At 45.0% G+C, this 288358-nt stretch overlaps 2 protein-coding genes, 2 non-coding genes and 2 pseudogenes across 4 annotated transcripts in view; 2 read left to right on the top strand and 4 right to left on the bottom strand.

Moving 5' to 3' along the window:
• Positions 1 to 50978, bottom strand: part of LOC120236454 (CREB binding protein) — a 130303-nt gene extending 79325 nt beyond the window's left edge. The window contains exons 1-2 of the mRNA XM_039239260.1: positions 50688 to 50978; positions 27979 to 28691 (exon numbers count right to left, since the gene is read on the bottom strand). Coding sequence (XP_039095191.1) covers positions 27979 to 28691; positions 50688 to 50772 — 798 coding nt within the window. The 5' untranslated portion in view covers positions 50773 to 50978. The remainder of the gene's footprint in view (positions 1 to 27978; positions 28692 to 50687) is intronic.
• Positions 50979 to 91405: 40427 nt separating this feature from the next.
• On the top strand, positions 91406 to 91608 carry LOC120236515 (annotated as a pseudogene).
• A 10251-nt stretch (positions 91609 to 101859) lies between these two features.
• LOC120236474 lies at positions 101860 to 105028 on the top strand (annotated as a pseudogene).
• Positions 105029 to 115302: 10274 nt separating this feature from the next.
• Positions 115303 to 115410, bottom strand: LOC120236517. The gene has a single exon (XR_005529692.1). It is a non-coding gene; the product is annotated as a U6 spliceosomal RNA (small nuclear RNA).
• Positions 115411 to 138714: 23304 nt separating this feature from the next.
• Positions 138715 to 259218, bottom strand: ADCY9 (adenylate cyclase 9). The gene is made up of 11 exons (XM_039239300.1): positions 258882 to 259218; positions 256889 to 258626; positions 172743 to 172933; positions 162009 to 162113; positions 160918 to 161135; positions 156869 to 156971; positions 155769 to 155977; positions 153197 to 153356; positions 152167 to 152315; positions 148154 to 148195; positions 138715 to 143128 (listed from the first exon to the last, which is right to left on the bottom strand). The coding sequence occupies exons 2-11, from the start codon at positions 258579 to 258581 to the stop codon at positions 141940 to 141942; spliced, it is 4059 nt and encodes a 1352-aa protein (XP_039095231.1). The 5' UTR covers positions 258582 to 258626; positions 258882 to 259218; the 3' UTR covers positions 138715 to 141939.
• LOC120236514 lies at positions 254548 to 254715 on the bottom strand. Its single transcript, XR_005529690.1, has one exon. It is a non-coding gene; the product is annotated as a U1 spliceosomal RNA (small nuclear RNA).
• Positions 259219 to 288358: the final 29140 nt, after the last annotated feature.

The raw sequence follows: 288358 nt of genomic DNA, 5'->3' as shown, positions 1-288358 counted from the left end.
CCAAAGACGTCAACCACTCAAGTAAACAACCACCCTCATAAATGAGTTCTCCCCAATTTTCATCTCCAAACATCCTCTTTTAACATACACTCTCGGGAAGGATCAGATCCTAACTGTTTATGAGCTAAAAGCCTGATGTGGATGATGCTGTGTGACCAGCTAAGAATATCTGCAATAGGCCAGAAGGCAGAGGAGGAACAGCAACGGAGGAAAGATGCTTCCACCACATGATCTTACTTCACGTCAGCCAGGCCTTTAGAAATGCACGAAGTGGCAACAGATGCTGAGTTTGATGTGGTTTCAATGAGACCACTGAACACGTGTTTTTTTTTTTTCTTCAAAAGGTGAATTCTATATCCTTGTACCTTGATATACACTTAAAACCACACCACACAGCATAGCTGGCAGAGGAAGTCCTGCTCTGGTGGGGGGCACTACTGATGCCGGCCAGAAAACACTCAGGAAACAGAACATGAGTGTCAGAATAAGCTTGGTAGGGACCTCTGGACAGGCTGGCATTTTCGGGTGGAAGAGCCTCAGAGAACATCTGGTTAAAACTACCCCTCTGTGGATGAGGACAGGGTGGTCGGCTGTAGGTCTGAGCGTGATGCTCTCCCCGGCCCTGCTGAGCAGAACCCTGTCTCCTCCAGGCACACCCGGGCCACATAAGCACGCACTTGATGCTATTCGACAAGGAGGCTCAGGCCACAAAGACCAGGCGTCATGGGCCAAAGCCAGCCCAGTGCCTGTTTCTGAAAAAACAAAACAAACTACAGTTTTATTGGAACACAGCCAAGTAAGATTTCATTCAAACAGGCAGCAAGCTGGATGTACGTGTATAGACTCTGGGGTTTTTACCTGGGCTCAGGGTAGCTCTGCTAAATGTTAGCTGTGTGATCCTGGGCAACTTACTTAAACCTCTCTGTGCCTTGGTTCTGTCTTTTTTCTAAAATAAGGAAAATAGCACCTCCTCTTAGAGCTGAGTGTAGATAAACTCACAGACGTTAAGACATCAGGGCAAGTAACTGACATACAGTAAGTGCTACAGGTGCTGGCTAGGACACTGCTAACACGTGGTTTGGGGAGGAATCCTTTTACATTAGATACGATTTCTTTCAAAAGTATGCTGAGGATAATAAAATAAATGAACCTTTTTCAAAGAATATGTGATGGTGGAAAGTTATTCAAACAGGTAGGATCAGAGGCAGAGGCCACCTGGAGTTACTGGCAATGGATTATGAGACATTTTCAGAGAAACATGAGATCACCCTGTGCCAAACCCATCCTGTGCACTTACTAGTTGTAGCAATACTTGTGATGGGAAACTGGGTTCAAGCTGCCCTCCCAGTTCTCACTTTTGACTGTTTCCTCCCATAAAAACAAAACTCAGAATGTTTGCTTCAATCTTCCAATGTATCACAAGTAATAACAATACAATATCAGTATACCCTAGGCCTAACCTTCCTGGGCTGGACTTTAAACCAAAACATGGAAGACGTGGACAAGGAAGAATATTCCCACCAAGGAGAGAGAATGATGGAGCTTCCACTTGTAAGCTGGCCGTGACATAGCAACAAGTGCTCCATCCTGACGTGGCTTCGACCCAGATCAGAAGGGTTACTAGCCTCTTCCTTCACACGCTGGCATACGCGTGAAGCCACAGATTCAGAGAGGGTGTGCAAAGACAATACAATCTCCAACACCGTAAGCATACATGTGCCAAATAACTTAAGAGCCAGAAGTACTCATTCTTTTCAAAAATGAACCAGAACTAACCCAGAGTATGGCCATATCATTTGTAAAGCCAAAAGCATTTTCTCTTGGCAACCTACCATCGTTGGGACAAAGCCAAGAAAAGCAGTTTTCATGGAAAGACATGGCTGCATTCAGTCTTCTGCTATCACCCGCCTGCTCCTGGAACCCTTCCAGTACCTCAACTTGGCAAGTAAAGAGCAAGTAGAAATACGCAACAGATCGCAATGCCCAAGACGTCGCCTGGCTTGTGCAGTCACCTGGAGAAAGAGAGCTGGGCCGGGGGCTTCGGGCACACGAGCGGCCTAGCCCACCTCACTGGACTCGTCTCTTACAATGCTGCCAACTTGGAAATTATTCAGGGAGATACACAGCTCCTGAGTCTGGACACTTTCCTTAGGCCAATAAATCACAACTGCGAGATCGGTAAGAGTATTTAGCGACTCTCATGGTATTTCACTTGGGTGATATATGACCAGAACGTGACTCAGAAACTATAGAAACTGCTAAAAGGAAGGTGATGGGGCAGCAAATCACTGCCAGGGCCTCAGGCCTGGGGCTCCATCTGTATTCACCCAAGTGCTCTAGAAGCTTCCAGCAACAAAACCAGTACCTTCACACAGTTGGTCTACTTAGGCATGGCACAACAGTCAGACACACAGCTCCCAACAATTCACTGGCAAAAGCAATGGGCCAAGGGCAGAGGGAGACTGTGATCCTGGTTCTGTGCTAATCAGCTGCAGGACTAGAGCAAACCTCTCGGTTCTCTAAGTCTTAGTTCTCCTTGGCTATAAAAGATAAGACATTCAGATGACCACCAGGTGACTTTTAAAGTTCGTTTTGAGCCTAAAACCGGTAACTTTGGTTTTAAACAATGAGCACTTGATTCGCATAAAGTCCACAGTCTTGGAAGGCCCAGCTACTCGCAGTGGGTGACAGTTGGGGACTCATGAGCTGGCAGAGCCCAGTGCTAGGCCCTGGGGCAGGAGGACCTCCTGGGACAATGCCCCCATGGGGATCCTGCGGGGTGGCCAGAAGCCTGTCCAGAGCACTGGGGGTCCTCCCACCACCCACACTGCTCAGGGCCCAGGCTTTCTGCACCATCCATACCATCTCAGGGTGTGTCACATGCAAAGTAATCCCAGGTAAGGGCCCCAATGCTTCCAGGTTCAGCTTCTCTTCTTAAGGACAAAAGCAGCAGCCTCTTTAGGATTGAGTACTCCTTGCAAGCAAAGGAAAGGCCCAGTGCGTCCCACAGTGGCCATGGAGACAGAAGAGATGGGAGGAAGAGGTGGTAAAAGGAGATAAACAGCAAAACAAGAAAAGCATTTTACTTTACAAAGAGCAAATTTTTCCCCCTTATGTTATGTACTTATTTTGTGAGAGAGAGCACATGTCAGCACAGAGGCCAATGCGGGGCTCGATCTTACAGACCTGAGCCGAAATCAAGAGTCAGACACTTAACCGTTCGTTTGAGCCACCCAAGCACCCTACATCAAGCCAATCTTGATAAAGATTAATTTTATGAGAAAGAATGAAATCTAGCCATGTGTAGCAACATGGATGGAACTTGAGGGTATTATGCTGAGCAAAATAAGTCACGCAGAGAAGGACAGATACCATATGTCTGCACGTATAAGTCGATTAGGAGGAAGCTAACAGAGGACCACGGGGGAAGAAAAGGGGGAAAATAGTGGGGGAGAGGGAGGGAGGTAAACCATGAGAGACTCTTGAATGATGAGAACAAAGTGAGGGCTGATGGGTGGGGAGGGGGGAGGGGGGAGATGGGCATGGAGGAGGGCACTTGTGGGGATGAGCACTGGGTGTTATATGGAAACCAACTTAACAATGAACTATTTAAGAAAACAAAACAAAACAAAAGACGAATTTTAATTTACACTGCAGCAAACTGAATATGGGTCCAGGCTTCCAGCAATTCACTTGGTGACCTGAGCCTTTCCCCCAAGCCCTCTGCAGAGTGCTCCCATTAGACTGAGGAGGCCTCTTCTGCAGGCGTTTACAATCCTCTCGACAAGTAAGGCGACAGAGTGCAGAGGGAGCAGCAGGAAAGGCAGGCACGCAGGGGTGGAGAGGTAAGATGGGACTCAACACGCAAAGAAGGCTTCGGGGAGGTTGGCCTAGGATTATTTCTGGTCAAATTTAAGAGAGAAAGAAAGCTGACATTTCAGAAGATTATGTTCCTCTTCACCTTAGGGCAGGAAAACTGAACTAGCTAGCTCTTGAAACAGCCAGGGTGGAGGACCAGCCCCACACGGCAGTGAGGACACAAACCTGAGGCTTCCTGTGGCCGCTTCCCATCCAGCCCCATGGGCCTCGGCCACAGCAAGACACGAGGGAATGAACTAAGGGCTGGCCCAGCTTATGGAAACGCCATCCATCTCAAACCATGAAACACACTAGAAGATACAGCACTGCTTCACACACACGGCTCTGCTTCTAACCAAACGCTGAGTTGTGAGAAGTCCTAATAAATATACTCTGCACAGTAAAATGTTTCCAGTCGTCCCCATGTATTGTGGAGAAGGGGGAGCAAGGAACACCCCTGAGGACGCCCAGAGTTACCCCCACACTCTACACCATGTTCATAAAGAAGGTATGTGAAAGAACTTGGGACAGTGTAAGGTTGACATAAGACAGTGGTGGCAGTAAAACTCTTATTATAAAAACTCACTCATTACTGACAAGGGGAACATGTTCCTTGCACACTTTTAACAAAAGGATATAAAACATATAATCCCTATAATTAACACATGTGTGTGCATGCGTGCCTCCATACACATACACACACAGCAAGGAAAACACGAAAAATCATTTTTACGTAATCTTTACACCCAATGTGGGTCTCAAACTCACGACCCGGATATCAAGAGTCGTATGCTCTACAGACTAAGCCAGCTCTGAAACACCAAACTATCTAACAGTGGTAACTCTAGAGGGTCTATAGGCGATTTTATACTTTTTCAGTACTTTCTCTATTATTCAAATTCTCTACACAAAGCATTATTTTCATGAGGAAAAGGTTTTTAATTTTTTTAAAAATTTATTTTTGAGACAGAGAAAGGTAGAAAACAAGTGGGGGAGGGGCAGAGAGAGAGGGAGACACAGAATGTGAAACAGGCTCCAGGCTCTGAGCTGTCAGCACAGAACCCAATGCGCGGCTCGAACCCATAAACCGTGAGATCATGACCTGAGCCGAAGTTGGACGCTTAACCAACTGAGGCACCCAGGTGCCCTGAAAAGCTGTTTTTTAAAGCTATTTTGTACTCTAACATTCTAACTACTCATGATGATAAGATGACCCACTGTTTGGCTGTACACCTGGAATTAAAATATTAATTTAAGCTGTCATTAGACGTGGGATAAAACTAGGTAAATCAACTGATTACGACTGCCAAAGATTACTCCTGGTAATTAAATCAAATTCAGCCTGGTTATAACACGGCTCTAGGTTGTCACACTCCGCTCTAATGGATTATACACGTGGCAAGAAAAAGCCGGCATAAGGCTTAGCCACTCAGACATGTACCAACAGTATCTGCAAAAAAAGGCTGGAAGAAGGGAAAAGAGAAGCAAATACAGTCAACAGCCAATTAGGATATAAAAAGCTGCGCACTGCTCAAATGGCTTATGTTTATCAACTTGGAAACTGCAGAGTTGACTCTTGGTACAACAAAGGCACAATTATCCTGCTGTCTGTACTCTGGTTCATAATTCCAGCAGTCAGGGACACCGTTCCATTCGGGCTTTAGAGAGCAACAGGCAGGAGGCTGGCTCGTGAGGGATTTACCAGAATGTGTATGGCTCCCAGGTTTAGACAGCGAGGTGCATCTGGAAGGAGAAAGTACCCACCTAAGGAGGAGACAATCATGTCTGACCACCTCTCACTAAATCCCACCTGCCTCCTGGCTCTGAGCTCTTAGCAGTGACGCTCTGATCTTTGTGGACAGTGGATGCTGCGAAGGCCGCAGAAATCCACATACTTGTCAACCCCGAGGGGGATGTCGACCGAGCACCCTCCGGGGGAAGGCACCGTGGGGCAATGAGGCACGCAGCACGTGGGGCCATGCCTTCTCGAACCTAAGGAGACACACGAGTTAGAAGGAAACCAGGTGTGTGCGAGAAGCAGCAGGCACGGACATGGAATGTAAATGCAGTCTGAAGAGGGAAAAGGGATCTTGGCCCGTGAGACAGACGAACGGCTCAAGAGATCAGAGCCAAGTCTTGAGAAGCAGGCTAAGTAGTAAGTAATATTCAACTGTGGCAGAGACTGTTCTAGATCACCAGCATCAGTGAGAATACAGACCTGTCAGGAAGGGGTATGAGTACCCACCACGACTAGAGAAGTTACTGGTACAGTTTTCATAGTCTCTCTACTCAAATATCCACAACAATAGGACTAGATGACCAGCCACCTGGCTGGGAGTTAACCAACAAATCTAAGGTATTAATTAAAATGAGCACCGAGACTGGAAAGCAAGAGTAAGCTGCTTATTTTTTTTTTAAATTTTTTAATGTTTTTTTTAAATTTATTTCTAGGAGAGAGAGAGAGAGAGACAGCGTGAGCAGGGGAGGGTCAGAGAGAGAGGGAGTCACAGACTGAAACAGGCTCCAAGCTCTGAGCTGGCAGTCAGCACAGAGCCCGACGCGGGGCTTGAACCCACGAACCGCAAGATCATGACCTAAGCAAAAGTCGGACACTTAACCGACTAAGCCACCCAGGCGCCCCAAGAGTAAGCTGGTTATTAATCTTTATGATTACTCATCAAAGGTAAGCACTGTCTCAGAAGAGCATCATTCGCAAGATCGAAAGACAGGGAAGAAAGCCACTGTGATCTCTCCAATCAGACCCTGACAAACTCACAGGAGAGTCACAGCCGCGCCTCTTCAGGATGCTCCCACCTGCACACACTTTTCCTTCAACGAACGCACATAGAGCAGCACACCTGGACGCAGCCACACCCTGACAACCTCTGGTACAAATGCCAAGCAGGCCAGCACCTCCTGTTCCACAGAAAATCTCCAAACAAAACGTGCCAGGTTTTCAGGGGAGAAAGCATGTCCTGTAACCTCCCTCAGTGTGCCCCTTATCTCTATGCCCCAACAGTAGGCTGCTCCCCGTTGAGACCACACACCCCTGCGAACCAAGCACACACTCGGACTTCCTGTTTCTAACTTACATGGGATGGCAAAGAGGAGGATGGTCTGGAAACCGCACAGCACTGTGCAATCTGGAGGTAGCTTTACAATCTCTTCCCACACTACAGCACAGAAAATCTCTAGCAGCAGCAGGATTCTCTACAGGGAACACATTTTCTACCATACTGAAATCAGAGAGGCATGTACCCTATCTGTAACAATTTACAAAGTCAATAAACCCAAGACCATGTCTGAAATGGGCTTTTCTTGGCATTATCTATCTCTTGTCATGTTCTCGAATTTAAGACGGCTGGTTTTCCAGGTCATTCTTCAAAGACTTGGCAGAAAGACGTGAAATAAACAATATGGCTCTTTACTGAGGGCATGAAGTTTCCACTCAGTGCTATGAGGTTACTTCAGAGTATGTGACATTTTTCAAAAGCCACAAGCCAAAGTGCCACAATGTTATCCTAAAATATATAGTATACACAGATACGTATATATAGAACTATGGCCTTGGAATTACAATCCATTGGTAATTATTTGCATCTCCTGAACAGAAAATGTCATCAACATTGAATTCAGAGCTCTGGAGGTGCTGCTTACAGTCCTCTGGACACTCAACTCATTAGAACATTCAGGAAAGGTGCTTACTCCTCAGCAGATCCCACCCCTACAAAAGCGAATTTCTGAACACACAGAATGCATTTTTGTGTTTTTTTTTGTTTGTTTGTTTGTTTTTTTTGAGAGAGACAGCGTGAGCAGGGGAGGTTCAGAGAGAGAGGGAGCTACAGAATCTGAAGCAGGCTCCAGGCTCTGAGCTAGCTGTCAGCACAGAGTCTGATGTGGGGCTCGAATCCACAAACCGTGAGATCATGACTTGAGCCGAAGTCGGACGCTTAACCAACTGAGCCACCCAGGCGCCCCCACAGAATGCATTTTATCAAGCAAATCAAAGAGAATCAAAGATACCTGGGGGAAAACTCCATTTATAATTGAGTACATCCTTTCCCCTCCTCCACCCACCAATTTTGTAATCTGCCTTTAGTTATTTTTTATTACTGGAATTACAAACAACATACATTAGTTTCAAGTACACAACATACTGATTTAACAATTCTGTATTACTCTATGCTCACTGTGGTTACATGCAGTTGACACCATCTGTGTCTACACATTTTCACAGTATGATCCACCATATTCCCTGTGCTGCACTTTTCATCTGTGACTTGAATTCATCTCTTGTAATTCTTAATTGTATTAATTCTTAATTAATCTCTTGTAATCTCTTAACCCCCCTTATTTCATTCACTTCCCTACTCACCACTCTGGCAACCACCAGTTTATTCTCTGTATTTAAAAGTCTGTTTCGGTCAGTCTGTTTTTTAGATTCCACAAATAAGTGAAATCATATGGTATCCGTCTTACTATGACTTATTTCACTTAGCATTAATACTCTCTAGGTCCAACCACACTGTTGCAATGGCAAGATCTCATTCCTTTTTATGACTGAGTAATATTCCTGAGTGTGTGCGCCATATTGTTTTACCCATTCATCTACTGATGTACAGCTGGGTTACTTGAGTGTATCTTTATTTTAAAAATTACTAAGACAAAACCTCTTGCTTCTTAGATCCAGCCACACCCACTATTTGAACCTCTCATAAGGAGTTTTCTGATTGTATGTACCTTCAGAAGTTTGCATAAACAATACAGAAAAATTGCAATAGAAAAAATACAAGGTGGAATGTACAGTCCTATGACTAGAAGTTAATAATAAATGAATCAAATCTATATTTTTTTTTGAAAGAGAGAGAAAGAAAGCGGAGTGGGAGAGGGGCAAAAGGAGGGAGAGAGAGAGAAAATCTTTCAGTCAGCATGGAGCCTGACTCAAGGCTTGATCCCATGACCGTGACACTGTGATCTAAGCTGAAATCAAGGGTCAGACCATCAACCAATTGAGCCACCCAGGCGCCCCTATGTATATTCATTTTTAATAATACCAAGTATTTTTAAAATTTTTTTTAAATTTTAAAAATGTTTATTTATTTTGAGAAAAGAGAGAGAGAGAACACAAGAGAGAGAGGAGCAGAGAGGGAAACACAGAATCCCAAGCAGGCTCCAGGCTCTAAGCCGTCAGCACATCTCAAGTCGCTAACTGTGAGATGAAGACATGAGCCAAAGTCAGACCCTTAACCAAATGAACCACCCAGGGGGCCCTAAAATTTTAAGTAATCACTACAGGCAACATGGGGCTTGAACTCACAACCCGAAGATTAAGAGTTGCATGCTCGCTCCATCGACTGAGCCAGCCAGATGCCCCTAGACATTTAGATTGCTTGCTAATCAAGCAATTTGATTTCATTTATTTAAAAAACTATGAAGAGGAGGCAAACCGCCCATAAGGAAGCATTACAAAAACATTATGTAGACACTCCAGCACAAGGGAAGCAAAGAACAACCCCCAACCCTTACTGACTTCCTTCAAAAGAGGGCAGGATGGATGAGGGAAGGGAGCACGCTACAGCAGGGACACCTGCCAGGACCTCAGCCTGGTGACCAAGGGCAAGGTCAGCCATAGTGGTAAGCCATGCTGGCAGTACGTGCCCTTGAGGAGATGTGATAAAAGTGGTACTTTATCTCTGTGTCTCTCTGATCTTCTTTACATAACCCCATAAGCCTAGAACCTCAGTCTTATCATGGGAAAATACCAGAAAAATCCCAACAAAGGAGCACCCTAAGTATACCCGACCAGCCCTCAAAACTGTGAAGGTCATTAAAAACAGGGAAAGACTGAGAAAAATGTCACAGCCAAGAGGAACAAGCCTAAGAAGACATAACAACATAACAAATGTAATGTGGTATCATGGATGGGATCCTAAGCCAGTAAGAGGGCATTAGGGGAAAATGGAGGAAATCTGTATAGATTTCAGATAATAATAATAATAATAATAATAATAATAATAATAATGTATCAATACTGGTTCACTAACTGTGACAAACACCATATTCAGAGATGTCAGTAATGGGGAAACTATGTAATCGGCAGGCAAGGAAGATGTGAAGATTTTCCCTACTATCTTATGACTTTTCTGTAAATATAAAACTGTTCTAAACAATAAAAGTATACTTTAAATTGGGTAAAAAAAAGGGGCGCCTGGGTGGCTTAGTCGGTTAAGCGTCCGACTTTCGCTTTGGTCATGATTTCTTGGTTTGTGGGTTCGAGCCCCTCTTCTTGCTCTGTGCTTACTGCCAGCTTTGAGCCTGGAGCCTGTTTCAGAGTCTGTCACTCCCTCTCTCTCTGACCCTCCCCTGCTCACGCTGTCTTTCTCTCTCCTAGAAATAAATTTAAAAAATTTTAAAATATAAATAAATAAATAAAATGGGTAAAAGAAAAAAAAGCTATGAAGATAATCTATCTGATAAACAAACAAGTATTAATTCTGACTAATGGAAAAATAGGTACTGATTATATTCTTTGTTCTTTTGTGTGTTTTGAAAAGTAAAAAAAACCTTGAAAGTTACAATTCAAACCTTTGCTACAGTAGTATTTTAACAGCAGCAGCAACAACAACAGAACTTAAGAGGCAAAATCAGTTTTAAAAATCACATTTAGGGGCACCTGGGTGGCTCATTTGGTTAAACGTCCGGCTTCGGCTCAGGTCATGGCCTCACAGTTTGTGGGTTCGAGCCCCACGTTGGGCTCTGTGCTGAGAGCCAGCTTCAAATTCTGTGACTCCCCCTCTCTCGGACCCTCCCCTGCTCACGCTGTCTCTCTCTCTCTCTCTCTCTCTCTCTTAGAAATAAATAAATACATTAAAAAAATTTTTTTTAAAAATCACATTTATGGGCACCTGGTGCCTCACTCAGTTAAGCACCCTACTCTAGACTCTGGCTCAGGTCATGATCTCACAGTTCGTGGGTTCAAGCCCCGCACTGGGCTCTGCATTGAAAATCTGTGTTTGGGATTCTCTCTCTCTCTCTCTCTCCCTCCTTATAAATAAAAAGTTAAAAACATAAAATAAAAATCACGTCTAAAAACATAATTGTGCTGGCCTCCCGTTCATGCAGTAAACACACATTTTCACCAGCCAGAAAAGTTGACTTCTTCATGGGTCTTGCAAAACCTGCTCGGCTGAGTTAATAAATCAGACTGAGAGCTGCAGCGCAATCAGAACACAGGCAAATACACATGAGTGTGTTTTCTAGAAAGGTGTAAGGAGAACATCCTTTCACAGGATGAAATATGCTCCCAGGAGATGAAGGAGCGCTGAGTTACCCGTGCTATACATTTACAGACGCGGGTAACCTGACCCACGCACAGCGCATTAGGTACTATGCACTGCGCCACCCTATGTTTGAATCCTACCGCCTCACATACAAAGTGGTAGGACAGGATAGGCCAGACACGGACAGGATGTAAATCAAAGTCAGCTGCTTTCCAACATGTGTCAGTTTTTGTTTTTGTTTTTTATTTGAGAGAGTGTACACTTACCCATACAAATGGGGTAGGGACAGAGAGAGGGGAACGAGAGAATCTCAAGCAGGATCCACACTCAGCACATAACCCAACATGGAGCTCAACCCTGGGATCATCACCTTAGCTGAAATCAAGAGCTGGAAGCTGACTGAGCCACCCAGGCGCTCCTAACACATATCATCTTGAATAATCTCCTAGGAGGGAAAAGAGTGGCCCAGGATATTTTATTCCACGCGTAAAACAGATATGGCACCTGCCTCACAGGATTATTAAACATGAGCTGAAGTGAGATGACACTGCAAACTACCCAGCATGGTGCCTGGTGTACTGGAAACGTCCCTCCTTACCTGCTCTCTTACTGTAACTCAGGACGTGTAAATACAGTCATTGTCATCTTCGTTCATAATAGGATCATACTGAAATGTTATGTTATAGTCATTATATAATTCTGAAAAATGCCAGAAGTATTACACAGTAATCAACATAAAAACCCTAAATGTTTTAACTTGGTGACAGATGGACAGCAAATTACTGTCTACAGTAGATGTGATTCTTTCCAAAATATTGCAGAAACATTTTGGAGAAGTGGATCCTTGAAGTCATGCTGTGGACCCATTTACATAAAGAATGTTACGTTCAGCACATCCCAACTTTCTACAGAACAAGGAAGGAAATGACAGCGATCCCCTTTGAAGTGGGATGTGTCCTGTAACCAATGATGGGCAATCATTCCATATTCCAATGTATGTTCCCATCATCAAGGTGGAGAGGTTTCCCGTTACCACAGCTGGTGACAGATCATAGCACTACACCTCCTAGACCTCTGAATTAGAATCTGCATCTTAACAAGTTCCCCAGGTCATCCCTAAATGCTTAAAAGTTTAGGAAGCACTGCCCAAATCGATGCTAAAGTCTGACAGGTGCATGGCCAGGTTTGAGAATGGTTCCTATAATGATTGCACCAATGGAAATGCATCTAAGAGGAATACAAAGAACAGAGGCTTCACGCAGACTCCAGGTTTGAGTACTGCACCCCCTCTCCCAACAGGGACCCTAAGTATAACATGTAATTTTGAGTTCCAAATTTTTCATCTACTGAGTAGTTACAGGGTGACATTAAAGATTACGTACAATCATGTTTCTGAACTTCCCAGTAACCCGCTGCTGTCTCCTGCCATGCCAGGGAAAGACTGTCCCCACCGGAGGCTGCGGTGTTGTCCTAGCAGAGGGTGGTCTGAGGGTCAGCCTCACTGCTTCAGACCCTTCACCTACTGGAATTCCATGTGTTCATTCAAGTCAGGCAAGTTTCCCAACCAAGAAACGTCAGGCAACAAACAACAAAATGCAGAGACCCATAGGCAACAGAGAGCAGACCCAGGGAAGAGCTTGAGCAGAGTCTTAAAGAACCTGCAGTCAGTCAGAGGGGCTCAGCAGGGCTGAAGGTAGGGGCCGTGCAAGGACCTTGGATGCCTTAGTGAACGAGTGTGGGTTCTGAATGCAAATGCCCAAGTGTGCAGGACTACTCAGACACTGCACACCGAACAGACAGCCGGGGCGGCACAGTGCTGGAGACATGCACATTCAGAATGGCCAGAAGTTCAAGACTTTGTACAACATTCAAAGCTGAGACCACCCCAAAAGTCTGTGGATAAGGAGCAGGACTCCAAAAACCTGCCTTAAGAAAGTTTAAAAACAAATCCTGAAAGGATCAAACTGATCTGTGAGTCAAACATCTTCTAGAACAAACCCAACACTCTAAAGGAAGACAACAAAACTCATCCAACAACACAGTCACAATGTCCACTACATAGTTAAAATTACTGAACATACAAAGAGGTAGGAAAACATGACCCATAAGTAGAAATTATATATGCAGGGGCACCTGGCTGGCTCAGTTGGTTAAATGCCCGACTTCAGCTCAGGTCATGATCTCACAGTTGGTGGGTTTGAGCCCCACACTGGGCTCTGTGCTGTCAACACAGAGCCTGCTCTGAATCCTTTTCTCCCTCTCCTTGCCCCTCTCCTGCTCATGTGTATGCTTTCTTTCCCAAATAAACAAACATTTAAAACAATTTTTTAAAAAAGAAATTATATATATACACAAACAAAAGACCACAGATGAAAATTCAACCTTCAAAAGAAGGGTAGGAAAGGAACATAGAGAAAAAACGAACAAAACAAAGAAGGGGCAAAGAGCAAACAAACAGTAAGATGGGAACCTAAATCCAACGATATCAACATTCAGTGTAAATAAACTAAACACTCCAAGACTAAGGCTGTCAGAATAAATTAGAAATAGGTCCCAACTATATGATCTTTACAAGAGATAGACTTTATTATTTTTTTTATTTTAAAGATTTTATTTTTAAGTAATCTGTACACCCAAAATGGGACTCTAATTCACAACTCCGAGATCAAGAGTCCCATGCTCCACCTACCTCGTCAGCCAGGTGAGCGTAGATATAAAGACACGTAAGGCAGTAAAAAAAGACATACTTTGCAAGCATTAATCATAAAAAAGTAGGAGTGGCTATGGTAATGAGACAAGTAGATTTCAAGATAAAGAATATTAACAGAGATAAAGAAAAACGTTTAGAATGATAAAAGATTCAATTCATCAGCTAGACAGAATAATCCAAAATGTATATTCGTCTAATGAAAGGGCCTCAAAACACAGGAAATAAGCAGTCAGATTTCATTCTGACTAAAGGAAAAAAAAAATCTAAATTTCAGTTGGATATTTTAATACTCTTTCAGTAACTGATAGAAAAGACCAAAAAAAGTCTGTAAGAATACAGCTGATTTGAGCACAAGCCACCAACTTGCTCTGACATTTACAAGACCTTCAGAGCACACGTAAAACATTCACCTGACGTATGTTCGACCATTAAACTGGTCTCAGGAAATTTCAAAGGACAAAAATCATATAGAGTATGTTTTCTGGCCACAAGCAAATTAGAAATCAATAAAAAAATAGTATCTGCAAAATTCCCAAATATTTGAAAATTAAGCAACATACTTCTACATAAAAACACAAATTAAAGAAGAAATTACAAGTAAAATATAAAAATATCTTGAACTAAATAATAAAAACAAGGGGCGCCTGGGTGGCTCAGTCGGTTAAGCATCCGACTTCGGCTCAGGTCATGATCTCGTGGTCTATGAGTTCGAGCCCCGCGTCGGGCTCTGTGCTGACAGCTCTGAGCCTGGAGCCTGCTTTAGATCCTGTGTCTCACTCTCTCTCTGCCCCTCCCCCACTCATGCTCCATTACTGGCTCTCAAAAATAAATAAACGTTAAAAAAAATTAAACAAAACAAAACAAAAATGAAACATCACACTTCATGGGACGCAGTATAGAGCAATATTTTGGATGAAACTTACTGCTCAAATGTTAATATTGGAAAAGTCTAAAATCAGTGATCTAAGTGCCTACCCCAAGAAGCTAAAAAGAGCAAAATAAACCCAAATTATGTGGAAAGAAAGTAACAACAACAGAATTAATGATAAAAGAAATGAGAAAGGCGATAACTCAAAAACTGATTAGTTGAAAAAATAAAGTTGACAAACCCCTACCCAGCTTGATCAGGGAAAAACAAGAGGGAGAAACAGAAATTGTAAATATCAAATTCAAAGGGGGTGTGTGTGTAAATGAGCATTATCACAGATTCTACAAGCATCAGAAGGAAATTAGGGGAATATTATGAGATTTATGCCAAATAAATTTAAGAATTTAGATTAATGAACCCCCTGAAAAACAAATTACCAATACAAAAGGAGCACAGGAAGAAGTGAAAAATATGCATAACCTATACCTATGAAATTCAATAATAATTAAAAAACCTTCCCATCAGAAAAATCCAGGCCCAGATGGTTTCACTGGTGAATTTTAAACATTTAAGGAGTAAGCAATACTAACCTTAGACAATGTTTTTCAGAAAAGGGAAGCTGTAACAATTCCAAAGCAATTTTATAAAGTCAGTAGAGTCCTCATAGTAAAACAAGTAAGGGCAGGGCAAGAATATTCCCTCATGAATACAGATGCATAAACCCTGGCCAATGTTTCAATAAATCAGATCCAGGAATATAAAGAAAAGAAGTTAGCCCAGCAATAGAAGGTTGGTTCAACACTCAAAAAAAGATGCACTTCCCCACATTAATAAAGAAAATTTCTACGGTCATCTCAACAGAAGCAGAAAAAGTATCTGATGAAATTCAGCAATCAGCAAAGTAGGGACAGTAGGGACTTTTCTCAATCAAGGAGATCCTAACAAGCCTACAACTAATACCACCTTTAACAACAGCAACAGGAAGCTTTCCTCCATGGTCAAGAACACCAAAAGGGGTGTCTATGCACTCACCACTTTCATGAAACACTGTACTGGAGATCTCAGGCAGAATGGTAAAGCTAGAAAAAAAAACCTCGAAGCAGCAAACTGCCTTTATTCAAAGACAACATGACTAAGAAAATTTTAAGGCGTCTATCAAATAACAGAACCAATAATGGAGTTCAGCAACGTTCCAAGATATAAGGTTAATTCAGAAACGTCAAGTTGTATGGAAATACAACATATTAGCAACAAACAAGTCAAACAAGGATTTAAAAAAAAAAACCTAGAAATTAAACAGAAACGAAAACCAGAAACAAAACAACCTGAATTTAACACTCACCATAAAGCTAAAGAAAGGGACAGACAGTTCAATGGAACAGACCAGAACAGGGGTGGCAGACTTCTTCGGAAAAGGAACAGTTACTAAAGATTTTAGTCTTAACAGGCAAACTATGGTTTCCACCCCTCATTCCTTTATTTGTTTTTTACATTATTTTGTAACCACCCTTTTAAAAATATAAAAGCCATTCTTAGATTGTGGGCCATATAAAAATAGTCTGCAGGCCGTATGTGGCCCATGGACTGTAGCTTGCTGACTTCTGGATTAGAGTCTAGAAACAGACCCTTCCTTATCTAGTCACTTCCATTCCTAGTTATTTATCCAAGAGAAATGAAAACTTCTATGTCCACACAAAGGCTAACACAAAAATATTCACAGAAGCTTTACTCTTAACAGCTCCAAATGGGAAAGCACCACAACCCCCGCGGACAGGAGACCGGAGAGCAAGTCTTGGTGTGTTCGTACAATGGAGTGCTATTTGCTGATTTAAAAAGCGACTGAACTTGGGCAACAACATGGATGAATCTCACAAACACGCTGCAAGCAAAGGAAGCCTTGCAAAAAAGGTCCATGCCATATGACTCTGTTCACACGACGTCTACCTGAAATTTTACCCGAGAACAGGTAAAACTCATTCATGGTGAAAGAAATCAGTAGTGATTGTAGGGTCAGGATGGGAGAACAGGAAAAGGGAGGAATACAAAGGAACTTTCTGGGGTAATGAAAACGCCCTATACCTTGACAAGTGGGTGGGCTATCCTGCATGAATTTTGACAAATGTATCAAATGAACACTTAAGATGTGTGCATTACATTCTGGGCAAATTATATTTCCAAAGATAATAAAATATTTAACAAGTTAAGTGCATGTAAAAAATAATATGCTAACTCTAGATCCTAATAGTTGACCTTTAGTTGAAAAGTAACAAGGTTGACTGGGTTTCCTTACAAGTCTTACAAGGAATAGTTCTTTATCTAATCCAAGTATTCAATGTTGCTGTTTGCAGAAACATTTATTCAGTTTGTCTTACAGACAATAACCAGTTACAAAGTTAACTGTAAAAAACAAACAGGACTGTAACTTTGACTTTAAAAACATGGGGCACCTGGATGGCTGCCTGGGCGGCTCAGTTGGTTAAGCATCTGACTTTGGCTGAGATCATGATCTCATGTTTCCTAAGTTCAAGCCCCACATCAAGCTCTGTGCTGAACAGCTCAGAGCCTGGAGTCGGCTTCAGGTTCTGTCTCCCTCCCTCTCTGCCCCTCTCCTGCTTATGCTCTATCTCTATTTCTCTCTCTTAAAAATAAACATTAAAAAATTTTTTTATTAAAGAAATTTTAAAAAGAGATACGTAATTATAGATAAAGGGCTGGTAAGAGAGACATCAAAAAGTTAACACTAATTATCAACTAGCTGATAGCATATGGATAATGTTCTGTCCTCTAGACTTTCAAAATTTTGTACAATAATTATATTTATTATAAGAAAACATTAAAAAAGCAGTCTCATTATCACTTCCAATGCTTTGTGGTTATCTCAAACCTTTTCTGTAAGACAGCAGGAGCCACCTCATCAATCTCCGAAAGCTTTTCAGCACCCAGGCACTGTGCTAAGAACTATACATAAGCCACCTCATTCCATGAGTATTAATTCTCTGAGACATATATTATTATTATCACCCCCCCCCTTCATCTACAATTCTCAAAGGCAGGTACTATTATTATCCTCATTTAAAGACAAAAACCTAAGACCCAGAGTCATTACCTAACTTTGCCACAGCTAGTAACTACTGGAGCCTGGATGTGAACTGAAACAACGTACTCCAGAGCCCAGGCTCTGCTCTTAAGCACACAGCTGGACTGTACCTGTGGGTGGCAGCTGGGTGGTGGCGGCAGCAGCAGCAGCTGCTACTACTACTACTACTAGTACTACTACTACAGAGGAAGAAAAAGAAAAGGAGGAGAAAGAAGAAAAACAGGAAGAAGAGGAAGAAGATCAAGTACTATCTGTAGTCAAATCATTTAATATAAATATGCAATCTCATTTAATTAAAAAAAATTAGTATTTGTTTATTTAGAGAGGGAGAGAGCTCATGCATGAGTAGCTGAGTGGCAGAGAGAGAAAGAGAGAAAGAGAGAAAGAGAGAGAGAGAGAGAGAGAGAGAGAGAGAATCCCAAGCAGGCGTGAATGGGGCTCAATCTCACGAACCATGAAATGACCTGAGCCTAAATCAAGAGTCAGATGCTAAACGAACTGAGCCACCCATGTGCCCCTAAGAAGTTTAAAAAATAAATTCATGGGTAATTACCATGGGAAGTTAGGCACAGCTATGATCACCTTCTATTAAGATCATGGATATGACTACTGAGCTGGCTTAGCATTTCTCCCCTGAAACTTATGGCTACAGGAGCAGGGTACCTCCCACAGCACAATGCATCGAATCAAAGCTTTCCGTCTCCTCAATCCATACACTGACCGCTGATTTTCATGGTAATCTTTTTTAAAAAAGGTCAAGTTAGGATTTACTTAAAATTCCCTTATTTTCTTTGCATTACTTCAAGGATCAGATGACATTACATGAAAATAAGCATCAGACAAATGTACAGTATTATTTCTCCTACTAATTAAATACAAGAAATTTCCTATGATCATTTAAAAATACAGAAGGTGGATGAGTCATTCATTCCTTTAATAGCCAGGTTGGCTCTACTAATTTTTTACTCACTATATCCTGCAAAATTTACTCCTTCAGCACACAGGTGCTCGGAGTGCAGTCCCTGACCAGCACAATCAAAGTTACACCGGACCTGGCAAAAGATGCAAATTTTAGGCCCTGCTCCAAACCTACTGAATCAGGAACTCTGGGGAGGGGCCTAGGATTCTGGGTTAACGAGCCTCCGAGGATTCTGCTGGAGGCTCAAGTCTGAGAATAACTGCTTCACCCTATTTGACCAAAATGCTGGTTGACTGAGTCCACAGGGGTCTTCATACAATCAAAGCCTTTACTCCTTTGGGAGAGCTCCAGGCAAGAGTAAGTTCTCTATTTTCTGACCACTTTCCAAAAGAGAAAACTATTCCAAAATCTTATTTAAAAAATAAGCCCTCAGGGCGCCTGGGTGGCTCAGAGGTTGAGCATTCGGCTTTAGCTCAGGTCGTGGTCTCGCAGTTTGTGGGTTCGAGCCCCGCATCGGGCTCTGTGCTGGCAGCTCAGAGTCTGGAGCCTGCTCTGGATTCTGTGTCGCCCTCTCTCTAGCCTCTCCCCTGCTCGCGCTCTCTCTCAAAATAAACATTAAATTAAACAAAAAACAAAACAAGAAGCCCTCCTCTAACTCCCTGCGAAGACGGCCTTCCATGCAAACTCTTTTGGTCCCTTTCAGATCTGCTACTTACAAGAAAGGACTAATAGATTTCTAGGGTCACAAAAGCACATTTATCGACCTCAGAATTAGTTTCTGGACCCTTCGCCAGACACATCACGACACCGTCCTCTTTCTATCAGCTTCTGGCCTCCCTGTCAGCTCTGTGCAGAGCATCAACTCCCAACACATGTAGCCAAGGAGAAAAATTTAAGAGCACAGCTTCCCATTTCTACTTGAATTTATCTTTTTTGCTTTCCTTCTAAAAGACAAGCATTTGGGTTATTTTCAGTGGAAAACTACAACATGCTACCAAAAAGATAACATATCAGGTTTTGCCACTGTTGGAGTTGAGAAACTGTTTCATTTTCTAAAGTCCTGTCAATAACATTATTGCCATGTTGTTGAAATAGCTTATATTTTCTATTTAAAATTTTTTTTTCTGATGTTTACTTCTTTTTTTAGAGAAAGAAAGAGCGTGACCAGAGTGAGGGCAGAGAGAGAAGGAGACACAGAATCAGAAGCAGGCTCCAGGTTCTGAGCTGTCAGCACAGAGCCCGACGCAGGGCTTGAACTTAAGGACCGTGAGATCACAACCTGAGCCGAAGTCAGATGCTTAACCGATGGAGCCAGTGAGACACACCTATGTTTTCTTTTTTAAATATTTTCTTGAAGACTCACAAAATTAGGAATAAGAAAGTGGGAATAATCGCAAACATTGAGAAAGTCTAAAATTATAAAAATGTTTGCTCAACTCCAAGTTAATGAATCTTAAGGCCTGAACTGAAAAGAGTTTCTATTAAGATACAGACTATAAAACTGACCCAGGAATGGCCTGCGCAGGCCAGTGAAGCAGAGACCTGCAGCCAGACTGTGAGGGACCGCATCCGGGCTCTGCCACTCACTGACTACACGGTATGTTTATTCAACTTCTCCTTCAACCTCTCCACTCCATAAGAAATTATTATTATTATTTTAGAGAGAGAGAGAGAGAGAGAGAGAGCGAGCAGGGGAGAGGAGCGGAGAAAGAGATATAAAGGGAATCCCAAGCAGGCTCCACAGACTGAGCCACCAGACATCCCAAAGATTTTTTTTTAAGTAGGCTCCAAGCCCAGTGCAGAGCCCAGTGCAGGGCTTGAACTCACAACCCTGAGATCAAGACCTGAGCTGATATCAAAAGTCAGACAATTAAGCAACTGAGCCACCCAGGTGTTCCTATGCTCCTCTATTTCTTAATCTGTGACATGGAAATACTACATACTACCTGCCTGATGTATTTTTACGAGGAATAAAAGTAAATATTTTGAGTTCTTTTCAAAATTAAATTTAGACTTTTCTTAAAGAAAATATATTGATCAAGGAGACCAACAGTCTAAAAAGTCCAGAATCTACAGAAAATAGCAAGAGTGTTGTCAAAGATCACCAACCCCCCTGGAAAAAAAAAAAAGCTGTAGGCCCATAGTTGTATAAGTGAAGTCTCTCAACTCCTTAAGAAATAGATCATTCAAATGCTAAACCATTTGAGAGAAGAAATGTGAAAGGCTTCCAAATTCATTTAGACCAAGTTAAAAGGACACTGATATCAAAACCTGACAAAGCACAAAAAAGAACTTCAGATCAATCTCACTACTGATTGGGAAGAAGTAAAAATTCTAAATGAAACACTAGCAAATAAAATTCAGCAATATACTAGCTTTTAATTTCACAATTATAAAGATGGTTCAATTTGATATTAGGAAGCCTACTGAGATAATTTGTCACATAAATTAAACAGAAGAGAAAAATCACAGGACAATCATCATAGATGTTAAAAAGGAATTTGATAAAATACAACAACTGATAAATGATTAGATTGTTTCAATTTAAAATGACTGCAAACCAAACCTCACATTATGCTTAATAATAAAATACTAGACACACTTCTAAGTCAAATACAAGACAGAGATGTTCAAGAACATAAACACTGGTAGAAATACTGGCAAGAAGACGATGAAAGCATCAATAATGCAAAAGGTGACTGTCTACCGGGATAACCCAAGAGAATCACCTGAAAAAGCATTAGAATAAATACAAGAATTCCATAAAGTGGACAGATTACCAAAGTGACATGTATCTATCAATATCTTTCCTGTACTAAAACAATAGTCAGGTAACGAAAGAGAGTAACTCATCCAAAGCAACAATAAATCCATTAATACATGCAGAAATAAACTTTATAAGAAAGGCATATTAGCTACATAAAGAAAACTATACCATGCTTCTGAGCAACAGAAGACTGCATGAAATGATACAATTATCCAAACAAGTTAGCATATGTATAGGGTAAGAGGACTCAGGAAGCCACACAACTGAAAACTTAAAATGTCAAATTCCTTCTTAAATGATTTACAAAGTTCAATACAATCCCAATCAAATTCCAAGGTTTTTGGTTGGTTGTTTTTAAGAATTTGAAAAAACAGCCCTGAAGTTGATCTGAAACAGTACTTCTCAACCCTGACTGCTCTGTGAAGAACTGAAAACCGTATCAATGCTCATGCCACACCACAGAGATTCTAACTTAACTGGTCTGCAGTGGGGTTCAGGCATCATATTGTTAAAAATATCCCCCAGGTAATTTTGCTGTGTAGACAGGGCTGAGAACAACACATCTAGAAGAGTATAAAAATGGTAAAGCAAATATTGGGTTCTTAAAAAAGAATGAAGAGCAAATACTTTGTTATGTATTAAAGTTCAGTATACAAGTAAGATAGTAAGTTTCTGGCACAAAAGAGCCAAACATCAATGAAACAAACAAACAGTCCAGGATTGGACCCAAGCCCTGTATACTTGAAAATGAGTAAAATGTAATAAAAATGTATGTCATATCACTGGCGGACAAGATGGACCAGGGATATCTAAGTAAATGGCACTGGGGTGACAACTGGAATTTTGAGAAAAATATACAGCTAGATCTCTACAAGCCAAAAGCAATCCTGAGTTAAAGATCAAAGATTTAAGGGGAAAAAATACAGGAGAATACTTCATAATTTTGGAACAGAGATAACATTCCTAAACATGACATAAAACCCAAACACCATATAGGAAAAAAATGTTTAAATCTGTTTCTATAAACTGAAAACATCCATTTGGTAAAAAACATGTTACTATCAAATTTTAAAACCTAAGTACCCATACATCTGGTAAAACAGACTTCAACAAATAAAAAAGAGGGGGAATATTTACCTTTACTAAAAGGTTTTAATTTTTAATACAAAGAATATTAAGAATATAAACCAACGAGAAAAAAGGAAACACAACAGAAAAACTAACAGAGAATATAAACCACACCATATAAATTCCCAGCAACTCGTGAAAATAACATTTCTGCCTAAGAGACAATTTGCCTAAGAGAAGGGCAAATCTGGAAAAGGATGGTTACTGTCAGTATCGGTGAGAATCCAAGGGACAGGGACTCATCTGTTTTCGGTGAGGGTGTAATGTGCACAATGTTTATGGAGAGTATCTGACAATAGCTATGCTTATTAAAAATGTCAGTATCCTGGGGCATCTGGGTGGCTCAGTCAGTTAAGCATCCGATTCTTGATTTCTGCTCAGGTCATGATCTCATGGTTCGTGAGATCAACCCGTGTTGAGTTCAACACTGGTGGCTTGGAGCCTGTCCTGAATTCTCTCTCCCTCTCTCTGCCCCTCCCCCCACTCCCTCCCTCCCTCTCTGCTCTCAAAATAAACAAACTTAAAAAGAAAAAGTATCCTTTAATCCAGAAGTTTCACTACCAAGGATTTATCTACCAGATACACTCAGCTGTACAAAGATGTATATATAAACCAAAACTGTCATTATCAGCAAAACACTGGAAGCAACCTAAATGTATAGCCATTAGGGCATTAGTCGAATAAATTAAGATATGCCTAAATCAGGGATTTTTAAAATTTTTATTATTTTTTAAATGTTTATTTATTTTTGAGAGAGAGGGAGAGAGAACAAGTGGGGGAGGGGCAGAAAGCAAAAGGGAGACACAGAATCTGATGGAAGCTCCAGACTCTAAGCTGTCAATGCAGAGCCCAATGCCGGGCTTGAACCCACCAAATGTGAGATCATGACCTGAGCCAAAGTCAGACACCTAACCAACTGAGCCACCCAGGCACCCCTACAAATCAGGGATTAATACTGTACCCAGTGAGAAGGACTGAGCTCAATCTAACATGAAACTTCCAACTTATATTATTAAGTGGCAGGGAATAAGTGTTTGTATTTATACACACACACACACACACACACAGGGAGGGAGAGAGAGATGTGATACTATACCACTTTTTTTTTTAATGTTATTTGAGAGAGAGAGAGAGAGAGAGAGAGAGAGAGAGAGAGGGTTGAGCAGGGGAGAGGCAGAGAGAAAGGAGAGAGAGAATCCCAAGCAGAGTCTGTGCTATCAGCACAGGGGCTCGATCCCATGACCCGGGAGATCATGACCTGAGCCCCAGTCAAGAGTCAGATGCTCAACCAACTGAGCCACCCAGGCACTCCGATACTATACTACTCTTTATGTTTAGGAGAGATATCTACACACACACACACACACACACACACACACACACACACACCTCTCTATGCACAAATCATCCCAAACAGGATAAATAAGAAATGGTTGTCTTTGGTGAGAAAATGTGGGAGAATCAAAGGTCAAAATTTAAGGGAGATCAACTTTTCAGTTCTTATGCTAGCATTAGCCCTTTTTTTTTTTTTTTGGTGGTTCATTGTTAACTGTGTACATGATTACTTTCTAGAAACGAAATTTTTAACAAAGCCTTTGACCCAGTAAACCTCACTTTCCAGAATCTATCCCATGATGCATGTGGACATACCTACACAAAAAGATACATTCACTGCAGCTGTGTTTGTACTAATGAAAAACCATAAACAATCCAAATGTTCATCATCAGAAGAGTAGATCAATAAATCATGGTGCCTCATAGATGGAATACTTTGTTATCAATAGGAAAACAGAAACCTGTGTGCTCTGACAAGGAAAGGTAAGCAGGGTATGTACTGTTTGTAGTTTGGTTCCATTTCTTACGAACAAAAAGTATGTGTTAAACATATCTGTACAGAAGTCATTATCTGTTAAGAAATGAGGCTGCTCTATTAATTGAATTATTTTATAGGAAAAAAACTTTTAAGTGTTTTATTTATTTTTGGGAGAGAGAGAGAGAGGGGCAGAGAGAGAGGAAGACAGGATCCCAAATGGGCTCCATGCTGACAGCACGGAGCCCGATGCAGGCTTGAACTCGTGAACTTCGAGATCATGACCCAAGCCCAAGTCAGACACTTAACCAACTGAGACAAGCAGGGAATTTGTGTTTCCTTTGTTAATGATCATTTTTAAAACAAAACTATCTTGTAAAAATTTCTTTTCCCTCATATACATTTAAAAATCTTATGTGGGGGATGCCTGGATGGCTCAGTCAGTTAACTGTCTGATTGTGGCTCAGGTCATGAACTCATGGTTCATGGGTTCGGGCCCGCATCAGGCATCAGGCTCTGTGCTGACAGCTCAGAGCCTGGAGCCTGCTTTGGATTCTGTGTCTCCCAATCTCTCCCTTGCCCCTCCCCTGCACGCTTGGTCTCTTTTTCAAAAATAATAGATAAAAGCATTAAAAATTTTTACAAATCTTATTTGGCTTAAAATGTACTTGTCGCTTGCTCTTCCTATTTGTCCATCACTATTCTTTGTTCTACCCAAAGGCATGACAGCCTTCCAGAAAACACCAGTCCCAGTCCTTCCTTCACCATCATCCTCTTGGGGAGGCTGATCCTACAGGGCACAGAGAGGGCTCTCTCCAAAACACCGACATGGCTTCCTTTCCACACAACGAACACTCGCTAAGTGCTGTCTGAAAGAACACTCTGCACAAGGGAATGAAAACTCTGGGCAGCCAGAGGAGCACGGAATAACATAGACTGACCAACAAAGCCCAGACTACAGGAAACGTACCAGAACTAATAAACAACCAGATTCTTCAACAAATGAATTGTAAGGATCCTAGAGATTATCAGATTCTTAAGAGCTACATCAACTGAATTTAAGTTGTTCAGACTTTAAGGGAAAAAAACCCTATAAAAACAAATTATGACACATGAGACCAGTGGAAATCTGACTTATCTATATCTAGTAGACCTCGACGATGTGAAGAAACCATTCATGTATTTACATGTGAGACTGTCACTGTGTTCAGGTATACCAAGTCCAACTTTCAGGAAAAAGCATGATCAATGGCTCACTAAGTGTGATTGAGGAGCCCAGATGCCTTCTGTGGGGGAGGGGGTCTTGATGTCAAAACTACTTTCATAAAATATGAAGACATTATTGCCTTTTTTCTCTCATTCTCTCACAAAAACATACAGGCATGTTCCAGAAGCTCTGTGACATGTGATACCACTGTGCTTAAAGGCTAATGGAATGTGTGCTTGTATCCAAAATTCTGTTTCAGTATTTCACGTGGCAAATATTGACAGATATAATGCACATTTTAAAGAAACCTTAAGGCTCTCAACAGTGGCTAAGGTTATCCAGGGCCAAAAAGTTTGAGAACCCTTGCATTAAACTATTTTGCAGAGGACTTAAATTCTCCAAAATAAAAAAATTTTTGTAACTTCACGGGGTGGCATGGAGTGATGGGTGAACTGGGACAGAGCAAATATCAAAGCGCCCATGAGCCATAAGCCCACAGAAATTTCTTCTCAACCAGTCTCTAGAATGCAGGTGTCTTCTGCAAATGCCAGGGAAAACTAAAATTGAACTTCACATTCCCCTTCAACAACATTTCAAACTACAGAAATGCAATTTTAATGTTTGGAATTACAAGTGACTGTTGAGCAGTGCAAGGGTCTGAAGCCCTGACCCCCACCCAGTTGTAAATCAGCATAAAAATTTGGACCTCCTAAAAACTTAACTACTAACAGCCTACTACTGACCGGAAGCCTTGCCAATAACATAAACAGTTGTTTAACACATACTTTGTATGTTATATATATGTATTATGTACTGTTTTCTTACAATAAAGCTGAGGAAAGAAAATAGTATTAACAAAATCATAAGGAAAACACATTTACAGTATTGTATTTATGAAAAAAAAAAACACCCACATATAGACTCACATAGTTCAAACCTGTGTTATTCAAGGGTTCAACTGTACTTCGTTTTTATTTCCCAGTTAAAAAAAACCAAAACTCTTCTTACCTAAGACAGTCCTCAGGCTTCCTATGCATCTCCTAACACCCCCATGAGCCTTGTGGGGAGACTGTGTACTACTCTTACTTCTCCTTTTCCTTTATTTGGACTAATCAAATCCAAGCAACAGCCCGAGGATTCTACTGTTCTAGAATTTGCAGTTTCAAATACTGCCTGAAACAGGTGCTCCAGTGGACGCCGCTGAGGAGCCTTCGTCCCGGGGTCTCTGCAGGGTCGGCTCCCTCACTGAGAATCAGCCAGCTCCCCTCTTTGCCAGGCCCCTCCTGTCTCCCTGACTTCTCCCTTCCCTGCTCTCGGAGTTCACCCCCCCCCCCGGCCCCCGCACGCGGCTGGTGGCTGCAAGCCAGGGCACAGCTCTCAGCCCGCACAGGCCTCCCGGAGGCCCCGCAGAGCGCTAGGCGCCGGCTCGGGAGTTCTGCGCGCCGAACAAGCCCCACGGACACACTGCCGCTGGCAGCCCACGGACCCCACTCTGAGAACCATAGCTCCCGAGTCTCTCCTGTGACCCGAAGGCCCGCGCTCCACCGCCTCTTCCCTGTTACCCATGGCAGGCAGCCGGCCAGCCCGGAACACAGCTTCTTTGCTGGTAAAATGGGGACTGTGACAAGAGACACTTTGCCTGGCGACTGTCAAAAAGAAAGGATATGCCGAGCGAGAACTCTGTCAGCTGGGTGAAGGCGGGATAGAGCAGCCTCCACGAGTCAGGGATGTGACAAAAAGCTGATTCCCAGCAGAAGGTGCCTCTTTCAACCATGTGGTCCTATTTGCACACATTTTCCTCAGAGGTTGAAAAGTGGCAATTAGTCCACATGCATTCTGGATGTTTTCAACTGCCTCATGTGCAGGCTATGTATGCTACTGCTGGCTTCTTTAACCATCCCACCTTACTATATTTTATTTTAGTTTATTTTTTTAGAATTTTACTTTAGAAAGAGAGCATGCATGAGTGGGGGAGGGGACAGAGGCAAAGAGAGAGAGACAGAATCCCAAGTAGGCCCCACACTAAACACAGAGCTTGATGAGGGGCTTGATCCCACAACCCTGGGATCATGCCCTAAGCTAAAAGCAAGATTTGGACATTCAGCTGACTGAGCCACCACGCGTCCCAAGAGTTCCCACTTTAAGGTCAGGGGCAGAGACCTTTCTCTGGGCTCCAGACACCAGCTCTCCCTCCTCCACTGAGGGCCAGAGGGAAAGACTGAAGGAGGTAGGAACATGCCATGCTGCCCTGCGTCACCGCGCGTTACCTGCTGGGAAGGAGAAGCTCCCCGCCCCCAGGAGTAGGAAGCATTCAGAGCACTCCAGCTCACTTACCTTGGTCATGCCTCCCGCCTGCGCCGTGTTCAGTCCTGCGTGACTGGCCATTTGCGGTGAGACCTGCGTCAAGGTCTCGGCCAGCACACTGCTCGAGGCCCCCTGCATGGCGGGCGCGGGGTACGGCATCCCGGCTCCCCTTCCTCTGCCGGCCGCCCCAAGAGAGCCATTCATGACTTGCGCCTGTCCTTGCTGGGCCTGGTTCATTAAACTATGGCCAGAGTTACTATTGAGGAGGGCAGGGTGGGTCTGGTTAAAGTTAGCATTCATGCAGATCCCAGGTCCCGTCTGCGACGTGGCAGGGCTGCTGGTCACCAGCCCCACTTGCTTTTGTGCTTGCGGATTCAGTGCTTGGGAAGCAGGGGGAGTGGGCCCAGAGGTGCTGGCTGCCTGTTTGGGCAGGCTGGGGGCTGAAGAATCTCCCTGGTTCAGAGGGCTCTTGCCCATGGCACCCAGGCTGGCCATGTTCGCACTGTTCGGCTGCCCTTGAGCCTGGCCACCGAGGCCTTGCTGCACGGGGCTGCTGGCGCTAACATTTCCTATTCCTGGGTTGATACTAGAGCCGCTGCCTCCACGCAGAAGCTCCGACAGTTGTTTATGTTTGGAAGCAGCATCTGGAACAAGGTTCCCACTGTTTATAAGGCCTAATTCTCCTCCATTGGGGATCAGCTCATCAGGAAGATCATTTTCCAAGTCAAACAATGATCCAAAATCTAGAAATTAAACAGAAATGGAAATGAGAAACTAAGCAACCATAAGAGCTTTCCAAATGTCATTATGTCACTATGACCTTAACACGAAGGAGCACTGCACCAGAACACTAGCATGTCTTAAGAGTAATGTCAAAATGATCTGAAACTTCACTTGGGAAAATAAAACAAGGAAGACTACTCTTCAAATTCTAAAGGAGGAGAAGTTAAACAGAGATGAGAGGAGAGGGAGCCCTACTAGATTTTATCATATATTCTAATCAAATCGTGTGGCATGAGGAGAAACGTAGATACATAAATGAAAGGAAATCAATGGGGAGTTAAACCTTCATCAAATTATGTTAAAATGCTCTGAAGAATGTACGTGTGTAAAAAAGTAAATGGGCATCAGGTTAGATGAATCTGGGGAAATTAAACTCTAACCTTAAGTGATCACATAGTTAAAAAGTAAATTATTGAAGAAAAACAAAAACAAAACTCTAGCCTAAAGAGAAAATGAGAGTTCTCTCAGTTGAAGCTACAGAAAATAAAGACATACAAAGGAACTAGGAACTGTCACAAGGAAAAGAAAACAACTTGACAACTACTTGTCTGACGTGAGGGGGTTCTGGGCAGCACACGGACCCCCGGGTGTGCACACACAGATTTCCTGGCCCCTCTCAAAGTATCATTTCTCTACCGTGTGGCCTCTGCGTCATCTCCAGTCCCTCACCAACCATGCCTCCTTCACCCTGCAGCCACCTGGCCACGTGCACACTCACAGAGGACAAGATGCGTAGGATACAACATAAGTGCAGACACCATGGGGAGGTGGCCCAGCTCATGGGTAGACCCGAGGCCCTGACTGCCTGCTTGTGAGCCCAGCTCTGCTTCTAGTTCTTCACATACCAGCTGAGTTCCCTCGACTTTCCATGCCTCAGTTTCCTCCATCTGTAAATGGGGGGGGGGAGTTATAATGGCCCCCAACTTCACAGGGTTTCATGGAGACTACATGAATTAATAAACATAAAGTACTCCAACCAACTGTGCCTGTGGGGATACGAGTTCCATCAGTATTAGCCGTTATTATTATTGTTCCACAATAACAGAAGGTCTAATAAATTATCATAGAATATTATAAAACACTACGTACCTATTAAAATGGTTACAAAGACAGTAAAAATGCAGGAAAATGTGCACATTATGTAAAAACGTGCAAATGACTTTGTATGCAAAAGGTCACATCAGGGAAGATAGAACTGATGTACATGCACGTGGGCAGTGGCTGGAAAGCAACAGGCCAAAAACGAAGAGTCGTACTGGTAAAAGCGGTGGGGTGATGAGTGCACCCCGCTGTTGTTTAAACAAAGCCACGCCTGCTCCCACCCCCAACTCAGAGAAGACTGTTCAGTCTTCTCCGCGGCAGCAGGACCACTGGACTTCTGACCCAGCAAGCCTGTCGCACGACTGCTCCAAGGTGCCTCTAAGGAAGGGCAACACCGTGCCGGCTGCAGGAGCAAGAGTGACTCGTGAGCCACCCACCACAAGCACCTTCTGGCAGGGACAAGATCCCAGCACAGGGAATTGAAGGCAAGTTGGCCAAGACTGTTGTGGACGAGGAGGATCTCCTTCCCTATAGTGAGGGATGCCTCCGGAAGAAATCTCCCTTCCCCTCCCCAGATTTCACCATGGCAGGACAGGAGACACCACTCACACGCTGAGTAAGAAAAGGAGGGACTGCAGCAAAACTGCACACACGGTTCAGGAAGCCCCCTCTAAGTGGAATTATCCAGCTCTGGGCCCTCCCTGCCTTCAGATTTCTCGTTGCGTGAGAAAATGCATTTCCTATCATTTAAGCCATTCTAGCTGAAGTTTAACGTAATGTGCAGCTGAAGGCATCGCGGTATCTCCGTCATGTCTACGGTTGAAGCTCACACTCCCTCATAAGGCATAGAAGGCTGTCAGGAGTGGCCCCTGACCACCCTCTGGCACCTCCTGATGTACCCTACCTTCCAGCCACAACATAGCGAGCTGTCACATGCAGCAGAAATCCTTCTTCTGGCTGCAATCTCTCTCTTGGTCACGACACCCCTCCCTCTCACTCAGGTTAGACACAGTGACTCTGAAGACTTTCTTCAGGCTACCCCTGCAGAGTGGACCAGTCCCTCTTTTCGACCTCCAAAGTTCTCTGTACATTCGTGTTATGTACAGACCACCTCTAACACATACAAATTCATCCTACCCTACTAGAAGGAATCAGAAATTACTTCCAACTGTGCGTGCGCGTTTCTTCCCAAGTACTGGACCGTGCAACTCCTAAGAACACCCTTCTACAAAAACACAGCGCATTAATGAAATTCAGGAAATTTAACACTGATCCAATACTTAATATTGATTGCCCTTATTCAAATGTGGCCAGTTGTCTCAATAACATCCTTCATCACATCCATTCTTCTGGTCTAAAGTCCAATTCCAGGCCTCAGTGCACCTCACTGTCATGTCTTTGTCTTTCCGTCTTTCATAACCCTGACATTTTTGAAGAGGACAGGCCAGCTGTTTTGTAGAATGTCCCTCAATCTGGGGTTGCTTCCTCGAGATTACAGGACATGTAATTCTGAGGAGACACAGGAGCTGATTCCTGGATACAAGAGACAGCTGAGACACTGCCACTGATGGAGACTTTTTTGCTGCCAATTACCAGCTTTCTGCATCTCAGCATGGTTTGGTGGGTTCCATGCCATAGCGCTTATGGCACTGTGTTGTCCTGAATTCGGAGATTCACTAAAGTCTCCGTATACAAAGAACACATTAAAAAAAAAACCAAACACACATGAAATTCAGTAAAAAGAAAACAAAATAACTCTCCAACATAACTAGTGTTTTTGTTGCCTTCCAGACTTTGGCCCCACACAAACACAAACACACACACACACACACACACATTTTTATTCAATATTCTTTATTTTTTTAAGATTTTATTTTTAAGTAATTTCTACATAGACCAAATGTGGGGCTCAAATCACAACCCCAAGATCAAGAGTCTCAGGCCTTATTGACTGAGCGAGCCAGGCACTCGTACTCAGTATTCTTAAAAAACAAACGAAAAAACCCCAACAAACCAGTGTGTGTGTGTTTTAATGCAATGCTCCTTAACGTATGAGCATGAAAATGAACTACATGTAAACCAGCAAGTAGGAACCATGATGACAGAGATCAAGTTTCCTTTCTATTTCTCAGGGAGGGGATTAAGAGTCGCTGTCAAGCACTGTAAATCATTAGAAGGAAATGAACTCCAAATATTTAATATTTAAAGTTTTGAACAACCTGCGCAAGTTCCCTGACTGGCTCTTCCAAGTGTCCGGAAGCACCTTTCCCGGGAGAAGGCGGCCAGGCCAGGACAACGGCAGGTAAGCCAGAAGGCACAGGTAAACACGGCAGTGTCAGAGTGAGGGTCCCCACTGAGGTGTGGGAGTGAGCGGCGAGGAAGGAAAAGGGACACCAGAAGTGGAACGCCTGTGTCCACCTCATGGCTCAACGGGCCAGCCCTGGGTCCCTGAGCTAGCTGCTCCATGTCCGTGTCTCACTTCCCTCAACTGTGAAACAGGGACAATGTCCCAGGGTTACGAGATGAAAGCTGGCACAGGGCACTTGGCACCACACAGGCTGGTTTTCTTATTCTACCTTGCACAAAAACTTTAAAATACTTTACCTTTAAAGATTCACCTACCATCCTGCCACTCTCAAATTTACCAGTTTTGGGAGTTTTTTAAATGGCTTACTGTAGCCCTACTCCAAATGCACACACAACCCTGAAGGTGTCACAGGAAAGCGTGTCTCGGGCTCCCTTTCAGTTTGTACTGGTCTGGCACGTTTTGCCCACCTTGACCACTTTTCTCATCTTATTTCAGTCCAAACGCATTTCCCAGCTGTTCGGCTGTAGAAGGAGTCAACTAATTCTACCTATGTCCTGACACCAGTCCAAACACGTATGAGCATGCATATACCCAAATATACAAGGAGTCTCTTTTTAAGAAGACAGCTTGCATAGGGCCCTCCATACTCACAATGCCACCCTTCTTCTCACCGTTACTGTCACCATGTTCCCTATTCTCCAGTATGAAAAACTGATAACGGAGAGTGAAGAAGGAAAGCCAGGATATTGCAACATACGCAGTTATGCTTTCTACACACCAAAGTGTCCCAACACACAGGTTGGGCAATACCAATCTGAATCACCGGAAGTTCCTAAGATTCAAGATTGAGCACTGTTAACTTCCAATCGCAGGTTAGGTTCTTTTCTCTCCACCAAGTTACTGGGGAACCCAGGAGAGAGCAGAGCTGAGGCTGAATGAGATTTATGGGACCCTACTTTCTAGGGGCTCACTTCTGGCAGGAGACTTCTCTGTCACACGGCTAACACAGTCTTGTCATCTTCCACAGCCAACAGGAATTTTCTCTTTGGGGCTCTTCAGATGCCAACCCAGAGTCCGTCCCTTTCATTAAGGTGGTGTGAGAGAAAGGTAGCTATAGGCTTCCCAGTCTCTGTCACACTCCTACAAGGCTGGGGCACCCACAGCATGGAAGGTCATCCGGCATGGTTCCAAGGGACATTTCACTTCTAGACTGCTCAGAGAAAGCCTGCTCTAAATCCCCTCCAAACACTGAAAGCCAAGGCATCCTACACATGTTCTAAGATCCATTCTTATCCATCATTATCAGAGGTCAGTACTTCACCTTAAGCAAGTAAAGAACTACCATAAGGTACCCTGAAAAAAGCTCTTCATTTTACAAATCGAATACCAGGTAAGTGGCTGAATCCATCTGTCCAGCCTGTAACATTTGAAAACAGTTTTGTCTGAAAAGAGTCTGTTCAAATGCAGCTGAGCAAATCATCCACAAAACACATCCTTCCTTGGGTTTTCTAAAGTCTCCTCTTTCTGTCATAACACCTTATTTTCTTCCTTTGGCAACTGGGGACCCAAATTCTCTGACATAAGTGATTTTTCTTTTCGAATGTACACAATCTAGTTGATCAAATCTTGTACTGGCCAGAAGTAGGAACTCTTCTATATTCTGCAGGCATGAGTGAGTCTTAAAAGCATACTATCAACTCCCAGTTAAAACCCACAAGGCTTTAATGACCAAGACAGAGGGACTGTGTCTACTCAGTGCCTCACATAAGATGCTTCCGAGTATCAGGCTCACTCAGCTACAAACACCTTCATGCTGAAGGCATAACTGAATCACAAAGAGTGTCCAAGTTACAGGATACACAGTATCAATTTTAACACCTGCCTTGTGTAGCCAAAGATACAAAGTGTTAATCTTAACATTTATTACTACTTTCATAAAACAGAAACAAAGAGAACAAAACTCAATACTGTATTCTCTTTACATGCTTCCCCTTTCTGCAGCCTCTTTATCCTGCAGGGGACCAATCGGGTCACTTCTCTCTCCGGCTCCACCTCCGCATCCATGGCCCTCCATCCTATGGCTGATTTAAAGATTAAATGGTGTTAACACAGAATAGGAGATGTTAGCTTGAGAAAAAAACGAAGAGTGAGAGTTGAGATGCTGTTTCACGCTCATGTCTCTCTACTCTCAAGCATGCAACTCCCCGCCCACAGACACCTTGTCTTCCCCACCCACACCCGTGTCTCTCTGCAGCCCTTACTCTGTGAAAAAGGTCTGCTTTTGTTTTTCTTTCCATAATCTCTTTACATGCTCTTCAGCATTACTCGTACTAGAACTGACTATTCAAATGCTTCTTTTAAATCTTAAGCACGCTAAGCGCTTTTATGCATCAACCCTGGAAATTTTTACAAAAAGAATGTTTAATTCCTGAGTCAAAACCGGATACAAAAATTAATCCAAAAGGGCGATGCATTCTGAAAAAGCTCACATCTAAAGAAGAGGAATCGACACTTTCTAAAGAAGATGTATAAACACTTTTACAGGCTTCTAATTCTTAGATGATCTGGAGGCCATCCGAGACCTCCGTGGTGCGTGTAGTACTACATTACAGTTAGACGCTCCCAACAGGAGCCACGACCCGGAGCAGGGAGAAAAGCGCCCAGCCAGGTCTTGACTCAGGCCTGTCCTGCCACTGACTCCTACTGCACTTCCTTCCGTGTGCTTCCTTGGCCCTAGAATGGAAATGAAGACAGTACCTGCCTCTAGGGTCATCGATGAAAGGATGAAATTGTACAATGTGGATACAGCACTCAGCCTGGCGTGCAATAAGCGTCCAATCAATATTAGTCACTATCTGTCAGGGCACCATCTTCCGAGGTCGCCATGAGGATCGAACGACACGTGCACATCAAGGGCCTGGCACCGGGTTTCTGCTCACCAACAGTCACCTCTCTATGGTAAAGCCCCGACAATGTGTGACACTTCTAGTAGAACTAAAGCCTACTCTGCTTTGAAAATTCATGGGATTGTGCAAATAATGGGACAACTCTTCAACAACAGAGAATGAAAGTATTTTTAAAAGAAAAAAAAGAACACCTCTTTATTAGCATTTAGGCCATTACAAATAATTTTATCTAGGCATTTAAAGACATTCCCGAAAGACATTTTTTTTTCACAATGACTATTAGGAAATAATTAAAGTAAATTCCTTCTAAAATTTTCTGTGATTCAAGCTTTTTATGCAGACACACCACCCACTAATTAGCACAGAATAATGAGGTTTTACTTCATTCTCAACAGTGATCTTATACTGAACAAAGAGTCCTGCCCCTCCTCAGAATCACCACCCGCTCACAAGCCAATGCGGACTTGGCTGGGGAATCGGCCTCCCAGCCTTCCCATTGGGACCACGTCCTCAGTCTCGGGACTTCACTCCACGCGGGGCTAACTGGGCTTGAGATTTGAATAAAAGTCTGCCCTCCCAGAGGATTATAATCTAACTGACGGAGACAGGCCATGGACACCACGTCACAAACTGAAACTGTTAACACACAAATGTCGGATTTTAAGGAGCAAGTGGGGTAAGGGAATGAACGAAGCAAGAAAGGCTTCAAATGGGAGGCAAACTCTGAGCAGATCTTTAGAAGGAAAAACCGTTGAGAAAGGGACACTGCAAATGGGCAGGGGTGGAAGAAGGGAGCTGAGGAGACAGAACAAGGTGGCCACTTTGCTTGGGGGGGGGTTCAATTCCAGCATGACAGGGGTCCCTCTGCAGGTGTGTGCATGTGACGCAGGAGGGATGGACCCACTAGAACGCTTTAATGAAGACTGTCCTTCTGGGGAAGACCCACTGGTAATGTCCATTTAAATAATTGCTCATCAGGGGCGCCTGGGTGGCTCAGTCGATTAAGCATCTGACTTCAGCGCAGGTCATGATTTCACCGTTTGTGAGTTCAAGCCCCGTGGCGGGCTCTGTGCTGACAGCTCAGAGCCTGGAGAGTGCTTTGGATTCTGTGTCTCCCTCTCTCTGCTCCTCCCCTGCTCACGCTCTTTCTCTTTTAAAAATAAACAGTTAAAAGGAAGGAAGGAAGGAAGGAAGGAAGGAAGGAAGGAAGGAAGGAAGGAAGGAAGGAAGGAAGGAATCTTGTTTCACTGAATGTTTGCTGTTTACCCTCCACTTAAAGAACCCAAGACAGTCGTGACTGAGAGTCCTGTCACGCTGGACCTTAAGCACCAGAGTCCTGGAATGGCAGCCAGCCTCCTGTCCTCGCTAGATGAACTTACAAGCTCCATGGAAGTGCCATGCCCAGATGGCTAGGGCAATTTTAAGCTTCCTAAAAGTGGTGTATGTGCCGTCCCCCTGAAGGGTAGAGACTTTCAAGCCTTCCTAAGACAGAGGCGGGACAGAAGATGCTGTCACAGCAGCAAGCCACCACCAGACCAACCATAATTCAGTCAGCAGACTCTCAACGGTAACCAGATGGTTTGGAGCAGAGGCAGGAGAAAGGGGCTCACTGTTCTCCACCACCATGGCTGAGAGGAGCACCCAGAGCCAGGGGGGCGCTGTCGCCAGCTGCGTACCCACTCTGCAACTCAATTAAAAGTCTGGGGGGTGGGGGCACGCCTGGGTGGCTCATTTGAATGTCTAACTCAATTTCGGCTCAGGTCATGATCACAGGGTCATGGGATCAAGCCCTGTGTCAGGCTCCACACTGAGCATGGAGCCTGCTTAAGATTCTTCCTCTCTCTCTTTCTCTCTCTCTCTCTCCCTCCCTCCCTCTGCCCCTCTCCCCCACTCACGTTCTCTTTCTAAAAAAGAGAAAAAAAAGAAAAGTCCTGGAGGAGGGGGAATGTGGGGGGCTGTGCTAGGATCCAACCTCTGCATAAGCAAGCCTAGACTGCAGGTGCCAGGCTTCCTCATACGACCTGGCTACAGCATGAGTAACAAGCAAGGGACTTCCAGAGACCAGTGCCCTGGCCCAAATGCTGGGAGCTATAGCTGGCAGGCAGCAACACCAAGTCAGGAGAAAGGGGGAAAGACCGTTGTCTGGACTTGGAGGGGTCAGTGTAGGACATAAAAGTGTGTGGGCTACAAGAGTGCCCATAACAGGAAATGAATACGTGAAGTCCAACAAGTATACCAGCATCCAGGCAACAGATAACATTCAGCACTCAAATGAGCCATCAGGCCATGACAAGACATGGAGAACCTTCAATGCATATTACTAAGTAGGAGCCAATCTGAAAAGGCAACATACTACATGGTTCCAACCGTAGGACATTCTGGAAAAGGCAAAAACTATGGAGACCTATTAAAAGATGAGTAGTTGGGGGCGGGGGGAGAGACAAACAGGTGGAACCCAGGGGGGTTTCAGGGTAGTGAAAATACTCTGTATGATACTATAATGAGGAAAACATGTCAAGGTACGTTTGTCCAAACACAAAGAATGTAAAATACTGGGGCATCTGGGTGGCTCAGTCAATTAAGCATCTGACCTTGGCTCAGGTCATGATCTCTAGATTCATGGGTTCCAGGCCTGCGTCAGGCTCTGTGCTGACAGCTCAGATTCTGTGTCTCCCCTTTTCTCTGCCCCTCTTCTACTTGCACTCTGTCTCTCTCTCTCTCAAAACTAAATGAACATTAAAAAAATTTTCAATACAAAGTTTTAAAAAATAAAAAACAGAATGTACAACACCAAGCGTGAACCCCTGAGTAAAGGGATTGTGATGTGTCATGTAGGTTCATCAACTGTAACAAATACACTCTAGCGGGGGTGCTGGTAATGGGGAGGCTGTGCGTGTGTGGGCAGGGCATTATATGGGAAATGTCTGCACCCTCCCCTCAATTCTGCTGTTAACCTGAAACTGTTCTTTTAAAAAAGTTGCAAAGGGAAAAAAAACACACCATAAAATTACAGATGAATTACAAGTGACTGAGAAGTACGAATGATGAAGAATCAAAAGCTGAAGAAATGACCTGAGTGTTCATCAACTAGACTATATTAATAAATAACATACATAAAGTATCCAGTGATGTCTATGCTGCATCTAAGTGTGCTGCTTTTCAGGCTTTAAGAATCCACCAACATACAAGCTCTTGAAGGACAATTTGATGATACAATGAAAATTACAAATGCACATCCCTTTTAACCATTGATTCCTTTTTAGGAATCTGTTTTATAGATAATACATAACTGCAGGACTGTTCATTAAAGCACTGTTTGAGGGGGAACAAGATTGGAAATAAACTAAGTGTCCATGGAGGGGGTAGGAGGCAGATTAAATCAACTATGGCCCATCTCATACAAAGGATACTAGCAGCTATTGAGAGGGAAAAGGAAGCTCTCCACAGGCTGCTACCTGCAGCTCTGCAGCGATGTGTGCAGTCCGCTACCTGTACTGGAAGGTAAGTGAAGAAGGAAAGGCAGAAAGGGGGCGAGGAAACTGAGAACAGTGTCTGCTTGAAGAGAGAAACCCTGGAGGAGAGCACAACCTACTCACAGCAGTTACCTGGGAACTAGGTAGAGGGAGGGAGGCTTTCACCCTACAGCTGTGTGTCCTCTCATGTGAATGAACCATTCGTTTAAGTAATTAAGGAAATTGATGTTTGGTTGTAAGGCAGCCCCTGGGGTGTCCAGGCCCCGGTGATCAGCTGGTAACACCTGGACCACTTCCAGCTGGAGCGTCTGCAGTTTGAAGATGAAATCTGAAATGGTCCAGTATTAGTTTAAAATATTTTAGTGTTCACATGAGCTTAAGAGGCAGAAGAAAAAGCACCTTAAAGAAGGACTTTGCAAAAACTATTTTTTTTCCCTAAAGGAATGTGACAATCTCCATATAACATTTTGTTACCCAATGTAATGGTAAGACAAATGTTGCTCACGTTGGGAAAGCTGACATTATTTTAAAATAGTCAAAGAAACATCAGGTGGTTGTCAGGTCCTGCAGCTTCCAGCACATCCGTGAAGAAACCTCTAATTGAAAGATTCTGTTAAAATCGGAGCTTGTGACAAAGGAAGTGATGACTGGACATCACTCTGAAACCACCACGTCTTCTTACCCTTGGACGGCACCTCTAAGTTAATTTGCACTTGTTCAGGTCACTCATGCTAGAGGTCCAAGGTTCTGCAACCGAATTAACCAAAACTCCACTTCTCACCATTTAATAGATCCTTCTAACAACAAACCCTAAAGATGTTTTGCTTTGGATGTGATTTACTCTTTCGCCAGTTATGTGATGAAAGTACTATGTTTATGAATTTTTTTTTTTTTAGCATAAAGAAGACTATAGAGTGCAAAGCAGGGAACTCCCTCCCCAAATCATCTTCAGTTCCCCATCCCCAAGAAAAACAATTTCTAGAGATTTCATTCTGGAAGTCTATGTACACACACTTTTTACTCCTAAAAAGGATCTAGTTATTATGTATGTTTTCCATCCTTTCTTGTTTAATAACTCTCAGACTTCTTTTTGAAGGGAAATCACTTTCCTTCCCCAAACCCTCCACGGCAGGGGACTCAGCCACTCCTCCTGAAAGACCTTTCAGTTACGTTAGTGTTTTGCGATCTCTAGGTTAATTAACTCAATGAAGAGGTCTAGAGTGAATGTGAATATTCTTAGGAGTCCTACCAAACAAGAGACTGATTTTTACTGTATCCGCCTGGTGTACAAGTAGGTTGTTAAGCTCAAGATATATGTATATCGTCAACTAATTAGGCGGGTAATAAAAACCACAGGTTTTGGGAATCCTTTCCAGAAAACAGGGTAACTATAAACCAGGTGTGAACTGGCGGCATGATGGGACGTGCAACACCGCAACAGTAACAAGATCTCTGATAGTCTTCAGGTGATATGAAATTCATTTTTACTAAACTTCAGTTAAAAGTTTTTACTTTAATTGAAGTTTAAGCTTCAATTCTCTTTTATAGTATGGTGAAAACTCTAAATCGTTTTGTGTTAAGTACAGCACCAAAATATTTTACCATAAAAAAAAGGATTTTTAGAATGAAGCCTGCTCTTCACGTATCAGTACTCCCAGCAGCTGAGGTGCTCATCAGTCCAGGCCGCTTATGTGGAGCAGCGTGAGCTGTACCACGAACAGGGGCGAGCAAGAGGCAGCGTGTGCTCCCACCTGCACAGTGTGCTCCCAAATGGCCCAGAAGGTTTGGGGGTTCCAGAAGCAGGAGAGGGAGGTCCCCCTAAATCCTCTTTTGTGCCATTTCCAACTTTGAGCCTTATGAATATGCTACCCAGACTCTCAAAACAATTTTTTAAAAAACCTTTTTAAAGGATATTATGCTTATGCAAAAATTTCCTAACATCTTAAATAAGTACATGAATTCTGATTCATGGGGCTTTTCCTCTCACAAACAGGGCTTGTGGGGAGCGAAGGTAGTTCAGCTCTCCCTGCAGACAGGAACGTGAATGGAAAAATACACCCTGGGAAAAGCTGATCTAGATTTCTAGATAACAAATCACAGTCGCTTCCTCCAATTACCCTGGACGCAATGGATTACTAAAATTTTGTACTGTTTTTCATACCCTAAAAGGATGATCCGGACTCCCTGGTCTGACACCAGAGGCTCTCTACAACCTTACCTTGGCTTCAGGTACCCAGACCAACACCCCACCCCCCACCGCCACAGTGGTCCTTCCAGAAGTTTCTCTGCCAGTCCGGCCCCAAAGCCTCCCGTCCTCGCAAAGCTGATCAGAGTGTGCGATGAGACAGGCACCGGCAGGCCCGCTGGACCGCCTGCGCGCACCACCAGTGCTCTGGACCAGAGGATGGGACCACCGCTCTGTGGCAGCACCCCAGCCTCGCAGCACCCCACATACAATAAGCACGTATCACTGATCTCAATTACCTAAGCAGGTAAATCTTTGAGTGAAGCGAGGTGGTACAGCTGAGCCTGGCCCAGGCCCACCTGACAGGCAGCGCAGGGCCACCCCAGAAGTCTCCACCTCTCAGAAGCAAGCCCACATGCCCTCTAAATGGTAAGTATAAACCAAAAATAAAACTGGCTTTTGCAAAAGCTGATGTTACACACTCAGGAGTTTGGAACATGCTTCCAGACCTTCACAATGGCTAACTTATGCTGTTCCCTACATCTGGAATGGTACTCTCCACCCCCACCTCTTACTCATCTTCAGGTCTCTGTGCTAATGTCACCACCCCAGAAGGCCTTCCAAGACCTCTCAGAACAGACAGTCCTGCGCCTCCCTCTTGCATGGGACCACCATGCGGGACCCCATCCCCACCCCAGCACTCCGTTACACCTGACTAAAGCAGCCTCCCATGAAGGCAGACACTGGGCTGGTGTCACATTGTATCTCCAGGGCTGACACCATGGTGTAGTATTTTCTAAATGAGTAAAACACCCTAAATCTAAAGCAACAAACACGTGTTTTGTAATTTTTTTAAAGTTTTATTTGTTTCCTAGAGAGAGAGAGAGAGACAGCATGAGCAGGGAGAGTCAGAGAAAGAGGAAGACACAGAATCTGAAGCAGGCTCCAGGCTCTGAGCTAGCTGCAAGCACAGAGCCCACCGCGGGGCTTGAACCCACGAACCGTGAGATCATGACCTGAGCCGAAGTCAGACGCTTAACCAACTGAGCCACCCAGGCGCCCCAACAAATATTTCTGAAAGTATCTTTAAAAGATGGTCCATTTGAAGGAACTTAAGTACCTTCCAGAAATCCAGGAACAAATGCAAGAAGTACGAGTCCTCAGGGCTGTGTGGTACAAGACAGCAGCCACATGAGGCTGTGCACATTTACATTAATTAAAATTAAATTTGAAATTTAGTTCCCGAATCACATTAGTTAACAATTTACTCAATAGCCACAAGCTGCCAGTGACTCCAGCAGTGGGCAGCTCGGCTACAGAACGTGTGACCATCATCACAGAAAGTTCTAGTGGACGCTGCTCACTTAAGAGGCGGTCATGAATGAGAACACAGACATTTCAAACAGTGGGAATGGCCAAATCTACTCTCTTACTGTTGGGGAGAAATCAGTTTTTCCTTATACTTTCAGAGACTGAGAAAATCACCAGTGCAAGCTAAAATAGCCAATTATCTCCCAATAATTCAAATGACTCTTTCACAGATGTTTAAAGAGAAGTTGAACCCTGGGCAGACTGTACTCTTCAAACAAAACCCAATCCCATTATGACTAAGAGGCACAACAAAAACAGCATAGAAAATCTACCAATACTTCAGGACTTTCTGTCATTTTCAATGAAAGTTATTTACTAAATAAAATCTAAGATTTAATCTGAAGACACAAACTTGAAAAAAAAGCTCTTTGTCCACCATGGAACAATTTTTATTAGCAAAACCCACAAATCACCACACCCCAAATATCTAGGAGAATGAAAAATAGTAAACTGGATCCAGTTCTGGGTCAGACTGCTTACCTGGATCACCCCAATCCCCACTGGCTCCAGATGAAGGACGCGTCTAACGCTTTCCCATACAATTCAACACCAGTAACAGCTGCGGCAACCTGCTCGAGACACCAGGAAGCAGAGCTGCCCAACATACAAAACTGATCAAAGTGAAAACAGAAAACTCCGGGGGGAGAAAATCCCTTTTCCAGTGGGGATCTCCACCCCCCACTCCAAGCTCAAATGTAAAGTCACTAGCCCACAGAGCTGATAAGCTGGGATCTGAGATTCTGTCCACGCTGAGCGGAGGCCCCGGGCTCATTCGTTACTACCCTGCTGCCCGCCTCCCAGTATAAAAAGGTCTGACATTTCCTTCAACTCTGAGTCATGGTTAGAAGGTTCTACTTTTAATCAGGTGACAAATACTCAAAATATTTTAATCCAAAGGAATTGGGTCAAGCTTTTATAGCCCATAATTGTCAAAGCAAACCCTAATTATTTGACAGATTTCTATAGTTTTGAGTGTCATCATTCAGTTTGTAATCAGATATCAAATTCTCCTTTATTTAAATACTGCACAAGTCTCCCATAACAAATAGTTTATTTTTCTGGTTACTTCATGGGTTACTTGAACTACAAAGTAGCATGTAGAAGTGGTACAGTTGTGATTTTTAAAAGTCCAAAATATTTGGGGGAGAGTGCAAACAGAAGCCTTTCAATTATAAAAAGAATGAGCTTTACAACAGAATCATACAAGCCCACTAAACAGCTTACAACGATTAAGAAACTACTACTGTGTATGATAAGGCACAGGTGTATGAGAAAGACTGGCAAGTTAAGAGATATTCAAACAGCAGCAGATGGGACACCTAAAAACAGGAAAGTCAGATAAAATCAAGTGAAATTGTTTTCACCACTGGATTTTACTATTCTTAGCCATAGTTCCACTAAACATTCCTTTGATTAATGGAAATAAAACTCAGGAGAAACTGTCACATGGGATGAAATTCCTATCTGTCCAAGGGGAAGGTTTAAAAAGAAAGAATTCAGAGCTCAGAAACAGCCTTGCTTCCCCAATTTAGAACCAGAACCACCCTGAAGGCAGTTCTTCAGAGGAATTAACAGTCACCCCTTATACTGTCTAAAATCCTGAGGGAGAGGTGCCTAGGTGGCTCAGTCGGTTAAGCGTCTGACTTCGGCTCAGGTCATGATCTCGCAGTTTGTGGTTTCAAGCCCCGCATCAGGCTCTGGGCTAACAGCTAGCTCAGAGCCTGGAGCCTGTCTTCGGATTCTGTGTCTCCCTCTCTCTCTCTCTCAAAAATAAATAAAACATAAAAATAAAATTTTAATAAATAAATAAAGTGAAATCCTGAGGGAGAAAAGGAGCCGCTTCTGCTTGGGTGAGTCCCTTCTGTGCACCCACTGCCTACGTCTGAAGGGCTCTCCTGCAAATCGGAGGGACTCGCAGCTGGTCAAGTCCAGGCTGGAGCTGGGCAACCTCTGCTCCGCTCCCACGGGCCCGCACTCCCGCTTGGTCCCAGCGTTCCCAACAGCGGATTTCAGCCACCACATAAAGTAGATGTGCAAAAGCCCCCAACAGGCACTGACTGTCCCAAGGGCTTAGATTTCATCATCAATGATGTGCCACGATGTGAGAATGTTCCCCAAAGCCAAGTTTAAGACTGAACTGGGCAAATGGGCACTGTGGTGTCCCCTCCCCAGTCAATGCAGGCCGTGGACGACCATGCCAGCCCTGAGGAGCCCACTCAGCAAGCGTGGGATGGCACTTCTAAGGGGGGATGCACCACCAGGCAAAGGCCTCAGCACGTGCTGCAGAACAGCAGGCACACATGCTGAAAACCAGAGCACATGGCTGGGAATTTGAGAGCTTAAGAGAGACTGTCTGGTACAACCAGAGGACTTTAATGCGAGCCATGGGCTGCAGACCATGCAGACCATGCAGGCCATGCACGATGACACTCACGGAGATGAAGCTGCTGTGAGTGGCCAGAGTGCTTTCCCAACACTGCAGAAGGCACGCACGCCGTCAGGCTTCCCTCGCCCTGGCTCTGCGGGGGAGGCCTAGGGGGCACCCGGCTATAGGAGCGGAGGGCCCACCAGCTACTCCCGGTGTGTGCTTCCCTTGGCCAAGCTCCTTGTCCATTCCCAGGATCTGTCTCAGGTGCCACCCACACCTTCTGCAAACAGAGGCCTTCAGTGAACCACAGGCAAATACTTGAAGCGCTATTCAGATTGCCCAGACTCACGCAGTTTGGCAGTTGATAGCATTTTATATTCTTTTCTGAAGTTTTGCCTCCAAGTCTTATTTTGTCAACACAGTTCTAAGCTATTGAGAGCCACTGATCAGAATTGTTTGTATACTGCTACTGCCTAACGGTACGTCAGACTGAACTGCTGTTACATACATAGTAAAGAAACACCATCACATATTCATCTGCTGCTTAAACGGTCCATTAAATAGGCTTCAAATGAGTTAAGAATTTTCAGAACACACCACACCACCTAGTCTTTGAAATTTTAAAATTTTGTGGTCCTCCTGTTTCTATTAAATACACATATATATAATTGGGGGCGCCTGAGTGGCTCAGTCAGTTGAGCATCCAACTTTGGCTCAGGTCATGATCTCACGGTTTGTGAGTTCGAGCCCTATATCGGATTTGCTATCAGCCTGTCAGCACAGCGCCTGCTTTGGATCCTCTGTCTCTCACTCCTTGCCTCTCCCTCTCCCTCTCTCAGAAACTAAATAAAACAGTATATATATATACACACACACACATACACACACACATATACACACACCCATATATATATACACACACACATTATATACACACATACATACATACATATACAGGGGTGTCTAGGTGGTTCAGTCAGTTGAGTGTCCGACTTCTGCTCAGGTCATGATCTTGTGATCGGTGGGTTTGAGCCCCATGTCAGGCTCTGTGCTGACAGCTCAGAGCTTGGAGCCTGCTTCAGATTCTGTGTCTCCCTCTCTCTCTCTGCCCCTCCCCACCCGACTTGTGCACTCTTTCTGAAAAAAAAATTTTTTTAATTAAAAAAATAAGTATATAGACATACATATAATTGAAAATGGAGACAAAAACCATTACTCTTGACTACAGAATTCTCACCTATATCCTCACTGAGTGTGTTACATGACAGATCTGCCTGCTCGTGAGCCTGCAAGGATGCATGCACGTGGCTACTGTCACTTCCAGATCCATCGGCAAACAGGTTGCTGGTCTAGTGAGAGGAGCACTTTCGGTAAGCCAGACTACAGGGCACATCCACTTTTCAGAAGAGAAAATCGAGGATACTCAGAGCATTAATCCCACATTCCATCAGGGTCCCACACTGTGATCCAAGGGCCAAATCCCTGGCTCTAACAAATGTTACTACTTTTACTGACACACAGCCACACCCATGAGTGTACGTTCTATCGGGGGCGGTCTTCACGCTGAAATGGCAGTGCTGAGTGGCTATCGCAGAGACCATATGTCACGCAAAGCCGAAAGTACAATCTCTGGCCCTTCGCAGAAAGTCTGTGGATCCCTGTATTCCATAAGAAAGCTTGGGAATGGTGCAAACTACAGCCCCGCTCTCCAAGGCTCAGAGCCTGGCAGCAGCTAAGGCTCTGGGAAGGTCTGGAGTAAAGCTCCTCAGCTATTCCCAGTCTCTTAGGAGCACAAAACACTTCTTTGCATGCCTTCTGATTTCTGGAAATATACTCGAAACGTTGGCTTTGACAGAAGATGGACGAGGTGGTGTCCCAACTACCATCACCCAAGAATTAAAGTGGATTAAAATCAGTTCTGCTCATCTTCAACCGCTCACAATAAGGTACATTTCATCCTTACCAGAAAAGGCATACTTCGGCAAAATCGCTTTTAACTCTTTAGTTCTCAAATACGCTAAGTAAAAATACGAAGTCAGCACTTATGCAGCCCCCAGTGATCACACGGCCACAGTGACACAAGTTACAAGTCATAAAAACACAGCCTCCAATGGAGCCGCTGTCCCTTTACAAGTTGTTTCCACAAGGTTTAAGAGTTAGAAGCTCACACTCGAATGTCAAGCAGGAGTGGCTGTCCGCTGTCTGAGTCGGCTGCACTGGGAGGCAGCCGGGGCAGGGTTCCTACTTACCCGTCACCCCTGAGCAACTTTGACGGAGCACCGTTCTGGCCCCTCAGTTATCCAAAAGTCCTCACTTTCCTAACACGTGTACAAATAAGCAAAGTTGAAACCTCCACAGAAGCTTGCACTTTCTATTTAGACAGAACTCAAGCAGAGGGGAGAGGGAGCCCCTGCCCTGTGCCCCCAGGGGGAAGAAGACACCCTGCTTCCCCCCAGAGCTGGTGGCACCCCTCCCCCACAGATCCGCACCTGCTGGAGGTACCTACTCCACCTTGCCACGTACTACGAGCTCCTGAATCCATGATTCGAGCGAATTTCATGTTTATGGACATAGGTTTACAAAATGAATAGACCCAACTATGTAGTTGAACCACCCAGGTTTGGTTCTGGCTTCGCCCTTCGTGTTGTTACTGTGGGCAGATCACCTCCCTCAGTCTGGTTCCTTACCTAGAAGCGGCAGTGCTGGCTCACAGGATGCTGCGAAGACCAGGCTGAGGGGAGGGGGGTTAAAGCACTGGAAGTAAAGCGCTACATATACATAAAAGATCAGCATTTTGTTGTAAAAGGCACTTTGGTGGGTGACTGTATTTACCCCATACTTTCTTTAAATACAGTTTCCTTTGCATTTAAAGGGATTCACATCATAAAGTGTAACACAACTACTTACGAACACTTCAACAGCACAGAATGAAATAGATCGGTGTTCAATTTTCGGAAGACAGTCTTAAAAAACTTTCAACTAACTAAACAGTCTATTTGTTGTATGTAAATCTGGCTTCAATAAAACTGACAAAAAAAAAGTCTACTACTTGCCTGGATATTTATTTCTCCTTCACTGTTAAATCACGAATCCCTGCTGTTGAAACACACTAATAACGCTGTTCTAATCAGGACATATTAAATAAAGAAGTTTCCAAAACACACAGCTAACTACACACTGGAAACACACAACCCTACCTCTTATGATGGGCGCCAAGTAAAGGAAGACTACATTTGTGAGAAAGCGTTGGAGGCTTCAGCTACAACATCTGAGAACGTTAAGCCCAGGGCCGCTCCAGCGCTGAGGTCTGGGGGAGGTCAGCAGCGCGATTTTTCCTTCTTCCTCTTGCTACCTTCCTTTGGGGCACCGGCTCGAGTTCCGCATCCTCTGCGTACACTCCGCAGGAGCCTTCCCGGACCTCCTCAGCCTTCTGAGACCCCCTGCCTGTCATCAGTGGCAACGACACCGAACAGAGATGTCGCCTTACCTCACTGGCATGCTTCCCGCACACCCTCGGTCCCCTGCTAGACTGCGCCCTGCGGGGAGCACCCCGGCGGGTAAGCTCCCCAGTGCCAGCCCCTCAGACTCACGCAATGGGCACTGACGGTTCCCCAGGCCAGTCCCCACAGACAGGTGACGCTTCAAGGCAGTGCCAATCACTCTCGTTTCTCAGGCCACCCAGGCCTCCTCCTACTGCTCCCAAGCCCTCAGCTCTTCCCAAGCAAAGAGCTCCCCTCACTCACATTTTATCACAGACACAGGAAACACCTTGCTGCGCCTGGCCCAACTTGCATCCCCTCACTGAGACCAGGTTGAGTCTCTTACTTTCCCATCTAACCCAATGCCTTTACTCCTTTGACTGTACATAATGGAATTGCTTTGGTCCATTATTTGCTTAATATATATTCTTAAGACGTCTGTCTCAGATTAGGAGTTATAGGAGACAAGGCTGTACCTCGTTTAATGTGCTCGGTGATGATCCCTTCCTTGGCCCCCACGCTAACAGACTCTTGCATGATAACGTGAGGTGATGAATGTATAACCAAGGGAACTCGACATTAAGTACGATCATGAACTTTAGTCTTTAAGTGATTTAAATCAGAGCTTTCAAAAACTTTTTTTGTTCCACATTCGGAAAAGAGCGAGCCCTTATGCCTTAGAAGGATCAACGGGGGGGGGGGGGGGGGGGGGGGGGGGAGGGATCTTGGCCAACTGGCCAAGAGGGAAAAATCATTTCTGATAAACTTTGTTGTGATCTAGCAGCACATCAAGCAAATATATGATCATCCAATAACAGAACTACCCCAAAAGGCCGTTCTTTGGGCTCCATCTTGGAAATCGCTGAATGTATGTAGTTGGACAAGCCTTTCTGTGAAGTCTTGTGTTAGTAATTTATGCCTTGATAGAAAACAAAATTGGCAATAACCTCATTCAACAAGAGAAAAGCTGCAAAGCCATTCAAAAAGTTCCCAGTTTCAAAACGCAAGCTTCAAAGTTGAACTTGCCTGGCATAATCTATCTTTCATACTGTTAAAGACTTTTTACTAAAACATAGCAAGATTAATGAAGCAAAATCTGTTCTGCAGTAAAACGCTGTTCCCACATTTCTGACTTCAGAGTTGATCTGACAAAATAACTCTTATCAACTCTTTATCAATTAACAGAAAAGTATTATTAGTGACTTTCAAGTCCGAAGACACTTATCTACTCCCTGCCCCCAACCTCGTTTAACAAATTTATTTAAACCAGACAAAAATCGGGGAGCCTGGGTGGCTCAGGCGGTTAAGTGTCCTACCTCGGCTCAGGTCATGATCTCATGGTTCGTGGGTTCGAGCCCCACATCAGGTTCTGTGCTGACAGCTAGCTCAGAGCCTGGAGCCTGCTTCGGATTCTGTAACTCCCTCTCTCTCTGACCCTCCCCTGCTCACGCTGTCTCTCTCTTTCTCTCTCAGAAATAAATAAAACATTAAAAAAATTTTTTTGAAAAAATTAAAAAAGAAAACTAGACAAGAATCTCCTTACAGTGGATTTTTTTTATAATTGATTCTTCCACTCCTACAGTAATTTTCTAGGAACTGTATTAAAACTGAAGCCACAAAATTCAAGTTTTGTTTCAACAGTAGAACAAGACTTTTTAAACCATTAGTAGAAATACGCCGGTGGCCACAGAAACGTTTGCACAAGCAGAGCAGCTGTGTCTACGGCAAATCCGAAGGCATTGCTGCAGCAGTATAATTCAATTTGGACCCATTCATTATAAACTGATTTTCAGATGCTGCTACTCCGAGACCCTACTGGAGAAATGCGGGTGCTGCTAGAGACAGAATTGTTCACAGCGGCGCAGAAGTTTTTATTGCAAAGGAAAGGCTCTGAAAGAGGAAATACAACTCGATCATAACGCTACCACGAACCATCCCAGAAGAGCCCAGAATTATTAAATGAATAAAAACTAAAATATTTTCTTAGGCAACTGATTGATGGGATGACCTCACAAAGTTTTCAGGGACTATTTCAAAAAATGCTTTATTGAACATTCTGGCAAAAAAAAAAAAAGTTTTTTTTCTGGAAAAACTGCGATTCCGACATTCCTAACATAATTTTCTATACGTCTACACTGTAAAAGCCACACCGGCTCAAATGGAGATTCTCGCACAAGAGGATCTGCTATTTAACTTTATTTTCAGGTTATACCTCTGAAATTAAACACACCACAGCAACTCTGAGGACGTCCCGCTACCGAAGTTTGGGGTGGGGGAAACGTTACGACTTAAGCGATCTAACAACGAGAGTTTTCAAGAGAACTACTAAACGTTTTCCCAAGGAGCACATTCCAAGAAACTTCTAAGTCCTAACTCCCCGGCTGGCTGCCGCCGCTACGACAGCGCTGCGCACCGCGCTGCTAGTTCAGAAAACACTCTGGGTGCCCCCCTGCGTTGCACTTTTTCCTTCCTACCCATGCATCGTACCCTCCCGCTGTCACCGCTCCAGGCAGCCCCGCGTGTGCCGACGCGCGGGGAGGGGCGTGGAATGCCCACGAAGACCACCCGCACGCTCCGCTTTACTTCTCCTCCGCCCAAGTACCGCTCGCCTTCGGCGCGTGGAGGGCGTCCCCAACTCCGTGCCGGCCGGGAGCGCCGGGGCAGGGCCGGCCGGCTCAGGCCCCGGAGCGGCCCAGCGACAAACTTCCCCTCGGCCGGGCAGGCGGGGTCCCGGGAGGCGGCTGCGCCGGCTTGCGCCTCCGGGAGGGTCTCCCGGGCGCTCACCTGCGGGTGGGGTCCCCGTCCCCCCTCCAGCCTCCCCTCACCTGTGCTGTCATTCGCCGAGAAGCCGGGCGAGCTGAGTTTGGCTCGTTTGGGGTTGGGCGGTCCGTCCAGCAAGTTCTCGGCCATTTTCACCTGCTCGCGGAAACAGCCCCGAGCGCGGGCGGCCGGGCCGGCAAGGGCTCCGGGGCGGGGGGGTGGGCGCCGGCCCCGGCCGGCTGCGAGGGGAGAGGAGCGAGCGCGAGCCGCGAGCCGCGAGCGAGCGCCGAGGGAGAGGGAGGGCGCAGGCCGGGTGGGGGAGGCGGCGGCCAAATCTCAGCCACAGCAACAGCGCCCCGCAGCGCTCACCGCCCGCCCCCGGCCGCCACCGCCGCCGCCGCCGCCGCCGGCCGCGGCCCCCTCATCCCCTGCCCGCCTCCCGAGCGCGACACTCCGCGGCGGGGGCGCCCCGGCGGCCCGGCCGCCCTCCCGGGCCCGGCTGGCAGCGACGGCGCCCGGCCGGGCGGCTCAGGCAGTCCCCGGGAACATGGTGCCGCCGCCGCCGCCGCCGCCGCCGCGCCGCCGCCTCGCTCCCCCCCCGCGCCCCACTTAATTAATTCGCTCGCGGCCCGACGACCGGGGGGCTCCGGGCTCCGCTGCCCGCCCGCGGCCCGCGGCCGCCGCCGCCGCCGTGAGGAAAAACAATGCGCGAAGCGGGGCCGCCGCCGCCGCCGCCGCCGCGGCCCCCCCACCCCCCGTTCCGCCGCCGCCGCCGCCGCTGCCGCCGCCGCCGCCGCCGCCGCCGCCGCCGCGGCTCCGGGAGGCCGAGCCGAGAGGCGAGCGGGGCCGCCGGAGCGGGCGCCGAGGGCCGGGCGGAGCGGGCCGGCCGGGCGGAGCGGGGTGCGCGGGCGGTTGTGGGGCCCGGGACCGGCGGGGCCGAGTAGATCGCGCTCGAAGCCCCGGTCGGGTCCGCGACAAGATGGCGGCTGTTGATTCCTCAATTAAAAAAAAAAGAAAGTTTTTTTTCTTCTCTTTCCAGAGCCTGAACGGGGAGGGGGAGGGGGCGGGGCACGCCGGTGCGTCACCCCCCCGCGGCGTCACCACGCACGGCCCCCGCCCCGCCCCCTCCACCTGCGCCGTCCGCGGCGGAAAGAGCCGAGCGCGCTCGGGCGGAAGGGGCCGAAGGCGCGGCCAGCGTGCGTGGGGCGGCGAGGCTTCCCGGGCGGCGGAGCTGCAGCGCCTGTGGGACGCCCGGCGCCCGGCGCGGCCGCCACTTTTGTTCTGTTTGCCGCCGGGCGGCGAGGGTCTGGGTTGTGGCCTGGCTGCGAGCCGGGCCCCCGGGCGCGGAGTCGGCGCCGGGCCGGGCCCGCCTGTCTCGCCCGGGGACGCTGCCCTATCCTGGCTACACGCGTCCCTGCCCACGGCTCTCCCCCAGTGACCAGGCCAGGCCACTTCCCCTCGCCTGATGCCAGCGATGCGTCGGGGTCCCAGCACGCGAGTATGTGCAGATGGAGAAACTGAGGCAGGAAGTGGCAGGGTCGGGACTCGAACTCTCTCCCGCCAAGTGAAGTGAGGGGGACCCGAGACTCTCCGATGCGACGGGGCTCCCAGGTGCGACACCCTCGTCTGCACGGGAGGCAGTGAGCGCTTCGTCCCGGGCTGGGGTGCGCTCAGCCTGCTTCCAGGCCTGAAAGGCCTCTTACATCAGGGCTTCGGGAGCGCCCCCGCCCAGACAACCACCTGGCACCCCGCAGGGGTTCGGGACAGGCGTGCGACCCCGGGGAGTCCCGTGGAGACCGGCCCCAGGGGCCACTCCCAGCATGACGGTTCCGCAGAACGGTAAGGTGTTCCCATCGGTGCCTTATCTGCTCCTCAAAAATTGCCCGCGCTTCATCCCCAAGTCCTTATCTGAAAAGTATCACCAGCAGCCGGTTTCCTAAGCCAGAAACCTGTGAGTCAGCGCAGACTCCTCCCTCCCTCTCCATGCAACCAGTCTCCCCGCGTCCTTTACCTGCACCTCCCCACCCCGCTGCCCCAGAGTCGTCCTGCGTCCCACGTTAAGTGTCCCTTGGGCTCCACATTTCAACCCACGCAGCACCAGAGTTAACTTCCTGAAAAAAGAGGGAAAGAACTCTGTTTAAAGCAAATAACTCCCACACACAGAGGGGGAAAGAAAGACTGTGCGTATATGGTCTGTAAAGCAGACCAAAGCATGTAGTTGTTTGAAATACAGTATATATACATGTGTATATACCGAAAGGATTGTCCTCCAGTGTCAAGGCTGCGTGATCGTTCTACTTTTCTCTGCTTGTATTGTTCAAAATCTTGAGCTGCCCTCACCTTCCCTCTGACATCTGTCCGGGCCACTTTCCATCCGTCTCTCTCATCACTCAGTCCCTTGTATCCACTCGTCCACTAGGAAGTTCCCATCGCTCAGGCCCTTTCATACTGTTGCAAATGCCATACACTGTGCTGATAATACAAATGCTTTGCAAACTCTAACTCATCCTCTAAGACCCTCTTCAAATGTCACCTCTCTTAGTAAGCCCTCCTAGCCCACTTCAGGACTCCTGTGGCATTTCTGGGCATACAGTCATTTTTTTTTCATCCATTCATGTTTTTATTTCCATCAAATATCCCTTGGGAGTCTCCTCAGGGCATTGCCACTGTGCTAATCTCCTAGGTAAAGAATAAAGAAGTCCCTATATATTCAAGGACACCAAATAGCAAGTATTCAAGAAGTCAAAGTGCACAGTAAGGCAGGAAGTGTATCAAGTCATAGGGTAACACAGGGCTGGCAGCATCCTGTATCTGAATGTGCCAGGAGCATCCCTGTTCCCACAAATCTGTAGGTCCCTTGAGGGCAAGGGCCATGTCTTAGTCATAGTACAGTGGCCTGCAAGAAAGAGGTGTGTAAAATTTGATGAACAAATCAACAAATGAATGAATGAATGAACACTGTCACGTTCCTCTTAGTCCTAGAGGCCTCCAGGCCACTGGAAAGGATGGGCTTCACCTGAGGCAGTCCAGGCCACTCCTCCACAGAAGGCATTCTGTGTCAGGTCACCACGAGGCCTCAGCCAGGGCCTGCCTTGGGTTAGTAGGGACACCACCCAGCCCTCTGAATCCCTCAGTAAATGGTTTACATGGTAGTGGGCACGTGAGCTTGCACCCTCCCCCCACCAGTGGACAGCTATGGCATGGGTCATGCCCTATTTTACAGAGAGGGAAATTGAGGGGACCCAGTTCTGATGACCCAGAGGTAAATGACCAGGACATGTCAGACCAGGCCTGAAACATTAGTCTTCAAACTGTATACCCCATGCTCTTCTTGCCTTGCCCTGCTCAACTCTAAAACATACCTATTCTGCTGCCCCTTTTCCTAGTTCTCTTGGATCATTTTGATCAGTTCCTCTGTTATTTCCTGCTATCTATTTTTTCTTTCCTTTCTATTTCTTCTCCCCTTGGTCTGACTCTTGTCCAAGAACACTGTGCTCAGACATCGATGGGGGAATAGCAAGGAAGGAAGTATGGTTCCTGCCTGCACACTCTTAGCTGGGATCAAGGTCAACGCAGACGAAAGGGACACAACACTGTTAGGTGCCTTCTGTATGCCAGGCCACTCTGCCCCACACTGCACTCAGTCAGCACTTCCCACAATCCTGGAGAGGTCTTTACCATTGTCCTCATTTTACAGGCGAAGAAAGAAGGCCCAGCGGAGGGCCAGTCACCCAGCCACAAAGGCGCATAACTGGCTTGCAAACCGAAAGCTGCCTGCTCTTTGCACAAACTTCACCCTCTCCAGTTTCAGAGGCCGGACAACCATGGAATCCCTGTTTACAGAATGCTTAAGGGCTGAGAGAACAAGGTGGGGGAGGGGCCAGAATTGGAGCAAGGGAATATTTCCGGAGAAAAGTTCATTTGAACCCGTCAACTAATGAGTGGATCAACATAACGTGTGGCATATTTTCCGCCATAGCAGGAATGAGGTACAGATACATACCACGGCATGGATGTCCCTTGAAAACGGTATGCTCAGAGAGAGAAGACAGTCTCCAAAGACCATGTATTGTCTGATTCCATTTGTATAAAATGTCCAGAATAAGGCATATGCAGGAAAAGAAAGATCAGTGGTTGCTGGGAAGAGGGAGATGGTGAACGGCAGCCAAAGGTCACGGGGTTTCTGTTTGGTGTGATGAAAATGTTTTAAAATTGATGGTGATGATGGGTGCACAACTCTGAACATACTAAAAACCATGGAAATCTGTACTCTGAATGGGCGAATTGTATGGTCTGGGAATCGTATGTCAATAAGGCTGGATTTTACCGTGTTGCCTTGGAAGGAAGGAAGACAGGCAAGGAATGATGGAGGGAGGGAGGGACCCCCAGAGGAAGGAAAGAAGTTGGGGGTCCAGTTGGGAGAGCGCAAAGGGGTCTGCTTTGGGGTGCCAAGAGGAAGGGTCAGGGATGGAAGCGGGGGTGTGATGTGACTGGCATTTCCTATCTGGGGGCTGAGGGATGAACCAGCTGGCGAAAAACAGGGACCAAGATCCACAAATGGAACAGAAAAGAGGAAATTGAGGAGGGAGAGCGCTCTCCACTGGCTCAAGCTGCCTCCTGCCTCAGACCCCAGTGGACACTTCACATTCAGTGGGCACAGCCTTCTCCCCACACCGGCTGGTCCTCACAGGCTCCCAATCCTGGAACGGCCTGCCCGTTTTCTGTGGGATTTGGCACAGCTTCCTTCCTCCCCTGTCCTGAACCTTTCATCGCCGGCCCCCGTCCCCTCCCCTCCCCACTACAGGGACTCCTCTTCAATAAACATGGTCTCCACAATTAACCCAGACAACTTATAGAAAATAATAGACACTTACGTCTACATGATTGAGGTTGGCAATGCCAATATTTTGCCACATTGGCTTTAGATCTTTATTTGATTGATTGATTGAATGATTTCAGAAATAACACATCAGAGAGAGAGAGGGCTAATGCCACCATCTCCTGACCCTTCTCCCAAAGTCACCCCTCTCCTCGGGTTACCATGCAAGATGTGTATTTTTATTAGGTTTGAACTATATGAAATTGCCACACTTGACTGTTTTCCCCCCTCCTGTGACAGATTTATATGGTTCATCTAATATGACCTATGCACACAACCATCAATAAAATTCATTTTGAATATTGAGATATTTTACATAAATGGCATATTGTAGGGTTCCTATGGAAATCTCTTCTTTGCACCCAACATTTTCGTTTTTTAATAATTGTTGTAAAATACATATAACATGAATTGAACATCTTTTTTTTTTTTGGTTTATTTATTTATTTTGAGAGAGAGACTGGGGGAGAGTCAGTAAAAGAGGGGAATAGAATCCAAAGAGGGCTCTGTGCTGACAGCAGAGACCCTAATGCAGGGCTCAAACCCACGAACTGTGAGATCCTGACCTGAATCAAAGTCAGACGCTCAACCGACCGAACCACCCAGGAGCCCCTAAAATTGACCATCTTCACCATTTTTAAGTATATAGTTCTATGGCATCAGGAACATTCATGTGGTACAACCAGAATCACCATCTAGCTCCAGAACTTTCTCATCCTCCCCAAATTGAAACTGTACCCATTCCCTGGACAGAGAGAAGGTGAGAGAGAATCCCAAGCAGGCTCCAATACAGGGCTCGATCCCACAACCATGCAATCATGACCTGAGCCAAAATTAAGAGTCGATGCCAACTGAGCCACCCAGGCACCCCTAGAGTTTCCTTCCCTTTTAAGGCTGAATGATATTCCATTGTATGTCCATACCGCATATGGTTTATCCATTCACCCACCGATGGACACTTGGGTTGCTTCACCTTTTGCTGTTGTGAATAGTGCTGCTGTGAGCACGGGTGTACGAATACCTCATAGAAGCCCTACTCTGTATCAGTTCGTTCAGGCTGCTCTAACCCAATACCAGACTAGGTGACTTATGAACAACAGAAACGTATTTCTCACAGTTCAGAAGGCTGAAGTCTAAGATCGAGGTGCCAGAAAACCTACTGTTTTGTGAGGATCTCCTCCTTGGTTCCTAGATGGTGTCTTCTCAGTGCATACCTGGTGGAAGGGGTCAGGGAGCTCTCTGGGTCTTTTTTTTTTTTTAATATTTTTTAAAATTTATTTATTTATTTTGAGACAGAGAGTGCAAGCAGGGAAGGGCAGAGAGAGAGGGAGAGAGAGAATCCCAAGCAGGCTCCATGCTGTCAGCACAGAGCCCAACATTGGGCTCAGTCTCCCAAGCTGTGAGATCATGACCTGAACCAAAATCAAGAGTCTGATGTTTAAGTGACTGAGCCACCAGGTGTCCCAATTCTCTGGGTCTTTTATAACAGCACTGATCCCACTCATGAGGGCTCCACCCCCACAACCTAATCACTTCTTAGGCCCCACCTACTAATACCTTCACCCTGGGGACTAGGTTTCCACGTAAAAATTTTGAGGGGACACAAACATTCAATCCATAGCAACGGGTGTACGAATACCTCTTTAGGATTCTGCTGTCAATTCTTCTGGATATATATTCAGAGGTGAAATTGCTGGACCACGTGATAATTCTATTTTTAGCTTTTTAAAGAACTGGAGCATCTGGGTGGCTCAGTTGGTTAAGCATCCGACTTCAGCTCAGGTCATGATCTCACCATTCACGAGTTCGAGCCCCGCATCAGGCTCTGTGCTGACAGCTCAGAGCCTGGAGCCTGCTTCAGATTCTGTGTCTCCCTCTCTCTCTGCCCATCACTTGCTCATACTCTGTCTCTCAAAAATGAATTAACGTTAAAAAAAAAAAAAGAAGAACTGTTAAACTATTTTCCCCATGGTGGCTGCACCATGTTACATTCCCAGCAACAGTGCACAGTAGGTTCGTTTTCCCACACCCTTGTCAACACTTGCCATTTTCTACTGGTTTTTATTTTTGTTTTCTTGATAGCAGCCATCCTAACGGACATGAACTGGGATCTTCTGGTTCATTCCTTTCAACTTCTACATTGCATTCCATTCCAGGAACAAACCACATCATGTTTATCTCTTCTCTTCCTAAAGCAGTTAGATCGCTTCTACTCTTTCTCTTACCAAACAGGGCTGCAATTCATATTCTTGTACATCCTCCCAACCTGAGACTCCACCTAAGAGCGTCTCCAGGGAGAATGCTGAGGAGCAGATTTCCTGGGTTTAAGGGTACTTCAGGCGGAATTCTGGTAGGAGATGGCACCTGAAGAAGAGACTATCCCTTGGAGGGTTTCATACAGGAACTACTTACAATGTCAGGACAGGTCGCAAGGAAATCATAAGGGACAGGGCACCAACTCGGGGGCTAGTAGCAGAGGAGCTGGTACCACTACGGGGACAAAGGAATGCATGTGGAAAGGAATGCCTGCTAGAATTAGGAAAGAAAGAAACTGTGTGGAGATGGCCGTCTTCAGAGAATTCAGCTGGCTGGAGGTGTCCCTGACCACTCTCCTTCTTTCTCCCTCTCTCTTTTTTTACGATTTTGTTTTTAAGTAATCTCTACACCCAATGTAGGGGCTCAGACTCACAACCCCAAGATCAAGAGTTCCATGCTCCTCTGGCTAAGCCAGCCAGGCTCCCCTCTCTCCTTCTTTCTCCTTCTCTCTCTTCATGCCAGGCTGCCCGCTGGTGAATCCAAGCCCAAGGTCATTGCAGCCTGTTAAGCTGAGCCCCCGGAGGCACAGGGCTGGGTAGAGAGGGCTGAAGGGTGTCAGCTGGAGGGGGATACGAGAGATGTATGGCACATAAGGAATAACTGTCTTCAACTCTAGTAGGAATTTGCATTGTGCTTTCCAGAAATGATTTTTATCAATTTACATGCCCACCGGCGTGGTACTGGGATCCATACTCCCACATCATTGTCCATATTGGCTATTTATCAGACTTAATCATTTTCCCCCTAGTCTTTAGGGATGAAATGGTGCTCACTATAATTTTCACATGCGGTTCCCTAATTACTGATGATGCTGAGCATTTTTATATACTTATTAGTTGTTTGGAGTTCAATATGCTGTGAACGGCCTTTTGCTTGTCTACTATTTGGTTGTTCATCTTTCTCTTATTCATTAACAGGAGTTTCTTCTTTTTTTTAATTTTGGATGCTAATCTTCCAAGAAAACAAAGTAAGTTGAAGATGTTTTCTCTTGTCTGTGGCTTATCTTTGCACATTTAGTGTCTTTTATAGTCTCCTATGTCTTTCTCCTAATAATTTTATAGCTTTGCATTTTCCCATCTACATTTGTATATGGTTTGAGGTAAGGATCAACTTCTTTTTCCTTGCAGAAAGATGGTTTTATCTATTGAATGCTCCATCCCTTTCTCTTTGATTGTAACGACAACTATTGTCTTATTCGAACTTCCTCTTTATTCTATTCAATTGGTCTATTTGGATTTCCCTGAACCACTATTACAATATTTCAAACATTTCAAATTTAGAGTAACTCCTGATACCTGGTAAGGAGAGTGCCCCCACCCCTCTTCCTTTTCCAAGTTGTCTTGACTCTCCCTGGCCATTTACTCTTCACTATAAATTTTAGGGTCAGTTTTTCTACAACCATAAAAAAAATCAGAATTTTTATTGAAATTTCATCAAATTTGTAGATTAATTTAAGTAGAATCACCATTTTAAAAATAGTGAGCCTTGGGGGCATCTAGGTGGCTTAGGCAGTTGAGTGTCCAACTCTTGATTTTGGCTTAGGTTATGATTCTAGGATCAGGGGATTGAACTCCCTGTTGGGCTCCATGCTGAGCATGGAGTCTGCTTAAGATTCTCTCTCTCTCTCTCTCTCTCTCTCTCTCTCTCTCTGCCCTTCCTGTGTTAGAGTGCATGCATGCTCTCTCTCTCACTCACTCTCTGTCTCAAATAAATAAATTAAAAAAAACAGTGAGTCTTTCTGCCGATTAGCAAACAAAATGAACACATCACACAACACTATGGCATGTAATTTGCAAAATCCAAATTCTAGTAAGAGCTGGAGGAAACACAACTTAGTTTTCCTTAACAAATAAATTTCAAAGGAAAAAAAGAATAAAGTAGATGAAAAGAGATCCTACAGATTAAGAAATTTAAGTAATATAACAGCAATTGCCTGTTGTATGGACCCTGATTCCAGCAAATCAAAATGATGAAACAGTTGGAAATTAAAATGCCGACTTGCAGTCAGAGAAGGACAGATATCACATATTTTCACTCATATGTGGAAATTGAGAAACTTAACAGAAGACCATTGGGGAACGGAGGGAGAAAATAGTTACAAACAGAGAGGGAGGGAGGCAAACCACAGAGACTCTTAAATGCAGAGAGCAAACTGAGGGTGGATGAGAGGTGGAGGAGGAGAGGGGAAAAGAGGTGATGGGCATTGAGGAGGGCACTTGTTGGGATGAGCAGTGGGTGTTGTATGTAAGCCAATTTAACAATAAATTATATTAAAAAATAAAAATAAAATAAAATAAAGAGAATATTCTTCACTTGAAAAAAAAAATACTGACTGGTATGGAATAATATTAAGAAATTGATGCTGGTGTACCAGGCCTTCTTATTTGGAAAAGCATGTGACTCTTGATCTTGGGGGTCATGAGTTTGAACCCCATGTTGGATGTAGAGTTTACTTACTTATAAATAAATAAATTTATTGTATTTTTAAAGTTTATTTACTTATTTTGAAAGAGAGGGAGAAAAAGAATCCCAAGCAGACTCTGTGCTGTCAATATAGAGCCCAGCATGAGGCCTGAGCTCACAAACCATGAGACGATGACCTGAGCTGAAACCAAGAGTTGATGCTTAACAGACTGAGCCATTCAGGTGCCTCCAAATAAGCAAATCTTTAAAAAAAGAAGTTGATGGTAATTTTCATGTGTGATAATGATGTTGTGATTATATATTTTTAAAACAGTCCTTATATATTAGAGGCATAGGCTGAAATGTTTGTAGATGGGATAATATGGTGTCTGGGAGGAGTCGATGGGAAACGTATGGAACTAATCTCCCCAGAAATGGACAGTTACATATACTGAGTGATGGGCACACAAAGATTCATCATATGATTCCATTTATTTTTGTGTATTTTGGAATTTCCATAGTAAAAAGTTGCTAAAATATTTTTTATTTTTTTAAATGTTTAGTTTTGAGAGGCAGAGAGAGAGAGAGAGAGAGAGAGCAAGCAAGCAGGGGAAGAGCAGAAAGAGAGAGGGAGACACAGAATCCGAAGGACGCTCCAGGCTCTGAGCTGTCAGCACAGAGCCCTATGTGGGGCTCGAATTCATGAACCATGAGATCATGACCTGAGCTGAAGTTTGAAGCTTAACTGACTGAGTCACCCAGGCGCCCCCCTCCTCGAAAAGTTTCGAAAATTTTGAAAACTTGAATCTTTCTATCTGCAAACACGTTATACAGTTCATTTATTTAAATTTTCTTCTGTCTTGGATTAGAGTTTTATAATTTTTTCTATAAGGTCCTGCAAATCTTTGGCTGATCCAACAAAATTGCCAAAGTCTCTCATTAGTTCTAACAGTGCTGATAATTTTTTCTCTAGAATCTCTTGGATTTTCTGTGTAAGCCATTAACTCACATATTAAAAAAGAAAAGAAAACAATGGAATTTTGTTTCTTTTATCCAGTACTCTTAACTTTCATTTCTTTGTCTTGTTATATACATGGCTGGCTAGGACCTCCAGAATGGTGCTGGATACAAATAATAGATGCTTCTATGTCTTGTTACTGACTTGAGTAAGAATTGTGTTTTCAGGGGGCAACTGGGGTCCCCTTAATGGTGTTTTCTCTGGATATATTCTTTCCATAAATTTGGTGAGCCAGGCACACTGTATTTGGGATGCAAGGGCAGATAAAACAAAGGTCCCTACCCTCACAGACCTTACATTCCAATAGGCAGAGAGAGAAGATGAACATTATTAATGAAAAATTAATAAAAAATATTAATTTTCTCAGCATTTGTGAGAAGGTGATAAATACTATGCAGAATAGAAATGGAGTATGTTAGGGGCACCTGGGTGGCTTAGTCGGTTGAGCGTCTTACTTTCGCTTAGGTCATGATCTCGTGGTTGTGGGTTCGAGCCCCGCGTCAGGCTCTGTGCTGACTGCCAGCTCAGAGCCTGGAGCCTGTTTCAGTCTGTGACTCCCTCTTTCTCTGACCTTCCCCTGCTCACACTGTCTCTCTCTCTCTCTCTCTCTCTCTCAGAAATAAATAAAACATTAAAAAAAAAAAAGGAAATGGAGTATGTTAAAGAATATCCATGGGGAGCCTCGGTGGCTCAGTCGGTTGAGTGTCTGAGACTTCAGCTCAGGTCATGATCTCATAGTTCGTGGGTTCAAGCCCATGTTGGGCTCTGTCTGACAGCTCAGAGCCGGGAGCCTGCTTCAGATTCTGTGTCTCCCTCTCTCTCTGACCATCCCCTGCTTTGGGCTCTATTTCTCAAAAATAAATATTTAAAAAATTAAAAAAAAAAAAGAATATCCAGCATGTCCATACAGGTGGTGGAGTTGGGGGGAGGTTCAAATTTTTTTTAGTAAACAAAAATACCCAGTTTACTTTTTTATATTAACCCTTCCAATTTATTAGGATGTATGTGGGAAAATGTCATGCTCTTTCATAAAATTCCCATTATTTCTCTTCCACTGGCAGTGCCTGCCCTGTCACAGCCTCTGAATTTCCACAGTCCTTTGTGTATTCTCTCTCTCTCTCTCTTTTAAATTTAAATCCAAGTTAGCTAATGTATAGTGTAATAATAATTTCAGGAACAGAATTTAGTGATTCATCACTTATATATAACACCCAGTACTCATCCCAACAAGTGCCCTCCTTAATGCCCATCCCCTATCTAGCCCATCCCCCCACCCAACACCCTGCCAGCAAGCCTCAGTTTGTTCTCTATATTTAAGAGTCTCTTATGGTTTGTCTCCCTCTCTGTTTTTATATTATTGCATTACTAGGCATTTATCCAAAGGATACAGGAGTGCTGATTCAAAGGGGCACATGCACCCCAGTGTTTATAGCAGCACTATTGACAATAGTTAAAGTATGAAAAGAGCCCAAATGTCCATTGACAGATGAATGGATAAAGAAGATGTGGTACACACACACACACACACACACACACACACACACACACAATGGAATATTACTCAGCAAGCAAAAAGAACGAAACCTTGCCATTTGCAACACAGATGGAACTAGAATGTATTACGCTAAGCGAAATAAGTCAGTTAGATAAAGACAAATATCATATGATTTCACTCGTATGTGGAATTTAAGATACAAAACAGATGAACGTAAGGGAAAGGAAGCAAAAATAATTTTATTTTATTTTTTTTTTAAATTTTTTAAATGTTTTATTCATTTCTAGGAGAGAGAGAGAGAGAGAGAGAGACAGCGTGAGCAGGGGAGGGTCAGAGAGAGAGGGAGTCACAGACTGAAACAGACTCCAGGCTCCGAGCTGGCAGTCAGCACCGAGCCCGACGCGGGGCTCGAACCCACGAACTGCGAGATCACGACCTAAGCGAAAGTCGGACGCTCAACCGATTAAGCCACCCAGGTGCCCCGCAAAAATAATTTTAAAAAGTGAGGGAGACAAACCGTAAGAGACTATTAAATACAGAGAGCAATTTTAAATAAGAGGATGGAGTCTGGCTTGCCGAGAAAATGGTACTGGAGCAGAGACCTGCAGGAGGAAAGAAGTGAGTGTGTGAACTTCCGGGACCTGGGGGCACCATGAGCTTGTAGCCGTGTGGCATAGATGCCCTTGACCATTTGCAGAGGAGAGAGGGGGCTAATGAGGCTGGAGTGGCTGGGACAGGCTAAGGTAGAAAGAAGCGAGATGGCAGAGGAAATGGATGGGTGCGAGCCCACGGTGGAGGTGCTGGCTGCATTCCTGGACCCCCTCCTTTTTGTTTAAGCTCATCCTCTATGCATAGCATCCTGACTTTAACAATACTTAGATCCTCCGGGGACCTTCGTGAATGCTATCTCTCCTCATTGCTCCTCACCCCTGCAGGCTCTTCCTTCCCCTCTTACCCACCTTAAGTTGACATGGTCACTGTTGCGGACACCATGCTGCACACAGGTTCCCTTTTTCTCGTTGGCATTGTTGACACCCTCTCTGGGCAAGGCCACCACGGGTTTACTCAACCCCCTGCCTGCTCTTCATTTGCACGCAGAACCACAGAGGCTGGGAAGAAAGCAGGTGGTGACACGGACTGCTGTCCCCTTAGTGACCCCAGACCTTGAAAGGGTGCTCACTGCCGCTGGGCAATCATGCTGTTCCACAGTGGAGGGCACGGCCCCCAGACCCCAGTACCGCCTGCCCTGACCCCACCCTCCCTCCCAGGTGAAGGTGTCGTTCTGCTCTGCTGAGCAATCGAACCCACCGGATCTGCCATAAGAGAACCTCCACACGCCCCAGGGGCCCAGCCCAAAGCACATCCTCCCAAGAATTTACCTTCTTGCTGGGACAACCCCTCCGTCCGACCCCCCCCACCAAACCTGCCTTCTTTATACCTGCTAAGCACTCACCACCCCGGAAATCTCTCCAGGCCATCACCTTCCCCCTCTCCAGGGAATCCTTCCCTTTAGCATCTAAATGTGCCCTCACTTCTCCACTCTTAAAAAAAGAAAAACAGGGGTGCCTGGTGCCTCAGTCAGTCAAGCGTCCAGCTGACTCTTGATTTTGGCTCAGGTCATGATCTCACAGTTCATGAGACCAAGAATCACATCAGACTCTGAGCTGACGGCACGGAGCCTGCTTGGGATTCTCTCTCTCCCTCTCTCTCTGTCCCTCCCCTGCTTGCATTCTCCTGTTCATAAAATAAATAAACTTTTTAAAAAAAGAAATAACAACAAAAACTCTGCCCTTCTCTTGTTACCTCCTCCTGTCCCAGCTCCATTTCGCACAAAACATCTCTTAAGAGTTGTCCATACGTATGGTGTCCTATTTCTTTCCTCCAACTTAAAAAAAATTCCATTACCCATTGCCCTTCCCATATGATTGCTGTATCTTTTACTTCAAAAGGCAGTAATAGCCCTCCTCTAACATTATTATTACTTTAAATAGTCAATAGTGTTTAAGTGAGTGGTAAGAAGAAAACAAAATCTTATTTACTGTTTCCAGCGCTCATTATTTCTTCCTGTAGATCTGAGTTCCCATCAAGGGTCATTTTCCGTCAGCCCGAAAGATGTCCTTGAGCCTCTCTTTGCATTGCAGGATGGCTGACAACAAATTCTCCTCGCTTTTGTTTTCCTGAAAATGAAACGTATTCCAGCCTTATTTTGAAGGATAGTTCTATGGATATAAAATTGGGGCTGATGGGTTTTTTTCTTCCAACACCTTAAAGATGTCTTTGCACAGCTTTGCATAGCACTCTGGCCTCCGTTACAGCTAACGAACCATTGAGCCTGCATTTGGAGCTCTATTTCCAAATATGTCACGTGTCTTTGTTCTTTAGACACTTTCACGATGTTTTTTGTCTTGAAACACGTCTCTGGTGTTCACAGCACAGGCGTGATGAGCCAGGTGTGTTTCTCTTTCCACCTACCCCTGCTTGGGGGTAAATCTAAGTTTATCCCTGTAAGTTGGTATTTTCCATCAAACCTGGGAAGTTTTCAGTCATAATTTTCTTAAATTTTTTCTGCTTCAATATGACCTTTCTGGGATTCCAATGATATGGATGTCCAATTGCTTGATATTGTCCCTGAAGCTTTGTTCATTTTTCTTTCATCTTTTTCTCCCTTCTTCGGAGAGAATAATTTCTATTGGTGTGTCTTCACGTTTACTGACCCTCCTGCCATCTCCAACCTATTGTTAAGACTGTCCAGTGGTTTCTCTTTTCTCTCTCTTTTTTTTTTTTTTTTGGCCTTGGTTCCTAGGACTACCATTTAGTTTCCTTTCAGATTTTTAGTATCTTTGCTGAAATTCTCTATTGATAAAATCTTTATGACCACATTTTGTTTTAATTCTTTGAGCATATTTCTCTTTAAAATATATTTGTCTTTATATTTCTATATATATTTATTTATATTAATTTATATATAAATTAAATGTTTAATTTATATTTATATTAAAAATAAATATAAATATTTAAACTTTAAAATATTTATCTGCTAAGCCCAACATCTAGGCTATCTGTTGTTCAGTTTCTATTGACTGTTTTCTTTCTTTCTTTCTTTCTTTCTTTCTTTCTTTCTTTCTTTCTTTCTTTCTTTCTTTCTTTCTTCTTTTCTTGACTTTGGATCATGGTTTTCTGTTTGTTTAGTGATTAAAAATCATTTTTTAATGTTTATTCATTTTTGAGAGAGAGAGAGTGCATGTGTGAGAGCAGGGAAAGGGCAGAAAGAGAGCAGGACACAGAATATGAAGCAGACTCCAGGCTCTGAGCTGTCATCACAGAGCTCAATGTGGGGCTCAAACCCCACATCAATGATATCATGACTTGAGCGGAAATCAGGCACCCAACTGACGGAGCCACCCAGGTGCTTCATTGTTTGTTTAGTAATTTAAAAAAAATTTTTAACGTTTATTAATTTTTGAGAAACAGAGTATGAGCAGGGGAGGGGAGGAGAGAGAGAGAGACAGAGAGAGAGAGAGAGAATCCAAAGCAGGCTCCAGATTCTGAGCTGTCAGCACAGATCCCAATGTGGGGCTCGAACTCACAAGCTATGAGTTCATGACTTGAGCCAAAGTTGGACGCTTAACCAGCTTAGCCACCAGGCATCCCTGTTTAGTGATATTTGATTGAATAACAGATATTGTGGTTAACACATTGTAGAGACGATAGATTCTGTTATCTTCCTCTGAAAAGATTCATTTTTATTCTAGCAAACAGTTCTAGCCCTGGCTGATGACCTTGAACTTCTATAGACTTTTTTCTTACTTATTAGTGTACATCTGTACAAACCCAGGGTTGTCTCTAGCCCCTCTGACTTGGCAGAATTCAGCCTTTAAACTCTGCTTCAGCTATGGATCTTTTCATGGTTTAGTGTTAGACTTTGTTAGAATGAGTCTAGAATACACTTTATTCTAGAGCAGGGTTTGGAACACTACAATCCCTGAGCCACACCTTCCCATCATCTGTTTTTTGTTTTATTAGAACACAACTACACTTGTGCACCGTGCATGTCTGTGGCTGCTCTCACACTATAACAGCAGAGATGAAGAGTTGCAGCAGAGATCAGAGAGACCACAAAGCTTAAAATGTGTAATATCCGTCCGACCTTTTCCAGAAAAAGTGTGCTGGCCCCTGCTCCAGGGCATGGTCCTTCCCCCTTACGGCCGGGGTCTCAGCTGGCCATGAGGAGTCCTGATGCGACGTCAGTGCGGTCGCTGTACTTGAGCAGGGCCAGAACTCCAAGGCAGCCCATGCTCCTCTTCCTTCGGCTCTACTTGGCCCTCTAGTTTGGAGTGGCTGCCCTCTGGCAAGCCTGTGGCAGTGTCACCCTGCACATGTACAGCCTGACCCCCCATGGGCTGACTCATAAGGGGCCTTCCCCCAAAGACTTACAGGGCCCCTTTGCTTCAGAGCTTCCCTCTCTCCAATACCTCACCCCAGGGATTTCCACTACTTTGGGTTTGCTGAACCCAAATTTCTGCCTCCTCATCTTAGTGTGGCCACTATGCCCTTTCAGAGCCCAGCTCTTAGACTGGCTGACTTGAGAAACGGTCCTGAGGCAGAGAGCTGGGCAAGTGGAGGGCTCACTCATGGATTTCCCTTCCCTTGGGCATCACCATCTTGCTGCACCTGATGCCCAATGCCTGAAAACAGCCGCCTTGTATATTTCTTTAGTTTTATTATCAGTTATGTGTGCAGGGCCAGTCCAGTAATCACTGACTTCTTCATGGTGGGAGCTCAAAACTCTCCATTTGTTCTTAAACCCATTCCAGGTGGGCTTTCACCTCCGCCATTCCACTGGAAACTACACTTGTCCAGGACATCAGTGACCACAAAGTGGCTGAATGCAACAGTCAGTCCTCAGTTCTCACCTTTCCTGACATTTCAGTAGCATCAGACACAGCTAAAGACTCCCTCTTTCATGATCTACTTTCTTTACTCAGCTTCCAGGACTGCATTGTCCCAGCATTCTGCATAGCTTAACTAGTTCTCTTAATTAGAGCTAGTTCTCTCCCTTGCTGGTTCCTCCTCTTCTGAGTTCTTGATGCTGGAATTCCATAGAGCTCAGCCCTTTTCCTTCGTCTTCTCTGTCTTCATTCATTCTGTTGGTGGTTTGATTTTGTCTCATGGCCTTAAATATCCCCCAAATGGCCATGACTTCCCAACTGATACCTCTATTCCAGACCTCTCTCCTGAATTCCAGATACAGGTCCAACACATATCTCAAAATTAACATGTTCCAAAACTGACTTCCTGATATTCCTTCCACAATACCTGTTCCACCCAGTGTCTTCTCCTTCCTGGTTGGCCGCAACTCAGTTTTTCTAGTTACGTCAAAAAACTTGTAGTCATTCTTATTGTTCTATTTCTCTTGCTGCATACCCAACTTATTAAACAAAAAACGCTCTAGGCTCCACTTCAGAAATATATCCAGAATCCAACCCATTTTCATCACTTCACTGCTACCTCACCACTATCTCTCCACTTCACCCCACTACATATTATAAACAACTTAATATTCACAACGATTTTTTGAAAATTTAAATCAAACCATGATGGGGCGCCTGGGTGGCTCAGCAGGATAAGAGTCTGACTTTGGCTCAGATCATGATCTCACTGTTAATGAGTTCGAGCCCCATGTCGGGGTCTGTGCTGACAGCTTGGAGCCTGGAGCCTGCTTCAGATTCTGTCTCCATCTCTCTCTGCCCCTCCCTCACTCATGCTCTGTCTCCCTCTCTCAAAAATAAATAGACATAAAAATTAAGTCAAACCATAACACTCCACTGCTCAAAACTATCCATGGCCTTCCCCCTCCCACTTTCATTCACTCATTCATTCATTCATTCATTCATTCATTCATGTATTTAAAAAATATTTATTGTGGGGGTGCCTGGGGGTCTGAATCAGTTAAGTATCTGGCTCTTTTTTTAAAAAAACGTTTTTTTAAGTTTATTTATTTTGAAGGAGGCAGAGGCAGCACGAGTGGGACAGGGGCAGAGAGAGAGAGGGAGACAGAGAATCCCAGGCAGGCTCTGCACTACCAGCACAGAGCCCAACGTGGGTTTCGAACCCATAAAACCATGAGATCATGACCTGAGCTGAAACCAAGAGTCAGACACTTAACTGACTGAGCCACCCAGGCAGCCCCAGCTGTCTCAGGTCTCGACCATGTTAGGCTCCGTGCTGGGGGTGAAGGCTATTTAAAACACACACACACACACACACACACACACACACACACACACAGAGTGAGCTTTCTATGGGCCAAGTACTGTTCTAGAATTTGTAATACACCAATGAACAAATCAGTAAAGAGTCTACCCTTACAGGGGGAGTCTAGGGAGATTCTAATAAATAATGAACCTAACAAATAAATTCTACAGTGAATTAGAAGAGGATAAATATCCATTGAGAAAAGATATAGAACAGTGAAAAATAATATTGGTAATGTGGAGGCCAGGGTAAATATTTTTTAAACATACATTTATTTATTTATTTATTTTAAAATAGGGTCTAGGCCAAATATGGGGCTTGAACTCACAACCCCAAGATCGAGAGTCTCACGCTCCATGATTGAGCCAGCCAGGTGTCCCACACAGGGTAAATTTTAAGCAAGATTGTCAAGGTAGACCTGATGGAGAAAGTGGTATTTGAGCAGAGCTGAAGAGGAGGTCAGCTGTGAGGACTCCTGGAAGAATGGACCCCCAGACAGTGGGAATACACAGAACAAAGGTCAAAGGCAGCAGCAGGTAAGACACATTTTAGGAAGAGCAAGGATGCAAGTGTCTGGCAAGGAGTGAGAGAACGGTGGAGGAGGAGGCCGCAGACATAATGGTGGACCTTGAGAAGGGTGTGCAGGGAAGTCTAAGGACTCCGGCTTTTACTCTGAGTGAAATGGGAACCACTGGAAGGTTCCAAAGCAAGGAATGAGGTGATCTGAATTGTTTTAAAAGGATCTTTTAGTTGCAAACCATATATCAGATAAGTGACTTGTGACTGGAATATATAAAAACTATTATAGCTCTATACTGAAGGATAAATATGGGCAAAGGATCTGAACGGTGCTTCACAAAGCAAATGCAAATGGCCAAAAAACACATGAGAAGTACTCAGCATCATTAGTCATCTGGGACGTACAAATCAAACCACGATGAGATATCTCCCTGTGACCACTAGAATAGCTATAATCAAAAAGACAGAACAAACAAGTGTTGGTAAGGATGTGGAGAAACTTGAACTCCCAGATATCACTGGTGGAGATGTAAAATCATGCAACTACCTTAAAGTGGTTTGGTAGTCTGTCAAAACGTTAAACATACAGTTACCATTTGAGCCATCGATTTCACTCCTAGCTATATCCCCGAGAGAAATGAAAACCTAGGTCTACACAAACACTTGTACATGAATGCTCACAAAAGCATTATTCATAATAGCCCCAAAGTGGAAACAACCCAAATGTCCACCAACTGATGAACGGATAAACGAAACATGGTGTATTCATACCAGGTGGTATGATTCAGCAATAAAAGGAATGAAGCACTGATACAAATTACAACATAGAAACAATGCTCAGTGAAAGAAGCCAGTCACACGGAACCACATATTATATGATTCTGTTTACATGAAACATCCAGGTAAATCTATAGAGACAGAAAATAGATTAGTTACCTAGGGTTGTAGGGGGTGGGGGAATTGGTGGTCACTGTGTGCAGGTTTCTTCCTAATTAAAATGTTTTAAAATTGATTGTGGCAAGGCACGTGGGTGGCTCAGTCAGTTGAGTGTCTAAGTCTTGGTTTTGGCTCAGGTCATGATTTCACGGTTTGTGGGTTCGAGCTCCATGTTGGGCTCCATGCAGAGCCTGCTTGGTATTCTCCCTCTCCTTCTCTCGCTGCCCATTTCTCCCTACCTTTCTCTCTCTCTCTCTCTCTCTCTCTCTCTAAATTAATAAATAAACTTTAAAAAAAGTTTTAAATTAAAAAAGAATTTTTTAACGTTTATTCATTTTTGAGAGACAGAGCATGAGCATGAGCATGAGTGCGGTAGGAGCAGAGAGAGAGAGGGAGACACAGAATCGGAAGCAGGTTCCAGGCTCTGAGCTGTCAGCACAGAGCCTGATGTGGGGCTCGAACCCACAAACCGCAAGATCATGACCTGAGCTAAAGTCAGGCGCCCAACCTACTGAGCCACCCAGGCGCCCCAAAAAAGTTTAAAATTGGTTGTGGCAACAGAAGCACAGTTCTGTGAATACCCTAGAGGCCGTTGAATTGTATACTTTAAATGGGTGACTTGTATTGCAAGTTATCTTTTTAAAAATTTTTTTAATAATGAGTTATATCTCAATAAAATTGTTCTTTATTTTTCAAAAATTTTTCATGTTTATTTATTTTTTAGAGAGAGGGAGAGCTCACGAGTAAGTGAGTGGGGGAGGGGCAGAGAGAGAGAATCTTAAACAGGCTCCATGCCCAGTGCAGAGACAAATCTGGAACTCGATCTCATGACCATGAGATCATGACCTGAGCCGATATCAAAAGTCATATGCTTAACCGACTGAGCCACCCAGGAGCCCCAACAAAGCTGTTTGTTTTTTAAAGGATGTCTTTGGGGCACCTGGATGGCTCAGTCAGTTAAGCATCCAACTTCAGCTCAGGTCATGATCTCATGGTTCGTGGGTTCGAGCCCCGCATAGGGCTCTGAGCTGACAGCTAGCTCAGAGCCTGGAGCCTGCTTCGGATTCTGTAACTCCCTCTTTCTCTGACCCTCCTCTGCTCACACTGTCTCTCTCTCTCTCTCTCTCAGAAATTTTTTTAAAAAGTTAAAAAAGGATGTCTTCGATAAAACAAAAAAAACAGAGGAAAATCAGAGAAAGACAAACCAAGAAACAGACTGAACTATAGAGAAGAAACTGATGGTTACCAAAGGGGATGGGTGAAATAGGTGATGGGGATTAAGAGTACACTTATCGTGGGGCTCCCGGGGGGCTCAGTCAGAAGAGTGTGTTACTCTTGATCCCAGGGTTGTGAGTTGGAGCCCCACGTTGGGTGTAGAGATTACATGAAAACAAAAAAATCCTAAAAGAAATAAGAGTACACTTATCATGATGAGCCCTGAGCAATGTATAGAATTCCTGAGTCATCACTATATTGTACACCCGAAGCTAATATAACACTGTATGTTAACTATCCTAGAATTACAACTAAAAGCCTCATATAAGAATAAAAATAAAAATAAAACAGGATGTCTTTGCTGCAGGGAGAATAGATAGGGGGTGGGGTCCGAAGTTGGAAACAAGAATTCCAGGAACGAGACTAACATGTTGGGTTAGGTGGGAGAGGCTTGTCCTATCCTCACAGTGGAGATGGTGAAAAGGGATGATTCCAGATGTATTTGGCGGGTAGGACCACCCAGATTTCCTGATGAAGCGGGAAGGGGTGAGGGGAAGAGAGGGGGTCAAGCGTGACTCCGAGTGTCAGTCTGAGCATCTGGACGACCCGAGTTGCTGCTGTCTAGGCTCCGGTAAAGACACATTTTCAGATTAGGGAGGCCACCTGTGTCACCTTTGTGTACTGAGTTATCAAAAAGAATGTTGAATTTCATCAGTTTTCCTGAATTTGAGGTGAATCTATATATTTTTCCTTTAATCTGTGAATGCTGTGAAATACACTAGTGGACTTTCTCATGTTAAACCATTCTATTCTGGAGACAAACATTACATGATCATAATGTGATTGAATTTATTTGTTTTCCCAACTGTTATCATTTTTAATATACTGCTAGACTTCATTTGCTAGCGTTTATCTAGGACTTTTGCGTTTATCTAGGACGAGTTTTATAAATCAGATTGGCTTGTCATTTTCTCTATTCAAATTATCCTTGTCTCACAGAATTAGGTGTGTGGCTTTCCCTCTTTTCCTTTCTGAAATAATTTGTATGAGATACAATATAATCATTCCTTGAATGGTCAGTAGAACTCAACTGTGAGGCAAAATATGTATGTGTGTTGTTGTTGTTGTATTTGTTGTGTTTTTCTTATGAATAGAATATTAACTACTGAATCCATAATTTATTTTTATTTTTTATTTTTTATTTTTTTTTTAGTGTTTATTTATTTTCGAGAGACAGAGTGTGAGTGGGGGAGGGTCAGAGAGAGAGGGAGACACAGAATCCAAAGCAGGCTCCAGGCTCCAAGCTATCAGCACAGAGCCTGACGTGGGGCTCGAACCCACAAGCTGTGAAATCATGACCTGAGCTGAAGTCAGATGCTTAACTGACTGGTGCCCCAAATCCGTAATTTTTATGGTTAGAGGTCGCCTGGGTGGTTCAGTCAGTTGAGCGTCCGACTCTTGATTTTGGCTTAGGTCATGATCTCTCACAAAGCCTGCTCAGAATTCTCTCTCCTTCTCTCTCTGCCCCTCCCCACCCCCCCCCAAGGGTGAGCATGCACTCTCTCAAAAAAAAAAAAATAACCAAACTTAAAAAAAATAATTTTTATGATTATAAGTTTATGCATGTATTAAGTCATTTTTTCAAAATTCTCTATTTTATTTCTCTTTAAAAGTGTGGGTATAAAGTTGTCCACAAAACTCTGATTTTTAAAGAAACTGCTGACCCTGTAGCAATGCTGTTTATTTGCATTTCTCTAATTTTTTACTGTCCATAAGTCTCACTAGAGTTTTATCTATTTTCTTTTTTTTTTTTCTGGTTCATTTATTTATTTTGAGAGGGGGGAGAAGCAGAGAGGGAAGAGAGAAAATACCAAGCAGGCTGTGCACGGTCAGTTTAGAGCCTGATGCTGGGCTCGAACTCACGAACTGTAAGAAAATGACCTGAGCTGAAACCAAGAGTCGGATGCTTAACTGACTGAGCTACCCAGGTGCCCCTTTATTTTTCTTTTTATAAAACCAACTTTTGCTTTTCTTGATCTACTTTATTGGTTTTTTTGTTTTCTATTTCATTAATCTCTGCTGCATATTAATATCAATGTAAATGTCCTGAACTCTCCAATTACAAGGAGGAAATTGTCATATTGGGTAAAAAAGCAAATTACAACTTTACACTATCTATAAGAAAATTAAAATTGCTAATTTCTAATTACACTTAAGTTATAACAACAAAGATAGCTACAAACTAAAGGATGGGGAAAGATCATGCAAACATTAATCAAAAGGAGGCTAGTGTGGCTATCTTCATATCAGACAAAGGAGGTCTTTGCATCAGGATTATTACCAGGGAAAAAGAGGAACATTTTATACTGATGAAGACACCAATTAATTAGAAGTATATAATAAAACTAAAAATATATGCTACTGATAGCACAGCTTCCAACATATGAAGCAAAAACTAGTAGAACTGGAAGAATAAGTAGAAAAATCAGGGTGGCTTTGTCAGTTAAGCTTCTGACTCTTGATTTCGGCTCAGGTCGTGATCACACAGTTCATGTGAGTGCAGAGCCTGCTTAAGATTCTCTCTCTCCTTCTCTCTCTGCCCCACCCCTCTCTCTTTCACTCTCTCTCTCTCTAAAAAGAAAGAAAGAAAGAAAGAAAGAAAGAAAGAAAGAAAGAAAGAAAGAAAGAAAGAAAGAAAGAAAAGAAAGAAAGAAAGTCCATAGGTAGACTTGGAGATTTCAACGTTCCTTGATCAGTACAGTAATTGAGAGAGCAGGCAGAAAGAGACACAACATGGATACAGACATTGAATATAACACGGTCAGCCAACTTGGCTAAATTAGCATTTATAGAACACAGCACCTAACAATTGTAGAACACACATTGTTTTAAAACACCCATGATGGGGCGCCTGGGTGGCTCAGTCGGCTGAGCATCCTACTTCAGCTCAGGTCATGATGTTCACAGTTCATGAGACTGAGCCCCAAGTTGGGCTTTGCACTGACAGCAGGGAGCCTGCTGGGATTCTCTCTTTCTCCCTCTTTCTCTGCTCCTCTCCTGCTAGTGCTCTCTCTCTCTCTTTCTCTCTAAAAGTATATAAATAAATATAAATAAAAGAAAAAAGTCTCAAATCCATGATTTAAATTTACATGCTTAGAAACTAGAAACAAATGAGCAAGTTAGTACCAAAATAAGCAGAAAGAAGGAAATAAAGAGTGGAAATCAATGAAAGAAAACAAACAAAAACCCTCCAAATCAATGATTCCAAAAGCTGGATCTTTGAAAATATTAATAAAATTGATAAACTTCTAGGAAAAAAGATCAAAAATTTCTAATGTTAGAGATTAGAGAGGAGAAACTATATATACCTGACGGGGGGATAATAAAAGAATCCTATGAATGGGGGGCTGGGAGGTCCAATTAACCACCCATCTGACTCTTGATTTTGGCTCAGGTCATGATCTCACAGTTCAGGAGATGGGGCCTCACGTCCAGCTCTGTGCTAGCAGCACTGAGCCTGCTTGAGATTCTCTCTATTCCTCTCTCTGCCCCTCACTGCTCTTACTCTCTCCCTCTCAAAAGAAATACACAAATATTTTTTTAAAAAGAATACTATGAACAACTTTATGCCAACAATTCCAAAACCTTGGATGAAATGGACAAGCTCCCTGTCACAGTCTACCAAAGCTCACTCCAGAGGAAATAGATTTCATGCCTATGTCTGTTGAAGACATTACGTTTGTTGTTAACCTTCCAACAAATATTCCAGGCTCAGGCTGCCTTATTCATGAATTTGAGCAAGGATTTAATGGAAAAGAATAAAACTACTTCCACACAAGGTTTTCCAGAAAACAGAAGAGGATGGACCTCTTATCATTTCATTTCATGAGGCCTGTATTCCTCTCCACCAATATCAGACAAAGATTACCAAAAAACCCTGCAGATTAATATTCCTAGTGAACGTGGACATAGAACGTGAATTTAATACATCATGACCAAGTGGGGTTTATTCCAGGAATGTCAGATTTGTTTAACGGCGGAAACCAATGATTACAATGAACCATATGAGCTGAGCGTGGTAAGCCTCCAAATAGCTCCCCAAAGGAGATCCATGTCAAACCCCTGGGACCTGTAAAGATAACTTGATTTGGAGTAAGAGTATTTGAAGATGTGATTAAATTAAGGAACTTGAGGTGAGGAGATGGTCCAGGGTCACCCTGCATCCAATGATGACAAGTGTCCTTCTACAAGAAAGGCATAGGGATATTTGAGACAGACACAAGGGAAGGCGACATAAAGACTGTGAAGACAGAAGCAGAGATTTCATTGATGTAGCTACAGGCCAAGGAACACCTGGAGTTACTAGGAGCTGGAAGAAGCAAGGAATGGATCCTCCCCTGGAGTCTTGAGGGGGAGCATAGCTCCGCCCACACCTTGATTTCAGATTCCGGCCTCCAGAACTATAGGAGGTTAACCCTCTGTTGTTTGAAAATGACTACTTTAGTGGGCATTTGTTATGGAAGCCTCAGGAAACTAATACAACTGACTCAAAAAGAAAAATCTTATGATCATCTCTTCTGACTAAAAATAGTTGACAGGGGCCCCTGGGTGGCTCAGTTGGTTAAGCATCTGACTTTGGCTCACGTCATAACCTAATGGTTTGTAAGTTCGAGTCCCGTGTCGGGCTCTGTGTGGAGACCTCAGAGCCTGGAGCCTGCTTCGGATTCTGTGTTCCCCTCTCTCTCTGCCCCACCCCTGCTTGCACTCTGTCTCTTTCTGTCTTTCAAAAATGAATAAACATTAAAAAAAATTTTTAAGTAAAAAAAGTAGACAAAATCCAATACAAATTCATGATTAAAAAAAAAAAAACAGGGTATGACCAAGTTCTGCAGGAAAACTGGTGGCTACTGGTCAGAGCTCACTGAGGTAAAGAAGGAACAGAAAGCAACTACCACAGGAAGAAAAGCTGCGCATTTATGGCTGTTGTAGAGGAGGCGGGGTGCCTGGCACACCCGGGATGGTCCCTGTGAAATAGCAGGGGTTTTGACCACTCTTGGTCAGCTTGTTTCTCTCTTCTTTCTTTCTTCCTTCCTTCCTTTCTTTTTCCTTTTCCTTTCGCTTTCCCTTTCCCTTTCTCTCTTTTTCTCTCTCTTTCACTCTCTCTTTCTTTCTGCCTACAAAAATTAGGGGCACCTGGGTGGCTCAGTTGGTTAAATGTCTGACTTTGGCTCAGGTTATTATCTTGGGGTTCGAAGGTTAGAGCCCCATGTCAGGCTCTGTGCTGACAGCACAGAGCCCGGAGCCTGCTTCGGATTCTGTGTCTCCCTCTCTCTCTGCTCCTCCCCTGCTCGCACTCTGTCTCTCTCTGTCTCTCTAAAATGAATAAACATTAAAAAAAAAACTTTTTTTAAAAAATTAGGGACACCTGGGTGGCTCAGCCGGTCAAACCTCTGACTCTTGATCTCAGGATTTTAAGTTCAAACCCTGCACCGGGCTCCACACTGGGTGTGAAACCTACTCTAAAAAATTAAATTTAACAGTTTTGCATTACAAGCTTGTGATTCATGCTTACTGTAAAGTGGAGGTTAAGGTTGTTTTAGAACTTCAAGCTCAGTAATTTTGAACACTGGAACATTCATCTGGAATGTAATAGCAACATTCAGTATTGACCATCGCTGTTAAAACAATTTTTAGTTTTCCTTGTTAGTTATGCTGTAGGAGTGCGTCTAAGGAGCAAGCGTGTGGAGCTAAGAACAGCTGCACTTACGTTACATACTGCTCTTAGAACATAATGCTCTGAATGCTTTGCATACATGTTGAGAAATACACTTCTCGGTAAAACTCAAATGTAGGGGCTATGTCTGTGACTGAGACAGAAAACACTTGGCATATTTGTTCATTCTAGCTGTTTGGTTTAATACCCTATAAGGCATGTAAGTGTACACTTGATTTTCTTTCTTTTTTTTTTTTTAGATCTGAGACAAGTTTGAGATGTAATACCAATGTTTTAGGAGTTTGGTCATATTGTTTGTATGAGATTCTGAGGCTTTGATTTAAATCTTTCCTTGTATTGTGATTTCCATTAGATGTATTGTATCAAGTGAAATTTATTAAATAAATCTTCCTTTTAAAAACTGGGGGAAAAAAACACAAAAGGAAAGAAGAACGCTCAGCAAACTAGAACAGAGTTAGAGGAACTACTTCAACCTGCTAAGAGGTATGTACAGAAAACCTAGCTAACATCCCATTTAGTAGAGAAAGGTTGAATTATTTCCCCCTAAGATGAGACACAAGGCATCTTACCTAATATCATAAAGGCTGAATTATCCAGTGCAACAAAGCACAGACAGGAAATAAAAGGCATGGAGAAATAGCAAAGGAAGAAGTAAAACTCTTTTTTCACAGATGACATAATTGCCTTGGTATAAAATCCTAAGGAATCTAGAAAAAAGTAGAACTGAGTTTATCAAGGTTTATCAAGGTTACAGGATATCAGGTCAGTGTATAAGAGTGTATCAAAGCCAGGGGCATTTCGGGCCACCTGGGCAGCTCATTCAGTTAAGCATCAGGCTTGATTTCGGCCCAGGTCATGATCTCGTGGTTCATGGCCTCGAGCCCCATGTTAGGCTCTGCTGACAGTGCAGAGCCTGCTTGGGATTCTCTCTCTCCCTCTGTCTGCCCCTCCCCTGATTGCATGTGCATGCATGCATGCACACTCTGTCAAAGCAAACAAACAAACAAACTTTGAAAAGTCAGTAGCATTTCTATAACCACAGTACCATCTCTAGTAACAAAATGCTACATCAGCATTTCTAATAAGAGAAGATTGGAAATTGATACTAACTAACAATAATGTCTAAAATAGGATAAAAATGTGAAATAATTAGGAATAAATTTAGCAAAAGGTGTGCAAGACCCATATTCTATAAACCACAAAACACTTCTGAAAAATTAAAGACCCAAGTAAATAAACAAGGAGAGATACTGCTGTGATCCGATGTGCCCTCCCCCAAATCGTATGTTGAAACCTAATGCTCAACGTGATATTAGAGGTGGGACCTCTGCAAGGTGATTAGGTCCTGAAGGTGTAGTCCTCATAAATAGCATAAGTGCCCTTGTAAAAGAGACCCCCAGAGACCTCCTTAGCCCTTTCTTTTGAGAACACAATGAGAAGTCTGTGATTGGAAAAGGGCCTTGCTCTACCTTGTTGGCATCCTGATCTCAGACTTCGAGCCTCCAGAGCTGTGAGAAACAAACTTCTGCTGCTTATAAGCCACCCAGTCTGTGATATTTTGTGATAGCAGCCCAAATGGACTGAGGCAGATATTATGTTCAAGAGCTAGAAGACTCAGGGTGCCTGGGTGGCTCAGTCAGTTAAGGATCCGACTTCAGCTCACGTTCTCATGGTTTGTGATTTTAAGCCCCGTGTCGGGCTCTGTGCTGACAGCTCAGGGCCTGGAGCCTGCTTGGGATTCTCTGTCTCCCTCACTCACTGCCCCTCCCCCACTTGTGCTCTCTGGCTCTCTGGCTCTCTCAAAAAATAAATAAACATTACAATTTTTAAAAATGTTTTATTTCTGAGAGAGAGACAGCATGAGAAGGGGAGGGTCAGAGAGAGAGGGAGACACAGAATCTGAAACAGGCTCTGAGCTAGCTGTCAGCACAGAGCCTGACATGGGGCCCGAACCCACAAACCGTGAGATCATGACCTGAGTCAAAGTCGGACGCTTAACCGACTGAGCCACTCAGGCGCCCCTACAATTTTTTTTTTAAAAAGCACTAGAAGACTCAATATTGCTAGCATGTCCATTTTCCCTGAGATTAACTTATAGATTTCATGCCACCCCAATAAAAATCACAGTAGGACTTTTTTTTTTAATTAAAAAAAGTTTTTATTTATTTTGAGATAGAGAGAGAAAGAATGCAAGCAGGGGAGGGACGGGGCTGGGGAGAGACAGAGAGAGAGAGAGAGAGAGAGAGAGAGAATCCCAACTAGGCTCCACACTGTCAGCACAAAGCCCAACATGGAACTTGAACTCACAAACTGTGAGATCATGACCTGAGCTGAAGTCAGACACTTAGCCAACGGAGCCACCCAGGTGACCAACCCCCAAGCAGGGCTTTTTAAAGAAACCCACAAGCTGCTTGGAGAATGTATACAATGAGTCAGGGACCTAGAAGCACCAGGAAGTACATAGAAAGGATTGGAGAGACAAACCCAGAAGTAGGAAGGCCAATTAGGAGACTATTGATTGATAATCCAGGCTAGAGACGGCGGTAATAGTGGCAGTGAGGATGGAAGAAAAAATAGGTAGTTTGAGAGAGATTAAGTAAATAAAGATGGAGACGTTTTGGAGTTTAACCACTGGGGTCTGGAATCAGGAATGGCTCCCATATGGCTTCTGGTTTGAGAAACTGGATGGATTGTGGGGGTATTCACTGTGATAGGGGACACAATAAAACTAGTTTGGAGAGGAGACAAGACGGCACCAGTTTAGGAAGTGATAAGTAAAGGGATCCTTTGACGTAAAACGACACGTCCAGCAGGCAGTACACCTAAAGGAGGTACTCGGGACTGGACACGGACATTCAGGAGCTGCCACCAAAGAAACGGCAACTGAAGACAGAAGTGGGTGAAGTATCCTGGTAGCACATAGAGTAAGAGCCGGGGTCCGTGGACAACCCGCTGAAGTGTTGTAAGCATGTGGAGGGAGCATGAGTTGGATCGGGGGTAAGAGTATTGGGAGAAACTGGTTTGGAAGTTCCTGCTGCAGTCTTGTTGCTGCCGTGGTGGTTTAGACTGAGGCAGAGGAAGTAGAGGTAAAACACTCAGACTGATCCCAGCGATATGTCGGACTTCCACTCAGGAATTGGCCAGAAGCTCCTATGAGATCAACACTTCTGCAGATTGCAACTACACAATTTGGACCAAATTAAAAAACAAAAAAACCAACAACCTTAAAGACCCAGAGAGAAACCAAAAGGAATACTGGAGGGGGATCAACACTTGGAAGAATGGAACTGCATTAGGTATTTTGCATTTTCAATGGCCTCTAGCCCAAGGGAAGGCTGCAGTAACTGCCACTCCAGGTGGCTGAAATGCCAAGGGAGAACTCATAGCTTTGTTGGTTTGAAGAACCAGAGGACAATCTGACAAGCAGAACTAGTGGGAAGGATGGAGGGAAAACCATGAAAGAACAGAAACGGAAGCGGAGTGATGCAGGTTCTGTGCATAAACTGCCCAAATCTCTGGCTAACTCATGAACAACGTATGCATATGGTGTCAAGCCAGGGCTAAAAGAGCTGAGCTGAGTTTTCAGTTGCTGCCCACTATTGGGAAGACGGACCAGCCAAGTTGAATGCCATGGAAAAAACAAAACAAACAAACAACAACAACAAAAACAAACCCCAACACTCTTTGGAGGAAGATAACAGAATTCAGAGTCTCTGCAATATATCATTCACCACTCAATCTTACTAGATGCACAAAGACCAGGGAAACATGATGTGTTCTCAAGTGAAGAGACAACCAGAAGACACTGACCTCAAGATAAACAAGACATTGGAATTAGCAGACCGGGATGTTATAGCAATGATTATAATTTGTATTTGTCTCTTTTAGGGCTACCTAGACTGGATGGCTTCAACCACAGAAGCATTTCACAAAGTTCTGGAGGCTGGAAGTCCAAGATCAAGGGGACAGCAGCCTTGGGTTCTCCTGAAGTCTGTCTTGGATTTTCAGGTGGCCATCTTCTTACTGGGTTCTCACATGGCCTTTCCTCTGTGCACACACACCCCTGGTGTCTCTCTTTGGGATTAAGACTCTAGCCTTATGATCTCATTTAACCTTAATTACTTCTTTAAAGGTGTTGTCTCTAAACACAGTCACATGGGAGTTAGGGCTTTAACATATGAATGGGTGGCATAGTTGAGTCCATAACATAATCCTTTTCAAGGGCATTACATACATAAAGATATAGACATTGATGTCAGTATTGGTATAGATAGATCAATAACTATAGATGGAAATGTGATATAGATCTAGATAGAGACATATGATACATAGACTTAGAGAGATATAGCTATAGATAGATACATAAGGGGCACCTGGGTGGCTCAGTTGGTTGGGTGTCTGACTTCAGCTCAGGTCATGATTTCACAACTTATGGGTTCGAGCCCTGTGTCGGGCTCTGTGCTGACAGCTCAGAGCCTGGAGCCTCCTTCTGATTCTGTGCCTCTCTCTCTCTCTCTCTGGCCTTCTCCCACTCATGATCTCTGTCTCTCAAAAATAAATAAAACATAAAAAAATTAAAAAAAAAAACACATGTGCACACACATATGTATTTAGGATACAGGATGTCTCAGGACAGAGGACAGAAACAAAAACCAATTAAAAGAACTTATAGAAATTAAAAGAAATTCTAGAAAAATAAAATACCTTTAATAAGAAATTTATTGAAGGGGCTTAATAGCAGATTGGACACTGCAGAAGGAAAGATCAGTTACCTAGAAGAAAGGCTAATAAAACTATCCAAACTTAAGCCTGGAGAGAAGAAAAGCATGAAAGAGAGAAAAAGATGAACCAACTTTGCTGGTTGTCTTTTCACTTGAGAGCAGGTCACGTTTCCCTGTGTCCTTGTACATCCAGTAATATTGAGTGGTGAATGATATATTGCAAAGACTCTGAATTCTGTTTTCTTCCTCCAAAAAGTGTTGGTTATTATTATTATTATTATTTTTCTTTTAGCAGGCATTCAACTTGGCTGTACTGTCTTCCAAATTCTGCCTTCCCAGTAGTGGGCAGCAGCTGAAATTCAAGTCAGTTCTTTTACCTTTGGCTCAGTGCCAAATGCTTATACCTTGTTCATGAGTCAGCCAGAGATTTGGGCAGTTTATATGCAGAACTGGAAGCACTCCATCTCTGTTTCTGCTTTTCTAGGTTTTCCCTCAGTGACATGAGGGACAATATTATGTGGTCTAGGATATAAGGAATTAGAGTCCTAGAAGGAAAGGAGAAAGAGAATGGCCAGAAAAAATACATTTGAAGAAATAATGGATAGAATTTCCCCATATTTGGTGACATAGACTTAACAGATTCAAGAGACTTAGAAAAGTCCAAGGCGGATTAAACACAACTGCTGAAAACTGAAGATAAAGAGATAATCTTGAAAGCAAAGGAAGTGACATGATAGATACAGACAACAAGGACCTGGATATTACAGACTTATCTGAAATAATGGCAGCTGGAGAACAAAGGGAAGACATCTCCAAAGTTCTGAGAGGAAAAAAAAAAGTCTGCCAACCCCAAATTTTGTATCCAGTGAAAATCTCCTTCAATATTTAAGGTAAAATATGGGGCGCCTGGGTGGCTTAGTTGGTTAAGCATCCGACTTTCACTTAGGTCATGATCTCACGGTTCGTGGGTTCGAGCCCCGTGTCGGGCTCTGTGCTGACTGCTAGCTCAGAGCCTGGAGCCTGTTTCGGAGTCTGTGTCTCCCTCTCTCTCTGACCCTCCCCTGCTCACGCTGTCTCTCTCTCTCTCCTAGAAATAAATAAAACATTAAAAAAAAATTTAAAGTAAAATAGAGATTTTCAAATAAAAATAAGAGCATCTATTGCCAGTAAACTTTTGCCATAGAAATGTTAAGTGAAGTCCTGTAGCACTTGAAAATTGAATTTTCAGGAAGAAATTAACAGTATTGACTATGGTAAATATAAAGAATATTTTTCTTGTTAATTTTGTTGGAATATGCATGTTTTTTATTTTATTTTATTTTTAAAAAATTTTTTTTAAATTAATTTCTAGAGAGAGAGAGAGCGTGAGCAGGGGAGTGTCAGAGAGAGAGGGAGTCACAGACTGAAACAGGCTCCAGGCTCTGAGCTGGCAGTCAGCACAGAGCCCGACGCGGGGCTCGAACCCACGAACCGTGAGATCATGACCTAAGCGAAAGTCGGACTCTTAACCGACTAAGCCACCCAGGCGCCCCTGGAATATGTATGTTTAAAGCAAAAGTCAAAGGACTGGATGGTAAGGCTTACCATGGACATGGTTATAATATATATGACATCTGGAGCAGAAAGGATGGGGAGAGGCATACAGGGACCTGTACCAGGTTTCTATATTCCAAGCACAGCCTGGTAACATTATCTCTAAGTAGACTAGAAAAAAATTAAGGGTGTCCATTGCTATCCTTAGAACAATTACTAAAGAAATGTTACATAGAGATATTGCTAAAAATATTCAATTAATGCAAAAGGAGGCAGGGAAGGGCAAACACTGAAACAAAAGTAGACAAACAAATCAAATGGTAAATGGTAAATCTAAATTCAACCAGAGAAATAATTACTTTATATGTTAGTGAACTAAACACTCCAATTAAAAGGCAAAATGGTCAACATGGATTTTTTTCACAAAACCAAAATCCAATGACATGCTGTTTATGAAAGACTGACTTTATATAAAAAGATGTAGGTTGAAAATAGATGGAAAGATATATCATATAAGCAGTAGACATAAGGCTGTAGTGGTTATATTAATACAGATAAAATTAACTTCAAGACACAAACTATTACCAGAACCAAAAAAAAAAAAAAAAAAAGGAGGGACATTTCATGATTAAAGAGTCAACTCATCAGGAAGACATAACAATCATAAATATGTGTATATTCGTTCAAGACTTCCATGTGAAGATGCATTTAGCTCCACTTCCTCAAAACACACTACTAAAACAATACAAAAACATATACTTATTGGGGCACTTGGGTGGCTCAGTTAGTTTAGCATCTAACTCTTGATTTTGGATGAGGTCATGATCTCAGGGTCATGGGTTCAAGCCCTGTGTCAGGCTCTGCACTGGGCATAAAGCCTACTTAAAGTCAAAAACAAAAAATAAACATTTAAAAAAAACTTTTAAGAAGGGGGACCTGGGTATCTCAATTGGTTAGGAATCTGACTTTGGCTCGGGTCCGACTTCATGATCTCATGGTTCTTGGATTTGAGCCCTGCATCAGGCTCTGCGCTGACAGCTCAGAGCCTAGAGCCTACTTTGGATCTTGTGTCCCTCTGTCTCTCTGCCCCTCCCCCAATCACTTTTTGTCTCTCTCTCTCTCTGACTCTCAAAACTAAACATTAAAAAAATTAAAGGGGCACCTGGGTGGCTTAGTCGGTTAAGTGTCTGACTTCAGCTCAGGTCATGATCTTGTGGTTCGTGGGTTTGAGCCCCATGTCAGGCTCTGTGCAGACAGCTCAGAGCTTGGAGCCTGCTTCAGACTCTGTGTCTCCTTCTCTCTCTGCCCTCCCCTGCTTGTGCTCTGTCTCTCTTGTTCTTGAAAATAAAATTAAAATTAAAAACAAAAAACAAACAAAAACAAGAAAAAGAAAGGAAAAAAAGAAAAAGAAATCAAATGGAAAAGCAAATCCACACTGGGAGAAAATATTTCCAAAATACATATTTGTTAAAAGACTTGTATCCAGAATACACAAAGAATTCTTACAACAAAATAGGGAGAGAAACAATGTAATTAAAAAATGGAAAAAGATTTGATTAGACATCTCACTAAAGAAAATACGAAAGTAGCAAATGAGCACATGAAAAGATACTCAAAATCATTAATCATGGAAATGCAAATTAAAGCCACAAAAAGATTATAACTCATACTCACTAGAATGGCTACAGTAAAAAACAAAGAACAACAACAAAAGCCAGATAATAACAATTGTTGGCAAGAAGTGTGGAGAAACAGGATGCACGCTTTGCTGGTGGGAATATACAATGAGGCAGCCACTTTGGAAAAACAGCTTGGCCATTTCATAAAAAGTTAAACATACTCTTAGACATGACACCAGAAGTACAATCAACAAGGGGAACCTGGCTGGCTCAGTCAGTAGAGCATGGGACTTTTGATCCCAGGGTCATAAGTTCAAGCCCCACATTGGGCATGGAGCCTACTTAAAATAAATAAATAATTAATTAATAATTAAAAAAAAGAAGTACAATCAACAAAAAGAAAAAAAAAGATAAATTGGAGTTCGCCAAAACTGATAACTGTTACGCATATTATCAATATGAAAGCCAGGTATATGTATGTGAAAGGCAACCTACAGATTGGGACAAAATATTTGAAAATCATTTATCTCATAAGTGATTAACATCCAGAACATAGAAAGAAATCCTGAAACTCAACAACAAGAAAACAACTCAGTTAAGACATGGGCAAAGGACCTGAATAGACATTTCTCCAAATAAGATGCAGAGACAATAAACACATGAAACTATGGTCAGTATCACTAGGAATTATCAAATGCAAATCAAAACGACAATGAGATACCATTTCACACCCCTTAGGATGGCGCGCGTGTGCGCGCGCACACACACACACACACATTCTTTCTCTCTCTCTCTCTCTAATAAATGCTGGTGAGAATGGGACAAGTTGGAAATTTTGTTCAATCTTGCTGGTAAGAATGTAAAATTGAGCAGCCACTGTGAAAAACAGTATTGTGTTTCTTCCAAAAATGCAACATAGAACTACCATATGATTGAGCATTCCACTTCTGTGTATACACACAAAAAGAAGCCAAAGCAAAACTCAAACAGATATTTGTACACCCATGTTCATAGCAGCATTATTTACAAGAGCTAAAATGTGGAAGCAACCCAAGGGTCAACTGACAGATGAATAGACAAGAAAAAAGTGGCATATACACACAATGGGATATTATTAAGTCTTTAAAAGGAAGTAAATTCTGACCCACGCTACAGCATGGGTGGACCTTGAACATTAAGCTAAGTGCGATAAGCCAGACACAAAAGGACAGACATAGTACTCTACTTAAATGAGGTATCTAAAAGATCAAATTCATGGATAGAGAAAGTAGAATAGTGGTTACCAGGCTATGGGGAGGGGGAGGGGGATTATTGTCTAATGGATACAGAATTTCAGCTTGGGATGATGAAAAAGTTCTGGATATGAATACTAGTGAAATGAAAACATGTATCTACACACAGACTTGCACTGAGCAACATTATTCATAAGAATCCCCAACTGCAAACTACTTAAAGGTCCATCATCTGGACAAAACGGGTTGTATCCATACAATGGAATACTGTTCGGCAATAAAAGAGAATGAGGGGCGCCTGGGTGGCTTAGTCGGTTAAGTGTCCGACTTTCGCTTAGGTCATGATCTCACGGTTCGTGGGTTCGAGTCCCGCGTCGGGCTCTGTGCTGACTGCCAGCTCAGGACCTAGAGCCTGTTTCGGAGTCTGTGTCTCCCTCTCTCTCTGACCCTCCCCTGCTCACGCTGTCTCTCTCTCTCTCCTAGAAATAAATAAAACATTAAAAAAATTAAAAAAATAAAACTTTAAAATAAATAAATGAATAAAAGAGAATGAACCTATTGATACACACTATGACATGAATAAAACTCAAAGATCATCATAAGTTAAAGAAGCCAGATGCTGGATAGGGTCAAAAAGAGGGTCTCTCGATGAGAGAATGCCAAACCCAGGAAGGTCAAAACTCTGATGCTGAAAACAGAGAGACTGAGTGAAAGGTTACAAACTAATGAAAGGTTACAAACCCAGCCTTCTCCCCCAACTCAAATCCCCTGGTGGTGGCAGTTGGGCTTAGAAAGGTGTTCTCTGGGCAATCTGACCAGCCCAAAACAACAGACCTAAAGATGTTCACAGCTGGGTTCTGCTTGCCATAGTTCCAGCCAGTTCAGTAACAATGATGTGAAAAGTCCTCTCACATGCATGGAGCTTCCAGTGTGCCTTTTAGCAGCTCATTCCCAAATCACAGTGGGTGATTAAGGGTAATCAGACATTTGAGACAATCATCTTTTAATCCGCACCACTGCCACAAGACAACCAAGCAAGCAAAGCAGACAAACAAAGAAAATAACTTGGAGGTAATACGGAGGACCATGCAGAGAGAAGGAAAAAATAGCATGCTAACTAAAAAGAGGAGGTTGCATTTTATTTTATTTAAAAAAATTTTTTAAGGTTTTTTTATTTATTTCTAGGAGAGAGAGAGAGAGAGACAGTGTGAGCAGGGGAGGGTCAGAGAGAGAGGGAGTCACAGACTGAAACAGGCTCCAGGCTCTGAGCTGGCAGTCAGCACAGAGCCCGACGCGGGGCTCGAACCCACGAACCGCGAGATCATGACCTAAGCGAAAGTCGGACGCTTAACCGACTAAGCCACCCAGGCGCCCCAAGAGATTGCATTTGAAAAAGGAACATTCAAAGAACACAAATGAACAATTTTAAATGGAAAGGTTGAAGAAGGAAAAAAGGGAGGGAGGGAGGGAGGAAGAGAAAAAAAGAAAGGAAGGAAGTAAAGAGGAAGAAAGGAAATAAGGAAAGAAAGGAAGGAAAAGACGAGAGAAAATCTAAGAAAATTAGAGAACTTACAGAGAAGGTCTAACATACATCTAATCAGAGCTCCAGAAGGAAAGAACACAGAAAGTGGCAGAGAGAAAATCATCCAAGAAGTAACTCAAGAAAATTTCCCAGAATGGACAGACATGAATTATCAGATGGGAGGATGCCCACCACTGCTTAGTGCCAAGCCCACTCCTAACACTTACAGGGTCTGGGGCAGGAGTATATATGGAGGCCAATATGCCATATGTCTAAATTTTTAAAGTTGTAAGTGAAGCTAACAAACCAATAAGTAAAATATGTTCTGTTCTCCTACCTTAACAAATATACGTGCAGAACTACCCAGAAGTTCAGGCTCTGACACAGAATACTCAGGTTCTTAGGCATTCTGCTCCAGAAGGTGGAGGTGTGGAGAGAGCTGACATCCCTCACCCATTTCCTTTCTCTTCTAACCCCTGGATCTGTCCCACAGCAGGAGGAGCCTCAAGTGCATGCACATGGACATTCCAAGCTCCCGCCCTGTCTTCCACAGAGAGCTGTCTCTTGGCTCCTCCATAAGAGTTGGGACACAAACGACAGTGGTGTGGTCTGTCCTCAGGGCCAATGTAGGAGAGATGCCTGCATGGGTCCTGGAGGTGGGCTTTAGGCTATTTGGGCAAGGAATTCCAGATATATACCTTGGTCATTGTCAGGGCACGGGTACTTAGTTGCCTGATTGGTGAAAAGATACCCACCCGAGGCACATCACTGTGAAATTTCAGACCACTGGGAGAATGAGAAGATTCTAAAAACTTGGAGAGAGAGAAGGAATAGGTTTCATACAAAGAGCCAGCATTATAAGAATGACAGCAGTCTTCTCAACAGTAATATTAGAAACTAGAAGACAAGAAAACGATACTTTCAAAATTCTGGGGGAAGTGGCTTCTCACCTAGAAGTCTATAACCAGCCAAGTTTTCAACTAAGTGTGAGTATTGAATAAAGGCAATTCCAAGCACATGAAACTTGCTCCCTGTGCACCTCTCTTTGGAAGCTACTGGTGGACGTGCCACACTTAAATCAGAGCGTATACCACGAGGGAGACAGAGGACCCAGTAAAATGAGAGGCCCATTTCAGAGAGAAGTGAAGGCCCCCCAGATGGGGTCGTTCTCTGTTGCTGTGTACCAGGTTATCACAAATGGAAACAATGTCCACAGGTCAGAAGCTGGTGGGGCACTTGGCTGGGTTCTCTGCCTGGGGTCTTTCAAGGTTGAAATCAAGGTGTTGACTGAGGCGCAGTCTTACCTGCAGGGTCTGGGGAAGGGTGCACTTCCAAGATCACACAGGTTATCTGTGGAATCTGGCTCCTTGTGATCACACAACTGAAATCCCCACTGTCTTGCTGGCTGTGGTCAGCTCCTAGAGATCGCTCTCGGGTCCTGGTCCCGTGATGCCCTCCATCTCAGCAACAGATAACAGCCCCAAAGGGAGACTCTCTACTTGTGATACTTCTGACACCAAGTGTGTTTTCCAAGTCAAGCAATTCTCCAGTTCTCTGTGGACACCAACAGGCATCCTCCAATTTAACTCAAGTCTGACACTATTCACGGGGCAAGGACTCAGTCCTACAAGGCTACCCCTACTTCTGATGCCAATCACAGATACTGGGTCCCCTGGTTACTCACACTTCCATTTGACTAGGCTACAAATTGGGGTTCCCACAACCCCCTCCTTGGGTTAGACAATTTGCCATAATGGGTCACTGAACTCAGAGAAACACTGCTTACTACTGCTAGATTGTCATAAAGGACACAAATGGACAGCCAGATGAAGAGGTACACAGAGTGAGGTCTGGAAGGGCCCTAAGCACTGGAGCTTCTGTCCCCATGGAGTCTGAGGTGCGCCACCTTCCCAGCACAGGGATGCTTTCACCGGCTTGGAAAGTTGTTGAGGTTCTTATGGAGGCCACTGGAGACTTATTCCATCCCCATCCGTGAGCCTCGCCCCCTCCCTGGAGGTCATGGAATGGGGGCCCGAGGTTCCAACCCTCAAATCACCTGGTTGATTTCCCTGGTGACCAACCCCACCCTGAATTACCTTGGGGCTCACCTAGAGTCAGTGAATTAGCAGAAAGTCAGGTGTGGTTGAAAGGCCTCGTGAAGAGTAACAACAGATTCTCCTATCACCTGTCACCTAGGAAACGATGAGGTTTTAGGAGCTCTGGGCCAGGACCTGGGGAGGAAGACCAAACACATATTTCTTAGTATATTATGATCTCACAGTCCAGCACACTGAGGCCTTTCACTCAGAGTCCATCCAATTTCCTCTCCACCACCAGCTAAAGCAAAACACTCTGCATGGATGAGGTCAGTGTGATTAGATGCGGGGCCTGCAAAATCTCCCTATTTTAAGGTCACCTGATTAGAAGCCTTATTCACATCTGCCAACGTCCCTCTGATGTGTGACAACATAGTCACCGGAGTGACATCTCATTACAGCCACGGCTTCTACCCGCTCTGGAGGGGACTGTACAAGGGCCAGGCTCACCGTGGTCACTCTCAGCATCCACTCTCATCCACAGGAGAGCGGCAGCAGGCCCCTCAGGGGGCAGCCTGGCCACCGGCACAGATGGGGGACAGGGAGATGGCTTCAGCATGAAATTCACTTTAAAAACGTGTTTGGGGGAGCCTTGGTGGCTCAGTCAGTGAGGCATTTGACTCCTGGTTTCAGCCCAGGTCATGATCTCACGCTTTGTGGGATCGAGACCCATATTGGGCTCTGTGCTGGTGGCATGGAGCCTGCTTGGGATTCTCTCTCTTCCTCTCTCTCTGCCTCTCCCCCATCAGTACTCTTTCTCTCTCTCAAAATAAATAAATAAACTTAAAAAAAATGGTTTGAACATATTGAGAGATATCTTTCCTACCTGGGAGAGAGTTTGCATTGGATTCTGGATACCATCAAAGAAAACTGAGCCAAAACACTAGACAATTTACATCTTCCCAGAAGACAAAATGACTGGGGAAAGAAAAGGGAACCGAGGTGTCCGTGTGGCTTAGAGGTCAGAATAGCACAACATAGTCATATAATGTGAAACCAGAGCAGCGATCTAACTAAAACCCACCTGTTTTTGGAGGCTCAGGACAGAGCAAGCATGTTGGAGGGAGAGTGGGATGCTCATCTTCTCTAAAAGCTAAGAATGAGGAGTGTGCACATGTTCTTTACAGACAGGGATGCAATTAATGGGGGACAATTGGCTAAAACGGTTAAAAGGGACGTGTCTGGGCAAGGGAGGATTTTTTTTTTTTTTTGTAATGAGTCTTGTAAAATTCCTTGGCTCTTCATGCATATCTTTGATAAAAATAAAAATTTTAAGGGGGAACTCTTTAAATTGCTTCTCAGCCTTTTGGGTAAGGTCAAGTGTTGTACTGAGAAGAATATCAGTTGTATTATCAGTTTAATACTTGATACACCCTCTGTCCCAGGAGAATATGTTAAATGGATTTTTGGAGCAGAGAGATGGAATAGGAGCTTGCTCCGTCCGTCTCCTCCACGCATCAACCTGGGATTGCAGTAGCAATGGTGCATCCCCGCTTTATATGAAATAAAAATATAAATACATACATATATATAGGGAGTGCTTTAGACAACAGACACACCCAGACCTCTGAACGCGCTTGCCTCTCCTTTATCCTCAGGCACTCTCTCCACTGGTGGCTTCATGCTGGCTTATACGCAGGGGACCCCTGGACGCTCACCTTTCTCTGAGGCCTGCGCCTGCACAGCCACTCGCTTGCACCTGGCTGGCCCACAGCACCTCCAGCTCAACCTGTCCTGCCTGGCCACATTCCCTGCCCCCAAGCCTGCCTCTGTATTGCTCCGCTCAGTGCATCTGCCCAAGTGTTCAAGCCAGTGGCAGGGCAGTGGCCCTGGCTTCTCTCCTTGAGCCCCACATCAGGCTCTATGCTGACAGCTCAGAGCCTGGAGACTGCTCAGATTCTGTGTTTGTGTCTCTCTCTCTCTGCCCCTCTCCCGCACAAGCTCTGGCTCTCTCTCTCCCTCTCTCTTTCTCTCTCTCTCAAAATAAATAAATATCTAAAAAGACTCAAAGATGTTATTAAGAATGGCAAGACAGTGAAAGCAGACCATTACCCCAAGCCCGGGGCCCTTCTGAGAGCAGGTCACAGGCCTCTGAAGCCATATTTTCTAGCCTATGTGAGCCCTTCACTTCCCTTTGGTTAAGACAGCTTGGATGAGCTTCCTTTTGTTTGCATCTAAAAGAATCCTAATGGAAAAGGTTTTCCCATACCCAACATCTCCTTAATTCATTTTCCCAGCCAGCATTTTCTGCCAGTCTTCACAATGAGACACTTTCTCTGATGCTGAGACAGGAGAGCGTGGGTGAGGGGGTTGCAGAGCACCCTGCACTGACCAGGCTCACCCCCAGCCCTCAGCTCCAACGCACACACTCACAGCGGTCTCTGCACTTGTCTGCCCCCTCATCTGATCCACTCCAGCTCACCCCATGCACCACTTCCAGAAAGATCCTACAAACTAAAAATAACTAAATAGAAATTGGGGTTTACAAAGCTTTCTGGCAAAAAAAAAAAAAAATTTCCTGGTTCTTCAAATTGCCTTCAGGACAAGATCTAAAACCTTAAGCACAGAACACAAGGCCCTGTCCACTCATCTCCTGACATTCTCGAGCATCATCCCCTGGGTGTAAGCTCAGTGTCAATCCTGACCCAGCTGCCCACAGCCCCCCATCTGACGCGTCCCCCAAACCGTGCGTTTCCCCTTCTAGTTGCGTCTGCTGCAATGCCTGCCCTCCTCCTCATGTGCCCAACATGTTCTTGCTCTTTCTTGAAAGTTCAGGGTGGCATCTGCACCTCTCTGAGGCAAACCTTATGGGGAGAGCCAGGGGGCCCCTCCGGTGCTCGGCAGGCCCCTTTCCCTTTTGGGAAAACCTTTTCCATTAGGATTCTTTTAGTTGCAAACAAAAGAAAGCTCATCCAAGCTGTCTTAACCAAAGGGAAGTGAAGGGCTCACATAGGCTAGAAAATATGGCTTCCGAGGCCTGTGACCTGCTCTCAGAAGGGCCCCGGGCTTGGGGTAATGGTCTGCTTTCACTGTCTTGCCATTCTTAATAACGTCCTTGAATTTTTTTTTTTAATGTTTACTTATTTTTGAGAGAGAGAGACAGAAACAGAGACAGGGCCTGTGCAGGGAAGGGGCAGAGAGAGAGGGAGACACAGAATCCGAAGCAGGCTCCAGGCTCTGAGCTGTCAGCACAGAGCCCAATGCGGGGCTCGAACTTAGGAACCACGAGATCATGACCTGAGGTGAAGTCAGATGCTTAACCAACTGAGCCACAAAGGCACCCCAGTGTCTTTGAACTTGTGTTTTGTAAGTGAAGTCCAGTGGGGCAACAGAGCATGCATGAGGGCAGAGGAGGCGTGTCAATGCATCTGCCGTTCCTCGACACTCGTGCACATAAAGGGTGGAGATGCCCCGTGAGCACAGAATTCTGGGGACCCACAATGTCCAGGACTTCAGCAAGACTCAAAGTCAGCAGAAGGTAAGCATTTTACATCTATGACTAAGTAACTGGTGGGTTCTAATGCCCCCAAGAGAACCAGAAGTTGCTTCGAACACAGAAGGCGGCAATAGTGCTCAAAGAAACAGAACAACCAAGGAACCCTGTCCCTACTTTTCTCACCTGCATGCACACCGCTGCCTCTGTCAGCCAATGACACTGGCAACCCGACGTGGAAAGAAACAGACAGTGCCACGTGGTGCTCTTGCTTCCAGTCCTTTCTCACAAGGCTGTAAGCTGAAGGTGGAGTGTCAGTAGAGTGTGCTCCGATCAAGAAGTGAAATCGAGACAGTGGAATTAACTCTGTGCACATTTCTGCTGTTCTGGTAAGAACAGAACATACACGCGCGTGCCGTGCTGCGCAATACAAATTGTGGAACTCGATAATTCCGTGTATATAAGCTAAATGCTCCCATATTTCAATTTAAAACTGTCACTGCACATGTAAAGGTGGGCAGCAAAATTCAGACGAATAATTTACAATTTTAATTTCTCTTGACTTAGAATGTCATTAAGTAGCAAGTGGACAGAGGCCACAGAAGAGAGAAAAAAGCTTTCTATTTTAGTACCTTCAACGGCACTTTGCTCCTGTGTTTGGAACTCGGGGCCCCACAGGTGATGGAGCCAGGTCTGAACCCACGAGAAGATTTGGCTTCAGACACCTCAGGCTTCAAGATTTCAAATCACACAGTCAAAACGTGGTGGCTTCTCTCTGCTTCTCGGCCTGGTTCTCCTGTGCCCCCTGTGGTCTCAGGTCTCATGTGGCGGCAGGACAGTGGCGGCGGCTCCAACACGAGGGTCTGGAGGTTCTCTCCCAGAAGCCCCAGCAAGAGGGCTTCCTGTCCTTCCTGAACCTGCCTCTCCTGTCAGGAGACTTGGTGCTCAGATGGGCTTCATCCAGATTCGTTTTCTCAGCCTCATCTACACTGAGAGTGGGGGAGGGGAAATCAGGAATCAGGGATCAGAGGAGCGAGAAGGCTTAAATTGGTAGCACGGTTCTCGTGTAGCCCTTCCTGGATGCCCGACAGCCACAGCCACCCTCTCTTCTTATGCTAGCTCTTTCCTAAAAAGATACATTTGCCTATATACGTAAAATGTGTTCACTCTTTCCCCTAGGGGAGGTGACTCAAAGTTTTACCTGGTAAGAGGCTGTAATCTCTAGAAGATGTGCTGTCCTTTCGGTTAGATCTGGGTGCAGGTTCTGATGCTGAATGATGAATTTGACCAGCTCCAGCACACAAAGGAATAGGTTATTCTAGGAAGAGATCCGTAAATAACTCTGTAAATAACCCCAAATAATTCTTACCTGGAGAAGGGAGATTGGGAACGAGTGGTCTCCAGTCCAAGGCATGTACATTCTGACACCCAGAACAGCAAAGAAGCTCTTGCCCTGACCGTAGTGCAAGCCCCTGGCCAACCAGTCTGGCCCCACCATCCCCATTCTGCTCTGCGTGAGGATTGAACACAGCCTTTGTTCTCTCAGACCCCTGGTTGTGATGTCTGTTATGGAAATATCTGAGTTAGGTATTGCGGAGAATTTCCCTTCTGGAGGCTGCATGCCTTCTACAGCCCACTTCTTATTGGCATGAGAGAGAGCATACGATATGAGTAATCACCCACTTTCCTTTGCCAGATCTGGGGTTTTACTGGCGACAGAGACCCTAAAGGCGAGGCTCGGCATTCTGTCTCCTTGCTTCTGCCTTTTCCATGGGCTAGAGAATCCCAGAAGAATCTTCTCCAAGAAGCCAGAGAATTGATCACATCAGAGCCTCTGGATAGGGCAGGTGGCCTGGGAATTTCTGATTCCCGGCACCAGGCCCCTAGGTTTGGCCTCTGTCCCAGGAGCTCACTGTCATGGCAGCACGCTGGGCCAGTGTTGCCATCTTGGCTGCTGCCCACATGTGGGTTTCTGCTGTGGGGAAAGTGGAAACCATATCTTCTGAGGTGGACAGTACTGCTCTCTGCCCACAGGCTGCACACCAGCTATGTCTTTACACAATTAAAGAGAGACTTCACACAGAGCAGTGCTGAGAAGGAACCATGAGCCAAGGAGTATGAGTCACTTAATCTTCTGTGCCTGGGTCAAAAAATAGAGGGGGAAAGACTAGTAACAAACATATTCATGTTGCATAATTTTAGAAAATGAAGGTTTTTAAGAATCATGAGAAAAACTCAATGACCAAATAAACCATCCTCAGCCAAGGGTTAAAATGTATCGAAGAATGTCAGCAGCATTAAGGAGGGGCCACAGGAGTCTCCAGACACCTACTGAGACTCACGTATGGGGAGGCCTCCAGTGGGGCGATTAAAGATGCCAGGATGGGGCTGAGCTCTGTTCAGCCACCCCTGGAGCTCCAGAGGGCCCGTGGAGCCATCGGCAGAAGCCCAGAGGACAGCGCTGTTCCTCATCTGACGTTGAGAGCAGATGACTGTACCACACACGACAGAAACTGAGCCTCAGGGAAGTAGAGCTTGGTCTTTTGCAACAAGATTCTCTTGATGCATCCTTCATGCCATGCATAATCCTTGCTGAGATACATGCTGTGTATCGGGCAAACGCATGTAGTCAGCAATATCGTTGCCATGTCGACCAAGCATTTCCATGGTCAACCATGAGGAAGGATTGGCTGTAGAGACCAGGAATTTGTGCGGTGGGCCCTGGTAAGTCCCTGTGACTATAACCTAGTGAGAACCATGCAGGTGACCCCCTGAGCCTCATGCTGACTGTCAAGTCTGTCTCACACACTGAGACAGGGTCAAGGTGAATGCTGGGGTCTAGGTTACGCTTGGATCAGGGTGAGGCAACCCTCTTCCCCTGAAGTGAGGGAGCCCCCTGCCCATTGTCGGCCTAAAGTAATCAGGGCTATAAGAATGCTTTGATGAGTCTCCCCACCCTCATCCCCTTCAGGACTGAAGGATGTGTACCCCAGCTGCTGGGAATGCTCTGGGGATTGCCCCTCACTGAGAAGATTAGCCTCATCGAAGGTCATGGCCTCTTCCTGGAAGCCTGACTCCAAGATGATAGCTTCGAGGGTAGGAGGCTCAGCCACCCACCCAACTCCACCCCGAGAGGCCACCCTGACATTGCAGCCTGACTTCTTCCCTTACTGTCCATACAAGGGCCTCCCAACCAGTCTCCCACATGCTCACCTCCATCTCAGAGGCTGCTTCCCGGCAGCCCAGACTTCGACATAGCACTTGTGTGAGTTTCCTGGAGCAGCCCCGCCAAATGACCACAAACCAGGCGGCTTAAAACAACAAATTTACTCTCACAGTCTGGAGGCCAGAGCCTGAAACAGGGGATGTGGGGCCCTGCAGCCTCCAGAGGCTTCCCCACCTCCTCCAGCTCCTGGAGGATCCAGATGTTCCTTGGCCTGCATCCAGGTCACCCTAATCCTGGCCTCAGCCATGTCTTCACCTGGCCTCTCCTTGTGTGTCTCAGCTATCCCTCTCCTCTCTTGCAAGAACACACGTCGTTAGATTTAGGACTCGCCCAGATAATCCAGGAGGACCGCATCCTGAGATCCTTAATTTAAAGATGTCTGCAGAGAACCTCACTTGAGATACGGTCACATTCTTAGATTCCAAGTGGACGTATATTTTGGGGGCCACAACTGAATGTACTCCAACAGTGCAGGCTTCCATTTCTATGGCAACAATAAGAGCAACGTGTGAGCTCCTGGGAGGGCAGGAGTCTCTGTCACATGTGTTTCGGCCTCCAGGGGCCCCTCAGAAGGGGAGACATGGTGAACACCGCATTGGCCCCTGCCCACAGAGGGGGTGCTGTGAGCAACACAGAGTGCAGGAGAGACACAGCCCATCCCCCTGCCAGCACCCCCAGAGCTGCAGCCGGCGGGAAAACATTTCCCACCTGTCATACCACTCTAGCACAGGTGAGCAGGGGGTGCCACCAGTGGTCAGAGGAGAGGGAGCCGGTGTGACTGCTTGGACATCTTTTGAAACTTCCACTGAAAATAAAGGAAGAATAACCATTTTTCTAGAGGAGCTGCCAGGATCAAAGCTGAAGAGGCTTTGGTGGGGTCCAGGCCGGCCTCAGGGTCCGGAGGGACACACCAGGTTCTACTTTCCATAGAGTGGGGGATGTGCTGCTTAAAGAAATTATAAGGCACATCCAGTGATGTTCTTTTTTGTCCATCTGCACCTTGATTTCCCAACTGGGACCTACTTTGGGCAAGTCCTCATTTGGATTCTGGCCCTTCTGCTCTGGCCCAGGGAGCCCTAAGATGCTCAGAGGGCAATATGGAGCTGAGATGGGAGATGATTCCAGACGCCTCCTGACCCCGTTCCTTCCAGGAAGCCAAAGGATGTGGCCCAGGGTCAATAGCCACGGGAGGCGAAATATGGGAGCTCAAGAGGCAGCATCAGAGGGGGACAAGCCCCTTCAGAGAGAACACAAGACGATTTCAGAGAGTGAGGTGTGATCTGGTGTGGGGACTGGAGGGCTCGCCAGAAAACCCTTGTTTCTGGAGGTGTGAGCATGTGAGGAGCTCCTGGTGACATCGCGGGTTTCGGGGGCCTGGAGGGACTATGGGGGGGGCGTTGAATTCAGTCTGGGACTTCTGGGACTTGCAGCTCCTGGTGTGTTGGCTGAAGCCATGCTCGCCATCCCTCTTTGGGTTGTCATGGTGTCTTGGGGCCCAGATGAGGGGACAGTGTCAGGGTTGGGGGCGCAGCAGCAGGAAGCTGAGCTCTGGGTTCAGGCCGGGCTGGGCAGCCCCTCCGAAGCTGGGTGGTGTTAGGCATGGGGAGCCTCAGAGGAGCGTCAATGAATGGAGGTCCTGGGAGCAATCAGCATGGTGCCCAGCCCGCAGTGACAGCTCCACCTAAGAATGCTTTCCCTCATGTGGGGGACACTGGCCATTCAGTGGCCCAGGAGGACTCCATGGGAGTCTCCATGTCATGGGATAGGCGGCCCTAGGATGCAGGGCGCCCAGGTGAGGCCAAGAACCCATGAGGGATGCCGTGATCATCACCTCACTGTGTGTTTACAGTTTAACTCACTCTGAGTTACATACGGAAGTGTGATGACACGCCTGAGGCTCGGCCCCAGCTCAAGCCGAGGAGTCCTGTCTACCGCGGGTTCTAAATAAGGGGTGCAGTCACGCTTGGGGCACATGACTCAGGACACACAGAAGCCCTTAAAACGCCGCACACGTGGTTTTGCGCGTTCATGCATCCAGGCCCAGGGGCACGGCCCGCCTGACGGGCCCATGTCAGCGCTCAGCAGGAGCAGAGGAGCAGGCGGGTGTGAGGCTTGTTGCAGGGATCGGGGAGCAGAGCTGAGCGGCTCCTTCTTGCTCAGGGGATCGGATGCTGGGGGGGCGGGGGGGAGTTGATTCTGTGCAGGAGGCGGGGCCGGGACAAGGATGCAGGAGTCCTGTGCCCCCGGGCACGCTCTTCTCCCTGGCGGCTCTTCTTCCCTTAGGTCCTTCCGTTCCTCCTGCCACCTCTCTCCACCCCGGCCACGTGTTCCAGCACATGTGGCCACAAACCTGGGGTGCATTTGTCCTGCCTCTACTATTCTTAACACTTGAACCTAGCCCACGGGCAAACCATGACCTACGTACGCTTCCATGGGCAACAGTGGGACTTCATGCGCCGAGATGGTGAGATGCTCCATGGCACGCATGCGCCATCCCAGGGCAAACACATGTGGCCAGCCATTGAGACGTAGACAGAGCAGGCCTCATCTGCACTCTCTGGGCATGGGTGGGCCCACTGTCTCCTGACTCACGGAGGCTCCTGTCCTGCCGCCTCCGATCTAAGCCTGCTCAGGAGTGTAACTCGCAGTGTGCAAACTGGGAGCCAGTACTGAGGAGGCCACAGCATCCCTTGATTGGCCACAGCAGATGGAGAGAAGGTCAGCCTGTAAAAACGTACCTATGGCCAACACGGGGACACCAAGTGCTCGAAATGGGGCCACACTCTGAATGGTCACGATGAACGCAGCTGAGGCCCATGGAGCACTGACCATGTGCCAGGCACTTACTTATGAGGCGGGTGCCTTCTGCACACTCTCTTGTCCAATCCTCTCAACAGTTGTGGGAAGTGAATGCTATTATTATTACCTCCATTTTACAAACAGATCGCCCAGAGCCCAGAAGCTTATTCAAGGGCAAGACTGGCTGACCTAGAAGTCGGAGTGTTTGGTCCCGTACTGCAGAGAGAGCGTGAATCTGCCCTTAATTGCATAGCTGGGAGTGATCAGACAAGTTCTATCACATACCACCACCGCAGTCCCCTCCGGCTCTTGGGAGACTCCATAAACACCTCCTGGTGAAGGACGGAGGGCAGGGAGAGGAGGGGCGAGGAGGCCAGGAGCACCCTGAGACGCCGCCGCCGGTGGGCTGGCCCCTCCAGGTTTGCATGAGCCCTGCACAGCGCGGCGCACAGCCCCCCTGGCCCTGCGGTAGTACCTCAGTTGTCCAGCAGGGAAACCCTAGATTTGGGCTTAGGCTGGGCCCATGGCTGGACTCACACATTTCTGGAAATATAAGTTTGAGCTGAGGAGTCCTGCCCCAGCTAGCTGCAGAGGCCAAGGAACTTCTAGAAGATAACCCACCTGAGGAAGGGAAGAGCCAGGCCTGGTGTGTGGACCCTGTGACAGGCAGCTGTGTGGATGGCCTGGCAGCTGAGAGAATCACGTGCAGTTTGCAGAGAGCTGGGGGAGACGGAGGGATATGTTTGCTGTAAATACAAACAAATGGAGCTGTTTGACCCTATAAAACATGACATAGGCACGTCCCTGGTGGCTAGAGCAGCCGCCATGCCCAGAGAGCAGACTAGGCCTGGAGAAGCCATTGTGGCCCATCTGTCTGAGCGTCCTCACCAACACAGATGTCTTCTCAGGAACTATGATTAGGCCTGTGGTCTCCACTGGTGTGGCAGGTGGCTGGACTTTGAGTACCTCCCTCAGCAGCCTGGCACCAAAGGAAGCACTCAGGCTCTGGAGACCCTGGTTCTAGTCTCACTCCTGCCATTCCCTTGTAGCATGCCTTAGGGTGATTAATTAAAGCTCTCAACCTAGGATGGATGATTCTAAAATATGTCCACAAATTCTCTGATACTCCTCCCTTCAGGAGGTGGGGCCCGGTTCCCCTCCCCTTGAGCATGGTCCAGACCTAGTGACTTGCTCGCAACTAACAGAACCAAACAGAAGTGACAAGTGTGCAGCCTCAGAGACCTGGTCTTAAGGGGCTCTGTGGCTTCCTGCCTGTCCCCTCTCTTGCCTGTGGACCACTTGCTCTGAAGAAGCCAGCTGCCATGTCATGAAGAGAGGCCCGCCTGTGAAGAACCGAGGCCTCCAGCCAACAGCTGTGCGAGGGCGCCATCTTGGAATGGATCCTCGATCCTCGAGCCCCACACAACCCCAACCTTATGAGAAACTTTGGAGGATAACCTCCTGGTTATGCTGCTCCTGAGTTCCTGACCCATGGAAACTGTGAGGATAAGAAATGCTTGCTGTTTTAAGCCAGTATATTGGAGGGGATCATGTGTTACATGGCACTAGATAACAGATACATACCCCCATCTGAAGGTACTTGTCAGGATTTGCTGACCCAGAAAGGGCTGGATGCCCCACACACTCAGTCTGATGTGTTCTTCCTTCTCTGGGGCTTCTGTGCTCCCATGCCAGGGGCTAAGGCTTGGATTGTGGGTTCTGCCACTGGCTTCTCCAACTCAGAAGCCAGTCCTTCAGTCGGGTCCTGGCTTCCTTCCCATTTCCCCCAGTGTGCCTCCTGGCCTTGCTCAGGGACACTGTCACACAGGGGTGAGGCATGGAGTGGCCCACTCTCTTCTTTTATACAAAGGATGAAAGAAATCCTTTGGCAACCAGTTTAATCCAAATCCTGGGTATCAAGCTCTCTTCCCAGGTTCACCTTCTACACAGCACAGTCAAGATGTCCAAACTGTAAATCAGTTCACACCACTTCTTGCTTAAAAAACCCTGCATGGGGCGCCTGGGTGGCTTAGTCAGTTAAGCGTCCGACTTTCGCTTAGGTCATGATCTCGTGGTTCGTGGGTTCGAGCCCCACGTCGGGCTCTGTGCTGACTGCCAGCTCAGAGCCTGGAGCCTGTTTCAGAGTCTGTGACTCCCTCTTTCTCTGACCCTCCCCTGCTCACACTGTCTCTCTCTCTCTCCTAGAAATAAATAAAAATTTAAAACAAAACAAAACAAAACAAAAAACTCTGCAGGGGGCATCTTTGAGTTTACAGCATAGATACCATGAGGAAAGCTCACCCTCTGGAATTGAAAAAAATTATGGATAAGAAATTATCATTGAAATTAAATGGTGAAGACATGTCCAAGGACTATTGTGGGGGTTCAATCCCTTCATGAATCTTGTGACAGATAAATGTGTGGAGACAGCAACTAGTGGGCAACAGAACAATATTAGAATGGTGGTAATTTGAGGAAGTAGTAGCATCAGGTTAGAAGCCTTGGAACAAGTATCAACAATAGATGTGTATAGATGCTGGCGAGGATGTGGAGAAACGGGCACCCTCCTACACTGTTGGTGGGAATGTAAACTGGTACAGCCACTCTGGAAAACAGTGTGGAGGTTCCTCAAAAAATTAATAGTAGAACTCCCCTATGACCGAGCAATAGCACTACTAGGAATTTACCCAAGGGATACAGGGGTGCTGATGCACAGGGGCACATGTACTCCAATGTTCATAGCAGCACTCTCAACAATAGCCAAGTCATGGAAAGAGCCTAAGTGTCCATCCACTGATGAATGGATCAAGAAGATGTGGTTTATCTATAAAATGGAATACTACATGGCAATGAGAAAGAATGAAATCTGGCCATTTGTAGCAACATGGATGGAACTCGGAAGTGTTATGCTAAATGAAATAAGTCAGGCAGAGAAGGACAGATGCCATATGTTTTCACTCATGTGTGGAACAGAAGAAACTTAACAGAGGACCATGGGGGAGGGGAAGGGGAAAATAGTTGGGGAGAGGGAGGGAGGCCAAACTGAGGACTGGTGGGGTGGGGGAGAGGGGAAGGTGGGTGATGGGCATGGAGGAGGGCACTTGTTGGGATGAGCACTGGGTGTTATATGGAAACCAACTTGACAAACTGTAAAAGAAAAAAGTAAGAGAAAAACAAAACAAAAAACAATGGGTGTATTCACTGGAAGAAACAAACTGCTTCCATATGTCGCCTCGCCATAGCACCTGCTTTACTACAATATAAAAATCAGTTGTGCATTTTCATCCTGAACTATTTTTAAATAAACTTTTGTAATAGTAAAAACAACAACAACAAACCACACAAAAAAAGTCCCAACTCATACTGTGGCCACAAGACTCAGGACATGTCCCACCCCCACTTTATGCTCTTTATTACTCAGTAAGCTCCCTCTTCCTTATGGCCCTCAACTATGCAAAGCGTCTCCACATGCACCTTCCATGTGGAGCATTCTCCTCCAAGACCTTCCCAAGGCTGCCTCCTCCATGTCCATGTCACTTTCTTGGAGCTCCAGCCCTACCCATGTCCTCACCACCACATTGTCTTATTTAATTTTTTTTATCACCAGCTAAAATGACCCTTTGGCTTATTATTTGCCTGAAGCCCACTCTGAAGCACAGAGCTTTGCTGTGTTCTCCCAAGAGGCTAGAATGGTACCTGGAACCCAAGAGACACTTGAATGTCTATGGGTCAAGTGGCTTTTTGAACATCAAATTCCCTTTTGAAAGCTTTGGAGGCAGCTCTCTTCATGGAGAACACTCTGGAAAATCCTTCCGTAAAAGGAACAAAGTACCTTCAGACTTTCTAATAGCAGGTCATACCTGTGTCATAACCATTTTAATCCAGGAAGGGTCTTGTTGGGGATTTTGAAGCAAATACTGGTGTTCTGAGGGTAGACAAATCATGGGGTCTATCGGGGCAGCTGTCCCTTTCTGGAGAGCAGGCTTCTTTGTTTTTTAAAATTTTTTTAATGTTTTATTTATTTCTAGGAGAGAGAGAGACAGCTTGAGCAGGGGAGGGTCAGAGAGAGAGGGAGTCACAGAGTGAAACAGGCTCCAGGCTCTAAGCTGGCAGTCAGCACAGAGCCCGACGCGGGGCTCGAACCCACGAACCGCGAGATCATGACCTAAGCGAAAGTCGGACGCTTAACCGACTGAGCCACCCAGGCGCCCCTGGAGAGCAGGCTTCTGAGATCCACATGGCTTTATGATGTAAACCTCTTCCCACCCACCAGGAGGGCTGGGATGAGCAAGTGGAACATGAAGAAGCCAGAACTTTCTGAGGTCCAGGAGGTTAGAAAAGGGAAGAGAGAAAGGAGGAAGCAGGACACGGCAGGGGGCTGAGTGGGGAGGGGGTGCTCAGCCAGAAGGAATGACTTCTTGGCTGTTGTCCAGCACCCAGGGCCAGTGGGGGAGGTGGCTGTGGCTTCCAGGGCCAACCACCCAGGACTCTGCTTTGCTCGTTCCTGCTTCCAGGACCTGGGGAGCTGTGCAGGTTCATGGGGAACTTCAGTGCTAACTGGCCTCCTTGCTTCTCTTGGCACTTGAACACCAATGGAGTCATCCTCTATAGATAAGGTACCATCAGTGCTTTGTTTGAGGTACTTTCCCTATTCTCAAGACAGGCCCATTTCCACACGGAATCTCCACTAAGATCTCCCCACTCACCTCCTCCAAAACCCCTGTTCACCACACTCACTCTGTTCCCAACCTTGGCCTTCTCTGTTCCCTGAGCTGCAAGACTCTTCCACCATGCCATCTCCTGAGAGAGAAAACCAGACCAGTCCAGTCCCATCCGTTCACTGTCCCACGGGATACAGCAATGCCACGCTTTCAGCTCTGCTGAGTGTGCTTGCTTAATGCCCGTCTTCCTTGCTGCAACAGTCCCCTGAGAGTAGGGACTTGCCTGTCCTACTCACCACTGTACCCTGAGGGGACAGCCTGGGGATTTCCTGGCACTCAGCAAATGTTCAGAACATACTCACTGAGTAAAAGAAAGACTAGGAAACTCTACAGTCAAGGAGGCATTGCTGGAAATGCAATGAAAATGAAGGGTGGGTCTGGAGAGCTGGGTGATGATGCAGGGACAGCCTGGCTGTGTCTCCTAGTGGGCAGGCATGTGTGCAGAGATGTGTGCAGAGATGCTGATGGGGCAGATTGTGTCCAGCATGTCCTTCTGGCTGGCAGGAAGGGATCGGCCAACTAGGGAAGTCTAGGACATGGTGTCAGGCTGAGACCTGGCTCTGCCTCCTGTCCTTTGTCCAGAGAGTGTGAGGTCTGGGAAGGATGTGATTGATGGGGAAGGAGATCTTATGCCAGGAGAGGTAGAAGAGCTGGGAATACCCAAAGATGGAGACACCGAAGGTCAGGAGAAAGTGCTGCGACCCCACAGGTACCCAGGGAAAGTGGCCAAGTGAAGCTGCATGGATCTGTGCAGCTGAACACAGAGCATCCCATGTGTCCCACTTCTGGGTGAGGAGCCTGGGTGAGAGCAGCAGCTTAAGCTAAGAGACATGAGGTCACTAACACTGCAGGGGAGATTTGAGGCCAGCCCAAGGAGTGCAGGACACTTGGGATTAGCCATACTTGTACCCACGGGAGCAGGAGGGACCAGAGCAGGTAAGATGGGGGCAGGACCAGCCAGAAGGGACCTGAGTGTTCCAGAGGCTCCCCCTCGGCCAGGCACATCCCTTTATTTGCTGGATTCAAGGAGGCCCAGGGTCCCCTAGGAGAGGGCCAGACTTGGGTGGCAAGGAGGCCATAGAACTATTCAGACCTTAATGCCTAGAGCAGCTGTGCCAATAAGTGCCAGCTGAAGTCAGCCTCAGGAAGTCTGGCCTTGTCTCCTCGCTGGCCATATGCCTCTTCCATGTCGAGCCACCCAGATTTCCACCGTCCCCTGGAGACACTGTGCTCCCTGGTGCTTTGGCGTCCTGTCTCTGCTCTCCCTAGAATTTCCATGAGCCCCCAAACTCCACCTCATCCTTCTAAGTTCAGTTCAGCCTTCCCATCCTCACGGAGGTTTTCCTGAGCCCAAGACTGGTCTAGGTCCTATGGTCCCCATCAAACACTCAGCCTTCCCATGGCCTGACTACTGGCATGTATTTCAGGCCGTAATCCCAAAGGGATGAGAGTTTCCCACTAAACTCAGCCCAGAGGCTCAGGGCTAGAACAGATGTCTATCAACATCTCATTAAATATTTGCTGAATGGATGAGCAATTGAATGAATGGGTTGAAATTGACCACCCTCTTGTGGATCCCATCTTCCCCTGCTTGGCTATGTCAGTAGGTAGGAGGAACCATTGCTGTGGACAGGAAAATGTGGCTTCTGTAAGGATACAAGGACTGTTGTAGCAAAGAGACTCCATATGGGCTGGCTGCAAGGGACCCTGGATCCCGCCAGAGAATATGAGGGCAAAGTTGCAACTCCCAGGACCAGACCTTTGAAGTCTGAACAGAGTTCAGTGGAAGGTTGCCCAGGATGCTCACTGCTGTGCTGATGGGACCTTTTCAGCACAGGCATATCCTTCCTTGGCACCCATGTCAAACACATAGGTGAGATCCTTGTGCTTGAAACATTGTTGGCATTGCCATGGACCAAACAAACAACCTGCTACTTGATTTCTCTCTCCATTCTGTTGACTATTCTGTTGGGACATTTTTTCCCCACTTCTCGAAATATGTAATCTTTCTTGACTGGATGGAAAGGTGGTAAAACAAACAGAAAGTGGCAAAAAGGAGTTAAATTAAAGGGCATGGGCTAAATAAAAAAGCCATCATATGGGCACCTGGGTGCCTCAGTGGGTTGAGCGTCTGATTCTTGATATGGGCTCAGGTCATGATCTCGTGGCTCACGAATTGTAGCTCCACTTCAGGCTCTGCGCTGACACCATAGAGCCTGGTTGGGACTCTTTCTCCCTCTCCCCACCTCTCTCTCTCTCTTTCAAAAAAAAAAAAAAGCTGTCATATTTCATACTTTCCTTGGCACCATACTAAAGGTAATGGTGAGCAGGAGATGGTTGGTCTTCTGCCATTCGATTCTTCCAATTCTTCTTCAGTTGTCCAAACTGAGGAGGGATCTGCCAGATGTCTCCCAGAATGGATCCAGTGGGAGCCGGGAGCACAGTTTTGTTGGGGGAGGGATGCACATGCTCTCATTCCCTCCCCTGAACAGACAGCAGTGGGGGGTGACCCTCACCTGCCCATGTGTGTGGTGGTGGTGGGGTCCCCTGGCCACACAGCCCTGGGCAGAGCCAGTGAGTCCACATGCTGCCAGTCAGCTCATGGGAAGTTTGCTGGCTGACCAGACCCCCTGCATTCATGCCTGGGTCCCAGCACCTGGAGTGGCTGGAAGAGAGCTGGGAGGAACTGGAAAAGCCTGCTCAGGTGTGGGGAGTGCTGTGCGGAGGAAGCCCTGCTCAGGGAGGCTTCCGTGGAGGACTTCCATGGTCTCTGCTAGTCCTGAATGGGTCCATATCTCTCTGGCAGGAAGATACATTGGGTAAGATGCACTTGTTTAATGGGGACAGAAAGAGAAGAGATGAAATGAGAGACTCTAAGTGTTAAAGAAGAGCCTGCAATACCCGCCAAGGAGGGAAAATTCTAACAAATATGGAATTAGGCATTTGAGGATCTCACCTCCATCTGGGTGGATCAAAGTGATGCAGAGGAGCTCAGAGCAGAAACAGAGGCATGACTCTCTTCCAGGCAGGTGGGGACGGATGGCAAGTGATTGAAGTGAATAGCAAGGGTTGACAAGGATGTGGTGACGTTGGCGCCCTCACTGCTGGTGGGAATATAAAATCCAGCCACTTTAGAAAATAGTCTGGCAGCTCCTCAGAGGGTGAAACATAGAGTTACCCTACGACCCAGCAATTCCACTCCTAGGCATCTCCCTGAGAGAAATGAAAACTTTTCATGCACGTAAAATCTTACACACAAATGTAGACCCACTATTCATAGACCCACTATACATAATAGCTCAAAGTGGAAAAAATGGAAATGTCCATAGGCTGCTGTGTGGATAAACATAGTGTGGTCCATCCATAAAGGGAACATTATTCAGCCATAAGACAAGAAGGAAGTACGAACACCTGCTACAATGTGGATGAACCTTGAAGATGTGATGCTCAGTGAGAGAAGCCAGATACACAGGACCACAAACTTTGTGATTCCATTTCTATCAAATATCCGGAACAGGAAGCTCAATGAAGACAGAAAGCAGAAAAGTGGTTGCTGGAGGGTTGCTGGGGATGGTGTCCTAACACTGATGATGGTGATGATCACAACTCTGTGAGTACACGAAAGCCACTGAACTGGATGCTATGAATATGAATGAATTATATAGTATGAATGCTATCTCAGTAAAGCCATTTAAGGGAAAAGGATCCTGATGGGCCAGGGAGTCTCTTCTCAGCCAGTCAGGGGAATCTCCCATAATCCCTCAAGTCACCACTGGGTTTGTGAAATGACGGACCGGAGCCAGGCAGGGCCAGCAATAGAGAATGCTCTTATGTTAATAAGTACATAAGGTAAGGGGTACAGATTCCATCCCGAGGCAACCACAAAATGTGAGGGTTAGAAAAGAAAATGGCACCATGAAGATTAAGAACTAACATGGACCAACACATAACTGTGGCAATCTTCAGCAATATAAGAAACCAGGGGCTTGTTTTGCAAGGCTATGTCAAATGCACCATGTGTTTGAGAAGCCCTTCTAGGCTCCTGTGTTCCCCAAGTGCTCATCACAGCATCGCCACATGTCCCAGTCTCTGGCTTGTGGATAAAGTGAACATGAGCTATCTTCCCTTGGAGGTTCTAAGCTCTGTTAGGACAGAAAATCTCTTGTTCATTTTTCTTCGGATACTTGATGTCCCTAAAATAGTAGCTTGTACACTGTAGGCACACAATAAATATTTGCTTTAAAAAATGTACAGTGGGTACTTCTACTTGCAATAATGGAAATCTAAGTAACTGGCACCAACCTGCCCAGTGAAAACAACTAAAAAGGCTGGGAAAATATAGAAAACAGTGAAGAGTGAGCACAATCATAAGAATCACTAAGGCCAACACCCAGATGGAGCAGAGATCTCAAGAGGGGAGTGTAGTATCGGGGCTGTTCTCATCCAGGGGTTACTTATGGATCTGAAGAGACAGCTGAGAAGCTGAGCTGTGTGTGCTCCAGCTTTGTGGGGTGATGGGGAAAAATTAGTACTGGTGGAAGCCCTGGGAAACCACCCCCTAGTTTGGGCTCTGATTTCAAAGAGTAGCACATTAGGAGAAAGGGTGACCCAGGTGTAATGCAGCTGCTGTATGACCATAGCCCAGCTGCATATTACCAGGTATGCCAGACAATACCCAGCCCTGAAATAGGACTAAGGATGTCCCACATTGCTAATGTCTCTAAACACCTGGCAAAAGAGAAAGAAGTCGTTTCTGGAGCAAGATAATATAATCCCAGGCCTCAGATTATCCCCAATATAAATCCAGCACAGAGATAATCAGGCTCATGAGGCAGGTTGATAGTAAATAATAGGAACCACAGAAATAGCTCCATGGGGGCTCCCAGACACTAGGATAAAACAGTCTATAAAAATAATTCTGCTTGCTATATTCAAGAAGATAAAAACCAACCTTGAAACTTTTGGCAGGGAAGTGGAAATTACATTTTGAAGAGCTGTGAGAGTTTTGAAAAAGAATCCAATAGGCATTTTAAAACTAAAATAATATAGGATGATTAGAATTAAAAACTCAATGGAAGGATGTAATAGAAAATTAGACATAGCTAAAGAGAGAATTAATAAAATGAAAGTTCTGAGTGCTGTGTATGATAAGTATAAGAATTTTGTGAAGTCTGTTTCATTTTCCTTCAAAAGTGAATTTATGGGGCGCCTGGGTGGCTTAGTCGGTTAAGCGTCTACTTAAGTCCACTAAGACTTCCACTTAGGTCATGATCTCGCAGTTCATGGGTTCGAGCCCCATGTCGGGCTCTGTGCTGACTGCCAGCTCAGAGCCTGGAGCCTATTTCAGAGTCTGTATCTCCCTCTCTCTCTGACCCTCCCCTGCTCACGCTGTCTCTCTCTCTCTCTCCTAGAAATAAATAAAAATATTTTTTAAAAAGTGAATTTATTTTGAGGCACCTGGGTGGCTCAGTTGACTGAGCATCCAACTCTTGTTTTCAGCTCAGGTCATGATCTCACTGTTTGTCGAACTGAGTCCCACATTAGGCTCCATGCTGGGAATGGGGCCTGTTTAAAATTCTCTTTCCCTCTCCTTGTCCCTTCCCTGCTTGCATACACGTGCACTCTCTCTTTCTCTCTCTCCTCTCAAAGAAAAAAATAAATAAACATTAAAAAATTTAAATATTTATTTATTTTTGAGAGAGAGAGAAGGAGAGAGTGCAAGCAAGGGAAGGGCAGAGAGAGAGGCAGACACAGAATATGAAGCAGGCTCCAGGCTCTGAGCTGTCAGCACAGAGCCCAATGCAGGGCTCAAACTTATAAACCATGAGATCATGACCTGAGCCGAAGTTGGACCTTAACCAACTGAGTCATCCAGGCACCCACCCAAAAAATGAAATTTAAAAATTTTTACAAAGTGAACTTCTTTTGATAGTGTTTTCATCTCACTTTGTTATACTATAAACACCTTGTTCTTTAAAAAATGTCATAAATACTTTATGTGAAACTTGTTTTGAACATGGTCCTCTTGGGAAAACTTTTTAGTAAAGGAAAATATGTTTATACATGAAAAAAGTTAATGTAAAAAAGCAGTTTGCCTCTGAAAGAAAGCCTGAAGAGGCAACAAAAACAAAAAATAAAACAACAAACCTACGCCAATACTCCTGGTTAATATAATCTCTAACTTCTTAATAGAAATGTTAGCATAAAATTGTGGCCCACTCTAATGCCACTGGGCACTAAGCCACTAAGCAGCAATCTCCCTGCACCTCTCTGGAGACGTCTGAACTGGTTTTTTTAGTTTTTTTGTTTGCTTGTTTTTGCAGGTTACAGAACATAGACCAAGAGGAGACTCGAACTTATGGTTTGAAGAAGGAAGCGTTACTAGCAGAGGTCACGGATGTCTCCCTTGAGAGTCAGCAGTGGCTGAAAGAGAAGACTGAACAATGCCGATAAGGTCATGTGTGCATGCCTGTTACCGTGTCTGCCTCCCACTGACTTTCTCCCTGCTTGGGTGAAGGGTGTGTGTGTGTGTGTGTGTGTGTGTGTGTGTGATCAGTAACTTCTCTCTGTACATACTAAATTTCTATTTTTATGGCTAATCCTGAGTTAACACTCAGAAGAAAACAATGTAGCATGAACTATGAAGAGACAAAAGAAGAGAAAATATAATAAAATAAGATATAAATTATAAGGAAGGAATATTTAACATGTTTAATCGGAATTTTAGGAAGGAAGGAGAAAAAGAATGAGGGAGAAGCAAATTTGAATGAATAAGCTAAGGATTTTCCATAATTGATGAAACACAGCAATCTACAAATTCAAAGAGCAAAATAAATTTCAAGCAGAATAAATAAAGATAAATTCATACCTAGTACAGAAACTCCAAAAACAAAAAATTTTAAGAGTAGCCAAAGAAAAACATGATTTTCAGAAGTGCAAGTTTTGCTGACTTTTTAGCAGCAAAACTAGAAGCCAGAGTAGTAGAATTATAACTTCAATATGTTGGAAGGAAAACCAAACAAAACAAAACTTGCCAACCTAGACTTCTACCCAGTAAAAAAATGAAAAAAAAAAAAATCTTCACCAAAGGGAATTCTAGGCTGTACTTCAAAACAGGAAAAAAAAAAATGTCCCAGAAGGGAGGGGTTGGGATAGACATAAAAACTGAAATGTCAAATGGGAGGGTAAATCCAAATGGACACTGACTTTATAACGTCTTATTGGGCTTATGGTATAGAGAGAATGAAAGTTCAAGACAATAAAAGAATCTAAAGTGACAGAAATGTAAATATTCTAAATTCCTTGATTTCTCTAGGAGAGGATCCTATTTGATGGTGATAGGCCAAGGCTGCATATTGTAAGTTCTAGAACATCAGTAAAAACAATGGTAAAAGCCTGAATAACTACCAAACTAACAGGAACAAAAGGAGATAACATAACCAAATGAAACCAAGATAAGGGAACAAAGAGCAGGTGAGATGAACAGAAAGTCTTATCTGAAGTGAGATGATGATGAAAAGGTCAATAATTACATTAATGATAAGAGGGTCAACTGCTCCAGCTAGAAGATGGTCACAGTAGATAGAAACAGAATCCTCTAGAGGCTAAGTAGAAGAGACACATTTGAAACATCGGGATACAGAAAAACTGAAAAGAAATTGATGAAAAGTTACATACCGTTGAAATACTAGTAGGACAGTCAATGTAGAGATTTTAATACCAAACAAACATACTTTAAAAAGCAAAATTAGAATTAAAGTTTACTCCATAATAATAAAAGATCATTCTAAATTTGTATGAACTTAATAACATGATATAGAGAGCAAATGTGGACAGAATTATATGGAGAGTAGACAAGTCCATAGTAACAGTGGGAATATTATGATGTACTTTTTCCATTAGTTAACAGAACAAGCAGAAAAGAAACAACTCTGGAAGATCTGAAACAATGTAGTGAGTAAACTTGACTTCAGAGACACAAAGAACAGTGTACCCAATGACTGCGGAATCCATTAGTTTCACAAGATACAATTCATTAAAAAATTTGACTCTGTACTGGGCTAAAATGCAAGTTTTAATACATTTCAAAGAATGGATACAAAACAAATAATGTTCCCTAATCACAATGTAAATAGGTTAAGAATCAATAACAAGAATATAATTGGGAAAAACTCTGTATCATTGAAAACTACGCTTTTGAATAATATGTTCCAAAATACTCTTCTAAACAAAGAAAAATGGAAATTAGAAATTATTTTGAACCACATTACATGTAGTGGGGAAAAAATGACACAATAAAATTCTTAGAATAAAGCTAATGCAGTGCTTGGAGGGAAATTCATAGCCTTGATTGCATATTTTAGGGAAGAAAAAAGTCTGAGATATGAGTTGAGTATCTTTAATACTTCAAGAGGTTAGAAAAAGAACGGAAAAAATTAACCCAAAAGAAGTAGATGGAAGGAAATCATTTAAAAGTATAAACAAATGTAAAAGAAAATACAGCAGAGAGAATGAGCAAAGCCAAAACTGAAAAGACTAATGAAACTGCTAAGCCCCTGGTGAGAATGATCAATCAGAAGAAAGAAGGCACAAACAGCAAGTATAAGAAATGAAAAAGAGACTTCACCACTCAAATAAGAGATTATTGTTATTAACTTTATGCCAATAAGTTAGGAAATTTAGATGAGATGGACAAATTCACATAAACATGCAATCTAACTGAAACACAAAAAGTACAAATCTTAGTTCCATATAACTATTAAATAAATTAAATCTATAATAGAAAAATATCTGATGATGAAATTTCAACACCCAAATGACTTCACTGGGGAATCCTACTGAACAGTGAAGAAAGAAAACTGCTTACTCGTCTATCTCTGCTGGAAAGTAGAAAAAGATACACAAGCTAATTTTGGAAGGCTAGTAACTTTCTACTAACACTCAGCAAGAACAGTTCTAGAGAGAAGGCACAGGCCAATTGCATTCATGAATATAGGTGCAAAAACCCTAAACAAAATAGAATCAGCAGGATCAGGGATTCTATCAAAGGATAATACTTCACGATCAAATTGGACTTATCCTAGATTTAATGCTGGGAAATCAATTAATGGTATTTACCACATTCACAGATTAAAAGGGAACATCCATGTTCATCTCAGGTCTTGCAGGAGAAATGTTTGCTATAACTTGGAATTCACATCCAATAAAAACTCATGGGAAAGAGTAAAACTTCCTGAATCTGATAAAGGACATCAATTAAAAAACCCACAGCAATTGAGGTGCCTGGGTGGCTCAGTCGGTTAAGCAACTGACTTCGGCTCAGGTCACGATCTCACGGTTCGTGGGTTCGAGCCCTGTGTCAGGCTCTGTGCTGACAGCTAGCTCAAGGCCTGGAGCCTGCTTCCTATTCTGTGTCTCCCTCTCTCTCTGACCCTCCCCTGCTCATGCTGCCTCCCTCTCTCTCTCAGAAATAAATTTAAAAAAGTAAGACAAATAAAAAACCCACAGCAAAAATCATGCTTGGCAAAAAGTTGAACACTTTCTGTTTGAGATAAAAAAGCTCACTACCATCATTTCTATTCAGCATTGTACTGGCTTTAGCCAGTGGGGTAAGCAAGAAAAAATAAGTTTTAAGGCCTGGAAAGGGAAAAAAATCTAAGACAGCTATTAATCTCTGATAAAGATTCTGTATAAAGCAAATGCAAAAGACTCTGCTGATACATATTGGAAGCAATAAAGGATTTTAACACAGTTACTGGGTGTAGAGTCAATATGCAAAAATCAAGAGTGTTCCAGCGGTAAACAGAAAAATAAATTTAAAAGATAGTATCGGGGCACCTGGGTGGCTCAGTCAGTTAAGCATCTGACTTCGGCTCAGGTCATGATCTCATGGTTTGTGGGTTCAAGGCCCGTGTCGGGCTCTGTGCTGACAGCCAGCTTGGAGCCTGGTGCCTGCTTCAGATTCTGTGTGTGTCTCTCTCTCTGACCCTCCCCTGCTCACACTGTCTGTCTGTCTGTCTCTCTCTCAGAAATAAATAAAATATTTTAAAAAATTAAAAATAAATAAAAGGTAGTATCTACCATGGCTTAAAACAACAATAAACGCCTAAAGAAAAAAAAAAAACTAGAGAAAGATATGCAAAGATCTCTGAATGGAAAACCTAAAACACTAAAAAAAAACAAAAATTACTGCAAGAAACTTAAAAAGACTTGCTCAATAAATGGAGAGACATAATACATTCACAGGTAAGAAGATCCAATAATGTTAAGTACATCAGTTCTGAAACTGATCTGAAACTTGATCCTACTCAAAATCTCAAAGGTTTTTTAAAAATAGAACTTTTCAAACTGATTCCAAAAACACAATTCTGAAGTCTGCCAACAGTGGAAAGGATAAATAAATTGTGTATATTCAGAGGGCAGAATGACAATGAATCAACGATGTACAACGGCATGCATGACTGTCAAGAAGCCAGACGAACACACACACACACACACACACACACACACACACTCAGCCGTAGGATTTAGGAATACATGTTTTGATGGGAAATTATAGGTAAGCACAAGGAAGTGATCAAATAAAAATGAGAAAGGGAGTCGAGAAGATTTGTGACAGGAGGGGGCTTATGGTGGGTTCTGAGGTATGGCCAGTGTCCTGACTTTGACTTGGGTAGTGGTTGCACAAGTATTTGCTTTATGCTTAATCCCCAGGTACTTCATTTTGTGTTTTGTTTAGCACCCTTTTCTGTATGGGTCAAACACGACCATGTTTGAAAGCCACAGGATATTTGTTCCCCACGCTTCAGAATCAGGGCGTCCGAAGTCTCCATCAGGGAGACAAAATGAAAGCACATGTAAAACCAGCGGTTGATGAATGGACGATAACATGACAAAGGCCACAAGAGAAGACAGTGGCCTGGACTGAGTCTTGGAAAAAAATACTGCCCAAGGCGAAGCATTTGCTGTTTTTCTTTTTTGCTTTTTCTTTTTTTTCCTTTCAGTTTTTAAAAATATGGGACGCTTCACGAATTTGTGTGAGCGTCCCTGCTCAGGGGCCGTGCTAATCTTCTCTGTATCGTTCCAATTTTAGTACATGTGCTGCCAAAGTGAGTACAGCATTTGCTGTTTTTCATTCCGTACCAGCAACGGGAGAGGGACGCTCTGGCACCAGGTCACCGGCCAGGGACAGGGAGGACCCTGTGTCCCACCTCAGCCTGGGCAGAATAAACACCACTGCGCCCTGGGCTCCATGCTAAGAAGTCTCCACTTGACTAATTTCTTTTCTTCAGTACCTAGAAACCAAGACAGGCAGAGCGTTCCTTGAATAAAAGGTATGAATTTTCAGATTTCAGGAAAAGTCTCCTTTGATTACAAATTAATAAGATGACATTCTGATCCAATTGTTTCGCCTCTCTGGGTTCCTATAGGAGATGCAGTTCCCTAGGAAATTGTCACCCTTGGGTGATCTGACAAAATTGACTTCTTGAACCTGGATACTAGACACTCAGACCTTGGTCCCAGCTTTTCCTGTCAAACGTACACGCTAAGAGACCCAGGTGTGACTCAGCCTGCTCATCTCATCTTGTCTCAGCCACGGCGGCTGGTTAGTATTCCAGGCACACCTGGGAATAGGGGCCTATCTGGGGAGGATCTCGGCTTGGAAATAATCTCCATGGGAAGACTTCCCCAGCCCTCATATTTTATTTAAGGACGAAGTAGGGCTCTGTATTAAAGACGTGTGTGTGTGTGTGTGTGTAACTAGAGGCTAATATACCTCATGAACACAGGCATAAAATTCTTCAGCAGAATGATAGCAAATAAAATCTGGCAATATATTGAAAGGATCATGACCTCATGGGGTTATTCCAAGAATGTAAAGTTAGTTTAACATTTGAAAATCAACCAGTGCAATCCCCTACAATAGAATAAATGGGAAAATCACATGATCATTTCAATACATGCAGAGAAAAGCACTTGACAAAATTCATCATGCACTCATGAGAAAAACTCTCTGCAAACCTAAGAACAGAATAGAACTTTCTCAAAATGATAAGGGGCATCTATAAAAACCTACAATGGACATCAAACTTAGCAGTGAAACACTGAATCCTTTCCTACTAAAATTGGGTGCAGGACAAGGATGTTCAGTTTCATTATATCCAGTCAACACCATACTGAGGGTCCAAGACACCATAATAAGGCACGAAAAAGAAGTAGAATGAATACAGACTAGAAAGGAAGAAAACCACAAAGCTAATTAACAGAGAGGTTCCATATGTCTTTAACCCAGTTTCTGCCAAAGGTGACATTGTATATATAACATAAAAACCAATGTGGCTCCTGGGTGGCTCAGTCAGTTAAGTGTTAAGTGTTTGACACTTGATTTTGGCTCAGGTCATGATCTCATGGTTCATGGGTTCAAGCCCCATGTCGAACTCTTTGGGATTCTCTGTCTCCCTCTTCCCTGCTCCCACATGTGTTCTCTCTCTCTCTCTCTCTCAAAATAAATAAGCATAAAAAAGAGTTGTTTTTTAAAAAAATAGTAACATCAAAACCATTGGCATTAGTGCAATGTCAGTAAGTTGATTATTTTTTTTTATAAGAGTGTGCCAGGGCAATTCGACGGGGAGTCTTTTCAATAAATGGTGCTGAATCAACTGGATATCAGTACAGAAAGAATAAACTTCAAACAAAAGTTAATTCAGAATGGGGGCACCTGGGTATGTCAGTTGGTTAGACAACCAACTGAACCAACTCTTGATTTCAGCTCAAGTCGTGATCTCAAGATTCGTGAGACAGAGCTCCATATCAGTCTCTGTGCTGACAGCATAGAGCCTGATTGGGATTCTCTCTCTCTCTCCCTGCTCCTCCCCTGCTCAGGTGTGCACACACTCTCTCTCTCCAAATAAATAAGTAAACTTAAGAGAAAAAGTTAATTCAAATGGATCATTTTAGCTAAACATAAAAGCCAAGCTATAAAACTGCCAGGAGAAAGATCTTGGTGTTAACAAAAATTTCTTAGGACATAAAGATTTCTTAGGAGTTTCTGTAAAAGAAAAAAAAAAAGTTAAATAGACTTAATCAAAAAAATTCATCTTCTGCACTTCAAAGACACCATTAAGAAAATGAAAATGATTGGGGAGTCTGGGGGGCTCAATTAGTTAAGCATCCAACTTCGGCTCAGGTCATGATCTTGTGGTTCGTGAGTTTGAGCCCCATGTTGGGCTCTGTGCTGACAGTTCAGAGTCTAGAGCCTGCTTTGAATTCTGTGTCTCCCTCTCTCTCTGCCCCTCCCCTGCTAACATGTTCTCATGCTCTTTCTCTCTCAAAACTAAATAAACATTTAAAAATATAAACATTAAACATTAAAAAAATAGGTATGAGGTTTGGCTTTTTTTTTTTTTTTTTTTTTGTGTGACAGAAATGTTTTGGAATTAGTGGTAATGATTGCACAACACAGTGAATACAGGAAAAGCCACTGAAGGGTACACTTTAAAATGGTGAATTTTGTTATGTGAAGTATATCTCAACTTTTAAAAAATGCTCTAGGGGCGCCTGGGTGGCTTAGTTGGTTAAGCGTCTGACTTTCGCTTAGGTCATGATCTCGCGGTTCGTGGGTTTGAGCCCCGCGTCGGGCTCTGTGCTGACTGCCAGCTCAGAGCCTGGAGTCTGTTTCAGAGTCTGTATCTCCCTCTCTCTCTGACCCTCCTCTGCTCATCCTGTCTCTCTCTCTCCACTAGAAATAAATAAAAATAAAATAAAATAAAAAAATCTTAAAAAAAATGCTCTAAAAATGGGCAAAAGACTTGAACAGATGCCTCAGAAAAGAAGAGCTGTGAGTAGATAGCATGCATTTCATATTTCATCTTTTTATAAGATGCTTAAAAGCACTAATCATTAATGCTAGGGACATGCCAATTAAAACCACAATGAGTACCTTGCCACACCCACTGGAATGACTCAGATGGTTTTTTGAATTCCAATATCAAGTGTTGAGGAAGTTGTGAGGTCCCTGGGACCCTCTAACACTGCCAGCAAGAGTATAAAGTGGTGCAAGCACTTTGGAAAAGGTCTGATCATTTCTTTCATTTTTTAATGTTTATTTATTTTTGAGAGACACAGAGTGTGAGTGGGGGAGGGGCAGAGAGAGAGGGAGACACAGAGTCCAAAGCAGGCTCCAGGCTCTGAGCTGTCAGCACAGAGCCTGATGTGGGGCTTGAACCCAGGAACTATGAGATCATGACCTGAGTCGAAGCCAGATGCTCAACTGACTGAGCCACCCAGGCTCCCCTGACTGTTTCTTATAATATTAAACATTCACTGGATCAAGAAGATGTGGTTTATCTATACCATGGAATACTACATGGCAATGAGAAACAATGAAATCTGGCCATGTGTAGCAACATGGATGGACCTTGAGGGTGTTATGCTGAGTGAAATAAGTCAGGCAGAGAAGGACAAATATCATATGTTTGCACGTATAGGAGGATTAGGAGGAACTTGACGGAGGAACAAGGGGGAGAAGAAGGGGAGAAATGGTGGGGGAAAGGGAGAGAGGCAAACCATGAGAGACTCTTGAATGCTGACAAAAACTGAGGACTGATGGATGTGGGGGGGAGGGGGGGATGGGCATGAAGGAGGGCACTTTGGGGATGAGCACTGAGTGTTATGTAGAAACTAATTTGACAATAAACTATTTGTAAAAAAAAAAAAAATATTAAACATTCACTTATCTGTGACCAGCAAATTCCACTGCTAGGTATGTACACAAGCGATATGAAAATATATTCCACGAAAAGATTTGTACGCAAGTGTTCACAGCAGCATTATTCATAATTGCTAAGAAATAGAAACAGCCTCAATGTTCATCTACTGAGGAATGCATCCACATATTGTGATATATCTGCTCAACAGAATTCTACACAGCAATAAAAAGGAAGGGACAGCTGACAGAATAGACAAGAAACAGGGTTGGATCTCAGACATTAGGTTGATCAAAAGAAAACAGTGCACTTGGCAAGGTTGTAGTTACACAGGGTTCTGGAATAAGCAACAGAAATCAGATCAGTAATTGCCTGAAGTGGGGGCTGGGGTTTGGAAACTGGCTATAAAGAATAAGGGAACTTTCTGGAAGGAAAATGTATATTCCGATTGTGAGGGTAGATGTATACATCTGAATACAAAATTCATCAGAATGTAGACTTAAAACATATGCATTTTAATTATAGTTTTATTATATATATTACTAATTAAAATATAATTATATATATGTATATTACACCTCAGTGAACTTGACTAAGTAAATTAAGAAGAGCATGGGGGTGTGCGTGGGTGGCTCAGGTGGTTAACCATCTGACCCCTGAATTCAGCTCAGGTCATGATCTCACAGTTTGTGAGTTCAAGCCCTGAGTTGGGCTCTACTAAATGTGCAGAGCCTGCTTGGGATTCTCTCTCTTCTCTCTCTCTGGCCCTCCCCTCACTTGTGTTCTCTCTCTCTTTCTCTCAAAATAAATAAATAAACTTAAAAAGAAAGAAAGAAAGAGTATGAGATCCAGAAACAAACAACCTGGGTTTGACTATTTTGTCCTGGCTCTCCAGTTAAAGAGACGTGGGACCCTGGAAAAACTGCATATCCTTTCTAAGACTCAGTTTCCTCATCTGGAAAATGGGCATGCCATCCTGATATGAAGAAGGGAACACTTCTGGCTGTGGCCAGGTGTTATGTGTGTGTAAGAATGGCTCTGTGCTTCCCATGTGTCAGGTGCTCTGTGGAACAGTCTGTACAGAAGGGCAGCTGAGTGGATGGGAAGAAAGGTGCATGCTGGGTCTGGCTCCTTTTCACCCTCGAACTCTGGGGGTGGGGTGGGGTGGGAGAGGTATTAGTTGGCTGGGGACGCCATGACAACTTACCGCGGATTGGGTTCCTTAAACAACAGAAACTTATTTCTCAGAGTTCAAGGTCACGGTGCTGGTAGGTTTGATTTCTCCCGGGGCCTCTCCCCTTGGCGTCAGAGGCACCTTCTCACTATTTCCTCACATCCTCTTTCCTCCTTGCATGTGCATCCCTGTGTCTCTCGCTCTTCTTATCTTGTAAGGACCCCAGCCGAGTTGGATTGGGACCCACCTAACAGCTTAATTTTGAATTAAAGTCTCTTTTTCTCCCTCTCTCTTTTTAAAAGTAGGCTCCAGGGGCGCCTGGGTGGCTTAGTCGGTTAAGCGTCCGACTTTTGCTTAGGTCATGATCTCACGGTTCGTGGGTTCGAGCCCCTCGTCAGGCTGTGTGCTGACTGCCAGCTCAGAGCCTGGAGCCTGTTTCAGAGTCTGTGACTCCCTCTCTCTCTGACCCTCCCCTGCTCATGCTGTGTCTCTCTCTCTCTCCTAGAAATAAATAAAACATTAAAAAAAAAAATAGGCTCCATGCCCAATATGGGACTTGAACTCATGACTCTGAGATCAAGAGTCACGTGCTCTATGACTGAGTCAGCCAGATGCCCCTGAATTAATGGGTAAGATCCTCTCTCTAAATGAAGTCGCGTTGTGAGGTATTGAGGTTTAGGGGTTCAGGATATGAATGGGGGTGGGGGGACAACACAGGTAAGCCCGTAACAGGGGATGAATCCAATTTTAGTATATTTGCTGCTGAAGCGAGCACATGGATGAATCCAGATTTGACCCATCTTGGACAGGAATGTCTAAGAACAGGGCCTTTATCCTTGACTAGTTGAGAGGCAGCTCAGAACAATCAACCAGAAAGATCAGTTAGCTATGTTGCCATTTTCTAGCTGCATAACTGATGCACTTAAAAGTCTCTGAACTTGGCCGCCCTGCCCCCACGCCTGAAAGGGGAGACCGTCTAATTTCACAGGGCTGGTGGGAGCAGCATGGCATCTATGTCGATGGACACCGTTGACAAAGGATGAACTAGACCAGGCCGTGTCTGGGCCATGGACCAGCACACAGCTCTTAAAATGATAGGGTGATTATCTCAAAATAGAGAGTTTAAAAAAATGATAGAGAGGACCTGCAGATATCTGCATTATCCACATGTAAAGAAGAAGCCCCGTGATCTATAACAGAACGACTGAAGCAAGCCCCTGCGGCATCTGCGGGCCTCGGCTCTCCGGCATCAGAGTCGCTGTGGATTCTCCCTGGACTGTTTGGGGGTGAGACCCAGGCGCTGGTGTTTAAAAACAAATTAACTAAAAGCAAACAAAGGTTTTTCTCATATGCAGCCCAGGACTGAGAGGCATTGATAATAAGAAGAGCTGTTCTTTTGTCCAGACTCTGTAGTAGACGCTACTTGAAGCACTTCGAGTAAATGAACTCACTGAGTCAGCACAGCTGCTCCATTTTACAGATGAGAAAAGTGAACTTTGATCCTGATCATGCAGTTGGCCAATGGTGGAGGGATTGTCCGAACCCACGCAGAGTGGTTCCAAAGATGAAACAGAATTCCAAGAGGTGAAGGGAGGCAGGATAACAGAATTGAGGAATTTTCAGTTTTAGTCCGTAGGGGAAGAGGCCCAAGAGTATCATTATCAGCCAGGTTTGGAAACCCAGAGGTTCCCAGCTCCCTGATAAAAACTGCCCTGAGGGAACTCTTTAAATAAATACAGAGATTCCTGGGGCACCTGGGTGGCTCAGTCGGTTAAGCACCCGCTCAGGTCATGATCTCATGGTTTGTGGGTTCGAGCCCTGCATTGGACTTTGTGCTAACATCTCAGAGCTTGGATCCTGCTTGGAATTCTGTGTCTCCCTTGCTCTCTGCCCCTTCCCCACTTGCATTCTGTCTCTCTCTCTCTCTCAAAAATAAATAAACATTAAAAAAATTTTAAGTATAGAGATTCCTGAATGTCTTTGCTGAAGGTTCTGATTCCCCAGGTCTGGAGCAGGACCCAGGTTCAGCCAGGGTCTCAGTCAGGATGGGCTCAGGGGCCTGTGGTCTGTGCCGGTGCACAGGGCTGTGTGCTCAAGAGAGCCTAGGCTTGGTTCAAAGCTCTGCTGTCAACAGCTTCAAGTTCCTAATAGTTTTATCTTTGACCTCATGTTGTGCAGGCGAGAGCACACGATCTCGGGTCCTGGGGGCTCAGAGCCTCTGCTTCCTCGTCACTCACCTCCCACCACTTCTCTGCCTCCCTGGGATGGGTCCTCTGCTGCCAGGGGTGCCCGCAGCTCAGCCAGGTTCCCCCTCCCTGCTCCTGCCTGGTGACCCTTGTCTAGTCTGTCCTTCACCCCCTAGTCCGGATTCTGCCCTGGTTCTGCCTGCAGGTTACTGCTTCTCTGCCCTCACTCCTGTCACAGCAGCGTCCAGGAGACAGGACAGCGTAGGATGGGATGCCAGCACTGTTGCATGCCAGTGTATGCTGTCCAGCGTAGGTGAACTCAAGGAGGTGGTATCTGGGCAAAAGGCAGTACATGAGGGTGGGCTCAAGAAGTAAATGAGGGGGATGCGGGGGTGCAAGCAGGCTCACTGCAGGTGTGAGGCTGTGTTCTCAACCCTTAGTCTAGAACCATCTAGCAAAAGTGGAAAACACTGACACCCAGACCTCCTCTCCCCTAGTTCAGTTGGTCTGGGGTGGGGTCCATGTACTTGTCCTTTAAGGCAGTCTCCTGTGATTCCAGTGACCCACGAAAGATCAGGGACCACAGGAGCCTCCAACGGTTTCCACGGATGGATTCGGGGGTATGGGGCCTGTGCTCTCGGACTGTGTTTCAGAGGTGGAAGCGCCCCGGGTGTGCTCAGAGCACCGCCTGGTGCTACACGGAATGAACGAATGCCGGGACAATCGAGACGGGACAGGGCCCTGTCGCCGCTCCCAGTCTGCCGCCCTGGCCATTCCCAGGCACCCCGACACCAGAAGCCCCAAACGGAGCTCTCCTCAATCCCTTGCGGGACGCCGCGCGGCCCCCGCTCGCCACAAAATCCAGGGGTCCCTCCTGCTTTGCTTTGTGCGGGGACGGGACTCAGGTGCTCAGACTGTGGACGAAAGGCGGCTCTGCGCGTGGCCAACGCTAGGTGGCGCCCGAGAACCAGGCCTGCCCTCCCCTGGGGAGTCCCGGGGTCCGGGGGTCCGGCCGTCCTGCGGTCCCCCGGTCCGCGCTGGGCAGCAGAGCCTCGAGCCTCGCGTGGCCCTGTTTCCTCACCTCTTTCTTAGGACTGTGGGGGCGGATTACGGGCAGTAACCTCTCAAGACGTAGCCCTTGCCTGGCCCCTGGAGACCTAAGAGTCCGCGTTACCTCCCTCCCTCTTGCCTTGTCTCACTAGGTAGGTCTGTGTTCTCAGGTGAGTTGCTCATCTCTGGTAGTACATCTGGAAGATTCTTCACAGGTTTCCAGCTCAGTGCATGTCTTAGAGGACTGTCCATTGGCAAGAAAATCACCTTTGTTAAAAACAGGAAAGTTATCAGAACAAAGAACTCATTTTCTACACTAATGGGATGGGAGAGAAGAGTCACATTGAGCACCCGGAGACTCTCTAAAAAGTCCCCACTCCAAAAGGATCTGGTTTTGTTCCGCGTTATTTTCATGTAAAGTGCTTTAAGTATTTTATAACAATTTTAGAACCAAAGACCCATCACTAAGGCGGCTACTAATGGTAACTCCCCAACACAGAATGTCTACAAAACCCCCAACAGACAAAAAACATTTTGAAGCCAGGTGTCATCTTGCAGTTCTGAGTACTTAAAATATTTCCTTTTTTAAATAAAAATGTTTTATTTCTTTCTGAGAGAGAGAGAGAGACACAGCATGAGCTGGGGAGGGTCAGAGAGAGAGGGAGACACAGAATCTGAAACAGGCTCCAGGCTCTGAGCTGTCAGCACAGAGCCAGATGCAGGACTCGAACCCAGAACCGTGAGATCATGACCTGAGCCGAAGTCGGATGCTTAACTGACTGAGCCACCCAGGAGCCCCTAAAATATTTCCTTTTGAGAAGCTTGAGTTAGCATTTGCAAAATGGTGCTTCCTGTGTTACTGGTTATTTCTTTTCCTCCCTCCCCATTTTACTTAAAACAATTTCTTCAACTAACATTCATTTGCCAGTCTCTGGATTAAAAAAAGTTCCAGGGGCACCTGGGTGGCTCATTTGGTTGAACGTCCGACTTTGACTACGGTTCAGGTCATGATCTTACTGTTCCCGAATTAGAGCCCTGCGTTCGGGCTCTGCTGACAGCTCAGAGCCTGGAGGCTGCTTCAGATTCTGTGTCTCCTGCTCTCTGCCCTTTCCTCTCTCAAAAAAAAAAAAAACAAAAAAAAACTAAAAAAACATTAAAAAAATTCTTAGGTCCCCCCATAATTCCCCCTCAAAAAAAAAAACCCTCCAATAAATAATAGGAAACCATCCCTACCCCTAGGAACTGCTGCATCTAACAGGGAGAAGGGAAGGTATTTAATAATGCTGACACTGGGGGATTTTATGGAAATGTGTGTTTAGGGGAAGCACAAAGGAGCAATTCATTACTTGTTAAACTTTATATGGCAAAAATTTTCCAATATAAACAAAAGTAAAAGGAATAGTCAAGTGAATCCTGTCTACCTGTCATCCAGCTTACAAAACTATGGGCATATCATCAATCTTGCTTCATCTATTCACCCACTGTAAATGTACAACTAAATGATTTTTTAGTAAGTTTATATAAATAAATATATGTATGGTTGTGTGACCGTCATCCCAAAGCAGTTTTAGGTTTCTAACTATCACCAAAATTTTAAAAACATTTTTAAATGTTTATTTACTTGAGAGAGAGAGAGAGAGAGAGAGAATGGGGAAGGGGTAGAGAGAGAAGGAGACACAGAATCCAAAGCAGGCTCCATGCTCCAGGCTCTGAGCTGTCAGTACAGAATCCTATGCGGGGCTCAAACCCATGAACTGCGAGATCATGACCTGAGCAGAAGTCGGATGCTTAACTGACTGAGCCATCGAGGCACCCCTGTCACCAAAATTTGGATTGTGACAATTTGCAGTCCACCCTTGCTCTCGTCCCTAGATGTAGGCAACCATTAATCTATCTCTATTGGACTGCCTTTTCTGGACATTGCATAGAGTGGACATATACAATATGTAGTCTTTCACATCTGGCTTCTTTCACTGAGCATCACATTTTCAAGATTCATCCATCTGGAGACATTAATCAGAGCTTCAGTCCTTTTCACTGCTGAATGATATCCCACTGTGTGAGGAGACCAAGTTTATTTGTGCATTATTACTTTGTGGCACATTTGGGTTATTTCCACTTTTTGGCCATTATCAATACCATGCTGTTGAGTGTTCACATTCCAGTCATTGTGTTTTCCTGTCTCTCTGGTAGAGATCTAATACTGGAATTACTGGATATTATGGTAAGTGGAACATTTGAAGATTCTTGTGCCAAACCTTTGTTTTTCTGACGTGGCTGTACCACTTTAAATTCCTGTCGCGATGTAGAAGGATTCCAGTTTCTCTGCATCCATGCCAACACTTGTTATTTCTTTTTGATTTTAGCCCTTCTGGTGGGTTTAAAGTGGAATCTAATTATAGTTTTAACTTACATCTTTCCATGTGCTTATTGGCCATTTGTATCTCTCTCTTTGTGGAAATGTCCATTCAAACCTTTTGTCCAATTTTTCTTTTTATTGTATTTAAGTTTACTTATTTTGAGAGAGAGCGAGCAGAGGAAGGGGCAGGCAGAGAGAGAGAGGAAGAAAGAGAGAGAGAGGGAGAGAGGGGGGGAGAGAGGGAGGGAGAGAGAGAGAGAGAGAGAGAGAGAGAATCCCAAGCAGGCTCTGTACTGTCAGCAATGTGGGGATCGAACTCACGAACCATGAGATCATAACCTGAGCCAAAATGAAGAGTTGGACACTTAAGTGACTGAGCTACCCAGGTGCCCTTGTCTCATTTTCAAAACAAACTTATTTGGGGCATCTGGGTGGCTCAGTCATTTGAGCGTCCGACTTCGGCTCAGGTCATGATCTCACGGTTCGTGGGTTTGGGCCTCGTGTCGGGCTCTGTGCTGACAGCTAGCTCGGAGCCTGGAGCCTGCTTCGGATTCTGTGTCTCCCTCTCTCTCTGACCCTCCCCTGCTCACGCTGTCTTCTCTCAGAAATAAATAAAACATTAAAAACATTTTTTTAAATAAAACAAACTTTTTTACTTAAACATTTTTTATTGTTTTATTCATTTCTGAGAGAGAGAGAGAGAGAGAGAGAGAGAGAGAGGCAGCGTGAGCAAGGGAGGGTCAGAGAGAGAGGGAGACACAGAATCTGAAGCAGCTCCAGGCTCCGAGCTAGCTGTCAGCATAGAGCCCGACGCGGGGCCCGAACCCACGAACCGTGAGATCATGACCTGAGCCGAAGTCAGATGCTCAAATGACTGAGCCACCCAGGCGTCCCAAACTTTTTTACTTTAATAAAGATTTACGGAAAGATTGTGGAGGAGGTAGAGACCCTTCACATCCCTCACACCTAGTCCCTCCTGTTGTTACGATCTGACATGAGTGGAGTACCTTTGTCACAATTAACTTAAGTCCATACTTGGTTCAGATTTCCTTTTCAGCTTTTACCTAATGCATTTTTCCTGTTCCAGGGTCTCACCCAGGACAACATTACATTAAGTTGTCATGTCCCCTCAAGCTCTCCTTGACTGTGACAGTTCCTCAGACTTTTTTTTTTTTACCTTAACCTTTGACAATCTTACTAGTTTTGAGGAAGACTAGCCAGGTATTTTGTAGAATGTCCCTTAACTGGGCCTTGTCTGATGTTTTTCTCATGATTCCAAAGGAGTTGTGGGTTTTTGAGAGGAAGCCTTCAGATGTAAAGAGCTTGTATTAGGTTGGCTCGGGCTGCCACACAAATACCACAGACCAGGCAGCTTAACCAACAGAAATTTCTTCTCACTCAGTTCTGGAGGCTAGGAGTCCAAGGTCAAGGTGCCAGGAGAGCTGGTTTCTTCTGAGGCCAATCTCTCCGTGTTTACAGATGACCATCTTCTCCCTGTGTCTTCACATGGTCCTTGCTCCATGTCCTAATCTACTCTTCTTATGAGGACACTAGCTCCATGGAGTCAGGGCTCACCGCAGTGATCTTATTTAACATTAATTACCTCTTTAAAGATCCTAAAAAAAAAAAAAAAAAGATCCTATCCCCAAATATAGTCACATTCTGAGGTGCTGGGAGTTAGGACTTGAACATATAAACTTGTGTGTGTGGGGAATCATAATTTGGCCCATAAAAGTGTCATCCTATCCAGGGTCCATGCTACTAACATGACTTATCACTATTGATGTTGACCTTGGTCACCTGGCTGAGGCATGTTTGTGGGGCTTCCCCAATGTTAAGTTACTCTTTGCTTTCCTGCTCCCGTACTGTGCTCTTTGGGGAGAAGTCACGATGTGCAGCCCACATCATAGGTTTTATTCCACTGCAGGGATTATGTTCCATATATTTATAAAACTCTTAGGAGAAAGATAGGGGTAAATCTCTGTGACCTTGGTTTTGGCAATGGAATCTTAGATATGACACTAAAGGCACAGGCAACAAAAGAAAAAATAGATAAATTGGATCTCATCAAAATTAAAAACATTGTGTATCAAGGGACATCATCAAGAAAGTAAAAAGATAACCTACAGCACAGGAGAAAATATTTGTAAATTATACATCTGATAATAGTCTAGTATCCAGAATATATAAAGAACACTTGCAACTTAACAACAAAAAGACAAAACTCTAGTGTTTGTAAATAAAAGCTGTACTGAAGAACCTTGTACATAAGATACTTGGAATGTTTGAACGGATCTATAGAATAAATTCCCAGAAGGGTGCGTGCTTTTCTAGTTTTGACAGATATTGCCAAATTGCCCTCCACTGAGGGTGTATCAGTTTAGATTCCTCTAGAATTTATTTCCGAACCTACCCTGAAACATGCCAACACTAACAATGTTCATTACGGGATTTGTCATAATACCTCCAAACTGGAGAGAGCCCAGCGCCCTTCTACACGAGAGTGGACGGGCCCAGCATGGCCTCGTACTAGCACACAACACTGCAAAGCAATGAAAAAGAGCAAAGTGCTGTCACCCACCATGCAGAGGGGTCTCATAGGTATGTCAAGTAGTAACAGAAGCCAGGCACAAAACAGTACTTACTGTAGGACACCTGTGAGGAAGAAGAAATCTATGAGATCCAAACAGCAGTTAGCGTTGGATGGAAGGGTACTGACCACTCAGGCTTGAGAGAGTCCTCACCACCAGCACCCCCCCCACTTCCAGGTGCTCAAAGCGTCCTACACCTTGATCTGGGTGATTGTTACATAGGTGAATAATACATAAAAACTCACTGAGCTACCTGTGCTTCATTGATGTAAGTTATATCTCAATAGAAAGTAAAAAGGTAAAAAAAAAAAAAAAAAAAAAAAAAGCCATCACCGCTGTGCTAACCACGTGGCCACGGTAGCAGGCAATCTCTTTAGCTATGAAGAGTCAGATGGCAGACCCTGTGTCCCTTTTGTTCAGTCTTGAGCCAGCTATGGGTTCCAGGTGTAAGGAGGGAGAGTGTAGCAGGGGAGGGGTCCTTTAGGATTCCTCCCACGCACCCAATGGTGCTCCAGGGCAGGCGGCTCTCTTACTGCACCCTTGCCCAAGCCATCCTCTGCTCGACCATTCTTTGCACCGGCAGCTGCCTGGTTATTTATAGTCCTGGGGCTCTGCATGGAAAGAGCCCCATGCAAAGGCTTCTTTCTCCTGCCACTGACCCTACTGAGCCTCTCTCCCAACCCACCCTAGGCTTTAAGATTTCTGGAATGTTCCAGGTCCTGCTGCTAGGCTACATGTTGCTATGGTGAGGGGTCTCTTTCCTGCAGAGCCAATTCCTTAACTTTAGAAAGGGCATTAGGACAATGTGGGGAGAACATATTTCTCATCAGCCGCTGAGGCCAGACCCCAGGATCCTGGGCGCCCAGCTGCCCCGCCATCTCTCTCTAGAGGAAGTGACACCCACTTGGAGCTTCAGGAGGAGGACAGAGACCCTTCCTGGGAAGCTTGACGGTGGTTGTGATTGCTCCTCTTCAGAATCTCGTGGGCCTTCTGGCTAAAGAGGCTGACAGCCCCCCTCCATCGTGCCCCTCCTGTGGCTGGTGCAGGCCTTCTGCACAGCCGGGTGTCTCCTTGCCTGCCCATCCTGCGGGGGTTCCCAGTTCGGAGGCCAACCCCCTCCAGGACAGCTTGGCAAGGGGCTAAACTCTAGCCCCTCACCCCCACCTCCTCTTCTGGTGAGGCCCAATGGCAGCGTCCCTCCAGAGCCTTGCATCTCGTCTCTAAGCCCTGTTTGTTCCTTGATGCATCTTGTTCCTCATTTTGGAAAACCAGGATGCTTCCATCCCCCCATCCCAAACCAGAAGGGTGGTTAGCTGCCCACCTTGCCAGCGGTGGAGGAAATGAACTGAACCCCAGTGTTTTCCATTATTCAGCTTAAAACTCCACAGGGAAGCCTCCTCCCCTTCGACCTTACTGCAGGAGAGGTGTTCTGAAGAGGTGATCTAGAAATGGATTTGAAAAATCAAATCCATTTTAAAAGCAGTAAAGGCATTTGCCTGCTCCTCTCTCTCTCTCTCTCTCTCTCCCCTTCCCTCTCCTCTCTCTTTTCCCCATCCCTCCGGTCAAGTGGAATATCTCTCTGATTGAAGATGAAGACCAGACTTAAATGAACTTCACTGGGTTGGCGTGAGGCATTAGGCCCATGTTCTCTGCGCAGCAGCTGGCCTGAGTGAGCTGACCACTCCCTGGGCCGTGGGATCGCCCCACCTCTGCGTGTTAGGAGGGGGAACGAGGGGCAAACAGTTCATCCAGGAGCAGGGGGAGTTCGCTTTGCTATCACACGTCACCTTCTCCGCTGAGGGCTCTCGGTGGTCTGCGTGCGGCTGACCCATCAGAATCCCCCCTCGGGCCCTGCGTGCGCAGAGTGTGTGGGGACCGAGGAGTTACTGAGAGAAAAGCAAAAGCAGAATTCGCTTTCGCCCTTTGAGTCTGTGGCTGCCTGCCAACGTCTCCTTCAAATATGAACATTCCTGATTTCATTCTGGCACTTTTTGTCAGGTTATTGCAAACGGAAGGGTGAGCAGACAGAAACAAAATGACATTTGCTGAGCTGGTGGAATTGTTTCTAAATCTATTCTCAAGAGCACACCAATGCATGTATGCTCTTTGTGGGGGGGGCCCTCTCCTCTGTGGGGGCTTTGAATCCAAGTCAGAGCCGGCCTCATTTTACAACCAGTCTCCTCCGGTCTCAACGCACTGCATGTGTGCAGAATAAGGAGGCGTATGACCAGTATTTGGCGAGGACCATTGTCAGCCGCCCCTGGAAACACATATGTGAGACACATGGGCACTAGACGCACAAGATACTGGAGGATTCTAATAAATTTCATCGGCATCAAATGTTTATGTTCCTGTAAACTTATGAAAACCTTGAAATTAAAATTACTGCCTCACAACAGTACCAGAGCAACTAATTTAACTGAAAAAGAAAACAAAACCCTTCCAGAAAAACTGATAAATTAAAACTAAAACGAGGGGCGCCTGGGTGGCTCAGTCGGTTAAGGGTCTGACTTCGGCTCAGGTCATGATCTTGCAGTTCATGGGTTCGAGCCCCGTGTCGGGCTCTGTGCTGATAGCTCAGAGCCTGGAGCATGTTTCAGATTCTGTGTCTCCCTCTCTCTGATCTTCCCCTCATGCTCTGTCTCTCTCTGTCTCAAAAATAAACTACGTATAAAAAATGTTTTAAAAAAACCCTAATCCTGCTTCAAAACTGAGAGTGATATCCTCGTGTTAGCCTTTATTCCCAGGTCCCTTTGGCTGGAAGAATTCGTCATACAAGGTACTTTCTTGTTTTTCAAAGAATGCCACAGCCTTGGTACGCCTGGTCTCCAACCTCATGGGGAAGGTCTGAGGAGCCACCTGGGAGAAGGGTTTCAATTTCAGTAGAGCCTCTGGGCTGAAAAGGGGTCCCTTCTGGGGCCTGATTCTATTTCAACAGATGCTTTCTTATTTTCACATGAGCTTGATAACTGGAAAAAAAAGAAGGTGGACAACAGTTCCTTCACAGACCATAAATAAATAAATAAATAAATAAATAAATAAATAAATAAATAAATGCCACGGGGCATTTGTTAACACGCACATCTAGAGACTTTTCTCCTCACCTCCTTTGCACGACACTAAGTGTCTAGGAGAGCAAGCCTTTCTTCTTTCTGGATAGTTGGGCTGAATTTTAAAACAAAAATGAAAGCAAGCCCTGTCTCCTCCCAGGGAAGATACCAAGCTCCTCTCGGCATTGCGTTTGCGCACCAGCTTCACACGCCTGTTTGCCCAATGGCAGCTGAAAATGTACTGGGAAGTACACACCTAACAGTACCCGGGAAGCTGACCCAACCACATGCGGGAAGAGCTTTCTATGATACCCGGGCACCCAAGCCTGTCGGTTCGTTTTCAGCATATTCTTACAACTCAGCGAATCGGCAGCCACACTTCCAAGTGAAAAGACTGGGAAACTGGACCAGTGAATAAATGCTTACTTTGGATCTGTATTATTAATTTAAAAAAAAAAATCACTGGAAAAAATGAGCCCCTTTCTTCCATTTTTGCTCAAAGCAGTCCAAAGGAAACAAGTTTGGGTTCACTCCTGTTTGTGAGCTCAGCTCAGTGTTGAACAAACTCCAGAGAATTCAGAGAAAGCTCAAGCCAGACCTGCAGGAGTGCACCCTACCCACAATTCATAGAGGCTTCACCTGCCCTCCTTCAGAGGTGGGGACAGAGACTCCCAGGGAGGGAGCACTTCTTTGCTCTCTTTCTGCCCGTCTGCACATGTTCCTGCTTGAAGAGAGGGGCTCATGAAGCTTCCAATCCGGAGACTGGCACCTGAGGCCCGGAAACTTGGAGCCACACTGTGTGTTCAGGACACCTCTACTCAAGCTAGGGAGACTGATGGCAGCACCCTCACCCCCTTCTCCCGGAAGTGCCTGCATTTGGTATTAAAATGCCCTCACTTCTTTCGACCCCACCCCCACCCCTGTGGACTGCACGGTGCATACCTACAGGGTAAGCCGTATGAATTGGTGCTGTGTCAGAGAGAGGTTTCAGGATCCTTGCAGATAAATTCAGCTTCTGATTCACAATTTACATTCAGCACATTTTCTATTTGAAATTGTGCCAAGCTCAGAATAAATAAACAACAAAATTTGAGTTCATGATACTGTATTTTGAATTCTTTCTCCAGCTTTCCTCGATAGATAGTGTGACGTTTTCTCTAATACAGTGAAACATTTGAGTACACGACAGATTACAAGGTCTGTAGTAATGGCTTACAGATAATGTGCTTTTATCTATATACAGGTATCGCTTAGTATTTCATAGATGCAATTCTTCCTGATTTTGGTTGCTGACAAAACGTAAGCAGTTTCTTTATCTTTTTATTTTTATTTACAGTTAGGCTCCTTCCCTTGAACTGAAAACAAAAACTTTGAGTCCCCATCTCAGCTTCTGTCAGAAGAGAGAAGAGGGGAATGTATTCAGAGGGGATGAAAGAAAGAATCACAAGCAGTTTCTAGAAAATAGGATTTAAAGAAAGATATCCATGCCTTTGGAAGGGGAAGGGTATTTATAATCTGTGATTTTTTTCTCTGCTTCATGACAAGCAAGAAGCAATGTCCACGTGGAGGTGGCCTCCGTCACACGTGTAGAGGAAAGCTGGTTTCAGGGTGGGGCACACAACCGTCCACAAGTCAGAGGCGGCTTGAATGGACCCCTGCTGCCCCTCCACGGTGATTTGCCACCACAAATGAGGACACGGGCCCTGGCAACCGTCAGGGCAAAGCTGGACGGGGCCACGTTACATTAGGATTCGTGCACCTCACAGAATTGGTTTTGGTAGAAGGATAAATGTGTGTGGATTCAGACAGTGGAGGCTGACTGTAGTTTCTGGATTGTTTTGGGGATGGCTAATCTGAAAATGCCATCTGTGATGGATTGTGACATCGACACAGGATTTTGAAGATGTTAAGGCTTTGGGTTTTTCACATGATGCTCATCAGTGTGTGGTTCCTGGTGCTCCGGTTTAATGTTGTAGCATGAAGAAGGTGACCTGGGGGCCCTGCCTGGCACACCTTGTCTGATGGCTAGTGGCACACCTGCATCGTGGCACCTGAGGGTCACCGGGGTGGCAAAGGACTGCTAGGGATCCAAGATCCATCACTGAACACTGGTGAACTGCTCTCTGTTGACATCCACTTCTCTGGGCATTTCCAGACGGTCCTCTGCTCTGCCCCTGACCTCCCCCAAGTCCAAGGACAGCTTTGAAGAATCCCAGGATACTGGGGATTGGTGGGGGTCTCTGAGAGTCTGGCTCGCTGCTGCCTGGGATGGCCCAGAAGTAGAGAGATGAAGATCCTTTTTGTGAGCCCAGCTCAGGCTCCAACTCCCAGCTTCCCGCTCTGGCAGCTTCTTGGGGCTAAAACCAGAAGGGTCTTGCAGATTATTTCCTGAAGGGCAGTGGATGCCACAGGCTTGCCTGGGACCTGGTGGCAGTTTCTGGCGAGGGGCTGGGAGTGTCTGAAGCTGGGGCAGTGTGTGAGGTGTGGACGGTGAGACGTGTGGCAAGTGGAACGTGGGAACTTGAGAGACACCAGAGTTCTCCAAGAAGACAGAGAGGCTGCAGGAGGGTTGGTGCCATTGTAGTGCTTGGAGTCCGCCTTCCTGCGCTTCAGCGGGACTAGAGCCCGACTGTCACGGGGCATATGGGATGCTCATGCTGTGGCGCTGGCCACGCTCCTGCCAGCAGTCATCGAAGGGGTTGATGTTATGGGCACTGACGACAGAGGTCTTGTGTTTCCGGCGGGGACAGGAGGCACTGGTTAGGAATGCAGGCAGACTCTTGGGAGTTCTGGGAACCATCGAACAGCTAGTTCACTAGAACATGCTGGGTGTTCTCTCAAAGTACACAGGTCTGAGCCAACTGTAAATCTTCCAACAAAACAGGCGGTTGAAGGAGATGAGGAAATTTGGAAATGAGATACTGAGAAGATCAAAATGGCCCATTGTACTGGCTCCATAAGAAGCGCAAATGGAAGAATTTGGATCATGATGTAATTTGTGCAATACATCACTGTCTCATTAGAAATACTTTAGGAAAAAAGATGCTTTTATCCTGAATTATCTGGATGACTGCTTCAATTTTTTTTCCTCCTAATAGTTTTACTTTATCTTTTTAGGTTTTAATTGAACTAATTTGCTGACAGTTCATGTAAATTGTGTTTTTTCAACATTAAAAACAAAGAAACAAATCTAAATGCTCTCCGGGTATCATGGGGGTTAGGATCTTTAGAAGTCCATGGAAGTCCCTGACTGAAAGTTTTGGAAAGGACAACTCGTCATGCAATTAATATTAGTAATAGGAGATTGGGGACGCTGTTCATCCATCTCTTCTGTGCTACATGAACCTTCCAAACACATCTGTGATAACAAAAATCCTTACTCTTGAGGAAGAAGAGATATCATTCTGACAAACCCAAACTACCAAAGTTCCACCAACCTACCCTGTTACACGACTGGCCAGTAAAAAGTAAACTACTGGCTTCCTCAGTCCTTTGTGGATAGTGAACAAAATCCATTTCTTTACCCCAAAATCCCACATTGGTGGACACTGCAAATGACATTCTATGATATTTCGAGTTACATAGCCAAGTTGTACTTATTTCTCTTCCCCTCTAATACTTCCCTGAAACACTAGAGGTATGCAGATATCTGATAGAGGTGTTTCAAAAATGGCCCAACAATATATATAATAAAGAATTTATCGTGTAATCAACAGAGGGGGGAAAAAAACCCTGATTTTGTGGTAAAGGTACGCAATCTATTTCTGTTCTACTAGCAGGAAATACAGGACGGCAATAGAAGCTGTGCTTTACACTGATCTTTCTGAAGGCACTGACATGTTGCAAACTTTGCCTCACTTCTCTGACGAGAGTCATGGTCAGTCCATAGACAAGTCTATATGGACATTGGAATGATTTTAAAACTTCTCCATTTTAAGCATATGCTAGGTAATAACTCAAATATCCTACATTTAATTCATGTGGCCAGTCTTACAAAAAGAAAGGGAGAGGGAGAGGAGGGAAGGTGTATTTTATCTTGTCGGTAAAATACATGGTGACCTGCTGTGTAATTTCACCACTTAAATGCACGATGACCCACTCCTCCACCACCTGGATTCTTTGTTCTTTCCCTGCAATGGGAGGGGGAGGCCCAGACATCTAGCTATTTGGATTTGGTAGCATGCTTTGTGTTCTGGCTGTGTCACTGGGAACGAGGGGCAGCAAGCAGCTGAACCAGAGGTCAAGCCACTCGGCTACGCTCAGCTCTCAATCTGTTGTAGAGGAAAAAAAAAAAAAAACAACCCACCTCTGCCTACCTCCTTCGGCGAGGTGTCGTGGAGACAAAGGGGTTCCCTGTATCTTAAGTTCCTTGGAGGAATGTTATAATGGGAAACGGCTTTATGTGGAGGGGCATGTTTGCATGTGCGAGAGCTGAATTTAGCAGCGAAAGGGCTATTTTGTTTAAGTCAATAAACTGGCTGCTCACCGTGTCATTGTAGACCTGTCCATATTCCCGAAGTCAGACAGTGAGGATGGCATGAACTTACTTGGGAGGTAAACGCTAGCGGTGGAAGGAGGCGGGGCGGAGGTGGAGCAGAGGCACGTGTGTCCTTGGAGAGAAATGGCTATCCCTGAGCTGGGGGTGGCTGGTCCTCAGTGGGAGGACTCCCCAGCAGCCAGTTCTGGAGACCCGAGAGGCTGGAAGCCAGGGAGAATGTGAGTAGAGGTGTTCCCAAGGACGGGTGCCGTGAGCTATGAGGTCGGCCCTGGGCACGGGGATGTCACAAAGAACTCCTGCAAGTGTGCAGGTGTACAGGACTTTCCTTTCCTGCGATAACAGGGACGAGTCCAAACAATTCTTCCTTTCTGACACCGTTCACTGCCCTCTCAATCTACGAGGAAAGAATTTTGCTTGCTGAGAAGATCAAGAAAGTCAGAGGAAGACATTGAAAAGAGCAACTCGTTTAGAAGATTGCCAGCTGCCTCACCCCACCTTGCGACAGGGCGCAGGACAGAGATGGGATGGGCAGAGACATCTGGTTCCCCTTCTGGAGAGGCGGGGAGACGCTTTACTGGGTGGCGGCATTCCTGAAAGGCTCTCACCAGCCCCATCAGCCCAAGCCGGTGCCTGGTTCTGACACCCTTGTAAGGCAGCCCCAACTGCCGTCTGGAGAGGATGCTTTTAAAAATAAAACGTATGATTTTATGAGTTGAATGTGGAGTGGCCTCTCCCCCTGTGAGGGACCAAGACGACACGGGTGCAGCTGTTTCTCTGAATGCTTCTCGTCTGCTGCTCCTTCTTGGGATACTGAATACTCCTTAAGACCATGAACACAAAGATCATCTCATGGGCTATAGAGGACACTGAGAAGCCACTGTTTAAAAACGTCAATAAGGAGAAGATGTCGCTACGCAAACCCAGATCCCTCCAACTGCGCTGGAGTTTACTGAAAAATTCATAGCGGGAAAACAATGGGAAAAGAAGAGTCTAACCACAGCGGCTGCTCAAACATTCTCAAGCCTCCTGGCAACTTTAACAATGCAGATAAAGGGAGATTTGCGATTACTCGGCATGTAGTTACTGGCTGAATGTTACTTATTTGTCGGAAGAATCTGACTTTGTAAAACTGTAAGGTTCTTTGAGTGGCTCTTTAAATATAATCCAATAACTCAAACATCAAACTCTAAAATATCATTTGCTTGGGAATATGCACGTACAAACAAGCAGCATTCACATGGCAAACCAAATTTCCAATGCAGTCCAGAAATGCTTGGAAACCTCACCTGCAGAGAGTTCTAATAAAAAAATCATTTCTCTAGTTACTGCAGATCGCAGGTACTTTATTTGGATCTAGGGACTCCTGAAATTGTATGCAACATTAAGAAGGTTTATTTGTGTGTATGTGTGTGTTTGTCTTTTTGTTTTTTTCCTGGAGAAAAGAGCCACAACTGTCATCAAACCATCAGGCTTTGTGAGCCAAGAAAGGTTAAGGTCACCGTTTTCGATGACTGAGACTTGAGGCGCTCAGCTTGCTCGACACACGACTGCTTAATTCACTTCTCTTTCCGGCGTCCGGGCACAGCAGGAACAGAATCCCCCAAGCTTATGTTACTCTAATACACAGTGACAACGTTTTGGAGGCTTGTAATTAAAAAAACAATTTTTATAAAGGAACTGTATAAAAATAGACATTTGGGGGGCATTTTAATCTACATGTAGATGATGTGCAAGTGTGTACTCTTCTTAATCACTTCCTCTTACTTATCTCTTCCCCAGTTAGCTTCCTTTTCCTGGCACTTGGGATCTATTCCAGGTGGCCACAAGGAGATTCCCCACAGTGGAGATGAGCAACCACATGCAAGAGAGACACCACAAAGGCTAAGTCTACTGCGGAAATTAGGGGCCATCTTTCTTGACTGAGAAGTCCTCGAAGCCCCCAGGTGTCCTTTCTAGTTGAGAAATCCATGTTCCCACGAGACCTTCAGTGTAACACAGACTACTACTCCCTAACCTACAGAAAGGTCCCTATGGCTCAGGAGGAAAAGATGCCCACATCAACGAATAGCGCCCTCCTTGGCACCAGGTTCTAGCAGAGAACCACCTAGAAGCTTGATCCCTGTGAGGTGATGAGCAGGGACTGGGGAGCCGCATCTTCAGCTCCCTCTGCAGAGTCTAGAGAGGATCTTGTGCTATCAAGTTGTTCATCAATACTGCACTTGCCAGAAAAAACTTTTTAGGGGAAAAGGCTCTATACCCCAACAGATCCATAGCTCGGCTCCAGATCTGGAGGTGTTGTGAACCCCCAAGATATGTACAAATGGCATGTACGTGTTCCTGAGGAGAGGCTCTGTGACTTTAAACCAATTCTGAAATGGGTTTGTGACTTCCCTTGATACGGACACCCCTGGAACTCTGCAAGGAAAGGCTATATGGGCACATCTTTTCAGAAAACCTACTTCATTTTCTCAGCAAATTCCTTCTCTTCAGATTTTGCAGGACTAACTGTTGAGAAGGCCTAAGAAAGTAGGGATAGGTGCTAGTAAAGCTTGCACTGCAACCTGCTTTTTATCCTTTTTGAAGTTCCACGTAAAAATAAATATTTTTCAACCTAGGTTAGCTGTAGCAAATATGTCCATTAAAAAAAAAAAACCACATACATAAATAGGTTTTAGTTGCCTTGTTTTCAGAGTATGATGTGAAAGAAAAGCAAATCTTATTTCAGCCACAAATTGCAGAAACAAGGAGTGCCCTAATTTCTGAAGTGCTACACATCTTTTCAACGAGGAAATACCAGGCATCGAATATTTAGATTTTAGAATATTTTAATATCCATTTCTTGAGTGGATGCATTTTCAAATAATTAGAATTAACAACTTAAAAAGAGCAGAGTGAAGGAAAGATGGAAAAATGCAAACAATTGGTTCTTGCTAATTTAACTTTAGGTTCTAGGCATGATGTGATTTTCTGGAACAATCAACCAAAAATGCTTATCTCAAAAATCTAGAAATGCAAACGCAGACAGATCTTTGGAAACTACAAATTATTACAGTCCACGTAGCGGGAAGCACGTGGCCCTCTGGCTCTCAGTGTCAAGTGCAAATGTGCAGGTGTTGCATAATCTGTGTGACTCTTCAAGCTACTTAAGGGCTTCATAAATGATGCTCTACGTTTGTTTGCACTGGATAAAATTGTGTGTGTGCTTGTTTATATATACATACAGACATATATATATATATATGTATGTATAATTCAATCTGACTTGGGGCCAAGAAGAAAACAGCAGTTGCAACACAAAGCAACTATTTACACACATTCAGTTCTGAAGTATTGCTTCCTGACCTAAGTTCGTAAGAGGTATTGCCACTGTGAAGAATACATCCATCGTGTTGGTAGCGCTTGAACCGCTGCTTTGGGACCTGTCTTCAGCGACTATTTGTTCAACGCCAACAGAGCTGGGCGCATGGCATTTCTGCTGCAGAGATTCTGGGGTCCTGCGTTGAGGTATGCGTTAGGGCAGGGAACCGGGAAGGACCCACGTCGCCTAGTGGCCCAGAGAGCACAACTGTACTAGTTATTTATTAGGAAGGCTCAGGGTGTTTTTTGAAAGACAATTTTAAAACTCTGGGTGAGCCATCCATTGAAGGCTCCAATCAGCACAGTGCTGGACCAGACCACCAGATGTTAAGACCTTCTCCCTGCGGTCTACAGCTTCCCAGGGTCAGGAATCACAAACATTCTTGCAGCAGGGAAGGAAGAAGAGAATGTGCTGGGGAGGAGGCATGTGCAGAGATGAACCTGGTAGAGTGTGTTCTGAGTGGAACAGCAGAGACACGGCTGACTCGTCAGCAATTGCCCAGCCCCGTGGCTGCTGCCAGAGCTATGGAGCCTGGGGACGGAAGGCAAAGGGAGAGGACCACACTCAAATACACGCCTTAACACTGATGGAAGAAGCCCCTAACGCCCACCGTCTCTATGGGCAAGGACAGCATCAGGTAGTGTTTGAAAAAAATAAAAATTCTGCAGTATAAGAATACATTCTTTAGAAGCAAGAGGTATTGTCACACGGTCCTTTCTCCAGCATCAGAAGACCAACAAACTGACAGTAAAACCTGAAGGAAGATCTTGGTTACTGAGAATGCTCCTGACTCGCCTGGGAGACCCTGGCTGTGGCCGTGCTGCTGGGACCCATGCATGTCCCCCTGGAGAGCTGGCCAATCATAATCAGTATTTCCTGATACCGGAAATAGCAGATTGTGTATGAATTTGGGGGGCAGGGTTAATTATGGGACTTGATATAGATGTGACAGTTATACAGAGATTTAGCAGCGGGAAGAAAATGCACAGGGCATGCCGGTAAAGAGCTTCAACAGAGAAGGAGCCAGTCCTCAAATTATCCTGGGAACTGTACACCAGTGTCACCTGGAAAATAACTATGACCGTGATAGGGCAACTCCAGCCTGAGTTCAACACTACGTACACTCCAAACTCAACGTGGCAAAACATGATCACAGGCAGGATTAGCAACAAAGGACCCAGAAGGGATTCTCCTTAGGTTTTCTACACTCGCCCTAGTTCAACACCTCATCTGTGTGTAGACGGCTCTGTCTCCACGCACAGTGTAAGAACTCCACCTAAAGGGGGCTCAGATTCACACACCAGATCCTGTCCTGCCACAAGCCAAGAAAAGAAAAGGATGAGAAACCTCTGGGCTGTGTGGGTGCCAAGCCCCCGCCGGCACCGCCTGCCCACACTGGTGCTCTGCCCAGGCCTCCTGCTTCACACAGAGCAGGACTCTGACTCGACCCCTGCAGCGGGCAGGCCCTGGGGGCACACTCTGCGGCGCGCAGGACAGACGCAGCCGCGTCGTTAGGTCTGAAAACCGTGGCTGGGAGTCTCTCCGTCTCAGAGCGCGCCGGCCGTGCCCATCCAGGTCTTGCTCAGCTCCTTTCTGGGGACGTGGCCCAAAGCGGCCAAAGCACTAATGGGCATCTTCTCACCCTGCTGTGTGCTCTGCAGACCCCTCTCCCCCCACCCGACCTGTCTCCCTTCACCAGAATGACCTGGCAGCCCCTCCCCCAAACACACACTTCCTGATAAATAAATAAATAAATAAATGCAACCCTCAGACGTTTATTTCGAGTTTCCCTCTCAGAGGATTCAGCTTCAAAGACAAACCCCTTTGCTCCCAGCTGGAAGACCCCTTGGTTTCCAGGGCAGAATGAAACACGGCTCTTAAATACCTGAGGCCTGGGTTCACAAGCTGATTACTGGTTAGCTTCTAGAATTTTGGCCTGCATGTGGAGGAAGCCCTAATGCCGCGTGGCTGGGGAGCGGGGCACCCTCAGCCCTGAGGGTCCAGGAGCTCTGGAAGGTGCAGGTGGGGAGGGCGCGGGCCAGCCCGGCGGGCAGCTGCTTGCAGCCCATGCCCCCTCACCTCCCCTCACAGTGAGTTACTGGCACTTGATCTCAGATTCATAAATGAAAGTGTGTGTGCGTGTACATGTTTACATAGAAAGATCAGGGCATTGGAAAACACTAGTATGTATACAGGAAAAAAAAAAAACCTCAAAAACATTGCATTAGCAAAAAAAAAAAAAAAAAACCCCACAAAAAACAAAAAAAACAAACAACAATAAAACAAAACCCCAAAGTGTCTTGTGAGAAAATGCAATAAAAATGATTATCTTAACCACAGCTTCTGTTTAAAAAGTCCAGCAATACCCAATGCCATGATCTCCACCAGTGGCCTCTGTCCCTAGACTGGACGCCATGGCCAGCCCCTGAAGGCACTTGTTCTCCGTGCTGCTGGACGGTCACACCCAGGGGACAGGGCTCCGGGGGAGGAAAAGGAACAAGACGGATGGAGACAAACCCTGAAGAGCTGTGGTCCGCACAGACGTCAGGGCTGCAACGACCACATGACACCACGTCCAGGGACGGAGGCTGTGGTGCTCGGGACGCACGACAGGCAAGTACAAACGTGACTGGGTTTCGAGGAGCAGAGCACCGCGGCAGCGATGGGCGTTGCGTCACACGCCCTCAGAAATGTTGAGCCTGGTGAGCTCGCTGGCTTCTTCAGCGCCCGCGTCTTCACAGTCGCTTTTCTCTATGGCTTTGCCAAATTGACATCTTTCCTCAGCTTTGACTGGCTCTTTCCAGGGCCTCTTAGAGGAGAGGTGAGCATCCTTGGCCTGCACGTTGTTTTCGGAACCCGGAGGCGTCTTGTCCGCGCTCTGGACAGAAGGCACCGGGTTGGCGATCTCGTCCGTGGGAGAGCGGCCGATGCTGCCGTCCACCTGGACTCGGATGTCGGGGGAGATGGACAGCTGGTGCTGTGGCACGGCCCCGCTGTCCGTGCACTTTGGGTACAGGTAGGTCTTCATCTGGCCCTTGCCCTTTACATTTACCGTCCCTCGGTAGTCGAAGTCGTAGCCCATCTTGCTTAGGACGCGGTAGCTCTCCTCACTCACCTGGATCCGGCACTCCACCCCCGTGCTGTCCATCCTGCTGGCAATGTTGACGGTGTCACCCCAGATGTCATAGAGCAGCTTGGTTGTGCCGATGACCCCTGCCGTGAGCGGCCCATGGTTGAAGCCCACCCTGAGCTTGAAGTTGAACCACAGCATGTTGCTGTTGAAGTCGTCCACCACGCGCATCATCTCCTTGGCGAACTCGAACAGGACCTGCAGGTGCTCCTGCGGGTGGCTGCCCTCCCGGCACTGCGCGCCGTTCAGCCCTGACGCAGCCATGTACGTGGCCCCGATGGTCTTGATCTTCTCAATGCTGCCATAGCCCGGCCTGCTCAGGAGCTCGTCGAAGTCTCCGATGAGCTCGTTGAGGACGCGGTAGCACTCCTTGCCCCCCTCATAGTTTTCCTCGTAGAACTCGCTGAAGTTGACGATGCTGGCGAAGATGACGCCCCCACTGTCGTGGTTCTTGGAGTAGGTCTGGGAGACCTTCAGCTGCTCGGCCACGTGGTAGGGGATGATGTTTCTCAGCAGCCAGTCGGCCTGGTCCCGCATGCTCTGGATCTTGGTGCGGTGAAGGTCTGCCTCCACGTCCCCGTGGTAGTGCAAGCGGTAGCTGACCTCGAACTCTCGATTCAGGAACCAGACCAACAAGAGCAGGAGAAAGAAGACAAGAATCACCTCCTGGCCAATCGGGCTGGCTGCCCTGCCGCCACGCGGCGAGGAACTATTGCACAGGTTCCCCTCGGAACTGCAGAGCAAAGAGAAGAGAACTGATGGGCCTTCTTAAATGCATCCTTTAAGGGAGAGGTCGCTGCTCGGGATCTGCGGTTCTGAATCAGCCCAGCTAACTAGCACTCTGCACCAAATCCTGGGGCACTGACAACGTGCAGCCGCCAAGCGCCCCGCTTCTGTTTACTTGGCTGGCTGAAGCGGTACAGAAATAAACCCTGACTTTTGTAACTGATTTCTGAGGAAGCACTTGGCGACTGGTGTTTTTCAGGAGCCTTGAGCTCCTGGATTTTTAACATCTTTTCTTTACCTCCAACTTTCTACAGTGAAAATTCTCAACCTTATAGGAAAGTTAAGAGACCAGTAAAACATTCATACACTCTTCTCCTGGATTCGACAATTGCTGATATTTCACTGCTTTGCTCTCTCCCTCTGTCAATGCACACTCGTGCACACACGCCTTTCCCGCTGAACATTCTGAACATAAGCTGCAGATACCATGACACTTCAATCCTGAATGTTCGATCCCTATCTTTGAAGAATAAGGACATCCCCCAACATAACCACACCTACCATCATCATACCCAAGAAATTTAACATTCTCTGATGTACTCGCTTTTTCGATTTCTAATCCAATGTTGGTTCTGAAAGACGTGTACTTTTACAAAGAATTTTTGTTAAGTTCTCAATTATCTACCTGTGTAAAAGTCTGCCAATGGATCATTAACCCCACCCCCCTTTCTGGATTGGTTCTGTTTTGCCAAAGTCATTTAAGACAATGTTAACATTAAAAAAAAATAATATGCATACTTTCAAGAGTAGCACATTGTGAGAAACTCAGACGGCACAAACAGTGGGAAAAAATAAATGTCTTTCCTCCAACAAAGTATCGATTTTCTAATGGTTACAAAAAATTCTAACACATGGATATATTGTAACAACTAGACCCCAACCCTGGGCATCTGGGGCTGCGTCCCCGCCTCCTAGTAGGGAACACAGCAGGGACACTGCTGTGCACAGGTGGGAGTCTGTGTGGGACAAACTACTACTGGAGCTGGAGCCAGAGAGTCACTCCAACTACTGCACATTTACAATTCCATCAGAAAATTTCCAATTGCCCTTCTCATTTCTGTTCCCTCCAATGAGAGCGTGCTCTCAGGGAGGGGCTCTCGGGGGGCGGGGGGGCTGTTCTGCAGTTGGACGTGCTGACCAGCAACAGCTATGGCTGAACATTAGCGCCAGAAGCATGGGCTCTTTGAAAGTTGCTTTTTTAGATACAGTTTTCCTTTTAAAAGCACTACATACTCATCAGAAGAAATTTAGGGGGAAACTTAGAAAGAAAAGATTTGGCCGTCATCGACCATGCAGAGGCAATCACTGTTAACGAGCACTGTATTTCCTTCTTTGTCTTCTGTTTACAGAGCTGTGAGTGCTCTGTCCATGTCAATTCTGGGCTCTGATACACTTCTAGAGCACACAGACTGGGCTTCTAGATCTTATGTAGCAATGGGCTGAGTCCCTATAAATAAAATTCTATATAAAATGGATGGGTCCTCAGTGTAGATAGCTCCATGGCATAGAAAACTCAATCCTGTCATCAGAATGTTGAGCAAGTTTACTGTTACCTGTGACTTAAGGATATTATAAAAAATAAAGAAATTGACCAATCTGGCCATAATGGTCCTCACTGAAACACAGTCACAGGAGCCTTGACCTTGGAATAAGAATCCCTGGACTCTGTCCCAGCCGGCCCACTGCGGAGTTCTAGAATCCTGGGCAAGATCTCTAGGTCTCCATTTCCTCACACGCAAAGTGAAGATGGGCTGGAGAATCACTAAGTCCCTATTAGCCTCAGGTTCTATGCAAAAAGGAGTTAACAGAGCAGCCCTAGGCTGCCAGCCACAGAAAGGGCTACTGGCAGCAGTGCCCTAGGCTGGCATCAGGATCTCGGACTTGGGGAGGTTCCCGCCTTCCTTGACAAAAGGGGCTCACCGTGTCCACACTGCTTGTGGAAGCAATGTGGTTTATGCTGAGCACCTGCCTTCTTCCTGGGAGTCTGGCGTTTTGACTGATGCCAGGCAGAGATGCCTATGTGACCGGCCTCAAACAGAAACCCTGGGTACGGAGTCTCTGATGGGCTCTCTGGTGGACAACATCTCACCTGCTCTGCCACAGCTCACTGCTGGAGGAATTAAGAGCATCCCAGACTAGGTGGTGGTCTTGACAGCACTCTTGACAGCTGGTGCCTGGTTTCCCCCGGACTCTATCTCACGTACCTTTTCTCTTCACTGATTTTGCTTTGTGTCCTTTCACTGTAATAACTCACAGTACGACTATGTGCGGAGTCCTAAGGCCTCCTGGTGAATTACTGGTTCTGGGGGTGGTCCTGGGAACCCTGGCCATAAGTTCCCTGTGAGCCAGGAACCGAAAAAGGCCTCTATGGTAAGACACAACACACTTATTCTTCAATGGTCATCTAATCAAATGGCAAGACAGTTATGATTCTCAAGTACTAAACAAGTAAATTAGATGACTGAAACAGATTTGTGTCTCTAATGGGCTTGAGAACAGGGACAGAATCTGCCACAGGAGGCAGTAGATCTTCTCTTGTGTGGGCCCATCTCGTTGGCTGAGGAGGGGGCCCTTCTTTCTGTATCTCCAAAGTGGTGACATTGAGGAACAGTTCACTTTATAGTAGATGTCACCGAGGGATGCCACCATCTTCACAGTCAGTGGGGCTTTGTAGCCCTGGGGCAGACATGGGGGGGTGTCTGTATCTCCCCAAGCAGGCTACTACTCTTGCTGCTTTTCTTGCTGTGCTGTGGCCAAAGCCAGCAGTATGGCCTGGCTCTAGAGAGAGTGGAACAGACACCAGGGTCAGAGTGAAGGGCACCAGACTGCGATGTGTGCTTTCATCTTTGTTTGAAAGGAGAATCCTAATCCACAGATTTACATTTGGTGTCCAAGGGGCTGCTGTGCAGCAGAAGAGATGTGTAACGAGTAGGTGAAAGAATTACTTCCCAATCATAACCAGTATTTCTCATTCTGCCACAGAAGGAACAAAGATGGTGGTCTTATTCTTATATTCGAACAGCAAAGGTCAGTTCCAAAAAGAGGAATTCTATGTGATTCAATGCAAGAGTCAATTTATGACTTAATGATTAGACATTAAGTCATTATTGGAAGTTAGAGCAAAATACACTACAATTCATTAGCACAGAGAAGAGGGATTAAGATGTCGAGAAAAACAGAAAAAAAAAAGATCATTCGTGGTCCTTACCAGCTTAACGTGGGATTTGTTAACATTCTGGTATATTTCAGTGCCATTTAAAATATATGCCTAGAGATGGGAGGTTGGGGGTGTCACTGAGCGGTGGCATGGAGGTACTTCTGGGTACTGGGAATGTTCCATTTGTCTGAGTGGCATTTAGTAGGTGTGCTCACTTGTGAAAATTCACTGAGCTGTATTCTTATGATCTGGGTACTTTTCAGTGCACATGTTATATATTCGTCAATAAAAAGTTTACTTAAAAAAAGCTGCTAAGTGTTTTGTTTCTAAATAACTACTACATTTGTGATGGTAATAGAAACACGTGTGCCCTCTGCCTTTGTTCCATACTTTAAATCTCCTGCCCAGTGTCCATAGGTCCACAGAGATTTAATTTTTTAATTGTAGAAACAGAAAAAAGTCACTTGTAACTCATTACCAGATCTTAACTATTGCATGTCTTATATTTTTTCATACATATAATGAAATACCAACAGGATATTTGCAATTTCAAAGAAATGTTTTTCTTACCGTTGCATTTTAACAGTGGCAATATTTGAGTACATGTATTATTTAATTCATTTCTTTTTATTGGCAACTGAAGCTCTGAGGAATTTTCAGTGTGACCAACCACTGTGATCGACATTTTTGGGCAGACGGCCTTTATCATCTGCGGGATTGTCTCCTCAGCAGATAAGCAAAAACAGAATTATTAGGCCAAAGGCAATGAACACTTCTGTAGACAGATTGTCAAATTTCTTTTGAAAACCACGTACCATTCTGAGGAGTGATGACGCACGGCAGAAAGAGTGTGGCCCACTAGTGCGGGACGCCAGGGTTCACACACTACCAATGACTAGCTGTGTGACCACAGACAGGTTCCTTAACTTCTCTGAACTTCAGCGCCCTCATTGGGAAAATGCAGACAAAGCCACCTGTGTCCAGGCTACTGTGAGAATTAAATAAGCTATGTATTTTAAGTGCCTGGTAACTGAACAAAATGAACAGTGGCAGTGTAGGAACGCGCCACACCTCCCCTGCAATGGGGATGCACTGTAACTTTGCGAACGTCCAATTTAAACGACCTAAAGGAGTTGTGTAGTCATTTAAATCTCCAATGACTTAGAGAGTAACCTACGTTTACTCTCTACTTTACCTACATTTCCCCTTGTGAATTTTTGGTTTTTTTCCTTTATTTATGCAGGTCCTTGCCAGCTATTTAGGTGACCTCCCACAACTGTCTGTGTGCCCACACCCACGGGTATGCCAGTCAGCCTTTTATTTTTGCGGGTATGTGGCTTTATTTGCTATCTGTAAGACTGGAAAGTTATCTCTGCTTTAGAGGCCTGCAAACTAATGTTATTTTTTCTAGATTTTTACACAGTGTTATATAATTTAATGTTTATTTCTGACTCTTCAGTTTATTTAGATCTTACTTTGATGTCTATAGTAAAGCAAGCATCCAACATTTACTATTTCAAATTTCTAGTTAGTAATTTCAAAATATTTTAGAGAATTAAAATAAGTACTGTTTTAGACTTGACAGATTTCCTTTATAACATGCTGAAATCTTATGTAAAACTGAGCCAAAGCTAGTATGTTCTTAACACACTTTATTTTCCCAGTAAGGTATTTTAACTATGATCTGTTATTTCAACAAGTATTATTTTTCACAATAACTTTTAATAATTATATATGTTTTTTATCTAAGATACGACTCCTTTTTAGCAAGTTGCTCTCATTTGTGCAGATATAAGCACGACGTTAACAGCTTACCTGAAATTCTGTCCCACATCCAGGTGTGAAATTACTACGGAACTGAAATTAAAATGCAGAAAAATATTACTATAAAAAGCAAAAAAGGCATTATATAAAGTGACCTGAGAAGAGTTTACATAAACAATTTTCCTTTTTCTAATATGGAAATCAAGTTAGATAACTAAGAATAGTTAATTCTTTATTATAATTTGATGTTGTGTGTTAATTAAAAATCACAACAGGCATGGGGCACCTGGCTGGCTCAGTCGGTTAAGCATCTGACTTCTGTGCTGACAGCTCAGAGCCTGGAGCCTGCTTCAGATTCTGAGTCTCCCTCTTTCTCTGCCCCTCTCCCATTTGTGCTCATGCTTCCTCTCTCTCTAGCTCCCTCTCTCTCTCTCTCTCAAAAGTAAATACATGTTTTAAAAAAATTTTTTTCTAATCACAACAGGCAGGGGCACCTGGGTGGCTCAGTTGGTTAAGCTCCAACTTCTGGTCAGGTCATGATCTCATGGTTCGTGGGTTTGAGCCCCGCGTTGGGCTCTGTGCTGACAGCTCAGAGCCTGGAGCCTGTTTCAGATTCTGTGTCTCCCTCTCTCTCTGACCCTCCCCTGTTCATGCTGTTTCTCTCTCTCTTTTTCAGAAGTAAATAATTTAAAAAGAATTTAAAAATCACAACAGGCATGGGGCACCTGGCTGGCTCAGTCGGTTAAGCATCTGACTTCTGTGCTGACAGCTCAGAGCCTGGAGCCTGTTTCAGATTCTGTGTCTCCCTCTCTCTCTGACCCTCCCCTGTTCATGCTGTTTCTCTCTCTCTTTTTCAGAAGTAAATAATTTAAAAAGAATTTAAAAATCACAACAGGCAAAGTCAGTGACAGAGCTAATAGTACTTCACGTCAGGTGTGGAATGGACGCACTGTCATCAAAGAGCAACATCTAACAAGGAGTGTCTCTCCAAGGCGTTCATGTGACGGTTAGGATTCATCTATGGGGTCCTACAGGCTCGACACCAGTCACCATGAACAGTGATACCCTCTGACAAAGGAACGATCTAGAATGGAACTCAGGAGGGGCACCTGGGTGGCTCAGTCAGTTAAGCATCTGACTTCTGATCTCAGCTCAGGTCATGATCTCACAGTTCAGGAGTTCGAGCCCTGGATCTGGCTCTGTGCTGGTGGTGTGAAGCCTGCTTGGGATTGCATCTCTCATTCTCTCTGCCCCTCCCCTCATGCTCTATCTCTCTCTCAAGATAAATAAACTTAAAAAAAAGAAAATGTATTTGTTAGAGAGGAACTCAGGAGATGCTGGCTACCTGAAAAGCTGGTGGTTCCAAAGCAATTAAGTCCCAGCCTGGAGCACAGAAGCCACACACAATAAAGAGCTCCCTCTTGGTGTCAGGGCAGGACCATGACATGTGGTATCCTCTCAACATCCCTCACAGCCTCTTCTGGGTCCCGGTGCACCCAGTTCCTCCCTCACCCAGGGCAAAGAATCATCCTTGTGCCCCCACACTTCCTGGTCCCCTAGAGCTACCTGTCCCACTCACCGCAAAGGGGGACCTTACACAGCCTCTGCCAGCTGCTCCCCTGGGCAGCAGAGGCCAGGGGACAGCTCAGAGTGGCTGTCACCATCGCGGAAGGTATTAGATGATGTCACAGGGAAGGAGAGAAAGAGCGACAGCAGAGAGACTGCTCTCAGGCTGAATGTCCTCTCCCTGCCCAGACATGACGGTGACACTGGCTCTCCACGTGTGCGTAGCCCTTCTTTCACATCAGCGTCCCCCAAGGCTGGAGCGGTTCCTAGAAGTGCCCTCCCCTTCACCACCTGCTCACCAATGTGGGGGCTTGTTCACCACTTCCCACGCCTCCTGCCCTGTGACCCTACGAGGTTCAGTGGTGATGACAGGGTGGATGGGCTCAAAGGATTTTGCGAGTAGGAAGGAATGCCGGGTACAGGGGAGGATCAGGCTGCCAGCCGCACCCCAGGGCCTGCTCTTTGAATTCTGGACAAAGGTGATGGAATTAGTCCTTCATCACTCAGGTCCCTCCGGGGCCAAGGGGAAATGCCCGGCACCAGCGACTAAGTAACACTGTGAACGGCTGATGGGGTGTCAGTGGTGGTTCTCTTAAAAGGTTAAAAGGCAGACTGATGAATCCCATGCTCTTGGGAAAGAGCTTTATAATGATCCTAATTCCAGATGGCTATACCTTCAGAAAGGAAAATGTACACTCTGTTCTGCCTAAAGTAATTTAACTATTCATTAAAGTTTCCTTTCAAATGCTGAAGGAAAGCTTTACTTAAAAGTCCCTTTTGATCTTAATTTGCAGAGAACTTGAGTGTTTTTCATGTCGTCATTATTTTATTAACTAAACTGAGGAGAAGGGGGCTCACTCTGTCCATTACCGACCACAGCTTTGCTCACGTCCACAGACACATTACGGCGGTTTCATCTGCTATTGCAACAAACTAGCTCATTTTCTACTTCCGAACTTATTACAGCAATGATTCTCAGCAACAATAATGCCATTCCTAGGGGGCATTTTGAAACTGTTGGGGCTCCCTCTGGTTGTCCTAGTAATCTGAGGAGCCAGGAATGTTAGCTATCCTGCAAAGCAGAGTGAAGGAATGCCCTGTGGAACTTTGAAATATCCCGCTAGCCTAAACCCACTGTAATTATTAAAAAGTGGTTCTTTAATACATGCTAAGAGTAAAATGTTTTTTTAAGCAGTTGCCAAAGAAAGTCCAATATTTAGAAGAAGTTTAATGCTTAATGGCTTTAACATATTATTCTAGGGGCGCCTGGGTGGCTCAGTCAGTAGCAACCAACTTCAGCTCAGGTCATGATCTCATGGTTCATGAGTTTGAGCCCCACGTCAGGCTCTGTGCTGACAGCTCAGAGCCTGGAGCTGCTTCCAGTTCTGTGACTTCTCTGTCCCACCCCTCCTGGCATGCTCTCTCTCTTAAGAAAGAAACACTTAAAATTTTTTTTAAAAAAGACCTTATCCTGAAATTTCTGAATTAGTCACTGTGAGCATTCTGCTACCCAAGGCAACACTATTTTTCTAACTACACACCTAGTTGAAATAGACTAATAGCCACAAAACCAGCTGCAAATGTACAACAATCAATAGGAGACTTGTTCTTAACACATGAAGAATCAAACATTATGCAGTTAGTAGGATACACAAAAGACAGGGATCTTACTGGATTTCATTAACCTAGAGTGTTTTAAATACAGCACAAGTCAGTGCCATCCTATAAATTTCTATTTGTTAATTTTTTGTAGCATGACGGCAAGAACCGATCAGGGGACTGAATTGTCCCCGGGGTCTTCCACATAGCTCCTCTTTCTTTTCCCACACTGTCTGATCTATTCCTTGGAACCTACCACTGATAGGGTTTTGAAGCCCATTTGAATACCAGGGAATGAAAGTATTCTTCAAATGTGGAAGGATTTCAAGACTAAAGATATATTTCCAGTGACTGGTCAGTACTCCATTTCATGTCATGACACATGTGTCACAACAGTGAGTCAATATACATAAATAAGGCCCAGGTCACCTGCAAGAGCACCATACCCCCTCACTTCCTCTCCTTCAGCAGCCTGCAGACTGAGTACATTACCCCTACTCAAATGAGGTTGGAACCAGCCTCCTCTTTGCATTCTTGTGTCTACCTATTCCTCTATTCCTTCATTTTCTTGACGGGCTCATATCCAATGGCCTCTGGTCCTACTTCTCCAGTGTAAGTAAGTTCAAGCACGAGCCTACTGCGTTATGTCCTTCTAGGGTGGGGGTAGTCACCCAAGGATGTCGATATGCAAATACATACCACATTGCCAAAAATTAACTTTTCTTTCTTGTGCATATCAGTCTTGGGGCATGCTGTGCATGGTGAAAGCTGTTGTGCTGTGACAGTATGTGTTAGAGTGGAGGGAAGGGGCATCAGGGCGCATGTGAAAGACACAGGTAAGGTTGGGAAAGTAGTCCCACCCAGAGGGTGCTGGACTCAGACCGTGGTGGTGGACATACCTGTCTGGGCACAGGGAGATGTAGAGCAGGAGCAGCGGCCCAGCCCCGACGACGGTGGCTAAGGAGGATCTCATCCAGGAGCTGAGCTGGCAGAAGTTACAGTAGTGCACGACGGCGGTCAGGACGGCAGAGCCCGTGAACACGGTGAACTGCAACAAGGGGCCGGCGCGGTTAGGGACCTGCCCTGCCCTCGCCTCAATCCCGTACTGACGCCAAAGGATTCACTCACTTATCTTTCAATATAAAAATGCCACAGTATCGCTAAGTTTCAAGGACAGATCACACACCATTGCGCTGATTGCCCAGAGCTTTAGGCTCTGCTGGCACCAGAGTTCTCGACCAGATGTGTGAAATTGGCCTGTGTCATGCTGGAGGAAAAGGAAGGCAGGCCACCAGTCTGAAAACCACCGCCATGTAAGTGGCTATCCAATGAAGCCTTCCTTTGGGCATCACACTACGTGCCAACAGAATTTGGCAGCTCGGGTTACACTGGCTTTCACCAAAAACATACCCTTCCACAAGGGCATTAATTCACTCCTTGTGGGGTCTAACCAGGAAGCTCCTCCCTAACCAACAGCAGCCAATCCAGGGGCTAGTCACGCAGCTGTGCCGGTGCCACAGACGAGCACGTTATCCTGTACTGACTGGAAACGCAGGGCCGATGCTACTTCGGAAACAGCTCATCTGGAGCTCGGCAAACAGCAGGTGAGGCTGGAGAGGGCACGTGTCGACTGGGCAGGGCGGCTGAGTACCCGCCCCTCTTGACTGTGGTCAGTGACAGGGTACACGCTCACCTCCCTGCCTGCTTCAGGCAAGTATTTTAAAGAGGAAAAACTCAAGGTGGTGACAAAGAGTTTGTCCCTCCCTAGAGGCCTATATTTAAATTGCTGTCCCAATACTGGTTTCTCTTCAGATCGCATAAATCTTTCACCTTTTAAATTGCTGTCCCAAGTCATCAGGGTTATTAAAAAAAAAAAAAAGACGAGGGAGTCCAAAAGAGCCCAGAAATAGTCACTAGGGCTTTACTTACGTGTATGTCGGTGTCAAATTCGGAGGTGACGTGTGAATACACGGCGAGGGCAGGGAGTGACACCAGGATGGCCCCGATGAAATGGCGTGGGAGCCAGCCGGCTATGCGCTCCAGCAGGCGCTTGGTACAAGCCATCACATCCTCCAGGAAAAACACCATCCTGGCATGAGGAGGAAAGGGGTGTCTGCGGGTGGGTCAGCCTGCAGGGGAGGATGAGGGCGGGGGACCCACAGGCAGCCAAGCGGCTGAGTCTCACCTGTGCTGCTGCTCTCAGCCTACAGCCTAGTTACATCTCGTTTAAACAGAAAGTGCTTTCTGGGTGGTACTAATGCACAGTGATTTTTCAAGAATGAACTAAAATGTGATGTGCCCTTTGCGTTTTTGGGGGCCCTCAGTGTGGCTCAGTCAGCAGTTCAGAAATCAGCTGCAAGCCAGCTCACAGCACCGCGCCACCACACCCGCACACCGGTGGCGGTCCATTCAGGGCCATCGTGCACCTGAGGACACGGCTGATGCCTCCGTGACGGCCTCCTGCAGTGCTGCCACGGCGAGTAGGAGGTGAAGCACCGTGTGTTTTATGTATTTTATCTTGAATGGCTTTCCCGCTCTTTCTCCTTTGTCTCGGAGTGACTGCATTTCACTGACCCTTCTGGAGCTATGCGTGTGGGTAGGTAGGCTGTACTCCAGGATGGGGTGTGGACATCACAAAAGAACCTTCATAAAGAGGGGGAAGCAAGTGTGTGGGGCTCAGAACCGCTGTTCTGGAGGAAGAGTGGTTTGGGTGAGTGAGGGGCCAGTACCTGAATGCCAGCAGGGGGGAGATGGAGAAAGGGGCACAGGGGTTCAGCTTGGGAGGGCGACGTGGGCACACAGACCCTCTCTCTGAAGCCTGGCCTAGCAATGGGGAGAAGGGACAGACCCAGTGTCCTCACCTCTGGCGGGGGCCGAGGGGTGAGTGGCCAGGCACTGCTGTTGAGCTCGGACACCACAAGTTCCTCTCCAGGGCCTTTGTCACACAGCCAGGTGCCTGTACCTTGTGTCATGGACACCTCAGTGCAGCAGCCACTGGCACCACGCTTGACCTCCACCAGGAAACCACAAATCTCAGCCATTTTCCACAAGGAGCAGGCAGGCCCTGTCTGACCCTTTTAGGGCCTGGATGGTTCTGGCCTCCTGACACGCAAACGGATAATGGAGTCCTGGGAATGTTTCCAAGACTAACCACAAATATGCTCAAAGGCAGAATACATAAGCCCCATGAGGAGGCAGAGGGAACCAAGTTCCAACAGGGAGAAGGCAGGGCCGACAGGCCCTTCACGAAGGTCCCCAGGACGGCAGAGCTCTGAGGGTGAGACCCACTGTGCTCACGCCTGTCTGCGCTCAGCACAAAACGAGGGGACTGCAGGGACAGGCTGTGACCACACTGCAGGACGGCCCCCAGAGCAGCTGCAGGACCCGTCTCCCTGGGGCACCTGCATATTTCACAGCACGGGCCCCTGTTGACCTGGAACCCTAAAAATGCCCTCTGCGTGGCAAAAGGAACTCCATCAAGTCCCCAACCCCTCCCAGGTTTGATGATATGGGTGAAGTGAACTTTTAAAGTCACACCAGCAGTTGTTCAGGAGCAGCGGCCATCTCATTGGAAGGGGCTTGCAGAGCGTGTGGGTGTGACAGGCCCAGCACTCACCGGGGTGCAGCCAAGCCTGACATCTTTGTGGCCTGCAGCTCGTGGCAGTCTCCAGGTTAACCCAGACCCCACAGAACTGTCTCCAGTGCAACAGGGAACAATGGTGCAAGGGGCTTTTTACAAAGCATGGAGACAATGGTAGCCTCTGAGCGAGCAGGAGCCTTCTCTACCTGCCGGGACCTGTGTCACACAGAAACCTGGGCCCAGGGCAGGGAGCGTGAGGGGACTCACTGCAGATGGACACCAGGTTTTCTTGGGGGTGATAGAAATGTTCTAAAATTATACGGTGATATTTGCACAACTTGTAGGTTTATTAGGAATCACTAAATTGTACACTTGCATGAGTGAATTTCTTGTATGTGATTAAAAAAAAGGAAAAGACAAACCAGGGGCCTGAAGATGCCTTGGTCTGGGATCCCAGAAGCAGAGCTGAATTGGGAGTGGGTCCCAGGCAGCTCAGCAAGGAGTGCAGAGCCCACCTCCAGGGTCCGTATGGAGGAATCCCTTGCTCCGCACAACGCAGCTCAGTGTGGGTGGGGAATCTAGGTGGAGAGTGTGGATGCACCCGCAGTTATCTCAATCTGGAGGAGACATGAGGGTCAAGTGCTAGGCCTCCGGCGGCCAGAGAAGGCCCTCAGCAAAAAGCTATGGGGTTGGGAGTGGGGTGCTCGCTGAGGGCCTGGTTCTGCAAGAGAGAATGCTGTGCAGTGGGACTGGAGGAGGGGAGGGGAGAGGACCAGCTGCCCAGAACGAGAGCTTGTAGGGGCCTCTGACGACGAGGCAGGTCAGCCGAGCCGCAAGCTGACGGTGCAGCCATGAACTATGGGGCCAGCAGAGGGAGCTAAAGGCTAAAGGCTGGAGAAGAGCCCACAGGTGGGCCTTTACCTGACGGAGACCACGAGGGACAGCACCTCCAGCAGCAGCGCGGCACCGAACACTGCCAGGGCGGCAGGCGGGGGAGGCGCAGTGGCAGCCCCATACTTCAGGAAGCAGGTGATGGACAAAATCAGAAACACTGTTGTCGACAGAAACACGTCCAGGAGGGAGCTGAAGGTGGCACTGGCAAAAGTCTTCACAGGAGAATTCTTTATGACCTGTGTGCGGGAAGGCAGGGAGGCTGGAGGCGTGACCCAGAGCTGCGGCAGATGGCCACGGAGTAGGATTTAAATGGAAAATACAGCCAACATTTGTTGAGCACTTGCCCACCCTGGAGCACGTACAGGTGGTTAAGTTCTTTTAAGCGACCATCTCTACTGTCCTTTTTAACAACGAGGCCACTAAGGCACAGAGCATTTAAGAAACTTACCCAAGGTCACACAGCAAGCAATTACAAACCAGTAAGTTCTCACAAGCACATTACATACTGAGCCTGAAAGGTGGGTAATGGATGGCAAAGGCAATGACTCTGTCTATAAAGCCTGTTACTCAGAAACTTCCAATGAATGGCTGGGTCGCAAGTTCAGGGTGTGTGACAGCTGGCTTCATGTCAGAAGTAAGAGGCAGGGATTGAACCCACAGGAGATGAAAGCATGGGCATGTCAACAGATAGTAAGATACTCAGGCCTTCAGTTAAGAGCCTGCTCGGGGCCTGGTTCTGTGCAGGGTGCTGGGAGCTAATGGTGGGGATGGACAGGGTCTGAAACATCAGGGTGTTGTGGTAAACATAAAGTGACATCCATAGTGTTAGGGAGTCCAGGGAAGGAGGGAGAAAACGAGGGCAATGCCAGCCAGTAGAGAGCAGGGGGCCCTGGAAAAGACATGCCTGCAATGCTAAATGAAGGAGCACGGAAAGATCAGGGGTGTCCTCCTTGAATGGATAAATCACATGCAGATGCACCTTGGGGCTTATAGACTGAGAGAAATCAGCAGTAGCCTTCAGTTTCCTGTCACTCAAGGGGGAGAAAAAAGCTGCCAAAGCACAAAGCTGATAGTGAACTGTCCAGCACAAACAAATTTCTATCGCAGAAGTATGAGGGGAAACGCACCTCTTCTTGATAGCTAGTCCTGTAGGATCGCTCTAGCTCCTGATCCAGGAAGTTCAAGCTGAACAGATTGATGGGTGGTTTGAAAAAATAATCCTTCATCAGGCTAGAAGAAATGAAAAATGTGTTGATCAACGCTGGGCACATCGTACTGACTTTATCAGAATACCGCAATCCACTGCCTCAATTCCGTTCCTCAAACATGTCACAAAAACAGTGTCTGAGAGTCACTATGTGAGAGACCCTGCCGGACCACTCCCTTAGGACACATGTCTGGAAAGTGCTTTGTGTTTCTAAAACACATGTTGTGTTTCCTCTCCAAAAAAAAAAAACAATGGCTGCTCACTGTCATTATAGCACACATCACAAGAACCCGGCTTCTGGAAACATCTCCCAGTGTCTGGGGAAGAAGGCGGCTCTGTCGTGCTAGGAAACAACCGCTTCTGGAGAGGCAGACATCCCCGTGCTGAAAGGACTTAGGCTGATTCCAAGGCTTCCGACGCAAACATCACTCAGAGCCGCTGTCCTGCCGTTCAGCGCTCTGACAGTCATTACGGCTGTCACAGCTGACAGGCTGTTACCACAAAATGGTTTACATTTAGTGTAGCTGGGGTGTTATTGTCCCATATGCAGATTGCGTGTGAAACCTGAAAAATAACGCTCAAGGATTTTAACAGCAGAGAAATCAAACCTGCTTTACGTGACTCTCATTCTTTTGTGGGTTGCTAGCAAATAGTAAAATCCTTTTTATTCTGCAGAAAATTATTATAAATTTAAGAGAATGTTGACATGATTTCAGAAGGCAAATACAACCATGGAGTGTAGCCTCTCCCCCACACGACAACTTCTGTAATTAAATCAGATAAAACAGAATCCCACCCGCGTGCCTGACACACAGTGGGGTTCACACAGGCACGCTCCCTCCTGTCCCGGCAGCACAGCTGATGCTCCCCTTCCGTGACAGGTGCACTGGACCTCACTATGCTCGCAGACTCCGAAGAGAGAAAATTCCAACCCCGAATGCTGACCCTCGTTCTCCCTCCCACTCAGGAAGTGTGGACAGAGAGAAACCAACACAGCGGCTATAAGGATGATGTGCATCGGCCACATTTAGCAGTCAAGGGACAGGATCCACACAGTCTGAAGCTGTGCTGTTCCTCTGAAATTAATACTGGGAAATTCCACTCCTGGGAACAGAGACTCCTTTTGGACCAACCCCCTCTCAGATAACAACAATGAACTCGGGACAAGATTATAAAAATGACTCCTAGAAGGCAGTGGAGATTGACCAAAGCAGTAGAAGATGGAGGAGAGTCACACTTGGAAGAAGGGAACAGCAGTAGCTTAATTTCCCATTTTTAACCTTTTTTTTTTTTTTTTTTTTTTTTTGCCTGAAGACAGCATTAGTCAGCACCACATGCCGGATGGCTAAAACTCAGAAAAGCCACAATCTTGTTGGCTTGGAAAATCATGAAATAATGTCTGGGTGATCACAGCTGAGAAAATGAAGTTGAAAATCCCAGGAAAAGAAAAAAAAATAGAGAAGGGGTACCCCCAACTTCACCATATAAGCTCTGCTCAAATCTCTGGCTGACCCCTGAAATATCCAAATGCACAGCAGACTCTGAGCAGCCTCATTTAGGCTTAAAAAAAAAAAAAAAAAGAGCACCTCCCTACCCCAGGGGAGACAAAGTTTGGTGTCTGAGTTTAGGTAAGTTAACTGCCTGTGGAAGGAAAGAAGTAAGGAAGGGAGGGAGGGGAGGTGAAGGGAAGCGGAGGGGAAGGGAAGGGGAGCAGGGGAGGGGAGGGAGAAAGAAAGAAAAATTGATACTCTTCAGAATAATACAAGAGAATCCAGAGTTTCTAAGCACGACACAATCCAAAGGATACAACATGCAAAGAAACAGGAAAACTCAACAGAAGAGCAATCAATGGAGACCAGTGTGAAATTAGCAAGAGGATGGCATTAGAGGTTGGGGTTATAATGCATGTAAATGTAACACATGTAAAAGCTACAGCATAAGGGGTTGGAAGAAGAGAATGAATCTATACAGCTATAAGATGTCTACATGTTAAGTGAAACATGTAGACATGGCTGGCTGGCTCAGTTGGAAGAGCATGTCAATCTCAACCTTGGGGTCATGAGTTTGGGCTTCATGTTGGGTATAGAGATTAGTTATGTAAATAAATAAGTAAACTTAAAAAAAAGAAAGTGAAATGATACAACATTAACCATAAGAAGGCTATAAAAATTAAAGGATGCCTATCTGTAAGTCCTAAAGCAACCACCAAAAAGTAAAATAAAATAATGCAAAGAGGTATGGCTAAAAAGTCAGTAAATATATTAAAATGGAATTAAGGGGCAGAGATTTTTAGAATGATTTTTAAAAAGCAGCACCCACAAGAGACATACTTCAACTATAAAGACACAGGTTGAAATTTTTTTATGGAAACTGATATACCAGGTCAATAGTAAGGACAAGAAGGCTACAGTTAACTACACTTTAGTATCAGATAAAGTGGATTTTAAGACAGAGTATTACTAGGGATAAAGAGGGACACTTCAAAATGACAAAAAGGACCAATTCACCAGGAATTTATAACACTCACAAATGAGTACGTACCTAAAACAAAAGAGCTTGAAAATACTTGAAACATACACTGTCAGGACTAAAAAGAGACACCAACAATTCCACAATCAGAGTGAGAGATTTAAAAATCCCTCTCTTCACACTGACAGAATAACAGACAAAAAGTAAAGACACAGATGATCTAATACTGCCAACCACTGAGACCTACTTTTGTTTATGAATCATAACATCCTAAAAATGCAGAATTTATCCAAGTGCACGTGGTATATTCACCAACACAGACCCATTTGAGACCATAAAACAAGTATCAATAAGTGTAAAAGGACTGAAATAACATGGAGTATGTCTTTGGCTACAAGGACATTAAATGAGACATTAACAACTAACATATCTAAATACCATTATTCACTGAATGGAGCCAAGGCTCTTTGGAGAAATGGCTGATTCCTGCACAGGGTCAGGGAAGATATAAGATGAGCCTGGAATATTCTGTTGTGCTAGAACAGGGCGCCAGAAACTCTGAAAAGCAGAGGATGGGGCCGTGTCAAAAGGGCACAGTGCCCTGCTGAAGGGGGGCTCTCGCTGGCAGATTCAGGGCACCTAGAGCATCACACGCAGTAAGGGCAGTGCTGGATTACATCCTATTAAATCACAGAGGACTCCCGGAGTCCAGGTTGGCAGGGGATGGATGGATAAGGTAGTAAGTGAGGAGGGGCTCTTCACCGCGGCACGCCACGCGCCTAACGATGGACGTGCAGTTGGTGCTGAAGTAGCGAAGCTGACATTTTGCACCACTGGAGGAAAGACCATTTCAGGCAAGAACCATCGATGGAGATGAAACCTAGGGTGGTCTGATGAGGAGTGGAATGTGGGTGTGATCTGCAAGTCCTGCATATTAGTCTCAAGGAGAAGATAACTACAGATTGGAGAAGTCAACAACACCTGCCTGGTTCCCAAAATCCCTGTCACTGACGGAAGACCAAGGGCACGTTTGCCTCTGGATGGGACCCGGGAGGACACATCATTTCTGTGGCCAAAATTTCTGCCAAACTGGAATAAAAACTGTAAACTAGATAAAATACTGTATCTATGTTAAATTTCCTCAATTTAGGAACTGTGATTATGTAAAACAACATCTTTGTACTTAGGAAATAGAGAATTTAGGGGCAAAGGGCATGATGTATCCAACTTACTACCAAATGGTTCAGAAAAAAATAAAACAAATTTCATAGAGAGAGAATAAAACAAACATCATAAAATGTTAAAAGTTGGTAAGTCAGCCAAAGAGTAGAATGAGAATTCTTTGTATTATTCATGCAACTTTTCTGTAAGTTTCAAATTACTTTAAAATAAAGTAATATACTGACAATGGAGGGCAAACACATGGGGAAAAGGGGATTCAGAAAAAGGAGAGACCTCTACCTGCAAACCTTTACTTTCAAACGAATGGTTGACTCTTACCTGTCTTCTTTGATGACATCCACAAAATGGGCATCTGTTTTCTCCCGGATGTTCTTGAATCTCAGCGGAAGGAGAGCTGACTGGTCCAAGCTCACCCCTGCCCACCTTCCCTTTTCCTGTAAGATCTCACACAGGGAGGTCTGACTGTTGGTGAGCTTCTCTTCTTGGGGAGGGCTCAGAAGTCCGTTTTGAGTTTTGGAATTAGGAGCTGCGGGAGCCTAAAGGGGAGCGAGAGGCAGACACAGAGGCTGAAGTGCAGGCATGCAGCAGCACTATTCCATCCTGGCCTCAACCACGAGGGCCCCGCTGCACGCCTGACCACCACCCTCACATCTCTGTTCTGACCTGACGCTCGGCCTCTCCACCCACCCGCTTCTCCCCACCTCCCATCGTGTGAAATCACACCTCCCGGAGTCGTCGAGGCAGCCAGGAAAGTGACATGGTGGGAAGAACCAGTGAGGGAGCGGAGAGAAGGCCAAGGAAGAGCTGAGGCTCTCGGAGCTTGCTAACCACAGAACCGGCATTGCAGAGGTCTGTGGGAGAAGCGGGGGGCTGGGGTGGTGGATACGGTACGGGGCTCAATCCAGGGGAGGGTGGAGAACAACCGACGTAGGCCTCCCGAGAGAGTCAGCCTTTATAAGCTGTCTTCAAAGGGCTCCCGGCTTGCTGTTTGTTCTCCCTTCCACTGCGGTCCTGACTCTGTCTCCAGGTGAGACCTCTCTGGCAGTGTCCTCACCACAGGCCCCCATCCCAAGGCTCTCTTCACAGTGCATCTCTGCTCCTCCCGAGCCCCCTCCTGCACATGTGCAGTGTGCCCCACAGACCTTCCCTCGCCATCGCAGTCCATGTGTCTTGAAGCTCTGACTGCCCACGAAGGGAGGCATGTGATTACTCCAGTTCACGAGGGTGAGTCCTGACTCTCCATCCCGATCTGACTAGTCTATTCAAAACCCAAAGCATGAGAAGGTACAGAATAGTGTCACCCACGGGGAATTATTCTCAGAACTGAGAAGCTGACAGGACAGGCATGTCACTTCGGGTGGATGCACCAGGAGAGGAACAGACAGGCACAACAGCCACGAGCTGGTTACCTTGGTGTTGTTTTTATGCTCCTCTTGACAGCCGTTTTGGATGGCTCCTCCTTCTGCACCAGCTTCTGATTTGGGGGCAAACATGATTCCGCATGAAGGGCAGGTCTACAAGAAAAACACACACCGTAGGAACACCCCGAGAAAGCACGGCCAAAACCCAAAATTCAGCCAAGTCTATGGATGCAATCAGCTGTCAGGCCGAATGGCTGTTACTTGGCTGTAACCAAGTAGAAGGCTTACTGAGCTGCTTGAGCATGAATTAAAACAAACTAGCCAAGTGAAAAATAGAAACATGTCCACGCAGATTGGTATGTGAGCACTCAGGGCAGCACTATCCGTAACAGCCAAAAAGTAGAAACTCAAATGTCCATCAGTGGATGAAAGGATCAGCAAAACATGGCGTATCCGCAGACTGGAAGAGCACTGGGCCATCAAAGGAATGAAACCCTGACACCTGCTACAACATGGATGAACCCTGGAAACACTGACAGGTGACAGAAGCCAGACACAAAGGACCACATATTATACGACTCCATGTACACGCAATGTCCAGAAAAGGTAAATCTGTAGTGATGGTAAGTAGATCGGTGGATGAGGGGAGGAAGTGATGGGGAGTGATCTAATGGATGTGAAGTTTCTTTTGCGAGGTGATGAAAATGTTCTAAAATTGACTGTGGTGATGGTTGCTCAATCTTGCAAGTACACTAAAAACCACCAAACTGTATACTTTAAAAGGGTACATTTTATGTTAATGTGAATTGTATCTCGATAAGTGTGTTATTAAGCCAACAACCCAGCCACTAGCCTATACAAGTTTCTCAAGCTCTGTGTGATGGTGAGCTGTTTGTAGAAAACAGGCTGAAAAGTCCGAGGGACACGTTTATAGACCCAGGAAATCTCTGAAGCTTGAGCAATTAGCTGATGTAGAAGAGAGAAGTGGAGGCTTAGCATGGCCAGGCAGAGTGGAAAGGGCACGACTTTGCTTCTCACAAACCAGGGTGTGGAGATCCCTATTCAGACTGCGGACCTCAATTCTCTCACCTATAAAGCAGGAGTGGTGACAGTGTGTGGGAAGAACTAAGTGAGGAAGCACGCAGGGCGCCTGGTCTTGCTCCTGGCATTCAGTGCTTCATCTTACTCTTACCATGGACGTGACCCAGTGAGCTGGCAGCCACCACCAACACAGTGACTAACAGCTGCCAGTGGAGAAGGCAAATGGCAGCAGGACACATTTAGTGGGACTCCAAAACAATTTCTAATTGCACTAATTTCTAATCAGCACTGTTAAATGCTGGAATACATTATAGAAGCCTAGATGTTATTTTAGAAATTTAAAGTAAGTATCATTTAGGGGCACCTGGGTGGCTCAGTAGGTTAAGCATCTGACTCATACACATCATGATCTCATGGTTCACGTGTTGACAGTACAGAGCCTGCTTGGGATTCTCTCTGTCTACACACGCACACACTCTCAAGACATACATACATAAGTAAATAAGTAAGTAAATAAATAAATATCATTTAGTGTCTAAGGGCAAGGATATGACTTGTATCACATCTGATGTTAGATTTCAGGCCTCTACTATATTAAATAAAAGAAATAAAGATTCTAAAGAGTTGTGTCATCTGGGAATCTGATGCGATGTACAAGTATGAACGCTTGTATTCATTTGCAAAGTGACAATATACACACCAAAACAGCAGGCCACTGAGGTGTCCAGCAGGATTCCCCAGGGTGCTCCCTGGGGGCCCGGGGGTGGGTGGGAGTGAGTGGCTCTGGAAGCAGCAGTGGTGGCTGCTTCTTTAGGGTAACACTGGCTTTGCAAGGGCCCACTGGCAGCCCAGAGGGAGAAGGGGATACAATCTGGTGCAGGGGACAGTCAGGGAGACTCTAACCTGAGTCATACCCTGAGAGTCCAGGGCTTTCCCCAACCATGTAAAGACACGATGAAATAGTAACAGCTACCTCTCTGCCCATTTTTTAACTTCATGGCTAGAGAAGTAGCATGACAACACTAATCGTAGCTAGTGAAGTTACTATAGTGATTACTGTGTGTAACACAGTGATCGGAGGCTCCGTCATGGACCAAATCCTAGTTCTAACACGTAATATGCACAGGAATCCCTGAGCCTGTTTCCTCCTTTCTAAAATGGGACCGTATCTCCCTCTACTGACCTCCCAGAACAGAGGTGAGAAGGACGAGGGGCCCCATCCTGGCCCGCTAGGAGGACTCTGCATGAGCGAATGGAAGCGCGCTTGCACTCACCACACTGGGCTCTGCCTACGGCGTCAGTGAGCACTCAGCAAATGCTGGTCCTTAACAGTAAAACTTCCGGTTCTGAAGATAGCACATCTGGTCATTTAATGTCCTTGTCACAGGGCAGCCAACCTCATTGTCTCTTGGCATCAGTTTGTTCCTAAGTACTTTTCTCGCCTCAAGCACAGAACCTGTACTTTGAAAACAGGGCCTGTGCTTCTCAGGCATTGCCCATGGCACCCTGGCTTCACACATAAAAGATGCTTTATGCACTCAGAGCCACAAACAGGCAACGGTGACCACCAAACCTACTGGACACCAGAGGGCACACACCCTCTTGTGAAGGAGTCCCTAGACACGCAGTGCAGGCACACAACTTCAGAACGGTGCCCACTCTCTGAAGGGTGACCGCGAAAGGGCTGGAAGAAGCTGTGGAGGCCAGGAGTGTCCATGGAGACTGGCTGATCTCAGGAGCCTGGGACATCTGGACAACCCAAGTCTACCTCTCTTTGACATAGAGGCTATGTGGCCCAGTCCCTCCTGTAATAAAATGTTCTACTACAGAGGTTCAGTCTGGTAGCCTGCCCACAAAAGAACCTCTGGGAGCAAAGGCACAGACATAATGTTTGTCAACGGTCTAGGACTGTGCTCTGGGAGGGTCGGGGGTTTGTCAGTCGCATGTCAAGCAGCAGACGGCAGGCCCTGCGGTCAGGACTCGCAGTGGCCTGAACAGTGCTTGCTACTTCCTCTGCACCCCCACAGCAGCTTCGTGCAGGAGTGTGGACCCCAGGAGCGGGCGGGAGAACCAGCACCCCAGGAACTTACAGCATATGGATCCACAGGACCCTCTCACTGCGCTTTGAAAATGTGGCTTTTTTCCTTCTATTTCTTCCTCATCTACTTTGCTTTTGGGGGGGCAATTTTATTGATTAAATCTTTAAAACAAATGAAGCAAAAAACCGTGGAGAAGTCTGTACGCTGATAGAGACAGCCTCACATCTCAACACTCCCTTCCGCTGTGCGGTGAGAACCCCCTCTGCACCGGGGAGGCCCCGCAGCAGAGGCCACAGAAGCTGGGTTTGTCTCCCTCTCCACTGCCCACAGAATCTTTAACGACTTTTCAGCTTCGTTTTAATCTGGGTGAGAACATTTCATCAACTGGTTTTTGCCGAGCGCACAGATACCTCTGTGAAATGTTTCCCCATCCATTAAACTCCCCATCTTCTCCCGTGGAGAAGCCTCACTGGGAAGAGCATTTCGGACTTCAGGGAACTATCGGGGGCACCTTACCACCCTGGGAGGCAAGGTGTCCGACAGCCTGATACAACGATGCGGGACTGAGAATCCCTATGTGCTGAGGGCACGGCAATGCACAATACTTATCCGCGCAGTGTCTGGGGTCTTGTGTGCCTGACAATCACTCCTCATAATACATCACGAGGCTGCTCTGAGGACACCATGGTTCATCAACAGGGGGAGTCGGACCGCAGGTTCCTGGTCCCTGATCCCCATGTGGCCGTCCTCTGGCCTCCTTTCCTAACACAGGGAGGATGCAGGAATAATCCTGGCACTTTGCTGTCCTGTGCCTCACTCCCCTGAAGTAACCTAAGCAGATAGGACCACCTCCCAGTTCTTTTAAGGGGCACTACTGGCAACTGGCACCCAGGGAAGCTTGAGTAAGACCAGCTCCAGTCCCCCCAACAGAGGGCTCTAGGGGCCAAAGAGTGTGCTGGCTGTTGCCTGGGACCCTGAGATCCCTTGGAGAACACCCAAGAACACACATTTCCCCAGATGCAGTCTGCTCCTGCCCCAGCATGGCCATCGGCTTTGGAGGGGAGACTTTAACTACTTCTCCAACACATTAGAGCACACTTGCATTTGTTTTACGCACATTTCAATACAAACATGCTCCATTCTGTTCAGAATATATGGCACAGAGGTAAAAAACCGGTTTTTCTTCAAGGCTCTCTCTCTTCACAAGATACATCACTTCTAAGCCAACAGCTGTACTTTTTCATAACTGTCAAGGAAGGGAGGAGGGAAACCTCTTTTCTGAGAAACGAAGAGGAAACAACATCAGAAAAGCCCTAGCTTCACCTGCTTGGTCGGCTGAGTGTGACTGTTTAGTAAGCTGTCCTGTGACCCAGAGAAGCAGCACTTGCTCCCAAACTCGAAACCCAAGCTGAACGTGGCCGACAGGAACGTGTGACAGTAATGACAGAGGACTTCCTGAGGCCCACGTAGGGTCTGCACTCTCTGCCTGTAGTCCTCAGAAGCACCCGGGAAGCAGACGCTGTGATTAGCTCCATTCTACACATGAGGAGACTGAGGCAGAGAAGAGAAAGGACTTGCCCAGTGTTACCCAGTTAGAAAATGACAGAGGAGAGCTTAGCCCAGGTGGCGACACCCTGGACTCTATCTGTGGATGTGGCCTTCCGAGTGAGGAGAAAGTCACCCTGCTTGCTACTGTCCTTGGTGGGCCAGTGCAGCATCGTTTAAGCTAGTAGGTTAGCAGACGCATGAACCCTTCCGCGTAGATGATTTCTGCAAACAAAATACTAGAGAAAAATAGGAGCAGAAATTGTTACAGAAGAAGAAAGGCATCTCAGAAGCTTTAAGAACAGAAAACGTACAGTCTGAGAGTACAGGAGGCAAAACAACAAAATAAAACAGAAACCTGTAAAAATCAGACGCAGGATCTCAGAGCCATGGAGCGTGGAGTCACAGAACCCTGCTCAGATTCCTGAGCCCTAAACCACCACTGGGTTCAGTAACGGAGGCTGATAAGGCAAGCAGATGGTTACTGTGTTGTGGAAATATTCCATCAGGAAGTCAAAAGAAGAAAATATTTGGTTATTTGGGGAAATCTCATTTACCTGCAGTATTTCACTACCTGATGATACCAGTTAAATGGCGCTGGATACATCTTCCAGTTCAATTCATCTGTGACATCTCACAGAAATACAATCAACATTATATACGTATATTACATAGTATGATTACAATAACACAGCTATGGTAAAAAGTTAGTACACATACATTAGACGTTTACATCATGAAACAACAGACTTATGCACAGTGGGAAAGACAGTTTAGAGAGCTGCCTGCCACATGTCCATCCCCGTCTGTCCCCCCCACACACACATGTGTCCATCCCCCGCTTCCGTGGATGTCCACACCTCACAGCAACCACAGAGCGCTCATCAAGACTAAGGAACTAATGGTGCAACAGAACTCAGATTTCCCAGCTTTCCCCTGAGTGTCCAGTTTCTGTTCTGGGATCCCACACTGCATTTGGCATCTTCTTATCTCCTCCAGCCAGTGACAGGTTCTTGGTCTTTCCTCATCTTTGGTGGCTTGTCCCTCCTGTAGTGTCCCGGTCAGGTGTCAGGTGTTCTGCAGACTGGCCTTGAATCTGCACTTGTCTGGTGCAGTCTCACATGTTGGCCAAGCTTTAAGATTTGGGAGAAGAACCCCGCAGAGGTGATGTGCCCTTGTCAGTACATCACATGGCGGGAGGAGGGGGCGGGGTGCGGGGCAGGGGGCATGCACATGACACTGAGAGCCTTATTAATAGGGATGCCAGGCTTCCTCAATCAGTGAGGCAGGGCCCACCAGGTTTTCCACCATGGAGTTACGATTCTTCTCTTTGTAATCAATAAATATTGGGGGTGGAGGTGCTTGGAGGCTGTGCAAATATCCTGTTTCTCCTTAAACACCCACCCACTAATTTTAGAGCTCACTGAGGGACCCTGCCTGCAGCAAATACTAGGGCGGTGTCCCAGTGATGGCTCTCTCTCTCTCCCTCAGCTGGACCTCTTCTGTGAGGAAGAGCTGCCAACCTCCATGGGACAGGTTTCCCCCTGATGGAAGGAAACACGCATGACTGGAAATGTAGACACAACCTGACATCTTTTTTTGAAAAAAACTTACTTCATATTCACATTTTGGGGTCAGACTACTATTTATTTTTATGAGTTTTATGGAGACAGGGTTTACATACCATCTAAAGTGTACATATTTCAGTGGATTTTAGTATATTCACAAAATTGTGCAACCATCACCACTACCAATTAAACCACCATTTATAATAAATACGTAGTGTCCAAACTATAGATAGACAGATACTACCTGTTCCATCTCTAGAATGATCTAACAGGCTAGCTGTTACCTCACACTGAGCCCATGGAGCCTATTCATAATGATTACAAACAATAAGGACATAAAAGAGTGATCATTTATTTAGAGTCATTAAAAAAGTCTCACTGACTGCCACAGAAGGATGGGCCCTGGAGCTAGTGACCTCAAAGGGAAAGTATTACCCTTTTGAAAACAGGGCAGATCCTCCCTGAAGTGCCCCCACGTAGGCAAATTCACATCGTCAGCCTCATTACTGACTGTGAACACGCAGAAATGCCCATGAGCATGCAGCCCCAGCCCCAGGGTTCTAAATAACAGATTAAGGTTAAATTCACAGAGACCAGCCGAGCACATGTCTTTCCAGCGAGGGCCTTCAGAGATACACTAAGATGCTCTCACAGCTCATGCAGTTCACTAGTTAAGACTGATGTGATAAAAAACCATCCACATTTTGATTTTCGTTTTTTTGTTCTTTGCGAAGACGTCAGAGCAGCTATTTTTATTGTCATGTGTAGTCTCAATCCATCCATCATCCACGGCATTCATGGAGAAGGAGTAGGAGACATCCAGTGCAGAGCTCAGGTCACACTGAACAGGCCAAGGTGCTCCTGCTCCGATGTCACATTTGTGACATGCTTACATCCCCTACGGTGAAATGTGAAGATCCTCCCTCAAGTAGGAACATACAGAGAAGGGAAGACCTTCCTCAGAGAGTCAGTGACTCCTTGGGGCAATTCCAAGCAGTGATCTGTCCCCTCTTGTCCTTCGTCTATTCAGTCCTGCCCGGGCTTCCCAGTGCGGTCCTACTTGGCCCCGCTCCGCAGAGCTACAGCTCTCTGTGTCTCATTCAAGAATTAAAAACTTGGGGCACCTGGGTGGCTGTCATTTAAGCAACTGACTCTTGATTTCAGCTCAGGTCATGATCTCACAATTCTTGAGTTCAAGCCCCACATGGGGCTTTGTGCTGACAGCGAAGGGTCTGCTTGGGATCCTCTGTCTCCCTCTCTCTCTGCCCCTCCCCTCGTCGTGTGCTCTCTCTCAAATAAATAAACTTTAAAAAAGAATTAAAAACTTAAGCCAAAAGAAAATTATAATTATCTACCACATGCCTGACTGCACACCTGGGAAAAGCACAAGTTACTTGACACTCGGGGCCCTCCTGCATTCAGAGAACTCACAGGAAGCTGCCCAAGAGACAAGTAAACAGGAAGGTTACAGCTGGAAGGGCCATGGATTTGGAGATGGGGAGAAAGCACTGTTAGCCAGGGGGGCTACAGGAAGCTGTGGTTCTGTCACCCGGGGCGAGGAAGAGAAGCCCAGAGGGAAGGGACATGAGGAGCACCGCGGGTGACAGGTGCGTGCTTTCACTTGAGGAAGGCTCAACACCCTTCCCCAATTTCTTGGTTCCTTCATGAAACTCCTCTCACTAGATAGTCATTCCTCCCAAAAGTGTGGCCTGAAAAAAGTCTGTGGTCACGAAGGCCTGAGAGCACAGCCTCCGCATCACTCTCTGGAGGCCCTAACGTGGCTGTGAGCACTGGAGGCTCCAAGCAGCCCTGGGGAACAGAGACCCTTTCTGTCACGTGCAGGTTTACGTGACCACAGAACGCCGTTGCATACCTGACGCCTATTTCTGGCCTGAGAAACCACTGCTTGAGGGAAGGTACTTTCAAAGGACATACTGCCTGGGCACAGGCCCCTCCAGCGAGCCGGGGCTTCCCACGCCGGGCAGGGAGATGCAGGGACGGTGACAGAAACCTACACGGGGGCTGCCGCTCACTGGAGGAGGCGGCAGCGGCCACGTAGGGAAGAAGTGCACTCGCAGGGAGAGTCGACACCCCGGCAAAGGAGGAGGAAGAACCAGCGAGTGCTTCCAGCTAAACAGAAAACCCGACCGTAGTGCAGACCACGTAAGTCAACAAACCAACGACGCGTGTGAGGTACCGACTGGTGTGCGGGGCAAACCCGCCCCAAGAACCTATGAGCGAGCAGCTGGTATTTTTTCTGTTGTGCAAAAACTTATTCTAGGGAAGGCCTTATATGTTCTATTAGAATGTATATAATCCTTCAAGCCGACCTCAGTGTTCTGTCCTTTGGCTCGGGGACGATCATTCTAAGGACTCCCTCAGGCACCCAGCGCTCACTGTTTGCAAGGCACTCACAGAGGCCTGCTCTCCCATGATCCCACACAACCCGAAGCAGCGGGGCGACACTGTGCCCCGCGGGCCCAGAGCGGCAAGGCCTGGAGGGGAGACTGCGCTGTCCCCCTCTCCACACGGAGCGTGGACCGCCCTCGACTCAGACGCCGTCACCCTGTCTGCACCATCAACATGTCCTGAAGTTACACTTCAAGATCCAGCTGGTCCGCCCTTCCTTCCTGGAAGGGGCACAGAGATCTCCCCCTGCCCCCACCCAAATTCCCTTTGTCAGACAAGGTTAATAGATCACAAGATTTTCAGAAGACTTTCAATGATTATTTGGAAAATTTATACACAGCAACAGAATACGCTAAGTAGTTTTTGTCTATCCAGATTTAAAAAATAAAGATACTTAAATCCCTAACTGTAACTATATACATATAACTAGAACAAGAAACGTTCTTTTGGGATAAGAGAAAACCTTTTTAGGGTAATTTAGCAGTGAATCGCTGTTGCTAAAACTGGAAGTTATGTGCTATGGATAGAAACACACGTACACATAATCTAACACATCAGGCAAACACAACAAATAATGCATTTTTGGAACTGAGTTCTATTGGTCTATTTAAGTGCGGTTCAGTTTGAAGCCTGGAGGAAATAATTTCTCTCCAAATAATGAAACTGTACTTGGAAAACCGTGTTCTCAAATTCTCCCCCCTTCTTGCATGCAGGGACGGCCCATGAGCTGAAGCTCTCCTTTCTGACTGCTGCAAATCATCGCCCCACACAAAGAGGCTATCTTCAAAGTGTGCAGGCATTAAGGAAATATTGGATACATTAGCTGTCACACACGTGCCAGAGCATCCGGGGAAGGGTCGGGTCTCACACCCTACCCCACGGGTCCTCATCCAGAGGGGATTTCACCCTCCCTCACCCCTCAGGGGTCACTGGGCACTGTCTGACATTCTGGTCACCATAATGGGAGGAGAGGGCGCTCCTGGCATGTGGTGGGTGAAGGCCAGGGATGCTGCTCAACATCCCATGGGCACAAGATGGCCCGAAATGTTCCCACTGCTGTGGATGGAAAACCCCGCGTTAACTTAACAAAGCACACAAGAAAAATGATACCAGAGTACTGTTAATAACACTGAGCACAACAATCACACAACATAACTGGATGGCAGGGACTAGGGATTCTGGCAGAGGGAAAGGACCTGGACGCCCACATTGTAGTCCCCTCGGAATTAGCTCTCAAAGCACTAAGTGAACGTGGACGAGCAGGGACACACTGGATTAAAGCCATAGCACCAGGCCATCATCCTGACCTGTTTGAGGGTACAACTACACAGTGAGGTGCAACTGTTATCAGTGCCTCTCTCTCTCTCCCTCCCTCCCTCCCCCTCTCCCTCTCTCTTCTTCCCTCCCTCCCTCTCTCTCTCTCCCTCCCTCTCGTTCTCTCCCTCCCTCTCTCTCTCCTTCTTTTTTTTAAATGGAAACCGAAAATATTTCAGCTGTAAATGAACCAGAGATACCAGTAGGGAAAATGAAATGAAATGTGGAAGCTGAGGAGCAGTTTATAAGCTGGAATGGTTTCAAATGCCCACGGTCCATCCGCCACGTTAATCCCGGGGTAGTTTATTATGACAGAAACGGGCACTTCTGGACAGCTGCCAAGAGGGCTCTATTCCAACAGTGAAATATTATAACGTTCCTGGCAAGCCTGCACTCTGAAGGTGAGATACGCCACAAGATTCACCCATAGCAACAAAAGTTAAAATAATCCTCAGACACTGGATTTCGAGAGACAGAGGAGCACTTGAGAAAACAGTGTCTGCAGTGGGATACAAACTAGCTCTACAAGGAAGATGTGAGAAGAATCCCCTTTACTGTTGTTTATCATTAGCTTTCAGATATTCCAGAAGACAGCATAGGTCTCAGAAAAAGAAAATAACAACTCGAGTAAGAAGCAAATTGATGCAGCGTAGAAAGAAAATGGAGGTGCGTAATATGTCAAAAAAGCAAAGATATTAAAAAATGCAAAATGCTGGTGACTTCAGACTAAATTTAAAAATCACAAAAACCAAATTGCAGGGCATTCCATGTCGTCTGCCACAGACCCAAAGGCTGCTTATCATTTCACATGTTCTACTGCAGAATTAATACAAAGTTTAAGAAGTAGGAAAAAAAAAAAAACTAACCTTAAGGTTATCAAAGGTTTTGACAGTCTGCGCCAAGTCACTGACACTCCCTGGCGATGCTGTCCCCTGTCCCCTAGGGCCTGAGGACACCCGCGAGCCGTCAATGACCTCAAAGCCAGAAAGCAAGGCCTCTGAACAGCTGCAATGAGACTCCTTCGCTCTCTGACCCGCTATCAGGTATGTCTTCAAACCTATGGATAAAAATTACAATCAGCACAGATGGAAACCACCGTTGGTTGAAACGCAGCTCGATCTTGCTCTCTATGCAGGACATGCTCCTGAAAAGTGGAGAGTAAAGTGAAAATATGAATGTCATATTTTACTACTGATTTTCGTGATCTTTTCAGAGACGCACTGACTCCAGGGAGAACGTTTGCCTCCAAGACACACCACTTACTTATATCACGTTGTCTTTGAACTTTGGCTGGGCATTTCCCCTTGGGGGCTGAAACGAGCATTAAAAAGTTCCTTCATGGGGCGCCTGGGTGGCTTAGTCGGTTAAGCATCCGACTTTCGCTTGGGTCATGATCTCGCGGTTCGTGGGTTCGAGCCCCGCGTCGGGCTCTGTGCTGACTGCCAGCTCAGAGCCTGGAGCCTGTTTCATTCTGTGACTCCCTCTCTCTCTAATCCTCCCCTGCTCACGCTGTCTCTCTCTCTCTTAGAAATAAATAAAAAACATTTAAAAAAAAAAAAAGTTCCTTCATGAAAGGGTCACATGACCGCTTTATGACGGCAGCCGAGCGGACTGACAGTCCACCCTACACACTTGTTTGATTGGTTTCTATGTAAGGGTTATCTAGAATATGGACCGTTTTATCATGTCAGGATTGCAAACCTGCCATGAAAAGTGAGACCATAATGTGCACCAACGAGGGTAACTAAAACCACCCTTGATTCAGATTATCAAGTATCAGTCTTCTGTTGGATCTAGAACATGCAGCTCTGTCAGGCTGTACTCCATGAGAATGTAATTCTCTCACAAAATCATCATTAAAAAAAAAGTCAGTTAAATGGACAATTAACTGACATCTTTACAATTCTCATTACAGACTGAAATAACACACAAACGTATGCCACGCTATGAAGTAGCTCTAACGGGCAGGTAGCTCCCTGCTCCAGGTATTCAGAAGAACTATCTGCTGGGAAAATACTAAGGAGCAGACAGAACTCAAGCAATTTCTGAAAAGGAAGCAAACTTTATTTAAATGAATCCACTGTTAGTCCTTACTGAAATTTAACGAGACTGCAAATTTGTTAAAAGGAGTGGGAAATGTATGTAATTTGTTCAAAATCCATTTGTTGTAGGAGTAGGGTACGCTGTACCTAGAGAATAAAATCAGGAACAGACCAGGTCCCTGTCTGGGAGAGTTTTAAGCTCCAGCAGAAGATGATAATGGAAAGGCACTATGCAAAGATTTGATCAAGAGGTGAAGTGTCTACACTCTTAAACCCACACAGGTACTTACATTCAGTACATTTTAATAAATGCTTTCAAACTATTTAATTACTTAAAGAAAGTGGGGGCAACATATGGCTGGCTTAGTCAGTAGAGCATGTGACTCTTGATGTTGGGGTTGTGACTTCAAGCCCCACAATGGAGGTAGAGATTACTTTTAAAGAAAATTAGCTGGGTGGCACCTGGGTGGCTCAGTTAAGCATCTGACTTTGGCTTACACGTGGATGCGAGCCCCGTGTCAGGCTCTGTGCTGACAGCTCAGAGCCTGGAGCCTGCTTTGGATTCTGTCTCCCTTTCTCTTTGCCCCTCCCCTGCTCATGCTTGCTTGCTCTCTCTCTCTCTCTCAAAAAGAATAAACATTAACAAATAAAAATAATTAGTGGGGGCACCTGGGTGGCTCAGCTGGTTGAGCATCCAACTCAATTTTGGCAGAGGTGATGATCCCAGGGTTGTAGAATAGAGCCCCGCAATGGGATCCCCACCAAGGATGGAGCCTGTTTGAGAGTCTCTCTCTCCCTCTACTTCTCTCCCTGGCTTGCACTCTCTTTCACCCTCTAAAATAAGTAAGTAGGTAAGTAAATAAATAAATAAATAAATACTTTTTAAAAATTAATTCAATAACCTAGAGATTACTGAATCAATTGTCCTTCATCATTTCATGGTTAGGCCGCCATTTCACCATTCACTCCATCTTTGTCTACCTACCCTCTGATAAAAATACTATGTGGTGTTTTCAAGTCACCTGTTCTGAGACTCAGAATTTACATGAGCCCTGGAAACACCTAGAGAAATCCCAGCACACAGCCAGGTCACAGGCAGGAATCCAAAGCCTGAGATAAGTAACTTCAGGCAGTGACCCCAAAGGAGACCCTAAAATGCTCACTCTTTTTTTTTTTTAATGTTTTATTTATTTCGGAGAGAGAGAGACAGCATGAGCAGGGGAGGGTCAGAGAGAGGGAAATATAGAATCCGAAACAGCTCCAGGTTCTGAGCTGGCTGTCAGTACAGAGCCCGATGCAGGGCTCCAACCCACGAACCGTGAGATCATGACCTGAGTTGAAGTCGGACCAAAAAAATGCTCACTCTTAACTAAGGTCTGAACTTCCGGATGTTTTTTTCTTCAACAAAAACACACAATGTCCAGGATCAATCACATTCATAACAAAATACATTTACAAACTTTAAAAAGAAGCATGAACTAAAAGAAAAGAGAAGAAAAGAAAAGAAAGAAAAGAAAAGAAAGCAAGAAAGAAAAGAAATAAAGAAACGGAAGCATGAACCAGAATTTGACAGAGGAGTAAAAGCACATGTGTATGAATTCCTCCAGCTCCATCACAGATGACACTGAGCCCACATGCCATTTTGCTTTGGGAGAGTCAAAGAATCTCTGGGGTGTCTGAGTGGCTCAGCCAGTTAAGCATCAGACTCTTCATTGTGCCTTAGGTTTTGATCTCACGGTTCATGGGATGAAGCCCCATGTCTGGCTCGGCTCCTCACTGACAGGACAGAGACTGCTTGGGATTCTCTCTCCCTCTCTCTCTGCCCCTTCCCTGCTTGTATTCTCTCTCAAAATAAATGAATAAACAAAAAAAATTAAGACAAAACAAAAAACAAAACCACAACCTCTGTGAGCTAACCAGAGAAAGTTCTACTTCTGACCTGTCATGGGGTCTCCATGCTGGTAGAGCTTGGAAAGGCCCGTTCCCTGGGGCTGCTCTAATGGGCTCTCCCCTGACTGCACAGCAGACATCGGGGCAGCAGGTGGGGAAGAGCTGGGAGGGCAGGCACTCGGTGCTGCTGCAGAGGGCCATGGGGGGGGGAGGGGGGCAGGAGGAGGGAGGAGGAAGGTAGGGCGTGAGGAGCTACCACAGCAGAGAGAGGTCTTCTGTTATGTCTGTAGCTGACCATGACCTTAGAAGAGCGTTCCCTGCAAGATGCTGGCATCTCAGCACTCCCCTGCCTCAGGCTGCCGCTCCCTGGGGGTGAGGCTTCCCCAGGGAGGGCAAAGCCAGGGTGGCCAGAGAGGCCCTGCTCTGGGTTCTTTCAACCCCAGGATGAGTCCCCAGTCAGGTGACCGCGCATCCCCCACCACGCAGCCCCAGACCTGCAAGAGCAAGTGAAGGGGACTCTCCTGGAGGTGTGACAACTAACGCAGAGAAGAGGCTGAGCCAGCCGACGGGAAGAGCTACAGGCTGAGCTGAACAGAGGCATGCATGAAGCCGAAGCCACACCTGAAAGTCGAGGCACGCCCCCCACCAGGAGACGTGAGCCACACGGCCAGCCCCACAGACTCGAGCTCTGACGCCGCGTGGGGTGCGCATCCCTGAGACTTGCTGTTGCTCCCTCCACTGTGACTACTGAGCTGCTGCTCGTTCATCCCTTACCACAGTCTTCACCACACTGTGACAGGTGCGTTCACGTGACAGGGCTCAACACGTCAGCCGTGACCCCTACCTGAATGTGGCTGTCACCTGAGGAGGGATCTACACAGCGGGCGGGTGTGAGAGAGAACAAAGTCCTAGGACAAGGAAGTGAGGGTGCCCTGGGAAGCACAGGAGGGCGGCACCCTACAGACCTGGGGCTTAGGGAAGCCTCTGGATGAAAGGCCTTCCAAGCTGAGGGCTGAAAGATGAAGAGTGAAAGCCAACAGGGCCAGGGCTTAGGGCAGCTGCCATCGGACTACGGGTGTTGCTGTAACAGGTTGTGAATTAGCCCTGCAGAAAGGGAGGCCCTGGCAGCAGAGCCGAGGGACGGAAGGGAGTTTAGAATGGCTGCAACAAGACTGCATGTGGGGGAACGGGCAGGGAGGGGCAGGACCCGTGCAGGACACCGCATACACCAGCTCCGGGAGTCTTCACACTGGGGGCAACGAGGGGTGCAGGGGGAGACGGAAATGCGAGCGTGAGGCCGAGGAAAGGCCAGCCACAGCGAGTGATGAGGGAATTAGGGGACACGGCAGTCAGGGAGGGGTGGTGGGGACAGGAACCCACCTTCCCCAAAGCGTAGTGGTGGTAGCAACGCTTCTACGACGGGCCATGCAGAGATGGGTGAGTGCGTGCACTCTGCAGAGGAGCCCTCACGTTCAGGCCCGCCACCTCTCCACCTCGTGACCTGGAGTGAGAGAAGACACCTCATCACAGCGAGGCTAGGAACAGGACTCGCTCCCTCGAGCTGATGCCAAGACTGAGTAACACGCATGAAGCCTTTACAACAGCACCTGACACGGTAAAAACTCAGGAACACTGGCTATTATTCTCAGTGTGCGTGCTTGCGTGCTTATCCCGGGAGTCTTCTCCATGCTCTTTCAATGTATAAAAACACTGGTAGAACTGTTAAATCAACAGTTGCTCCAACTTTGTTTCCTACGTAAAATTTTCTTTAGGGAGCCCCTAATGACCTACTTGTATTGATAACACAATACTGCTAGTGTGCCAAAGATCTGATTATGTATGTGTCCCCAACACGCAAAATGGGTAAACCAATTAAGCATCCATGCTTCAATGTGGAAAGCCAAATTTAAAGTAAAACCTTTTGCCAAAACTAGAGCGAAACCAGCCTGATAAAGTAAGGCAGCCCGATGCGAACTACACCAGCAATGGATCAGGGCTGGATGACTGAGTGCCAGCCTCATCAAAGTCTTTCGTGAAAAGAGTTTATAAGAGATAAGGATTTAATGAGTAACCACAATATACATGGACCCTGGGGTCCAAGTTCAAAAGAATGGCTCTCTCAGAGCAGAAGGTCAAAATAAAGCAGCTAAATGATTTATTTTGTTAAGTATAAACAGGAGATTAATCAGATTGCTTACATTCCCTCTTGGTAACTGATTTTAAACCTCACCAGCATTGACGCCTTTTTTCATCAGCGTGGTTTTGCAGAGGCTAGACAAACGGGGGGACACGTTTCCTACCACACTCCCACCTGGCCAAGAGGTTGGCCTATGGCTGTGTGTGTGAAGGAGACTGACGTGGTTAATGTTCTTAAGCACATCATCAGTTCTGTGAGGATGAAAACTGTCACTTGCACAAAATCAGTGCTCAGTTTTGGTGAGCTGAGTGTAATTTGAGTGTATGCCAAAATCCACTTTGGAAAAGAAAGTCTACTGCGGCCTTTTTATCATGTTCTTTTTCTGCGGGGCCCTTGCTTTGGAATGAGACAGCCTCCATTACCCAGAATCAAAGACCTGAATGTTGGTTCAGTATAAAGAGGAGAATGATCAAGTAGGAAAGGATGTTTGAGACAAGACCTTGGGAGTCAGCAGCATAACAGATGCCTAGGAGCCTGCACCACTAATGATTTGAAACAATAAACCTAAGAGAGGCAATCAGTTTAGCCTAGTTCATAAACATTCTGAAAAGTTATTCCACTTTGTATTGTATTTTTCTTCACAACTAGGTCTCCAATGGCCGAGTAGCATGAGGATTACTTAAACTAAAATACAGTCAGTCAATGAGGAAAATAAAGATTAAAAGGTGCTTAATCTATCAAATAACCAGGTTCTACAAAACTATAGATACAATATTTCATAATTGTCTGTTGCTTCTGCTTAAGAAGACCAGAAGTTTTGGTGTGGAAAACAAAACATTTTTTACCCTGTTAACATTAAAACACTCTGAATGGGTCTCTGTCCCTTCTGCTCCTACGTAAAACCACTAATCACGAGGACTGATTCATCCTGGTTCCCGCAATACTTGACAATAAATCACAAGTTCCTACAGCAAATGGGTGTTGGTAAAACTTAACCTCTTTTTAAAAAATGAAGTTCCAAATAATAAAATATGAAACAGCCACTCAAGCAGGTGAAAAAAACAAAGAGTGGGCACCATGCCTGTCTAACTTGGTTTTGACTAAAACTTTAGGCTAATGAAACAAACTTCGGGAACACACACACACACACTCTCTCTCTCTCTCTCTCTACATCCTGCTCCAGGAGCAGATGCTTTCTCCACTCAGCTTCCCTATCTCTACTGGTAATAAGTAAATATGCTGCCATCACAGCCAAATGTGATGACCAGGCACTTAGTGACCGTGCACCCATGTACTGTCTTCACTTTCAATTTTGATTTTACTAAATGCTATTCTGCTATGTGCTATGTTGACGAGTATGAACACTGCAAAGTTCAGTGGTGAAAAATTCAGAGATATGTCCATCCCAAGGCTTGAGAAATAAGCTCTCTGAAGGAAAACATCTGGCATATCCACCAGGTACCATCTCATTCATTCATATGTTCAATTCACTTACCCAACAAATTGACTATTTATTGAGTGCTTACTGAGGGTTAGGAACTAGGCAGAAGTGTTCAAGGGAATGGAGAGGAAAAAAAGAATACTCCAGTTTTAGAGACTGAGTGTAGTTGAAAAATGTGACTTAAACACTGGACTCCAGTTCCCTCATCTCTAAAATGTAAACACTAGGAATACAGCAACAATAGCGTCTCACAGAGCTCTTGTGAGCATGAAATGAGTTGACATACATAAAAAGGGAGAGACGGTGCTCTTCCTTAGGGCATTTTCAGCAGCAACTCAGGAGTAAACCGAGGAAAGGTGTGATGTATGTTCATAGAAAATCCAACTGGGGCATGGGGGGATGGCGTGAATGTGAGGACAGAGAGTAAGTGACCACACACGTCTACGAGAAGGGAATATGTCTACATGTGTCCAGGTCTGTGTGCTGCCGGAATGTTCACATAGGACAAAGGCTTTCTACAGGGAGTTTTAGAAACCAAAAACAATATGAAGGTCTATGATAACTATCTTGGAATATGTATTATAACAGAATTTAAATAATCAGAAGAGGCCATGAAACAAAAGGGTTAAAAGAAAAGGTGTCAGGAGCCAAAAGAGCAATAGTAGATGGTAATGCAACAGAGGGTAGCGCAGAACAGCAAGAGATGTTTATTCATCAGAGGGCATCGTGGAGCACCACCAGACAGAAGGGGGCACGTCAGCTCGAGTCTGAAGCAGGCACAAGAGGAGTCATGGATAGTGTTCTTTCCCCCAGAGAACTGAGAAATCAGAGTTAATTTCAAGATCTTAATAGTTAATAGTTAAACTAATAGTTTAAGAGTTGCAGATTGAAGTACAGAACATAGATTATGGGAAAGAGATTCTAGGAATGAAAGACTCAATTTATGATCTGAGGATAGTGGTGGCTTAATACCTGAAAAAGAAAACCAAACAAAAGAATGCACTGAAAATAGAAATAAAGCCACATGACTGATGCTCAGAGAGAGATGCCAGTCCCCAAAGGCCACAGAGTGTGTGACTCCATTTCTATGAAATGTCCAGAAGAGGCACATCCATGGAGATGAGAAGCAGAGGAGTGGTTGGCGGGAACCAGGGATGGGGGGCACAAGGTTTCCTTCTGGGGTGATGAAAATGTTCTACAGTTAGTGGAGATGACTGCACAACTCTGAGAATGTGCAAAAAACTGAATTGTGTGTGCTGGAGTGGTACGTTGTATGGGGTGTGAATCATACCTCACTGAAGCTTTTTTTTTTTTTTTTTTTAAAGAAAGTTATGTGAATTTCAAGATGCAACCATTCTGAGATACAGAGAAGAGATATGACCAGTACAGAATACACCATCCATGGAAATTCATGTTAAAGGAGTGGGCGGTGGCACGTAAAAGAAAAACAGAAAGGCTGGGAAGTAGCTAACAGGCCAGAATTAGGGTAGGAAAACATCTATATAAGAAACAGGCTGAATTACCTTGAATAACCAAAAATTCGATGTGACAAGGGCTCCAAAGTCTAGAAAAGATGAAACAAAAGTGGGACCTTCATGAGCTACCTCCCAGGATCATCAAATCTGCACCCTTGACTGCCACAGCATAATCCCAGAGAGCTGGGGGACACCCGGGCCCTCTGTCTGCTGCAACCGCCGACCAATGTGATCCACACGGCACAGCACCCGCTGCTCGCTCCCAGCAACCAAGCAAAAGCTCGGGCTTCCCTGGTTGTCTTCAAAACCACTGTTCGCTTTTCATCCAGCCTAGATTTATTTGCAAAGGCATTTCCTTCTGCCATAGGGGGAGGCTACCCACAGTGACATGTCCCATGAGCATCTTCAGCTGGGAAAAGGGCAACATAGCCGGCCTCACACTACCACCCCTGGAAGCGTTCCACCACGCAAAGACCAAACACTCAAGTCTTACACTTCCTGCTTAGCCTGCCCTGGGAGTGGCCACACTGCGGCTTCACCACCTGTTCTGCGCAGAAATGCTGATCCAGCCTTCTAGCTGGACCCCAAATCCCACTTGCAGTACTGCCACGTGCTTGCTGTGAATTTCCTCACTTTTCAAGATAGTTCTCAATCCACATCAAGGTTGAAGGTTTTCTCTCTTCTGAGGAGTGTTTTGTATGCTGGCTGGAATACAGACCAAAACAGCTTCCCCAACTACATCTCCTTGTTCCCCCAGACCACATGCAGACTGGCTCAAGCCACAATAGCTGAGAAATCCAAAATCCCTATTTTCTTCTATTTTTTTAATTAAAAAAATTTTTTTTAACGTTTACTTATTACTGAGAGACAGAGAGAGACAGAGCACAAGCAGGGGAGGGACAGAGAAAGGGGGAGACACAGACTCTGAAGCAGCTCCAGGATCTTAGCTGTCAGCCTGGAGCCCGACGTGGGGCTCAAACTCACAAACTGTGAGATTATGACCTGAGCTGAAGTTCAATGCTTATACGACTGAGCCACCCAGGTGCCCCCAAATTCCTATTGTCTGATCAAGAAGCTGTATCTTCTTTGGCGTCTCCGATTTCTCTCAGTTCATTTTAGCACCGGAGGCCAGTCTCTCCTTTCTAGACCTTCTCCAGAAGATCCAAAGTTGTGCTTGTGAGGTTGGCCTTTAATAACCTTGTAAGTGCTGCTGGGAGTGAGATGAAAAGCCAGAGTGGGGCCACACTGCCACTGGGGAGGCCACAAGCTGGGTGACCCACTCCCCCAGGCCAGTCTCCTGCTGCAATCTATGCCTCCAGAATATCACAACTATGTTGTACACTCTTGAAAAAGCAAAACTGAAAGCAAAACCAAGGCAGTGGGTAGCGAGCGCCCGCAAGGGAGAAGAGGACGAGGGGCAGGGCACGTCGACATATAGAACTGGGTGATTATCAACAGCCCCTTGTTCACAAAAGAAGGCAGAGGACTCTTCAGCAGTCGCCTGTCCTGGACTGGAAAGTGGAGGTCCGCTACAGACCCTGAAGGAGAGATGGAAGTGGGTTCAGACTCCCTGGGGAAGGAAGGTTTCAGACATGGCAGCAATCACTCCCTGCCCAGCGGAAGTTCTGGCCCCAAACCACACAGCTGCATAGTTGGAGGAGGAGGACATGAACAGCAGCAGCTAACATCACAGGGGAAGAAAGAAAGAGTTATTCTGAACAACACTAGACTCAAAACACAGAAGCCCAGCCTGAGGACCTCACATAAAACATGGTGGCTACAGTCTCAACATTGTATTGTCTAACTGAAATGTGCTGAGGGAATAGAACTTAATGTTCTTATACACACACACACACACACACACACACACACTAAAGAATCACAATACACTCTTTAAATATCTTATAACTTCCTATTCATTAATTTTACTTCAATAAAGCTGAAAAAATTAATTACAAGAAACACATAGAAATATACTAAAATATTAACAGAAAAGAGGATCATGGAAAATATTCATTTTGTATGTTAGGTATTTTTGTTGTTTATCTTTAAAATAAGTGTGAATATTTGAATTCTTTACAAAATATCTTAGACACAGAAACATGTAAGGAAAATTATGCTGAGCACTTTTTAGAAATAAAAGTTAAGAAATAAAATGTCACCTGCCCTGTTCAGGCTCCCCATGGACTTTCCTCCACTGCAAATCTTCTCCCCAACACAGCACCTAACTATTCTGAATGCCAAGCCGCTATACTGTGGAATGCTAAACAATATGCAGCATTAACAGGTTTTTTTATTTGAATAAATGACATTTTACACGTTTTGTTCTGAAAGTTTCTTTTTATGGCTGAGCATCATGTTTGAGATTCATCCTTATGGATCTGTATGAACTGCATTCATTTATTTTCTATACTATGAAGCTTCCCACTGAATAACATATCACAATTTAAAAAAGAAAAACTGAAAGTATTAAGTTAGCACCAACTACAAACTGGGTTCTATTAAAAATAAAGAAATATGATAAATAGGGCAAAGATACACATAACACAAAAATACCACTGATCAAGGAATATATCATAAATATAAATTTAATATAAGTGGAACTTGTGGGGAACAGTTTTAAAAAAAATCAGGGGAGGAGATAAAGGGCAAGAGAAAAGTTGCTGGAAACAAGTCCACAAAATCAAGCTCAGAGGAGGAGGCAGGGCCAGGCTCTAAAACATCGCACTGAAATGGAAAAAAACAAGAGAGAAATGAAATAAAAGGAGTACAGAGCTCTTCAAACTGCAAGTTAACGAGGCCAAGAGTTAACAACTCCATTGTCCCTGGTCAAGAAAGTCCTCATGACCACTGCAGATCTAGGCCGATATGCCTGCCACTTATCCCAATCAAGAAAGGGACAGTGAGCCCCAGGGAAGAGACCTGGACCAGGCTGACTCACAGCCAAGTTCGGGGCAGACAGAGGCCCAGTCAGGTTACGGGCTCGGCAATGCGGCTCAGCCCAATATTTTGGCTGTGCACAGCTGGGCTTAGAGAGGTATTAGAGGTGGAACCGGAGGAGAAAGTTCCAGATTGTTCCTGAAAACCAAAGAGGCTTGCATCAAAGCCCCGAAAGCAACTGTAAGTGATGAGATACTACAGGAAGTGGGTTGCTGGAGTGTATTACAGGGATCTAGACGCAGCTGTCCAAAAGAACAGTCCACAATGACGGAAATGTTCTATGGCTGTCATGGGGGAGTCACCAGCCACAAGTGGCTACTGAGCACTCAAAATGTGGCCAGTGTGAGTTGGAGAGATCAATTTCTAATTTTTTTTCCACTGTAACTTAAAGTTTCAAGAGCTACACGTGGCCAGCTGTTACTGTATTGAACAGTGAAGATCTAGATCCTTCCTTACTAGAGCCAAGAAAACAACTGGCAACAGGAAGCTCTTTCTTAACTTTATTAAATAGAGAAGAGGTATAAGAACTATTTAAAGAAAAATGGGTGGAATAAATAGGACAACTACATGTGAAACCAGTTAAGTATTAACTTTTATCCGTTACAGATGACATTTAGCAGCAAATACAAGGAAGAAATTACCCTGTACACTAATAGCAGGGGAGCCAATTGGAAATGGGATAGGAATGGATACTCTATCAAACAAAATGGCAGCACCATCTCTAGGAAAAGAGGAGACTTACAAGCCCTGAATATATTCCAAAGAAGAAAAAATGGATTGAAAAGTTGGCTCAAATATCTAATTCAGACCCGTCTTACATAGCTCAACCTTCCTTGACATATATTATTTCTTAAAAATGTTTTTCACATGAATATTTATAAGACATGCCATATTTTCCACATTTTACACACTTTACCTTTTACTACATGATTCCTAAAAGCAGTCTGTAAAATGAACACAGGACCTCTCTGATCTTTCACACCTATTAAAAGCAACACATGTAGTAAGTAAAACACACCACTGAACAAATTGCCGTTTCGTGGGGGTTCTCTCTGACTGCACGGGGCTTGACTGTTTAACTAGGCACGCAGCCACAGTGCTAACAGGACTTGGCATGCACTGCTGAGCCAGGCCAGGACAAGGTTTCAGGAGTCACTGACCCTTCTGCTGAGGCTTCAGCCCCAGGCAAATCAGTAAAGCAGGTAAACAAACTCTGGCCACCTTGGCCGACCTCCCCTTTCTTTCTGCCTCTGCAGGATCCCAGTGCCTCCAGACTCCTCTCCTTCCAGCCAATGCACCGCGTGAGCCCCTGCCAAGCAGTCAGGCATGATCAAGGGTCTTGTGAGCATCACAAAATCACAGAAGCTGAGACCAGGGACTCCCGCCCTCTGCTTCCACAGCCATGGTGTCACATGACTAATTTGCATATTATGCCTTCCTGACCTGCACACAGGTGACAACATCTAGTGTCCAGTCATATCCCAGAAATTTTTTTTAAATGTTTTTTATTTATTTGTGAGAGAGAGAACGACAGCATGAGCAGGGGAGGGTCAGAGAGAGAGGGAGACCCAGAATCTGAAACAGGCTCCAGGCTCTGAGCTAGCTGTCAGCACAGAGCCCGACACAGGGCTCAAATCCACGAACCACGAGATCATGACCTGAACCGAAGTCAGATGCTTAACCGACTGAGCCACCCAGGCGCCCCTATCCCAGAAATTCTTATATCACACGATGGTGCCTCCCGCCAAAGTGGCAGGCTCCAGCACAAATGTGCTTCACCCAGGATCGTCACAAATCACGATGTTCCTGTTGCGTTCTTCTAAAGATTCCAAGTTCCTTGAGGGCCCATAATAACATGTTCTGAAAACCACAGGTTCTCAACTCGATCAGACCCCATGGCTCCTTTTTATTACATTTTTAAAAAAATTTTAATGTTTTATTTATTTCTGAGAGAGACAGCGTGAGCAGGGGAGAGTCAGAGAGGGAGGGAGACAAAGAATCCGAAACAGGCTCCAGGCTCTGAGCTGTCAGCACAGAGCCCCATTCAGGGCTCGAACCCACGAACTGTGAGATCATGACCTGAGCTGAAGTCAGATGCTCAACCGACTGAGCCACTCAGGTGCCCCCTTGTTATTACATTTTTATTACATACTTAATTTATAATGTCCTCTTTACCATCCTGAATGAAATTAAATTCATGGACAATATATAACCCTTAATCACAGAGACCATTAAAAAAACACCTCTAACAACTTCCCAAATATCTCGCTGTGCAGCCTTGCCTCAAGCCACCCAAGGAGGCAGCAGCGGGAGCCTGGCAAAGGCAGGGCAGCGGCAGAGCCCCCACCCCGTGGCTCTCTTCCCAAACTTCTCCTGCCAAGAGAGAACCAGCTTGAAGGCTAAAAATTTCACAATGCTGTATGCATGTATCTGTTACATGATTGTATATATAATGCATGAGTATGTGTGAGTGTATCGCCTTAATTTAAAAAGGAGACTATTTCTTAACTTATCCTACTCATTCTTTCAACAAATAAAGTACTCCTGAGATCTGCGAAGAATGAGGACAGTCCTATTACAAGTGCTAACAATATCTTACATTTGGCTATATGTCTTACTGATCTTAGCACTGACAGTGCCTAACAAAGGGCATTCAGGTCCATGAAGAACTGAATCACTTCTGTAAAGCAGTGGTTCATTTGCAAACAGTGTGAACATCAAGGAAGGGTAGAATAAAATTCTGAAAGTCCTGTAACTTATCTGGAGGTTGAATTATACAGTAACTTTCCTTACACAATGAGGAACAGGAAGTTATTGTCTATTGATTCTACCCATTCACAAGCCAGCCTAGACAGTAATGGTAAAAGTGAGAGCCTGGTATACATCAACCCTGATGCCAAGAGCCAGCAGTGGGAAGGGTGAATGGGTGCTCAAATCATCAGCTGTGAATAAGGACGGGATACAAACGAAGGGTTCCTGCCACTGAGAGCAGCAAGTGAACAGGAGGGGTATTCTGGATACAGGAGGCAGAGAAATTTCCATGAAGACAAGGCAGGGGAGTGGAGACATCAGTGATGAGAAGGAGCTGGTTATGGTGTGGGCTGGGGGGAGGCCATGCTCCAGGGGCAACGGGTATGGAAAAGATCACCATATCTTCTCCTGGCTGAAAGAAGGCCACAGCCAGGAAGCTGGAGGCGCAGGCAGGGCCCTGGAGCCACTGAGAACCTTCTGAGTCAGGTGCTAGGACTGTGGAAGGCTTCAGCACATTTATGAGCTCACAGAGGCACAATCCGATTTTCTTTCTTTTTTATTTTTGCATTTTAATTTTCAAAAACTTTGTAATTTGGGGGAACTTGGGTGCCTCAGTCAATTAAGCACCCGACTTCGGCTCAGGTCACGATCTCACAGTTCTTGGGTTCAAGTGCCACATTGGGCTCTGTGCTGATATCTCAGAGCCTGGAGCCTGCTTCAGATTCTATGTCTCCCTCTATATATCCCTTCCCACTTGCACTGTCTGTCTCTCTCTCAAAAATAAACAAACATTAAAAAAAATTTATTTTTAAAATTTTGTAATTTCAACTAACGTATAGATACATAAAAGTTGCAAATATAGTACAAGAGTTCCCTCACATTCTTCACTCCACCTGCCCTAATCTTGACATCTTATTGTTCTACATCAAGCATAGAACAGTAATCAAGAATAGGAAATTAACATCGGTACAATATTATTAGTAACTACACTACAGACTTTACTCAAATTTGAACAATTTTTGGTTTGATTTCTGTTCCAGGATCCCATAAGACTGGCCTGCTTTTGTTTGTTTGTTTGTTTGTTTGCAAATAGTTTATTGTCAAATTAGTTTCCACATAACACCCAGTGCTCATCCCCACAAGTGCCCTCCTCCATGCCCATCCCCCCTACCCCCCACATCCATCAGTCCTCAGTTTTTGTCAGCATTCAAGAGTCTCTCATGGTTTGCCTCTCTCCCTTTCCCCCACCATTTCCCCCCTTCTTCTCCCCTTTGTTCCTCAGTTAAGTTCCTCCTAATCCTCCTGTACGTGCAAACATATGATATTTGTCCTTCTCTGCCTGACTTATTTCGCTCAGCATAACACCCTCAAGGTCCATCCATTGGCCTGCTTTTTTTAAAAAAAACCACTCTGTGATAGTTGATAAATGAATGGCTTGGGGAGGTATCAAGAGCAGTGGCAGGAAAAAAAATTTTTTTTTAAAGAGTAGTAGCAGGATCTCATTCCCAGGTTGCTGTTGTGGCCCAGGCAAAGGGTTAGTGGGACCTGGCCTCGAGGACAGCAGGATGGAAGCAGACAGACTCAGTACAAGATCAGGCAGAACAGGTAAGTCTGCTCCAAAAGACTTTAGAAGCAGGGGGTGAAGGAAGGGAACAAGGATGACTCCCTGGGTTCTGCCCAGAGTAAATGAAGGAAAATATGTTTACAGGGGTGAGTCAAGACTGACACAGGTAGGAGGACATGGGTGGCTCAGTCAGCTGAGCATCTGACTTCGGTCCAGGTCACGAGGTTCATGAGTTCAAGCCCCATGTTGGGCTCTATGCTGACAGCTCAGAGCTTGGAGCCTGCTTCAGATTCTGTGTGTGTCTCTCTCTCTGGTCCTTCCCAGCTCACGCTCTGTCTCTCTCAAAAATAAACAAAAAATTTTTTAAAAAATACTGAGGCAGGTAAAGGTTTTAGGGACAAGTTCAGAGGCTCAGTTTTAGACCCCTATGATGAGATGCCTATGAAACCACCAAATGAAGATGTCAAGGGGGCAGCCACAGCATCCCAATCAGAGGGAAGATCTGGGCGAGAGAGGAGATGTCTCTACTACCACGTTGGAGAGGATGAGAAGAAACAAAGGGCCAAGAAGCAAGTCTGGGACCTTCAACGTAGAGAGACGGTGCAGGGTGGGGGATCCAGCAATAAAGTCGGTAGGGGGACAAGCGGGGTCAGAAGGCGGTAAGACAAACATGACCTAAGAAAGCCAGAGAAGAGAGTGTCTTGGGGAGAAGGAATGGGCCACGTATGACGTATAGAAAAATGATCCTGTGCCTGGCAGGAGGAAGACTGCTGACAGCGTGACATGGAGAGACACAGCTGAGTGATGGAGATCACAGGCCAGGCCTGGGGCAAAGCAGGGCGGTAGTGACATGAGAAGTGGAGAAGGCCACATGCTCGATCCTTTAGCGTAGCGCCGCCATGAAGGATGGCAGAGAAGCGGGTGACGGGGCATCCTGGGAGCATCTGTGCAGGGCGAATGTGTTAGAGACTGCTGGGGGCTGACAGAAGAGTCCAGCAGAGAGATTACAGATGTGGGAAAAGGAAGGCAGCTAAAGTGCAAAGGTGCTGAAAGGGGGAGAGAAGATAGAACCCATAACTCAAGTTAAAAGACACGGCATTACCAGAAGGAAGCAAGCTTCTAGAAAGAAGAAAAAAACACACTATTGGTAGATTTTCAAGGAGGGTTTTGGTACCTGTGATTTGGTGGGAATGAGGAAAGGAGAGTAGGACATGAGGTATAGCTGTGGCTGAAAGGATGTCACATCAGGTGATGTGTGGTTCAGAGAGGCACAGATGCTCTTGTGGGTAATTATCTAGACCCTTCAAGATGATAGTGCTACCAGCCAAATGACAGTGGGAACTAGTTCTTCCAGAACAGCACTGAGAAGGCAAAGCAAGAGCAAAGACACAACTAAGATGCTTAAACATCTGTTGAGTAAATATATGAAGGTATGAATGAGTATATGAATGAATGTATGAATGAGTTGATGCACCAAGAAATCAACTCACAAATTAAAGCCTGTTGTGAAAGTAGAGCCCAAGGAGACAGGAGCACAGGGCGCTGTGACTGCAGGGACACCTGAAGGTGGAGTGCATCAAGAACTCTTGCAACAATAAAAGGACGTCCCATTTTTTAAAAAGGTAAAGATTCCAAATAGACATTTCTCCAAAGAAAATACACAAATGGCCAACAAGCACATGAAAAAATGCCCAACATCGTTAGCCATTAGGGAAACACAAATCAAAACCACATCCACGAGGACGGCCACAATTAAGACAGACAAAAGCAAGTGTTGGTGAGGACGAAGAGAAACTGCCATCTTCATCTACCACTGGTGGGAGGGTAACATGGTACAGCTGCTGTCGGACAAACTCTGGCAACTCTTCAAAATGCTCCACATAGTGGTGCCCTGGGGGCTCCGTTGGCTGAGCATCTGAGTCTTGGTTTCAGCTCAGGTCATGATCCCAGGGCAATGGAATTGAGCCCCTGTGCCGGGCTCTGTGCTGAGCATGGAGTCTGCTTCAGATTCTCTCTCTTTCCCTCTGCCTCTCTCCCCAGCTCGTGCTCGCTCTCTCTCTAAAACATTTTTTTTAAATGCTAAACAGAGTTTCCCTATGTGTTACCAGCAATTCTCCTCTTCGGTACAAGCCCAAGAGAAACGAAAACATAGGTCCCCACAAAAACCCGTACGTGAGTGTGTACAGTGGCATTATTCCAACGTGCCAGAATGTGAAAACCACCCAGAGTTCTACCCAGCGAATGGTGTACCCATACAACGAAACAGTGTTCAGCCACAAAAAGGACTGAGGTTTTGACTGATGCTACAACATGAATGAACCTTGAGAACATCACGGTACCGCACGACTGCATCTTCATGAAAGGGCTTGAAGAAAACCAAGGGGGAGCGTGGTCCTGCAGACTTCAAGCATCACGGAGCTACAGGGCTTAGGGCAGTGGATACTAACAGAGGGGCAGGCAAACGGATGGAGCAGCAAAAAGCTGAGAAACAAATTCTCACACATATGGACATAATTTATGATGAAAGCGACACTACGGAGCATGGGAAAAGGACGGCCTTTTCAAAAATAGTGCTCAGTTCAGGGTGGATGTCTGTTGCTTCCTTTACAGCCACCCCCAAGGCCCTGGGCTGGTAAGTATGCACATGAAAAAATATTAACATCACTAGCCATTTAGGAAACGTGCATTAAAAATAGGAAATATCGCCATACATCTGTTATTATGGCTAAAATGGAAAGTCCTGATGACACCAAGCACTGATGAGGACGAGGAACAGAGGAATGCCCACACGCTGCTGCCAGTAGAAAATAAGTACAGCCGCTCTGCACACATCTGCAGCAGTTACTCAGAAAGCTAAACGTACACTGATAAAATGCCCCAGCAACTCCAAGCCTAGATATTTATTTACCCTAGAAAAATGACACCTTTTGTTCATATGAAATGTTTTGCACAAATTTTTACAGGAACTGTCTTCATAACTGCTAAAGCCTGGAAACAAGCTGAATGTCCTTTAGTGGGGGCATCCACAGGGCGGAATGCCAGTCAGCACTGCACGGAACGGACTACAGACACATGCAATAATCTCAATCTTCCAATTAGTTCAGTGAAGGAAACCACTCTTAACAGTTTATATGCTCTATGGTTTCAGGTTTTTTAATGTTTATTTATTTTTGAGAGAAAGAGACAGGGAGTGAGCAGGAGAGGGGCAGAGAGAGGGTGACACAGAATTGGAAGTAGGCTACAGACTCCGAGCTGTCAGCACAGAGCTGGATGAGAGGCTCGAATTCATGAACTGTGAGATCATGCCCTCAGCCAAAGCTGGATGCTTATAATTAACCAACTGAGCCACCCAGGTGACCCTGTGGTTCCATTTTAACGACATGCTCCCAAAGGCAAAACTACGGACAGATAACAAATTAGCTGTTGCTGAAAGGAGAGAGAAGGTTGGAGGTAGGTCTCTGAAGGGTCAATTCAAGGACAAAGACTACGGGTAGGACTATGTCCTAACTGTACCAGTGGCTACAAAATCTATACATGTGTTAAAATTCACAGAACTGTACACCAAAAGAAGAAAGTCAATCAGTGCACAATGACAATTTAAAAAATGAAATTATATAAAAAAGAAGCACCGGAGAACCTTGCAATTCTAATCCGAGTCTCTACTCATGAGAAATTAAGACATCTACCCACACTAAGACTTGCACACAAATGTCTAGAGCAGCCTTACTTATGAGAGGCAAGATGTGGACAGCTGGGGAATGGACAGGCAATGGTATATCCATTCAATGACATTTGACTCACCAGTAAAAAGGAACTGAATACTGATCCAGCTATAGTACAGATGAACCTCAAACAATATGCTAAATGAAAAAAGCCAGATGCAAAAAAACCAAATACTCCATAATTTTAATGATGTGAAATGTCTAGAAAAGGCAAGTCTATAAGGACAGAAAGTAGATTCTCGGTTGCTCGTTCTGGAAGCAGGTACCACCTGCAAGAGAGCACCGTGAGACTGTAGGTGATGGAAATGTTCTAAAACCAGATCATGGTGACACACAATTCTGTAAATTTTCTAAAAGTAAGTGAGAGTAAGCTATACACTTTTAAGAGATTATTTTATGATATGTAAGTTATATAATAAAACTAAAAATCGCTCAATTACATATGCATATTTTTAATGAAAACTTGACCTGACCTCACAGACTACACAAAGAAATTAATTCTACATGGATTATAGACACAAATCTGAAATGATAAACAATAAAGTACTTAGAAAATAATACAGAAGAACAATTTCATGACTTCAGAGATAGAAGATTTCCCAAATAAGACACAAAAAGCATTAACTTAACAAAGGCAAAGACTAGTGAGCTTCATACTAGGTAAAACCATATAAAATTGCCAGTATCTGACCATTCTGATCTATGAAAATGGCAGTTTCATACTAAAAAGGCAAGGCCAGGGTAGGAGGAGTTATTTGCCTCACACATAACTGGGAGGGAGCTGGCACCCTAAATACAGAGAACTCCTGACACTCAACAAGAAAATGAAACACAAAGGCACCTGGGTGGCTCAGTCCGTTGAGTGCCCGGCTCTTGATTTCAACGCAGATTATGATCTCTGAGTTCATGACATTGAGCCTCACATGGGGCTCTACGCTGACACCACAGAGCCTGCTTGGAATTCTCTCTCTTCTTTCTCTGCCTCTCCCCCACTCATACCCACATTCTTTCTCTCTCAAAATAAGTACACTTTTTTTTTAAAAAGAAAGAAAGTAGACAAAACATGAAAGGGACTCAACCAGGGGCGCCTGGGTGGCTCAGTCGGTTGAGTGTCCAACTTCAGCTCAGGTCATGATCTCACAGTTCGTGGGTTCGAGCCCCGCGTCGGGCTCTGACAGCCAGCTCAGAGCCTGGAGCCTGTTTCAGATTCTGTGCCTCCCTCTCTCTCTGACCCTCCCCTGCTCATGCTCTCTCTCTCTTAGAAATAAGTAAAACATTAAAAAAAAAAAAAAAAAAAAAAAAGAAAGGGACTCAACCAGGGAAATGTAAATCAAAAATAAAAAATCAGGGAATCAAAGACTAAAGCTAGTAAAAGAAATCACATACCCACCTAAGTGGCTAAAACCAGATAGGTGCTGGAAAGGATGAGGGATGACAAGAAGTGTCCCACGCTGCTGGCGGAAGGAGGAATTGCTATCAGAACTTATAAAGCAGTTTGCTGTTATCTGTGAGAGTTCAAGATATTCATACTCTGTGACCCAACAATTCCATGGCCAGACATTAAGTTACCCAACAGAAACCCACGCGAGCGCGCACCAGGATACAGGACGTACATGTGTGTAGGAATTCATAGAAGCCAAGATGGACAAGCTGCATATCTGTCAGTGGGAGGAGGGATAGCCAACCCCAAATACAGTGACACACAGGAACCAGCTAAAACTGTGAGCAATAGGGAGTAATCCCACAAGCTTAACAGTGAGTAACAAGAGCAGCCCCAGAAGAAGATTATGTCTCAGATTCCATTTATATGAAATCTAAACATCGGAAAAACTCATTTATGGAGCTAGAAGTCAGAATATAGTGACATGCAGGATCAGGAAGTGCAATGAGAGGGGCTTCTGAGATGCTCGCTATTTCATACGGGTGCTGCTTATATGGATGTGTTCATTTTGTGATAATTCTTCAAATGTACACTTGTAACTCATGCAGCTTTATTTGTGCATATCATACTTCAATGCAAAAATTTATGTTAAAAGGCAGACTTCTAAACTCTTCAAAAACACCGATATCATCGGGGTGCCTGGGTGGCCTAGTTGGTTTACTGTCCGACTCTTGCTTTCAGCTCGGGTCATTATCTCACGGCCCCGTGGGTTCGAGCCCCACCTTGGGCTCTGTACTGACAGTGTGGAGCCCTACTTGGAATTCTCTCTCATGTTCTGTGCCCCTCCCCTACTCATGTTGTCTCTCTCCCTCAAAATAAATAAACTTAAAAAAAAAATACCAATATCATTAAGGACAAAAAAGGCTGGGAGTAGATCAAAGAAGACTACACAGATGTATAATAACTAAATGCAACAAATGATCACTGACTGGATCCTGGATGAACATAAGAAAAGTTCTAGTAGCGCCTGGGTGGTTCAGTTGGTTAACTGATTTCAGCTCAGGTCATGATCTTGCAGTCCGTACATTCGAGCCCCACACTTGGCTCTGTGCTGACAGCTCAGAGCCTGGAGCCTGCTTCAGATTCTGTGTCCCTCTCTCACTCTGCCCCTCCCCTGCTCCTGCTCTGTCTCTGTCTCTGTATCTCTCAAGAATACATAAACATCAAAAAAAGTTAAAAATTTATAAAAGAAAATAGAAAAGTTCTAAAGATACTACTGGACAACCGTGGATGTTTGAGCATTAACTGTATATTTGATAAGAATATTTTGTTAACATAAAATTTCTTGAGTGTGATCATTTATTTTGTCTACAAAGGAGAACATCCTTGTTCTGAGGAGATACATGCTCAAGAATTTAAGGGTGCAGGGCCATGATGCTTGCAACTTTCTTAACATTTATTTTATGTTTATTTTTGAGAGAGAGAGAGAGAGAGAGATTGTGTGTGTGTGTGTGTGTGTGTGTGTGTGTGTGTGTGTAAGGGGCAGAGAGAGAGAGGGAGACACAGAATTCAAATCAGGCTCCAGGCTCTGAGCAGTCAGCACAGAGTCCAAAGCGGGGCTCAAACTCACAAATGGCAAGATCATGATCTGAGCTGAAGTCGGACGCCCAACTAACTGAACCACCCAGGTGCCCCAGATGCCTACAACTTTCTAATGGCTCAGTAAAGAGACAGGACACACACACACACACACACACACACACACACACAGGACATGCATATACATGCATGCATATATAAAAGATATACATACATAGGTATATATGTGTATACATATAAATATATATATGTGTGTACATTTAGAGACAGGAATGAAAGCAAATTTGGCAAAATGCTAACAACTGGTGAACTAGGTGAAGGGTATATTAGTGTTCATCATACCAAACAACTTTTCTACAAGTTTGAAATTCTTCAAAACAAAGTGCAGAAGGAAGCAAAAGCAAGCCCCAAATCTGGCAAAACCAAATAACCTATGACAAGTATTTAAGGATACACACTTGGGTAAGAAAACCATAAAGAAGAGAGGGAAGAGGTTGCCTTCAGCAAGGAGGGGACAGGAGGGGACATCTGGGTGGCTGGCAGTGTCCTCTTCTTCAGCCCGGCTAGCAGACATCAGGGTGTTCACTTTATAACAATCAGCCTGTACATTAGTATTATGCGGTCTTCTGCATTCGCTCATATTTCACTATATTTATAAAATGGTGGTTTCCTAAAGACGACACTGAGCAAGGCAGAGCTGTGTATGTGGTGTGAGGAGCGGTCACGGTCAGATACGAAGGCGAGGGCGCCCCAGCCACGCAGCTCCAAGCTGCCATGGGTTTTGCCAGCCAAGCGGTGTAGCTTCTGGCGGAGTTACACAATCATAACAGCGCAGCTGTATCTTAGCTGCCAAATGTTCTCACAGTTTGGTTGCTATGAAAACACACCTAACTTCTACTGCAGATTGATTTATTAAAGGTGTTGTAAGATGGTCATTTTTTTGTGAAACAAAGTTGTTTTCCGGGAAGTTATTTTCCCATAAATCACATATAAACACTTACCGAAAAATATTTAAAACTCCCAGAGTTTTGGTCCTTAATTCCTTTCTCCTGCTATTGCTACAAAGATAACAGAAACAAAATATTTATTGTTTACAGCTGCTTGGAATTTAGTTCCAAACGCACTGGTCAGTGGACTCATTTTCTGCAGGACTAAATATGCAAGATCCCATGTTGAGGACAAATTCTCTCCATAGACAGGATGGAGAGACCCTTGACAGTCTCTCATTGAGGTCATTCTTTTTTTTTTTTTTTAAGAATTTTTTTAAGTTTATTTATTCATTTTAAAGGAGAGAGAGCACAAGCAAGGGAGGGGTAGACAGAGAGGAAGACAAAGAATCCAAAGCAGGCTCTGTGCTGACAGCAGAGAGCTTGATGCAGGGCTCAAACACATGAACTGTGAGATCATGATCTGAGCCAAAGTCGGACACTCAACCGACTAAGCCACCTAAGCACCCCTCTCGTTGAGGTCATTCTTGACAAGCTGATACGTGTATGTGCTATATTTCAGTTCGTGGACTCCAGAACTGCCCTGCCTGCATTCAGACCCCAATCCTGCTACATGGAGCCCATGTAGCTCATGCAGATTCCCTCACCCTCTTTGGGCCTCAGGTTCTTAATCTGAGAGGGCATGATACATCACCTACCTTACAAGGTTGTTATGAGGATTTCCTGGTAAGTGTTCAGAAGGTGCTGGCACATTAAGCATTGTATCAGTGTTTCTTCAAAGCCAGAATTGAAATAAATGAGGGAAATGAGCAGGCTCCACACCACACCCAGAGAACACGATTGAAAGCATCAAAGGCAACTTAAAAGAAGAGGGCTCCAGAGAGAAGCATGGCCCTGGAATTGAAGAACAGACTCTGGTCTCAAGCTGTCTGCCTTTCAGCACCAAGTTTACCACCTTAGAACTAGCTACTATTTAACCCTCCCAGTGCCCACATTTACTCATTTGTAAAGCTGGGGCAAGAAGTTCCCAGCTCACGTGCTGGTGGGGGAAGTAAATAATATACGAAAAATGCCTGGAACAGTGCCCGGCCCTTAGTACGCACTCAGTTAAGTGTTTGCAGTGCATTTGTGCTGTGCTGCTCTATAAACTAAATAGTGCATGTCTCTGATTCTGGCCAGAAGATCATATTGTCGATTGGTCAATCTTCTTGGATGAAAAAACACAAGAAAGCTGTTCATCACATACACGGATGCGAGAAATAAACAAAGGCTAGCGGGTTCTGGAAGAGCTGTAGGCCTCACACCTGCCCCATGCCAAGGAGGAGAGCCGACCTGCTTGAGTCACAGTAGTTCCTACTGCCTCTGTGCCGACTTTTTGAGTGTGAGCAGATGTGTCTGCTTCCAGATCTTGTGAAAACTATCTCCTGAGGCCCAAGCTACACTGCAGTCCACCCCTTACCAACTTGGTATCCATATCCATATATACACCTCTTTTAACCATCACGTCAACCAAAATCAGGCTTCTGCCTAATATAACATAACTATCCCTCTCACAGCCAAAAACACAGTAAACTTCTCTCCAAAAGAGGCTCCCAAGTCCCTTTATAGTTCACATCTCTTCTAGAGGATGTACCCCCCACCCCTTCGATCTTTATCCTCCAGAATGAAGAGCTAGAACTCTGAGGGGTAAGTGTGAAGGAGCACGGCTGACCCTGCCAGGCACAGAAGAGAAAAGCTTTCACCAGCACACCATCCGCCAGAACTATGTCGACCTGTTACAGCAACAAAACCACATCTGGCACTGCAGGTGCAACCAGAGCCACCATGTGGATAAGTTCATGATCATCCACTACCATTATCCAATGGCACCAGCCATGAGGGTGGGCCGGAGATGTGGGAAGAATCGTCAGCCTCACATCTTTCGAGTCCCAATGGTAGCACTAATCTCTGCCACCCTGCCAGGAACACGATGCTGCTTCTGGCACACTATTTTCATGGGTAGAGCAGTTCTCAAGGCTTCCACTTGGCCTTTCACACCGTAACAGCTCTGACTCCAGGGAACGAATGTCGGAATTCTGCCAGCTTAAGTGTGTATGTTTCAATTAAACATTATAGAACTGGGGGGAAAAAACGCAGAAGAGGTTGTTAGATCTTTAAATAATTGCTTACCATACAGTATTAAATATCATATATTAGTAATTGTTCTGAAATTGATAAGTATGTTGACACGGGTGTAACGGACATGCAGTGATTACGTACACTCATTCAAAAGGTAGCCACACTCATGCGTTACAAATCCACAACACTTGTGCACACATTCTCCGGTCACCCTGCAAGCCTGTGTGTGTGCCAGGCCAGTCACACACACACGGGGAAAGAAAGGAACACTGAGCAGCTGCCCTGTCGCATGGAACCCTCACGCCCCCTTCCTTCTCCAGGAGACACTCCCGTCTTTTGGCTCTCCTCTGACTTCATTTCATCACTGTATCCCCAGGTCTCCTAATTCCTGGGACATGACCTTAAACATTCCAAGGGACCCCAGGCCAACCTGTCTTCACCAGACACACAGTCTGGTCATCTCCAGCTTCTTTAAGATCTCACCAATCTGCCACACTCTCTCCCAAGTCTTGTGTGCTGTAACTGTACCAGCTTTACAGCATGTAATCTGCACATCGCCGTGTGGGAAGGGATGAACAGAACAACTGGGTCCTATCCCCACAAACCCGTCTCCTCTTTCCCTAGGGGCTGTCATTCCCCAGTCATCCCAACAAGCCGGGTCTATGTAACCCTGTCCTCTGTCCTCTACCTTCCCATCAAGCCCTACCCAGTCTGCCTGCAGAGCCCATCACCTCCTCTCCATGCCCACTGCCTGGCCTTCACACACCAACCAACAGCTTCCTGACCGGTGCACTGTCTTCCAGTTTCCCCTCTTCCAGCTCATTGCCCACACTGCCACCCAACGGACCTTGCTCTAAACCCCCAGAGAGGTAGCCTCTTAAAAAAATAGTAATAGCAACAACTACTGTAACCAACATTTAAAGAACACTTATTGTGTGTCCAACACTGCTGAGCACATGACATGCGAGGTCACGGCACTGAACCCTCCTCTGAAGCAGGTGCTATTACAAATTACTGACAACAGGATAAAGTATAAACGCCAACGTTGTCCAAAGCTGTTTGTGACCTGGCCCCAGGTAGCTCCCACACCCGTTACCTTCACCTCCTCCCACACACTGACAGCACTATCTGCCAAGCACCCCACGAGCTGTCACACTGTCACAGCCTTGCTGGAGTCTCCCTGCTTGCCTTTTGAGGGGTCCCACTAATGCTCCAATTCTTGTCTGTTTAAGTGTTCCAATTACACTTAAGCATTGCTTTGAGCACAGGACTTCACACTTGAAAATGGAAATTCTATCTTAACTAAAAGAAAGAAAACTGACTGCACCATGTCCTTTCACACAAATAACCCCTTTATTTATGGTTTCTAATCTAGTCTAAACTTTTCTGTGAATGCAGCATTTTACTATTAGACAGACAGTCAGAGCTCCTGAATCTGAAAGTGTCAACAAGAATCTTGGTTTTAAAGACACCAAGCTATACAATGAACTCAAACTACAATGGTTTTTGTATTGCTGATAAGGGTATTTTTCCTCTCTTTTTGCATTTTTATTTCATCAAGAACGCTTCTGTAGGAGCAAGGAAGTTACAAAGTAATACTGTCTGGGACTCTTCTTCACACTGGGTATCACTACTAACATTTAGCAAAGGTGCTGAGCACTCGCATATCTCCTGGTTTCTTCCTTATTTAAACAGGAATTGCTCATTAAAATGACTTAAACAAACATTTAAGGAGTGTCTACTAAGTATAAGATATTGATTCCAAGTTAAATAAACCATTACAAGTCATTTCACCTGTTGACTGAATTGTCTTTGATCACTGTACTCGTGCGGCACTCTACGTGTCCATGACGTCACCCCGTCTTCCGGTGAGACGGGTGAAGTGATTCTGTCTCCAAATGGCAATGGAAGCATGCAAGACCAGGGGCAGTGCTGAGCCACAGGGTTCCGGCTTGAAGCTGGAGGTAAATATCCATCCAAAACTTCAGGATGTTAAAGATCACACAAGATAAAGGAAGAAAAGCAAAGCCGAGAGAGGAAAATCATATATGAAGCATTAAAGACCAGCAGTGTTCTAAGACCTCCTATAGATCAGGAAGTTGTTAAGACAAAGTTAACTTTGGGTAGGACTCACTCTCAGTAAGGGAACTGGCCCCCACTCATAATTCTCTGTTTCTACCTTTATTATTTCCTTGTATTGCTTCTCAGCCTTTTGGCTAAGATCAAGTGTATTTTTTCCTTCTAAAACACTAGACTCTTCTAAATTTTCAGATTTATTGTCAAACTCAAGGAGCATTTGACTGCAACAGTGTACAACTCTGAAATGACAGAGCAGTAGCAAATTCCATCTGTGCATACTATCATTTTGCTACTGGGCAAGTTGGTACCAAAACATGAAAGTGATATGTGAAGAAAAAAGTGGATGCTTCTTGAATCTAAACAAAAAATTTCTGTTTTTATTTAACAGAATTCATTTTTTAAAAGAAAAAATTATGACTCTTCCCCCTTCTTTTATTTTATGAACTGAATTCTTGGCATACTTTGCCTATTTCTTTCTCCCAATCCCATTTTTAAAAAATGTTTCTTTGTTTATTTTGAGAGAAAGAGAACACAAGTGGGGGAGGGACAGAGAGAGAATGAGAGAGAGAATCCCAAGCAGGCTCCATACTGTCAGCATGGAGCAGGATGTGGCACTCAAACTCAGAAACCATTAGATCACAACCTAAGCAAAATCAAGAGTTGGATGCTTCACCAACTGAGGCACCTAGGCACCCCTCCTCCAAACCCATTTTTACCCCAGCACCTTAATCTGATTCTGTTAGGATTTAATTTAGATAAATTTCCTAGAGGACCTGCATTCAATTGTTGATGGAACTGAATTTTCTATTTAGCAGGATCTATAAATACTACTTACCTGAGAGAGAGGGGAGAAACATACAGTGTTTTTAGAGTATAATGTAATACCCACTCTCCATACCCCCAAAAACCTGGAAAACTGGACCAGACCAGTGATGAGATGGGAGCTCGCAGCCACCTATGCTCCCGTGCTGCACGGCCTTTCTCTATAGCACAGGGTGTGGCTTCATGTAATACCTGCTTCTATTGGGCTTTCTGGATACAATACAATTTGGACAAATTGTTTTGGACACATCTAGTTTGGGTCTGGTAACTTACCAACTATCTGACTTCAGCAAGTTACTTAACTTCTCTGGGCTTCATTTCTCTCTTTTGTAAAATAGGACTTAGGAATATTAAGACTGTACCCTACAGGATTACTTTGAGAATCACAGAATTTCTTACATGTAAACATAAAGCATAATTATAAGAAAAGGTGTATACCAATGGTAAAAAATCAAAAGAAGATTCCTTTATTTTCTATTCATTTGGAATCTTTTATTCTTTGCCTAGACTCCTCAGTGCATTGCAAGAATAAGCACATTAAGTTCAAATAACACGTCACTAAATATCTTTGTGAAGGTGGGCAGGGCACTTCAGTTCCATGGACCTCCATTTCTCCTTTTTTAAAAAATGAGATAGTATAACTACCATTATCTAAACTACAAAGTGTTTTTACTAATTCTAAAATGTAGGATTTATAACATTAAAGTCTATGATTTGATAGAGCCATTTTTGTCCAAGATATTAAGCAACACCTGGCAAAGGGAATCCAAGAAAGGGTCCCTGGATAATTATATGTTATATCTCAGAGACTTGGACTTCTCATCCATCATAAACCTATGGAATCAAAGTGTGTAAAATCTAGCCACCAATGGCAGCAGTTTGCCATCAACAAACAAAACTGCATTTAACCTGAAAACAAAGGTATACAACTGTTTTTCATGTAAATCAGCTTTGTCTCTGGATATTCACACATACCAATTTGGAAGTCCGTCTATTTTAAGGGACACAGAGTATCACTTTCAAACCTTCATACATTTAAATGATGTTTCCAGATTGAGAGCCTGCATATAAATCCCACGAATTTTCCAGGACCTCGCTTGGAGGCCACTCCAGCACTCTCCATAGGCAGATGAACTCTCTCCACCCTGCTTCTGCTGCCCTCGGAATAATAAATCTTTCCCCAAACCTCCAGTTCCCAGCATTACAGTGATTGGTCCCTGGCTCCTGTGCCTGACTGTAAATTCTGAGACCATGCTGGCTCTACATTTCGTGAAGTAAGTATGTAATAAATATTTGTTAAAGTAAACTCACAGAAATTAATATAACCTTAACTTATGGGTCTAAGTACAATTTACAAGTGTGTTGTAAGTGACTCTTCAGACGAAGTCTCAGTTCCATTTTTAGATCCTTTGCGATATTTGAGGGGATATGAAAATAAGACCAAAATAAGGCGGCTACTGAGAAAAAAAAAAAAGTGATACCTAGGTAAGAATTTGAACCTAGTTCAAAGCAGTGTGAACTCTGTTTTAATTAAGAAAGAGTCAAAAATTTTCATTTCCAAATTTTCTCAATTCATCTGAAAGGGGGAAAAGATCTCAAGGAATAACCAGCTTTGAATATCTTTATGAATTTATAGTTCATATTAATGATGAGAATGAACCTAAGCTTGAAATCTCTGTTCACAGTCACCCAAGTAGTAAGTGACAGGGCTTAGATTGAATAACACATGCATTTTCTCATGTTTCCCAAACTTGCATCAATTGACATACTTTGTGTACATTCATGTGTGAACACACTACAGTTCTCTTACTAGGTTTGTAAATAAGGAGAAAAGAATATTGGCCAGCAAACTTTGTTGTTTGTGTGTGTCCGGCCTGCATGTTTTGATCCCATGACAGAAGTGAATAAATCAACGTTTCCACTCACCCATAAGGAATCATTAATTCTAACGGAGGAGACTGGTAGCTACTTCCAAGGCAATGTTAAATGTCACACTCCACGGAAAAGCATTGAGGCTGTTCTGACCTTTCATTTAAATCTAGTAGATGTGCCTCTCTCGTAGAGCCCTAAAGAAAATAAGACTCTCCAAAAATTCTATGCTAGTCATTGATGTATGTCTTTTCTTTTCTTTTTTAAGTTTATTTATTTATTTTAAGAGAGAGAGAGAGAGAAAGAGAGAGAGACGGAGCGCGCGCGCCTGAGCAGGCTCCACGCTCAACACGGAGCCCCACGAGGGGCTCAATCTCACAACCAAACTATGAGACTGTGACCTGGGCCAGTATCGAGAGTCAGATGCTCAACTGACTGAGCCACCCATGCGCCCCAAAAAACTTCAGTTCTTTTTGGGGGGCGCAATTGGATTGACTAGGAAGCTTCCTTTGCAACCAAGCCCCTTCTTTCTGTGGACGCAGAGTCACATACTGGTGCTTATTCCGGGTGGAAAGCCCACAATGTATCTTTAAAGCTTTGCCTGCTGGTCGTCAGAAGGCTGCTTTTGGTTGAACCGTTTTTGCTAAAACAGTTCCACCCCCCCCCAACACACTTTATAAAAAAAAGTAAACAGAATTTTCAACACCTTCCATTCCTTGCGTCCAACTCTGCATACACAGCAGGTTCAAGGACGGCAGGCAGCACGTTTTCCTGAATAGTACGATGGGAGTTGGCTCCAAGGTTACCCACAGACCTTGCTTACAGTTTCTGAAAATTGCAGAGTATATTCCAAGAATACAAGAGAAAAAAAATCCTTGTTTTGGTTATGAAACACGTCCTCGAAAACTTGCGCTGTTGTTTAAACTGCAGATATCCCTGTAACCTTTCTTACTCAAGAGCAATGAGGCCTCTTGGTGACACTGGCTCTCAAGCTACACTTCTGTTCTCACCGGGGCGCCACGTTGGCCCACTTGGACTTGTAATGCCATCTTCCCCTCAGCCCCACGAGGGGGCCCAGTTCTCCAGTGTGCTCATCTTGGACAGAAACAGGTCTGAGGCTGGGAAGGGCACCAGACAGAGATCTTTTCATGGTTTCTGTTCCCTGTCATTCTGCAAGGAAGAGGAAATACTTAACAATCAGAAATTTTCAGGCAAGGGGCACCTGGGTGGCTCAGTCGGTTAAGGGTCTGACTTCAGCTCAGGTCATGATCTCACGGTTCATGGGTTCGAGCCCTGCGTCGGGCTCTGTGCTGACAGCTAGCTCAGAGCCTGGAGCCTGTTTCAGATTCTGTGTCTCCCTCTCTCTCTGACCCTCCCCGCTCACGCTGTCTCTCTCTCTCTCTTTCTCAAAAATAAATAAAACATTTTAAAAAATCTATTAAAAAAGAAATTTTAAGGCAGGTGTAAAAGAGATCTAATTAATCATAAAGACTATTGTAAAGTTGTGTTTGCACTGCTATTTTAAAAGTAGAAAATGATGGGGCGCCTGGGTGGCTTAGTCGGTTAAGCGTCCGACTTTCGCTTTGGTCATGTTCTCTCGGTTCGTGGGTTTGAGCCCCGCGTCGGGCTCTGTGCTGACTGCCAGCTCAGAGCCTGGAGCCTGTTTCAGTCTGTGACTCCCTCTCTCTCTGACCCTCCCTTGCTCATGCTGTCTCTCTCTCTCTCTCCTAGAAGTAAATTAAAAAAAAAAAAAAAGTAGAAAATGCTAACAACATTGAAATAAAGTCTCATTTCAATGAAGTTTGAAGAAAGCAACTACATATTGCTCAAATCTCAGTTACTTCTTTGATGCTGAAAAACCATCCTCAGCTTGTTACACACACTGACTAGGAAACACAGCAGCCTGCCCCCTCGCCATGCTTCTCCCTTCTGTGATTTATGTAACTTCTCCTTGTTCAACAAATGGTGGTATAATGTCAAGATGGAGTTTATTATGAAAATGGATCCATTAAAAACCTACCTAAGAATAATGCTATAACTTTAAAACACATGCCAAAACTCTGCTAGTTTCAAAAGGTCATGGGTGAGGTGAGAAGAATCACGGGCTCACTGTCGAGAACCACTTTGACTGGCAACTCATTCTACCCACCGAGGAAGACCAAGACGGTCAACAATAGAAAACACGGCCACGTCCAACTCCCTACCTTCCTAAGTTGCCTACTTCTGCCCTTTCTAGATGAAGTGGAAATTCCTTGAAGTTAGGAACACATGTCATTATTCACCACTGTGTTTTCCACAGACCTTGAAGCAATATCTTACACCAAGCAAGAGTTCAGTAATATTGGGAAATGCTTCATTCCCAGCATTACTGAGTGTTTCCACTGACGACCCTCTAGCAAGGCTGTTCTAGCCCCCAGACCACTCACAACCCTGGGCCTGACACCAATAGGGCCAGCTGGTTCTACCAGTGCCAGCATCTTTCGGCCCGGCTTAGCAGTCAGGATGGAGAAGGAAGGCCTTTGCATCCTTCCATGTTGGAAATGCTGCTCCACTGCAGCAGCTGCTATAAAGAACTAACCCTGGGGGTGCCTGGGTGGCTCAGTTGGCTAAACATTCGACTTTGGCCCTGGTCACAATCCTGTAGTTTGTGAGTTCGGGCTCTGGGCTGACAGCTTAGAGCCTGGAGCCTTCTTGAGATCCTGTGTCTCCCTCTCTCTCTGCCCTTCCCCAGTCTGTACTCTGTCTGTCTCTCTCTCAGAAATAAACATTAAAAAATAAAAGAACTACCCCTGGATGGATGAGATGACTTTTAATTTTAAGGCAAATGCATAGATTTAAAAGTACATGTAGTGTTTACAGGCCCACGGGAGTCTGCCCACTGCTGGGGGCACAGGTAAGAGGAGGCACTCCTGGGGTCACAGGTAAGCGTCTAGATGGCCCATGTGTGAGAAGACTGGTCATAGACAAGGGGGCTGATCAAATTAATGAAGATATTGCAGATGATGGAAGCTGCCTATTACTCTTATCACTAGGAAAGAGAGGTACAAGCAGGGAAAGGGGAAGAGCTAACATGAACCAGGGGATCCGAACTGTAAGTGGACACATAATAGCTCTTATAGCTAAGTGGGTGGATGGAGAACTATAAATGTATGTGTGCACATGTGCATATTGTGGGTGGAGGGGAGCATGGACATATATTTAGTTTCCTAACGAAATCCACTGAGGAGGCTTAGTAGCCCCAGTGGCAGTGGACACACCTAGTGCTCCCATGCTGGTTTCTAAAAACCAGTCTCCACTAAAAGGAACTGGGGCTTACTGGAGAAATGGCTGGTTCCAGGGCTGGGGCAAGGAAAGTTCAAGATAAATCTGTATGTGTTGGGCCAAAGAGTAAGCAAGTACTCAAAGAATGATGCAGACATGTCAGAAGTACACAAGAGCCAGACGTAATGGCTCCCACGGGCCAAATATGGGATAATCCGAGCATCAAAGTAGGTAATGATAGTAATGGATTATAGCCCAATGAATAAGATAGGAACCTTCGAGTCTACGCTAGGAGAGAAGGGAGGCAGAAGGGAGGAAAGAGGAAAGAAATAGTAGGTGACCAACTAATAAGTGTAAAATAAATGAGGCAATCAGAAAATCACCATTTGGCAGCCATCATGCTAACTGATTCAGGTAAGAATCACCAAAGAATGCTAAAACTAGTGGGTGAACGTTTAATGAGACACATGATATTTACATAATCTCAAAATACTTCCCCACAAAATACATAACAGATGCAAAATTCTCATTCTTTAATTCTGCAGTGAAGAAATCTGATAGGCATCTACTCAAGCAATGACAAAAGTTAACACCTCTGGAAATGCGGCAAATGAAAACTGTGAGCCCTCCTGCCAAAAAAACATATAAGCAGAATCTAATTGTGGGGGGCACCAGATGAGCCCAGCTGCGGGATGTTCTACAAAGTAACCAGCCTCTTCTCTTCAAAAATGTCAGGTCAGGAAACACAAACGCTAAGGATCTGTTCCAGACTTGAAGGAGACAATTCATGTGCCACGCAATCCTGGCTGGGCTCCTGGGCTCATAAAGGACACTACTGGGACAAGTGGCAAAATGTAAAGGGGACCAATGTTCATTTTCTGACAGTATATGGTGACCACACAGGAAGGCATCCTTGTTTTTAAGAAATACACATAAAGTGTATTCTGCATAAAGGACAGTCTGCAATCTATTCTCAAATGGTTCCGGGGGGGTGAGGGGGGTAAGTGTGTGTGTGGAGAAAGAGACAAGTATGCTAGAATGTTAACAATTTAGGGCACCTGGCTGAAGGGTTGACACAAGGTCGGTGGGTGCTCCCAGACACCCCAATTACACAGTTGTGGTTACACCTACCAGACACAACTCTACAAATAATCTACCTGGGCTAGACCACCACAAAGAAAAGTGTGTCAGTGGTGCTTTCCTCACCTTAAATACTAAAAGGTGCTGGATCACCAATGCCAAGGTGAGGAACAGGGCACCATAATCTCTGGAGAGAAAGGCTATGTCATGTGTTTCTAGATCCCACCCCCAAGCCATACTTAGTGCCTTATAAATATTCAAATCGTGGGCGCTCAACAAATACATATTGAATAGGATGAGTAGTATCTTCTCAGAAATTCATGTTCATCCAGAACCTCAGACTGTGGCTTTACCTGGAAAGAAGGTCTTTATAGATGTAATTAGTTAAGGATCAACATGAGATCATATTGGATTAGGATGGGCCATAAATCCTTACAAGAGACAGAAAAGGATACACAGAGACGCACACAGGAAGGCAAAGTGAAAAAGGCAGAGGCAGAGATTACAGGGATGAGTCAACAACCCAAGAAACTGGCAAGGACTGCCCGCAGCCACGGGAAGCCAGGGGAGAGGCAGGGGACAGACTCCCCCTCAGAGCCTCCAGAAGGAACCAGCCCTGCCAACACCTTGATCTTCAACTTCTGGCCTCCAGATCTGTGAAAGCATGAATTCCTGTTGTTTGCAGCCACCCAGTTTGTGGTATTTTATTACAACTGCCCTAGGAAATGAATACACTACTCAGAGTATTTAAAGTGGCTTCTTCAACTACAGTAAAATCTCACTTAACATGTTAACTTCATTGAGGTAGAATCACTTTAACGTATTCATATTTCAGCTAAACAAATCTGACTTAGCATCTTAAACCACACACTGCATAAGTACATTTCTTTATAACATTAAGCTGCCCTTAATCGGCACTGGAACAGTGAAGAATGTCAGAGACTAACAAGCGGTGCATGCTGTATTTTTTTTCCTTAAGAGACAAACTGATTTTTATACTACGCACAACCTACTATATAAACGTCACAGCTTCAGACATTCTGATACGTTACGAATAAACTACAGTAAAAAACTTCTTGGAATAGGGGCTAACAATCCAGGAATGAACACGATATTTAAGAGGCATGTGGGGCACCTGGGTGGCTCAGTCGGTTAAGGGTCCAACTCTTGGCTTTGGCTCAGGTCATGATCTCACAGTTCGTGGGTTCAAGCCTGCATCAGGCTCTGTGCTGACAACGCAAGGCCGGCTTGGGATTCTCTCTCTCCCTCTCTCTGCCCCTCCCTACTCTCTCGCTCTCACAAAAATAAACATAAAAAAAAAGAGAGCAAGAGGCATGCATTTTCAGCCATGACTCATAACACATATACAACACAGTTATACACAAATCTATCATTTAAAATTTGGCCACAGGGAATTTTAAAATGCAGTGAAGTGGGCAAGATAAAACTGTGATTGACAGTAAAGAGAGAAAATACGTTTGGATTACAATATCGGAAATAGTCAAATTATGCAGCACTTCTACAGAAAACACAGTTGTTTTTTTTTTAATTTAGTCAGTGAAACAAAAAATAATATTGATGTCTGAGAAGGGAACAGCAGTTTGCATTCATCAAGAGAGCACTTGCCCTTCGAATAGAGCATTTCACGTTCAAGCCTTGTGTCTATTTATAACGGCCGGGCACATGTCACTACAATAGCTGATTGTACTATGCAGCTGTGTGAGTGCATCAAGAAGGGCAGCCGTGGACAGCCTGCACTTTGATGTTTCCCTTTTTTTGAGATTTAAAATAACATTTCAAAAACTGCCAACCAGCAAGGTCACAAAATATTTTTGGATGGCACGGGGAATGATTGCAAAGTTGTGGTTCACTTCAGATGTGGCGGTCTGGGGCTCAGCCAACAGCCGGATTTCACAACATCCTGCCAATGCCAACTTCAAAGTTATTTGCTGTGGAGAGCCCCTCCTTCCCAGTACTAAAACCGCGTCCTATAAGTTTGCAGAGGGTCCCCCTCATAGGGAATACCTAAGGGAACAAGGAGTTCTCTGACCGCCTTATTTACAACTGTAACCACAACCTCCAGGCCTCTTCACTGCCCTCACCTCACACCACCCCAAAGCCCGTGCCCCTCCCTGCTGAATTTTCTCGAAGCACTTACCACTGATACCCTACATATTTTTCTAATATATGTGTTGATTTTCAACTCCCTCCTTCTATTATACATGGTTCAGAAAACCAGGGCTTTGTGTCTGTTTTGTTCTCTGACAGATCTACAGACCTGAGACTCCTGCCTGCCACACAGTATTTATGGAGTGCATATTTGTGGAATTACCTAATTTAAATAGCGGGACAATAGATACAGGGAACACATGGGGCTACTAATGACCGATATTAGGTTCCAGAATTCGATGCACTCTCTCCCCTTAACCACACAGAAACATTCGGGTTTTGTTCCTATGTTTACGGTATGCAAAAACAGAAATGGACTTTTAAAATACCTGATTTTCTCAAACTGTGGGAGGAGGCAAAGTCTAGGACCTCACAGGGCTCAATTCTGAAATAATATTCACTCAAACTGTGTTTCTGGAGCTGTTGGATCACAGTGTGACCATCTGACAAACCTTCCTGCTAAAGACGCTGGACATGTAAGGCTCCTGAGCTAATGAATGTGGCCTTAAAGGTGTATTTAAAAATCATCACGTCACACAAAACAATACAGCATTGTGTACAACAATTCTCAAGGTTTTAGGGTTTTTTTTAGGGTTTTACATCAGTGCATCATGAAAATCTATTTTAGGTAAATAAAATTCAACGATACACCCACTACTCAGAAACTCTGGAAGGTCAGAAAGAGGCACAGAGCAGAGTCCCAATGGAAGGTGGGGGGGACAAAGGGCAGAGAGGGACAGGAGACCAAGTGGGGACAGGATCAAGGGCTGTTCTGGCAAACTCTGCAAAGCCTTTCTTCCACACAAGGGTTGGCCACACTCAGAAAGCCAGTTCTATTCAGAATTCACAAGTGAAGAAGCATTTAGAAATGTTTCTGGGAAGAACAATTCACCAGCAGAATAAAGCTGTCATTTCCTCAATGTGAGAAACTCCTTATCAAAGATGCCTGATGAGCAACAAAGCCCCGCGGCTACAATGGGCAGGACTGGTTTACAGAGGACCAGGGGCAAATGGCTTTGAAGCCAACTTCCTAACCCGACAGCAAGCGGTGCTTGCAACACACAGACAAGGAGCTCGCAGTCAGGGCTTGGGGATGCGAGAGTCTGCAGCAAAGAGGGAGCAGGTCAAGTTCCACCCGAGACTGACTACTGCCCAACTGATTTATTTATTTGCCCCTCAGAGGTTGTCTTCAGAAAGAACCTGTGCATTCTTGAGTAATTTCCTCATCATTAGATCTCAAAACACCTAGAGAACAGCTGCTTTGGGCCCGGCCATCTTCCTACCTGCACAAAAGTTCCGTGGCCACAAAGCAAAACTGAAAGGGGCAGTAGTCCTCCCATGGGTCAAAACCAGCCCTCGCGGTGAAAAGCAGAATTCTGACCTCAAACTTGGTCCCCCGGGAGCACCAAGAGGCAGCCTATGACCCGGAGTCCAACTCTGCTCCGCATCAGTGTATCTGATTCACTCTGCCATGTATCTGGCTGTGATGAAGGCCAGAGACGTGAAGGTTTCTCCGTGTGCATTTTCAGCAGCATCTTCCACTGACAAGCCGATCACACTAGCCGCACCCACGCCCTCCTGAAGCTGCCTCTCACCACAGCACCCACCTCCCGACGCAGGCCCCGGGCCTGACCAGTGCAAACCACCGAAGTTCTCCTGCAAGGGCCACGCCTGGTGCCGCACGGGGCCATCCTCATGGGGCTCTGACCCGGAAACCCACCTGGGTCTCACTCTGCTACTATTTCATGTCTGAGGTAGGTTTTGATGGATACAATAATTTTTTTTTTAACTGATGCTTACTTTCTCGTTTCAAAAGCAACACACACACACACACACACACACACACACACACACACACGCTGGAAATGCCTGAAAGAGCCAAAAGTGTAGTGTAATAAAAAAAATAAAGATCATCAGTAAGCACAACTGGAAAGACCAACTTCAACCCCTCTTCATTTCCTTTCCACAATTTTTTAATGATACCTCTACTGAGACAGAATTCACATACATACAACGTGCCCACTGGAAGTGCACAATCCAGTGACTTTGAGTGTTTTTAAGGAGTTGTGCTACCACGGGCACAATCGATTTACAACATTTGCAACATCCCAAAAAGATACTCCACACCCTTTAGCGGTCACTCGGCCATCTCAGAGTGTCTTCTCCTTTGTCTGCCCAGCCGCTGCCCTGTTCTGTTTTCTTCCAAACACCAGCCCCTCTTCCCAGCCCACCGCCTCACAGTGAGCACCACCCACATGCCCAGTAGCAAAGTCCTGATCTCACTCAATGGGGTTAATAATACCAAAGCTTCTGTGAGCACAGAAGAGGTCCCACTCAAAATATTCTCTCCCATGTGAAATGTCACTGCTACAGGTAATAATGATGATGTAATCAAGAGCATGAGGACAATGACAACAGAGGAAAGTATTTGCTGTGGGCTCCAAAGTACCAAGCACTGTTGTGGACATCACACGGGGTGCCCCTTCACATCCTTACTGCAAGCCAGTACAGCAAGGACGACTACCAGCCCCACTGGAGAGATGGAAAAACCAAAGTCCCCCGGAACCAAGGTCCCAAAGGCTTAGAACAGAGAGAGCTAAAATTTGAACCCCAAACAATATGATGCCAAGCTCGTGCCCTTAACCTTATACTACACTGCCTCTCCCTTCAGAGAACTCTAAAATGCAGTCGAGCCAAAGTGACATCATGGGGGAAAATGACAGATGAGGCACTTGCCTGGAGAGCCCAGGAAAGGACGTGCTATGAGCAGGACAAAGGGCGAGGGCACGAGAACACCGTACAGAGGACACTAGACAGGCACGAAGCTGTGACAGGGGTGGCCAGACTGGGTGTCCACCAAGGATAAGACTCACACCAGCCTTAGTGTTCTAGCCTCACCAGGAAAGGGGCCCTGGGCTTTCAGTCAAACAAATTATTGCTAATTAAGTTTGTCTCCTTGAATTGGGGAGCTAAAAGAAGACTCTGAATTAGAAAATGCTGTGGTGAGGGGTAAGGGTATTGTGTGGGGAGAGGATACAACCAAAAATGCAATGATTCAACTTAAGGCTTTCAAGCAATTCACTAACCTACTAGCAGAGGCTATCTTTAAGGGACATAAGTAAGTGCTTTTCATTCCCATGTTCTCCATTTCATACTGGTAAATTTCTACAACAAGCTTATTTACACTACTTAGAAAGTTGAAAAACACCCACATAAATGAAGGCTTGGAGGAAGGTGCAGAATTTCTGGAAAAGTGAGAAGCTTCACAAAACTTCCCTCAAAAAGCAATGTTAAAAATGGACACATTCGTCAAAAACAACCATTTCAGGGCTAGAAATCAACCAGAGCCATACAACATAATGAGAAGTATTTATTCAGGAAGAACTGCATAGAACAATGGCAGTCTGCGGCATGCTAGCCTGGGGTGCTTCCACCCCTCAGCCCAGCTTGTCCCTTTACCGTGGTGGTAGATCCACCAGGGCAGGACGAACTTTGACAACGGGTGGCTCCTCTGCCAGATGGGCGGACTTGATGAGAAGCAGACACGCCCAAGGGCATTGTCATAAACATCAGTGACCGTGGGCAATTATAGACCAACATCTTAGCTAGTTTTAGTCTGTAATACCTTCTGAGGCAATCCACAAACTAGCAGACAAGTAATAAAACTGGCAGGTAGATGCAAAGAGTAAGAGAATGGTAGTGATAAGCTCCCGCACGTCCCCGGAATCCTGGAAGGGTGCACGCCTGCAGGAGAGGCAGGAGAGGCTGGAGCGGGCCCTGGTTATCAACTCCACCTGGCTCAAGTGAGACCCAGCACATGCACAGGGGAGACATAAGAAGGTCTTGCAGAGGGGCGCCTGGGTGGCTTAGTCGGTTGAGCGTCCGACTTTCGCTCGGGTCATGATCTTGCGGTTCGTGGGTTCGAGCCCCGCGTCGGGCTCTGTGCTGACTGCCAGCTCAGAGCCTGGAGCCTGTTTCAGTCTGTGACTCCCTCTCACTCTGACCCTCCCCTGCTCACGCTGTCTGTCTCTCTCCTAGAAATAAATAAAACATCAAAGAAAAAAAAATTTAAAAGAAGGTCTGGCAGAAAGTAGGCCAAGAGAGACCCGTAAATAACCTGAACTCTGAATGTGTTCCTCAACCCAAACACAGCTCCTTTGCAAAATGATGACATGGCTTACTGTGTTTAAGGAGACCTCTAAACAATCGCTAGTGAATCAGTAAGCTATATCTGTCCAGGGTGACCCTTAGAATACTGGGCTTAAATATAAAAAACCAGGGGAAAAAAATGAGTGGGATCAGCTGCACACCTCTGGGAAGACTGACTCTGCAGAAGTAATCCAGACAAGTCACAAACAAAAAGCAATGACAACAAACCTGGATTTTGTCAAGGGTGGTCAGAATCCAGAGCTGCTACAGCATATGAACTATAATATCCAGTTTAAAGCATACAATGTGAAACAAAAAAGTATTAAAAACTATACTCAGGAAAAAGAGCCATCAATACAAACTCTACAGGGGCCCAGGTACTGGACTTAAAAAAGATGAAAAATAGCTATTATAAATTTAGTCAAGGAACTGAAAGAATCCATGTTTAAAGAATAAAAGGAAAGTATGGTGACAATGACATATTAAAAAGAGACTATCAATAGATTAAAATTATAAAAACGAATGGAAATTCTAGAGTTCAAAAGTTTAATAACTAATGAAAAATTCACTATAGGGGCTCAACCTGAAGAAGAAATAAAAAAGAAGAGAAATGCACACATCTCAGAAACATGATACCAACAAGAATACCAACATGCACATAAAGGAAGTCAAAAGGAGAAGAGAGAAAGAAGCAGAAAAGTATTTGAAAAAAAAAATGGCCAAAACCTTCCAAATTTGATTTTAAAAAATTCATCTTCACGTCCAACAAACTTGAAGTAAGTTCAACAAACTCCAAATAAGATTAACCCAGAGATCTGCTGGACCCCTCATAGTCAAACTGTTGAAAGCAGAACACGAAGAGATAATCTCAGATGAATCAAGAGAAAACTGACTCATCTTATAAAGGGGAACCACAATAAAATCAACAGTTGACTTTACATTTGAAATGATAAAAACCAGAAGGCAGTGACAAGACATGTTCAATGTGGTAAAAGAAAAAAATGGTTAACCAGGAATTCTGTATCCAACAAAACTGTATTTCAAAAGGTAAGTAGAGGGGCGCCTGGGTGGCTCAGGTCATAATCTCGCTGTTCGTGAACTCAAGCCCTGTGTCAGGCTCTGTGCTGACAGCTCAGAGCCTGGAGCCTGCTTCAGATTCTGTGTCTATGCCACCCCCCACCCCCTTATGCGCTCTTTCACTCGCTCACTCTCTCTCAAAAATAAACATTTTTTAAAAAGGTCTTGAAGGAAGGATGGCCAGGACAAAAGGTAAGTAGAGGTAGACATCTCTGGATAAACAGAGATAAACAATCATCCATTGCTAATGGAGCTGCTTTACCAGGAATACAAAAAGAAGCCCTTCAGGCTAACAGGAAAGGACACCTGATGGTAACCTGAATCCACCAGAAAATAAAGAGCACTAGTAACAGTTATTATATAGGCAAATATAAAAGAGAGTTATAAATACTTTTATCTCTTTTCTATAGGTAACTGATTTAAAAGTACATAAAACAATAACTATATACCTCTATTTTAGAACTCAAAAGATATAAAGATATAATGTATATGATAATAGTATCACAAAGGAGGAAGGAAAAGAGAGACCTTTTTTTGGTCTTTGAGGTAGTATTCTGGCTCTTCAAAATACTCTGATCCTGGGAATGCCAGGATGGAGTTCACCTATCTTTGGAGTTCACTCGGTAGAGTGTGAAGATTTTTTACATTTGATTGTCTCTCTCTATATATATAAGCTAGTTATCTAAAAGAGAGAAAGACATTTTCCAGGCAGGTAAGGAAGATGTTTATTCAAAATAGATGATGTCTTTTTTTTTTTTTAAAGTCCTAAAGCTGCTAACTTTAACTTCAAAAGAGCATCAATCATAACTCTTCAGAAAAGAGATATGCTAGCTGAGAATTGACAGAATCAAAAACAGCATATACCCCATTTTTGGAAAAGCACACTTCACTGTTAAAACGTGGTTATAACACAAAACGACATCTTTGTATTAATATTACTGTGCACTAAATGAACCAAGAGACTTAACAGAAAAGTTTCTATATTTTATTGGAAATAAGTATTAATCTAAAGTAGACCATGATGAGATACATACTGCAATCTCTAACCACTAAAAGTATAACTCAAGAAAAAATGTAAAAACTCAACAAATGAATTAAAACAGAACACTATAAAATCTCTAACACAAAAGATAGTGAGGAGCAACAGTGAGCCACAAGGAACCAAAGAAGACATGGGTCAGAAAATAAAGAGTAAAATAGTAGATGTAATACGACCATATCAATAATTAAATTTAAGTGGATTAAACACTCCAATAAAAGGCAAAGACTATCAAACTAGATAAAAAATAAGAATAGCCAACCACATCCTGTGTGTAAAAGACACAAATAAGAAAAAGATGTACTATGCATACATAAACCATAAGAAAACTACAGTAGCTATATTAATATCAGACTAAATAAACTTTAAAATAAAAAAAGTTACCAGAGAAAAAGAGAAAAGTTTTAAAATTATAATTCATCAAGAAGATATGACAATTATACACACATAAGCACTTAACAACACAATACCAAAATACACAAAGCAAAAACTGACAGAACTTAAGGGAGAAACAGACAACTCAAAATAGTATTTGGAAACCTGAATACCCCACTCTCAGTATCTCATGGAACAACAAGGAGAAAATCAGCAAGGATACACAAGGCTTGAACAACACTGTCAACCACTTGACCTAACTGACATCTTAAGAACACTTTCTTTTTTTTTTTTTTTTAATTTTTTTTTTACATTTATTTTTGAGAGAGACAGGGCGTGAACAGGGGAAGGGCAGAGAGAAAACGAGACACAGAATCTGAAGCAGGCTCCAGGCTCTGAGCTAGTGGTCAGAACTGTGAGATCATGACCTGAGCCAAAGTCGGACGCTCAACCGACTGAACCACCCAGGCGCCCCCTTAAGAACACTTTCAGCAGCAACAGCAGAATACATAAAACATTCTCCAGGACAGAGAGTAGGCTAGGCCAAAAAAACAAGGGTCAAAAATTTTAAAGGACTAAAATAATTTAAAGTATATTCTCTACCACAATGGAAGTAAACTGGGAATTAGAACACAAAGAAAATGGGGGATCTTTAAATGCATGGAAATTAGAAGACATGCCTAAATAATTCAAGAGTCAAAGAGATTGAAATCACAAGGGAACTTAGAAACTACTTCAAACTCAATGGAAATAAAAACACAGAAGATCAAAATTATAGAATACACCTTTGGAAACCGCTGAGAGGGAAATTTATAACTTTAGAAGCCTATAGGAGAAAAAGAAAAATCTCAAGTCAATAATATGAACTTCCACCTTAAGAAACTAGAAAGAGTAAACTAAACCCAAAACAAGCAGAAAGAAGGCAATAATAAATACTAGAGTAGAAATTAATGAATTAGAAAAAAATAAAATCAATAAGACCAAAAGTTCATTCTCTGATCAGGAAAAAGGCAAGGATGTCCACTTGTATCACTGCCAGTCAATACTATACTGGAGTTCCTAGCCACTATAATAAGATAGGAAAAGAAAATTTTTAAGTGTACAGATTGGAGAGGAAGAAGTAAAATTTCTTTACTCACAGAAGACATGATATTGTACACAGAAAACCCTAAGGAGTCTACCCCCCAAAAGTCTAGTACAATAAACGAGTTAGGCAAGTTCACAGGATATAAAATCAATATCCAAAAATCAACTGTATTTCTATATACAGGCAATGAACAATTCAAAAATGAAATTAAGAAACAATTCCATTTACAACAGCATCAAAATTAATAAATATTTAGGAATAAATCTAATGAAAGAAGTATAAGGCTGTATGCACTGAAAAGTACTGAAAAATATGGAAATATATTGAAAATATTGAGTTATTAAATAATAGCTAAATAAGTAGGAGATAGATATTGTGCTCCTGGATTGGAGGATTCAGTGTTGTTAAGATGATAGTTTTCCCCAAAAGGAGCTACAGATTCAACACAATCCAAGAAGCTTTTTTGTTTTGTTTTTTATCTTTTTAATGTTTTTTATTTATTTCTGAGAGAGAGAGAGAGAGAGACAGTGTGAGAAGGGGAGGGTCAGAGAGAGAGGGAGGTACAGAATCTGAAACAGGCTCCAGGCTCTGAGCTGTCAGCACAGAGCCCGATGCCGGGCTCGAACCCACAAACCATGAGATCGATCATGACCTGAGACGAAGTCGGACGCTTAGCCAACTGAGCCACCAGGCGCCCCCAAGAAGTTTTTTTTAATAGAAACTGACAAGAATGGCCAATAAGTAGATAATTGTTTGAAGCTGGGTTATGGGCATCTGACAGTTCATTATAATGTTCTCTTCACTTCTGTATGTTTGAAATTATCCACAATAATGGATAGTGGGGTTTTTTGTTTGTTAAAAAAAAAAGTATTGGAGGAAAGAAAAAAAATTAACAACTAATGAGAAGCAATTAATTTCAGGCGCTGCCTTAATACTCCTCACTCTTCATCCTCTGCCTACATCACTCACCTATAGGTTAATTGTTGCTGAGTCCTCTTTGTGCACGTGGCTAGTGCATGGGTTAGGTGAGGAGGGAAATCTAAGAGACCAAACACACAGACTGACAAAGGGAGCGTAAGGGAAAGATCACACACATTTGCTACAGCCGTTCCTGTGGTCTAATCCATCACCAGGCTTAAAATGTTTGGCAGTTTATAGCAACTCCGCAACTGCACATGTCAATCTCTAATGACCCATGTGCCAGACTAGAAGCTACCAGACAACTGTTACAAAATGCTCCTCTATTGTTATGACAATTGCCCAGTAATTTACTTGGATGTGGGTTAAGTACAAATTAGTGGTACTCTAAGATCAAAGCACCCAGGTCTTTAAAGTTTCCATCTTCGCTGCCCTACCCCATCCTGTCGGGAACACCTGCACATTCCTTTCACTTTCTATTCCCAACTGTACACTATAAAGTCCTTGCCGAAAGAGAAAGCAACCCTATTTTAGTTTCCTTCCAAATATTCGGTGCTTTCCAATTTTACTCCTTCCTTCCCTAATGAAATAATACTTTACATTTATAAAGCATCATTCATCTCCTCTAAGACCCTTACAAACCACCACAACACAGGTAGGGCAGGTGTTAAATGTGAGGTAATGGCAGAAGTCCAATGTCACATGGTAGCATCCAGCCCTCCAGCCCATGACGGTTAACAAGTGGGATGTACTTTCTACTTTGTGCTGCTGTGCCTCTCAGCACAGGGGGCCCTTCCCAGGAACAGATAAGGAGGCCCTATTCTAAAAATGGGTACGAATTCACCTCAATGGGTCCCGGTGGGCAACTGGAAATTTCATCTACATCTCAATGGAGCCAAAAAAATAACTTATAAAAACACAGGATCCTGAAGTTTTAAATAGTATTAAATAGTTCTGACACACAATATCCCATAAATATTTTGTCTGAAAAAAGTACACTTGGTTTTCTCATTTTGATCTATGACTACAAACGTCCTTCTGCTCCTTAACTATGTTTAATTTTCTTTCTCTTCTCCCTAGTCTAAAGCAATAAGTTTACCTTTTAGTGATACAGATCATATGTCCAATAACACTTCCATGAGATCCATGAAAAGGGTGAGCATCACTCTTTAGAATACATAATTCATATCAAAACACTTAGCTTTAAAGGACTCCTACTTGGGGTGTCTGGGCGGGTCAGTCAGTTACGTGTCTGACTTTTGATTTCAGCCTAAGTCAAGATCTCATGGTCATGAGATCAAGCCCCAAGATGGGCTCTGTGCTGACAGCATGGAGCCTGCTTGGGATTCTCTCTCTCCTCTTTCTGCCCCTCCCCTGCTTGTGCTCATGCTCTTTCTCTCTCTCTCTCAAATGAAAAATAAAAATAAAAGACTCCCACTTGTAAGAGCAATCAGAATTTCAAAAATGCCTTGTGAAACATAACCTTGTCCAGGACAACTTACTCATTTACATGTAATTCAAAGAAAGGATTTACTTTTCCACACATTTCAACGTTCTTTAGATGCAGGAAAGATTCTTTATTATATCAAAGCAAATGCAACTTCACTATTCAATTTCCTTATCTTTTATACAGTTAAACTGGAAATCATCATCTGAGACAGAATTAGACAACTTGCTGATGCTCAGCTCTTAGGAAAAGGAGTTTTAAGAACTGAAACGACAACTTTAACACCATTAGAATAATAGATGGCAGGGACGGGACGAGAAAAAAATGCATTCCAAGTTAGAAACAGGAGTTCTGGCTCTGAGTGTAGTTTTTTAATGAATTTATGAAACAGACTGAAATAATATTCATAACAACCTTATTTCACAAGAATAGTAAAATGCTAATTTTTATTTTTTTGTTTGTTTTTTACTTATTTCCGAGAGAGAGAGAGAATAGAACAAACAGGGGAGGGTCAGAGACAGAGTGAGACACAGAACCTGAAACAGGCTCCAGGCTCTGAGCTAGCTGTCAGCACAGAGCCCGACGCGGGGCTCAAACCCACGAACCATGAGATGATGACCTGAGCCAAAGTCGGATGCTCAACCAACTGAGCCAGCCAGGTGCCCTGTAAAATGCTAATTTTTAAAGTCCTTCTTGTACTATGGCTATTTTTGTGTTAGCCAAGCAAGTCACTTCCTCTCTCCAGGCTTCTAACAATGAACATATTCTGACAGCATTATACACACAACTCCACTGCAGATCAGTGGAGTTGGTTCTGGGTCATACCCAAGACTTCTGGTTCATATTAGGATAGTTATCAAATTAAGATAGTTCTGGCTCAACTGAGTCATCCTACACAGGCAGCTGAGTCCATTTCAAGGTTAAGTGCCTGCTCTGGAATAACCCTGTGCATCCCAGACAGCTGCATTGTATGCTGTCTTCTAAACAGAACTGGACCCCCAGAGGAATTCCAAAATCCACACAGCCTCCAGGTGACCTTCGGGAGGAAGTTAAGTTGCAGCTGGAGATGATCAAGAGGATGGGATGTCTGTCATCAGCAGGTAAGAGGTCAGCTCCCTAAACACACTCCCCCTACTGTGAACTAATGTATGCAAACATTTACTTTGTAAATTTGTTTATCATCACTGAGTCAGCAGAATCAAGTCTCTGAATCTGTTTCTTCTGGTGGTTGAACTAACTCTACAGTTGCACTTTTGGTGAAAAATGGATTCTTTCTTCAGTTAACAAGGCTGCAGGGGAAAGGTAACAGAAACATTTTTTCTTTTTTCACTTTTAGGATTTGAAGGTATGTAAGTGTTTCTATTTGTGGGGAACACAAAGTCTTTGAATACTATGTTTTATAACTTAAGCACTTTAAGAAGTGAAAAATGTGGGGCGCCTAGGTGGCTCAGTCGGTTAAGCATCTGACTTCGGCTCAGGTCATGATCTCATGGTTTGTGGGTCTGAGACCCGCATCGGGCTCAGTGCTGACAGCTCAGAGCCTGGAGCCTTAACTCAGAGCCCGGAGCCTGCTTCAGATTCTGTCTCCCTCTCTCTCTGCCCCTCTCCCACTCATGCTGTGTTTCTCTCTATTTCAATAATAAATAAACACTAAAAAAAATTTTTTTTAAAGGAAATGAAAAATGTATAGGGCCACCTGGCTGGGTTACTCAGTTAAGTGTCCTACTTTGGCTCAGGTCATAATCTCCCTGCTTGTGAGTTTGAGTCCCACATCAGGCTCTGTGCTGACACTTCAGAGCCTGAAGCCTGCTTCAGATTCCGTGTCTCCCTCTCTCTGCCCCTTCCCTGCTCTGTCTCTTTCTCTCTCTCAAAAATAAACATTAAAACAATTTTTAAGTAAAAAATATTTAAAGAAAGAAATGAAAAATGTATAGAATGTGACACTTTAATACCAAGATAAGTTTACATCCAATCCACACCCAGTATATCATCAGAGTTCATTTGCATTCACTTTTCCTCACTTTCATGCCTTTAACACACATTACCACCAATTAGGATAACTCACATTTTTTTTAAATTAAGTTTCTTTTTGCTAATAAAAGTAACGCCTGTCTGTTGTAAAAAAAATAAAATAAAATAAAATAAAATGAAGCAGAAAAGTATATAAAACTAGGGGCACCTGGGTGGCTTAGTCAGTTAAGCATCTGACTTTGGCTTAGGTTTCATCTCCCAGTTTGTGGGTTAAAGCCCCCATTAGCTCTGTGCTGACAGAAAACTTTTATATTAAAAATTTTTTAATATGAAAGTCGAAGTTTCTCTAACCCCACCCTAATGACAAGCACTATCTATAGATTTATGTACATCCTTTAACGCATTTACCATCAGCTTTATCTACATGTATTTTTTTTTATTGTTTTATTTATTTCTAGGAGAGAGAGAGGGAGTGTGAGCAGGGGAGGGTCAGAGAGAGAGGGAGTGACAGACTCTGAAACAGGCTCCAGGCTCTGAGCTGGCAGTCAGCACAGAGCCCGACGCGGGGCTCGAACCCACGAACCTCGAGATCATGACCTAAGCGAAAGTCGGACGCTTAACCGACTTAGCCACCCAGGCGCCCCTACATGTATTTTTTTTTAATGTTTATTTATTTGGGGGGCAGGAGGAGAAGAGAGAGAGACAGAGAGGGGTAGACAAAGAATCTGAAGCAGGCTCCGAGCTGACAACAGAGAGCCCAATGAGGGGCTTGAACTCACGAACTGCAAAATCATGACCTGAGCCAAAGTAAGAATGCTTAACCGACTAAGCCACCCAGGCGCCCCTGCACATGTATTTTTAAACACATCTTCTGAAGGAAAATGAAAGCATGTTTTACATATAGTACACAATTACTTGCTTTTTCCAATTAACAATTAGTTTTTGGCTACTTTGCTCACATTGATACACACAGATCTACCCCTTTCTTACAAATACTGACAAGTATTCTTCTACATGGACAGACCAACTGTAATTTTTTTTTTTAAATATTCACTTTCTTTTTTTCTTTATTTTTATTCTATTTATTTCTAGGAGACAGAGAGAAAGAGCGTGAGCAGGGGAGGGTCAGAGAGAGAGGGAGACACAGACTCTGAAATAGGCTCCAGGCTCTGAGCTGGCAGTCAGCACAGAGCCCGACGCGGGACTCAAACCCACGAACCGCAAGATCATGACCTAAGCGAAAGTCGGACGCTTAACCGACTAAGCCACCCAGGCGCCCCAAGACCAACGGTAATTTACACTTGATAGATATTCAAGTGATTTCCAGATTCCTGTTATTATACGTAAGAAGGTAACCAAGATCTTCTAAATACCTCTTTGCACACATTTGCAAGTATTTTCATAAATTCCTAAAAGTAGAATGGCCTGGTCAAATAGTGTAACATGTAAAATGCTGAAAGATACTGCCAAATGGCCTTCACATAGGTTTTTTTGGAGCACCTGGGTGGCTCAGTCGGTTAAGCGCCCGACTTTGGCTCAGGTCATGATATCGCGGTCTTGGGTTCAAGCCCCACATCGGGCTCTGTGCTGACAGCTTAGGGCCTGAAGCCTGCTTCAGATTCTGTATCTCCTCTCTCTGCCCCTTCCCTGCTCATACTCTGTCTCTCTCTCTGTCTCTCAAAAATAAAAACAAACGTTAAAAAAACAGGTTTTTTTCAACTGATACTTCCAAACACCAATAGTGTTTCAGAGCACCTGGTTTCCCTGCTCTCTTACCGCTACAACCAATCTTTGTCATCTTTGCAAATGAAAGAGATTAAAACTTGTCATGCTTATTTCAATCTGTTCTTTTAGTTATTAGGGAGGTTGTGCATTTAGCCTTCCAAGTTACCAGATGTGTGACCCTGGGAAGGTATGAAATCTATCCATGACTCAGCTTCCTTGTTTGTAAAATGGGGATAAGAGTAATGTCCAGCCCCTGGGGAAACTGTGAAGATCTCATGAGATAACGCCCCTAGGACTCTAGGCACACAGCCTGGCACACAGTAGGAATTCAACAAAGATCTGTTGAATGATGGGTAAATATAATATTCTATCAGGCAGACTTCCCAGGGTTATCTCAGCAATCACCATTGCTGAGAATCTGAACACTGTTTAGTTTTTACTGTTATCAGTTGTACTTCATTCTTTCTATAAACTGCTCTTTGGTTTCCTTAGGACCATTTTATAAGGCTATTCTCACAGGATTTGAAAAGTGTTGCAGTTCTTCCTTCTATTCTTGAAGGAGAAAATGAACTAGCAACAATATGCACCTATCAAACTTTAAGTTTTTTTTCCCTAACTTGGAAAGTAAAATAAATAAATAAAAATAATAAAAATAAAAATAAAAAGTAAATAATGGTACTTCAAAACATTCTCATTTGTACTTTTTAAAATTTTTTTTAAATTTTTATTTATTTCTGAGAGAGAGAGAGAGAGAGAGAGAGACAGTGTGAGCAGGGGAGGGTCAGAGAGAGAGGGAGACACAGAATCAGAAACAGGCTCCAGGCTCTGAGCTGGCTGTCAGCACAGAGCCCAACACGGGGCTCGAACCCACGAACAGTGAGATCATGACCTGAGCCGAAGTCAGCCGCTCAACTGACTGAGCCACCGAGGCACCCCCCTCATTTGTACTTTAAAACTGCTACTAAGAATACACATTTTCAATATTATTCACTACATATAGTTTGGAAAATAAGCTTTATCAAGTATAATGTTCACGCATATATGTTTCTCCAAATTATAAACCAAGACAACCAACTTTTACAAGCATTAACTGAAAAACTGAGTATTATATATTTATAAATAATTTATAAATAAACACACACATATTCCTTATATGTGACTTTTTTCTACCAGTGGAAAATAAGATATGAATAAAAGCTTAAAACAATATTATCTGATAAATCTCATAAAATTTCTGAGCATAACCACATTTCTCAAAAATAACTAAGAAGTTATTTTAAGGAAGCTAGAAAGAACATCACCCCATCTTCATAAAAATTAAAACTAAGAAAAGCTACAAAAGCACAGCTCTTCTTGAACCAGAGAAAGAGCTAAGGCCACAAAGGCACCCAAGCAGCCTGAAGTCCTAGATAACTCCCACATGAGGAAAGAGAGGCACATAGAGTGTCTCAATATATTGCGGCAGAGCCCATGAGAAAGACACGTCTACGGCACAAATGGGATCTAGCGGAACAAGTGGACCACGTGGATGAACAGACTGAAAGGCGGAGCAGAGAGACAGAAAAGGTAAGAAAGAGTCAAATGGAAATCACAGGAATAAAAAACACAGTATCACAGAGAGTACCAGAGACTGACTCACCAAGGAAAGGGGAAGGTAAAACTATCTGAGAATGGCCAGGGATTTTTCAAACATGATGAAAGACATCAAACTACAGACTCAGTAGGTATAAAGTACCCCAAATGCAATAAATATCAAATCACATCAGGTCTAAATTGCTGAAAACTAAAAATAAAGAGAAAACCTCAGAAGCTGCTGGGGCAGGGTAAGGACTGGGGAGAAGTGCTACGTTCAGAGAAACAAAGAGGGGAATTACAGCAGACACTTCATCAAAAACAATGCAGGCTAGAGGGCAATGGCGCAACATCTTTCAAATACTGAAAGAAAAAGATTCAGCACAAAAGTCTATGCCCTGAAAAAAAATGGTTTTTAAAAATGAATATGAAGACTTCACTCATATGAGGAATTTAAGATACAAAACAGATGAACATAAGGGAAGGGAAGCAAAAATAACATAAAACCAACGAGGGGGACAAAACCTAAGAGGCTCAAATACAGAGAACAAACAGAGGGCTACTGGAGGGGTTGGGGGAGGGGGAGGGGCTAAATGGGCGAGGGGCATTAAGGAATCTGCTCCTGAAATCATTGTTGTACTATATGCTAACTAGCTTGGATGTCCATTAAATAATTAAAAACTAAAAATTTTGAAAAAAAAATGAAGTTAAGACTTTTTCAAACAAGAGCTGAAAGGATTCATTACCAGAAGACTCACTGTAAGAAATGTTAAAGGAAGTTCTTCAGTCCAAAGCTAATGTGAGAGAGCAGGGGAAGCACCTGGACGGTAGCGTGGGGGCAGGGGGGAGGTGAGGCAGCGCATGTCAGGGGGGACAGGAAGGCCATGAGGCCCTCCCCAGGGTCAAGGTTCAGAGTTTGCAGGTCCCAAGGACTGGCTTGAGATGCAGAATCAGAAGCTCAGAGAGGTGAAGTGACCTTGCCAAAGGCCATGCAGCTCATACATGGCTGTGAACGAACTGGAAACCTGGAGTGTCCAGTTCTAAATCAGAGCCAAGTGAAGTTCCAAAAAACAGCAGACAAGGGGAAAAGCTAACGGGCCCCTGGAGCTACGAGCTGCTTTTAAGTGAAATACTGCAGAAGGGGAAGCGGAGAGTAAGGGCCAGGCCCCGTGGGGGCTGATGATCAGAGGGCAGCTAAATGTGCACCAGGTGCTGAGTTTGTTCTGTGTGCTGCCGATGGCAGAGACAGTGTCTCTGCAGCCAGGGGCCCATATTAGCCCCCAGTTTTCAGCCGCAGGTGTGAACTGGACCCCCACAGTAGACCTGGGCATCCAGGGTGCAGCTCAGCGGCACTAGTATGTTCACACTGCTGTACAGCTGTCATCACCATCCACCTCCACAGCTTTTTTGTCTTGCAAAACTGAAACTCTCTCCCCACTCACTCCCCATTTCTTCCTCCCCCAGCCCATGCTTTATGCCTTCTGCCTATAATTTGACTACTGCAGGTACCTCCTATAAAGAGACCAATCAGCGTTTGTCTTGTGGTGAGTAGCTTATTTCACCAAGCATCATGTTCTCCGTTATGGTCCCGACAAGGTTCATCCATGCTATAGCATGTGTCAGGGTTTTATTTCTTTTGAAGGCTGAATAATATTCCACTGCATGGATATGCCACATCTGGATTACCCATCCATCCATCAGGGACACATGGGTTGCTTCCAAACCTTATGGCTATTATGAATAGTGCTGCTATGCATGTGGGTGTGCAAATATCTGAGACCTGGGTTTCTGTTCTTTTGGTATATACCTAGATGTAGATTTACGAGAATATATGAGAATTCTATTTTTTTCCAGTTTTATGGAGACAGAATTGACATTCGGTACTGCAAAACTTTAAGGTGTAGAACACAATGACTCAACCTACATATATTGTGAAATGGTGACCACAAGAAGCTTAGAATCCCTCATCTCATATAGATAAAAGAGAAAGAAAAAAGATATGACAAAGAAACCTAGATCTATGCAAGAAACTAAGAGTTCCCAAAATGGTTCTAAAAGAGGAAAGTACAAAATAAATTAAAATAAATTTTAAAACTCAGTTGATCAGTCACAGCCAGCTACTTTTCAGATGCTCAAGATCACATGTGGTTGGTGGCTACCACGCTGTGTGTCAGAGATACAATATTTCTGAGGATGCTTGAAGTTCAGTTGGACAACACCCTCTATAAGGTAATTTACTGTCTAAAGTAAAAATAATAACAATGCATTATGGGGGTTATAACATGTAAAATACACTATTATGACAGTAGCATTAAGAATTCTTACAAGGTTCTTTTACAAGAGATGAAATAAAGCTATATATTGTAAGCTTTGGGAAATCACTAAAATAGGTTAGAAAAGGAGATACAATTGATAAATTACCAGAGGAGACAAAAACATAATCATTAAAAAAAAAATACTCAGTCCAAAAAAAAAAAAAAGGAAATAACACACAGGGCCAGGCATAATACCCATGCCCAACAGCCAGACTATATAGCTAAAAAAGCTAAACTTTAGTGTATATAAGTTATGCTTCACTAACCAATTTAATCTTTTTAAATGTTTATTTATTTTGAGAGAGAAAGAGTGGGGAGGGGCAGAGAGAGGGGGAGAGAGAGAACCCCAAGCAGGCTCTACGCTGTCAGTACAGAGCCTGACGCAGGGCTTGATCAGTTTTATTTTTTTTTAAATATTTTTATTTATTTCTAGGGGACAGAGAGACAGTGTGAGCTGGGGAGGGTCAGAGAGAGAGGGAGTCACAGACTGAAACAGGCTCCAGGCTCTGAGCTGGCAGTCAGCACAGAGCCCGACGCGGGGCTTGAACCCACGAACCGCAAGATCATGACCGAAGTGAAAGTCGGATGCTTAACCGACAAAGCCACCCAGGCGCCCCTGATCAGTTTTATTTTTTTTTTTAAATATTTTTATTTATTTCTAGGGGACAGAGAGACAGTGTGAGCTGGGGAGGGTCAGAGAGAGAGGGAGTCACAGACTGAAACAGGCTCCAGGCTCTGAGCTGGCAGTCAGCACAGAGCCCGACGCGGGGCTCGAACCCACGAACCGCGAGATCATGACCCAAGCGAAAGTCGGACGCTTAACCGACTAAGCCACCCAGGCGCCCCTGATCAGTTTTATTTTTAATCAGAGAAAAAAAAAAAAATAACCAAGGAAGTCTTTGCCTTGATAAATTAATTTTGGCATCACAACACAGGCAGAAGACTTAATACTTATCTCACTATATATACAGAATTATTTTGCATTTGAAAAGTACTGAGCTGCCTCACAGAGAGCAAAATTTCCAAGAAATGTGCATATACAGGTATCTTATGCTAATTCAATGTAAGCTCAGATTCATCTAACCCCAAAATCCACCCTAAATCAACTCTACTAAAGCCAACAGGTTTCTGTATTTGAAGAGTTTATGAACTGAGTCACAAATACACTCCAAGAGCCAGCTCTTGATAAAACAAGGTAGAGGTCTTACACGATTCTTTGCCCTGATATTGGCATTGGGAATGGCTGTGTGATCAGCACTTTGCCAAACACAATGTGTCTGGTGCACTGGTCATCCTAAAGGGGTGCCCAGCTGTCAGCTGCACAAACAAGACATGAGATTAGGAACAGACCAGTCAGTGCAGGCACACGTGGGTGATTGTCGTCAGACCTTCACCGGTTGCTGGACAACTCATGTCTCAGACGTAGAGGGAGGTGTCCTCCCCACCAAGAGTGAACACTAATCCCCAGCCTCCTGCATCCTCCCTCTTGTCCAACATGAGAAGAAAATGTACCAGCAGACTGTCTATAAAGAGGAAGGTTTAAAAATGACAGAGGAAAGAGAAACTAAATATTTCTTGGTATGAAAAATCTAAAAGGGCTATTTTTTTTAAGCTAACAAAAACTTAAGCAAAACAATTACTTTTAAAAGCCACTTTACGGGGCATGTGGGTGGCTCAGTCAGTTGAGCATCTGACTCTTGATTTCGACTCAGGTCACGATCCTAGGGTCATGGGATTGAGGCCTGAGTTAGGCTCCATGCTAATTGTGGAGCCTGCTTCAGATTCTCTCTCTCTCTCTCTCTCTCTCTCTCTCTCTCTCTCTCTCATTCTCTCTCTCATTCTCTCTCTCTCTCTCTGCCCCTCTCCCGCTTATGTCCTTTCTCTCTCTCTAAAATTAAAAAAAAAAAAAAAAGCCCATTCTATGTAGAATATTGACAAACTGAGCCAAGAGATCTCACTGGCATCATTGAGAAGCATGTAACACAGGCACTTATTTATGTACTTATTTATGTACTTTAAAAAAGAAACAAAAATTGATAATATTTTGAGTACTGTTAATACTTTTTATCCCCTTCTTTTAATCCCTAAATTAATATTTTGAGCTGCAGAGGATTATGAATTTATGACAGAAGTGATGAGAGAAAACTGGATATATTTACAATTTACTCTGCTGCAAGCACCAACTCCATGAACACCTAAGTGAGCATCATACACTGGTGACACAAAAACATCCTCAACTGTGTCCCAAAGAGCTTACGATCCAGTTAAGGGATAAGACAATGCAACAGAACCTGAATACAGGTTTAGACTTCGTTCTGTGAGAAACAGAGGGGGACTCCTGCACTGTGTCGGGGGATGAGGAAAGGCTTCACAAAGTAAAGGTCCTAAAGCTGGTTCTTAGAAGGTGAGCAGGGGGGCTCAATGCACATAAATACCTGGCTAATGAGAGAGCCTGCCCTATCCGGGAGAAAGGCTGATGGGATTATTAGAGCAAGTTATCAAATCTAGAGTCTGGAAAGTTGGCTCAGTCCCATCATTTTGAAATGGATTTCAGTGACAGATACTCAGTGGGGAGAAAAAGAAGGCACAAAAGCACTAATTGATGACAAATCAAATGTACAACAGAATTAGAGCCCAGTCCCTCCGGTTCATACTTGGTTGTTCTCTACATCTCTGCTAGAAAAGTGAATCAGCGCTAAAAGGAGAAATCGAGAAGTCAAACCCACAATTTATGGTGGCAAATCTATAAACCCTTCCACTTAAAACTTCAACACGACAAGAGATGTAGACTTTGCATCTTTTCTGTCCTAAGGACAAGAGCTCCCACTGTCTACCTCCCATTCTGTTGGTTGACATCATCTGTCGGGTCACACAGAAGGTGAGTGACATCTCTTACAGATGAGAAATGTTCCAGCTTTCACCTCTGGGGTCTAACTGGTATTGTGATAATTGGCAAAAGGTGAGGCATGATGGGATTTAAGAAGAAAATACCTGAAGTGATTGGCAAGCAAGGAGAAGTGCACCCAGTCAGCAGCTGCAGTCACCACAGGTCCTTGATCCATGTGACTGCTATAGATGCACTGACAAACCAAGGAGACATCTGGTAGGAATACCCGAAACAGATCCAAATGACAGCGATAATTAAGAACCAGCCTGCTTTCGCGGCACCTGGGTGATCCAGTCGGTTAAGTGTCCAACTTCATCTCAGGTCATGATCTCATGTTTCGTGAGTTCGAGCCCCGCATCAGGCTCTGTGCTGGCAGCTCAGAGCCTGGGGCCTGCTTCGGATTCTTGACTCCCTCTCTCTGCCCCTTTCCTGCTATTGTTCCCTCTCTCTCAAAAATAAATACACATTAAAAATATATTTTAAATATATTTCTATATATGCTTTCTATGGCCAGCACATGGACAATTAGATTGCAGTTGGATTATGGGGTATAAAATGGGGCCAAAACTTAGGATTTATTCAGGGGAGTTAAAGTTTTGTTCACACTCATTCATATTGGAAATTGCACGAGATCACAAATGAACAGCTTAGCACAAACTCGTTCTGTTCTAGAAAAACAGCACTGAAAACAATTCCTATTGTCACCTGAGCCGAGAGAGAAAACATTCTCAAGGGTAGTTTTTGTCTCTGGTCTGCTTATGAGGTCTTTTGGCTTCACAAAGATCAAACGCTTTTGATTCTCCAAACTTTTTTAGGAATTAAATGACCCATTTAGCAGCAATGAGCACTTAAGAAATAGGGTATCTTCATTATGACTATTCTCTGCACTCTGTCACCTTTCTTTTCTTAGGGAGAGAAAATACACACACACACACACACACACACACACACACACACACACACATCACAATCATAGGTTACTGTAACTCTAAGCAGAGAAAAGGTATCCATCCTTTTGGCCTTTACATTTCAGTTTAGTGAGAAGTGAGATCTAAAAACTTAAAAGGGAAGGGTGCCTGGGTGGCTCAGTCAGTTAGGCATCCGGTTCTTGGTTTCTGCTCAGGTCATGACCTCACTGTTCAGGGGTCTGACCCTGGCATCGGGCTCCACACTGTCAACATGGAGCCTGGTTGGGATTCTCTCTCTCCCGCTCTCTCTCTGCCCCACCCCTGATCTAAATAAATAAACCTTTTTTTTTTAAAGATTGAAAAGGAAAGGATTTTAAATTTATATGATTTTCTATCCAAAACAATCTAAGACTATTTGACTTTTAAAAATCAGAACCAAAAAACATTCAATAAAGTGGCCGGCCACACAGAAAAATAACATTTTCACCTTCCTAATTTCATATAAAGTTGAACACACCAAACAACCCAGAAATTCAACTCCTCTGTATTTGACCAGGAGAAATGAAAATATATGTCCACAAAAGACTTTGTGAATGTTCATAGCAGCTTTATTCATAATAGTCAAGAACTGGAAACAACCCAAACATCCACTCCCTGATTAGAAGGGTTTGGGTTTTTTTATGGTTGGATGTCCACACAAAGGGATACTATTTAGCAATAAACGAACAAGCTACTGATACATGCAACATGTACGGTCACAAAACAAGCTACTGATACTTAAAAGAAAACGAGTCACCAAAAAGACCACATGTTGTGTGATCTCTAGGACATTGTGAAAAGGGCAGTACTATAGGGACAGAAAGTAAATAAGTGGTCAGCACGAGCCGGGCATGGGGAACGGAACTGTCTGCACTGGGGCACAAGGGAACCTCTGGTGTGACGACAGCGGCCCATCTATCAAGTGTGGTAGTGATCCGGCAACTGCAAACAGCTGTCAAATTCACTAAACTATGCTCTTAAAATGGGTGGCATTTCACTGTTATGTAAATTATAAAAATGGGCAACTCTCTTATGTACCAATAGTAACTGGCTACAAAATAAGATGAGAAAAGATCCTATTCGTAGTAGCAAAGAAAGCCACTAAAACTGAAGAATTCATTTAAGAACTATGTAAGGCCCCTTGAAATATCTACAAAACTTTACTGAGCTACCGAAGAGGGACTTGTATAAATGAAGATCTACCAGCTTGCTGGATGACAAGACCCAAAATTGTACAGATGTCAAAGTAATCTGTAACCTAAAAGAAACTAAACCAAAATGCCAAAGGGCATTTGTGAGAAAACAGCAAGTCAAACTTTGATCTGGAAAAAAAAATGTATAAAAACAGAAACACAGGGGCGCCTGGGTGGCTTAGTCGGTTAAGCGTCCGACTTTCGCTTAGGTTATGATCTCGCGGTTCATGGGTTCAAGCCCCGCGTCAGGCTCTGTGCTGACTGCCAGCTCAGAGTCTGGAGCCTATTTCAGAGTCTGTATCTCCCTCTCTCTCTGACCCTCCCCTGCTCATGCTGTCTCTCTCTCTCTCTCCCCTAGAAATAAATAAAAATATTTAAAAAAAACACAGAAACACAAAATCTGATATTTCAAATTAATAAGGAAAAGACAAATACCTCTATTCACAGGCAACTCCTAAAAGAAGAAACAATGACAATACACATATGAAAACATGGTTTGGCCTCACTAGTAATTCATGTGAGCAAAGACAATTACCAATAAGAATATCTGTCACATCGTCATAATTTACAGTACTAGTTGATCAAATCTGAGATGCTACTTGTAAGATGCATCACTACTTTTTGTTCTATCAGGAAATGAAAGAAAAGTACTTCCAATAAAACTATGACCCTCTTTAAATTGCCTGATGCATCCTGGTATGAGGGGTGTCTGGAAAATGTACACCTTAGTATCATGATATATAGTAATACAAAACTGGAAACAATCTAAATCTCCAAGAAGGGGCATCTCCCAAATTATAGTATACCTCAATAACAAAATATTACAATCATAAAAATGATTATATAGATGTATATACAGATGTATATATGTTCATGATCTATTAGGTGAAAAAGGTGATTGTAAAGTAGTATGTTTAATGGGATACTATTCTGTTAAGAGATCATTACTGATGATTACTGATATATGTGTGCATTGAAAAAGTCTAATAGCCTTGAATCAAAATGTCCCAGTGGCTATCTCTGGGTGGAAAGAGGTGGGGGGTTTTTTTGTTGTGTTTTTTTGTTTTTAATCTTCTTTTTGCTCAGCTGTCTTTCCTGAAGGTAAGATCACAAACGTATTTCACTCTTGCAATAAAAAATTAAAATTAAGGTGTCCACCCACCTTGTCAACTGTCTAAATTTAAGTCTTCTAAAGGCACATGTTTCTTAAGGCTGCAATATTTACAAGGGGAGGGAATCCTGAAACAGTCTGAAAGCTCAGACAGGAAGTGGTTAAACAAAGTATGGTCATTTATTCCAAGGAGTATTACATTCTCTTTACAGATAAAAGTCTGTAAATTACTTTGTAATTCTCTGTGGATGCACAGAGAAAATAAACAGAAAACACAAACGCAATTTGACTGACATCAGTTTTAACTCAGAAAAAATTACTGTCTGCCCCTAGGAATATGACACTACAGTCCTAAAAAGAGAGGCCAATTAAGGCATCAGGTCTTATGTAATTATTCACTTTTACCTTTTCATTACTTTTTCATATACAATTAATTTAACAGAGGTGATTAAAAAAGACACACCTTCCAGAACCACTCAGCATTCTATACGTCTCTAACATTGTTGCCTGAAAACATTCCACATAGAAACAAACGACCCACAGAGAGCACTCTGTTCCCCTCCTGTCCTCTCTAAACTCCTGTTTACAGTTTTATTTTTCAATAAACGTGTTTTACCAAAAAAAATTTGGGGAGAAATGTCTACACTACAGGGAAATGCAGCAAAAAAGTTTCGTTCATCTCTGTGTGCGTGCTTTTCTCTATTTTCTGGTTAAGGAAAACATTTTCAAGTGCATAAAAACAAGGAACTAAAATTAGATAGACGAGAAATGAATCTTGACTCATGGTAGGGAAAATGTTATTTTTAAACTGAGAAATATTTATAGGCCTGTGCTTTATGGAGAAGGAAGACAGGCGCGCTAATGTATGTCGATGGAACAGCCTAGGGTAGGGCAGGAGCCTCGAGAAGAGAAAATACTTTCACTGCATGTTTATATTCCAGGAACCACTGGCACTTCACATAGTTTCTCTCATGGAATACAGATTAGGACCAATAATTATAGAGTATTTGAGAGCTCTATTCATTTAACATTAAAGAAAATGTCATAAACAGCACACACCAGACCATGAAACCATCTCTGCCTCCTCCTCTGGCCGAGCATATGCAAATTTTGCTCCGGCTGAGCAAACCTGGAATGCTACCCGGTTCCCTAGAGGGGCTTTTGCTCTAGGCAGTCATCATCCCTGCAGGATAGCCAATACTTTTCAAAGCTCCAGACCTAAGTTTAAGAAATATGTTTATTGTAAGTGTTTTTAAAAAGACACAGAAGTGAAATCTAAGACACTTAACAGGTGATATTAAGCAATAATTCTTTTTTTTTTTTTTTTTTAAGAAATAATTCTTTAGGAGCACCTAGGTGGCTCAGTCGGTAAAGTGTCCGACTTCAGCTCAGGTCATGATCTCGTGGTCTGTGGGTTTGAGCCCTGCATCAGGCTCTGTGCTGACAGTTCAGAGCCTAGAGCCTGCTTCAGATTCTGTGTCTCCCTCTCTCTCTGCCCCTCCCCAGCTCATGCTCTGTCTCTCTCTGCCTCAAAAATAAATAAATTTAAAAAAAAAGAGAGAGAGAAATCTTTAAACCTGTAAAAACCACATTCATCTTGACATTCATAGCACCACTCAAAAACCTTCAAGAGTGCTTTACCTCCCACTACATCAAGTCTAACTGTCTTACTTTTGCATGTTCACACCATGAGGTCGACATGAGAGCACGTGCACTGAGCCCCCAGTGCAGTGGGGGAGGGGAACAGCTGTGTCTGCAGGGGTGGGTAGGTAAGAGCTAATGGAATAGTGGAAGGGGCACAAGTCATTGTACTCTGGAGGCTAAGGAGAGAGAGGGAAGGGCTGCAGAGAAGCAACATTCTTTGAGCAAACTCAGCTGGTAGGTGTGTGGGTTCTAGGGGGAAAGAACTATTATGCAAGGCGTAAGGGAGTGAGGCCATCTTGGAGAACTGGGAAGAACAATACAAAGGATGACTAGGTTGCATGATCCAATTTCACAACTTTCCCCTTAAGAACAAGCACCTAAATTTTCATTTTAAAAACACTGCATGTTTTAATGCTTTGCATCCCCAATACCATTTCCCTCCTTCATGCCCATGCCCCCACTACCCATCCTTCCTGCAGCAGAACCTGATTCTCTCTGGGGCATCTTCCTTCCACCTACTTAGAAAGGAGAGCCCCTTGCCACACGCAGGGCCCCAGTGGATGGAGCTGGGTAAGTCCAGGCCAATGGGACCTCACTCCCCTTGCTTGAGACTGGTGAGGACATGACACATAAAATGAGACGCCAGAGAGGAAAATGCCCTCTTCTTCACTAGACGTCACTGTGTGACCTGGGATGGCTGCAGCCACCTTGTATCATGAGGAAAGACATCTACACAGCAAGGATGGCAGAGAGCAAAGACAGAAAGCAACTGGGTCCTTGAAAATGTCATCAAAACACTGACTAAATCACCCCTGGAAATGCAATACTTCTTGTTGAGATAATAAATTCCTTTGTTTGTTTGTTTGAAGCCACTTTTTAGTTAGGTCTTCATGAACTCTCACACTATTAATCTGAAACCATCTTGACTTTATTTGTAAGCATTTCTACATATATTTGCATCCCTTGTAAAACAGGGAGTTTTCTATTTTATGCTGACGTTTTCTTTTGTATACTTGTCTGGTGCCAACTCATCTTCTTCAAGGAAAGCACAGGTAAGAGCTTCAGCGTACTCACACAATTCAGGGAAGGCACTCAATCTGGAGATATAAGTGCTCCAGTCCCTGGTAAGATGTACTCACGGTGATTTCTCCATGGCTAAATAAAATACTACACACAAAGATCCTATGCTCGAATACTACAGCACTTAAGCAATCTTGTAACTATTAATTAGGCCCTCCCAGATATTTTGATATCATGGAGGAAGTGCCCCGGGCAGTAGGTATGAATATTCTAGCCACTGGAAAAACACATCTCCGCAAAAGTAAACTAACATATTGGCACCTAGTTTATACTTCAGTCCCGCGATTAGCATGTAACAGTCTTCTAAACACAAACCATAGCACACTGCACTGTAACTCAAATACCATAAATTCATCCATTTATAGTAAACAATTCAGCGATTTCCTAGGAAATACAAAGAGTTGTGCAATACTACCACAATCAATTTTGGAACATTCTCATCACCTCAAAAAAGAAACCCCACAACCATCAGCACTCACTCTCCGTTTTCCTTCCATCCCCCTGAGCCCTAGGCAACCACTCATTTTCTTTCTGTTGCTATGAATTTACCTGTTCTAGACACTTAAAACGGAATCATTTAACATGTGGCCTTTTGTGACTGGCTTCTTGCACTTAGCATAAGTTTTCGTTCACCCAGTCTGTAGCATGAATCAGTACGTACTTCTTTTCTAAGGCTGAACAATATTCTTCTGTATGGAGAGACCACGTTTTGTCGATTGGTTCAGCACAGGATGGACATTTGGGTCGTTTCCACATTTTGGCCGTCACGAGTAATGCTCATGAACAGCTTTTGTATAGACTTATGTTTTCCATTCTTCTGGGCATACACCTGGTAGGGGACTGCCGGGTCACTTGGGAACTTTATGTTTAATGTTTCAAGGAGCCACCAGGCTTTTTCCCACAGCCTGCAGGCACTCCACGTTCCCGGCAGCGTGACAGGGGTGGTCTGGGAGGTTTTGGAGACAAGGACTACAGTTTGCTCATCCTCATATCCTCGATCTCCAGTAGGTACTCAAACACTTTAACAAATGGATGCAAGCAAAAGTGGCTTTAAAAAGAGAAAGCCAAAGGTGGCCCAACAGCAGAGTGACAAGGGCACTTTTAAGGATCGGTTTCCTCCCTGAGGGGCTCCTGACACACACACTGTGCTCCTTTTGCCCCCTGGAGAAGCTAGCCCAACTTTTCCGGAATAGTTACCTACCTACCTACAGGCCTGAATAACGTCCTAACGAAAGGCGAAGGGCACTTGCTGGGACTCCACTGGCCGAGGACTGCCTCACAGTTTGGGGGATCATCCGCTTGCGGCAATCATAATCCACGTGTCCCGTGGGGCATCCCAAGCTGCCCATGAGGATAACTTTCCAGGCAGACCATAAACCCGACTGGGGAACACATCACTCCCCAGAGGGGAGGGCTGAGGTTGGCACTGAAACAAGCCCCTTGGCACCCATGAATATTTCCCACCCACCCCACCTCCTCAGCAAACAGCAGGCTGGAGCCTGGCTCACCTCCAAACTCACCAATCTAGCCACAGAGGGACCCTGCCTCTTCCTTTGCCCTAAAGGAGGAATACTGTTTCTGACTAGAAACTCAGTTTTCTCCTCTTCTCCCTAAAACGTACTGACACTTGGTAACACTAACAAGTTTACATACTCTTTCTTGTTTTAACTACATAAAAACAAATAAAAATGAACTATGAACCAATGGCCATGTTTGGGAATTGAGCTCTTTCAGTGGCCAATGTTTTTTTAGAAAAATGTTCTATATTAAGGACACATTGTGGGAACACTACTGGCTGTGGACTATCCCACATCCCCGTGTTCTAAGGATAGCTAACAAGTGGAGTGTGTCCCAGACGGGCACAAGGGCCCATGGGCTCACTCGACCCCACAGAAACCAGAGGGGAAGACTAATTTTGCCATGCTGTATTTAGATAGTTTGAAATGCATTTGAACAAGAAAGTTCCTAGAGCTGTTTGGGTTTTGGGGTTGGTTTTTTTTTTTTTTTTTGGTCAATATTTAAATAGTAATTTTTTTTAAAGCTTGCCCTAGATAGCAACTGTTTATCTAACACAAAATTCCAAAGTTGCCAAATCCAATGCCAGCCTGAAGGGGACAGCCAAAATCCATATGTTTATCAGAAAGAAAAGGTCTCTACACATGTTCTATCTACATTATAATTTTATCTTGATCATAATACCACTGCAAGTTACAGTAAACAAAGTTATTATTTCAAGCATGATATATAATGCACAGTATTACCAATTACCAGCTTAACTCTCAACTTGGAAGATGTTTTCAGAAGCATCTGACTGGTAGATGTAACTTTTCACAGGGTTCTTCTTATGAGTTTCTCATTTTATTTAATTTTTTTATGTTTTTTATTTATTTTTGAGAGACAGAGAGAGACAGCGCGAGCAGGGGAGGGTCAGAGAGAGAGGGAGACACAGAATCCAAAGCCAGGCTCCAGGCTCTGAGTTAGCTGTCAGCACAGAGCCCAATGCAGCGCTCGAACCCACAAACCGTGAGATCATGACCTGAGCTGAAGTCATACGCTTAACCAACTGAGCCACCCAGGCACCCCTGAGTTTCTCATTTTAAAAAGTGGTAGAGGTTTGTCAAAAAGTTAAACATATAGTTACCACATGGCCCACCAACTCCACTCCTAGACATAAGCCCAAAGGAATTAAAAACACGTAGTCACAAAAAAAAAAAAATGTGTACATGAATGTTCACAGCAGCACGACTCTCAATAGTCAAAAGGTAGAGACGGCCCAAATGTCTATCACACAGATGGACAGATAAACAAGATATGGTCTATCTATATGACGGAATCGTTTTGAGCCATAAAAAAGAATGAAGTTCCAGTATGTGCTGCAACATGGAAGAAACTTGAAAACATGCTAAGGGAAAGAAACCAGATACAAAAGGTCACATACTGTATGAATCATTCATATAAAATATCCAGCACAGGCCAATGCATAGCAACAGAGAGAAGATTAGTGGTTGTCAGGTGCTGGGAGGAGGCAGGGATGGTCAATGACTGGTGATGGACACAGGGTTTCCTTTCTGAGTGCCGAAAATGTGATGGTTGTGCAACATTGTGAATGTACTAAATGCCACTGAATTATTAACTTTAAAATGGTTAATTTTATGTTATATAAATCTCACATCAATTTTAAAAAGTGAACAGAACATCAGTAAACTCATCAGGAGACTGTAGGATAAAGGCAAGGGCAGGGGTGAGACTTTACAAAGTTCTAGATATGAAACAAGAAGCCCATCGTGGGCCAGTGTCCGAGAAAGTTTTCTGAAATCTATCAAGACAGCACTACACTACCAGGCTTGCGGTTTAGACTGGGAAGCAAGTTAGGTTAGGATAAATCCCAAGTCCCCCACCCAAGGATTTTTTTCAAACACTCTTACAGAAACTAACATAAGAAAAGTGGCCCCCGCCCCCAGAGTCCAGGCACTGGACTAACAGCTCATGATTCCCCGTGAACTGAATACCTGACGTGTGGAAAAAACATTTTTCTTTAAAGTATTGTATTCAGTCTTGAATCTCTGAACATCTACTCAGAAAGAGGAATGCACCTCTGCCCATCAAAATCACATACGTCACGAGCATCAGTGGCCATATTCTCACCGGGCTTATTCTCTGCACTGCCCCACCACTACGGGCCACTGCCCGGCCTCCTGTCTGTCCGTTTTTATGGTCTCCCTACTGTGCTCCCACTGTGCTTCACGCCTGTGAGGCCTGGAGGGAGGCCAAGATCAGGGCTCTAAGAGGCACCTACAAAGCCCAGGTGAGTACAAGAGTTCTCTCTAGCCGCAAGGAAAGCCCGCATCTGACCTCTTCCTGGAATCCCAGTGGGGGCGCAGAGCTCCTGCCGCACGCGCTGGGCATGCGGCTCCAGCATGACAGGGCTCGTGCTCCCACCGTGCTCCCACTTCTCACAACTGCTCACGGGAGGACACTCATTACAAGGGCTTCCATGCTGACGAAGACACATTTGGGAGACGCCAGGATGGCTCAGTCGGTTAAGCATCCAATTTCAGCTCAGGACATTATCTCACGGTTTGGGAGTTTGAGCCTGCACTGGGACTCTGTGCTGACAGCAGCGAGCCCACACCAGATCTTCTGTCCCTCTCGCCCTGTGCCCCTCCCCCACTCGTTCTCTCTCTCTAGCACTCTCTCAAAAAAAAAAAAAAAGAAAGAAAGAAAGAAAAAAAAATAATATGTTTAGGAGGGAGTAGGGCAAAAGCCAACATCTGCTAAACATCTACCTTGCACCAGGTGCTCTTACATGCATTATCTCATTTAATTCCAACTGAAACCCTTCAGATTAGGCAACTTGCCCCCAAGAGGAAACTCAGGCTGCCATTTATTAAGTAACTACATGTTAAATCCTTTAAAGTTATGGGCACCTGGGTGGCTCAGTCAGTTAAGCATCAGACTTCAGCTCAGGTCATGATCTTGTGGTTCATCAGTTCGAGCCCTGCATCAGGCTCTGTGCTGACAGCTCAGAGCCTGGAACCTGCCTCAGACTCTGTGTCTCTCTCTCTCTCTACCCTTCCCCCACTCATGCTCTGTCTCCATGTCTCAAAAATAAATAAACTGTAAAAAATTTTTTAAATAAATTATTTAAAAGATTAAAAAGCAAGAGCTGACAATCTATATTCCTAAGAATGGAATCTACTTTAATTTTTAATCTAAAAGAACAGCCTTACCAAACTGCAAGGCCAATGACTTGACAGACTTGGCCAACGTGCCCAAGTAACCTGTGCAGTGGGGGGCAGAGTGCAGACCTGGCTGAGTACCCACTGGGCAGTCTGGCACCTGGCCAGGCCCTTCAGGAAGAACTAACCTCCCCAAAATAAACAACAACAAGTAGCTAGCATTGCTCAATGCCAGACTACTAACTTCCTGAGATGAAAATCTATGCATGCCTTCAGCTTAAACAAAAGAGGAAGAAATGTGGCCTATTCTCCCTTGGCAGGTATATTAAAGAACACACAAAACTCTCTATACGGTCACTCTTCCCAGAGGATTCTTAGGAAAGAACTTTGGCAAAGAACTTTGCCAAAATTTTGGTAAATCTTAACATCAGTACTTCCCTAACTTAACATTCACATTTTAGCTTTGTAATGTAACTAGCTACAGAATTGTTAATTAATTCTAATTAATTCATCATCTGATCTGTAATTCCCATTTTCTACTGTCACATACTCAAAAGAAATACTTTGGTCTTATGGAAAACATGCTTTGTTTACAAAGACACAAATTTGATTCAAATTTCCCTTTCTCCTCCCCTTTAAGAAATGTGCTAAAAATAACTGTCATAACATCTTACTCATCCTGAACTCAGTACCTAGCAACTCATTCAGAATATAGCTGACAACCAAAAAATTTCATGGAGACCTAATTCTTAGTCCTTTTAATCAAACTATATCTGTGGGGTTATTTGGGTTTCTTTATAGAATAAAGTAAAAACCAGAAGTAAAGCTGTTACAGAAAGGCATACTACACTAATAGGCACATAAACTGACAGTAAGAGAGCAAGCAAAAAAAATTGTTTTAAAACATAAGAACTGGGAAAACAGAGCAATCTCTGTTTACCTAAAATAAATAAAAAATCCCTATTTTTACAGGAAAATTGCTGTATCACTAAGAGCCAAATAACAGGTAATGAAAATAACTAAGTCATGAAGAAAATTGTTTTATTTGACGTATTTCATTTTTATCAAGATAAAAAAGTATTTTTATATATTTCAGAATTGTAAAACCAAATGTTTAATCAGGTTTAAAGAGAAGTCTGATTGACCAAAGGGGAAAATCCTCAGCTCTTCAGAAAAACCTGACCATCCAGAAAGACTTGCTCTAACTGATACTTATGTCTAACAACAAGCCCAATGAGGCTGGTCTCGTATTCAACCATATGCTTCCCCTAAAGCTGTCTGCTAGGGCTTGGTCAGGAGGAAAGGAAAGGATCAGAGAACTTAATATTTAATCAGCCTGGACCAAGCTTACGAAGGAGGATAGCTGTTTTAAAACAAAACTAATTGTGTGAAACATTTATATTACAATTCAGTATCCAACCTCATCTACTTATGCCGTCCAGGAAAACTTACAAACATCAGTGAAAATAGAATGAGTTAATTCGGTCAAGGTGCGTTACTAAATAATAAGAGATTTTTTTTTATCCTTTCAACTCATTTTCAAACAATCAGCTTGACTACTGATTTCAAAAAAGAAGAGCTTTTCCATCAACTATAGAACGGACAATACAATATGGTCTATCCACACAGTAGAATATTCTAGGACCATGAGGGGCGTCTGGGTGGCTCAGTCAAACATCTGACTTTGGCTCAAGTCATGATCTCGCGGTCTGTGATTCTGAGCCCTGCATTGCGTTCTCTGCTGACCGCTTGGAGCCTGGAGCCTGCTTCAAATTCTTTGTCTCTCCCTCTCTCTCTGCCCCTGCCCTGCTCATGCTCTGTCTCTCCTGCTCTCAAAAATGAATAAAACATTTTTAAAAAATTTTTTTAAGAATATTCTAGGACCATGAAAAGGTTGATAAACACTAACACCTGCTACAATGTGGATGAACCTTGAAAACAATGTGCTGAGTGAAAGAAGTCAGACACAAAGGGCTGCATGTTGTATGATTCATTCACACGATACGTACACAATACACCAATCTATCAAGACAGAATGTAGAGTAGTGGCTGTCAGGGGTTGGGGTGGCGGTTAGTGGAAATGGGGAGTGACTGCTGATGACCATAGGGTTTCTTTTCAGAGTGTTAAAAATGTTTTAAAATTGACTGTATTAATAGTTGCAGAGATCTGTGAATATACTAAGGATCACCTAATTACATGCTTTAGATGAATGAATTATATTGCATGTGAATTACATTTAAAAAAAAAAAGCTGTCTTTAAAAAACGTAAAGAAAAACTTAAAATCATCCACTCAGGTTCACATTCCTCGTTCAGGAAAGTTCCACACACCACTGCAATGCTGCCGAAAGAAACAGAAACCTTAGTGCAAACTGGAATACCTCCAGGGAAGTATATGGAATTGGAAATTTAATAGCAACTAAATAAAGTAACATCATGACTGGGGCCATGAAAGCAAACATTTCCATGTGAACTTCAAATGGCAGAGGGACAAAGTTGCTATCTTAGAATCACTGGCTCTGAAAGTGTTCAGAATCAGTTTTCTTTGAGGAGCCAGAAAGAACACAAAGTTAATGAAGTTATTCCAGCTGAGAATGTCACTGTGAAATGTATGTCAGAGACAAAAACAGAAATATTCTATTTGTATGGTCGTTGTAAGAGTTTTGACCTTCCGCAGTTACATACACACTGAGTCAGTCACTTCAGTCCTAGAAAACATGTGACTCCAGCAGGCTGTGAATAACACTTTCTCAAAGAGAAGCTACAGTTTCACAAGGTGGGTCTTTGTTGGGGTGAAATTCTCTCTCAGGTCGGATGACATATGTACCCAGTGACAACACTGTCTTTCAGGACAAAGTAGAGTGTTTTTCCTTTTCCAGTCTGTTTCACCAGACACGGACATCACTGCAAATATTATATTACTTTCTGTGAGCTGCTTTGCTATTCTTAAGAAAGGATAAGAAAACCATTCAAAATCTTCTATAAATCCCTTATAATTAAATCCTTGGGCTTTCTTTTATCACTGGTGGCCTCTAATTTCTAATTACAAAGTCTAAGGTACACATTGTCCTAGTACATTAATTTTCAGACTACTACAGCATGCTAAATATACAGCAAATATATAAGATTCTGGCACACTAAATAAACAGTCAGCAGGTCCAGGACTCACCATCAGGAGCAAGTGAGTCTTTTATTAATGCAATAATCAGTAAGTACATTATTTAATTCAATATTTGCTCTGTTCCACTAGTGGAAAAACTTGCCAAAACACTGATGTTAATTTTACTGGCAACTAACCTTCCAATCTCTCTCCAAAACAATGTTCAAGCAGGAGTTAAGACATATTTTTAAAAATTTTAAGGGGCGGGGCACCTGGGTGGCTCAGTCTGTTAAGCGTTCGACTTCAGCTCAGGTCATGATCTCATGGTTTGTGGGTTCAAGCCCCGCGTCGGGCTCTGTGCTGACAATTAGCTCAGAGCCTGCAGCCTGCTTCAGATTCTGTATCTCCCTCACTCTGACCCTCCCCTGCTCACTCGTGTGCTCTCTCTCTCTCTCTCTCAGAAATAAATAAAACATTAAAATTTTTTTTTTTTTTTTTAATTTAAGGGGCGCCTGGGTGGCTCAGTTGGTTAAGCGTTCAACTTCGGCTCAGGTCATGATCTCGCAGTTCGTGGGTTCAAGCCCCACGTCGGGCTCTGTGCTGACAGCTCAGAGCCTGGAGCCTGTTTCACATTCTGTGTCTCCCCCCTCTCTGACCCTCTCCTGCTCACGCTGTCTGTCTCTCTCTCTCTCAGAAATAAATAAAACATTTTTTAAAATTTTAATAAAAAATAAAATAAAAATTTAATGACTTCACATTTTCTCCAACCCACTTCAAAAGTGTTTCTCAAATTTTCAAAATCAAGTGGGGTTCCTCCAATGATAGTCTACCTTCTGTATGTTACATAACAAATGTGATTCAAAAAAAAACACATGTAAATTATACTCCTGTAACTCAACCTTATTTACATGTAAAGCAAGTAAAGAACCCTATAGAAAATGAAGACTCTCACATCTGCCCTGCAATTTAGCGGTTCTGTAAATCTGAGTTTCCAGATGCTAGATCTGTCTAACTGAGGGCTCCCAGTTTCAACAAACGGATCAAGAAGAAACTATGTCTTTGAATTAAGAATGACTGTTTCCCAATCATGTGAGAAGTTCAGGTGCTCTCAGAGAATGGTGGGTTCTAGTTCAAACTTTATGTTTGACACATATGAGGAGACAGAAACAAAGTATTTAGTTAGTGGAGAAAAATATCTTAAGGGGAAAAACTAATTCCCCCATATTTTAGACAGCTCATTCACAAAACAAAATTAACATGAATGACCATAAGAAGCATTTTCTCATGGGGAAAAGGACTCAGTATGAAGTTACAGAATACAATGCAATCCACACTTTGAATGTTAACACTTAATAGGGTAAAACTCACTGAACCAATGTGCAATAGACTCTCTTACTCAAAATGTCAAAGCCTTAATGGTTTATTGTATTTTAATATCCATATACAAGAAAATAAATCACATGCATATGGGTTTTCTTCCTCTCTACAAACTAAATGGCAAAAAGCTGAAGTTAATATTTCCCAAACAATTCAAACATGAATATAAATGACTCAAAAGCTGCTTTCAGTAGCACATTTTTCTGTGGAAAGGAAAAGAATGAATTTAATAGCATTACATAAAAATCCTGGAAATTATGCACAAAGACTATCCTGGAGCTTTGCCAACAAAAGGATATGCTGGTTTTTCGTGTGCACACATGATAAGCAAACAAGACTCATAAGGAGCTGCAGTATTATTAAAGATAAATACACTTCTTGAAATCTCCATTTTAAAAAGCTTAAAAATGAATGCCTAAACTAAGCCATTCAACCCCACATTTCCTGGGCCCTAAATAAACACTTGGTTTCAGCGTCCCAAGTTCCTGCCCTACAGCCCAGCTGCCCTACACAGCAGCCTTTGCTGCCAGCACCCTGGGGCCCTCAGTCCTGCGGCTGACTGCTCTCCCAGCACCCTGGGGCCCTCAGTCCTGCAGCTGACTGCTCTCCCAGCACCCTGGCTCACATTCCCAGGCCCTGCCCTGTGCGTCAGCAGCGTCTCTCTGCCTCCGTGCCTAGGTCCTTTCAAGATCCTACCTGCGCCTCTATTTAATAAACCACTCAACCATTCCTTAAAAGCCACTCACTGCCTTCCCTCTACCTTCTCATCTGTTCTGTGTCGATGTCCAGAATTTCACACACAAGGGAGTGCCCACGTGCAGAGGGTAAGTAGTTACAGTTTTCATTCATTCATTCATTCACTTGACAAATATTATTGAGATTCTACAATACGCCAGGCTATGTTCCCAGTGCTAGGAATACAGCAGAAAATAAAACATCTCACGGTTCATGAGTCTGAGCCTCGCGTCAAGCTCTGTGCTGACAGATCGGAGCCTGCAGCCTGCTTCAGATTCAGTGTCTCCCTCTCTCTCTCTGTACTGCCCCCTTGCACTCTGTCTCTCTCTGTCTCTCAATAAATAAACGTCTAAAAAAATTTTTAAAGAGAAAACACGGGAAAATCCCTGCTCTCAACACATTCTAGTGGGATGAAAACAGATCATAAACAAACAAACAAACAAGTCAAATACACGTTATGCAAGACGGAGAGGGAATGGCAGGGCAGTAATTCCAGGAAGCACTATCCAGAACAAGGTTCTGGGGCACTGGGTGGCTCAGTCAGTTAAGCATCTCACTTCGGCTCAGGTCATGAGCTCATGGTTCATGAGTTCAAGCCCTCTGTCGGGCTCTGTGCTAACAGCTCAGAGCCCCGAACTTGCTTTGGATTCTGTGTCCTCCTCTCTCTCTGCCCTCCCCCTACTTGAGTTCTCTCTCTCTCTCAAAAATAAACATTAAAAAAAATATTATTTTAAGAACAAGATTCCTATGAAGGGAATTCCTGGAATTGGGCCTTCTGAAAGCTTCCACAGCTGTGCTGGGGGCTGGAGCTGGCTGGGCTGGGGGCACTCTTCAGTCTGCAAACAGTCTACCTTTGGGTTTAGGATTCCTTTATCTCTACTTATCCACGTTCACAGACACCTGTCCCTCGAGAGGCATTAGTGGGAGGATACAGTGTAAAGAAATGCTGCATTGGTATATAATTCTCAATTGTAAGAATGCAAATTAAAGCTTCCAAAGAGCTTGAGGTAGCACGAACCATTTCTTCTGCAGTGCTGTTTCTTCATATAAACATGTATATACTATTAATTTTCTTTTCAAAAAAGGAAAGGGAAAATGTTAGCTCAGTCTCTCAGAATAAACCTGTAAGACAGACAGAATTAATGAGATTTCAATACCTATAATTTCTCTACTCCTTAAAAATGTTACTAAATGTGTAAGAAAGCTATCAAAGCCTCCTGTGTCGTAAGAAAAGGCCTCGGAGGCAACTTGAAGGGGCTCCCATGGGCCCAAGATGGGACAATTTGAGCATCAAAGATGAAGATCTCTGTAACAGAGTGAAATATATCAAAAAAGCTACAACTAAAGAATTTATAGGGATTCTTGAAATAAGCCATTGGTCACCTTTGGAAGATGTTACGAAACCAACTCAGCCTGAAAACTCCATCATGGGAAAGAAGGAAGCAAATAAAATATAAACCTGTAAACATACACAGTTCCCATGATCCAAAGATTTCGCGGCGGTTGAGATAACAACGGACCTGGAAACACTGGGAACTGGGAAGGGCCACACAAAGGTATGCTTGTTTTTCTGCCATTGCTCCTGCTAAGAAACTGCCCCCACTTTCACCAGCTACTGAATCTAATCTCTGCTGAGTGTCACCAGGTGCCCAGTACTGGTCTCAACATCATCATCTCCGTCACTGCTCACCACGACCCCACCAAGTGCGCACTAGTGTTTTCCAATACAGCCCTTTGGGTCACAATGCTGGCTCCACCACCTAGCAGCAGCTCATTCTAGCTGTGTGGCTACCCCACATTACTTAATCCCTCTGCGCTTCGGCTCCCTCCCCGACACAATGGAAATGTGTCCTTACTTCCCAGCCCCATTTGTAACATGATAAGTAAGTCCAAGGTATATTTGCTCAGGTGATAATTTGATTAATGTCTACTTTCCCTTTTAGGCGGTGTGCCCCCAGAGAGCAGACGGCTCTATCTGCAGAACCTGGTCCAGGAACTCATTTGATATTCATTGAATAAATACATGACTTTATAGTAGAATATGGGAGAGCTAAATAACTTCTGGTTCAAACTTCAACCAGTATCTCCCGAGTCACACAGCTGAAGATTTCCCCATAATTCCTCAACTATCAAGGGCCACATCATCTTAAGTACCCCTAAACGCTGGGGACCAGAAGCAGCCCAAGAACAATACTGCCTGAACTCCCTGGGGTTTTCAGTAACGAAGTTGCCAAACTTGGCAGCTACAGTTTAACAAGGGCAAGCTATCGGTGTTTTGTATTTTGGACACTTGCCCTTTTGAATTCAAGAAACTGACACAATCCCAGTCCCCTGTGTGTTTTGGGTTTCAGTACCAAATTATACAAGATGTGCACCAAATAGAGTGCAGGACAAAATGTGGCTCACCCGGGCAGATGAGTTGGTTACTATTTCCTGAACGGCTGTTGCGACTGTGTGAGAGTCACTATGCTAACAACTGCTTTCCTTTGATTCTCCCACTAATCCTCTGATGAGATACTAGCATTCCTGCAAACTGGAGAGTCCTGACAGAGCCTGCCCAAGGCTCCTCAGTCCAGAAATCACAAAACTGAGAACTGAATTCAAGTATCACAGAAATCAAAATTTACGCAAGCGCCCAGTAAACCACACTTTTTTTTGCTCTGCAAAATGTTTAAAGAAAAGAAACAAAGCTGATGGTCTTCATCGTGAGCCCTCAACACCAGCAACAAAAATTTGGCAGAGTCACAGAGAATTTTTTTGAGAAAAACATAAAGGTATGAACTAAAGTCACTCGGTCCTCTCACAGTAAACATGCCACGTCCACCACAGTTCCAGTCTGAGCACTTCACGCACCTGAGAACGCGTGTTTGGGTAGCACAGCCCTTGGATTTCCTATCTTACAGCTCAGGGAAGCAGTTCCCAAAGTGTTTCCACAGACCCCAGGGTGTCTGAAACCTGTGCAGGGCACCTGTGGGATCAAAACTACTCTCGTAACAAAACCGGCACGTTACTTGCCTTTTTCGGTGTTGGCACTGGCACCAGTGGCACAAAAGCAATTGTGGGTAAAACCGCTAGGAATCAAGGCAGTGGTACCAGACCACACATGGTGCCAATGTGTTCTTTACTACCACGCGCTTGCACAATGGGAAAAAAAATGGTCGGTTTCACCTAAGAAGGTCTTTTAACGATGCAGTAAAAATGCCCAAGTGTGGGGACACCTGGGTGGCTCAGTCGGTTAAGTGTCCGACTTCAGCTCAGGTCATGATCTCACGGTTTGTGGGTTCAAGCCCCGCATCGGGCTCTGTGCTGAGGAATAGCTCAGAGCCTGGGGTCTGTTTCTGATTTTGTGTCTCCCTCTCTCTCTGACCCTCCCCTGCTCATGCTGTCTCTATCTCAAAAATAAATAAAACATTAAAAAAAAAAATGCCCAAGTGTGTTAAATCTCAACCCTGCATGACTGATAAAGCAGGAAGCTCGGCCACAGCACACACAGGTGCATCAAGAAGAGCGCCCTGCAGCTGTCTGGGCTGTGTTTTGGAGGGAACATCACTTCTGCTTGACCTACAAACTGTGGTCACTCAGACTGGTGTATCTGGCTGACTGCTCCTGAAAAATGAACAAAATGAGTCTGTAGCTTCAAGGCAAAGAACGGACAATATTTGCTGCTGGTGATAAAATTCACACCTTCAAGTGAAAACGAGGACTAGAAAGCTCCTTTCTGCCACTGGGAAGTCAATCCCTTCCCATAAAGACTTTGCTTAGGCCAACATCTGGAAGATCTGCATAACTCAAGAAACCACTATTTTCTAAATAACCAATGCGTTACGTTACAAAATCATACCTGGGTAAAGATTCATTCAAAAATAAGTGGGGTCTTGGGGTGCCTGGCTGGCTCAGTCAGTACAGCGTGTGACTCTCAATCTTGGGGTGGTGAGTTCAAGCTCCACATTGGGCGTGGAGCCTACTTAAAACAAAACAAAAAATGAGGTTTTAAGAGCACACCAAAAAACTGACTAATAGGATTTCAGATTCCATTTTGTAACTAACGTTTAAGAAACTATCACTTACTGGGTGTTGGTGCAGCGTCAAAGAAAAATAGCCACAACTACCTAAAAAGGCTATTAAAATGTTCCTCCATTACCCAACTAGGTGTCTCTGTGAAGTCAGACTTCCTACGCATTCTCCAACATACTGCAAATGAATGCTAAAGTAGTTAAGAAAATCCAGCTGACACACTTAAAAATGGATACACTGGTAAATTTTTAATGTGTATTTTAACAGGTTTGTTTTTTTTTTTTTAAGCCAGCAGTTTTTTATTAATCTGGACATTCAGGAGACTGGCAAAAATGTAAAACTGTACCACTCTTCTCACCAAATTTCTCTCATTTTGAAAATACAGTTAAATTGTTGAATCACTGTAATGTATGCCTGAAACTAAAAAAAACATAACTACACTGAAATTTAAAATAAAATTGTTAAAAACAGTTACATTTTTGAACATGTAACTATTTAAGTTTGCTTTTTAAAAAATCTTTTTAATTTTTTTAATTTATTTCTGAGAGGTGAAAGAGAGCGAGCAAGCAGGGGGAAGGTCAGAGAGAGAGGGAGACACAGAATCTGAAGTAGCTCCAGGCTCTGAGCTGTCAGCACAGAGCCTGACACGGGGCTTGAACCCACGAACCGTGAGATCATGACCTGAGCCGAAGTCAGATGCTTAACCAACTGAGCCACCCAGGTGCCCCTTAAGTTTGCTTTTTTTTGAGACAGACAGAGAAAGCATGAGAGAGAGTCATTATGCACTATACTAACAAGTACTTTCATTGAATCAGCTCACAGGGCAGAGAGAGGAGAGAGGGAGAATCCCGAGCAGGTTCCCCGCAGCTGCAGTGCGCAGAGCCCAATGTTCCACTTGAACTTACAAAATCATGGGAACACGACCTAAATCAAAATCAAGAGTCAAACGCTTAACCGACTGAGCCACCCAGGGGTCCTGAACATATAACTATTTTTATTAAAATGTTACTTATATTAACAAGTGATTAATATATTACTTATATTAACAAGTGATGGGTATTTTGAAATAAGGTTCTCTTAAACATTTGTTTCAATTTCTAATATGATAAATATCAATAAGGGACATAAACAAGTGCTCTTTAGTTTCTCCAGTAATTTTTAGGGGTATAGAGGGGTCCTGTGGCCACAAAGTTTAAGGACCAAACCATGCGCTGACAGAGAGGCTCATAAGTTGGTTTCAGCTGATCCTGATCATCCCCGTCCCAGATTCCACCCCCTTCACAAAGCTGTTCGTGTCGCTCACTTGCTTTCTGGTTCTGCTATTGCCACTATCAGCACCAGGCTTTGGGGGATTGACCTTCCAGCCTATTCTAAGGAAATGAGCCTCTCTCCCTACCTCAGGAGAGCATGCCAGCATTTTCTTACAAGTGCAATGCAGCAAATGTTGGGGAAAACGATGAAAACCTGATTTACAAGACCAACCAAGTTTTACAAAGTACAATTTTGCTAAAACTGACCCAAGGTTGGCCACAGGTTGGCTTGGCTGGTACAGTCTACCAGGGCATGAATGAGACTGACGAATGTCACAGCTTTATCCAACCTTCCTAGGGGAAGACTACCATCGCCCTTGGCCCATTCCTCCGTCTGTGGTAGCTCCAGCTAATTTGTGAGCCACTCGGTTTCCTAACCTCCGTCCCGCATGAACATCTTAGCCTGGCCAGTCTACAACTCACATGGCAGTGCCCTTCCTGTTTGAAAAATTCTCACCTCCTTTTAAAATTCCCTCCAAGGATGCTAGTTCCTGCTGGGGAAGAAATGTCTTTAGGTGTCTCATATGTAACGTACAAATAATGCCAAGAGTCACAATGGATGAGGACCCCTCAGTCTGGCTCTTTTCGTGGTCAGCAGCCTCTTCACCACCACAAGAGGGGACCTGCAGAATTCTAATGATTAATGATCATTGCCTTATAAAAACCCCAACAGAAATACCAACACTGAACTCACCAACCAAAAGACAGAAATTCAGGCACATGCACATGACAGGACATTCACTGTTTTCTTTCACTGCAAAATAGACACGTGACCTTGACCAGTAGGCAGAGACACAATCATTATCTGAACCACGCTGGCTAGTAGAGAGCTCCAAAATTTTTTCACTTACGCTATTTGCTTGTTTTTAATTTTTCCCTTTCTTAGTTAATTCTACCTGAAAAGATTACCCTCCTTCCTTCTTCATGAAACCTGCCATTCAGCAAACCATATCCTTAACTTTCCTTGCCAAAGGCTAATTCTGCTCAAAAGCTGGTCCTCAGAATTAACAGCTGTGTGCTCCTTGCTGAAAGGCACAAAAGTTAGCCTGAAGGAGCCTAAATTGTCACCTGGGGCTGCCTGTGCATCAACTCCACAGATGTTTGTCGCCTCCAATCCCAGATGTCAAGCCAGATTTTACGCTTCATCTTATCTCTGCAACTTGCCATCCATGAGCCTACGTTTCAACACGCACAAGACAGATCCCTCTAGGGCGCAGGTGAGCACAGACCTTCTCCTCGTTGTGACTTAAGAGGAGGCACTGAGCTGTCAGCTCCAGGCTAGCTCTACAAGTGGTGGGAGTGCATGCTGAGGTGGGAACAAGCCATCCAAGCTGTCAGGCAAAACAAGCAGTGCACCTGAGCAAGCAAACTGCACCTAAAACTGGCACCTGGCTCTTAACTGCCAGCTGGCAGCGAGCTAGGAGCCCAGATTGCCAGTTTGGGACAGCCGTGGGCAAAGGCTAAAGCACAGAGTGCCTCATCCCCCCATCAGTTTGAGGAATGGCCCCAACAGGAGGCCAGAAAGGAATTCTTCTAAGTGTCAGCTATTAGCACTTGGGGAAGGTCTTGGTTACTGGGGCCAGTGGGGAACGATCTGTCCCAACACGCATCAGCAGATCTCTCCCCCAAGTGTTCCATGAGCCTCAAAAGTTGGCTTGGGGGGAAAGCCTTGTTTTATTTCTGCATCTAATAATGAGATAGCTACCAGACACTCCCTTTGTAAAAACATGATCTGTCAATTTGGAGGACTGAGCACCCTGTTTTATCTTCCTAATGTTTAAAAAGGGAAAATTAGACGTTTGTAGATATCTTCTGACAGTTTCACCTTCTGTATTTGTGATTCTCTATCTATGCCAGGAAAAAACAACAGTTCCAGACAATCTTTTTGGCTTGTGGCCCACGGCAGAACAGAGCAGCCACCCCTTTGGACCCAGTGGTTTGTCCCAAATGGTGTGAAAGGACACATCTTTCCATCACTCTGTATCACACTATTTCTCCCTCTCTTTAATAATAATTGTCTCTAGGGGCACCTGGGTGGCTCAGTCAGTTAAGCATCTGACTTTGTCTCAGGTCATGATCTCATGGTTCATGGGTTCGAGCCCCGCATCGGGTTCTGTGCTGACAGCTCAGAGCCTGGAGCCTGTCTTCAGATTCTGTATCTACCTCTCTCTCTGACCCTTCCCTGTTCATGCTATCTCGCTCTCTCACTCTCTCGCTCTCTCTCAAAAAATGAATAAAACTTTAAAAGAATTTTTAATAAAAAAAATAATAATTGTCTCTTACTTTTTGGATCACTTCCAAAATCCTATTCCTGTGCTGAAAATTCTTTCAACCTTCTCTCTCAGTGACTGGCCACCATATTTAAAATTACACACACACACACACACACACACTCCATATCCCCCTTTTTGCTTTATGTTTTTTCCTTAAAACTTAACACAAAAGAAACTTTTTACTCATTTGCTTACTGTCTGACTGCCCTGTTAGAATGAAAGTACCAGGAGGGCAGGAATTTTTGTCTGTTTTGTTCACTGCTGTATTCTCAGCACCTAGAACTGTGCCCAGCACAAAATAACTTATTTATTGAATGAACAAGCCAGGGGTTCCTGGCCTGTTTCAGATTCTGCAACTCAATTTTTTGTTCTCCATTCATACCACAAAAACTTTAAAGGTCTCACTCATTTCTGACTCCAAATAGTCCCCAGGTCAACTCCTGAAACCTGAAAAGCCACCTCTCATTCAAATAATCCAGCCTCTCATCCCCTAAGTCATCTGTTTAAATCTGGCTCTACGTCCTACCAAGTTCATCCTATTAATAAGCATTTCTGTTCTACCACCTCCACTGGCAGTGTCGCTGTCTTGGTTAAGGCTACTATCGACCCTGCCTGGGACCTACTACAACCCCCTGATCTCCCATCTCATACCCTTCCAACCTACATTCTCTAGAACTGACAGAGTAAACTTTCTAAACTTGCAAATTAGATCACCTAAGTCTTCTGCATAAAGCCTATCAGTGGCTCCCCATTACCTACAGGATGAAATACACACTCCTTCTCATGGGACCCAAAGCCTTCCCTGTCCCGCTGAACCACGTACTTACAACTGGTTGACCCACCAAGAAACACAACCCTGAGCCTTTGCCCATGCTACTCCCACTCCACCAAATGTTCTTTTATCCACCTGGAGAGCCACCACTCAGTCTCAAGACCCGCCTTGGTATATACACCTCCATACAGTGTCCCTGACCCTGTGCGCACTCTACAACACTCGGAAGTGTGAGCTTGCTGAGGTCAGGAGCTGTTGTGACTCGAGCTGCGCTTCCACAGCGTGGGACACATAAGAGCACAGAGATTTTCGAGGAATGGATATGCAGAAATAATCAAAGTCCACCCTTCCACAAATCCTTCCAGATAAATTACAGAGCAGTAGCTACTTTTCACACTGCCAGGCTAGTTTTGGAGTGCCCCATTCATTGATGTTCATTTCTACAGAGTACTCTATGGCATATTTTTAACCCCAGTATCAGAAAAGGGGATGAGAGGTAAAGGCTAATGCCCAGCACTATAGAGAAAATATCTGCCACAAACTGCAAGACAGCTAAAATAAATTGTATTTTATTTATTTTATTTTAAAAACAGGAGAGCATGAACGAAGTCCTGCACTACCACAAGTTATGCAGTCGAGTTTCCCACATTTGGGGAAACCACAGGGGTCAGTCAGCACATCGGAGTACGATGGATAAGCCTTACTCTGGGAACACCACCTTCATGATCATGGAATCTCCCCCTGCCAGCTAAGTATAGAAATTTTAAATATATAACCTTAGCTTCACGTATAAAAAGGGTTTTCTACAAACTATGCTATCTCCTCAATTTAGCATATTTGTACAATGACAGGAGAACACTGTGGCTTCAAAAAGAGGCGGGAAGTTGTGTAGACATCCTAGATTACTGGAGTCCTATCCACAAAGGTTTCCAAAATGAGCTGAATAAAGCAAAAATCATGGTCTCAGGGAAAAATTTAAAGGAGGGAACACCATATAAGAGTATCACCGTTTTAGCTAAGCCTTCCAACTTTCCCTACCTCCCATCCAGAAGTAAAACTTTTCCCTAGAAGTGTACAATGTACAAAAATTTGAAGAAAAAATTAATTTAGCAAATTTATACTATTTGAAGTTTAAAAATTCAAGAAACCTATTCTGCCATTTTTGAGGCCCCTGACTTCTAAATTGAAAATAAAATTACCCATAAATTAACAAAAATGAGTACTGCCAAAAAGTTAAAGACTTGGCGGCTTCCAGACATACTTAATGATGACATCTGTTTTTATTTCTGATATTCAAGTAATACACCGCTCAAACGATCACTTACAAAACTGCTATCATTTTCATAATGTTGTACAACACAACTCCATTCCCTGGAATCTGTCCCACAGCCCTGAGGACAGAGCCTGCAACACTCAGACCCTAAACATGTCCAAGTGTTGAGCAGGGATTACATCCACACCGCACTCCACCGGCATCTTTAGACTCAGAGAGTGGGAATCCCTCTCCTGTAGGGAAAGGCACCTGCCATAACAGAACGTCTCAGGCAAACTGCGAAGTGTAGCACTGAGAGTTCTCCAGACAAGAGGGAATTATCAAGTGAAAATATTTCTCTAGTATACCAGTAAATTCTTCAACTACTAGCAAAATTAACATAATAGAGAAAAGTCAGAAAAATAAAGCACTCTGGCCAGATAACAAGCGAATTGCATAGAGAACTCTAATCAACAAGCAGAGACAGAAAACAGCGGTTGAGCACATAGGATGAGGTCAAGGTGACGACCTAGTCAGGCCCCTGTACTCAACCACTTACTGTCTCTGATCGACACTGTTACTTCTCACACCTATGATTTAAGCTGTTACATCTCCCAAGGACTCTTTCCTGGAGCTTTTTACTGTGTGATCGTGCAACGTGTGGGCACCGCAACGCAAGAAGCTTTACACGTTTCGGTTTTTTAAAAAATCAATGTTATTTTCGCCACATACTTCCAAAATACACATTCCCCCCAACCCCGAAGGCTTCAGTGAAGCCTAAGGACTGTTTAAAAAAGGGAGGTGGACGTGGGGGTTAGTATTTTGAATCCTCACTTTTGGTCCCACTTGCTCATATGTCACTGCCCAGGGCGTAAACAAAATTTTTGTCCTATGTGAAAATAATAAAAATTTTAAAAGCCCAGTAAAAAGATCAGGAATAGCAGTAAGAGCTTAAGACAGAGATAAGGGACCAGATACAAATCCGAGGGGCTAGGGATGGGGAGGTGGGTTCTAAACACTGCTCTGGGTGTATTTCTAAAATGCTGTGGTCTATATGGTAAGACAAATACCATGATCAAAATGAAAGTTAAAAGCTGAAAAGACAACTTTTAAAAAGAGACTAAGGCAAAGACAGTGTGCACTTGGGGGTATATAATTCCATCTAATTCTCAAGAGTCATGCAGGGCTAACCCAACTTCCTTATTCCAGGAAAGTGAGGCCTCAAGGCGAGAAAGGTTTTATTCTTCACATTTTTGGAAAAAGGCATGGAGACGTGTTTTGATGGGATTTGGGGACAATCAATGAACACAATGACAATCTGTTAAAGTACTTCCAAGTTTGGCCTGCTGAAGGGCTCAGAGTCTCTAGTATTCATCGGAGCTGCCCCCAGAATTTCAGAAACAGTAACAGCTGACTGGCAGGATACGCATTTCCAAAGTTCTCCTTCCTCCTAAAGGTCTCATCTAGGTCAGCACTGTCCCAGTGTGAAGAGATCTGTGATATTTGACTCACCAGAGAAAAAGTCTCACCAGCCCTGAGGTGCCCCCATGGTGAGGTGTCCTGAGACAACTGATCTGCCTCCAGATACTGACACTAGAAAAAGATTGTTTGGTTTTTATTTTCCCCAACACAAACAGGACTGGGGAGAGAGATGACGAGGCAAAGAAATGCACATACCTTTCAACTGATCAGCAACAACGCTCTGGCCGAGGCGTTCGGTCACCCTCCCATCTTCCATTTCATACCGATCATCTAGGTATTTTGCAGTGGCCTCAGAAATGTGAACCTTGCCAGCCACTCCCAGCTGCTCCATGAGATTGGCTAAGTTCACATCATTGGACCACACATCGAATTTGAACCTCCTCATACCCAAAATGCCACACAAGACGGTCCCTGTGTGAACCCCGACACGCATGTTCACCATCTCTTTCTTCTCCTGGCAGAACTGCTCGATGGCTCTGATCATGCCCAAGCCCATCTCAATGCAGCAGTAGGCATGGTCGGCCCGGGGTTCTGGACACCCTGCCACACAATAGTAGCAGTCTCCCAGGGTGCTGATTTTCTCACACTTGGTCTCTTCACACAACCGGTCAAAGCGACCAAACAGATCATTGAGGAGACCCACCAGAGCGTGAGCAGACTTATTGGCACTCATCTTGGTGAAGCCCACGATATCTGCAAATAAAATACTGACTTCATCGATCTGCTGCATTTTAAAAGGGCGGAATGCTATAGGGGCCTTCTGTATGGAAGACTTTTTCTTCCTGTTCTTGGGGCTGGAGGTGGCGTGCCTTTTGACAGAATTCTCGCTCTCCTCATCGCCCTGTTTCATCAAGTCATCAGCTATGATTCTTGGCATCACAGAATGAATCATCCTCTCTTTCAGAGCTTTTTCCACTTCCAGATCCTTCCCGTGCATAATTGACTGTCCCACCTTGAGAAAGGTGCTCCTGGATCTCACCTGCGACATGATAAACAGGTGGATCCCAATGGCGTGAACGCAGACGTGGAGCAGGGCTCGGCTCAGCAGCTCCCAGTGTGGGGCCCCTGCTCCAGGTGGGGGAAAGCAGTCTTTGTCTCGGAAGTGATAGCCAAAGGTCTCAAAGAGAACAGAATAGGCCACTCCCAAACACAAGCTCAAGTACAAAGGTAAGTGCATGACGGTGTAGAGCAAAAAGAGCACTTCGATGCACATGGAAAAGCTCCCCACTTGAGATAAGCAAGCGTCCGTTGGCTTGGCGGCGAGGGTGTGATTGGAGCTGTCAACACGTCCTGAGAGAGGCGTTAAAACCTGAAACTGGGCAGCCAGCGTCAGGGCGAACACCAGGAGGGTGAGAACCAGAGAGGTCCACACGTAATGCCGGGCATACACCTTGGTGAAGGTAAACAGAAAAAAGCCCACGCACACGACGAGGAAGCACAGAGCAGGGGCTACCATGACGATCAGTCTGGACCGCATGTGTACCCCAAAATAGATGCTCCACAGAAGGCAGGCGAAGCCGATGTAGAAGAGCGCATACCGGAAGCGGCGCTGGGTCTGCGGGAAGCAACGCTCCATGCAAGCCTCCTCCAGGTTCACCGAGTCGAACTTGGGGTCCCACCACCGGCTGGAGGCCCTCTCGAACAGCTGGGGCAGCTTCTTCTGCCTGCGCAGGCGGCCTCCGGCGCCCACTCTCCGAGGGACGCCCCCCGAGTCCCCGGAGCTGCTACAGCTGGAGGAGATGCTGTACTTGCAGTGCTTGGGCTGGCTGTTGGAGGACAGCTGCTTGGGGTTGATTTTGACCCTCACGCTGTTGCTGTCTCCGCTGGAGTCACAGCTCACCTCCGTGCTGTGGTGCTGCAGCAGCTGCTGGTGGGGCGGGGAAGCCATGTTGCCGAGCGCGCAGGACCTTCCCGGCCGGGGTGACTGGTACCTGTCGGCGAGACAACCCGAGTTACACCGCCATTCATCCCTACGCAGGGACACACTCCCCTGAAGGCCACGAGCTCTGCCAGCGTGCTCGGCGGTGGCCCCGGCGGTGTCCTCGGAGAGGCACCGTATGCTCACAAAAACTGCGGCTAACGTCGAACCGGGGCTTGCGCCGTCCCGCCCCGAGGCCGCCCGCAGCATTCGGGGCTGACCTGGCAGCCCCGGGCCGGCGGGGCGGCGGCGGCGCCCCCCGAGCCCCCCGCGCCGCCCGCCCCGCGCACTCGCCTGCTCCGCGAGTCCTGCGAGCCCTCTCACGCCACCAGTCGCTCTCGCCGGCGCCGCTCTCCCGCCGGCGGCGGCGGGCCCCTCATGCCGCGCCGCGCGGCGCCTCCCCTGCGTCAAAGGCCGGCGGCCCCGCGGGAGGTTGCGGGTCGGCTGCGAGCGGCGGCGACGAGCCCGCGGCGCTGCGGCCGCCCCCCGTCGGCGCGGCCCGTCTAGCGGGGCCTGCTCCCAGCCTCCGGGGCCGGCCCAGCGGGCGGGGATGCCCGGCGCCCCCGAGACGCCGGGCGCCGAGCGCAGGGCGCGGCGGGCGCGGGCCCCTCAGCCGGCCGCCCTGCGCGGCGCTGCCGCAGAGCCCGCTCCCGCGACGCCGACCCGGGACGCCCGCCCGCCCACGCCCGGGGCGGCCTCCCGAGCTAGCGACGTCGCCGCGGCCGCGGCCGCCGCCGTGCCCCGCGCTGCCGCTGCCTCATGTCGGAAGAGCCGCCACAGCCGCCGCCGCCACCATCTCCGGCCCCCTCCCCCTCCCCCTCCCGCTGTCACTGACAGACTCGCGCCCGCGCCGCCCCTCGCCCCGCCGCAGCGCGCACGCGCGGCCCGCGGACGCCGCCGCCGCCGGGCCCCGGGCACGCGCACGGTGCGCGCGCCTGGCCGGCGGGACAGCAGGGGGAGGGCGGGGAGCGAGCGCCGCGGCTCCGCCCTCCAGTCCTCCGCCCTCCGCCCCGGGGGCCGCGAGGTGTGCGTGGGCGCCGCGGGGCTGCGGGACGTGCGGCGGGGGCGGAGGCGACGGGGTTCTTCTGCACCCATTCTCCTCCCGGCTCGAGCCCCCAGATCCGCTGGAGTTAAACCAGTGGCTCCTGCTAGTTAAGGAGCAGCCGGGGTGCGACGTTTAGGAAATCAAAAGGTTTGCCTCTCCGTCAGCACACCCTTTGGTATACATGCAAGGTCACAACTATTGCATTTGCCGAAAGGGAGGCACCCCTTCCTCTCTAAGCAATGAGCACGGGTCCCGAGGACACTAGCTGCTCCTTGAGCTTGCTTTCCTGCAACTAGGGCAGTCTGAATCCCAGACTCCGGTGGCTGGAGGAGGGCGGTGGGGTCAGGCCTCAAGGGGGTGCCACCGATCGCTGGCTCTTCCAGACCCAGATAGGTTCCTTTCCCCTGCATGGGTCCTTTCCCCATCCTCAGGAACAACTGCTTTTACCCTTACACAAATGAAACTTCCAAATGAGTCAGCTACTCTAAGGGCAGAACTATGGTGGCCTCCAGGAATATTATCTGCAAAGTGTAAATACTGTCCTGTACTCCCCACCGCACCAATCCTGCTCCCCCACCATAGTTAGAACCTGCTGCCAGTCACAAGGGTTTCTCCTCCTTCCTTCGCTCACTTTCCAGGCCCAGCTCTGGCGCCCACGCCAGGTTTCACAGTTGATTTAGAAAATAAAATGCGGTCTGTTCACATAATGAGATATTATTCGGCCATGAAAAGGAATGCAGTACTGATCCATGCAGCAACCGGGATGAAACTTGAAAACACGACAGTAAGTGAAGAAAAACCTGCCAGGAAAGACCACATTTTGCATGATAGCATTTCCATAAAATACCCAGAACAGGCAAATCTATAGGCAGAAAGCACGTAGGTAGGTGATCGTCAGGGGCTGGCAGTGACGGGAATGGGGATTCCCTGCTGATAGGGAAGGGGTTGCTTTTGAGGGTGATAGAAATGTTCTGGAACTAGGTGGAGATGGTGGGCGCACAACACTGTCAATGCACTGAATGCTCCTGAATTGTACACTTCAAAATAGTTTAAATGGTAAATGTTATGTTATGTGTGTTTTACCATAATAAAGATAAAAGAAAAACAAGAGTAACACAACATCATGACTGTGATATTCCTGCCAAAAGGACATAACCTTGAACTAATCACCAGAAAACATCAGGCAAACCCACACTGAGAAATATTTCTTCCAAGTAATTGGCCAGTAATCATCAAAAGTGTCAAGGTCATGAAAGTCAAAAAGTGAGGAACTGTCCCAAACTGGACTAAATAGAACAAGGGGTCCTGGTATTGTGAATAGCACTGCATCATGCCCATGTTAATTTCCTGGGTTTGATCAGTGTACTCTGATTGCATAGTGTTAACATTAGGGGAAGCCTGCTGAAGAGTCAAGGGGAACTCTCTAGTATTTTTGTAACTTTAAGTCTAAAATTGATTCAAAACAAAAAGTCAGAAAAAGTTAAAAATAAAATCTTTCTTGAGCATCAATAGGATGCCAGACAACTCTGATGTATTCCATTTTTACAGATGAAGAAACAGATTCAGAAGAGTGTGGTGCACAAGCCAGTAAAACAAGATAATAACAGTAAACTTACACTGACTGAACATGTCGTAAGGGCTAGAAACCACTGGATGCTTTCACTTGTGACCTATTTGGTCCTTACCACAACCCTCTGAGGTAGATGTTATTGTCCCTAGTTCAGAGATGTGAAACTGGGGACTGACGAGTGATGTGCCCACAGTCACTCAAAGTCTAGTCTCAGACTCAAAACCAGGTCTGACCCCAGAGGCCACGGTGCTCTCAGTAGCCCTGGCACTACCCTCCGTAAGACTCACGGTGGCCCTTCACCCACCACCTCCCACCACACCAACACACCAAGCTGGACAGGAAGCCCTTGGAGACTGTGCTGACGCTTTACATTCCCCCCATTTAATGCAACCCTGCACTCCTCAATTACTGATTTCCTTCCATAATCTGAAAGATCTGTGTGCTTTTCCTCCTTTCCCCTAACCATCTCAGTCCATCCACCATTTGTGGTTATTTGGCATTTGTAAATTAATTAGTCATGTCAGATTTTTAGACACAGGCATGATTTTAGATCACCCACCTTCCTCCTTCTCTACCGTATGTCTTCTGGAAGCATCTGGACAGCATTCTCTGTGGGTGAAGGCTGTATACTGCCAGAGCCTCCTCGATCTCCAGGTTAGCATGTAAGTCACTCCATAAGCACTCGGCATTGGGAATAATGTTCCCGACACTATGTGTTAGGCTATGGGGGGGTCCAATGATACACTTTCTGTGTCTTTGATGGGCTTATAGTAGCTGGAAAGAAACTGGGGAAGGCGATGGGTTAAGAAAATGGAATCATTGTACATGAGGGAGAATACTACAAAAAAGGTTATTAACCATGCTGTCCTAACCCCAAAACCTGTAGTAGAATCTCTGGAGAGGGGCACCTGGGTAGCTCAGTCAGTTAAGCATCTGACTTCAGCTCAGGTCGTGATCTCACGGTTCATAGATTAGAGCCCGGCATCGGGCTCTGTGCTGACAACTCAGAGCCTGGAGCCTACTTCGGATTCTGTCTCTGTCTCTGTCTCCCTCTCTCTCTCTCTCTCTCTCTCTCTCTCTCTCTCTCTCTCTGCTTCTCTCCTACTGGTGTCTTTCAAAAGTAAATAAATGTTAAACAAAAAAAAAATTTTTTTTAAGAATCGCTGGAGAACCCTGGGTCCCTTCTCTTTAACCCCCAGACAGCATATCGCTGCTTGATACCCAGCAGATAGGGGACAGATGCAACAGCTTTCTCCAACCATCCAACCAGGTTGCTTCCAGATCTGTAGTGTTTTCTCTCCGTCTGTGATGTGCACAGAACTTCCACCCAGATTCTGTGTGAATCAGACTGTGTCCACACAAACTCTACCCAAGTCTTCAGCAAATGTTGCCAGCCTCATCATATCACCCTCGCCCTCCCTCATACGCACGTTCACCTGACCCGCGAGGGCCTCTGCTCCGAACTATCACAAATCGCACAGGGTGGCAACATGACTGGCTTCAAGATAAATAGCACATGGGGGCGCCTGGGTGGCTTAGTCGGTTAAGCGTCCGACTTTCGCTCGGGTCATGATCTCGCGGTTCGTGGGTTCGAGCCCCGCGTCGGGCTCTGTGCTGACTGCCAGCTCAGAGCCTGGAGCCTGTTTCAGAGTCTGTCACTCCCTCTCTCTCTGACCCTCCCCTGCTCACGCTGTCTCTCTCTCTCTCTACTAGAAATAAATATTAAAAAAAAAAAAAAGATAAATAGCACATGAATAGAGCTCTGGCCATTCTGGTCATGCTGCTCCCTGAGGTCTGAGCAGTGTCCACATTATATCTGGTTATCTGGTGGGCAATCATCTCAGAGAACCACCCACTGGAAGGTGGGGTTCCTTGCTCTTACCCAAGCAGGTGTCCCAAGCTATAGTTAACAAGCTTTGAGTCCTTTTTCTCTCCCCTGGTAAGAATGAGTGTGTAGGAATAGACCCACATTTTTTTTCCTCCACCCCAGTGGCTGGTCACAGGTGGAGGCAGCCTGCATGCTGGCAGAGCACTGAGTGTCCAGGAAAAGCAAAAGAAAGCTGATTAGGGAAGATCACCAAAATCTCTGGCAGGCTCTACTATAACCCAGGAGTCTTCGATCTAGCCATCTATATTAATTCCAAATCCTGCCCTGCCTGGTGCATAGCTCAATAATGCCTTTTGGGAGGTGCCTGGATGTCTCAGTCAGTTGGGCATCTGAATCTTGATTTCGGCACAGGTCATGGTCCCACGGTTCATGGGTTGGAGCCCCTCATTGGGCTCCTCACTGTTTGTGTGGAGCCTGCTTGGGATTCTCTCTCCCTCTCTCTCTCAAAATAAATAAATAAACTTTAAAAGAAAAGCCTATGGAATGAATGCATATGGGAATTTAAGAGAGGATGTGTGTGAAATAGTTAAGCTCTGGGTTGCTTTTAATAACCAAACTAAGTAATATTTTATGTAATGCTTATGAGTTTATAGCTCTCTCCACCTACATTTAGAGTAGAAGCTCTGGCTTGAACCTAAGCTTAAATACGTGATGGGCATATTTACGACCCCATGCGGCCAGGGAGGACCAGCCCAGGGGCAATCACATTTTCATGTAAGGTGCTGGCTGGCTCTCCAACAAGTCTGATGGAGAGAGAATGGGGAATTCTGGGTAAAGCCTGATGACTGTCACTCAGATTTGCGGCCTGGCCCAGCTCCTGCTGGACTGTCACTTCCATCCCACCCCGTGGGCAACACTAAGGAACCATGGAGTCAGTGTAAGAAAAACCGCCTGGGAGCTGTGCAGTGGGTTGAAGAGCACTCGCTCCCCATTCATGTCCATCCAGAGCCTCAGAATATGACCTTATTTGGAAATAGGTCTTAGCAGATGGAATTAGTTAAGATGAGGTCCTACTGGATTCAGATGGGCCCTTAATCCAGTGACTGCTGTCCAGGACACAGAGACACGCAGGGAGAAGAAAGCCACGGGGAAGACAGAGGCAGAGATTGGAGAGATGCGTCCACAAGCCACAGAACGCCAAGTGTTGCCGGGAGCCGCAGAAGCTGGAAGAGGCAGGAAGGAGCCTCCCCAAGCGCCTTCAGAGGTTGCTGACCCTGCTGACACCTTCAGTTCTGACTTGTGGCCTCCAGAACTGGGAGCAAATCCACTTCTGTTGTTTGAAACCACCAAGTTTGTGGTCATTGTCGTGGCAGCCCCAGGAAACTCCTACATTTCCCAATGAAGCGCTTCATCACCTTCTGAAAGTGAGGGTGCGATGAGCACTCAGGCGCCCCCTCTGACAGTGCAGACACAGAAGGTGAACGGCAGGAGGGACTCTCCCCGCTTCACAGAACTAGAGCAAACCTCTAGCATCTTGGGAGCTTCAGAGCTGCAGGAGACCCCAAGGCCACACAGGGCGGAGGTCAGCCCTGACCAACGCAGGTGAGAAAGGGGAGAACTCGGTCACTTCTGTTTAGAGTGGTGCCTGGGTGGCTCAGTCAGTTAAGCGTCCGACTTCGGCTCAGGTCATCATCTCATGGCCTGTGGGTTCAAGCCCCGAGTCACGCTCTGTGCTGACCACTCAGAGCCTGGAGCCTGCTTTGGATTCTGCATCCCCCCTCTCTCTCTACCCCCCCCACTTGTGCTCTGCCTCTGTCTCAAAAAAAAATAAAAACTTAAAAAAAAAAAACTAATCAGAAACTCAGGGCAGGTGGTGGGACTTGCCAACCACAGGCTTCCCTTTGCACAGTGCTTCTCAGCCCAGCCACTCGCTACAACCACTTGGGATGCTTTTGAACACTAGTGACCTGACCTCATCCTCATAAATTCTGATGTAACCATTTGGGATAGGAAGGGGTGCAGGAGGCATTTCAAACCTCCCCAGGAGATTTTTAAGTTTTATTTATTTATTTTTGAGAGACAGTGTGTGCACATGAGCGGGGAGGGGCAGAGAGAGTCACAACCTATGAATTCTGAGATCATGACCTGAGCCAAAATCGAGTCTGATGCTCAACCAACTGAGCCACCCAGGTGCCCTCCTCCCCCAGGTGATTCTTATGATTATTTACTACTTTAGAATGTTCTGTTCGGGTCATTTTGTAGGAGATCCCCTCCCATGTCAGTACCACCAAGTGCCTTTTCTTGGATTAGTCAGGTTTTCCAGAGAAGGCTCTTCAAGCCTGGCTTCCACTCAGCTGAGAAACAACAATGTCAGGAAAACTGAGGATTCAGCATCTAAACCTTCCCTTAGCAAAACGCTCTCCACGATGGTTCCGATCTGTTGGACAGCTGCTGGCTTTTACTCAGGAGCCTTCCTAGGACAGTCGTGTGCATGATGAACCCGCAAACTGTTAGCCTTATCCATCCGTACCTACCCTGGTAAATCCCTGTATACTCGGGTATTTTTAGGCTCATGATCCTATCAAATTATCACCGACACTATTCAGAAAGAAAAGTTGTGAGCCCGACAAGTATTACCACAATGCCAATACATAATGATTGTTGTCAAACACAGAACATTCCGGGAGGAAGTATCCAGTGCCATCTACAATACTCAATAGCTGAGAAGCTTCATGCTGTTGAGTCCAGGCTGTGTGCAACCAGCACAGTGTTTCCTGGGCTCTCTCTGCTGTTCTCATTTATGCTTCATGTTTCAGTGCTTCACAAGGTCCTCACACAAGACATGATAAAAACCCACCAGGCCTGTCTGAGGCAAGCCTTTCTCATGGTCAGTGAGCAGCAGAGCCTGTAGAAGACTCTGCAATCTTTCCAAAGAGTGCCCTTGACTTAACTACAACTCTAACATGTCAGATGCCTTTGGTTCTAAGAATTGCTCACGTTTTCTAAGAATAGTGTATAATTTGGAGCAACATCCACATCCTCTCTTAGATGTGACTGTGAGATGAGGAGCCTGGAAAGAGGGGCTGGTGGATCCCACTTTGGTTTCTCCTCGGCCCCTCCCACTCTCTGTGATAATAGTTAGGTATGGTGGGCATTTTGTTGTGTTTCGGGCCAAATTGGGCCTCCCTCCCAAATTCATATGTTGAAGTCTAAACCTCCAATTTCTTAGAATATGACTGCGTTGGAAATAAGTTCCTGGAAGAGGTGATTAAGTTAAAATGAGGTCATTAGGGCGGGCCCTAACCCAGGATGACTGGCATCCTCATCAGAAAAGGAAATCTGGACACTTCCATGTACAGAGAAAGATGATCTGAAGAAACACAAAAGGCCAGCCACCCACAGGCCCAGGAGGGGCTTCAGAAGAAACCAATCCCCCAACCCCTTCATCTCAGGCTCCCAGCCTCCAGAACGGGAAGAAAATACATTTCTGTTGTTTAAGCTGCCGGGTCTGTGGTACTTTGTTATGGCAGCCCTAGCCAACTAATTCAGATGGTAAATTTTCTAGATGTATTCCACCACAATGAGTAATAATAACAATGATCATTCATAAGCCTATGAATATACAAGTGGAATAAAACAACAACATATCTATTTTAAATTTTCCGCTTCCTCTATCCAATCATTTTTTTGTGGCTCCACCCCGTTAGCACACACACCCTGTGCAATTGCCCCTTTCGTACCTCTCCAGCCAAGGATATTCAGGGACAGGAATACTGGGTTCTGGAGGTGGATTCACTGCAGGAATGGACCCAAGGAAAGCTGTGAACCTCCGCCCCCTTCCTCAAGACTGAGAAGTTGACCCTCTGTGTGCTTACCTAGCAACTTCGACCTGCTTGTGTTATCAACCATAGCACAACTTAAAATCAGATGCGTGGGGGGCACTTGGGTGGCTCAGTTGGTTAAGCATCCAACTTTGGCTCAGGTCATGATCTCACAGTTTGTGAGTTCGAGCCCCACTTTGGGCTCTGTGCTGACAGTTTGGAGCTTGGAGCCTGCTTCGGATAGACTCTGTGTCTCTATGTCTCTCAAAAATGAATCAAGGGGCACCTGGGTGGCTCAGTCGGTTAAGCGTCTAACGTCAGCTCAGGTCATGATCTCACGGTTCACGGGTTTGAGCCCCAAGTCGGGCTCTGTGCTGACAGCCAGCTCAGAGCCTGGAGCCTGTTTCAGATTCTGTATCTCCCTCTCTCTCTGACCCTCCCCTGTTCATGGTGTCTTTCTCTCTCTCAGAAATAAATTTAAAAAAATGAATCAATGTTAAAAAAAATTTTTTTAATAAAATAAAAATCAAATGCTTGGATCGCTCTTCGAAGGTTCTCTACCCCTGAGGCGGAGATGGGGGGCAGGAAGGTCTGATAATGGAGCAGCCAGGCTGCAGGGTGTAGAAGCCCCCATCTAACCTGCCCCCCACTCTCTGCACCTGCCGCTAGAAGCCAGTCTGTAATGACAGGAGGACAGACCGAAAGCCAAGCAAGGCAGCAACCCAGCTGCAAAACCCCAGGCCGCTGGACAGGGAACGCGTGTTTGCAGCTTAATTTCAGCCTGTCTGGGAGCCAAGTTTAAGCATGTTTCAAATCCTGGCAACATTCAAAACTAGGAAACCACCTTTCCCTCCCCCGCCTCCATCTTGAGTTACTCAAAGGCACATTCAAAGACCCTGGGGTAAAAGCGCATCAGGACACAGATAATCACCGTGTCCATCGTTACACAAACGTCTTGGGTTTATGAAACACTTTACGGTTTGCAAGAGGCTTGTCCCCACGCTCCTTCCTTTGATCCTTAGAACAGTACTGGGAGGTCAGGGGCAAGACAAACGCCCCGGGGGCAGAGGCAGGCGCCCCGGCTGGAGCTGGCCCCCTGCCATCACACAGCCATTCCCCAACAGAAGTGAGTCTAGCCCTCTAGTCTCTCTGCCCCACCCTGAGAACAATAATCACCACTATGGTTGCTTGCTCTCTGTCTGGCATTTCCATTTACTGTCTCATTCCTTCCTCAACCACCTTTTTTTTTTTTTTTTAAAGTTTATCCACTCTGAAAGAGAGAGCCCACACATGCAAGGAAGGAGCAGAGAGAGAGAGAGAGAGAGGGAGAGAGAGAATTCCAAGCAGGCTCCACACTATCAGTGCAGAGCACAATGCAGGGCTCAAACCCACAAACCAAGAGATCATGACCTGAGCCAAAGTCAGACACTTAACCAACAGAGCCACCCAGGGGCCCCCACCTTCAACCACCCTTTGAAGAAACCAAGGTTTAGGGGGATTCAGATTCAGGAGTGTCCCTGAATGCCGCCTTCTAACTCTGCTGCGTTCAATTTCCTCCTGCTCCATCCAGCAATTTGTACCGGGTTCCTAGTATGTACAAGGCAGGTTGAGACCTGCAGTGTCACCGTGTTCTTCAGTGGGGACAGGGGCGTGGTGGCAGCTGGCCCTGCTACAACATTGGGACAAGCACACTCTGGACAAGCAGGCAGTGAGGCCCATCATCCAGGAACAGTGGGACAGGGCCAGGGTGCTGGTTCCCGGGACAGCGAGCACACACGGCCCAGGGCCAGGCGGGGCAGATCAGCACTCCCTAAGATTCAGGGAGACTAGGAAAAGAAAATCCTAAAGAGCCTGGGCAGCGTTCCCAGGACGGCCTAAAATCGCATTCCTGGGCCGCGTAAGTATCCCGAGAAGACGGAGGCTGTGTTAATCTAATCGTCTCTGCTGCAGCCGGGCCACAGTGCCCTCTGAGGCAGGGGGCAGGGGCCTAACCTCATTTGACAACTCAGCCCCTAGCGGGCTTCCTCCTGAGTCCTTATCCACTGAGGCCGTGGCCACAGCACTGTCTACGGGAAGTGTGGCCCTGCCAGTGTCCGGCCAGAGTCGGTGGCCGTGCAGGAGCGTCCTGGCTGCAGACACAGGGACACAGCAGGGACCCGGCAGGTCCCCTTCCTCGCTGGCTCCTGGTGGAGGTCAGAGATGCAACCGGCCACACGCGATTCTGGACTTCGGTTATATTCAACGGCCCCACTGTCCGCTCCCAGCGAGCACGGAAGGAGGATAAGACATGGGTGGGGGGAGAAAATGCCTCGAAGATCTGCAAGTCCCGGGAGGGCATGGGGAGCGGAGGAGCCTCTGGGGGATTCTGAAGGAGTGGGCTCTGCGGGGGAGGCCGGGCAGGCCAGACAGGCTGCAGGGCAGAGGGGACACGAGCCAAGCAAGCAGCATGGGCAGGGTGGGACCCTGTGGACCAGAGGCTCAGAAGGCTTTGGAGGATTTGTGAGGCAGGGCGCGGTACCCTGGGTGCCCTTGCACAAGGCGCCCTGCACAGAGCCCCTCGGCAGAGCCCCCCCACCCCCAGCTGTATCTGCTTATGAAGGTGGAACCCAGACAGTTGCAGAAAAGTGCTTGGGGTGAAGAAGAAACCTACCTCTCATCTGGGACCAATGACGTCACTCAAAAACGCAGACACATCCTTACCTGATGGCACCATGGCTCAAAGTCACGAGGCAGAGACACTTGAGGAGGTGGGGAAGGCGGGTGGGGGAAGCCAGGTCTGCCAAGGCTCTCGTGCGGAATCTGGGCGCGGCTACCCTACGCAGGGATTTGGAATGTGCCTTGCTGCCGCGTGAATTCCTGGTACATTTTTGAGGCTAAGGTGATTGCGAAGGTGGAGGCTGTCATGAAAGAACAGCATCCTGCAGACGCAGGCTCTGAAAGGGGGGCAGCACGCGCTGGCTTCACCCAAGAGCTCACAGCCTGGTGACAAACGGATGTCATCCCCACCGGCAGCTCTAAAAGCCGACCCTGGTTCACCAGCCTGGAAGACACAAGGCGGCCGAGCAGACTTCACTTGCCAATCCCCATGAGGAAAAGGCCTGGGGACAAGGGGCAGTCATTCAGAAGAGGGCTTCCCACTGGTCACAGAAGTTAGGTCTGCTCTTTCTAATGGCCAGTTACCAGGGCACCTAGCCGGCTCAGTCAGTGCAACTCTTGATCTGGGGCTATGAGTTCAAGCCCCACGTTGGGTGTAGAGATGACTTAAAATAATACTTAAATTACTTAAAAATAATAATAATAAGGGCGCCTGGGTGGCTCAGTCAGTTAAGCTTCCGACTTCGGCTCAGGTCATGATCTCACAATTCACAAGCTCAAGCCCCATGTTGGGCTCTGTGCTGACAGCTCAGAGCCTGGAACTGCTTCAGATTCTGTGTCTCCCTCTCTCTCTGCCCGTCCCTGCTCATGCTCTGTCTCTCTGTCTCTCTCAAAAAATGGATAAACGTTAAAAATAATAACAATAAAAGATCTCTAATAATTGGTTACTATAATACTATATTTTTGCACCCATTCTTCCAGTTACGTAAAAGCCAAGAAAGGATATGCACAGAGCAGAGGTCATTAGGCTAGAAGCTTTCGAGTGTCAGGGCCACTGTTCCCTTTCTTGCAGCATGGAGGCCTGGATATACTGAAAAATCCTCCTGCTCCACAACACCTACATAGAAAAAAAATTGAGGGGCACCTTGGTGGCTCAGTCGGTTAAGCTTCTGACTCTTGATCTTGGCTCAGGTCATGATCTCATGGTTTGTGAGATCGAGCCCCGTATCTGCTCTGCATTGACAGTGCAGAGCCTGCTTGGGATTCTCTCTCCCTTCTCTCCCTGCCCTTCCCCCACTCTCTTTCTCAAAATAATCTTTTTTTTAAGGACAGTCATATTGTTGTGCAACCATCACCACCACCCATCTGGAGAACTTTGCATCTTCCCACACTGAATCTCTGTCCCCATGAAACACTCTTAGTTTCCTGTCTGCCCCCAGTCCCTGGTAACATCTGTCCTACTGTCTCTACGAATCTGACCAGCCTAGGGCTTCATGGAAGGGGAATCGTGCACTATTTGTCCTTTTGTGTCTGGCTTATTTCACTTAGCATCATGTTGTCAAGGTTCATCCATGTTGTAGCACATGTCAGAATTTTTTTTTTAATTTTTTTTTAATGTTTTTATTTATTTCTAGGAGAGAGAGAGAGACAGTGTGAGCAGGGGAGGGTCAGAGAGAGAGGGAGTCACAGACTGAAACAGGCTCCAGGCTCTGAGCTGGCAGTCAGCACAGAGCCCGACGCGGGGCCCGAACCCACGAACCGCAAATCATGACCTAAGCGAAAGTCGGACGCTTAACCGACTAAGCCACCCAGGCGCCCCGCACATGTCAGAATTTCATTGCTTTCTAAGGCTGAAGATACTCCATTGTGTGTATATACCACATTCATTCATCAGTGGACATTTGGATTGTTTCCATCCTTTTACTTTTGTGAATAATGCTGATACGAACATCAGAGTTCCTGTTTTTTCTTGACTTCGTTTTAGTGATTTTCTTCTAGAAATTTATTCTTTTTTTTTTTTTGAGTGTGAAAATTAGGTTTTTCATAGTCATAAAAATTTTTTTTCATAAAAAATTAGTTTTTCATAGGTTTTATTATCCCTGTGGTCTCTGCTGCATTTCTGGTTACGTCATCCTTTAAAATCTTCCTATTAGGGGCGCCTGGGTGGTTCAGTCGGTGAAGCATCCAACGTTAGCTCAGGCCATGATCTCACACTAATGAGATCACTAGATCTCACTAGATCTCCCAGTTCGTGAGTTTGAGGCCCACATCCTGCTCTGTGCTGACAGCTCAAAGACTGGGGCCTGCTTCGGATTCTGTGTCTCCTTCTCTCACTGCCCCTCCCGTGCACGCTCTCTCTCTTCTCAAAAATAAACATGAAGAAAAAAGAAAAAGAAATAAAATCTTCACATGATTTGTGTCATCTTTTTTCTAGATTATCTTGTCAGAGACTTACCAACTGCTACTCTTTCAAATATCTAATCATGTTAGTTAGAATTGGGTTCAGCTCTGGGTTAGAGAAAACCTCCAAATAGCAGTGGCTTCCCACATTCTCACTGTGATATGAGCAGAAGGCTCAGCCGCGGGCTGGGCTGGTATCCATTGTGTCAGAGACCCGGACTCCCTAGATCCTGTCACTCTTTCGTTGTCCAACGAAAGAAAAGTCAGTGTCCAATATCTGAAGGTCACCCGTCTGTCTAAGATAGTTTCTGGAGCTCCAGATAGGAAGGAGGAGGAAGCAGAGAAGAAAAGCAGGCACACAGCACTCCTGCTCATAGCGCACTGATCAGAACAGCCATATGGCCAATCAACTTACAAAAGAGTTGAGGAAATGTTTGTTGTTTCTCCTCTCCAAATCTTCATGCTATTGCGGCCACACGTCTTATGTCTACATGCTATAAAGTCCATAGCACAAGATTTCTTTGCCATAGTCAATTATCTTTTTTTTTTAATGTTTTTTTTTTTTAATTTTTATTTATTTCTAGGAAAGAGAGAGAGAGACAGNAATCAACTTACAAAAGAGTTGAGGAAATGTTTGTTGTTTCTCCTCTCCAAATCTTCATGCTATTGCGGCCACACGTCTTATGTCTACATGCTATAAAGTCCATAGCACAAGATTTCTTTGCCATAGTCAATTATCTTTTTTTTTAATGTTTATTTGTTTTTGAGAGAGAGAGAGAGAGACAGAGCATAAGCAGGGGAGGGGCAGAGAGAGAGGGAGACACAGAGCTGGAAGTGGGCTCCAGGCTCTGCACTGTCAGCACAGAGCTGGATGTGGGGCTTGAACTCACGAACTAGGAGATCATGACCTGAGCCGTAGTCAGATGCTCAACCAACTGAGCCACCCAGGTGCCCCTGCCATAGTTAATTATCTTTTAAAGAAAATTTTTAAATAAGAAACATTTCTTGGGGCGCCTGGGTGGCTTAGTCGGTTAAGCGTCCGACTTTCGCTTAGGTCATGATCTTGCGGTTCGTGGGTTCGAGCCCCGCGTCGGGCTCTGTGCTGACTGTCAGCTCACAGCCTGGAGCCTGTTTCAGAGTCTGTGTCTCCCTCTCTCTCTGACCCTCCCCTGCTCACGCTGTCTCTCTCTCTCTCTCCTAGAAATAAATAAATCATTTTTTAAAAAAAGAAACATTTCTTTCAATTTCCCCTGCTCCAATGGTCTTCATTTCTATATATACATCTAATTTTCCATCACTTTCTTCTGCCTGAAGAACATTCTCTAATATTTGATAGTACATTATCTACAGGGAAAGGCTCTCTCAGCTTTTGTGTATTTGAAAAGTTTTCTTGAAAAATAATTTTACCACACCGGATATAGAATTCTAGATTGATCATGGTTTCTTTTAGCGCTTTAAAGGTGTTGTTCTGATGTCCTCTGGCTTCCGTTGTTTAGGACAAGAAATCTGGAGTAATTCTAACCTTTGTACTGTATTTTATATTTTTATCTCTGAAATTCAAGATTCTGTTTCATTATCACTGGTTTTCAGCAATTTGGTTATGATGTGTCTTGGTTTGGTTTTATGTTTATTCTGCATGGATTCTTTGAGTGTCTTAGATCTGTCTATAACTCTCTTTAAAGCTTTCATCAAATGTAGGAAACGCTTTGGCCATTATGTCTTCAAATCTAGTTCTTTCCTGACCCTCCTCTTTCTGGGACTTCCGTTACATACTATCACACATATAATTCCTGCTCAACATTATCCCACAGGTGAGAGAGGATCTGGTGGTGTTTTCTTCTCTTTTTTGCCTATGCTTTAGCGAGGATAGAATCCCTTACTGTGTTTACAAGTTCACTGATCTAGTCTTCTGCAGAGTCTAATCTGTTATTAATACCATCTGATAAAATTTTCAGTGCCAGAAGGACCACTTAGGATTTTTTTATATCTTATACTCTTCTCCACACTACATAATTTCCTTTAAGTCTTTGAGCATATTTACAATAACTGTTTTAAAGTACTTGTCTATTATGTGGAAACTAATTTGACAATCAACTATTTGTAAAAAAATAAAAAAATAAAAAAAATAAAGTACTTGTCTATTAATCGTATCACCTCTGTCATTTCTGACTCTGTTTCTATTGACTGATTTTGCTCCAGATTATGGGTCACATTTGATTGCCTGTTCTCATGTCAAATAATTTTTTATCGGATACTAGACATTATGAATTGTGCATTGTTGAGTCAATGGGATTTGTTGCCTTCTTTTTGAGAGTATCAGGCTTTGTTCTGATAGGAAGCTACATTATTTACAGATGAGGTTAGCTCTCAAAATGTGTTTTTAGGCTTTGTTTGGAGATGTCCTGAATAGTCTTTACTGTAGAAATAGTTCAGCTCAACTAGTGAGGCTGACCCTTCTGGGGTCTCTGTAAATGCCCATGTGTTCAGTGAGGATTCTCTACTTCGGCTGGTTGGTCCTGGAGTATTTCCCAGGTATTATTCAGTTTACAATTCTCCAGTTGTCCTTTGACCAGCTTCGTGGAGTTTCACCCTGTGCATGTGTGGCTTTCGTATTCAGTAACTGTCTCCAGATTTCTAGAACTCTTTCTCTGCATAGGATTCTCTTCTCTGGGACTCTGTTCTGCAAATTCCAGCTGCTTCAGACTCTCCACATGCCTATGTCTGTCTCCTCAACTTGGTCCATGCTCTGTTTGAGGTACCCCTAATGAGCCCCTCGGGTATTCCAGAAATACAGGCTGGCATAATATCAGAAAATATACTAATGTAGTTAACCACCTTAACCTAGTAAAGGAGGACATGACAACCTTAGTACAGAAGAAGAAAAATCAATGAAATTCAATAACTCAGTATTTTTTTAAGCTTCAGCAAACTAGGAACAGAAACTTCCTTAACCTAATAAAAAAGTACCTACAGGGGCGCCTGGGTGGCTCAGTTGGTTAAGCATGTGACTTTGGCTCAGGTCATGATCTCGTGGCTCGTGAGTTCTAGACCCCCCTCAGACTCTGTGCTGACAGCATGGAAACTGCTTGGATTCTCTCTCCCTCTCACTCGCTCTTGCTCTCTCTCTCTCTCAAAAATAAATAAGTAAATATTTTAAAAAGAAAATACAGTAAAACCATGGATTACAACTTGTTCTGCAAGTGTTCCGCAAGACGAGCAAACATTTCTAATAATTTTAACTTAATAAATGAGTGATGTCTTGCTATACAAGTAATGTGTGATGCCAAATGTCACATGACCACAACTGAGCCAGTATGTTGGGGGTTTTTTTGGTTTTTTTTTTGAGAGAGAGAGAGAGACAGAGTGAGCAGGGGAGGATCAGAGAGAGAGAGTGATACAGAATCTGAAGCAGGCTCCGGGCTCTGAGCTAGCTGTCAGCGCAGAGCCCGACGTGGGCCTCGAACCCACAAATCGTGAGATCATGACCTGAGCCGAAATCGGATGCTTAACTGACTGAGCCACCCAGGCGCCCCAGAGCCAACTGTTCTTGAAATTCACTTTGATATATGAGTCCTTTGGATTACAAGCTTGTTTCCAGAACAAATTATGCTCACAAACCAAGATCTTACTGAACCTACCAAAAAAAACCTAAAAACCCAAAAGGACCAAAACAACCTATAGCAAAACTAACACATAGTTTTAAACACATAGATGTAGCTTTATTTTTTTTCCTTGCATTTTATCTTTTATTTATTTTTTCCAGTCTTTTTTTATTCTTTAAATTCAAGGTATTTAACATATAGTGTAGTGTTGGTTTCAGGAGTAGAATTTGGGGATTCATTACTTCCATATGACATCAAATGCTCTCCCTAATGCCCATCACCCATTTAGCCCCTCCCCCTCTCCACCTTCCCTTCGTCAACCCTCAGTTTATTCTCTGCATTTAAGAGTCTCTTATGGTTTGCCTCCTTCTCTGTTTTTTTTCTTTTTATTTATATTCAAGTTAGTTAACATACAGTGTAGACTTGGCTTCAGGCCTAGCTGAAGTTTTAAATGGGGTGATCAGGACTCACTGAGAAGGAAAGATTTGGGCAGAGATTTGAAGGAGGTGAGAGAGAGGACTGTGTGGCTACCTGGGGATCCACGTCATAGGCAGAGGGAGAGGGCAGCAGTGTGGAGGCCGAAGCCCGCCTGGCATGCTCCAAGAACAGGAAGGACCCAAGCCCAGAAAGCCAGGGAGAGCGACAGATCAATTCAGAGAAGCCATGGGGGTGACAAGCCCCTGAACCAACTTGAGGTTTTACTCTGAGCAGGATGAGGATCTGGAGAATTCAGAGAATTGAGTGGGGTTCCATGATTTGTCTTAAATCTGTAAAAAGGATCCCACTACCCACTGTGTTGAACTACATGCATAAGAAGACAGAGCAGGGGCATCTGGGTGGCTCGGCTGGTTAAGCATCCAACTTCGGCTCAGGTCACGATATCACAGTTCGTGAGTTCGAGCCCCACGTTGGGCTCTGTGCTGACAGCTGAGAGCCTGGGAGCCTGCTTCAGATTCTGTGTGTGTGTCTCTCTCTCTCTGCCCCTCCCTGCTTATGCCCTCTCTCTCTCTCTCTCTCTCAAAAACAAATAAATGTTAAATTTAAATTAAAAAAAAAAAAAAAAGGCAAAGCAGAAGCAGGAAAACCAGCCAGGAGGCTGCTCCCATAGCCCATAGTGCAGGACGGGAGGCTGGTCGAGCACCAGCGAAGGCAGTTAACAGCGGTGAGATGACACAGATGTACTCAAAGCAGGGCCAGCAGTTTGCTCGTGGATCTGATGAAGAATGTGAAAGAAACAGGAGTCAGGATGCCTCCAAGGTCATCAGCCGGAGCAGCTGGAAGGTCAGAGGATGGAGAAGACAGACCTTAAGGGGGACTCTTTCCTGGCTGCTTCCACTGTGCTCATGAAAGTGAGCAGCTAGGGATACTCAAAACCCCCCACTAGCATTCGGCCATGGTCGGCCGGCCACACCGCCTCCTGTCTGTGTAATCAGCTCCCGGGGCAGCCCCCTGACCCAGCAGGCAGTCTGCTTCCTTGTGCCCAAAGCAGCCAATGCTGCACGCATTTCAGACCGATAGCAAAGGTGGGAAAGAAATGATTAGCACGTGAGGTTCCCTCCGTGAAAGTGGAATGAAATTTGGGCTTTTGTCCTTAATTTGCAACTCTGATCTGACAATGGCTTATTTTAGAGTCAATTTGAAGTCCTGGAATAACCACAAAGTACACAGGATACTTTACAATTGTTTATCTCTTTGTGGTGTCAAAACTCCAGTGCTCAGTTCATTAAGTTGACTTGACTCCAAGAGTTAGTCAATGAATATTTTATTGAGTGCCTACTATATGCCTCCATATTGAGAACCAAGGTAAGGCCATAATAGTACCAGTCTGCTCACTGTGTGATTACCGTCATTTTCTTACTCAACACTATCAAAATATCATACTTTTAACTTAAAACGGGCACATTTATATCCAAACACTGCAACCCATTGTGTCCATCTGTTCTCTGTAGTTAGAGACTTCACGCCTGCTCTTTTATAAATCACTAACAGATTTTTCTCAAAGACCCATGACCCAGGCACTAAGGTAGAGCTCAGAGCTTTGACAAAATGGAAGGGCTGGGGGTGTTGTTTTGTTTTGCTTTTTCGCCATATTTAATTCCATCAAAGCCAACAGAAAACTCACTTAGACTTGGTTTTCTTTTCTTTCCTCTCACCACGTAATCAAACTGGGTTGTCAAGAAACATCCACTCCTCCGTGTTACCTGTGTTCAAGAAGAGGAAGATAATATTTAAGGTACAGTCTGATTTTTCAGTCTAGGAAACTCCCCTTCCAGCAGCAAGTGCCTCTGGAACTGAAGCTGGAAAACACACCCACTGGGAGAGAAAGGCACTCAGGCCCCCTCTGCGAGCACAGTCTATTTTAAGATAAAGTTTTGGTGCCTCGCCTCCTAGTCCCAGACGTCCCCCACCCCCATTCCTGTGGGAATGGGAGAGCCAGGATCCACACCAAGAGATGTTCATCATCACTCATCATCAGGGAAACACAAGACAAAACCACAGTGAGCCGTCACTTCACGCAGGTCAGAATGACTAAAATAAAAAATGTAAGAAATGACAAGCGTCAAGGGGTGCCTAGGTGGCGGTCCGTGAAGCCTCAGACTCTTGATTTCTGCTCAGGTCATGATCTCACAGTTGGTGGGATCGAGCCCCAAGACGGGGCTGTCAGCGCAGTGCCTGCTTGGGATTCTCTCTCGCCCTCTCTTTTTCCTTCAAAATAAATAAGTAAACAGAAAAACAAACAAACAAAAGAAATAACAAGGGTACGGGGCACCTCGGTGGCTCAGTCGGTTGAGCATCCAACTTCGGCTCAGGTCATGATCTCGTGGCTCATGAGTTCGAGCCCCGTGTCAGGCTCACCGCTGTCAGCCTGTCAGTGCAGAGCCCACATCAGATTCTCTGTCCCCCCCATGGGGCGCCTGGGTGGCTTAGTCGGTAAAGCGTCCGACTTTCGCTTAGGTCATGATCTCGCGGTTCGTGGGTTCGAGCCCCGCGTCGGGCTCTGTGCTGGCTGCCGGATCAGAGCCTGGAGCCTGTTTCAGAGTCTGTGTCACCCTCTCTCTCTGACCCTCCCCTGCTCACACTCTCTCTCTCTCCTAGAAATAAATAAAAATATTAAAAAAAAAAAAACTAAAAAAAAAAAAAAGATCCTCTGTCCCCCTCTCTCTGCCCCTCTCCTGCTTGCGCTCCCCCAAAACTAAATAAATATTTTTTAAAAAAGAAAGAAAGACGGGGCACCTGGTGGCTCAGTTGGTTAAGCGTCTGACTTTGGCTCAGGTCATGATCTCATGGTTGGTGGGTTTGGGTCCCACGTCGGGCTCTGTGCTGACAGCTAGCTCAGAGCCTGGAGCCTGTTTCGGATTATGTATCTCCCTCTCTCTCTGACCCTCCCCTGTTCATCCTCTGTCTCTCTCTCTCAGAAATAAATAAAATTTTTTAAAAAATTTTAAAAGAAAGAAAGAAAGAAAGAAAGAAAGAAAGAAAGAAAGAAAGAACGAACGAACGAACGAACAAGGGTTGGTGAGGATGTGGGGAAAAGAGAACCCTCGTGCATTGTTGGTGGGATTGCAAATTGGCACAGCTGCCTTGGAAAACAGTATGGGGAGTTCTCAAAAAATTAAAAATAGAAGTAACATATAACCCAGCAATTCACTTCTGAGTATTTGCCCAAAGAAAACAAAGCAGTAATTCAAAAAGATATGTGCACCTCTGTGTTTACTGCAGCATTATTTACAATAGCCCAGATATGGAGACAACCTAAGTGTCCATGGATAAACAGATGTATGTACACACACACACACACACACACACACACACACACACACACACGGAATATTACTCGGCCATAAAAAAGAATGTGATCTTGTGATTCCCATCAATATGGATAGACCTAAAGAGTATTCTGCTAAGTGAAATAAGTCAGACAGAAAACAACAAATACTATATGATTTTGCTTATATGTAGAATACAAAAAGAAACAAAACAAAACAGGCAAACAGACAAAACAGAAGTGGACTCATAAATACAGAGTATAAACTAGTGACTGCCAGAGGGGACTGGGGTGGGGGTGGGGGTGGAATGGCGAAGGAGATTAAGAGGTACAAACTTCCAGTGAGAAAATAAATATGTGACAGGGATGGAAACTACAGGAAAAAAGGAAGTGGATTATCAGCAGAAAAGCCCCCCAAAAGCTGAGCCTATGCAAACCAGAAGCATATGAAGTCCATTTGCACCTTTTCTGTGTGTCGGCCTCCCTCATTGAAGGCACTCCTTGACTGCTCGAGGGGGACCAGAAGACAGAACACTAGACCTGAGATTAAACCCACTTGAATGAAAGTTGCTGGCTGGGGGCCTCAGGCAAGTCATCATTTACCACCCTAGGTCTCAAATGCCTCTCCTGTGAAATGAGGCTATTCTAAGACCTACCTTGCACATCTCAGAGTTTTGTGAGACCCAAATGGAAAAACAAATGGGGAAGTGCTTTGTATGTGATAGCGAAACACAGGCTGGAAAAATGTAGTGTGTTATTATTGTTAGTCTTAGGTCTGCCCTTGACAGTGTGACCTTGGGAAAGTTACTAAGTTCTCTAAGCTTCCACATCTGTAAAGCAGGGAAAATATTACCTACCTCAGACGATTAAAATAGGGATTAAATAAGACAGCTAAGATAAAGACACTTGGCTTTCCCAAGCCTGAGAGTGGGTGTCTCATCCTAAATAAAAAGTATGATAAGGACTTGCTAAAGGAAAGCTCTGCATCCTTTCTCCCTTCCTCCCTCCTTCCTGCCTGCAATGGAAGTGTGAGGCTGAAGGTACAGCAGCCGCTTAGCAATCATGACACAAGAGGCTTGATAATGAAGGTCTCTGCAAAGGACAGAGGAACGGAGACGTAGAAAAAACCTGAGGGGCACCTGGGTGGCTCAGTCGGTTAAGCATCCAACTTCGCCTCAGGTCATGAATTCCTGGTTGGTAGGATCAAGTCCCACCACGGGCTCTCTGCTGTCAGTACGGAGTCCGCTTTGGATCCTCTGTCCCTCTCTCTCTGCCCCTCCCTTACTCGTTCTCTCTCTCTCAAAAATAAACATTAAAAAAAAAAGTAAATGAATATAGCAAAAGCCATGCAAGACTTGTACCATGAAAATTACAGTACATTGTAAACCAGAGAGTAGATTAGCGGTTCCCAGAGCCAGGGCTTGAGGTGGGTGGGGAGTTAATGCTAAGGAAAGGACATCTCCTTCGGAGGTGATGAAATGTTCTGGAAAGATGGTGGTGAGGGCTGCACAAGTTTGTGGATATAAGAACCACCACCAAATTGTACACTTTAAAAGGGCGAGTTTCATGGAATGTGAATTATAAATCAGTAACAAAGAATGAATGAAGAGGAAAAACAAACAAAAAGTGAAGGAGACTGGTTACTCAGAGCCCTTTGCAGACTTCCATATGAATCCAATCAACTGACCCCTCAACCCAAAGGCACATCATGGAAATTTCCACCAGGGATAACTTGAAAATTATGCTCATATTGCCTCCTCTTTGGCAGCAATCCAGGCATCTCTCCTCAGTGCTTATGTTGACCTTGCTCATAAAGCAATGAAGAAAAGAAAAAGAAAAAACACACCTCACCGTTTACACCCACCGAGGCTGCAATACCAACACGGAGAAAACAGTCCAGGCCCTTTCACAGATTCATGGTGCTGGTCCTCTGACTAAGTACCTGTGATGTCCAGGGTGGCAAATGCTAATGTTGTGGTCTGATGCTTATATACAAAATATCCATTAGGAGCTAATAAAAATAAAGATGTCATTTTTCCCATCTAAAATAATTCCATAAGGATGGACAGACAGAAAACACTTTGTGCAGTTCCTGGCATACAGTAAGTGCTCAATAAATGTTGGCTACTACAGTTATTAGCAGGTGCCAGTAGACGTGTTACAAAATTCAAAAGCCCTCCATTGCTGTTTCCGTGCTGACTTCCTTCCCTCCTCCCCAAGGTCTCCATGTTTGGCTAACTCCCATTCAGCCTTCTGCCATCCTCGCAGATGGCAAGGTAAGGTCCTGTAAACAGACTCAAACTGAGTTATCAGTGGCTATTGGAGCCTCAGCGTGTCCCCTCCTTCCCCTTCCTCCGCTGTCTGTCCTTGGATGAATTATTGCTCAGGCTCTATCAATTGAAGTCATCCAAACTTACCGCCATCTGGGTATGTGAAGGCATCAACTTTCATCAACGAAAATGACCTTGTTGCCTCCCAAACTATCTCTCCAGAAAGAAGGAGGGATGGGTCCCTGGGGAGACAGTGGGATCTCCATGGCAACAAAGCAAACCAGCCCACCGGGGGGACTGGACTTCTGACCTGGACCCCAACACAGTAACTAAGGACAGAGCCAGCCTCGGGCTCTCCCAGCGTCAACACCCACCCCAAAGGTGCCCTCAGGCTCCACCCACACCCTCCACCCTGGACCCCTCACTCCCAGCTATCCTCTGACCTTAAAGCTGGTCTGGGGGGACCTTGGGTGCCGGACACCCAGGATGTTCTCACCACTCCCCAGAGCCAAAGCACCCTGCCTAAAAAACAGAGAAGTGAAACCTGTAAATAATCAAAACTTGTTTCTAGACCTTCAGAGTTCTCCCTTCCTGATCCATCCATTCTGTGAGTGTGTGTGTGTGTCTGTGTGTGTGTGTGTGTGTGTAGACACCGAAGATACAGATGATCTGCAGAGACAGCTATAGATGTATGGGTAATAGATATACGGACATGATCTCAGTGAAACACACTGCACAAGTTTTCTGATTTATATTTTTTTATTGGAGAGAGAGAGAGTGAGAGAGAGCAGGGAAGAGGGGCAAAGGAAAGGAGAGAGAGAATCTTATGCAGGTCCCATGCTCAGCCTGACGTGGAGCTCAATCCCACAACACTGGGATCATGACCGGAGCCGAAATCAAGTGTCAGACATTCAGCGGACTGAGCCACCCAGGCACCCCTATAGACGCTTTTTAAACTCAGCTAAGGTTGCCAGCTGACAGGAGACTAAGGTGAGGCTGGCGCCAGATTTGAGGACCAGAGAGATGCTGTGATGTACTCTTTCCATTTCATCTTCACTGGGCACCGAGCGTCCCTCCTGCAATTTCTCAGACTCCCCTGGCAACGCCCGGCTCTGCACCCACCCTACAGGGCCGGCCCCACGTTCCCCACCAGTGAAGCACCCCATCCCTCCTTCCCCAGCAGGCTCTAGCTCACCCCACGGATCCCGCCCTCAGAACTAACCAGCTCCCCCTCAGTGTTCCCTGCCCGAGCGCAGGCCTCGCTCATTGAGCCAGAAGTTTGGATGGAGCCAGCAGCCGAGGAGTGTTGGCTGAATAAACAAACAAATCCCATGACATTTTTACATCTCGCAAATGCTGATTCACAGTATTACTTTTGGGTACTTACTGAATTATGCTATAGTTTTAAAAATTAGGACACTGGGGGGGTGGCTTCTCGGGGGCTAAGTCAGTTAAGTGTCCAACTCTTGGTTTTCGGCTCAGGTCATGATCACTTGGTTTGCAAGTTTGAGCCCCATTTGGGCTCCACACTGACAGCACAGAGCCTGCTTGGGATTCTCTCTCTCCCTCCCATGCCCCTCCCCTGCTCATGCCATGCTTTCTCTCAAAATAAACAAATAAATAAACTTTTAAAAAATGGGGACACTGACTGAATTACACGCATATATATTTTTTACTGTAATAAAATACATATAAAATTTACCATTTTAACCATTTTTAAGTACAAGTTCTATGGCATGAAGCACATTCAAACGTCATGCAAGTATCACTGCTATCCACCTGCAGAACTTTTTCATCTTCCAAAGGAAAACTCTGCCTCCATTAAACCCTAACTCCTCGTTTCCCCTTCCCCAGCCCCTGGCAGCCACCTTCCTACCTTCTGTCTCCGTGAATTTGACTATTCTAGGAAAATCATTCAATACTGGTCTTTCCATGCCTGACTTACCTCACTTAGCATAACGCCTTCAGGGCTCATCCATGTCATGGCATGTGTCAGAATCACACAATTTTTTTAAGTTGATTTATTTCTTTTGAGAGAGAGAGCACAAAAGTGCACAGAGGAGGGGAAGAGAGAGAGAAAGAGACAGATAATCCCACACAGGCTCCATGCCATCAGCACAGCCCAATGCAGGGCTCCAACCCATGAACTAGGAGATCATTACCTGAGTAATGTCAGTCGTTTAGCCGACTGAGCCACCCAGGAGACCCAGAATCACTCAATTTTTAAATATATCACTTTTTGATGACCTCCTCTTGTGGGCAGTGTTCCGGCTTAAAAAAAAAAGGTAAATGACAGCATCTCTGCTCCAACGAATCTCCTTACTGAAGGGTCCAATGTGCTACTAAGTGAAAGACACCCAACATAGCTGGCCTTCCTTAGAACCCTTGAAAACGGCTTTTTACACTCCAGCCTGCAGACTGTACACTACTTTCTAGGTGAATCTAGTGATTCTAGAAGACAGTTTCAAAATGGAATTGGCTAGGGGTGCCTGGGTAGCTCAGTCTGTTAACTGTCCAACTTCAGCTCAGGCCATGCTCTCACGAATCATGAGTTCGAACCCCACATTGGGTTCTGTGCTGACAGCTCAGAGCCTGGAGCCTGCTTCAGATTCTGTGTCTCCCTCTCTCCCTCTCCCCATCCCCCACTTGTGCTTTGTCTCTCTGTCTCTCGAAAATAAACATTAAAATTTTTTAAAATAAAAATGGAATTGGCTAACGGGAAGAATTTCAGGCCACACTGGGGCTATGTCTAAACAACAGGTAAGAGTCCTCTATCCACTCCTTGGGTCATGCTCTGGAAGAGCACGCTATGGCCACTTAGTCTATAGCTCTCGCCAGAAATTCTAAAAGGTGCCGGGGCGCCTGGGTGGCTTAGTCGGTTAAACGTCCGACTTTCGCTTAGGTCATGATCTCATGGTTCATGGGTTCGAGCCCCGTGTCAGCCTCTGTGCTGACTGCCAGTTCAGAGCCTGGAACCTGTTTCAGAGTCTGTGACTCCCTCTCTCTCTGACCCTCCCCTGCTCATGCTGTCTCTCTCTCTCTCTCTCTCTCCTAGAAATAAATATTAAAAAAGAAAAAAAAAAGAAATTCTAAAAGGTGCCAAGACTTTCCATGAAATAAGACTGCTCCTTCACCATCCCCCACCACTGGTGTGCCTGCTGGGTGGCCACCTAGAAGGCCTTGGATGGGATGAGGACCCGAGCTCCACAGAGTGGTGGGAAGTAGAGTCAGAAAGGTGGCATTTTTGAACTTATACTCAAAGCCAAGTACCACACTAGGTGATTCCATGCATAGTATCTCATTGAATAATCTCAACAACCAAGGACAAGAGATGCCATCACCGCATGTTCAGAGATGCACAAACTGAGGCTCAGATGAGCCATTAGACTACCCAAGGACACACAGCTAATTAGTACCAGAACCGGCAAACACATTCAGGCTTGTCAACTTCAAAGCTGTTTTCCTCCACCCATGATGCCTTTCGTCCTATGATGGGGAGTGATGCCTCCCTCATCTCGAGCCCCTCCTCTGCTCCCCCACCAAAGACCCCAGAGGTACATCTTGAGAAATACATCAATGGTAGGACCAGCTGAATGCACAAGGAGTGGTGTTACCCTCCACCCCACAGGAACCATAAAGGGGGCCGGGGGTCCCTCCAAAAAGGACTATCTGGAAAAGACAAGGTTTCTATGAGCCCTTAAATGAGAAAGGAGCAAATTCCTAAAGCACCGACAGCTTAAGCATGGGCAGGGCTTCTGCCTTAAATAAAGAATGCTCAGGCAGCTTTCCTAATTAATGATGGTTGAGTCATAAGAAAAAAGAAAAGTTGGCTCCAAGCTGATTCTCAGAGAAAGGTGCCCTCTGTGAAGTGCCTGAGTAGGCGTCTCCTGCAGCCATACCCCCCATTCTCTTCTCAAATCCTGATGCCACACCTCTGGCACTTTCTTGTGGGTAGAGGCTGCAAAAAAGTAGACAGCTTTTTTCCCAACAGGCTTGGGAGAGCTTGCTTTGGCCAACCAAATGATTGGTGAGGATGTTGGCAGGGAAGGCATTTCCACATGGTGAAATGGATTGTGGCTGGTCTTGTGTATAAGCCACAGTACAATGTGAGGGCAACGTCAAGTTGCCCAAAACACCTCTCCACATGGATGTCACTGGTCCTGAGATTTCACCTTTGAAAATGTCTTTCTCTGGGTGCCTGGGTGGCTCAGTCAGCTAAGCATCTGATTTCAGCTCAGGTCATGATCTCATGGTTCGTGGGTTTGAGCCCTGCATCGGGCTTTGTGCTGACAGCTCAAAGCCTGGTGCCTGCTTCAGAATCTGTCTGCCTCTCTGCCTCTCCCCGGCTCACACTCTGTTCCTCTCTCTCTCAAAAATAAACATTTTTTTAAAAATTAGAAAAAGATAAGTCTTTCTCATAAAGTTATCAGCCTTGTAACTATCACAAAGTCACTGTTATTCCAATAAAAATTCCAACGTTGTTTTTTCATGGGACTTGAGACAATTCACCTTAGATTCATATGGAAGATCACTGACTGAAGAATGTCTAAGAAAATTTGAAGAAGAACCAAGTGGGAAGACTTTATACCCCTGATATCAGAAATTATTGTAGCACTATAATGATTAAGACAGTGTGGTTCTAATAGCACAGGGATTGACAATGGACTGATAAAAGTGACTAGAGAACTCAAAAACCCATTCAAATATGGAAACTTGATAAATATCAGAAGTGGTTGTAAATATTGGAATAAATATGGACTGTTCAATAAATGGTGTTGGTATTACATTTTAAAAAGTCTTTCTTTGGGCTCCTTTCCCCAGGAGACGTCTTCTTGGGAGGAGAACATTCATCAACTCCTGGTAAAGTGTCAGGCACATAAATTAAATGGATCTTGAAGGTCATGTTATCCTGCTCAGCGCAGGGATCTCTGAGTATCTGCTTGGATATTCCAGGGATGTGAAAATCATAATCAGGCAAGGAAGGCTGTTCCATGGCTATATGGCTCCTGTAAAGTTCTTTACAGTAAGCCAAAATGTTTTCCCATAGCTTTTCCTCCTCCCCAAAGATGCATCTTCACGACTATCTAGCAAGCCCTCAAGCATCTCCTGAGGACTCCAATTCTCTCCATCATGCTTGTAGCAGGACATTCAATGCACGTCCCACCCCGTCCCCAACCTCCAAGATGCCTCTGATGGGCCTACTCCAAGTTATCAATAAGACTTCTGCCTGTGTATGCCATTTGTGTACACACACACACCCTAGTAATGGAGGGAAAAGCAAAAGGCTCCAAACTGAGGCAACACAACAGACCCAAAGAGAGACTCAGATGTGTTAGTTGCGTGTCCCTGGATGCAAGAAGTAGCAGTTCTCTCCAGTTACTTCATGCAAGTGGGCAGGCAATATGTTAGAATACTTGTGGGAAAACGCAACAGAGGAGCCTTAACCACAGGGCCAGCCTCAAGGACCCTTTGGAAAAAACAAATACCTGAATTTTATGAGAAGATCAGGAATCCCAAGAAAGTGAGGCCTCTACTGGAAATCCAAGGCATGTGTGGAAACCAGGCCACTGGTAGACCCCCAAGCAGCAGACATTCACAGCCCCTGCTGCCAAGGTCTGCTGTCAGAATCATTCGCTCCCCTCTCATACTCTGCTTCTTCCCATCCATCTCTTCTCTTCTCTTCTTCTTCCAAGTGTGTGGGTGATTCTACCAAGTTTCCCAGTTCACTAAGGTACAGCTCTCCAAGCCAGGCCCCCATGGAGGGTGCTGGCCACTGCTGCTCAGAAAACAGCCTAAGGAGTGTCATCAGAAGCTGAAGGCACTGCAGTTTCTCTTGGTGGCAATGGAGGGTGTGGGGGGTAGGGAGACAACGAGCAGGATCAGCCTGTGCCTGACCTTCATAGCACAGCTGGTACCCAGAAGGGAGGACTAAAAAGGTGTTCATCTCAGCTCGTGGAGGGAATAAGAGAACACAGACTCTTGGCTGTCATGTCCCCAGAGAATCGGCTTGATTCCGAAATCCAAACGGAGGGGACTCAGTAAGAAGCATCCTGTGTGACCAGCTGCTTCCTGTAGGTGATCAACCCAAAACATCAGCCCCACTATCTGCTCGTCTACTGCCCGTTCATCCCTCTGGAGGTGTCCAGTTTCCTCTATTACAATAAAAAGCTGCTTAGGAACAAATTTAACCAAAGATGTACAAAACTTCTATGCAAGAGGCTACCAAATGTTATTGAAACAAATAAAAGAAGACCCAAATAAATGAGGAGATGTACCATATTCATGAACTGTAGGACTCAATATTGTTAAAATGTCAATTCCCTTCAGACTGATCAAAAGACTCAATGTAATACGAATCAAAATTCCAGAAGGAATTTTTCTAGAAATTGACTACTTTCTTCTTACAAATTGACTAGCAGTCAATTAGGTAGAAATTTAAGTACTCAATTTTGTAGAAATGAGAAGGACTAGAATAGCCAAAATAATCTTAATAAAGAATAAACTTGAAGGGCTTACAGTAGCTGATTTTAAGATTTACTACAAACAACAATAATCAAGACAGTTTGGTATTAGCATGAGGGTACACAAAGAGATCAATGGAACAGGAAACAGCATCCAGAAATAGAACTACACATATAGGATCAATTGATGTTCAACAAAGGAAGCAAGATAATTTAATGGGACAGACAAATATCTTTGACAAATGGGATGAAATAATTATCTACCCAAAAGGAAAAAAATGAACCACAACTCCATATATCACATGGAAAAATTAAGTTGACAAGGATCCTAGACATAAAGGAAATACAGTATCTTTAAAAAAAATTAAAAATATCTCCATGACCTTGAA

Source organism: Hyaena hyaena, unplaced genomic scaffold (assembly GCF_003009895.1).
Source record: "Hyaena hyaena isolate Hyena2069 unplaced genomic scaffold, ASM300989v1 scaffold_155, whole genome shotgun sequence".
NCBI lineage: Eukaryota > Metazoa > Chordata > Mammalia > Carnivora > Hyaenidae > Hyaena > Hyaena hyaena.
The sequence above is the reverse complement of the archived record's forward strand: the minus strand, read 5'-3'. Positions and strand labels throughout refer to the sequence as shown.

Coding starts and splice junctions, on each gene's coding strand:
- ADCY9 (XM_039239300.1), bottom strand. CDS start 258,581: ATGGCTTCCCCGCCCCACCAGCAGCTGCTGCAGCACCACAGCACGGAG. Junction 162,114..172,742: donor AAACCTTTGATAACCTTAAG/GTTAGTTTTTTT, acceptor TTTTTCTTGTAG/ACCTGCCCTTCATGCGGAAT. Junction 143,129..148,153: donor GATGTGGGACAGAATTTCAG/GTAAGCTGTTAA, acceptor TTTGCTCTGCAG/TTCCGAGGGGAACCTGTGCA.